The sequence below is a fragment of the Schistocerca serialis genome, chromosome 2 (genome assembly GCF_023864345.2).
Source record: "Schistocerca serialis cubense isolate TAMUIC-IGC-003099 chromosome 2, iqSchSeri2.2, whole genome shotgun sequence".
Lineage (NCBI taxonomy): Eukaryota > Metazoa > Arthropoda > Insecta > Orthoptera > Acrididae > Schistocerca > Schistocerca serialis.
In genome coordinates this window covers 599,097,435-599,385,792 of record NC_064639.1, presented here as the reverse complement: position 1 = coordinate 599,385,792, position 288,358 = coordinate 599,097,435, and the positions used below count along the sequence as shown (strand labels likewise).

The 288,358-nt window shown below is 40.6% G+C and overlaps 1 protein-coding gene across 1 annotated transcript; it reads left to right on the top strand.

The window, feature by feature from the left end:
• The first annotated feature begins 105,652 nt into the window (after window positions 1-105,652).
• On the top strand, window positions 105,653-278,526 carry LOC126457634 (pyrethroid hydrolase Ces2a). Its single transcript, XM_050094105.1, has 11 exons — window positions 105,653-105,930; window positions 128,526-128,663; window positions 144,434-144,581; window positions 152,632-152,817; window positions 192,844-193,034; window positions 205,232-205,436; window positions 216,365-216,457; window positions 216,544-216,641; window positions 241,720-241,894; window positions 261,500-261,653; window positions 277,720-278,526. Exons 1-11 carry the CDS (start codon window positions 105,655-105,657, stop codon window positions 277,991-277,993), a joined length of 1,938 nt encoding a protein of 645 aa, XP_049950062.1. The 5' UTR covers window positions 105,653-105,654; the 3' UTR covers window positions 277,994-278,526.
• The last annotated feature ends 9,832 nt before the right edge of the window (window positions 278,527-288,358 follow it).

Sequence of the window (288,358 nt, the reverse complement as noted above, 5' to 3'; positions counted from 1 at the left end):
TAGGAATGCGAAGGGAGGTGCTCTCTCACGTCCACGTATGATACATGATGCTGACTTTCAAAAATCCGAAGCAGCATGTTTTCAAATTGATGCACAAGAAACTGACATTGTCGAGCAGTTTTCCCTGGATTATCGCCAAGTAGTGCAAGCCACAGTAGTGGGACAAAGAGACCACCCCAAAGTAGGTCACCACAAGGGGTGCCCCCACCCCAAAGTAGGTCACCCTAAGTACTGTTATCCAAGATGGCGGCCATTACACAAGTGTGTGACGTCACGTGACGTCAGCTATTCACGCAATTGACGTCAGATTATGACGTGAGTACCGTTAACCAAGATGGCGTCGTTTGGAGGGAAGATAGATCAATTGCGCTACCTCTGCTAACCTAAGAAAATGGTGTGAAAGAAAGGGCTACCTCCACTAACCTATCTCACCTCTTCCTAGGAACTGGGCATAAGTCTTTATTTAAACAATTAGAGTCAGTTCCATATTCAAGTGTGTTCATCTTCCTCTTCGAAATTCGAATTTTGCTATAAGAGCTTACTCCTGCAGCTGAGCAAGTTAGTATGGTATTGCTGTTCAGTTCGAATCTATTTTTTAAAATTTGTTTAAATCTGCTTAAATTTGTTAAAATTTGTTCAAATTTGAGTCAATTTGTTAAAATTTGATTGAATTTGTTAAAATTTATTATCTACCTAAAGCATTAGTGTCGTGTTACCGCCACAAGACGATGAGATATCGATAGCAGTATTACATGCGGTCATTCAGCTCTGGACATAAGTCTTTATTTAAACAATTAGAGGCAGTACCATCATCAATTGTGTTACCCATCCTATCGGAAAACTTTGCTGAGGGGAGTTGGTATGGTGTCGCCCCCACTACAGGCTGCCCATTTAATTCAAATATATTTTCTATAAATTGGTTTAAATTTGTATAAATTTCTTTAAATTTGCATAAATTTGTTTTAAATTTATTTAAATTCGTTTAAATTTATTGTCTACCTACAACATTAGTGTTGTGTTACCAAAACAAGAGGCAGAGATATCAGTTTCTCAGTCTTTTAATATCTTTATTACATCCACTCATTCAGCACTGGACATAAGTCTTTACTTAAACAATTACAAACAGTACCACCATCAAGTGTGTTCGCCAACCTATTCGAATTTCGAATATTTTTGCTCCAAGAGCTTACATTCAGTTCCAATTTAATTTCTATAAATTTTATTGTCACGACCACAATAGGCTGAGATATCAATAGCTGTAGGACAATCATGGTTTGCACAAGAGGCAAGTGACCTAGTTCGCTGCTACTATATATCTCTTTGTAATATGTCACGTTATCGTCCGCCTGTAGGTGTGTGTTGCACACTGATAATACGAACTACAGCCGACTAGCCTAGTTTCAGACCTGCTGATGTCTGCTGGACACAAACATTCTCACTTTCTCTAAGTACACTCTTGCCAGCCAGCCGGACATGCCCACAATGGACTGAGATATTGATAGCTGTAACATGCACCATACATAAGCCCTTATTTAAGCAATTAGAGCCACTACAACCATCAACTCTGTTCACGAAATTTGTTCTAACAGCTGGTGTGAGTTATTGTCCTGCTTCCATTCAATTCGAATATAATTTCTATAAATTTCTTTAAATTTGTATAAATTTCCTTAAATTTGTATAAATTTCATAGAATTTGTTTAAATTTATTATCCACCTACAGCATTAGTGTTGTGTTACCGCCACAAGACGCTTAGATATTCGTTTCTCAGTGTTTTAATAGCGGCATTACATGCATTGGACATAAGTCTTTGTTTAAACAATTAGACCCACTAGTACCATTAAATGTGTTTGCCATCCTCTCGGAAAATACGCATGAATTTTGCTGAAGGAGGTTAGTATGGTGTCACCCCCACTAGAGGCTCTTCAAAAAAAAAAAAAAAAAAATGGCTCTGAGCACTATGGGACTTAACATCTGAGGTCATCAGTCCCGTAGAACATAGAAGTACTTAAACCTAACTAACCTAAGGACAAGACTCACATCCATGCCCGAAGGCCGCCCGGGGTGGCCGAGCGGTTCTAGGCGCTACAGTCTGGAACCGCACGACCGCTACGGTCGCAGGTTCGAATCCTGCCTCGGGCATGGATGTGTGTGATGTCCTTAGGTTAGTTAGGTTTAAGTAGTTCTAAGTTCTAGGGGACTGATGACCTCAGAAGTTAAGTCCCATAGTGCTCAGAGCCATTTGAACCATTTTGAGCCATGCCCGAAGCAGGATTCGAACCTGCAACCGCAGCAGTCGCGCGGTTCCAGACTGAAGGGCCTAGAACCGCTCGGCCACCGCGGCCGGCAGGCTGTTCATTCATATAGGCAAGAAAAGGTGTTCGCTGCACTTGCAAATACGAAGTGTCAACTACTTTTCAAGGTCATCCAACCACATTTCCTACATATATCGAATTACGGATCTCACTTAGTTTATGACGCTGACACAAAACACTCACCATGCCAGCGATCTGGAGGGGAGGAAAATTGGTATGTCGAAAGGGATCAGCCTGTTCTGGGCTTCTGGAGAGAGGAGGGAGTGTACTTTATTTGTTTATTTTTGAACAAGTTATTCAGTTACGCGTTTCACCTAATTTATTTATTACGCTGATGCAAAACACTCACCCTAACGTGCTTAGGGTCACTATATACAGTTTACAGACCTCGAAACTACACCTAAATAATAACACATTACACTGATGCGCAGAGACCCAAACAACTCGTAAATTACAAGGTCGCGCAGTGGCTAGCACACTGGACTCGCATTCGGGAGGATGACGGTTCAATCCTAAATCCAGCCATCCTGATTTAAGTTTTCAGTGGATGCCCTACGTCGATCCAGGCAAATGCCGGGACGGTTTCTTTGAAAGGGCGCCGCCGACTTCCTTCCCCGTCCTTCGCTAATCCGATGAACCAATGACCTCACTGTCTGGTCTCCTACCTCAAACAACTCCTAAATTACCGAATTAATCCAGTAGACACCAATCACGTCACTGACATAATGCATGCAAACACGCTCATAACGCTTTAAACACCCGACAATAATTCAATGCACAAACACTCAGTCCAAGTAAAAACCCAACTTATCAACGACTCGAAACCTGATTCGACTGGATGTAAAGCCGAGAGCATACCCTAACACATTCAAACCGTCCAGATGTGGGAGATGAATTTCCTTGAGACAGAGAAGTTGCTGTCCATGCACCAGCACGGCTTTAGAAAGCATCGCTCCTGCGAAACGCAACTCACCCTTTTTCACATGATATCTTGTGAACCATGGATGAAGGGTATCAGACGGATGCCACATTCTTTGACTTCCAGAAAGCGTTTGACTCGGTGCCCCACTGCAGACTCCTAACTAAGGTACGAGCATATGGGACTGGTTCTCAAGTACGTGAGTGGCTCGGAGACTTCTTAAGTAATAGAACCCAGTACGTTGTCCTCGATGGTGAGTGTTCATCGGAGGTGAGGGTATCATCTGGAGTGCCCCAGGGAAGTGTGGTAGGTCCGCTGTTGTTTTCTATCTACATAAATGATCTTTTGGATAGGGTGGATAGCAATGTGCGGCTGTTTTCTGATGATGCTGTGGTGTACGGGTAGGTGTCGTCGTTGAGTGACTGTAGGAGGATACAAGATGACTTGGACAGGATTTGTGATTGGTGTAAAGAATGGCAGCTAACTCTAAATATAGATAAATGTATTAATGCAGATGAATAGGAAAAAGAATCCTGTAATGTTTGAATACTCCATTAGTACTGTAGCGCTTGACACAGTTACGTCGATTAAATATTTGGGCGTAACATTGCAGAGTGATATGAAGTGGGACAAGCATGTAATGGCAGTTGTGGGGACGGTGGATAGTCGTCTTCGATTCATTGGTAGAATTTTGGGAAGATGTGGTTCATCTGTAAAGGAGACCGCTTATAAAACACTAATACGACCTATTCTAGAGTACTGCTCGAGCGTTTGGGATCCATATCAGGTCGGATTGAGGGAGGACATAGAAGCAATTCAGAGGCGGGCTGCTAGATTTGTTACTGGTAGGTTTGATCATCACGCGAGTGTTACGGAAATGCTTCAGGAACTAGGGTGATAGTCTCTAGAGGTAAGGAGGCGGTCTTTTCGTGATTCACTGCTGAGGAAATTTAGGGAACCAGCATTTGAGGCTGACTGCAGTACAATTTTGCTGCCGCCAACTTACATTTCGCGGAAAGACCACAAAGATAAGATAAGAGAGATTGGGGCTCGTACAGAGGCATATAGGCAGTCAATTTTCCCTCGTTCTGTTTGGGAGTGGAACAGGGAGAGAAGATGCTAGTTGTGGTACGAAGTACCACCCGCCACGCACCGTATGGTGGATTGCGGAGTATGTATGTAGATGTAGATGTTGATGTAGACTGACTCAAATATCCATCTTATTTACATAATTAATCACAAAGATCGGTCCTAATTAACAACTACATGCCTAGCGTTGCATAAGGACGGCTTTAATTACACAACTACACGCATAGCACTACACAAGAACCGCAATACTACGCAGAAAACTGACAACTCGTCTATCCCGTTTGGGAAAATAATTATACCACTGTAACCAGTGACAGAAGCTCTTAAATTCTACCGTATACCTACAAGCTAGGGGAGAAACGTTCAACTCACTAGATTCTGGTGTTTGAGAGAGTTGAGTTTAAAAAAGTCTGTTAGCTCCAAGCATATACCATCTATACCTGTTTGACGTCAGAGTTCACTATACATGCCTTGTAAAAAATCACCGTAACTGAAGCCAGTGGGAGATCCTCATCTAAAAAGACTGCCTTCTCATCCATATAGAATCACAAACTACATGATCGAGTTACTATGCTAGCAGTCTCACGGCACGCGCCTCGCCGAATTGCCTCGCCACAAAAGCCCCGCTTTCCCTCCAAATGCATCCTGTTTCTCTAACCTAATGGCTACGAAGTACTTTTGTCACTGCCCCACAACACCTTGTTTTTAAGTCACATAGTAAGCTCGAGCAGGGCTGGACGAGAGTTACCGTTCAGCGTCGATTATTATTTATTTAACATCAACTTCGCTCCTATAAACAAAACATTTCCGATCTCAATAAATATCCTATTTTTCACGAAAACATACAATGTCCAGTTTTATGAGCAAAAATCTATTTAGTTTTTCACGTTCGACTTAGAAACTCATCACCTCTCTGAATACATTTACGTCTAAACAGATATTTCCACTCACGAATACAGATTTCCGTGATTTAGCACATTCCACATCACTCCCTATAATTTACAAAGTCAAATAACATCTTTCTCATATCTAGACAACCGGAAAAAGTGTCCTCCACCTGCTAGATGCATACACCACAATCGACCTCCTCTCAACTAAATAAAGAAACACTCGACCAAAAAATTTACATGATAACAGAATAATGAACCAGCCCAATGACACATCCATACTCAATCTTGTCAAATTCCCACTTGATCACGAAAGCTATTCGGTCATCTAGACGACTACATGGTTAAGTCAAATATATTCCCGCATTGCAACAGCCCTCTCCATTTGGATGGCCTCCCACTGCTAGCGGGAAACTCGAATCATTCCCACTACAGGCCCCGTATAGACAAAATCATCCTACCAAATCGAAAAAATATATATTTGATCGCTATACTTACAATTGAATGACATTCGACAGTGAGCGAAGTATCAGAAATACACCCTCCTTAAGGCTCTGGATATAGAAATATATGTACCATTCTTATCACTTGACATACTCTCCCCTTTGCTATCACAGTATTCCTCGTCAAATCCAAGCCTTTCTTACCACTCTACATAGCCATCTCCTTTACACATCTCAGAACACTAGTACATACTTTATAAACCAGATGCTCCCATTTTAGAAAACTATTTCCGCTAAGGAACGTGTTATGAAACTGGTGTTTTCAACTCCCTCAAGAAACTGCAACTAGATATTTATCCAGTATTTGTAAAGCATTCTCTCTCTGTTGCGTGTCAGAGGTTCCGTAGTATATTGACCGGGCATAGGCGTTGCTTGATTGAGAAGGGTCACAAACAGTGGATGATGCCATAAGAAATGTACACTAGTTTTTCAGATCTATAGTGCAATGCTATCCACTAGAAATGCAGTATCCGATTTTGAATCAAGTCCTCGCAATCTGGCTAGTACCTGTGTAGGATCCGATGGAGAAGTCCTTTATTACAGCCACTAATTAATCATATTTCTAGTACACTCATATCTCGAAACGACCCACCTTTCTCAAGGCGATCTGCTACAGTAAAATCTCAACCTCGTTCCAGTTAGTCTCCATGCTACTGGTGCCATTTCTCCAGCTTTACGAATCTGATCATCCCAATTTAAACCATAACTGAGTAGGAGTTGGGGGATGATATATCTACCAGATTCTGCAACCCATGTAGAAACAGGCTAAGCTGTGTTACTGTGACAGGACTTTGTTTTGACCATTCAATGGAAACCGGAAATACTAGGACAACGATTTTCTCTACCGTATTGCAGTGCGCCCCCATACTACATACAAGCACTACAGACCCAAGTCCATTCACATCTATCTTCGTTATTCTGTACCATCCAACAGAGAAATATTACCACCTATAAAAGCTCCACTAGCTTCATCCAATAGACAACTCGATACGATTTTCTCCGCTTCTCTTTCCTACCATATATCGAAAACAAAATACCGCATTCATGCAGGCATTGAGCACATGCGACGATCCTACTAAATATACTCGTTTTGATCAACTGCACACCTCAGTTTAAAGCTTCATCACCTGTGCCGCAGGACAATGATCGTATCCCGAGGACTATACTGTAAGTCCCCAATTTCAGTATCATAGCTAAACCGCCCCTTCTCCACTTTGCAAATCTGGATAGATGACTGTGTAGTATGTCCATTCATTGTTAATCCACAAACACATACATCATCAAAGTATATTAGACAGCGCTCTACATATTTCTAAGACCGTTGGCATATTGCTTAATTTACGATCTATGTCCACGCTAATGGGAGTCACAGAGCATTCGTGCAGTCTAATGTTTCGCATTAGAGACTGAAAGAGACCCCTCACAATGTCATTAACCAACCCGCCCTGCTGCACTGGTACCTATTTAATATGCAACCGACCAGAAGTAGTCAGCTACATTTCACAACTTGCGAATGGATGGAGCTCGCTGAGTCCTCGCCCATCCAAGTGTACAAGATTTCTCGAAATGCTTCCACGTCGAGGAGGTTAGCAGTCCTTATTGATGTGTAGTAACAGATCTGAAAGTGTTGTGATCTAATAGCAGACCATTAAGAAGAAGAACATCTAGAAAAGGGTGATCTTTTTATGCGTGATGGAGCTTCAGACGGATGGAGTTTGAGGCATTTTTACGTAAATAAACCAAGCCATCAATTTTAAACTATTATTCCAGAGTCTAGAATCAGTAGCTGGAAGGTATTGTTAAGAGAGAGAAAATAAACACACATTCTTGAGTTTCTCCCGGTGTATTTGATAATCAAAATATCCACGGGTGTACTGCCGGTCTACAGTGTCCAACGGGCACAATACAGGGTGTTACAAAAAGGTACGGCCAAACTTTCAGGAAACATTCCTCACACACAAAGAAAGAAAATATGTTATGTGGACATGTGTCCGGAAACGCTTACTTTCCATGTTAGAGCTCATTTTATTACTTCTCTTCAAATCACATTAATCATGGAATGGAAACACACAGCAACAGAACGCACCAGCGTGACTTCAAACACTTTGTTACAGGAAATGTTCAAAACGTCCTCCGTTAGCGAGGATACATGCATCCACCCTCCGTCACATGGAATGCCTGATGCGCTGATGCAGCCCTAGAGAGGGGCGTATTGTATCACAGCCGTCCAAAATTCGAGCACGAAGACTCTCTACGTTTGGTACCGGAGTTGCGTAGACAAGAGCTTTCAAATGCCCCCCATAAATGAAAGTCAAGAGGGTTGAGGTCATGAGGGCGTGGAGGCCATGGAATTGGTCCGCCTCTACCAATCCATCGGTCACCGAATCTGTTGTTGAGAAGCGCACGAGCACTTTGACTGAAATGTGCAGGAGCTCCATCGTGCATGAACCACATGTTGTGTCGTACCTGTAGAGGCACATGTTCTAGCAGCACAGGTAGAGTATCCCGTATGAAAGCATGATAACGTGCCCCATTGAGCGTAGGTGGAAGAACATGGGGCCCAATCAAGACATCACCAACAATGCCTGCCCAAACGTTCACAGAAAATCTGTGTTGATGACGTGGTTGCACAACTACGTGCGGATTCTCGTCAGCCCACACATGTTGATTGTGAAAATTTACAATTTGATCACGTTGGAATGTAGGATTGACACATTGTCGGATGAACCATTCGCAGGAGTGTACCCGTGGAGGCTAATCAGCTGCTGATAGTGCCTACACACGCTGTACCTGGTACGGAAACAACTGGTTCTCCCGTAGCACTCTCCATACAGTGACGTGGTCAACGTTACCTTGTACAGCAGCAACTGCTCTGACACTGACATTAGGCTTATCGTCAACTGCACGAAGAATTGCCTCGTCCATTGCAGGTGTCCTCGTCGTTCTAGGTCTTCCCCAGTCGCGAGTCATAGGCTGGAATGTTTCGTGCTCCCTAAGACGCCGATCAATTGCTTCGAACGTCTTCCTGTCGGGACACCAACGTTCTGGAAATCTGTCTCGATACAAACGTACCGCGCCACGGCTGTTGCCCGGTGCTAATCCATACATCAAATGGGCATCTGCGAACTCCGCATTTGTAAACATTGCACTGGCTGCAAAACCACGTTCGTGATGAACACTAACCTGTTGATGCTAAGTACTGATGTGCTTGTTGCTAGTACTGTAGAGCAATGAGTCGCATGTCAACACAAGCACCGAAGTCAACATTACCTTCCTTCAATTGGGCCAACTGGTGGTGAATCGAAGAAGTACAGTACATACTGACGAAACTAAAATGAGCGCTAACATGGAAATTAACCGTTTCCGGACACACGTCCACATAACATCTTTTCTTTATTTGTGTATGAGGAATGTTTCCAGAAAGTTTGGCCGTACCTTTTTGTAACTCCCTGTATTTCGGCGATCATACTTGTCGCCATCGTCAGGTGAACTGACGGACTGAGCTCCTGTGACCGTGCCGGCACGGAGATCCGTACGCAATGGCTTCTCAGAGGGAACTGGGTTCGGTCGCGGCGGCGGCCAATTTAAATACCCTCCGCCAGCGGCGCGCTCCCTCCGCTGTCCGCGCCCCGCGCCACGGTCACGCGGTGGAACAGATTGCGACGGCGTCTGAGATGACGTCTGTGTGATGGCTCTGCCCGCCGTGGTCGTCACAACTATACGTTTGCTCGATTTACTCTTGATTAACCCAATCGCTTGTTCCCAAGCCTTGCTAAGATTATAGCCACAGTCACGGTTTATGAGGTCGTCATTGGTGCGAATTTCGATGGCCTCTCTAACAACGCTGTCCCAGTATCTCGACGTCTGTACCAAAATCCTCGTGAGTTCATACTCCATAGCGTGATTTTCCGACAAACAATGTTCAGCGACCGCCGACTTGCTCGGATACATCAGTCGAGTGCGCCTCTGGTGTTCACGGCATCGACCCTCGACGGTACGCATCGTCTGACCAATATACGACTTGCCACATTGACACGGAATCTGGTACACGCCGGCCTTCCTCAAACCGAGGTCATCTTTGGTGCTCCCCACCAGTGCACGAGATTTATTCGGAGGACAAAACACAGTTCCGACCCGGTGTTCCTTCAAAATGCGGGCGATTTTCCCCGAGAGTGTGCCTGTATATGGAATAAACGCAGTGCCTACCTCCTCCCTCGTGATTTCATCCATCTCCACAGGTTGTGCTGTAGTGATTGGGCGGAGAGCACGTTGAATCTGCCACTCTGAGTACCCATGTTTTCGAAATACAGTTCTCAGATGTTCCAATTCCTGGGGTAGACTCTCTGCGTCAGAGATAGTGCGCGCCCTATGCACTAGAGTTTTAAGTACCCCATTCCTCTGTGAGGGGTGGTGGCAGCTGTCTGCGTGCAAATACAGATCTGTGTGCGTTGTCTTCCGATACACCCCATGACCTAGGGTGCCGTCAGCCCTTCTCTTGACCAAGACGTCAAGGAAAGGTAATTTACCCTCCGTTTCAGTCTCCACAGTGAATTTGGTGTTGGGGTGTATGGAGTTTAGATGTGTAAGGAAGTCAAGGAGTTTATCCGTACCATGTGGCCAGATGACGAACGTGTCGTCCACGTAACGGAAAAAGCAAGTAGGTTTCCATTCGGATGACGACAGGGCTTCCTCCTCGAATTTCTCCATGTACAAATTCGCTACCACCGGTGAGAGTGGACTACCCATGGCGACTTCGTATTTGCAAGTGCAGCGAACACCTTTTCTTGCCTATATGAGTGAACAGCCTCTAGTGGGGGTGACACCATACTAACCTCCCTCAGCAAAATTCATGCACATTTTCCGAGAGGATGGCAAACGCATTTGATGGCGCCAGTGGGTCTAGTTGTTTAAATAAAGACTTATGTCCAATGCATGCAACGCAGCTATTAAAACACAGAAACGGATATCTAAGCGTCTTGTGGCGGTAACACAACACTAATGCTGTAGGTGGATAATAAATTTATACAAATTTAAGGAAATTTATACAAATTTAAAGAAATTTATAGAAATTATATTCGAATTGAATGGAAACAGAACAATAACTCACATCAGTCATTAGAACAAATTTCGTGAACAGAGTTGATGGTTGTAGAGGCTCTAATTGTTTAAATAAGGACTTATGTACATTGCATGTTACAGCTATCGATATCTCAGTCAATTGTGAGCATGTCCGGCTGGCGGGCGAGAGTGTTCTTCGAGTAAGTGAGAATCTTTGTGTCCAGCAAACATCAGCGGGTGTGAAACTAGGCTAGTCAGCTGTAGTTCATATTAACAGCGTGCGACACACACATACAGCCGGATGACAACATGAAATATCGCAAAGAGATATAGTAGCGGTGAACTAGGTCACTAGCTTCTTGTGCAAAGCATGACTGTCCTACAGCTATTGATGTCTTAGCCTATTGTGGTGGTAACAATAAAATTTATAGAAATTATATTGGAACTGAATAGGTTGGCGAACACATTTGATGGTGGTACTGTTTGTAATTGTTTAAATAAAGACTTATGTCCAGAACTGAATAAGTGCATGTAATACAGCTACAGATGTCTTAGCGTCTTGTGGCGGTAACACGACACTAATGATGTAGATAGATAATAAATTTAAACACATTTTAACAATTTTTTTCAAATTTAAACAAATTTTTAAAAATTTATAAAAATTAGATTCAAATCAAACGGCCATACCATATTAACTTGTCAGCTGCAGGAGTAAGCTCTTACAGCAAAATTCGAAATTCGAAGAGGAAAGTGAACAGACTTGATGGTGGTATTGCCTCTAATTGTTTAAATAGAGACTTATGCTCAGTTCCTAGGAGGAGGTGACTTAGTTTAGTGGAAATAGCCCTTTCTTTCCCGCAATTTTCTTAGGTTAGTAGAGGTAGCACAATTGAACCACCTTCTCTCCAAAAGCCGCCATCTTGGATAATGGTACTGGCGTCATCAGCTGACGTCAATCGACTCATCAGCTGACGTCACGTGACGTCACATAATTGCGTCATGGCCGCCATCTTGGATAATGGTACTTGGGTTGACCTACTTTGGTGTGAGGGCGGCCCTTGTGGTGACACACTTTGGGGTAGTGCTCTCCTTGTCCCACTATTAGCCACTTCTTCCGATTTCCATTTGCAAATTTTGCTCCTATACATTCGTACCGAATGGCCATCTTCTACGAATTACATTTATAGCCCCCACTGTGCGTCGATATTTTGCACACTGACATGCTCTTTCGTTTGTTCACGGTGCCATTTTGCTACACAGAACTTCAGGACATTTGCATGTGGTGATACCGAAAGTGCTTCAAAAACATGTACTTCATGCACCAAGGTCATTGTTGTCCGCAGAAAACAACTAGCGTGCAGACATTGAACATGGTTTGGCATGGACGCGCAAATAGAAAGGATGTCTGAACGATGTCAAGCGTGTACAGAACATCAGGCCACCCCTCCACAGCGTTTTTTTGAGTGGCAGAGGCAGAGGCACCTTGGTAGCGTGTGCATGTAGACTTTGCTGGCCCTTACTGGAACACACGCTGGTTAATAGTTGTCCACGCCTATAGCAAATTCCTATTTATTCCCATATCATCGACAACATCTCGCTCCACTTTGCAAGCACTTCACCCATATTTTGCATCGAAGGTCTGCCTGAATTGCTCGTCGTGGACAATGCATCTCAATTAGTCTCAGCAGAATTTGACGATTTCTGTATGGCAAACAGCATATGCCATCTCACCTGAGCACCAGTCTACCCACAATCGAATGGTGAACCTGAACATTTTGTTCACATATTCAAACAGCAAATGGACAAACTTCCTTTGCATCATCCTCGCAAAGAAGCCTTGGTTTGCTTCTTGTCCAGTTATCACTTCCAGTCCCACAAAGGCCCTTCGCCCACAGAGTTGCTACATGGGCGACACCACCTCATGCTCTTACATTTGCTCCATACCCCATTGCGGACAGCACCTACAGAGTCCAGTCAGTCAACATGTCACATTAACCAACCAGTGATTTACAGAATCTATGGCAGAAAGTCCTGAGAGTGCAGCATCACTGGTAATTTAATTGGCTCGCATATGTTTCAGATTCGAGGTCCTGTTGGATAGCAAAAGCGGCACCTAAATCAAATTCGCCCTTGTTGCTTGCTAAGTTCTGCCGCTTCTCGTATGTTCAAATTCCTGGCCTTCCCAGTCGACACAACCCCAATGTCATCCATCACAGTAGGGTCACACAATGCTGTATCCGGACCTAGAGCCGATGGACAACGATTCGACGCCACATCCATCTGCTAGCGGACGTCCGGCAATGCCTGCCATGCCACTACCGCTGGGTCAGCCCTGTGCCAAGGCCTACTGAGAGGCCTCCAGTCAAGATGTTGCCGGTGCATATCCACGCCATCACAAAGATGCCCTGACGATGGGTGCTGGGATGCGCTCTCTGCATCGATTTTCGGCCAGTATTCCCTCGCAGTCTCAAGACGGATGTCGGGGTGTGACCAGCAACTCAGCATCGGCTAAAGCAACGGTCGCCGCTCCGACGCTGGTTCCAACACCCGCAACTCCCCTCACTCTCAGTGTGGTGCTTGGCCATACATTTTAACTCATTTGTGTAATTTTGCTACTAATTTGTTGGAGTGTTGTAGAACCTTCGTTTTCCTATGCTGTTACGTGACCCTGGGCCATAGTGGTGTAATAATGGCAGGGAGAAATTGTCTTAGTGGTGTACTGCCCAGAAGCCATTTCACGATCTCAGAAACTGGGCCTACTGTAACAACAGTGGATTCTGATGTCATCTGGCTACCATCTTGAATTTTTTGAATTTCCCACCATTTTAAACTCAACATAAGTGACCTGGCAAAAATGGAGGCTGCACCTGTATTTCCAGATCCACCATGCTAGATTCTGATATCATTTGGCTGTGGAAACCAACCATGTAGGCTGCATCCTTGTCTCCAGGATCATGATCTATGATTCTGATGTCATAGAGCCTTTGTCACTATCCCCACACTCAGCATTCCATATTTTGAGCTAGCAGAACAATGTCTCATACTGAATTTTTGAATTTCTCAACAATTTATACTTAGGATGAACACCATGCTTCCACAGCTATGTAGGTGAGTGGGGGGAAAACCTGTAACACGACTGGGCTATTTTCAATTGCCACCAGTTTTTGAGTTTGTCGCCATTTTATACATAAGGCAAACTGGGCTACATTAGAGGGGTGAGGGAATCAGGAGGGGGGAAATCTGGCAACAGTGCATGATGTCATAGTTTTAGGGGAGGGGGAATCTGGCAACAAAGCAGATTGCACCTGATGCACAGCTATAGTGTTCAGGATTGGGTTCGGGAAAAGTAGAGTTCTTATTTCCTTTCTTTTCTATCAGCTCGTCACCTAGTTTAATTTGCAGTCACCTTTAATTTTAACATGCCACAGATAGCTAGGATGTTAATATCAATAACAATAAAATGGAAAAATGTTTCAGTATTTTGATAATTGTTTAAATTAGTGATAAATAGAATGAATTTTTCACTATACAACAAAGTTTGTGCTAATAGTTTCTTAGTGCTCAGTAGATTTCTTCCCTTCTACATTTACGAAAGTCAGGCTTATTGTTTTCTTACAGAAGTTATTTCTTACTGTCTAACTTTACTAAAGTTCCTGTAGTTTCCTGGTTCCACCGATGGATTCAAGAGCTGGATGATATTCGTTATTGGCAACAGGTATGGATGCTTTTCACATGGTTGGAATATTTTCATCAGCTGGCCAGGCTGCAAGCCCTCAGGCAGGCAACTGACAAGTATCCTGGGTTAAACATAGCTTGTAATTTTATCAAATTCAACATTTTCGATATTCTTGGTTTTCATACTTGTTTATTCTCAGAAATTAAAATGTTCTTGGGGGTGGGGGGGGGGGGCATTACCCCTATGACACTTCAAACTTCCCCTTTTGAACAATTACAAATGACTGTGCTTAACCTGACACACAATATTTTTTAGCGCAACGCAATCTGACTTTCAAAAAATCCCTACGAAAGAATGGCCCTGACTAACATTAACCTATACGTTACACAAATCACTTACCTCACAAAAATCTTCGCTGCTCAAGCTACTGCAATACAGCGAGCGCCACTACTGCCAGCTAAATAAAAGATTCAAACTACTGAAGGCACTAACTACTGATAGGGATAGTTAGCAAATGAAAGATATTAATAGAGAACAAACAATGTATTTACCTTGATATCATCATATATAAATATAGCAGTTCATGACAAATTTCAAAACTCCGCCATCTCTCTCCCCACATCCACCACTGCTGGCGTCTCACCTCCAACTGCGCAACGCTACGCGCTGTTCACATCCAGCTGCCGCTGCCCAACACTACAATGGCAGACAACAATGCAAACTAGCCACAGACTGCACACAGCACAGCCAGTGATTTTCATATTGAGCGCTACGTAACATTGCCAATAAGAAAACATAAACAGCCTACTTACATAGAGAAAACATAAACAGCCTACTTACATAGCCCCCATGCTCCCCACAAAAAAATTTTACAAATTTTTTTTTGGGCAGTGGCCAATAATGATTTGATAAAATTTTTCATAATTACAATAACAAAGAAATCAAATGCACACACTTATTGATACAATGTTGGTCAAAAGCTAAAATTTTCTCACAGTCCATAAAGACAGTCCTCATCATTCGTTACAGTAAAATTGCAGTGTTTTTCTCAAAGTCTGAGCAGTAAAGGAAAACGCACACAGAAGTAGTGGATTTCCATGCAATCTTGAAGAAGTAGTGTTGTCCTTCCAACGGAACGACAGTGCTGACTCTTGACATGCATACAGGTAATGGGCCACAACAGAGCAAACCCACAGCAGAGTCAGTCAAAATTTTGAAGAATATTGGTATGTAGGTCATCACAGAGCAGACCCACTGTAGTCCTGGTAGAGATTACAGTATTGGTGGGCCACCAGAGGTGCAGACCCACTGCAGTCCTTGTAGAAATAATGGTATTGATGGATCATCAAGGATGTAGACCCACTGTAGTCCTTGTAGAAATAATGGTATTGGTGGGCCATCAAAGATGCAGACCCACTGTAGTCCTTATAGAGATGGCCAGCAGCCATGTGTTGTGACTGTGCAGGTGCACAATCACCATCGAAGAGTCTTGCGGATAATATAGCAAGTCCATAAACCACCACTTGTGCACTCACAAAGTTTTTGAAATTGTCCTTAGAACCAGCAATGCTGTTATCCAGTCCCTTGCTGAGTTATTAACACACGTGCAAACACTAACAGTCCCAACTTCTCACATATTGTCCATATACTATGACCAACAGAAACGTGTGCAGTGAAATGTAACTAACAAGTTAATAATATCATGAACTGGTGACAATTACAATTTTATAACATAAGAATACAATAACAAAGGTACAAAATACATCATTAAAAACATAACAATACAGATAACATTTGTAGTACCGGCTTTACAACAGAATAGAAATAAACATATACATCAGTGGAATTATGACATGAGTACATACATAAAAGATCACAATAAGTTTTGAAACATCAACTTCACACATGAGCATTAAACAGAACAGAATTAATAATGTCTAACATCTTTACAAAGTAAATAACATAGTATCAGAAAAATTCTACAATGTAACTCATATCCGCTAAACACATAAAGACAGGAAAAACACAAATATACAAGAGTACACAAACACATAGCAGAATAACACAAGAGGAAAGGGCAGGGTTTGTTTTCAGTGTAACATTTGGTACTGCAGTCCAACCTAAAACTTCATTCCATAGATCTTTCGTCTTATTTCAAAATTTGTTTCCACTAAAAAAATCCTATCAAAGCATGCTTTCTGTATTTATATGTTCACATATTTCTTACCTCATTATTTATTTCCAAGAAAATCCTACGTAAACCTGTTGTCCCTAAACCCTACTTTTTTGCTCATATCCTCTTTCAAAATACTTTTTTTGGCCAAACCATTTTCTTATAGCTTCTCAATGCATTTCTTCCAATTTATCACATCTCGTTCTCTCATATAGCCTACCCCATCTTAAGCTAACTTAAATCTACTGAGCTCAGATGCTAAACTAAGGGACGAGGCAATGCAGCAGCACAAAACAATTAACACAAGCAGAAATGACAAAAAATACAGATTGGCAAAGCTAGCAGCAGCAAATGTAATAACTTATATCAAAACATGACATAGCTCAAGCAGAAAAAAATATTACACTAAAAATGGCCATGTCTAATACCAATGTCACATCTTAACACTAGAGTGATGCATCACAATTTATTCTACAAAAGAAATTACCAAGTACTTGAAAAGAAAATTATGAATGCAGTTCCTGTGAAGGTAAATGTCGCTTTGTGCTCCCTCATTTTTTTGAAAAAAATTATTATATACTCGATCTGTAGACAGAAAATATTTATATTAGTACATCTATAAAATTTTATTTTAACCAATGCTGCAGTGCAGCTAGAAACTAGATATCAAATGAAATAAGCAACTATGTACAAAGCAAAGCGTAAGAACATCGTTCAATAGTCATGTGGCATTTCATAAGTAGTAAAAAAATCTCTCATCTAGAAAGACAGTAGTCATAGTCAGGTGTGTAGACAAACTATTTCTTGTCATTTCATTAGGCATTTCAGTAAATATCAGAAAGTACGATATGTTTCCAAGTAATTAGCGTGTCGGATTTACGATGCTTTCTCTAAAGGAATGACAATGGCCAGGATAATGGCCTCCCTTTTTTTTTTTCCTTCCTGTGCTCTGAAAGGCACGCGCCAATGGCCCTCTCTCCAGGCGTCCGACACAGCTGGGTGCCCACGACGCATTACGTGCAGGTGGTCACTTAACTTTCTTACGGAAATATTTACGACAGCAGTTTCCGCTACAGTGACAGTCTCACATAAAAATATTTCACAGGTCAAGAATTAGCGTTGCAAATCTGTAGAAAGAAAATCCTATAAATATAAGTGTCCAAATAAAATATTCGTCAGCATTGTGATACAGTCACACATTTACGCACATTTCATAACTCTTAAAGTACGATTCTTGGTTTCCAACATACTTCTTATTCCTCATATACGGTAGCAACATCTTATTGATCATAAACATATCTCAACAGCATAGTACACATCGTCGTCGTAATAATAACATCATAACACCTCAGTCAAATCTCAAAATCGTCGTAGCTTCCTCCAATAATTTCAAAACCTAAAAAAAATTCTCTGCTCATTTCAATAGTGTCATCTACCTCAAACGTACTTTAAAATCATGCTCCCTTACCAAATACATCATTCAAAGCTCTCATAGTATCACAATGATTCCGAAAAAATATGAACAGAGTACAAAGTACAGACAAAATACAGTTTCATAAGTGTGAAGTTACCCAACTATGTATTGCGTAAACATGTGTCACTGATGTAGTAAAAAAATGTTTATCTCTCAGTTAAATGATCAGATAGCTGTGTAATTTGTGTGTTAGAGAAATATGGTACCGATGTGTAAAGTTGTATAAGCAAATACCATATTAGCTAGAAATCACTTACCTCACAAAAATCTTCGCTGCTCAAGCTACTGCAATACAGCGAGCGCCACTACTGCCAGCTAAATAAAAGATTCAAACTACTGAAGGCACTAACTACTGATAGGGATAGTTAGCAAATGAAAGATATTAATAGAGAACAAACAATGTATTTACCTTGATATCATCATATATAAATATAGCAGTTCATGACAAATTTCAAAACTCCGCCATCTCTCTCCCCACATCCACCACTGCTGGCGTCTCACCTCCAACTGCGCAACGCTACGCGCTGTTCACATCCAGCTGCCGCTGCCCAACACTACAATGGCAGACAACAATGCAAACTAGCCACAGACTGCACACAGCACAGCCAGTGATTTTCATATTGAGCGCTACGTAACGTTGCCAATAAGAAAACATAAACAGCCTACTTACATAGAGAAAACATAAACAGCCTACTTACACACTTTCTGCCCCTCCACCACCATCCTCCTTGGATCCATCTCTGTAGTATGCAAACCGACCCTTGAGTAGGTGGTTTGTCATGTTATAAAGGAATACTAGGTAGCTTATCAGTGCAAGGTAAGAGTCCAATGTGAATATTGGTAAGCTGTGACTGCTTCCACAAACTACAAGCAGAATGGGTTGACACAGTCAGAGATGAATAAGTCAATGGACTAATGTAATTCATGACGACTTTTGGCAAAGAAATCAAGAACACGTTGAAATAGGACTTTGTGAAGTCAAGGAAGATCTGACAGTGCAGATCAAAGTTATGAAGGCATAGGGACTGAACAAGAAACAGTTTAGTGGAGAGCTCACTAATAAGTAGCACCAGCTGGAGTGTGAAAGTGCTCATGTCTCTTCAGTAGATAGAGACCTCGCTGAACTGAAGTGAGGCTCACCACAGGAAATTCTGAAGCACCTCTCATGCAGCTTCTATCATATGGCCATGCAAGCTGTGGTCATTCCAGGGGCAAAGATCGGTTGAAAGGGATCCACGAATTAAGAGGGCACAATTAAGAATTTAAATACTGTAGTTCTGCTCACACGGTAGTGACTTCTGAATGTAGTTATTTCCTTATCGGTAGGGGATGATTAAGGAGAGAAGATGTGGCATGGTTTCACTTGTGATTGGCCAAGGAAGGCTACTGTGGTGGATTTGAAGGTATGTTCTTAGCGGTATATTGGGATTTTGTGCTGCAATATTATTTAAGGGTAATAGCCAGGCTGCACAACATCACCCCACTTTATTTTAAAGATGCCTGTTTTTCATCAGTCTCATTTCCTCAGAGTACATTTTGCCTTTTTGTGCATCTGATGCTTATATCTGCTATAATACATGAGATCTTGCTGCAACCAGTATCGATATATCGATACGAACTCTTCAGCAACCTCTTTGCTTGAGCATTGTGTCTCTGGCGAGTTAGCTGCTCTTAACCAATTGCATTTGATTACGGATGTGGAACATGTGATCCTTTTCATTTGAATGTAGTCCGCCATTTCTCTGGGACACTTCTTGTTCGAACTTGGAATGATAAAGTCGAAGAGGCATTCGGTGTTCTGAGATTGAGAAGGAAGCTGCTTTTGTCTAGGTGAAGTCCACACTATTGAGCAGGAACTGCAGTGTATAAGGAACTGAATAAGACCAAATCAATTTATTTATTGTGATAAAGACTAGTTTTTTTGTGGTGAGGTTAGTTTGGGAATGTTTGCTTGTATTAGCTCACGTGTAGGTATCTGATAGTGTGTTTACACACAGTGTAACAGGTGTTCAAACGTTGCTGTCATGAACTGACTGGAAGCTACTTATTGAATTAAATATTGCTTTATTTTACTAAGTGCTTTTATGAATTCGGTTATGTTAATCTCTTCTGAAATGTAAGATTAATTTTTCAAGGAATCATAATCACATATTACAAGAGATATTTCTTTGGTTTGTAACATTGAATCTTAGAGTTGTAGGTCTTTACAGGGCTGTACAGTTCTTCTCCTGTCTTTAAATTAAAAATATATTTTTGTTAAATTTACTTCTTATGAATTCATTTTCCAGAACTAAATCACTCTTTGTACTTAGTCTACTTGAAAGTGCAACACTGGTGGGCCATCATCAAAAGTGTGAAACTGATGGGCCCCCATGTTGTTGTCATATAAAAGGTAACTACATCATTTACAGTCACTCCGATGGGTATCCACTCGACTATAGCTCCGACACTGAGAATTATAAATCATAATAAGTAGGAGTTCCCTGCATTGTAATGAGGTTTCAGGTGCTGATACAAGGTAGACCAAGATGTGGTGGACTGATGACTGCTGCTTTGAGGCATCGGGTTGTGTCGTCTCACTTACCTAGTACAACGTTGACATAATAGTTTTCCAAGTAGATTCAGAAGAAGGCCACTGTAACTGTGATGTAGTAGGATATATGTAATCGACTACAAGGAAGGAGAGCGGATCTGACTCTGAAAAAAAACCAGCTGTGCTGAAGGAGTGGTCAGAAGTGCCAGCATGTTTAGATATTGGTTCAGAGGTAACTGCGGCATTCACCCCACTATTTTCATAAATTAACGGCTTGAAATAGCAGGTTGATGAGGAGGAGAAGATTAGTGTTTAACGTCCTATCTACAGCGAGGTCATTAGAGATGGAGCAAAAGCGCGGATTAGGGAAGGATGGAGAAGGAAACAGGTCATCCCCTTTCAAAGAAACCATTGTAGCATTTGCCTGAAGTGATTTAGGGAAATCACTAAAAACCTAAATCTGGATGGCCAGATGTAGGTTTGAAAAATGGTTCAAATGGCTCTGAGAACTATGCGACTTAACTCCTGAGGTCATCAGTCGCCTAGAACTTAGAACTAATTAAACCTAACTAACCTAAGGACATCACACACATCCATGCCCGAGGCAGGATTCGAACCTGCGACCGTAGCGGTCGCTCGGCTCCAGACTGTAGCGCCTAGAACCGCACGGCCACTCCGGCCGGCGTAGGTTTGAAACGCCGTCCTTGTGAATGTGAGCCCAGTGTGCTAACCACTGCGCCACCTCGATTGGTAAATGTTTCTTGTGATACCAGTGACAGGGGTCATATTAGTACCAGCATTTATTTATAGAAGCTGAATGCAGACAGGCAAATACGTCTAACAGTGGAACTCAATGTTGGACGAAGTAGCTTCCACAGGAAAGTAATCTCCAACTGTTTGTTCTCAATCGACTTCAAAATGTTGGGGCGCCGCCATTGTGAGAAGATTAGCAGAAAACAGTACAGTCGAACGAAGATTTATGTGATGTACTCCATCCCCCTGTCGCATCTTGGGTATAAAATCGAGACCTCAGTTTCATAACTAAGTTAACGACAGGTGTTTGTAAGGCACTGCAATCCTCGTGTATACATCCGCTTGACAGATGTCCTGTTTACAGAGTTAGTGGCGGCATGAGGTGTAATTTCACATGCCAAACGCCTCTGCTACGCATTTATCTGTTTCCCTGTAACAGGTAGTCTCCGTTACTAACCATCATTTTATAAAGGACTGATGCAAGCATAGTATAATTTCTGAACTGTGATCGGATGTAAACAGTGGACGCTATACATCTCTGGGAAGATACATTGTGCATATATCACACAGAATTGATATTTCAAGGAAGTAGTTTTTTTCATTTAACAGTTTGTTACCATAGTTTATCGTAGAGAAACCTGCAAGAAGGATTTATGTCATGCGCTGGAAATATATATTTCACAATGGAATATGAACAGCGTTGCATTCTACATGACTAATATAGGTCGGATACTGAAGCGATCTAACATTACAGCCTGTTTTAAGTGGAGAACCATGTACCCTTAGGAGTGCACATGTTTATGTTCTCTCTTACCAATACCCTCCTGGTACTGATCCCAGACACTAGAACAATACTATAAAATGGATAGTGTAGTTGATTTACATAAAATGCCTCAAACTTCATCCGTCTGGAGCTCCATCATGCATAAAAACTGCCCGTTTCTTGTTCTTAACTGTCTGCTATTACGTCACTACACTTTCCAATCTACTACTATACACCGATAACAGGTGGTAACCACCTCGACATCTGGAGAAATCTTGTGCACTTGGATGGGCACGGACTTGGCAACCACCATTCATTCACGAGATGTGGAAAGTAGCGGTTTACGTCTGGTCAACCGCAGATTAAATCAGTAACGGTGCTGCATGGTGGATTGGTCGAAGACAGTGCGAGGGGATCTTTCAGTTTCTAATTTTATCCCAAGACTGTGAGAATGCCCTAACTCCCATCCGCATAGAGACAGATAGTAAATTAAGCACTATGCTCGAGGTGCTAGCAATACATAGATCGCTGTCTGGTAATGTCTGATCGTGCATATGTTCGAGATATAACAACAAATGGACGTACTATACATTCATCTACATACATTCGCAATGATACTCGCAAAGTAGAGACCTCAATCAGTACACCATCTGCTGTTTGTGATCATTCTCAATCAACCATCGCCTATAACCCAGTGGATATATCGCAGAACCTTTGATGTGACATCGAGACAGAATGTGTCACAAATGCTGGAGGAATGCCTAGCGGCGGCATGAGGGAGCTGCAAATACTGGCTTCATATCTCATTCCTTAGCCAAATCACTTTCTAAATACGATTAATTTATTACGAGCTTACACCGTCGTTTAGTGATGATACTGAAACTGGGAAGTATGTTGTCACATCATTGGTCGGTGTTGAAATAACTGTAAAATTGCTAAAATTGTTCACATTATCAACTGTGACGCTTATTGTTGCAGAACATCGACGGTGTCTTTTCCATCCCATCCGTCCACTGGTAGGCTTTGGTTACCACATAATGATAGACTGACATCATTTGTTAGAGATGGAGAAAGAGTTTTGGTGGAGGGGCAAACCCTTCTGGGGATGGCTAGCACCGAAACAATGATCGTGTACATGACTGCAATATGAGGAATCAATCGAAATGGAACACAGTCTTCAGCTATCCCGTCATTGTGACAGATGAGTTTAAATGCAGAGGTTGTCAGCCATCTTCAGACAGTGGTTTGGAAACGCTTCACAATGCGCCAAACTCTTCCAGTTTCCTTATGTTGTAACTGTATTTTATTTAAAACAATCCAGTGTATGTGGTGTGTTGTGGTAGCAGCAGCAACAACACGATTTAAACCATGCGATATCTAGTTTTCTGTGAGAGGCAATGGGTCAGAACGTGTTAATGTCAGTTTAGAACCTGACACAGACCTCGAAGTTGTGGCGGAAAAAACAAAATGTATGTCAGTCTACAAAGCGTGTTACAGCAGAAAAAAAACAATGTTTCAAACAATGACACATGGTCACAGGCAGCATCTCTTGCGACTTATAGTATAGTTTGTGGGATACGGTCGTCCACCTACAGTACAGGCGATTCAACTTTACACTGGTCTGTGCAATGGATCAATACCTGTATATTTAATAGGTTCGTCACATGTGCTTGATGCCGGCATACAGACAGTATTTGTTTTCGACACATGGGAGGAGAGAGATGCGGTAAAAATCGAGTTCTCTATAAAATGAAGTTAGTGGAGCTTTTATAGTTAGTAATTTTTCTCTGCTGGATGGTACAGAATAAAGATAATAGCATGTTGGGGTGATAAACGTGAATGAGCCCTGAGGGATGCGGATCTGCTTCAGACTGCAGTACCTGTATGTAGTTTGGGGATCCACCACAATGCAGTAGCAAAATCCTCATCCTTCTCCCAGTTCACATTCTGTCTTTTATACTACCTTGTGTTGCAGGAGGAAGCTTCATTTGGTGCTGACCTTACTCATCATACACTGTTGGCAGAGCCACAACAACATGTTCCCAATTCCATCGAATGGTCAAAACACGGTCCTGTCGCACTAACTCAGGTCACTCCATTTCTACATGGGTTGCATAAGGTGGTATATAGAGCTCTCTCTGACTTCTGCCAAGTTCTGGCTTAAATTGAAACGATCACATGCGCAAAGCGTCAGGGATGGTAACAGTTGCAAGAGGCATAGGGACTATCTAAAATCTTACTGTAGCAGATAGGTTCGAAGAGGGTGGCTCGTTTCGAGATATGAGAGTGCCAGAAATATGATTCACTAGTGGCTATAATCATTAAGACTTCTCCATAGAGTCCAACGCAGATATGTAGTTGAATGAAAAGACTGGATTCTGACTCGGAGACTGCATTTATACCGGAAAGCGTAGCACTAGCGATCTGAAAAGCATGTATACATTTCTTACGACCTCAATCAGCACGCCATCTGCATTTTGTGATTATTCTCAGTCAACCATCGCCTATAACCCAGATGATATATCGCATAAGCTCTGACGTGGCATTGAGACAGAATGCGTCACAAATACTAGAGGAATATCTAGTGGCTGCATGAGGGAGCTGCAAATACTGGCTTCATACCGCGTTCCTTAGCCAAATCACTTTCTAAATTCGGTGATTTTATTACAAGTTATATTGTTGGCGACGTGTAAGCGCACTTTAGGTCCGTTAATATAAGCTCTGGCTATCACTGTCTGTATTCACTGTCGCGGTGTTTGTCTGGAAAAAACACTTTATTCGGAGGCAATGCCATACTTTGATTTGCAAAGCCAGTACAGCTTTTAACTTGGGTACTTGTGAGCACCTGTAGAACCAAGACTGGTTGTGGCAGTAACATGGTCGCTGCGGTCGTGTTTTTCTTTTTTTTTTTTTAACATCTGGCAGTTTGTAAGGTGATTACGTTTCTCTTTCTAAGCCACAGTGGTACGACTCGCAAGAAAAACTTACGAGACATGTCCACCCATCGCTGATTTTCGCTCAGTATCGTTTCGTATCGCCAGCAAACAGTTATTGGCGAAGTTTTACACTTAGTAGTAGGAGATGTGTAATAGGTTTGCCTTAAGCATCAGGCTTATAAAGTAGATGTGCAAAGGAAATGACTATGTCCAGTCGTAAGGAAGGTATGGATTTGACATGGAATACTGTGATAGCAAAGGGAAAAGTATGTCAAGTCATAAGAATGGTACAGATATTTCTATTTCTAGAGCCACAGCCGTCAGCAGGGTGTGTTTCCGATACTTCACGCATCGTCGAATGTTGTCCAATTGAGACAACGCTCGTAATATTTAATTGTAAGTATAGCGATCTAGTATGTATGCGGCCAGTTTCCTAGGGCGATTCTGTCTAGGGGAGCGTGGCGCGCGGCGGCTGTGGCCTGTCCCACAAACAGCAAGAGCCATCCAAATGGAAAGGGCTGTTGGGATGCAGAAATGTGGCTGACTTAACCGTGTCGTCCTCTAGACGGCTGAATAGCGAAATAATAGTCAGTATGTGTTGGGCAGCCTTCGTGATCGCATGGGAATTTGAGAAGATTCGATATGGACATGTGTTTGCACTAGACCATCATTCCCTCCCATGTAAATTATCTGGTTGACTACTTCTGCACATTTCCCGTCTTTATTTGGTTGAGAGAACATCGACTGTGTTGTGTGCTTTTAGCAAGTGAAAGACGAGTGGAAGACACGTTTGCTGGTTCTCTAGGCATGAGAAACACTGTAAGTAGGCTGTTTATGTTTTCTCTATGTAAGTAGGCTGTTTATGTTTTCTTATTGGCAACGTTACGTAGCGCTCAATATGAAAATCACTGGCTGTGCTGTGTGCAGTCTGTGGCTGCTTTGCATTGTTGTAATACTCGCCATTGTAGTGTTAGGCAGCTGGCTGTGAACAGCGCATAGCGTTGCGCAGTTGGAGGTGAGCCGCCAGCAGTGGTGGATGTGGGGAGAGAGATGGCGGAGTTTTGAAATTTGTCATGAACAGCTATATTTATATGTATATGATGATATCAAGGTAAATACATTGTTTGTTCTCTATTAATATCTTTCATTTGCTAACTATCCCTATCAGTAGTTAGTGCCTTCCATAGTTTGAATCTTTTATTTAGCTGGCAGTAGTGGCGCTCGCTGTATTGCAGTAGCTTGAGCAGCGAAGATTTTTGTGAGGTAAGTGATTTGTGAAAGGTATAGTTTAATGTTAGTCAGGGCCATTCTTTTGTAGGGATTCTTGAAAGTCAGATTGCGTTGCGCTAAAAAATATTGTGTGTCAGGTTAAGGACAGTCATGTATAAATTGTTCTAAGGGGAAGTTTCATATGGCGACCCTTAGCCGAGGATACCTCACTGGAATCTTCTGTTTTTTTTCCTGTAGTTTGTGTAATTAGTGTAGCTATTGTTTATTGATAGCGCGTAATCATAGAGAGAATTTCCTTTGTAGTTGTAGTTTTTCATTGTTGTACAGTAAAACAGTTGTGGCATACATGTAGATTTGCACCAAGTATTTCGCAGCTGCGCTGGCAATTAATTAGACATTATTTCCGTTGCTATGTTATTTTATTTTTGCTCTTCAAATTGTGTATTTCTGTGTTATCGTGTGAAATATTGTGACAATTATGGCGTGTGAAAAACGTAATAATAGGCTCCAAAGTAAACTGAGAAATGACAGTGAAGACGAAAGCAGTGTGTTAGCGCCGCAGAGTAATGAATTAACTAATGTTCAAAGTAGTAATTTGGTAATTGCGCATAGGGAAATGGAGCGGGCGGCAAACAATGGTGTAGACAGTGAAACAGGTAGTGAACAGGGAAGCGTTATCGATCGATTGGTCGGAAACAGCTCGCCTCAGGAATCGGGAATGACAGAACACAATATTGCAAATACTGCAGACTCAGGTTTTGGGTTCTCACCGTTTTCTCAAATGAGTCAAGACACATTTTCCGCTTGTCAAAATGTGAATGTTGCCGGTGCAACTTCACTGCCGAAAAGCACTGAGGAACATGTTTCAGACACCAGTGCATTGTTATTACAATTAATGCAACAAATGGGACAAAAGCTTGAAAAGTTAGACACAATGGAACAACACCAGAGACAAACACAGCAACAGTTAGACACAGTGGAACAAAATCTTAAAAAGTTAGACACAATGGAACAAAATCAGAGACAAACACAGCAACAGCTTCAAAAGTTAGACTCATTGGAACAAACTCTTGAACAAACGCGTGAAGATTTAACTACTGAGTTACATAACATTGAATCGAAATGTCAAAAAGTCTGTAATGACGTAAAAACTCAAATTTGTGAGCATTTTCAACCTATTTTTTCGCGGCATGAAAAGGCATTACAGAATCACGAAGCAGCCATAAAAGAACTGCAAATTATTGTTCATGAAAATCATGAGACCTTGCAAGCTAAATTTGACTCAGTTGCATCTACCGATTCGGTTACGCAACTTGCAAAAACTCAGGAAAACTTAAAGAACACAGTAGATTCGATTTCAACACAAATGGACACTCTGAAACTTGGTTCAGAAAAACACATTGAGGAAATGTGTTCACTATCGGAGAAAGTAGCCGAACTTTCGGATCAGTTCACTAACTTATCTACGAAGGTAGATGATAATCTGAACGACACAAAACCGGTAGTCTTTAATGACACAGAAGAGTGCGAACAAATTAGGAAATTCAAACAAAATCAGAATCAAATTAATACGCAACACCAAAGAGAAATCCGGGAAGTACAAGATCAGCTGACACAGGTAATACAAGAATTACGTATTTCAGAGGACACTGGCGCTCCAACACGGGAAGAGGGACTTAGAAACACGGAAAAGCCACAAAATAATAACACAGGACACTTCGGAAGTTATGAAAGAAATTGGCAAGGTGCACCGAATTTTGAAATGGAACCGCCGAAACGACGTAACAATGACCGATATGCGATTCGCCGACATGATGACTTTGACTATAAGCTGTTCATTACTACACGTAAATTCAAAACATTTAAGAATTCTGGCAACGACATTCATCCACAAGCATGGCTCCATCAATTCTCTCATTGTTTTCCTCCCAACTGGTCATTAGAGCACAGATTAGAATTTATGTGTGGCTACTTAGAGAATGAACCAGCTGTAAGAATGCGGTCGGTCATTCACGATTGCCACAGTGAAGGAGAGTTTTACCATGCCTTCCTCTCAGCATATTGGTCTCAGGCCACACAAGACCGAGTAAAACAAAGCATCATAATGATGAAACGTTTCGAACAATCTGAATTTTCCAGTCTTATGAAATATTTTGAAGACATGTTGCACAAGAATCAGTACCTGTCAAACCCATACAGCCCCTCAGAACTTATCCGCATTTGCTTAATCAAATTGCCTGAACATTTACGACACATTATTTTGGCAGGACGTTGCAAAGACGACATTGAAGCTTTTCAGGGACTGTTACAAGAATTGGAAATTGACACTGACAATCGCGGAATGCGGAAACAGGAACACAACAATTACAGGTCACATCCGTCACAATTCCTCGATAATAACTGGACGTGGCAAGGCTATTCTCACAACACAAATCGTGACCAAAACAGACACCACCCGTATGACAACCGTTGGCAGAGTAGTAATAAATACAGGGAAAGATCACCTCTCCGCGGTAATGACTATCACAGAGACAATCAGAGAAACAGACAATATGGGAACCAAAATAATTATTATTACGGGAGACAGAATAACTTTAGACGCAACGGTCCAGCGCGCAGTTACGATTCAGGGAGAAATTCTCCACCACTTAACCGACAAGAAAGAAACTACAGGAACTACCGACATGACGACAGACGATATGATCGTAACGACAGACCTGAATTGCATCAGAACTGGCAGGATTCAAACAGAGCAGGGCCCTCTCGTCACGGTGAATTTGTAGAAGTTCGGTCTCCTAATCCCAATAACGGCGCGCGCCAACAAAGAAACAGACAATGACTCGCACCGCAGGCAGCCACCTGCGCCGGCTGGCTCAGAGAAAAATAACATAGAAGCTAACCTTGAGAAAAATTCCAGTATTCTTTACCGACGTATACTGTATGATAATTGCGTTGAAGTTGAAACTCTGTGCACTAGGAAGAGTAAAGGTTTACACCACATTTCACATGCAAAACCGTTTATTGAAAGATAATCTGCTTTTTAACTTTGTCTTTGCCATATAACTTTTCACTTTACATTACTAGGATGCTGTGTCAGACTTAAGAAACTGTTAACATACAGCAACGTTTGAAGTTAAATATCCAGTCTAGAACCTAGGGAACATATTTAAACAGAAATGACGAATGCATTGTTATAGTGAACAGACGACACAGTGTTGTATTTGTACATTCTTGCTTGTTAGTTGCACGATTACGTAACGACTATCAGGCTTACATACTTAGAACCTATACTGGTACTGCTTATGAGATTTTAATGCAACATTTTGGTTTACTTGAAAATACATTCTGGGTTTAAAGTACTTTCTGTGAGAGAACAGACGACACAGTGGTTAGTTTATGTGACAACTACACGGTTTTATCACGACGCTACTAATGAGTGACAATTTACAATGTTGCTTTTGCGGTGTATCTGTTTTATATCTGCACAGTTTTCTGTTTTATTCTGGAAAGAAAAACATGTTTTAGTAGTAACTTTTGTGGTATAGCAACAATGAGACAGCCTTTTTCGTGGCATAACAATACGTTACTGTACAGTACTTTCTTCATCACAACAATAAGCGTAATAACTACGATATCTATACGCAAAGCATTTCACTTTTGTGTATTATGAGGTAAGTACATTGACTTCTGCAGAACTTAGCTTTCGGAGGACGATAACTACGACACTTCCACACAGATTATGTTGCAACAAGACGCACATTTAGCGCTATAGTACACGTATTTGAGTGATTAATTTTGTACTTAAAACATTTATTTTTAAAGATTTTTGAATTACAAAGAAAGTTTTCCGTGATACATTTCATTCCATTGTTGTAATCTGTAACACCTGAGGGTATAGTTACATTAATCCTCAGGGGGGTATACGCCTACTTTGTGTACCATGTGTTTGGCAACCACAAGGAACCCTAGCTAATATGGTATTTGCTTATACAACTTTACACATCGGTACCATATTTCTCTAACACACAAATTACACAGCTATCTGATCATGTAACTGAGAGATAAACTTTTTTTATTACATCAGTGACAGATGTTTACGCAATTACACAGTTGGATAACTTCACACTTATGAAATTGTATTTTGTCTGTACTTTGTGAAATGCTCATATTTTTTCGGAACCATTGTGATACTATGAGAGCTTTGAATGATGTATTTGGTATGGATTCATGATTTTTAAACTACGTTTGAGGCAGATGACACTTTTGACATGAGCAGAGAATTTTTTTAATTATTGGAGGAAGCTACGACGATTTTGAGATTTGACTGAGGTGTTATGATATTATTTTTACGACGACGATGTGTATTATGCTGCTGAGGTATGTTTACGATTAATAGGCTGAGGCTATATGAGTTATTTGATTATGCTTCATATTTATAATGACGAAATATTGACGAGTGTCGATGGATACGTATATGTGTAATAAGGTAAGGAGTAATGAATAGTGGGTAGGGACTCTTGACTTGTGAAAAAGGATGTTGGAAACCAAGAATCGTACTTTAAGAGTTATGAAATGTGTGTAAATGCGTGAATGTATCACAATGCCGGCGAAAATTTTTTGGACAACGTTATATTCATAGGATTTTCTTTCTACAGATTTGCAACGCTAATTCTTGACCTGTGAAATATTTTTATGTGAGACTGTCACTGTAGCTGAAACTGGTGTCGTAAATATTTCCGTAAGAAAGTTAAGTGACCACCTGCACGTAATGCGTCGTGGGCACGCAGCTGTGTCAAACACCTGGAGAACAAGCCATTAGGGTGTGCCTTTCCGGAAGCACAGGTAGAAAAAAAAAGAAAAAAGGCAGGCCTTTATCCTCGCCATTGGCATTCCTTTAGAGAAAATATTGCAAATGCGACACCCTCATTACTTCCATTAACCTTGCTATTGACATTCCTTTGTAGAAAGCATCGCAAATATTACACGCTCATTACCTGAAAACATATGATTACTCGTACTTTGTGCTAATTACTGCAATGCTTATGAATTGATGGGAAATATTCGTACATCTGCACACCTGATTATGACAAGTGTCTTTCTATGAGAGTTGAGAGCTACTGACTTACGAAATGCCACATGACTATTGAATGATATTTTTATGCTTTGCTTTTCGTAGTTGCTTATTTCACTTGATATCTGGTTTCCAGCTGTGTTGCAGCATTGCTTTTATAAAATAAAACGCATTTGCTAATGTGAACACTTTCTGTCAACAGATCTATTAAATAATTATTTTATGATCCACATTCTTTAAAAAAGGAGCACTTGGAAAGGAAAGAACAATAAGAAGGAACTAGTAACAGTAAAACATAATTTTCTTTTCAAGTACATGGTAATGTTTCTTTTTACAATCAGTTGTTGTGGTGCACCACTTTAATTACATAGATATTAAGATGTGAATATACATTTCCCTTATCTGCATTGTTGTTTTTACTGTAATATTTTTTCTGCTTGAGCTATGTCATATTTAGGTATAAGTTACTGCTGTTTGCCAGGCATAGTGCTACTGAATTTTAAATTGTGTTACTCTGTTAAGGTAATTTTACTACTGACTTATTTTTCTTGCTACTGTACATTGGCTCATATTAGTTGTAATGTTGCATTGCTTGGTAATTTATATTTACTGTAGCTTGCTTTGTAATTTTCCATTTTTTTGCATTGCTGTTTGTGTTAATTTGTTATGTGCTGCTGCATTGCCTCGTCCCTTAGTTTAGTATCTGAGCTCAGTAGATTTAAGTTAGCTTAAGAGGAGACTATATAAAAAACTAACTATTATAAACTTATAAGAAATGCATTGAGAAGCTATCAGAAAATGGTCTGGCAAAATAAAAAGGATACTGTACAGTGGAGAAAAACTATTATTGACAGAGGATGTGAACAGAATACAGAAAGCAGAGAGAAAAACTATTTTTGACAGAGGATGTGAACGAAATACAGAAGGCAGGCTTAGATAGGACTTTTGGGAATAATGATGAATGAAGGGAGATCTCCAAGAAGCAAAGAAAGTTTTGTTTGCAAAATACTGCAATGAAACAAACCCTGTCCTTTCCTTTTGTGTTATCCCACTATGTGTTTGGGTACCCTTGTGTATATATGTTCTTCCTGTCTTTATATGTTTACCTCATCAGACTTTTGTTGTAGAATTTTTCTCATACTCAGCTACATGAACTATGATGAGGAATACTGTTATCCTCAAATATAATTTGCGTTAATAATATGTTATTTACTTTGTAAAGATGTTAGACATTATTCATTCTGTTTAAATGCTTATGTGTGAAGTTGATGTTTCGCAAGTTATTCTGATCTTCTATGTATGTACTCATGTCATAATTCCTGTAACACTGATGTATATGTTTATTTCTATTCTTTTGTAAAGCCTGTACTACAAATGTTATCTATATTCTTATGTTTTTAATGTTGTATTTTGTACCTTTATTGTATTCTTATGTTATAAAATTGTAATTGACACCAGTTCATCAAATTAAGTAACTTGTCAGTTCCATTTCACTGCACACGTTTCTGTTGGTCATAGTATATGGACAATATGTGAGAAGTAGGGACTGTTAGTCTTTGCACATGTGTTGATAATTCAGCAAGGGACTGGATAACGGCATTGCTGGTTCTAAGGACTATTCCAAAAACTTTGTGAGTGCACAAGTGGTGGTTATGGACTTGCTCTATTATCCAGAAGACTCTTTGATGGTGATTGTGCACCTGCACAGTCACAACAGATGGCTGCTGGCCATCTCTACAAGGACTACAGTGGGTCTGCACCTCTGGTGGCCCACCAATACCATACTCTCTACCAGGACTACAGTGGGCCTGTCCACAATTTCTACAAGGACTGCAGTGGGTCTGCACCTCTGGTGGCCCACCAATAATCTCTACCAGGACTACAGTGGGTCTGCTCTGTGATGACCTACCTACCAATACTCTTCAAAATTTCGACTGACTCTGCTGTGGGTTTGCTCTGTTGTGGCCCATTACCTGTCTGCATGTCGAGAGTCAGCATTGTCTTTCCATTGGAAGGACAACACTACTTCTTCAAGACTGCATGGAAATCCACTACTTCCGTGTGCATTTTCTTTTACTGCTCAGACTTTGAGAAAAACACTGCTATTCTCCTGTTATGTACGATTAGGACTGTCTTTATGGACTGTGAGACAATTTTAGCTTTTGACCAACATTGTATCAATAAGTGTGTGCATTTGATTTCTTTGTTATTGTAATTATGAAAAAAATTTTTCAAATCTGTATTGGCCACTGCCCAATCCAATTAGTAAAATTTTTTGTGGGGAGCATGGGGGCTATGTAAGTAGGCTGTTTATGTTTTCTCTATGTAAGTAGGCTGTTTATGTTTTCTTATTGGCAACGTTACGTAGCGCTCAATATGAAAATCACTGGCTGTGCTGTGTGCAGTCTGTGGCTGCTTTGCATTGTTGTAATACTCGCCATTGTAGTGTTAGGCAGCTGGCTGTGAACAGTGCATAGCGTTGCGCAGTTGGAGGTGAGCCGCCAGCAGTGGTGGATGTGGGGAGAGAGATGGCGGAGTTTTGAAATTTGTCATGAACTGCTATATTTATATATGATGATATCAAGGTAAATACATTGTTTGTTCTCTATTAATATCTTTCATTTGCTAACTATCCCTATCAGTAGTTAGTGCCTTCCATAGTTTGAATCTTTTATTTAGCTGGCAGTAGTGGCGCTCGCTGTATTGCAGTAGCTTGAGCAGCGAAGATTTTTGTGAGGTAAGTGATTTGTGAAAGGTATTGTTTAATGTTAGTCAGGGCCATTCTTTTGTAGGGATTCTTGAAAGTCAGATTGCGTTGCGCTAAAAAATATTGTGTGTCAGGTTAAGGACAGTCATGTATAAATTGTTCTAAGGGGAAGTTTCAACACGTTAGTTGACTTTGTAAATCATGAGGATGATTTGGAATCTGTTATATCACCGTCATCGGTATTCGTGAGTGGAAATATCACTTTCCACAATTTTTTTTCGAGTTTTTACGTACAGGTCTTCACAGATGGGAGAAGTTTCTAGGTACTCAGTGATTTACAGCACGCTCCACCTCACTAGAGTGTTGGGTCTCTAGAGAAAAAATTTCCAGTCTATATTCGGAATTATACTGTGCAAGCGATCGGTAGCATACTGCTATGTGCTTTATATCGAGAAGTATCACGTAAATAGTATAATATTCTGGCAAACCATGTGCAATAACATGTTGTTGTTGTTGTTGTGGTCTTCAGTCTAGAGACTGGTTTGATGCAGCTCTCCATGCTACTGTATCCTGTGCAAGCTTCTTCATCTCCCAGTACCTACTGCAACCTACATCCTTCTGAATCTGTTTAGTGTATTTATCTCCTGGTCTCCCTCTACGATTTTTACCCTCCACGCTGCCCTCCAATACTAAATTGGTGATCCCTTGATGCTTCAGAATATGCCCTACCAACCGATCCCTTCTTCTAGTCAAGTTATGCCACAAACTTCTCTTCTCCCCAATCCTATTCAACACCTCCTCATTAGTTATGTGATCTACCCATCTAATCTTCAGCATTCTTCTGTAGCACCACATTTCGAAAGCTTCTATTCTCTTCTTGTCCAAACTATTTATCGACCATGTTTCATTTCCATACATGGCTACACTCCATACAAATACCTTCAGAACCGACTTCCTGACACTTAAATCTATACTCTATGTTAACAAATTTCTCTTCTTCAGAAACCCTTTCCTTACCATTGCCAGTCTACATTTTATATCCTCTCTGCTTCGACCATCATTAGTTATTTTGCTCCCCAAATAGCAATACTAATTTACTACTCTAAGTGTCTCATTTCCTAATCTAATTCCCTCAGCATCACCCGAGATAATTCTACTACATTCCATTATCCTCGTTTTGCTTTTGTTGATGTTCATCTTATATCCTCCTTTCAAGACACTGTCCATTCCATTCAACTGCTATTCCAGGTCCTTTGCTGTCTCTGACAGAATTACAATGTCATCAGCGAACCTCAAAGTTTTTGTTTCTTCTCCATGGATTTTAATTCCTAATCCGAATTTTTCTTTACTGCTTGCTCAATATACAGATTGGATAACATCGGAGATAGGCTACAACCCTGTCTCATTCCCTTCCCAACCACTGCTTCCCTTTCATGTCCCTCGACTCTTATAACTGCTGTCTGGTTTCTGTACAAACTGTAAATATCTTTTCGCTCCCTGTATTTTATCCCTGCCACCATCAGAATTACGTATGTTCTTGTAATCCCAGTGTCTGGAGATGGGTGTAGCAAGCAAGCAGGTAGGGGGCAGAAACAGTAACTCCTTTGTGCCGATGGGAACCGACCCCGACTTTGTGCAACAGTTCAAAGAGTGACTTCGGTCCGCTGAGGGCAATCTGGTCACGCATTATGGGCGGATGACTTGTGACCGTCAGCTGGAGTGGATGACCACTCAATCTTGCGGGAAATATCTAGTGCTGTGAGGAGTATATATGGTGCATGTGCTTATGTTGTCTGTTTTTGTGGTATATGTACGAGTGTCTGGCGGTCGATAGCTATATGCATGATGAAAAAGGGGCGATTTTGTAAGGTGCAGTAATTTTCCTACATCGACACGGTACGTACTGATATAGTGCTGGGTTGGAGATCAGATTCAAGCTGTAATATTCCACCTTCCGCCGTCTGTGGCAGAGCAGTGTCATTGAGGAAGTGTCTTTCCGTACTTGACGACCTGTAGGTCACATTTGCAGGGTTTAATTGTCAGTGCAATATGGCGATCTGTACAAAACAGTTTTGCTGCTGAAAGTCTCGTCTGCACAGAAAAAATGGCGGACAGTGCTCCGCTACCAGCAGCAGCAACAGTTTGGCGGGTAAATTCTGTAAGAGCCAATCAGAATGCTCCATTCATTCACAAGACATCCTTTGTGCTGGGACATATGAGCCTCTACATAGCGGTGAGAACGTTTATCGTTTCGGAGATGTTTGTTGAAAGCAGGACATTACTATTCCCAGGAAGGGTAGCACAGGATGTCTCGTTAGTGCTATCAGGAAGAATGCATTCAGTGTTATTCTGAGCTCTTTTCTTAAACAGCTCTGGTTAGGGCAAGAATTTCCATGCAGACAAACTGAGACATCACGAAATATCTTACAAAAACGACCATTAATTATTTCTGCCACACTTCACGATTTCCGTGAGGGACTGATATGTGATGGACAGGCTCTGCCATTAAGATCATCAGGAAGGATGCATTTGGTGTTATTCTGGACTATTTTCGTCAACAGTTTCTGAAAGCATTGCACAAGATTTCTATAGTGGGTCCAGAGGGTAACTTGGCTTTTATTTACATAGACCAGTGATGTCAGTATAACACTGACAACCTTCTATCTGTGCCTATGATGGTGAGTCACTCAGCAATTAGGTCTTTGCTGGACCACAGGTAGAGATTTATCACGCCTGCAACGGCAAACACGTGCGCGCGTATGGGACCAGCGTGAGTGCACTGCAATGGCACGCATGTCTTGGAGCTCTGTAGGGAACAATTCGCTGATGTGTTGCGGTCGAATTTCTTAAGGATAGTTCAAAAGCGTTTCTTATGTGCACTGAATGTTTGTGCAGTGCGTTATTTTCGGCTGTTTAAGAGTAGTGAGCTTATCAGCAGAGTATTAAATATGCATTTTTTCTTGACAATTTCACAAGTAGTGGACATATCTGTTGCATTATCTTGTGAGCAGGTCTGCAGGCTGTGTAATGCATTATTTCGACAGTTTACAATTAGTGAGCGTGTTTGCAGAGCCTTTTATGGTTCAAATGGCTCTGAGCACTATGCGACTTAACTTCTGAGGTCATCAGTCGCCTAGGACTCAGAACTAATTAAACCTAACTAACCTAAGGACATCACACACATCCATGCCCGAGGCAGGATTCGAACCTGCGACCGTAGCGGTCACGCGGTTCCAGACTGAAGCGCCTTTAACCGCACGGCCACACCGGCCGGCGCAGAGCCTTTTACATGTATTATTTTGACAATTTACGAGTTGTTTGCAGGTCTGTACATCAGTATACTGTATTCTTTCGGTAATTTATGAGTAGTTTGCAGGTCTGTAGGCTGTGTATTGTGACCCCAAGCATGTCAGAGCAAGTTTTTGTATCAGTGTAACAAACGAACTACGTGAAATCCATCGCTAAATAATTTGTTCCAAAATAAATAAGTTACACTCCTTGCTTTCTCCAGAAGCTGGACACAGACTGAGTCCGTTTCCCGCCATTTTTCCCCTAAACCGCCATGAGACAATGTCAAACTTTGGTGGCAGTACTGTGTACTAGGTCACTTGGATTCCGGACCTCATGGTGAACACACTGGAGGGAGGTACTGTCTATGACAACTGAAATTGTTTAAATAAACACTGCCTGCAAAATAAAGACTTATGTCCATCCTATCATGCAGCCCTGCACAGGTTGAGTCCTTTTCTTGTAAATTCCAAGGAAGAGGTGGCGGTCAGATGACTTATGTTACTGGCAGTAGCCCAAGTGATCTATTCTCCAGCCACTTTTTTAGGTTAGTGGAAGTAGCCCAAGTGACCTTTTTCCGCCAAAATTTGAACTTCCCACCATTTTCTTAGGGAAGGGTGGAAGGGGAGGAGGTTAGGTTAGTGGAGGTAGCCCAATTGACCTTTTTGCCGCCATAATCTGTGCTTCTGACCATGACATCGTTGCGACATTGCCATATCTATCGCCGCCATCTTGGATCCGCAATCTTGAATAAATTTGGCAACAATGCAAAGTGAGGTGGTGCTGACCTTGCCCTACTACTTGTGGAAATGGAGCGATTTATGTGGCTTATGGGTCAATGGTAGAAGAACTGTTCATGTGCCATTGTGGTCCAAATAAACAATGCATGGTAAAATGGTACTATCCAAAGTTGGCGCCAAGGCAACTGTGATTCACCATGGGCCCTAGATGACAGTGGTGAACGACAGCTATGGAGATGTGTATAGGCGAACAGACGTGCAACTGTTGAGCAGCTGGCTTCCCAGGCGAACCAAGGGTCTACAAACAGTGTTCCCTCAAAGACTGTTCAGGGAACATTGATGAGTATAGGCCTCTGCAGCAGTCACCTGGTTCATGCTGACTGCTGTTCATCGACGATGAAGGCTGGAATTAGCACGCCAGTACGGCAACTGGACGTTCAATGAATGGCGACAGGCGATCTTTTCAGGTGAATCACGTTTTATGCTTCATTGGACAGATGGCCATTGGTGTGGACAGTGTGAACCTTCTCAAAGCAAACACACTGCATCCAGAAGGGAGCGTTATGGTCCGGTGAATGTTTTTGTAGCATTCCCTGGGTGATCTCATCATTCTGAAGGTACAATGGATCAACATCAGTATTTACGTATCCTTAGGGTCCATGTCCACCCTTACATCCAATTTGTTTTCCTCAGCACGATGGCATCTACTAGCAGGAAAATACACCATGTTACACAGCTAACAGTTTATGTGCGTGGTTTGAAGAGCACCAGGATGGATTTACCGTACTCCCTTGGCCACGAAACTCCTGGATTTAAACCCAATCGAAAAATCTGTGGTACCAGCTCGTGCTGTTCATGTAATGCATCCTCAGCCGAGAAACCTGACCACAGCAGTAGAGTTTAGAGGGCTCCACATCCCTGTCAGTGCCTTCCAGAACTTAATTGACTCTCTTCCTTCAAGACTCAAAGCAGTCCATGCTGTAAAAGGTGGTTATTCCGGATTTTGACTGGTGATCACAGTATTGTGACTGGACGGTGTATACACAAAACTTCTGAGTATTAGTGAAAACTGTATCAAAACCCTTAGAGTAGTTCTTGAGGTCAGCATACACATACAGTGAGAAAAGTGCAGCAGGGGCCTTTAGTTTGAATACATAGATATAGACAGATAGGTGTGTATAGTTTCTGGCTAAGCTTCTCTGCTCTCTGGAATTGCAGCAGCTATTTAATATTTTCCCCATCAGATACTACCTCCTTTGCAGGTGACCAGCTTATAGCTTCTATTGCTGCCACAACTTATCACTCCGGGTGTCAATTAAATGTGGAACAGATATCACTACCAGTCTGTCTGCTAGTGAAAATCGTATTAAAACCTGTATGGTAGTTCCTGAGATTAGCAGGATACTTTAATTTATATATGTATAATTAGTGACACTTCTGTCAGATGGGGACGTTAAGAGGGGCTGACCCATTGGAGCTTTTTGAAAGGAGCAGGCTATGTGCTGGCACCATGTTTTGTCCTCTCGCTTTTCTGATTATTATACAACAGAAACATTATACTACACTACACACACACTCACACAAACACACACACACACATATGTATATATATGCAGATACAATATGTAAATGTATTATTACAAATTTTGTAATGAAACATGTTGCAAATAAATAAACAGAAAATTATGTGTAGTTATCATTACAATTTTTTAACGTTCAACAAAACCTGGGGGGGGGGGGGGAATTTAGGTAACGTGATTTATTTCACATATTTTTCATTTCCTTTGACCTTTTTTACAGACAATCCTGTAATAGTAACAAACACACATTACATTGTTTATGTTGCATAATACATTTTCAACAGTGAATCTTTCCCATCCATTGAACATTTAGCAGAGAAAATATTCTCTCTACAGCTACATTATGTGCAGGTATGGCGAACTAGTACTGTACCACTTTCAACAACTCTTTTTAATCAACGCTATTACTCACCAACGCTGTTCTCTCTACCAATGTTGCAGAGAGTTTATCATGTAGTATGTTCTTAAAGCTCTTGTATCATCAAATAGTACAGAGTTATCAATAACATCATCAACACTACTTACAAATAGCACAGTTTTTTCTACTGCTTGCCACTCTGGGTCTTTTTTCCAGAATTTACTACAGAAATACAGATATACCACTATATTGGGTCATCCACTTATTAATGTAATTGTAAATATCATTGTGAAGAATGTACATATCACTTTAAAAGGCGTTCATTAAATTTTTGTCATCAGAGCTATCAATAATTTCCTTTCCTTTTAAGGGAACAAAATGGTTTTCTGCCCTTTCATGCGAACTAGAGGCAGTGCTATGCAAAATAGAATAGGCTTCTGCAACAGTTTTTTCTCACCTTCAATGTGTAGAATTTGCTTTTGCGAAAAACTCATTATATCGTGTACAAACCATAAGTAGACTTCCGCCAATGGATTAAGTCGAATTGTTACAAGACAGTTTTGTTTATGCAAGAAATAACTTCTTATATCATCAGATATCTGCAGCATCCTTTCAATTGCAGGTACAAGTAACAATCGCCTTTTTTTTTTACGGTGAGGCAAAACTGCCGAGTATTCTGTTCCTAAAACCTCACAAATTTCTATTAACTAACAGTAAAGAGACAAGGTGTCATAAACTTTAAGCAGACTTCAGAAACGGCTCGCTCGAAGCATACGAATTATAGCAGAATATATTTACAAAACAACTGCTAAAAGTGTGACAAATTTCATGGATGACTGTTGCCAGAGCCATAATTCAAAATAGACTGAAGTGATAAATAAATAATACATTTTAGTGTATACTTTAAACGGATAGTTTGACAAAAAATTCCAAAACTGAGTTGGGGGGGGGGCGGAGGGGGGCGGGGAAGCGTCTCAAAACTGGGGCTTCCCCAGTAAAGACCAGTAATATGGTAATTATGATGTGCTTTTACTCTATCACTTTTTAATGTGTTTTGGCTTTGCGTTATTTTAATTATTGTGTACAGAAAAGAAAAGTTACGAGGAAATCTTGAGCATTCATTAATTGAAAGAACCCTTTTGGAAGACTGCTTTTCATTACTATGTGGAGTTATGTCATTTACTGTACCTAGCTGTGCATCGTGATCGGAAAGACCAGACTTAACAGGACAAATGTTTATTTTATTCAATTTATCTTGGTCTATGAAAACGTTATTTATCAGTGTGCTGCTTTCCTGTACTACCCGAGGAGAAAATTCGATAACTGATGTTGAATTGAAAGGACCAAGTAATACTTCAAGATCATTCTTCTTATCAGACTCTTTCAGAAAATCTACATGGAAATTCCCACAAATAATAATTTGCTTCCCTCTATCTGACAGAAAGCAGTACAAGGAATACAAGTTTTTTGGAAGTAGTTGAAAATTTCCCAATGCTGACCTATACACAGTTGCAATTACAAACTTCCATTACTTAGCTTAAGCTCACAAGCACATACTTATACGTGTCGCTCTACACAAAATGTTTTAGTTTCTAAGTTTTTCATACTGTGATAACTTTTAACATAAATGACAACTCCTCCCTTTCTCTGTATTGTCTCTACTTACATGTGCTGAAAGCTTACATCCACTTACATAATAATTGGAATAAATACATTACTATAATTCATGTGAAAAATGTTTATTAGTATTTTATATTACTGATGAAAATGTATTTTCTGTTTCTGATCAAAGAGTAGTAATATCTATAGAATGATAATTCAGAGCACAGAACAGAATTGTTGTCACTGAAGTTCGTGACTTTGGAGTAGGCCTTCTTACTTCTGAGAAGTAACTGTCACTCCTTTACTTATTTCGATTTTCTTCCAAAGCAACAATATTTACTCACGTTTGCTGTTGCTAGTATATATATGAGTAAAAGCTATACAAATAAGTTTATTATTAAAGTGTCATGTGGTGCTGAAACTATAATCAGCGTATTACCAAAAGTCAAGCGATATTTACCTCCAGATGTTGGCGACATGTGGAGTACGCTATGCTAATCTCATAGATATTTCTGCACACTGTTTCATACGGAGCGTGTGGCCTACAGGACAAAAGTGCCTGCAGTTATTAGCACCGTTAAGTTGAACCGGCCATCGCTGGGAAGTCAACGTCCGTAAGAAGACAATCACTTTTGTCATTGTAGTATCCTTCACTATTAAAGCGTAAATTACTGTAAGTTTTTTCTTTCTATCAAGCGAGTGCGCGCATTGGCCGGCCATCCAGATTTAGGTTTTCCGTGACTTCTCTAAACCGAGCTTGTGCTTCGTCTCTAATGACATCGTTGTCGACAGGACATTAAGCGTTAATCTTTATTCCTTTAACTTTTTTCTTGATCACTTCTGTGTTATATGAGTTTTATCCTTGTCAATGGAGATATTAAATCGTTGGTGCGAATCTATCTCTCAGTGCTTGTTTTGAAACGAGATCTTTATAATTCTCTCTTGTCTGGACGCGATAGTGAGTAGTATCTAATTTCGACTACTTTCGTTATTGCTCGTATTAATCTACACTATTTGTTGGACTGGTGGCTTGCGGCCTGTGTATTATAACCACTGTATGACGTAATTAATTACTAATAAATAAGGTAAATCTGAAAATCATTAGTTGTCTGTAACTCATTATACACAGAGTGATTATTATTAATGTTTAAAAACACTCGAAGCGGCGTAAATGCCGCTGCGACAAGTAATTTAATATAATGTACATGGGGTAGCAAATATCGGGAAATTTTGAACATGTGACATCACCAGATGACGTACATCCCTGCACGTGCAGCGGTTGTGCTGGCGACCCTACACTCGCCGGTAGGGGCAAATGCTACACATCGGTGCAAATTTCGAAACCTTTCGCAAATGTAATCTGTTGTAATCGGAGAAGTAACAAAATTACTGCACTCCCTGTAACCAATCAAGAGTCGTTCTTATCTTGTGTTTCTTTTCTTTTTTGCTTACAGACATTATTTAGTAAATAAAACGTAGGTCAGTTACTGGTAACGACGAAATTCGGAAACTTATACTCATTTATTTGGGACGCAGTACGATGGGTATTTGTTGTATTTTACTTTGAAATAAAATAATAAATCTTACTTCAGTGGTAACACACTACTGTCTAACGCAACGAAAAAAAAAAATACTGCCTGCCAGACACAAAACTCGAGCCCCGAGCCTCACGCGGCAAAGGCACGCACTTAGGCCGGGAGCTAGACAGACGCGAACACTCGCTCGGGTCAACCGCTGCAACTGCGGTGACGTTCAACTGGCGACGTCACGTATTCAACATCTGTCATCTACTTTTGGGTACTTCCCGATATTTGCGGCCGCAGTGTCTTATATCAAATTACTGATCTCAGCGTCATATACCTCAGCTGTAAGAAAAGGGCAGGGAAACAGTTGGTTGTTTTGAGAAACTGTGCAGCAAAATTTCAGGAAAAATCTCGGTAAATAAGATTTTTCGTGTACAGGCATTGTGATTTCTTTATTCATATGAGTTAATGTTTTCAAAGAATTCTTGAGTAACGACATATTTTTTAGATTTGTTATTTCAATCCAAAATATTATTCCTAAAAATACTTCAATGTGTACTTTTTGTTGCGGCGGAATCTTCTCACGAAATTTCAGTCACCAAACTTCCCCTCTGAACGTAAAAATATTTTGTTGACGACGACCTACACAGGGAGAAACAATCATTACAATCAAATAGGGGAAATCAGACCTCGTACAGAAAGATATATGTGTTTGACATCGGAATAATAGAGAATTATTGTGAAGGTGCTTCAATGAACACACTGCGGGCCACTTAAGTGTGATTTGCAGGGTGTCCATGGAGATGTAGATTGTTTACTTGCAGACTGAGTGCACTTACCTTGGGTCAGCAGTGATTTACTACTGTTTATTTGCTGGGCGATTTAACAAAACCCCTAAGAAATACATATTCGAAAGGTCCGAATTGTTTCGCTTTTTTATACATAACCTTGGATTATCAATTCTTCCAACGATGAAGTGTACCAACCTCAAAAATTAATCTATGGTTCTGAAGAATATAATTTAATTTTATTGTCGCCATACTGCAGCACTTAAACATTATTAACAATGCAGTCACATTGTCACCTAAATTCACGAAACTATGGCAAGCGACACAGTTAACATTGTTTACTTGCTTAAATGACTATTCACATTTACCTAATCAGAACAACTTTCGTTGCGCAGTTGTGTTCAAGAACATATTCGGAATTTTTATCTGAGCTGCAGTTATCCATATCATTTACGGATTTGTACAAATCATCCCTGAATAGGGTTCTCCTGGCACGAACACCGTACTCGTTACTACTGCGGGTAATTGTCTGTTTGGCATAAGGTGTCCATTTCATTTTAATTGAAAAAGAGGACATTTAAATTAAATTACAGAATAACGTGGGACAGTAAAGAAAAAAAGGGACATAAATATTGTATTGACTAAATTGAATACACATAGAAGTTTACGTTTACATGTGCACTCAGATGATCCCAAATCACTTTTTACAATTATTCTGTCACACTATCACCCTACTTTTCACTTTTATGTACTTTATCAAGAAGTTCATTTTCGTTTGAAATTGTATCATAAAAGTCAGTAGACGATACACCATTAAAGTGTGTTTTGACAATGAGCAATGCCCTCACTGTTTCAACTTTCATTCTGTTTTTTTTTTTTTTTTTCATCTGACCACAAAGAGTTCACTAACGAAAACACACGTTCCACAGCAGCATTTGACCCAGGAATTGCCAGACAAAACTCCACCAAATGAATCATGTTTTTCATGTTAATGTTTGTACTTTTGAAATAAGCAAATATTTTACACCACGATGCACTAACACTTTCTTTGTCTCCTTCTTCACTGTTTATGAAGTTCTGTGCACATGAAAATTCATCGAACAGTTCGTCTTCATCAACAGGACAATTTGGTACAATACTTTTAACTAAAACACAACAGTCCTGAATATCCTTTCACTGTAGCTGCTCCTTTTCAGTATTAACCCAGTCAAATGCTTTAAAAGGTGTGAGAAATTGTAAACACCATTCTTTAATATACACAATGCAAGAGTCATAGAAGATGTCAGCACCAATATGAAATTGTTCTACAGTAATTTCACCCGCTTCTTCCAGCTTTCTTAGAGTCTCATGTACAAAGGATGTGAGAAATTTTTCAGATTTTCTATATTGTAATTTGCCCAATAATTATTTATTTCTTGATAAACTTTCACTATTGTGATTTCTTGTTTCTCAATACATTTAATTGTTGTTGAGAAAGGTTTTAGCTGGCTAATAAGAAAATGTAGAAAAACAATAGACACAGGGTTATCAAAGAACTGTTTAAGTATAACAGGACACTTATCAAGGGAAATGAAATATGATTTCAAAGCAGGAAATATCTCTACACTTCTTTCCAGTGCTGGTAGCAGAGATAGCCACCTTGTCTTGCTGTGGCCAAGTGCAGTTTTGCATTCCGTTTCAGTAAACTTACAGAATGACTTCAGAGATTCGACCCTTACTGTATATATGTGGAAATGCTGGAAGATTTTGTTTACAATTAATTGGCAGTCGATGGGTAGGCAATCTGAGCCAGTTTGTAAGGAATTGTGCACCACATGTGCTGGACAGCCAACACCTACTATATTATTCACTGTATTCTGTTGCAGTTTATAGAACAAATTGTTTTCTCCTTTCCTCTGCTTACCATCAAAATTGGTGTTAGTGTTGTCTGCAGAAACTGCAATCACCTTTCCCTCAAGATCGTATTTCTTTAAAACCCCCAGCACATAATTCTGAAGTAAATCTGAAGTTTCTTCAGCTACATTAACCAATTCGAGCACTTTCATCGTGATGCCATTTTCGGGGTGAAAATACCTGATAAGGAGAGGAACGTACTTCAAATCCAGATGTTTCGATGTATCAATCATTACAGAAATGAATCGAGTACTTCTCAGTTCATTTAAAACCTGCTGAGCTGCATACGGTGCAATAACATTTGAAATGATTGCATTACATTTTGTGTGTCCACATGTGAATTTAGGATTGAAAAGTTTTTTAACAACTGCTGTAGTACTGGCCATTGGCTTAAAGCTATGGTTATGCATTGCACTGTGGTATGCAGACGTAGCTTCTTGTGCTGCCAACTGCCTATCCATTTCTATTACTGATTTTAAGTTTACATAGTAGTCACTCACGCATTTATTTGCTCTTTTCGTTTGATCATTCATGCGATGTTTCTTCGTCTTAATGTGATTCACAATGTCAGACATTCCACCATGACCAATAGCAAATTTTGATCTGCACAACGTACATTCTACAGTTTCTCCACTACCAGTGATAAAAGGAAACTCGCTTTTTATATTGCTGTTAAAATTACATTTTCGTTTGGCATAATGAAACAGTGATTGCACAGTGCAAAACATTAACAGTGTGGTGACGAAAGCGAGAGCAAGTATCAGTGGTGTAGAGCATCTCTGGATCGAAAGGACGGATTCAGTGGATCGATTTAGAAGAGAAGAATCTTCGTTGTTATTCGTAACCTATAGTGCGTTTAAAATTACTTGCGATTTTTGACAGTTTGGTACATGTTTGGGGTATGGTGAAAGTCATCACACGCTTCCTAGCGTAAATAATTGCACAGTTAATAGCAAGTCAAACAACCAGTAGCGTAAAATACTCTAGCCAAGCAGAAACATAAAAAAGGGACATTTGAGCGTCTCCAAAAAAACTTTCGGGACAGCGGGACATTTTGATAAAAAATGGGACTGTCCCGGGAAAAACGGGACGAATGGACACTCTAGTTTGGTACTTACCATTGTTTACATCCAAATATCCTGACTAATCTATCATTAGTGAGAATCTGAAATTTCTAGATTTGTCGTGAAGGTATCGACTAATATGAATAAAGCACACTGCGTATCATAATATGTTTTACATGCGATAAATCTGTTCTCATCGATTGCCACTTACCACTGTTTACAGTGGAAGTCTTCATGTGACTCATTGTCACTAACCAGTTCTCTACTGAAGTGTTTTATGTTATAGGTAATGTAACGCGTTGCGTCTGTTATCACTGATGACTATGCTGCTGTGAGAGAGCCGTTGTATAATTATATTCGCATGCCAACGCAGACAAGTACAAAAGATCGGACCTGCGATGCAATCTAGGCAGTGAATCGAATTCGGACTTACAAAATAAGATAAAAAATCACTTAAACTTAAAAAATGCTCTTAAGGACGCCACATGACGAAGGCCTGCAGAGATTACTATTAAGAAAAATCTTTGGATAAACTATGTGTAACAAACTAACAACGAAGAGCTGATTGTATTGCGTGCTAGCTGACAAACCTGACATTGCCCGAATACCGGTATTAATTCTGCCAATTTTCTATTAGAAACGAAAACAAAAAAATTAAGTGTGTAGCTATGTAGTGAAGTATCGAAAAAATTTCATTTCCTTGTATTCGTGAAGATTCTTTTCAAATGATTAAACAGTCATAAAAATAAATATGCACACTGTACAAACGTATACGTACAGAATCCAAATGAAGAAGCTTGATCCTGGACAGTCGATTTTGTAAACGTCTCTATGGACGCCTCTTCATAGGTCTACAGACGACTATCGTTTTTTGTCTACACCATTTCCACTTCGTAGTTGAAAGCTTTCGAAAACGCTGCCAGATGTCAGTGATAGTCCTTAAGTCGACTCGACTGTAAGAGAGCCTTAGTAGTTAAGAATGAATATATTAAAACTTCATTCAAGGTGCGGCATTTTTTACATATCTTAGTGGTTATGACGTCATATTTTTTGAACTATGTATCCTACAATGATATATGTGTGTAGCTACATTCAGCGGCATATGAGGATGCTGTCAGGGAAATAAGAATGTAGTTAGTAGCAATGAAGTTGTAAATTTAAACTCACGTTTCTCAGTGTTTATGACGTCATAAATTCTGAGCTATGTGTGGTACCATGGTATCCTTTTGTAGATGCATTTAGCAGCATATTTGGACACTGGCTGCGAAACTGATTGCGAATACAGTCAGTAGCACAGAAGCAATACATTTAAACATCGTGCATTATACTGCAGTTTTTCACGGATGTCGTTGTTTATGACATAATACTTACTGAACTGTGATCGGTAGGTGGTTCTTACCAAACAGCGATTGTTGCCTTTCAGTAAGGAATACGTGTACCAAGTTTGAGTGAAATCGGTCCAGTGGTTTAGGACGAAATGTCGAAACACACGCACTCACATACGTTCATTTTTATAAAATGTATGGATTTAATCGGTATCCACCAAAGGCAGAAAATTATCTGACACTATTGCTAACATTTTAAGCAAGCATGTGAATGCTCGTGTTTATTTGCAATTTATTACCATCCAAAGGGTGGACACAAAAGTTTTCTGGGTGTGGTACCGTCTCATAATGTATAAAACTACTGCTGCTGGAGAAAAACCAACGTTCCGGCCACGTTTGCAGCAGCGTTCTTCTAGGTCTACGGTACCACACCCAGAAAACTTTTATGTCGACTGACTCTGGCCACGGAAGCCTACGCAATCATATCCAAAGTATGGTTTCTGCTGAAAATGAAAAATTGCTTTAAATTATTGGTGTTAACTATTTATTTTTTGAATGTGCAGGTCAAAAGGAAATGACATTCTTTTCTATTTTAAAGTTGTAATATAGTAAAAGAATTAATGACATCAAAGAGTAAGCTAACATTAGCTCAGAATAAAACAGGATCATTTTCTTGTGCTACCCAATATAAATAAGCGGAATATTATCGCTCTTATACTACATGAAGACGGAACTGAAATAATTTCACAAGGAAGTATGTCAGCCAAACAAAACTAATCTGTGTCCGATCATGATAGTTAAAAATCGAAACGTCGTATCCATGACAGCTAAAAAAGAGATTTGCACTATGTGATCAAAACTATCCGGACACCTGGCTGAGAAGGACTTACAAGTTTGTTGCGCCCACCATCGGCAATGCTGGAATTCAATAGGGTGTTGGCCCACCTTCAGCCTTTATGACAGCTTCCACTCTCGCAGGCATACGTTCAATCAGGTGCTGGAAGGTTTTTTGGGGAATGGCAGCCCGTTCTTCACGGAGTGCTGCACTGAGGAGAGATATCGATGTCGGTCGGTGAGGCCTGGCACGAAGTCAGCATTCCAAAACATCCCAAAGGTGTACTATAGGATTCAGGTCAGGACTCTGTGCAGGACAGTCCATTACAGGGATGTTATTGTTGTGTAAAAACTCCACCACAGGCCGCGCATTATGAACAGGTCCTCGATCGTGTCGAAAGATGCAATCGCCATCCACGAATTGCTCTTCAACAATGGGAAGCAAGAAGGTGCTTAAAACATCAGTGTAGGCCTGTGCTGTGGTAGTGCCATGCAAAACAAGGGGTGTAAACTCCCTCCACGAAAAACACGACCACACCATAACACCACCGCCTCCGAATGTTACTGTTGGCTCTACACACGCTGGCAGATGACGTTCACCGGGAATTCGCCCTACCCACTTACTGCCATCGGGTCACCACATTGTGTGCCGTGATTCATCACTCCACACAACGTTTTTACACTGTTCAATCGTCCAGTGTTCGCATTCCTTACACCAAGCGAGGCGTCGTTTGACATTTAGTGGCGTGATGTGTGGGTACTCGTGGTCTAGGAGTAGCGTCTTTGATTCATAATCAAAACGTCTTCGGTCCCGGGTTCGATCCCCGACACTGCCTAAATTTTGATAAATAATCAGCATTGGCGACCGAAGACCTCCGGCATAAGAAGTCAGCCTCATTCTGCCAACGGCCTTGTCAAAGAGGGCGGAGGAGCGGATAGAGGTTCGGGGCACTCTCTTGTCCTAGGGGTGGGAAATTGCCGCTAAAGGCGGAAGAATCAGCAATAATCAACGACATGAGGATGCAGAAGGCAATGGAAACCACTGCATTAAAGACATGTAACGTGTATCCACAGGACATGTGGCCTGTAATTGAAGAAGTGTCATGATGATCTCTCCATTGGCAAAAGATTCCGGAATAGTTCCCCATTCGGATCTCCGGGAGGGGACTGCCAAGGGGGAGGTTACCATGAGAAAAAGATTGAATAATCAACGAAAGGATAACGTTCTACGAGTCGGGGCGTGGAATGTCAGAAGCTTGAACGTGGTAGGGAAACTAGAAAATCTGAAAAGGGAAATGCAAAGGCACAATCTAGATATAGTAGGGGTCAGTGAAGTGAAGTGGAAGGAAGACAAGGATTTCTGGTCAGATGAGTATCGGGTAATACCAACAGCAGCAGAAAATGGTATCACAGGTGTAGGCTTCGTTATGAATAGGAAGGTAGGGCAGAGGGTGTGTTACTGTGAACAGTTCAGTGACTGGGTTGTTCTAATCAGAATCGACAGCAGACCAACACCGACAACGATAGTTCAGGTATACATGCCGACGTCGCAAGCTGAAGATGAACAGATACAGAAAGTGTATGAGGATATTGAAAGGGTAATGCAGTATGTAAAGGGGGACGAAAAATCTAATAGTCATGGGCGACTGGAATGCAGTTGTAGGGGTAGGAGTAGAAGAAAAGGTTACAGGAGAATATGGGCTTTGGACAAGGAATGAAAGAGGAGAAAGACTAATTGAGTTCTGTAACAAGTTTCAGCTAGTAATAGCGAATACCCTGTTCAAGAATCACAAGAGGAGGAGGTATACTTGGAAAAGGCCGGGAGATACGGGAAGATTTCAATTAGATTACATCATGGTCAGACAGAGATTCCGAAATCAGATACTGGATTGTAAGGCGTACCCAGGAGCAGATATAGACTCAGATCACAATATAGTAGTGATGAAGAGTAGGCTGAAGTTCAAGACATTAGTCAGGAAGAATCAATACGCAAAGAAGTGGGATACGGAAATACTAAGGAATGACGAGATACGTTTGAAGTTCTCTAACGCTATAGATACAGCAATAAGGAATAGCGCAGTAGGCAACACAGTTGAAGAGGAATGGACATCTCTAAAAAGGGCCATCACAGAAGTTGGGAAGGAAAACATAGGTACAAAGAAGGTAGCTGCGAAGAAACCGTGGGTAACAGAAGAAATACTTCAGTTGATTGATGAAAGGAGGAAGTACAAACATGTTCTGGGAAAATCAGGAATACAGAAATACAAGTCGCTGAGGAATGAAATAAATAGGAAGTGCAGGGAAGCTGAGACGAAATGGCTGCAGGAAAAATGTGAAGACATCGAAAAAGACATGATTGTCGGAAGGACAGACTCAGCATACAGGAAAGTCAAAACAACCTTTGGTGACATTAAAAGCAACGGTGGTAACATTAAGAGTGCAACGGGAATTCCACTGTTAAATGCAGAGGAGAGAGCAGATAGGTGGAAAGAATACATTGAAAGCCTCTATGAGGGTGAAGATTTGTCTGATGTGATAGAAGAAGAAACAGGAGTCGATTTAGAAGAGATAGGGGATCCAGTATTAGAATTGGAATTTAAAAGAGCTTTGGAGGACTTACGGTCAAATAAGGCAGAAGGGATAGATAACATTCCATCAGAATTTCTAAAATCATTGGGGGAAGTGGCAACAAAACGACTATTCACATTGGTGTGTAGAACATATGAGTCTGGCGATATACCATCTGACTTTCGGAAAAGCATCATCCACACAATTTCGAAGACGGCAAGAGCTGACAAGTGCGAGAATTATCGCACAATCAGCTTAACAGCTCATGCATCGAAGCTGCTTACAAGAATAATCTACAGAAGAATGGAAAAGAAAATTGAGAATGCGCTAGGTGACGATCAGTTTGGCTTTAGGAAAAGTAAAGGGACGAGAGAGGCAATTCTGACGTTACGGCTAATAATGGAAGCAAGGCTAAAAAAAATTGACACTTTCATAGGATTTGTCGACCTGGAAAAAGCGTTCGACAATATAAAATGATGCAAGCTGTTCGAGATTCTGAAAAAAGTAGGGGTAAGCTATAGGGAGAGACGGGTCATATACAATATGTACAACAACCAAGAGGGGATAATAAGAGTGGACAATCAAGAACGAAGTGCTCGTATTAAGAAGGGTGTAAGACAAGGCTGTAGCCTCTCGCCCCTACTCTTCAATCTGTACATCGAGGAAGCAATGATGGAAATAAAAGAAAGGTTCAGGAGTGGAATTAAAATACAAGGTGAAAGGATATCAATGATACGATTCGCTGATGACATTGCTATCCTGAGTGGAAGTGAAGAAGAATTAAATGATCTGCTGAACGGAATGAACAGTCTAATGAGTACACAGTATGGTTTGAGAGTAAATCGGAGAAAGACGAAGGTAATGAGAAGTAGTAGAAATGAGAACAGCGAAAAACTTAACATCAGGATTGATGGTCACGAAGTCAATGAAGTTAAGGAATTCTGCTACCTAGGCAGTAAAATAACCAATGATGGTCGGAGCAAGGAGGACATCAAAAGCAGACTCGCTATGGCAAAAAAGGCATTTCTGGCCAAGAGAAGTCTACTAATATCAAATACCGGCCTCAATTTGAGGAAGAAATTTCTGAGGATGTACGTCTGGAGTACAGCATTGTATGGTAGTGAAACATGGACTGTGGGAAAACCGGAACAGAAGAGAATCGAAGCATTTGAGATGTGGTGCTATAGACGAATGTTGAAAATTAGGTGGACTGATAAGGTAAGGAATGAGGAGGTTCTACGCAGAATCGGAGAGGAAAAGAATATGTGGAAAACGCTGATAAGGAGAAGGGACAGGATGATAGGACATCTGCTAAGACATGAGGGAATGACTTCCATGGTACTAGAGGGAGCTGTAGAGGGCAAAAACTGTAGAGGAAGACAGAGATTGGAATACGTCAAGCAAATAATTGAGGTCGTAGGTTGCAAGTGCTACTCTGAGATGAAGAGGTTAGCACAGGAAAGGAATTCGTGGCGGGCCGCATCAAACCAGTCAGTAGACTTATGACAAAAAAAAAAAAGTGTGGCTTATAAGCAGCCGCTCGACCATGAAATCCAAATTTTCTCACCTCCCGCCTAACTGTCATAGTACTTGCAGTGGATCCTGATGCACTTTGGAATTCCTGTGTGATAGTCTGGACAGATGTCTGCCTAATACACATCTCAACCCTCTTCAACTAACCGGCCGTTGTGACCGGGCGGTTCTAGGCGCTTCAGTCCGGAACCGCGCTGCTGCTACGGTCGCAGGTTCGAATCCTGCCTCGGGCATGGATGTGTGTGATGTCCTTAGGTTAGTTAGGTTTAAGTAGTACTAAGTTTAGAGACTGATGACCTCAGATGTTAAGTCCCATAGTGCTCAGAGCTATTTGAACCATTTGAGCCTCTTCAACTGTTGGCGGTTTCTGTCAGTCAACAGGCGAGGTCAGCCTGTACGTTTTTGTGCTGTACGTGTCCCTTCACGTTTCCACTTCACTATCCCATCGGGAACGGTGGACCTAGGGATGTTTAGGTGTGTGAAAATCTTGCGTACAGACGTATGACACAAGCGACACCCAATCACCTGAGCACGTTCGAAGTCCGCGAGTTCCGCAGAGCGCCTCACTCTGCTATCTCACGATGTCTAATGACTACTGAGGTCGCTGATATGGAGTACCTGGTAGTAGGTGGCAGCACAGTGCACCTAATATGAAAAACGTAGGTTTTTGGGGGTGTCCGGATACTTTTGATCACATAGTGTGTATAAAGAAATTAGCCAACTGTATCACCAGGAATACTACAAGTGAACTGTATCACCAGGAATACTACATGTGAATGCTTCGTAGGCGTTAACGACAGAGAACTATCCTACGTGGAGACTGAAGAATAATGCAGTCGTCGTGGCCTAATGCAGGGCCAGTCTGCCATCCTGGGTGCACCGATAGCTGCTTGAGTTTAGCTATCCCGAATAGTATACTCCATTTTGACATCCACTGCGGGCGGGCAGTGCATGCTACTGTAAATTTTGAGACACGTGTGGCTAAGTTGGTGTGAAAGACGCTCGGAGCAGTGAGCAGATTAGATAATTAGGCCAGGCGGATATTCGCCATCCGGTGTCTCTGCGTGGGCGCGTCGGATAACGCTGCGCACCAGATAGCACAGTAGCGTCTGCTGAATTGTTGTATGTGAATTTCATGTGTCGCTACAGTGAAATAGCTTTTGGCGAAAGGAAACTTGACAGTGAGGACGAAAGTCTCCTGGTCTCGATAGGTAGTAGCATTCTGAATACATTCGCACAAGGAAATCGGTATTCTCACTTAGGTCCATTTAGTTGATAACATACCGATAGTGGAACTCGCTGTTTTATTCGATTTGGTGCATATTAGGCAAGCAACAGCAACCACTATTAAAGACCATACATCGTATATATCGTGTCGGTATAAGATAGATGTGTCAGTGGTAATGATAAACATCTCAATTCGCTATCATATGGAGAAACTTCGCACTGATCTCATCAGTCTACTGAATTTTCAGCGACCTCTGTAACACCACATCCCAAAATTTCGATTATCTTCTTTTATGGTTGGCCACATTTATGATTCACTTCTGTACTGTGCTGTTCACTATAGAGGATGTGCGAGATGTCCCCATACCCCTATAGCTCCTGTTTAGTATCAAATGTAATTATGCAGATTAGTAGCTATGTTACTCTTTATCAATTGTTGGCATTTTGTTTACATGTTTTCGCAGTCGCAGTCGAGTTTTACTTTGTAGCTATGGCAAATAAGAATGTTGCTAGTCACACTATTGAGGAGCACTTAGTGACAAGTGTAAGGATGCACGAACGACAACGACAACACACAGGGCAGACAATGAGACAGACTATGGGAGCATTCCGGGAAAGATTTAATACGGCTCCATCGCGGAGGGCAACACTTTTGGTTTGGGAGGGACGTGCTTTTGCTTTTGGCAGACTTAAAGACAGACGGACTTCGGAACTCGGTAAACGGAAGACAACAGTGCGAGATTATTTGAAAAAATACTTTAAGGTCAGACCTTTCCGACCAACATTCGTAAACGAGTTGTCGGATACAGACCGGAATTAGTGCGTTTTGGCATCCATGCTTTGTTAATTTCTAAACGCAGTGAATCGTGCCCAATTTATGATTTCAGGTGAATGTGCCAATTATTGTGGCCCCGTGCTGAAAATATTGTCGTTTCAGCCAAAGAGATTCATCATTATACAGTCGATTTAGAAAGGAGCCCGCTTCACGTAATGCTATGGACAGCGATGACATCACAACATCCGTTTATACCGTACTTTTTTGAAGGGACTGTGAATGGTGCAAATTATTTACACATGTTGCAAATACGGTTAATATCTCAGCTAGAGGAAAGGAACCTCACAGAACGCATGTAGATGCAGCAAGATGGAGCGCCTCCTCAGTACGCTCTTGTAGTGCGCCAGTTCCTAAATGAACACTTTCCATGACGATGGATACGTCGTGGTTCTTCAGCAACACCAGCTCCCTTGAAATTTACATCTACATCTACATGATTACTCTGCAATTCACATTTAAGTGCTTGGCAGAGGGTTCATCGAACCACAATCATAGTATCTCTCTACCATTCCACTCCCGAGAAGCGCGCGGGAAAAACGAACACCTAAACCTTTCTGTTCGAGCTCTGATTTCTCTTATTTTATTTTGATGATCATTTCTACCTATGTAGGTTGGGCTCAACAAAATATTTTCGCATTCGGAAGAGAAAGTTGGTGACTGAAATTTCGTAAATAGATCTCGCCGCGACGAAAAACGTCTTTGCTTTAATGACTTCCATCCCAACTCGCGTATCATATCTGCCACACTTTCTCCTCTATTACGTGATAATACAAAACGAGCTGCCCTTTTTCGCACCCTTTCGATGTCCTCCGTCAATCCCACCTGCTAAGGATCCCACACCGCGCAGCAATATTCTAACAGAGGACGAACGAGTGTAGTGTAAGCTGTCTCTTTAGTGGACTTGTTGCATGTTCTAAGTGTCCTGCCAATGAAACGCAACCTTTGGCTCGCCTTCCCCACAATATTAGCTATGTGGTCTTTCCAACTGAAGTTGTTCGTAATTTTAACACCCAGGTACTTAGCTGAATTGACAGCCCTGAGAATTGAAATGGTCACCAAGAAGTCCTGACTTCACCATACCTTACAACTCCTTACGGGGAGCCATTAAGGAGCGTGTATGTGCTGTAGTTGTGTTACAGACAGAAATGTGCAATGCTATTGAGGATGCATTTTGCACTATAACACCGGACATGCTCAAAAATGTGTCAAGAAGAACACAGAGCCGTATGGAAATATGTTTATAAAAAAAAAAAAAAAAAAAAAAAAAAGGTTCAAATGGCTCTGAGCACTATGGGACTCAACTTGTGAGGTCATCAGTCCCCTAGAACTTAGAACTACTTAAACTTAACTAACCTACGGACATCACACACATCCATGCCCGAGGCAGGATTCGAACCTGCGACCGTTTCCAGACTGCAGCGCCTAGAACCGCACGGCCACTCCGGCCGGCTATATTGGACACTCAATATGTAAATAAGTACATATGCTAAAAACAAAGCAAATCAATTAGCATTCGATACTATGGGGTACGGGGACATTATGTCCACCTCTTAAGCACGTTGGGTGGGAGGGCCGAAGGGGGGGGGGGGGGTGGACGGTATTGTTCGCCGTGTCCATGGCATTCGATAAGCCACCCCCCCTCCACACCTCCCGTCCTAAATAGAGAGTACTTCAGTAAAGGCCGTTTTAATCTGAGTTTCCCGAGTTAGGGACGAGCAAGCGCCGCCAGTCCACTGTAATTATAAGCCCTGCCCATGCCTAAGCGATCACCATACGGCGCGGCGGTGGAACGTTGTATGTCTCGAGGATTGGGGATCTTGGCTGAGCTGTCCGAATTGTGAGGATGGTAAAGGGGAGGATGGTAAAAGAGCTCAGTCCCAAGTGTGCTGCGCGCCCATGAGACGCATGGCTGTCGACTCTAAACAGTCGTTAGCGGGCAGCCTCTGAAGAAACTGCCGCACCTCAGTTGCATATGGCTGACTCAGGCAAACGAGGTTTTGTCTGGGTGGACTCTTCTTTCCCTAGCTGTTCGTGGGACGGAGATGGAACCCTCGAACTTAAACTTATAACTCCAAGCGGAATGGGTGTACCGCAGGTGGATATGAGTATCCAATCTAACGAGAGGGCTCATGTAGCCAGTTCCTCTCTCTCGGGAATTATTCAGAGTGCTTGTAGAAGCAGAACATAAGCTGCGAGTCAGAATGCGTCTTCAATAGTTAAGAGGAAAGAGGATAGCTTTGAGGAAGTTTCATCTTTCTACATTCAAAAAGGTATAGAGGATATTGCTGGCACTTTACAATTTGTGAGGCGATTGGGGAATGGAACACTGTTTGTTGAAACTACTAGTTTCCAACAAACACGAACCACCAGAAAGTTAAATGCCTCGGGGAATATGCCATCGAAACGGATTTACACAATACCCTGAACTACAGCAAAAGAGTTGTGTTATGTAGAGATCTTGTACATATTCTGAAAGAAGAACTGAAAGATGACTGGGCTCAAGAATGTATTGTTGACGCGCAGCATATGATCAAAAGGATGGATGGCGATCTGGTAAAATCCGACTCCTTTATTCTTACCTTCAATACCAGTAACCTTCCAGAGGATATAAAGGCAGGTTTACCTCGCTTAAAGGTGCGGACCTGGGAGAAGCCACATGTGGCAAATGTGGTAAGGCCACCATCGAAGGTGTCGTCTGCTCATCTCCTTCGAAGTATGTTAGTTGCTCTGTCTGCAATACAGTCTGCAGCAGCTACCTTGAAGAAGATACAGAAAAGAAAGACTACATGGTGAGGCCTAAAAGATCTATAAGGCTTTGCACCCCCCCCCCCCGCCCCCCCCCCCCGCCCCCCACGCCCCCTCCACATTTACTACATATTTCGCTTCTGCTGTTAAAAAGCCTATTCCGAGTGCCAAAGTCCCTACACAAATTTAGATTGCTAGTGGCAGTACTACTGCCTGCGTTTATCAATACAGCTGCAAATCTGTAGAAACCATTGCTCCCTCGAGAACGTCAGAAAATGTCACGATTGACGATTCAGATGTCCGCTACATAGAGGAAGCGACTACACAGGCGGTTGGGGTTGTGCGGAGGGTACTGGGTGGCTTGTTAGGTTAGAGAGTCTCGGGAAACTACAAAAGGTCGTCAATCTAAAAGGGCGCAAGGCAGACACAGGAAGGTAGACATAGCAGCACTCGGTATTGTATTTGTAAATTGTCATAGCTGTGATGGGAAAGAACCAGAGCTCCAACCGCTAATAGAAAGCACTGAAGCTTAAATTGTTACAGATACGGAAAGCTGGCTAAAGCCGGAAATAACTTCAACCAAAATTTTACAAAGAACCTAATCGTGTTCAGAAAGGGTAGATTAAATACAGTTGGTGATGGAGTGTTTATTGCTGTCAGAAGTAATTTACATTGTAACGATATTGAAGTATTTAGTTCCTGTGAGTTAGTAAGGATAGAGGTTATACTTGACAACCGGAATAAATTAATAACTGGTTTCTTCTGCAGAATCCCCCCCCCCCCCCCCTTACTCAGAAGATACAGTTACTGAACAGTTCAAAGAAAACTTATGCCTCATTGCAAATAGGTACACCACTCACACAATTATAGTTGATGGTGACTTTCAATCTATCCTTGATATGTAGGCAGAAATACATGTCTAAAGCCGGCTGTAGGCATAAAACGTCGTCCGAAATTATTTGAATGCTTTCTCAGAAAATTATTTTGAATGATTACTTCAGGAACACATTCTAATTGTCAATGGTCGCGAGAACATACTTCACCTCTTAGCAACAACAATCCTGAGCAAATAGGGAGCATCACGACGGGCACGGGAATTAGTGACCACAACGTTGTTGTAACGACACTGAATACCGTAATATCCAAACCCACCAAAAATAAACGCAAAACACAACTACTTAAACAAGCAGATAAAAATTGGCTTCACCCCTTTCTAAATGACAGTCTCCACTCCATATGATTTGACTATGTTAGCGTAGACCAGATGCGGTTTGAATTCAAAGAAATAGTATCGATGGCAATTGAGAGATATATACCAAATAAATTAATAGGAAATGGTACTGGTCCCCAATAAAAACAGAATTTAAAAGAACGGAAAATTCTCAAGATTGGCGAAGTTTTACACAGCTCGAAATTTAGCGCGAACTACACTGCGAGTAGTTTTCACAACGAAACTCTGCCTCGAAATCTGGCAGAAAACCCAAAAGAAGTTTGGTCATATGTAAAGCACACAAGCGGAAAGATGCCATCAATACCTTCGCTGCAATATAATGACGGTGATGTCAATGTCACTGATGATAGTGTCACGAAAGCACAGTTACTAAACAAGGTTTTCCGAAAGTGCTTCACCAAAGATGACGAAGTAGATATTCCAGAATTCGAATCTATAACTACCGTCAGCATGAGTAATTTACAAGTAGATGTCGTTGGAGCAGCAAAGCAGCTTAAATCACTTAATAAAGGGAAAGCATTTAGTTCAGGTTGTAGACCAGTCAGGTTCCTTTCAGAGTACGCTGGTACAATAGCTTCATGCGTATCAAATACAACAGCTCGCTCGTCGAAAAATCTATACAGAAGACCGGAAAGGTGCACAAGTCACACCAATACCAAAGGAAGGAAATAGGAGTAATCAGCTGGATTACAGATCCGTATAACTGACGTCGATTTGAGGGGCGATTTTGAAACGTATACTATGTCCGAACATTATGAATTACCTAGAAGAAACGATTTATTGACAAATAGTCAGCACAGATTCAAAAAATATCGTTCTCGTGAAACACAACTAGCTCTTTATTCTCACGAAATAATGAATGCTATCGACAGGGGATATCAAATTGATTCCATATTTTTAGATTTCCAGAAGGCTTTTGATACCATTTCTGACTTCTTATCAAACTGGATTCGTGATTTCCTGTCAGAAAAGTCACATTTGGTAGTAACCGACTGGAAGCTATCGAGTGAAACACAAGTAATATTTGGCGTTCCCAAGGAACTGTTATACGCCCTCTGCCGTCCCTGATTTACATAAACGGTTTAGGAGGAAATATGATTTGCACACTTCGATTGCTTGCAGAGGGTGCTGTCATTTACCGTCTTGTTAAGTCATCAGATGGTCAAAATCAATTGCAAAATGATTTAAATCAGATATCTGTATAGTTTGAAAAGTGGCAATTGACTCTAAATAATGAACAGTGTGAAGTCATCCACGGGACTAAAAGAAATCTGCTAAAATTCAGTTACATAATAAACCACACAAATATAAAGGCTGTAAATTCCACTAAATGCTTAGTTAGATTAACTTAAATTCGCAGGAGCTTCCTTTCTATGTTTGATACTATTAAACTTTTGGTCAGAAATGCACCCATTTCTGATGTTAGTCTGCTTCTTATGCCCTCACTGCTGCGTCCATTACGTATTATTTTGATTCCAAGATAATAATTCCCTCGCCTCGTCTACTACGATGTACTTGGATTAAATGTTATAATATGATATTTGATAATTCTCAATACTGTCGCCTTTCATGTGTTTAATCAGTATTCTGTGTTCATTAGACTTTTCATTCCATTCAGAAAATCGTACAGTTCTCACTCTCAGTCACAGAGGACAGCGAAATCTTCTGTTTGTGACTTTTGAACAGTGTAATTGCTGTTACCAGCTGATACTTACTCCAGTAGTCAATGTATCTTTCTCGTCTCTCTTTCCTATTTCCTACCTGACTATTCTCCTGTAACTCTGCCTTCAAATTCTTCTCCTACTGCAGCGCTCAAGTACCACTCATTTATTAGATTTGCATGTCTTCTGTATTGAGTTACCCGTTCAGTCCTCTCATGGATTGAGAATGTATGTCATTTTACTTGACTGATTACAGAATCAAGTCAAATTCGCAAAGAACTTGGTAGTATGAGCTTTCTTATAAGTATTACGTTGCACCCCCCTCTGGCCTGGATGCATGCACAGTTTCAGTTGAGAAGGGTGTCATAAGGCCGTTGTATTCTCTCTTGAGGGACGCTGATCTACAAATGTTGCAATTAGTCGCCGATATCCTGAATACTGGCACTGGGACGGAGTTGACGTCCTGGCTACTTCCACACATGTTGTGCTGGGGATGGCTAGGTTATTCTTGCTAGCCATGGGAGTACATTAGCCAACGGCCTTGCCGCAGTGGTAACACCGTTTCCCGTCAGATCACCGAAGTTAAGCGCTTTCGGGCTGGGCTCGCACTTGCATGGGCGACCATCCGGTCTGCCGAGCGCTGTTGGCAAACGGGATACACTCAGCCCTTGTGAGGCAAACGGAGGAGCTACTTGATTGAAAAGCAGCGGCTCCGGTCTCGGAAACTGACATAAGGCCAGGAGAGCGGTGTGCTGACCACATGCCCCTCCGTATTCCCATCCAGCGACGCCTATGAGCTGAGGATGACACTGCGGCCTGTCAGTACCGTTGCGCATTCATGGCCTGTTCGGGAGGAGTTTTTTGGGAGTACATTATCGTGCTGGTAGTGTATAGAGACACATGCCAAGGGTGGATAAGCATAGTTCTGTAGAAAAATGGCACCACAATACTGTCGCATGAGAGGTAACTCATGACGACGCAGAATGTTCGTGACGAGGCGTTCAGCTGTCAAGTGTCCCCTCAGTCACTACCAGCCATGACGTGACGACATACGCAATGGCTCCACACCATGACACCAGCAGTGAAAGTGGTGTGCCTCTCCAAAACGGTGGAAGAATGGGACCTTTTCTCAGGCCCTGGTATACTTGCCAGTAATGGTCAACTTGGGTAACGGTGAACCACTGTTCATCTTTGAAGCCAATATGATGCCATTCATCAGCAGTATATGCTTCCTGGTCAACGCACCACTCCAAACGCAGCCGTTTGCGTTGTGGTGTTACCAGAAGCCTACCCTTTGGATGGTGGTTCCCTAGTCTGGCTGCTACTAGTTTCCGACCACTGGTGCAGGATCATACACAGTGTTGTAGGGAAACCATTACTTGCTTTTGGATGGCAGTCGCACATGTGACGGGGTTAAGATGAACTTAGTGCACAGTATGGTGATCCTCCCTTGAGGTGTCAGACGTGGTGGGATGATGAGTATGTCACCCTCACTTTCCCATGCAGTCCAGCATTGGGCCACTGTTACATTCAAATGCCTCAAAAATCTGGACACTGCAAGGTTCGTGCAGCTGGCCAAGTTGAGACTGGCAGTGAGGCCCCTTTCAAACTCTGTCAACTGCTGATAAAGCAGGCTCATACGAATACGTGATATCTCTGTGTCCTTCACGGCGCTCATTCCATATCTGACGCTGTTCACGTCAGTTACTGTACCCTACCAGGCGTGTAACAACACTAACACGACCAACACTAATGCAACCGGGTTGCCGTTCTACCTGTCACAGAGAATTGCAGTTCTTATTGTTTAAATACCTGCCGATGGTGTGTACGCCTACGAAGCTACATCGGAATTTGGCCGTATGTTCTAGGTGCTAAATTTTTTTGTCAGGCAGTGTATCTTACAAAGTGTATCCATATTATAGCTCAAGAGTACAATGAAGTTTCTGAGCGAGAAACTAGGGACTGTTAAAACGGAAATGCTGGATTATCTAGAGTTCCTGCCACATATTTACATATACAGACTGAAGCGATGAATAAAAAATTTGTACCGAGGCTGGGATTCAAAGTAGGTTTTTCTCCTCGCTAGGCAGATGCACTACCCACTACGTCATCCTGGCACAGCTGATTTGCACAACTGCACGGATTAACCTACGACGTCTCCCTTTTCAACACAAATTCCCATTCAAGCCTCAGCCCACTTGGAATTCCCCATAAACTCAAACAGCACTGCAGAAGCTCTCCAACTTTACTGGAACAGCACCTCAGCATCGAACGAAAAGAGGGACCCGGCCTGAAATCCAGGCATAGGTGCTTTAATCGAATGAAAGTATATGCTCCAGAGACCTTTTCAAGTCTCAAACGTCTATAATATATGTATGTAGACTGAAGCGACGAATGAAAATCTGTACCAAGGCCGGAATTCGAATCCACATCTCCTGCTCACCAGGAATATGCACTAACTACTACGCCACTGGCGTAGTGATTGGTGCATCTGCCTAGTGAGCGGGAGAACTGGATTAGAATCCCGGCATTGGTACAAATTTTCGTTCACCGCTACAGCCGGCCGTTGTGGTCGAGCGGTTCTAGGCGCTTCAATGTGGAACCACGCGGCTGCTACGGGCGCAGGTTCGAATCCTGCCTCGGGCATGGATATGTGTGATGTCCTTGGGTTAGTTAGGTTTAAGTACTTCTAAGTCTAGGGGATTGATGACCTCAGATGTTAAGTCCCTTAGTGCTCAGAGTCATTTGAACCATTTTTTCATCGCTACACTCTGCATTTATACGTCATAGATATCTGAGACTTGAAAAGGTCTCTGGAATCATATAGTTTCATTTGATCCTGCTACGTGGTTCGTGTGCTTGGCGTAGCCACGGAACAGATAGCTTTTAAAATTCACTCATATGCCCATACATGTTCCATTTACAAGCTTCCATTACAACAGAATCAAACTGTCTACGTAAGTTCAACATTTTTTCTTTTTTGTTGGTTCATTCCCGCGCCCATTAGCGATATATTGGTGCTCTTCAACCAAAAGCATTTAAAATGTAGGAGCATAGTTTTTTACTTGAAAATATAGAAAGTGTATATGTTTTTGTAATTGTTAAAACTTGCGGCTGTACATTGAAGCTTTTAAATAAACGATTGTTGTCTTTTGAAATATAAAAAATTAACGGTAATCTCTATAAAACGAGAATACTTCACATCATTGTTCTAATCTTAGCAATAAATTAGAACGTTTGTTGTGATAGAATGTTTTGGAAAAAATGTGGGATGGAAAAGATGGGGAGCAGGACCGAAACCAAACTTTTGGAAAGGCAGGGTGTAAAGTGAGGGAAAGAAGTGACCTGACACGCAGACGAAAGGGAGTTGCCCGTTAAAGATGGGAGGATGGGTAGGAAAAGGTGCGTAAGGTTTCGCTGGTGTGTGCGCGGTTGGAAGGGTGAATTCATAAACACTTAAGTGATAAAAGTCATGGGATACTTCCTAACATCGTCTCTGACCCCCTGCAGCCCGGCGCAGTGCAGCAACTCGATATCGCATGGACCATCCAACAAGTCGTTGGAAGCCCCCTGCAGTTATATTAAGCCCTGCTACCTCTATAGCTGTTCGTAACTACGAAAGTGTTGCCAATGCAGGATTTTGTGCACGAACTGACCTCTCGATTATGTCCGATAAATATTCGATGGGATTCATGTTTGGCGATTTAGGTGGCCAAATCAGTCACTCGAATTGTCCAGAATGATCTAACATGGGACACTATTATCCATAAGAATTCCATTGTTGTCTGGGAATATGAAGTTCATGAATGGCTACAAGTGGTCTCCAAGTAGTCGAACGTAACCATTTCTAGCCAGTGGTGCGTTCAGTTTGACCAAAGACCCAGTCCATTCCATCTAAACACAGCCCACACCGCCAGCCGGAGTGGCTGAGCGGTTCTAGGCGCTACAGTCTGGAACCGCGAGACCGCTACGGTCGCAGGTTCGAACCCTGCCTCGGTCATGGATGTGTGTGATGTCCTTAGGTTAGTTAGGTTTAAGTAGTTCTAAGTTCTAGGGGACTGATGACCTCAGCAGTTAAGTCCCATAGTGTTCAGAGCCATTTGAACCTTTTGAACAGCCCACACCACTTTGGAGCCACCACCAACTTGCACATATCATTGTTGAGAACTTGGGTCTATGGCTTCCTGGGGTTTGTGCCACACTCGAATCATACCATCAGTTCTTACTAACTGAAGTCTGAACTCATCTGGTCAGGCCACAGTTTTCCAGTCGTCTAGGGTCAAACCGATTTGGTTACGAGCACAGGATAGGCGCTGCAGGCTCTTAGCAAAGGCACATGTGTCGGTCGTCTGTTGTCATAGCTCATTAGTGCCTCGTAGTCCGTAGCTCGTGGTCTAGTGGCTAGCGTTGCTGCGTCTAGATCACGGGGTCCCGGGTTCGATTCCTGGCCGTGTTGCGGATTTTCTCTGCCCGAGGTCTGGGTGTTTGTGTTTCCTCATCATTTCATCATCATGCGTGAATGTGGTTAGATTGGATTGTGTAAAGATTGGGACTTTGTACGGGCCCCGATGACTACGCAGTTGAGTGCCCCACAAACCAAACATTATCATCATCACCCATTAGCGCTTGGCCCACTGTCCTAACTGATACGATTTTCGTGGGTCCCACATTGATTTCTGCGATTTTGTCACCCAGTGTTGCTTGTCTGTTAGCAGGGACAACCCTTCAGAAACGCCGCTGCTCCCGGTCTTTAAGTGAAGGCCGTCGCCTGCTACGTTGTCCGTGGCCTGAAATGTGGTATTCTTGGCTCACCCTTGACACTTTAGATCTCGAAATATTGAATTCCCAAACGATTTCCGTAATGGAATTTCCCATGCGGCCAGGTCCAACTACCATTCCGCGTTCAGAGTCAGTTAATTCCCGTCACGCGGCCTTATCACGTCGGCAACCTTTTCCCATGAATCACCTCAGTACAAATGACAGCTCCGCAAATGCACTGCACTTTTATATCATGTACGAGATTCTACCGTCATTTGTAAATGTGCATATCGCTATCCTATGTCTTTTGTCCCTCAGTGTAAGACCGGCAGAAAACGGTTAAATTTAATCAAGGATGAAATGTTAGGGTGATTTTAAAAAGGGGGGGCGACATCCGTTGGTTTTCAGTCCACCGTTTTTTGCTGAAGTCCAAACAACTACATACTCGAATACACACCAGAGCACTCAGTTCGCGCAGCCTGAGATCATCTTTGCTAAATGTTAGGGAAGGTGGGGGAGTGGTAGGATGGGAGGGAGAAGTATTAGCTGGGACAACCCAGTAATCTCGTCTCCTACAGTCCTACTCGATTTTATTCCTGTGAGGCATCTTGAAACAATTAATTTATTTAGAAAGATCCGCTTAATTCATATTAATATTTATTCAAAACGTGACCAGTTTCGGGATTTTAGAATCTCGTCTTCAGGTGTATGAAATTATTATATTTGGCAGTGGTTGGCGTTCCTACCGTGCGGCTGCCCGGCGACGGACAGGTTCCACCAACATGCAGTGACTGGAGCTCTTGCACTGACTAGCCCGACCGCAAGTTATGTGTTAAAAAATATAGTAATTTGGTACACCTGAAGATGAGATTTTTAAATCGAGACCGGTCGTGGTTTGAATAAATATTAGTATAACTGATGGGGCACTCTCTGGATTAATTATCATGCCTCTCAGTTGCGGATGTGTCTACGTACCAAATCTTGAATCTAATTCACTACCCCCCAGGCGAATCAGAATTCCGAGCTTACCAGCTGTGTGCTAACTAAACAGAAGAAGAAAATTTAAATATTCGATCTAATTTGGTTTTATTTGCAATATAGAAATAGAGGTTCTCCAGTATGTATTTCGAATCACTCTGTGTTTACCGTTTCATTCTACAGAGGGTGAACATAAATAGAAACGACTGATTGCAGGGACGGATTCCTGAAGAGAAATAGAGGGAAACAGGTCCTGCGAAACGAATGAAAGTACCTCTGACCATGTGCTGTGGTGTTCCCTGTGTTTTGTAGGCTATGTGATTGTCGCAGAATATTATAAACAGCAGAATGGTCCGGCATTCATGTCGAGAACAAGCCGAGATTGTGTTTGTGTACGGCCAAGCTGATGAAAACGGTTGAGAGGTAGCACGGGTATAGCAAAACAAATACCCTCACAGACACCAACCACATCACACAATATTTGAAGCTTTTTTGGGCATTTCTGAGATCACGGGTCCTTTCGATCAGACGAACGTGCACGGAGACGGTGGACTGTGCGTAACCCAGATTTGGAGGAGTAGGCTCTACAAGTGGTGGTGGTGGTTAGTGTTTAACGTCCCGTCGACAACGAGGTCATTAGAGACGGAGCGCAAGCTCGGGTTAGGGAAGGATTGGGAAGGAAATCGGCCGTGCCCTTTCAGAGGAACCATCCCGGCATTTGCCTGAAACGATTTAGGGAAATCACGGAAAACCTAAATCAGGATGGCCGGAGACGGGATTGAACCGTCGTCCTCCCGAATGCGAGTCCAGTGTGCTAACCACTGCGCCACCTCGCTCGGTCTACAAGATACTGAGACGAATCCTAGTACAAGCTTCAGGCTAGTGGCCCACCAACGTGGTATAAGTCGAAGTGCTCTTATGTGTATCCTGCATGACAATCGCTGCTATCCCTATCACCTGAAACTAGAGCAAGGATTATCAGCACTGGATTTCCCTCTACGGGATGGATGTTGTTGATGGTCTTTGCGCCAGACCATCATAAATATGGGATTTCTATTGCCAGTCCTCGTTACTTAATAACAGGATCATCAGTCTACATTATCGTCATCTGTGAGCTACAGACGTGGCATGTGGTCACAGCAACTTTCATTCCTCAGCGTCAGCTACTGTAGCAATGATGCATTTCCGCACATACGTTCATAGGACCTTTTCTCCTCCATTTCCAGTCAGGAACCTGTCCCTGCAATTTGTCTTTTTTGTTAAAGTTCACCCTGTATAAAATATAAATATGGTACAGTACTGTTAACTGAAATAAATCAGAGTGATTCTTCGCCCTAGAAGAAAGACTATCTATGTTAGTATCCTGTGGATAATTTCAAGAAGAAAAAAGTCAAGAATATTCATTTGTCACTGACCACTCTGCAATGAAATAGACCTCTTCATTGGCATACAAAAATACAAAAACATGGTTCAAATGGCTCTGAGCACTATGGGACTTAACTCTGAGGTCATCAGTCCCCTAGGACTTAGAACTACTTAAACCTAACTAACCTAAGGACATCACACACACCCATGCCGGAGGCAGGATTTGAACCTGCGACCGTAGCGGTCGCGCGGTTCCAGACTGTAGCGCCTAGAACCGCTCTTTTTTATTTTAATTTCTTTGTCATTTTTTTATATATATTTTTTGTTTTGTTTTCTATTTTTTTTTTTTTTGGGGTGGTAGTGGACCGGTGGGGGCTCGGGGGGCAAAGTGGGCAGGGGTCGAAACCCGAGGCCTGGCCACAGTGTCCTCACCACCACCGAGCCTGTGGTGGTTAGGGAAGTGGGAGACACAGGAATCAACAGTAGTGGAAGGCATTGTTGTCATTTATTTATTTGCATGTGTTTTTGTAATATTCACTATTATCATGAAATTATGTGAATACATCGGCGACAGAGAAAAAGAAATATAAATTCTGGGCAAAGAAAAAGAAAATAAAAAGGAAAAGCAAAAAGAAATAAAATCCGCGCAATCTGCGACGCGCTCTCCCATCCGCGGAGGTCAGAAGTGGAATCGATCGTAGGCAGTTTAAACTCACACACCGCCGGGGGAGGAGGGGTAGGTGCCCTTTGAGCCAGGCACCCCCCAACTCAGTGGAGGTCTAACAAAGACCGCTCGAAGATAGTTACCAAATAATGTTCGGTAACGTGGTGTGTTTTCGAGAGCTGCATGGGCTGTTCGTAAATAGGTCCAGAAGTCGAGGCGGGATTTAGGTCCCTCATCAAAGAGATAAGCGACCGCCCACCCTTTGACCCACGTAATAGTGTGACATTTGGCGGCGGGAAAATGTCTGTCCTCCGCGTATAGAAACATTCGAGGTTCGATTGTGTCTGGTGGCACCCGGAGAAATATGAGACAAATGAGGCACGATATGGCTGGCAGACACCGGTGGTGAGGTGGAATCAGGTAGGAGGACCTCAAGCAAGCTGCGTGTTAGAGATGTACCCTGGCCCATCCACTGTTTTCTCATGGTACTCATGTACAAGGCTGCAGCTCGCATACGGACATTGACGAGCACGACGCCTCCATCCCGTGAGGGCAGGGTAAGTGTCTCATAACGGACTTTAAACATGGAACCAGCCATGAGATAATAGCCAAAAGCCGCCTGAAGGTTGCGCCCAGTTGCAGTTGGCAGAGGGAGAAGTTGCGCGATGTGGACCAATTTTGATGCCACATAAAGATTAAGAAACTCAACCCGTTGAAGTGTGTCCTGGCGGCTCAAGAGGTTCTGGTCGACGTCGTTGCGGATGACGTGTAACAGGCGACAAAAATTCGTTGCCGCTGTGCGTGTGACCGTGGGGGTAAAGGTAATGCCCAGGTACCGGAAAGTCCGCACAAGCGGCAGGGGTGCCACTTCACCCTCCTGGAGGCCTCATCCAATGTGCATTGCAGAAGATTTGGCGACATTCATGGCACTGCCAGCGGCAGCCCCATAACGGGTAATCAATTCGAGGACTTCTCGAATCTCAGAGCCGGAGCGAATGAGGAGGAGGAGGTCATCAGCATATGCCCGACAGCGAAAAGTGTGTTGGCGTAGGGTGAGGCCAGAGAGCTTGGTCGTCAAGCCCCCAATAAGGGGCTCAAGGGCAATGGCATACAGGAGGGTAGAGAGGGGGCACCCTTGCCGTATCGAACGGCAGATAGGTACCGGCCCTGCTAAACGTCCATTGACTTAGACACGTGAACTGGCACTGTCGTGAAGACGCCGGATGACGTCGAGAGAAGGAGGGGGGATGCCCACTCGGGCTGCCACCGAAAACAGGAAACGATGACGCACTTTATCGAAGGCGCTGTCGAAGTCTATAGCGACGACCGCTGCACGGAGTCTGCACGCCGGCGCCATCGCAGTTAAGTCGCGGCATTCCCCTGTGGCAGTCTGTATGTTAACCTGTCCTCCAGGCGTCGTTTGCTCTGGTGAGAGGATATGAGGGAGTATTGTTCGGAGTCGCATTGTCAATAAGCGCGCGAAAATCTTGTAATCGGCATTGAGTAGGGTGAGCGGTCTGTAACTCGTGACCATCGAACTGCGGGCTGGTTTGTGGACTGGTATGATGATGCCCTCAGCGAAGGCGGGTGGGATTGCTTCGTCAGATGTCATCAGTTCTTGATACATAGTCGTCCATCGTGGTGCCATGAGGTCCCGAAAGGTACGGTAAAACTCAATCGGTAAGCCGTCAATGCCGGGCGATCTGTTGACAGCACCCTTGGCGATTGCATTGTTGACTTCGTCTCGCGTGACCGCCATTGTCAAAGCATCCGCCTCCGCGTGGGGGAGGATGCGTGTAATGTAAAGCAAAATGGAATCGTCTGCTGCAGTTTCAGCATCTTCTTCACTATAAGTACGACGGTAGTGCTCGACGAATGCGTGGACGATGTCATTCTGAGTGGTCACCTGCGTGCCATGAGGCGTGGTCAGAGTGCTGATGATCTGCCGACGACGCCGTCGTTCGTCGGACAATTTATGATGCATGGATGCAATTTCTAAATCCGCGTGATCGTGACGTCGCGTCCGTATCATGACCCCTTGCAGTTTCCGGCGTGCCAGCGCAATTATCTTCGCCTTAGTTCTTTGCCGTTCCAACTGGTTGTCTGGGGTTGGTGGTTGAGCGTTCAGATCTCGGGGAATCACATAATAGAAGTCAACAGTGTTGCGATGCCAGTCGGCCATGTCCTTCGCGTATCTCATCAGCGTCCTCCGGATCGCCGGCTTGGCGCAGTCCAACCACCATGTCAATGTCGAGTGGTAGCGGGGAAGGCGTCGTTCGCAGGCTGTCCACGTTTCAGTGACTTGTTGGCGACATACCAGGTCATGCAGGTGTGAAGTATTGAGTTTCCATGGCGCACGGCTGCGCCATACTGATTGCGACGGAAGAAGGACCGTACAGATGTAAGCGCAATGGTCGGGAAAGGCCAGCGGCCAGCGTTCGGCGCCCCGTATCGCAGATCTAAGAGTTTTTGAGACGTATATCCTGTCTAGTCGGCTTGCGGAATGACTGGTATGAAAGGTATGGCCAGAACGGTCGCCGTGTTGAACTTCCCAGGTATCGTGAAGCAGGTCTCGCACCACTATACGTAGTTCCTGGCATGTAGTATAGTGGGGAATATGATCTTTGGGATGCAGAACGCAGTTGAAATCACCTCCTAGTAGGCAGTGGTCATAACGCCCTAAAAACAGGGGAGCGATTTCCTCGGAACAAAACTGGGCTCTTTCATGTCGTCGGTCGGTGCCTGAGGGAGCGTAGACATTAATGATGCGTGTCCCCATGGCAGTGAGTGCCATGCCCCGAGCTGATGGAAGGAAGGCGACATCGGTCACAGAAACCCCGTGGTGGACGAAGGTGGCCACTCCGCGGCCCATAGAATCACTCGCGGAGGCGTGGGCGGTATAGCCATTGATATCCGGGAGACTAGCCAAGTGAACTTCCTGCAGAAGGGCGAAATCAATATCCGAAGCCCAGAACATGTCCTGCATAAGGCGGATTTTCACCCTGGAACGGATGTTGTTGGTGTTGATGGTTGCTATTTGGTAGGCCTGGTGTCGGACTGCTGGAGGCTGGTCCACTCCGCTGTCCGCGCAAGGGCGTGGGCGTTGCAGCGGAACGTTATCCCGCTGGTCCGCAGGGGATTCTGGGGAGAGTATGATTAGTGGTGCGGCCCGGACGGCGCAGGGTCACGTAGCGGGTCCTGCTCCTCGACCTCCTCCTCGTGTCAAGCCGTGGAAGCGAGCACTGGTGTATCTTCCATTTTGTCTGCAGAAGATGTTGTAATGGTGCGTGGTGTAGTGTCGTCTGTGATATGTTCATGATTTAGTTCAGCATCAGCACGGGGCGCAGGCACACCGGTAGATGTCTCCGCGCTCATAAAGTCTTCGTCAGCAGTAGCGGGTTCTGAGGCCTCGTGTTGGTCGACGGTTGCGTCCTCCTCGACTTGTAACGTCTCCTCTTGGCCGGAAACTGTGCGACGTCTTCGCTTGCGACGTTTCGGAGAACGTTGTTTTCTTGTGCGACACTCCGTGTCCGACGACGGAAGGGAGTCGTGTCGCTCTGGCAGAAAGGCCGCTGTAGGAACGATGAGCGAGTCGATCTCCATCGTGTTGCCGAGGTCAGGGTCAGCGTCTGGTTGCGTCGGCATCGTAGGAGCGGCGTCGATGGCCGGCTGAGGCGGCGGGCCGTCCGAGGCGCTCTCCGTCGGTGTCTGGTCGGGCTCGTTGGTGGCGTCGTTGGTGGTGACCGGGCGACGTTGCAAAGCGGTAGGAGAAGCTAGAGCAGCGGCGTAGGTCACCGGTAGCACTGTAGGTTGTGACGTGGATGGTTCTTCGGCAGCTGGAAGTTGCGTAATACGCCGTTGTAGGCATTCGGATCTAAGGTGGCCTTCTTTGCCGCACCCGGAACAGGTCCGAGGCTGACCGTCGTATATAATTATTGCCCGGAATCCGCCGATCTGTAAGTAGGACGGGACGTGGCTTCGGAGATCAATGGTGACCTGTCGGACCCCGTTTAGGACAGGATACGTCCGAAACTGTGTCCACTTCTCCGCAGTGTGGCCATGGACTGTGCCGTATGGGCATAGTGCCGCGACGACTTCTTCGGCAGGAAGTTCGAATGGCAATTCGAAAATGCGTATCGTTCGCATACCTAAGCCTGCTTGGTCGACGGTTACCTCCCCCACATTGCCATCAGCATGACAGAAGCGGAGTCCCTGTTTGGTCTCACGTAGGATGCGTTCGCAAGCCTCGTCGTTAATGATTTTAACATAGACCGTGCTGCTCACGATTGACAAATGTATGCCGATAATATCGGTCGCCGGGATCTTCACTTCCTCTCGCAGAAAACGCTCCACCTCGAGTGCTTTGGGTCGGGCATAATCGTTGCAGAAAGCAAATCGGAGTGTAGATTTACGGTAATGGTTCGCCATGGATCGTACACGGTAAGCCGGTACTTAAGTAACGGGCGTCAGAATGTAAACAAGGCGAGCTCGCGCTCCGCACGCAGTCAACACGGACGCGTCCGCTCTGTTGCCCTGCCGAAGGCAGACTGCGAACCGCTCGGCCACCCTGGCCGGAACAAAAATACAGTACGTATTAAGTACAGTACATAGTGATACTGTGGTTACAATAATTTCGTTCAACATGCGTGTCAAAAGACTGTTTAACGTTGTGTAATTGATTGTATCATTTTCAGTTGTAAAACTTCGCTATAAGTCACTCAAATAGTTCCCAAGTGACATCCGTGCACAAACGCTAAGTGGATACACGGCTCCAGACAGCAGCCAATATCGGCCCCTAAAGACTGCTTCAAGATCGTCTATAATCAATGCCATGAAGAGCTAAGCTGGACTTTCTATAAACGATGGTTCACGAGATTCAAGACTAGATGAGTGAAAGCGAATATTAAGCCTTGCCGTGCATCAGCTTCGCACTAAAACTGAGTAGTATAATATTTCTTTTAATAAATTATTGTATAAATTGTTACTAATCTGTATTGCCATATGTTTTTGTTTAGATGCTGCCTAACAATATTTGACCCAGTGACGAGGTCGTATAGCTGCTATGTACAACCGAACTACCTCATAACAGCAACTATTTTTCCTGCCAGCTATTTATGTTTGCCACTATTTGTATTTGATAAATAAAACACGAAAACCTGTCAACGAGGGAAAAAGAATCACATAAAAACCTCTTACTCTTTGGCAAAACCTATATTATATGCGAAACAGTTCGGGTTTGAAGTAACAGGCATACAACACCTGAACAAGCAGCTATTCTCAGGTGCCGAATACGATGAAGAGACAGCAACTATTTTCAGTGGTAAGGGATTCTCTTCCTGCCAGCTATTTATGTTTGCCACTATTTGTATTTGATAAATAAAACACGAAAACCTGTCAACGAGGGAAAAAGAATCACATAAAAACCTCTTACTCTTTGGCAAAACCTATATTATATGCGAAACAGTTCGGGTTTGAAGTAACAGGCATACAACACCTGAACAAGCAGCTATTCTCAGGTGCCGAATACGACGAAGAGACAAATAAGAAACGATATTCCTTTTTCGACGAAGCTGGAATAGGGGAACAGATAGCAGGAAATTGTAGCTTTTCAGAAAACAGAAAAATGTGATGTGGACGAACCACAAGTTATTCCAGAGTTTAATCCAAATTAGTCATAAACATCTTCGGCTGGTCTAGGTACTCCTCTGTCATCAGCTACACTTGAGGATCATCATCGTTCCACATCTTCTAAGACAGGCCTCTCTGGCATCAGTCCCAGTCCAGAAATCAAAAATAGGACCTCTACGAGGAAGAAAGGCCTGCAGTTGTGTGGTCATCACATCTACGCTGTATAAAGCTCAACTGGTGAAAGCTAAAAAAGGCAAGGAAGTTGAACAGCAAGCACACGGAACCAGCAGTGGTCGGTGATGTGGACTAGCAGTTGTGACTTCAAGAAAGGGGAAGGAACTCGTAAAAAAGAGTCTAAGTTTTCCGAAAAATGCCATAGATTCAAGCACTGAAGATGAAAACACTGTGTCCTCTGGAATATCTCAACTGGAGCTTCTCCTGGGAGTTTCCTCATCGAAAGAACATGCAGCTTGATATATGTTTCGCTGAAGGACATTTTAAGATGATTCTAAAGAAAACTTTTGGTCATGTGCGTTATGTGCTGCTAGCTGTGGACCCATGTGGAATGTGCTGGGGCTGAAAAGGACGTACATATTAGCGATTTTTGTCTGTACAGGATTTAGTTCTAATATTCTAGTATAAGGGGGAGTCAGATGAAAACGAGACTGGTGGAGCATAGGAAGAATGGTTGTAGGTAAACCTCCGTAGGAGTTCTAATTTCTCTTCCCTGGAACTCCCTCTCTCGGAATTTCAATAATAAATCGCTCCGTGATGCTCGACAGCTCTTTTGTACCGTCTGCCACTAGAGGTCGTTAAGCGTCAACTTCACGCTATCACGCAGACTAAACATTCCCGTCACGAAAGAGTTGCTCTTCGCTGGATTTTCCTTAAGTATTCTAGTAATCCAAGGTGGAAAGTCTCTCACACTGAAGACAGTACTCAGAAATGGTGGCAAAAGTGTTTCGCAGGTTATTTCTTTCATGGATGAATGACTTTCCTTAATACTACGCCAACGAACCTCAGCCTGGCATTTGCTTTTCCTACCATTTGTTTTATGTGGTCATCCTACAAGGGGAAGTCATATGAAAACAACCCAGACGGAAAAAAAGACAGTAAACTGTTTAATATTTCAAAAGTAACCGCCGTAACAGTTAATACATTTGTCCCAGTGTGTAACACTGTCAGTTCCTTCATGGCCGGGCGGTGTGGCTGAGCTGTTCTAGGCGCTTCAGTCTGGAACCGCGCGACCGCTACGGTCGCAGGTTCGAATCCTGCATCGGGCATGGATGTGTGTGACGCCCTTAGGTTAGTTAGGTTTACGTAGTTCTAAGTTCTAGGGGACTGATGACCTCAGATGTTAAGTCCCATAGTGCCCAGAGCCATTTCAACCATTTCAAGTTCCTTCATGGAAAATATTTGGGGTTGCCCACGGAACCGTGATTGTAGCCAGGCGTGCACCACTTCGTCCGAAATAAGCCGAAGGCCACGAATGTCTTTCTTCAAGACTCCAAAAATTTGGAAACAGCACGAGGAGACATAGGGACTGTGAAAGACGTGTAAGGGCTTCCCAGCAAAACTTGTGCATTGTAGTCTAAGCAACCTTTGCAACATGTGAACAGTTTGTGTAGAGTATGCAGAAGAAATTTTGCTGAGAAGCCTTTATACAACCTCCGTACAGATCCAATCTCTCCCCAGGCAATTCCGATATTTTTGGAGCCCTAAAGAAAGACATTCATGGCTCGAAAAATATGGAAATTGCAAGGGCAGAAAAAGGGACTGTGTGGAGGATGTGTAAGGACTTCCCAGCGAAACTTCTGCAGCGTACTGGAAGCAACCCTGGCAACACGTGGGCTGTCATTTTGTTGGCAGTTTCGCTCTGCAGCCCTTACACATCCCCCATTCAGCCCCGATCTCTCCCCATGCGGTTTCCGTGTTTTTGGAGCTCTGAGGAAAGACATTCGTGGCCTTCGATTTGTTACGCAGGAAGAGGTTCACACCTGGATGCAATTGTGTTTCCGTGGGCAACCGCAAAAGGTTTTCGATGAAGGCATTGGTCGTCTTGTTTCATTGTTGAGTAAATGTATTAGTGGTAACAGTTATGGCTACTATTTTTGAAATAATAAGCAGTTTACTTATTTTTTCCACCTGTCTCGTTTTCATTTGGCAGCCACTTATACTTTACGTTGCTCCTTATGTTTAGTCATTACGAACGGTAATTATTTGTTCCATTGAACTGTCGCCAATGGTTTGATCACAGAGTAGTGGGTCCCTCCACCTATGTAAGCACAATCGTTACAGTTATTTACGATAAGGGTCAAGCCTCAGCCCCTGCACCAATCACCGATCTTCTGTAGGTCTTCCTGCATTTCGCTGCAGTCCTATGGCGTTTCAATCTTTCTGCAAACGACAGCACCATCACGAGCAGCCTCATGGAGCGACCTATCGAATACATCATTTACTCAGGGTGTTAGGTGTATAAGTGGACATATTTTTGCTAGTGACTGATGAGCCAACACGGTGTTACTAGAGGAGGCCGAAATGCACGCGTTTTAGCTCACGCAGGCTGGCGTGAGGAGGGAAGGACTATACTGACGTGAGGTCTGGAACACGACAAGGAATTAGAATTCAGAAAGCGGACGTAATTAGTTTGATACTTAACTTTAATCCATTAATGATGAACGTCGCTCTTGACGGTACATGATTCACAATATTGTCTGTTCAGAATTCATTCTAATTACTGAATATGGCGCCTTGCTAGGTCGTAGCAAATGACATAACTGAAGGCTATGCTAAACTGTAGTCTCTGCAAATGAGAGCGTAAGTAGTCAGTGATCCATCGCTAGAAAAGTCAGCTGTACAACTGGGGCGAGTGCTAGTGAGTCTCTCTAGACTAGACCTGCCATGTGGCGGCGCTCGGTCTACAATCACTGATAGTGGCGACACGCGGGTCCGACGTATGCTAACGGACCCCGGCCGATTTAAAGGCTACCACCTAGCAAGTGTGGTGTCTGGCGGTGACACCGCACAGTCCACACACGATATTTATTCGTCAGGTTTCTTTTGGCTTCCATAAGCAACGACGTTCTTTTATAGTTCCAGAAACTGCATAATTATACCTGCTGACTACCTTTCGACACATTTTCAGTAAGACAATGAAACGCCCTGAAATCGAACGAATCACAGGACAAAATTATTCCACGAAAATTGGGATGGTGAGGGGGCGGCGAAGGGGAACGCGGATGGCTAGTTTCGTCACTAAGTACAGCCGACTTCAACTTTTAGAGGCATGTCATGAAGTGACACCGTTGCAGTGATGTTACTGAAACTGGGTATCCACACATGCAACTGCAGTACCGCAACAATGTCTACACCTCCGTCTACATAGCTAAAAATGCAGAGTGGTCGGAAGCAGTCTGAAAAGCTTGTGTGGATGTTGCAGGGGAGACTGTGCTGAGAAATAATTGTCAAGACAAAAATTCTATAAACCGCGCTGTTTTTGAGTTATTTAGCATTGAAATGAGCCAATCAAATCGTGCAAATTCAAGCAGACTGCCAGAGGCGTTGCCGCCAAATGTTTTCTTCACTTGGTTTCCTCAAACTGAACAAAAGTGCCTTTGGTTCGCCTAGCTTAGATTCATCACGTCCTAAAAAAATGGCACATTTAAACTGGTCATGAACATTTCAACAAGTGGTAACTCACGGACCCTTATACACTCCTGGAAATTGAAATAAGAACACCGTGAATTCATTGTCCCAGGAAGGGGAAACTTTATTGACACATTCCTGGGGTCAGATACATCACATGATCACACTGACAGAACCACAGGCACATAGACACAGGCAACAGAGCATGCACAATGTCGGCACTAGTACAGTGTATATCCACCTTTCGCAGCAATGCAGGCTACTATTCTCCCATGGAGACGATCGTAGAGATGCTGGATGTAGTCCTGTGGAACGGCTTGCCATGCCATTTCCACCTGGCGCCTCAGTTGGACCAGCCTTCGTGCTGGACGTGCAGACCGCGTGAGACGACGCTTCATCCAGTCCCAAACATGCTCAATGGGGGACAGATCCGGAGATCTTGCTGGCCAGGGTAGTTGACTTACACCTTCTAGAGCACGTTGGGTGGCACGGGATACATGCGGACGTGCATTGTCCTGTTGGAACAGCAGGTTCCCTTGCCGGTCTAGGAATGGTAGAACGATGGGTTCGATGACGGTTTGGATGTACCGTGCACTATTCAGTGTCCCCTCGACGATCACCAGTGGTCGTATGCAGTCCTGATTGTGGCGCTCACCTGCACGGCGCCAAACACGCATACGACCGTCATTGGCACCAAGGCAGAAGCGACTCTCATCGCTGAAGACGACACGTCTCCATTCGTCCCTCCATTCACGCCTGTCGCGACACCACTGGAGGCGGGCTGCACGATGTTGGAGCGTGAGCGGAAGACGGCCCAGCTTCATGGAGACGGTTGCGAATGGTCCTCGCCGATACCCCAGGAGCAACAGTGTCCCTAATTTGCTGGGAAGTGGCGGTGCGGTCCCCTACGGCACTGCGTAGGATCCTACGGTCTTGGCGTGCATCCGTGCGTCGCTGCGGTCCGGTCCCAGGTCGACGGGCACGTGCACCTTCCGCCGACCACTGGCGACATCATCGATGTACTGTGGAGACCTCACGCCCCACGTGTTGAGCAATTCGGCGGTACGTCCACCCGGCCTCCCGCATGCCCACTATACGCCCTCGCTTAAAGTCCGTCAACTGCACATACGGTTCACGTCCACGCTGTCGCGGCATGCTACCAGTGTTAAAGACTGCGATGGAGCTCCGTATGCCACGGCAAACTGGCTGACACTGACGGCGGCGGTGCACAAATGCTGCGCAGCTAGCGCCATTCGACGGCCAACACCGCGGTTCCTGGTGTGTCCGCTGTGCCGTGCGTGTGATCATTGCTTGTACAGCCCTCTCGCAGTGTCCGGAGCAAGTATGGTGGGTCTGACACACCGGTGTCAATGTGTTCTTTTTTCCATTTCCAGGAGTGTATGTCTGTGCATTATCGCATTTTAGTGCGAGCAAGTGCTTGAATTTGCGCGCGCAACGACCTTATTGGCTAACTTGAATGTTACATGTCTCGGAAATGGTGCAACATATCGAACCCCCCTCTTGCAACACTCTCACAGGCTTCGCAGACTGTTTCTGATCACATTGCATATACTACGCTTACCGCCTTGTGGTGCGTGGTGAAGGGTATTTTGTGTATCGCTGTCAATTCTCCCTTTCTTTTTGAAGTCCCGAGTGGCGTGCGGGTAGAAGAATTGTTGGTAAAAATCCATGTGAGCTCGATTTACTATTTTACCTTCATATCTTTTCGCGTGATATACGTAGGAGAAAGCAATACTTCGGTTGTTTCTTCTAGGAAAATACGCCCATGGAATTTTCGCGACAAATCACTGCATGATACACAATGCCTTTCTTGTAATGTCTGCCACCGGAACTGGATGAGCATCTCCAAGACGCTTTCTTCTTTGGTTCTTCTCTATTAATTATTTCTGGTACAGGTCCCAGACTGACCACCAATATTCAAGTATCTGTCGACTGGTTGCTTTTCGTAAAGTATCTCCTACGTAGGTGCTTACGCTTCCGGGGGATTTGAAAGGTCGCCAGGTTTTTTTAAATCTTGAGCTGTATAACTCGTCGTTGGTGAAGTTTCAAATCAGCGCACACACCGCTGCAGAGTGAAAATCTCATTCTGGAAACATCCCCCAGGCTGTGGCTAAGCCATGTCTCCGCAGTATCCTTTCTTTCAGGAGTGCTAGTTCTGCAAGGTTCGCAGGAGAGCTTCTATAAAGTTTGGAAGGTAGGAGACGAGATACTGGCAGAAGTAAAGCTGTGAGTACCGGGCGTGAGTCGTGCTTCGGTCGCTCAGATGGTAGAGCACTTGCCCGCGAAAGGCAAAGGTCCCGAGTTCGAGTCTCAGTCGGGCACACAGTTTTAATCTGCCAGGAAGGAAGTTTCAAGCAGATGTGGTGTTTGTGTACAGCCAGGGAGGTGGAAACGTTCGAAAGGCAGCACGGCTATACCAAAACATGCACCCTCACAGACACCAACCACATCAGACAACATTTCAAGCCCTTTTTGGGCGTGCTGTGGTCAAGGATCCTTTCAGACAGACAATCGTACACAGAGGCGGCGAACTGTGCGTACATTAGATTCGGAGGGCTGGGTTCTATATGATACTGAGACGAACCCTACTGCAAGCTCCAGGCAAGTGGCCCGCCAACATGATGTAAGCCGAAGCACGATTATGTATATCCTGCATGACAACCACTACTGTCCCTATCACCTGCAATTCCATGGAGGCCACTCTGAACATATGTTGTGACGTGGATGCGATGCAACTCTTTACTGTGTTCCGGGAATTCTTGTCGTTGCACGCACATTGGCCATTTCCGGACGCATTTTCACAGGACCTTTTTCCCCTCATTTGCAGTCATCCATTACAAAGTTCTAGGACTTGTAGAGGGGAATGGGTATATAATATTTTGAATAGAAACTCATGACCGGAAGTCCGGAAACGTCGTCCAAGGATACTACAAAGCGTCGAAATCGTAGCCCCTGCGCCTGTAAATGTATGTATATAAAAGGTGATCCCCTGATGATGTTATAAACTTTCTAGGATGTATCAATATGAGATAAGGTTCCCTGGTTCGAAAACGTGTGAGCGAAGAGTTACAAGCTAAAATCGTTCGGGTGGTAGCTACTGTTGTTGCTAAGAATGAAGGGTATGAAACTTTCAGAGCTGGTAGTATGGACCAAACAAGAAAGAAACGTCTTGTAAACATGTTCTCTAAAAGGCATACCTGAGGAGCTATGATCACTTGTTCATCTTCGCTACTGTGAAACACATCTCCTCTATTGAACAAATGCTCGTCGCTCGTAAGGTATGCATTTTAGAGACCATGTTTACTAGACATTGTTTCTTCTTTTGGTCCATACTACCACCTCTGAAAGTTGCATACTCTACATTCTTAGTAATAACAGTAGCGGTATGTGTCTTCCCCTATTAGAGGTACCAGAAAGGTTTTCGCTTTTAACTTTCCATTCGTGCGTTGCCAAACCAGGGACCCTTACCTTAAACTTATACATATATCCACCGACATCATCCTAGAAAGTTTATAAATCAGCGGGGGATCACCCTGTATTTATACTGTACAGGGTGTACATAAAGCCTGGGAACATTTTCAGTTACTTATTGCACAAGAATCAAACATTGTAGAGATATCATACGTACGTCATTTTGAGGAGAAGCCCTGAAAGTTTTTCTTCATGTATACCGGAACAGTATAGTTTGGTAACTTGTCGATGGTCAGCGCTAGTCGCAAACATGGTGACTTCGGGTGCGGAGCGAGCTTTCTGTGTGTTGGAGTTTGACAAAAACAAATGTGCTACAGCTGTTTAACGGATGTTTAGAACCAAGTACGGCAAGAAGCCACCAAAAACGAAAGCTATTTACCACTGGCACAACAAATTCGTGACGACGGGTTGCTTGTGCCCGACCAAGAGAAGCGGACGTCCCAGTGTGAGGGAACTGAATGTGGAGCGCGTACGAGAGACATTCATAAGGAGTCCAAAGAAATCGGAGCGTCGTGCATCCCGTGAACTCGAAATAGCTTCAATGACAGTGTGGAAAGTCCTGCTACAGAATCTGTCTATGAACCCATTCAAAGCTCATGCAGATGCTCAATGACGACGACAAAGAAGCATTTTGAGTTTTGTTTACAGTTGCAGCAGTTGAATGAGGATGGGGATGGCGTTGTTGATCACTTAATTTTTAGTGACGAAGACACTTTTCATACTAACGGGAAAGTGAACAGGCATAATTGTCGAATCTGGGGTACAAAGCATCCACACAAATGCATTGAATTTGAGCATGATACCCCAACGGTAAATGTTTTCTGTGAACTGTACAGGCCATTCTTCGCCGAGAGCACTGTCACTGGACATTCCTACTTGGACATGTTGCATCAATGGCTGATGCCTCAAATGCAATTGGACTCTCCATTCATCTTTCAGCAGGATGGCGCTCCACCCCATTTTCATCATGAAGTTCGTGGGCACCTGAACACGGAGCTGCCGCATCGATGGATGGGCCGTGCTACAGATGGGAACAGCTGTTTCATGAAGTGGCCTCCCCGATCACCAGATCTCATTCCATGTGACTTTTTTCTGTAGGGACACATTACAGATCTGGTGTGGGTACCACCTCTACTACGTGATGTAATAGAGCTCTGGGAGAGAATACGGGAAGAGAGTGCTCCAGTCGACGATGCCATGCTGGGACGGATATGGCATGAATTCGATTGCCATAGTGATGTCTGCCGGGTCACTCATGGTTCGCATATCGAATGTTTGTAAAAAAAACTTTCAGAGTTTCTCTTGAAAATGCAATATGTATGACATCTGTACGATGTTTAGTTCTTGTGCAATAAATAATTGAAAGTGTTCCCGGACTTTATGTGCACTCTGTATATACACTCCTGGAAATTGAAATAAGAACACCGTGAATTCATTGTCCCAGGAAGGGGAAACTTTATTGACACATTCCTGGGGTCAGATACATCACATGATCACACTGACAGAACCACAGGCACATAGACACAGGCAACAGAGCATGCACAATGTCGGCACTAGTACAGTGTATATCCACCTTTCGCAGCAATGCAGGCTGCTATTCTCCCATGGAGACGATCGTAGAGATGCTGGATGTAGTCCTGTGGAACGGCTTGCCATGCCATTTCCACCTGGCGCCTCAGTTGGACCAGCGTTCGTGCTGGACGTGCAGACCGCGTGAGACGACGCTTCATCCAGTCCCAAACATGCTCAATGGGGGACAGATCCGGAGATCTTGCTGGCCAGGGTAGTTGACTTACACCTTCTAGAGCACGTTGGATGGCACGGGATACATGCGGACGTGCATTGTCCTGTTGGAACAGCAAGTTCCCTTGCCGGTCTAGGAATGGTAGAACGATGGGTTCGATGACGGTTTGGATGTACCATGCACTATTCAGTGTCCCCTCGACGATCACCAGTGGTGTACGGCCAGTGTAGGAGATCGCTCCCCACACCATGATGCCGGGTGTTGGCCCTGTGTGCCTCGGTCGTATGCAGTCCTGATTGTGGCGCTCACCTGCACGGCGCCAAACACGCATACGACCATCATTGGCACCAAGGCAGAAGCGACTCTCATCGCTGAAGACGACACGTCTCCATTCGTCCCTCCATTCACGCCTGTCGCGACACCACTGGAGACGGGCTGCACGATGTTGGGGCGTGAGCGGAAGACGGCCTAACGGTGTGCGGGACCGTAGCCCAGCTTCATGGAGACGGTTGCGAATGGTCCTCGCCGATACCCCAGGAGCAACAGTGTCCCTAATTCGCTGGGAAGTGGCGGTGCGGTCCCCTACGGCACTGCGTAGGATCCTACGGTCTTGGCGTGCATCCGTGCGTCGCTGCGGTCCGGTCCCAGGTCGACGGGCACGTGCACCTTCCGCCGACCACTGGCGACAACATCGATGTACTGTGGAGACCTCACGCCCCACGTGTTGAGCAATTCGGCGGTACGTCCACCCGGCCTCCCGCATGCCCACTATATGCCCTCGCTCAAAGTCCGTCAACTGCACATACGGTTCACGTCCACGCTGTCGCGGCATGCTACCAGTGTTAAAGACTGCGATGGAGCTCCGTATGCCACGGCAAACTGGCTGACACTGACGGCGGCGGTGCACAAATGCTGCGCAGCTAGCGCCATTCGACGGCCAACACCGCGGTTCCTGGTGTGTCCGCTGTGCCGTGCGTGTGATCATTGCTTGTACAGCCCTCTCGCAGTGTCCGGAGCAAGTATGGTGGGTCTGACACACCGGTGTCAATGTGTTCTTTTTTCCATTTCCAGGAGTGTATATTTATAGGCGCAGGGGCTATGAATTCGACGCTCTGTAGCGTTGCTGCATGGCGTTTCAGGACTTCCGGTCATGGGTTTCTATTCAAAATGTTGTGTAGTTATTCCCCTCCACTAGTCTAAAAGTTTGTAACAGGAATTTGCGAACCCGCTGTGTACCAGTTTCATGTAGTCTCTTTATGAAGATGATTACTTTTTTGTTTCCATGAGTAAAAAGAAGTCCCTGTCAATATGTTACTTCACTTGTCTCTAACTGCTTGTAATTTTGGGACGAAATGTCTAAGTGTTTTTAAAAAATAAGGACTATTTTAGAATACAGATGTTTTGTATCTCTTTATTTCTCTACCACACATGCTAACTAAATGTTTATTGCTTTTTTTTAGCATATCTAGTGGATCAGACGGTAAGTTTTTGTGAGAAGAACTATGTAGCCGGCTTGGTCGCGATTTGCACAGTAGCCATTTTGGCCATCTCATTGAGATAATTAAAATTTATATTTATTGCATAGTTCTATTTCATTTAAATAAGTCCTGTCTATAAGAGTGAATAGACTCTGACGCGCCTATAATTTTGAAAATTTATAATCACAAAAATTTTCAGCCAAGCCAGTTAATTCTAAAATAAGTATATCGTGTTCTCATTTTTGATGACGTCAAAAGAGAGAGAGAGAGAGAGAGAGAGAGAGAGAGATTCAAGAGTAGTTATTGTGGAAAGCTCAATTCTCACTGTCGTAGCGGCCTTTTTTATGTGATCTGAAAAGACGATCGCTATTGAGTCAGTCCGACATTGGACACTGTTAAGCTGGAAGATTTTTCGTACTTCCTTCTTTACTCAAATCCCATATAAACGACGTTATAGATTCTTCCAGTTAATGTCAGATTGGTATCTGCCTTTCCTGCGATTTGTGTTATGTGGTCGTTCCACTTTAAATCGCACTGTATGCAAATTCCCAGATATTCAATGGATACGACGGCTTCAGTGACTGTTTGGTAAACGTGTTATCATACCATAACTGGTTATTCTGCACATTTATGCGTAACATTTTACACTTGTTTACATTGAGGATAGGTGCCTGTTATTGCACCAAGAGTCGATCTCTTCATGCTTTTCTCTACAATTTTCTAGCATAGTGACTGCTTTGAGTACAATAGTACCATATGCCAACACCCTCATGAAGCTTCTACTGTTATCCACTAGGTTATTTACATACAGGGTGCCCACATTAAACCTCCCTGAACTCCAAATGCAATTAAAAAGACACACAAATATTTCCGTTCTAAGGCTTCATGTAAAGCAACTCAAAAAGTTTTATGCATTTTTTCTCTAAATTATTTCTTTGGTCCTGTTTCGGGCGCTATATGTAAGGTTGGCGCGTAATTTCGCAGCGTTTACGTTTTGCATGTTGGTGTTCCTGTTGCTATGGTTTCATTTATCAACTGTCATTTTTTATTTGTAATTTGCCGTTGCTATTTGAGCTTACATATTGTCATTTTGTCATTTGGAGATAGTGAATGAAGCTGTGAACGCTAGAAAATGGAGTACCAAATGGAGAAGTCGAAACATTTCCTACACATTCTTCTGTTTGAGTTCAGTAGAGGAGTGAGAGCAGCAAAAGCAGCCAGAATCGTTTGTGGCCACTATGAGTATAATGACACTGAACAGAGGACAGCAAGAAAATGGTTTTCTCTTTTTGAGGAGGATCATTTTGATATTAATGACTCTTCACGTTCAGAAAGCCCTTCGGGGCTTGATGGAGATCATTTTAACGCATTAATCGACAATGATCCACGTCAGTGTAATCGAGAACTGGCAAACTTATGAACTGCGGTCATTCCACCATCGTGCGACATTTGCATGCAATGGGGAAGGTTCTGCAATCAGGTGTATGCGTACTGCATGCTCTAAGCCAAATTCACAACAATCAGCAGGTGACCATATGTGCACCTCTGCTTCTCTTCATCAATTGGCTCTTGAAAAACATTGACCATTCCTATCTTGTATCACTAACGGTGACGAGAAATAGTGTCTTCATGCTGTTACAAGGAAGAGAAAGGAATGGCTAAGTCCAAAAAAAGCAGCAACTGTCTGTACAAAGACCCTGGTGGAACAGCGATGGTGTGGTGTTATTTCGCGATAGCGCCCGCCCGCATTCTGCTAGACTGACAAAAAACGTTGTGCAGGTGTTGGGTTGTGAAACATTCCGCACTCACCTTATTTATTCACATGATATTGCACCCTCAGATTTTCACCTTTTCCTTTCTCTCTCTAACATGCTTCGAGGAACTTCCTTTCCAGTGCTCTCCAAACATTGTTCACCGAGTTCTTCGCCTCAAAACCTCGTGATTTCTACAGTCGCGAAAACGAAAAGTTACCCAAGCGTTGGCACACCATTGTCAACAGCGAAGGAGAATATGTTGTTGATGACTAAAGCCTCTGTTCTGTGTATCTGTAGTAAACTTATGCAAAAACGCTATGAACTTATGCACCAACCTAATAGTTACCAGAAACGACTGTGTCGCAAGAGAGAGTCGTGTGCTGTGCTGAAACGAACTCCATACACGAATGCTGTGCCGATTTTCCTAGATGGTTGGGGTTTTGCTGGATCCGATCCATTATCTCAATAGCAAATTCGTAGAGAAACTGCAAGTCGTTTCGCTTCAGTGCTTTCACAACTCGAACTTCGTAAGCATGCGTGCCAAGTCGCTTACTTAGCACCTTGTGAACTGTTCAGCGAGATGTGTTCATCTCTCGCGCTTCTCGGCAAACTGACTTTGATTAGTTCCTTTGGAAGGTCTCTCCGATCTGCTCTGTTATTTCATAGGTGTGCGTTTTCTGCCAGAAGCTGACTGTCTTTTTTACACTTACAGTAGGTAGGAATGGCTAGAGGACAAATGTAAGGATGTAGAGGCTTATCTCAAGAGGGGTAAGATAGATACTGCCTACAGGAAAATTAAAGAGACCTTTGGAGTAAAGAGAACCACTTGCATGAATATCAAGAGCTCAGATGGAAACCCAGTTCTAAGCAAAGAAGGGAAAGCAGAAAGGTGGACGGAGTATATAGAGGGTCTATACAGGGGCGATGTTCTTGAGGACAATATTATGGAAATGGAAGAGGAGGTAGATGAAGATGAAGTGGGAGATATGATACTGCGTGAAGAGTTTGAAAGAGCACTGAAAGACCTAAGTCGAAACAAGGCCCCGGGAGTAGACAACATTCCATTAAAACTACTGACAGTCTTGGAAGAGCCAGTCCTGACAAAACTCTACCATCCGGTGAGCAAGATGTATGAGACAAGCGAAATTCCCTCAGTCTTCAAGAAGAATATAATAATCCCAACCCCAAAGGAAGCAGGTGTTGACGGATGAGAAAATTACCGAACTATCAGTTTTATAAGCCACAGCTGCAAAATACTAACATGAATTCTTTAAGACGAATGGAAAAACTGATAGAAGCCGACCTCGGGAAAGATCAGTTTGGATTCCGTAGAAATGTTGGAACACGTGAGGCAATACTGACCTTACGACTTATCTTAGAAGAGAGATTAAGGAAAGGCAAACCTACGTTTCTAGCATTTGTAGACTTAGAGAAAGCTTTTGACAATGTTGACTGGAATACTCTCTTTCAAATTCTGAAGGTGGCAGGGGTAAAATACAGGGAGCGAAAGGCTACTTAGAATTTGTACAGCAACCAGATGGCAGTTATAAGAGTCGAGGGACATGAAAGGGAAGCAGTGGTTGGGAAGGGGGTGAGACGGGGTTGTAGCCTCTCCCCGATGCTATTCAAAAATGGTTCAAATGGCCCTGAGCACTATGTGACTTAACTTCTGAGGTCATCAGTCCCCTAGAACTTAGAACTACTTAAACCTAACTAACCTAAGGACATCACACACATCCATGCCCGGGGCAGGATTCGAACCTGCGACCGTAGCGGTCATGTGGTTCCAGACTGTAGCGCCTAGAACCGCTCGGCCACCCCGGCCGGCCCCGATGCTATTCAATCTGTACATTGAGCAAGCAGTAAAGGAAACAAAAGAAAAGTTCGGAGTAGGTATTAAAATCCATGGAGAAGAAATAAAAACTTTGAGCTTCGCCGATGACATTGTAATTCTGTCAGAGACAGCAAAGGACTTGAAAGAGCAGTTGAACGGAATGGACAGTGTCTTGAAAGGAGGGTATAAGATGAACATCAACAAAAGCAAAACGAGGATAATGGAATGTAGTCGAATTAAGTCTGGTGATGCTGTGGGAATTACGTTAGGAAATGAGACACTTAAAGTAGTAAAGGAGTTTTGCTATTTGGGGAGCAAAATAACTGATGATGGTCGAAGTAGAGAGGATATAAAATGTAGACTGGCAATGGCAACGAAAGCGTTTCTGAAGAGGAGAAGTTTGTTAACATCGAGTATTGATTTAAGCGTCAGGAAGTCGTTTCTGAAAGTATTTGTATGGAGTGTAGGCATGTATGGAAGTGAAACATGGACGATAAATAGTTTAGACAAGAAGAGAATAGAAACTTTCGAAATGTGGTGCCGCAGAAGAATGCTGAAAATTAGATGGGTAGATCACATAACTAATGAGGAGGTATTGAATAGAACTGGGGAGAAGAGGAGTTTGTGGCACAACTTGACTAGAAGATGGGATCGGTTGGTAGGACATGTTCTGAGGCATCAAGGGATCGCCAATTTAGTACTGGAGTGCAGAATGGAGGGTAAAAGTCGTACAGGGAGACCAAGAGATGAATATACGAAGCAGATTCAGAAGGATGTAGGCTGCAGTAGGTACTGGGAGATGAAGAGGCTTGCACAGGATAGAGTAGCGTGGAGAGCTGCATCAAACCAGTCTAAGGACTGAGGACCACAACAACAACAGTAGCTAGGAACTTGCCAAACAATCCTTAATCGTCTTAACGTCTGGCGGCTCCCTTTGAAATTCACGTAAGCAATTTCTTTAGACGGCAATGGGTGATTTCGCTTCCGCATACATTACCATCCATTGAGCTCTCTTTTGAGGTGCAGTCATTTCTGGTACTCTTTTAGCATCTGAAACAAAATAAGATGAATCGTTTGGAAAAAAAACCTATAAAAAAATTTTGCTCTGCTTTATATAACGCAGCAAATTGCGAGTATCTGTGTCTCACGTTTTTTCAGCTGGATTTGAAATCAGGGAGATTTCATGTAGATACCCTATGTATACAGTGTGCTCTAAAATTCCCCTTTCAAACTCCTTCTATGAGTTGTAGAGGTGATTGAGTAGACCGTATTTAGGACTGGAACCCAAGTCCGGAAACGTGTTTCCGTGCTGCAGACGTTTGATAACGTGTTTGCTCGATAGGTACGTAACAAGGTAGTCATGGTTCATGGTTGGGGGGGGGGGGGGGGGGGGAGGGGTGTTGCTTACGTCGGATCGGGTAATGTCATTTGAGGTCTGTTCTACCTCTCTGCTCCGGTTCGTGACTCATTCGCGTGTCTGTGAATATTAGAGCAACGTGGCTGAGTACGCGTTTGCAGAATACACAGACATGTTCCTTCTGTATGAGGAAGCTCACGGTAACGGAAGAGCTGCTCGTCGCATTTATCAAGATCGTTATACACAACGTCTGATTCCATCGCATATCGTTTTCGGCACAGTTACGCAACGGCTTCGAGAAAGGGGTACCTTCAGCGTCTGTAGGCGTCTGTGGTGCTCGAAGGCAATGCCGCACTCCCGGATTGGAAGGGCCGTACTGCATCTCGTTGAAGAGAACCCGTCACGAGCTTTTTTTTGTTTCTTTGGTTATTAATTAGTGGAACTGTAAAACAAGTAACGTTCAGGATCACGCCTAATATATTACTTGTGAAAGTCGTCGTGTTACCAACATGTTTTAAAATGGTTGTAGCAAGGAAACGGTACGTGGGTTACAGTTCAGAATATTAACTACCCGCTTCGAATACTAATGGTCCTATAACACCCCGTTGGAGTTCACTCGAAGTTATTTTTATGTCACAAGATTTCGCTCCATTAATAGTGATGTAATGTGTTGTTTGCTAAGAACTCATCAACCCACTCACTAAGCTGCTCTGACATTTCGTACGCCCATATTTTATTCACTGGGTGGCTGTGCGGAATTGTATCGAGTGTCCTACGGAAGTCGAGCGATACATCAACCTGGACTACTACGGTATCTGCTGCCTTCTGGGTCCCGAGGACAAAGAGAGAGAGCTGTGTTTCACTTGATCGTTATTTGCGGAGTCCATATTGTTTCCTAAAAAGAAAATTTTCAGCCTGTAGGAAAGCCTCAAGACGCGAGCATAAGAAGTGTTCTAAAATTCTACAGTATACTGACGACTATGATAGAGGCCTATACTTGTGTGAGCCTGTTGAACGACGCTTTCTCCCTGCAGCGACTTGCGGTAGACGCTTCGTTTCACGTATCGCTCACCTGAGACTCAGCTTGTCCTTTTCTATCATGATATCCTGCGAACTATGGATGAAGAGCAACAGGTAAATTCTATACTACAAGATTTCCTCGAAGTGTTTGTCACAGTGCTCTACTATAGACTGTTTACGAACTCCTGCCATGCGGAATAGATTGTCAGATATGTTGGGTTGGGTTGTTTCGGGGAGAAGACCAGACAGCGAGGTCATCGCTCTCATCGGATTAGGGAAGAACGGGGAAGGAAGTCGGCCGTGCCCTTTCAAAGGAACCATCCCGGCATTAACCTTGAGCGATTTAGGGAAACCACGGAAAACCTAAATCAGGATGGCCGGATGCGGGATTGAACCGGCCAGATATGTGAGTGGCTCGAAAACTTTTTAAGTAATAAAACTCAGTAGGTTGTTCTGGTTGGTGAGTATTCATCGGAGACGAGGGTATCGTCGGGATTTTCTGAGGGAAGTGTGATAGGACTGCTCCTGTTCTTAATATATGCAAATGATCTATAGATAGGGTGAAGAAACTGCAACTGCGACTGTTAGCTGATGACGCTGTAGTGTCACAGGAAAGTCTCGTCGTTGAATGAGTGTAGTAGGATATAGAATGACTTAGACAGAATTTATGTTCGGTGTGACTTCCCATTTAAGTTAATGCAGATAAGAAAGCAAAAACAATCCTGTAATATTCGAATACAGTATTAGTGGTGTGCTACTTGACACAGTCACGATCGATTAAATCGATTAAATATCTGGGCTAAAATTGCAAAGTGATAGGAATCGGAACTAGCACGGAATGTCGGTAACAGGGAAGGCGAATGTTCGACTTCGGTTAACTGGGAAAAATCTAGGAAAGCGTATTTCATCAACTGCTCTTTTTCCGGGGGTGCGCTGTGAATGCGTACCCGTAAACGTTTCTGTCCGCAATCTTCTTTACGAAGCTGTAGAACTTAAAAGTTTGTCAACGACTTCTTCACTGACGTAAATTGCGCTTATTTCATTTTTTGTGTTAATAATCGCAGTATGGACGATGGCAGTGCTGTCTGTGGCGGGAAAAGCGATGCATTTATTCGTTTCGAATGTTTCGAAGCAGCAGGCAACCGCTTTCGACAGCTGAATCGCTGGCAGCAAGTTAGTGCGTCTGCTTTCTTATTCTGTGAGCCGACTCACGGGAGTGATTTAGTGTTCCCTTCTCTTTGTCCACCCTTTCGTTGCATGTTAGCTTGGAGGTTAAGGTGAGATGAGCAGCAAAATAACGAACTATTTTACTTGTTCGCGCGCATCTAAAAAACTAAAAATTGCCAATAATTCTCGAGCGATGAAAACTCAAGAATTTCGACATTGTCCGTGGATGATAAAAGTAAAAATGTAAACCTGAACACCGAATTCATGTGTGAAAATAAAATGAACGCGCGTGTGTACGGCAAGTCAAATGATTCTCCAGAACGTTGGGCTTTCGATCATGGAATAGCATTTAATGACGAGAATGACAGGTTAAGAGTTTCAAACAAACAAAAAAAAAACACCTAGTTGCAAAATTTGCAAAGAAGTAGGAAATATGCGAGCAGAAATAAATAAACAAAGCAAGAAAATTGCACAGCTTTGGGCTATCCGATTTGTGTCATCTTTAGGCGATTCAAGAAAAGAAGAAAGAGTTTCTTTGTGGAAAAAAAATTTAAACATAAAAAAGTGCTGCCCAAATACCAATTTGTGCTAAAGAGAAGACTGCAAAATGCTTACAATAGTGCGTTTCAAAATGGACAGGAGGCGACAGCAAATATACAGGATGCCCAAAAATAGTGTATACACTCTTTGAATCAGAATATCTCTTTAATTAAAGTACACAGAAATACAGTTTTTATGGGTAATAATTTAAAAGCGGTGAAAAACATTACAATGCATTCTTTTGTTTCGGGGTTGTCAGCAAACATGGCGTTATCGTTTGAACAACAGAAATGGGTGCTAAAGTGTTACTGGAAAACAGAGAATGTGAGTGCGGTACGCCGACGTTGGAGAGTTGAATTTGGAACACCACCACCGACAAGAGTAACAATTACAAGGATCAGGTATAAGTTTGAAGTCGAAGGAACGGTGCACGATATGAAGAAGGGACACAGCGGACGAAAGAGAATGGTTCAAATGGCTCTGAGCACTATGGGACTCAACTGCTGAGGTCATTAGTCCCCTAGAACTTAGAACTAGTTAAACCTAACTAACCTAAGGACATCACAAACATCCATGCCCGAGGCAGGATTCGAACCTGCGACCGTAGCGGTCTTGCGGTTCCAGACTACAGCGCCTTTAACGAAAGAGAAGTTCAACAGACAATGAAAGTGTTGATGCAGTAATTCAGACAAACACTTGATCCCCAAAGAAATCTGTGAGGTAATTCTTTCCTGAGACTGGGATGAAGCAATGCTCTCCTGAGACTGGGGCCTGCTGAATCAGTGTTCATAGAATTTTGCTGTCTCAGAACTTTAAGCCTTAAATTCCAAGACTTCTCCATGCTCTTAACGAAGATGATCCTGATAGGCGAAGCGAATTTTGTGAGTGGTTTATTAACAGATGTGGAGAAGAGCAACGTTTCCAAGATCGAATTCTTTGGTCAGGTGAAGCGACGTTTAAACTTGATGGAACAATTAACCACCATAATTGCATGTGCTGGGCCAGGGACAATCCATACGTAACCGAGCAAAGGCATGTTAACCTACCAGGAGTAACAGTGTGTGTAAGTAGGCTGTTTAGGCTTTTATTTTGGTAATACCACATAGTGCTGTGTATGGAAATCGCTGACTGCGCTGTGTGCAGTCTGTGGCTGGTTGGACTCATTGCTGGAATATTCACTAGTGTAATGTTGGGCAGTTGGATGTGAACAGCGCGTAGCGTTGGGCAGTTCGAGGTGAGCCGCCAGCAGTGGTGGATGTGGGGACAGAGATGCCAGAGTTTTGAGAGCGGACGATATGGACGTGTGTCCGTCAGAAAAAGGAAATTTATAAGACTGGATGTCATGAATATATATATATATATATATATATATATATATATATATATATATATATATATATATATATATATATAATGACTTTTGAACATTATTAACCTAAATACATTATTTGTTCTCTATCAAAATCTTTCATTTGCTAACTATGCCTATCAGTAGTTAATGCCTTCCGTAGTTAGAATCTTTTATTTAGCTGGTAGCATTGGCGCTCGCTATATTGCAGTATTTCGAGTAACGAAGATTTTTGTGAGGTAAGTGATTAATGAAAGGTATAGGTTATTGTTAGTCAGGGCCATTCTTTTGTAGGGATTATTCAGTCAGATGGCGTTGTGATAAAAATCTTTTGTGTCAGTTTAGTGATGATCAAAATAAGTAAAGAGAGAACTGTCTGAGTACGTTCAGTTTTGCTCAGCTGTTTGAAAATCAAATAACGTAGTAGTTTACCAGCACAGTCATTCATAATTTTTCAAAGGGGACGTTTCATCTGGTATGGTCTGTCTTCTAGAGGGTTAATCGGCCCCACTTCTTTGACAACGCTATCACGGGCGACTCGCACTTGGAAATGTTGGAAATGATAACTCCTGGTCTTAGCATTGTGTTTGGAAATGAAGATTATTACTTTCAACAGGGTGGGGCGCCATCTCACTTTCACCTGAATGTGAGCCCATTTCTCAATCGTACATTCCCTGCCAGATGGATAGGACGAAGAGGGTGTGTGGAGTATCCCGCCCAATCTCCATATTTAACTCCTCTAGACTTTTTTCTGTGGGGTGTTCTCAAGAACACAGTTGACGCTGCGAGACCACACACACTGGATGACCATTGAGATCAAATTGAGGAAGCCTGTGATGCTATTCAGTTGAAAACAATAAAGTTGGCATGTCGCTCAGTCGTAAGTCGTTGTCGACGGTGTATTTTGATGGACGGACACCAGTTTGAACATTTACCACCTTCAGTCGGACAATGAGGCACCTAACACCATTAAAATTGTATTTTTAACCCCCTTTCATTAAACAGATGTTCAGTTTCAAAGAGTGTATACATTATTTTGGGACACCCTGTATTTCGCTTTGCTTTAAAAGCCGCGAAAAAGAGTCAACCTTTCAATGATTTTGCGACAGAAATTGACCTGCAAAAACTTAATAAGAGTTAATATGGCTGCATTTTAAGGATGTACTGATATTATTAGTCGCATCGCACAACAAAAGAAAAACACACTGATGAAAACATTTATTGAGACAAGATCAAAATTGTCATTAATTACTGATGAGAGCACAACAGCTAGCCAATTATCATTGTTAATGATTTACTTACCATCCAAACTCCCTGACATGAGAGAACCCACAAATACATTAATTGTTATAGCAGAGCCGCATAATGTCACTGCTGAAAGTATTTGTAACACACTTTCCACTTATTTGAAATCTATGGGAATTTTTATTGATTTCCTGATGGAAAACCTCATTTGAATCGCAACAGATGAAGCAGCAGTGATGATGAGAAGAAAAAGGAATTGTTACATTAATGAAACAGCATTTTATGCAGATTTTGTTTTGGCGTTGTACTCACTATAGACGTGAATTGTCAGTGGGTGATGTAATAAAGAGAGACTTCCCACCCCAAAACTTCAGGTCTTTCTTAGACAAGCTATATTCAGCGTACCACCAGCCATCGAATAACGCCCGACAGCTAAACTAGCATGCGGAGCTACTTGAAATTGAAATTCTGAAAAAGACAGAATGTTGGGCAGCAGATGAGTACCATCGAACTTCAAGGCCTTGGTGGTTGACTTCACAGATGCAAAAGATAATCTAATCATGGAGTCAACTAACAGAGATATGTACGAAGGTCTATTGAAGTTCATCAGTAAAGCTGATTTCAATCTCGATTTAGCTCTAACGTATGATACCCTTGAAGAATTGTCAGAACTGTGTTTTGAACTACTGTCACGAAACATGACAGCGTATTCTGCCTAACGGAAGATCAGAGATCAGCTACTGGTGTTCGAAGAAAAGAAACTGAGCAATGGTCCCAGCTGCTGTGAGTTGGTTCGTTGATTTGGGTGAAGGGACCAAACAGCGAGGTCATCAGTCCCATCGGATTAGGGAAGGATGGGAAGGAAGTCGGCCGTGTCCTTTCAAAGGAACCATTCCGGTATTTGCCTGAAGTGATGTAGGGAAATCACGGGAAACCTAAATCAGGATGGCCGTAAGCTGGTTTGAAACGTCGCCCTCCCGAATGCGATTCCAGTGAGCTCACCACAGCGCCACCTCGCTCGGTAAACTACTGTGAAGCTCTCCAAGACAGTAGAAGAGCTGAATGAGAGGGAAGTTAGATGGCGTGAAGTTAGAAGGCGTGAAGACTATAACAGCCATGAACGGATGTATTTGGAAACGGTTATAATGCTAGGTACTATTATTTACAATGCACTTTTATAGCTGAATCATTAATCATCTACTCTGAAGACTTCATAGCTGTCGCTGCGTTGTATCTAGTTTGTGAGTACCTTCAAACTATTTATTAGAAAATATTCGTTTTTCCCCCGCTCCATTTGCGAGGGGAACAGGAAACGGAATGAGCACTAGTGATACAGGTGAGTGGAGAATGTCTGACCTGCCGCGGTACACTTTAAAGACTTCCCCTGTAGCCAAAGAGGTAAAAGAAGTGTATTGTATTTTCTTATTCTACGGGTTGGGTTGGGTTGTTTGGGGAAAGAGACCAGACAGCGAGGTCATCGGTCTCATCGGATTAGGGAAGGATGGGGAAGGAAGTCGGCCGTGCCCTTTGAAAGGAACCATCCCAGCATTTGCCTGGAGCGATTTAGGGAAATCACGGAAAACCTAAATCAGGATGGCCGGACGCGGGATTGAACCGTCGCCCTCCCGAATGCGAGTCCAGTGTCTAACCACTGCACCACTTCGCTCGGTCTTATTCTGCGGTATTTACGTTATATGTGCTGCATTCTTTTTCTGGAGTTACAGAAATTACTCTATAAAATTAAGGTACATGGTGATGTACCAAGTAACAAATATTCTGTTGAAATTTAAAAGTGTTGCAGTCCTAAAAAATCTCGTCAATATGTAATAGTCTGTTACATCGTTACTTCATTACACACCAATAATCAGTAAGCGAAATCAAATTATGCAAAAGTATTTTCAGAAATATTTTTCAGGGCAGGTAGGATTGTTAATATATTAAAGAAATTCAGTTCATTTGAGAGTATCATATGTTCAAAAATTTATAACATTTTATTATGGACGAAATACATACGACACTGGTGCAACGTCCTAAAATATTTAATATTTCACAAACAAGTTTTCGGCTTGTACGCCATCATCATGAAGAAACATAAATACAGTATGTGTGGCTATGAAATTTTGTGGGATCGAAGATTTTAAACTACTCAATTACACAGTATCTCAGTTTATTTCTAAAGATGACAAGTTTAATGTTTGGTTTCGAACTAAAAAGGATAGGAATTTACTTATATGGATATGGCGTCTGTTCTTTCGGACATGTCCTAATGAGTAGATACCACTGATGAGCTGCAGACGTGTAGAACGAAATTAGAATTATATATTAATACATTCAACTGCTGACGGGCGTTGATTTATATCAACGGGGACAGGATAGGAATTATTTCAGTGTACTAGTTTAAAATCTTTGATCCTACAAAATTTCACAGCCACACATACTGTATTTATCTTTGTATATGATGACAGTGCAATAGCCAGAAATCGGTTTGTAAAATGATAAATGTTGTAGAATATTACAGCAGTGTCGCGTGTGTTTGATTCGTAACGTATTATACAAGAACCAATAAAACAGTCCGTCAGTGCGATGGTGCTCATACAATAGTTTTTAGGTGGGGAGCCAAACCTGGGGGAGGGGGTACGAAGTATCTGATCCTGCGAAAAACTTGCGTAACATCGTTTTTTAAATAATTTTCTTGAAAGAGAAACGCCTGGCTGGTCAACATTTCTTCCTTTCCGCTGAGAGCTAAGGAAGGGGTGGGAGGGTGGGGGGAAGCGTCCACTGGCCCTTATCCCCGGGTACAGGAGCTTTTGAGTCAATGCGACATAGCGTTTTAATCACCAAGAAATTCTGTACCTGAAGAATTAACAATATTTTCCAAATAGCTTTAAAACGTAGTCCATTCTTATTAATGTGACCACCGCCTACACTCGAACGTCGAAGTGCAGTAACCACTCACAGCCAGATTGCCTGGGCTAGCAGTGCCTAGTACGGGCGAATAGACCCGCATCTGTTGAGCAACTGGCCGCCCAGGTGAATCAAGGGACTATCAACAGTGTCTCCTCAACGACCATTCAGCAAACATTGCTACGTGTGGGCTTCCGCAGCAGGCGCATGGTTCATTCTCCTACGTTCTTTGGCAGTGAAGACTGGAATTTGCACGTCAGTACCACAACTGACAGTCCACTGAGAGGCGACAGATGCCCTTTTCGGATGAATCACGTTTTATGCTCCAACAGATAGGTGGCCTTTGGCGTGTATGGCATGAACGTCTGGAGACAAACACCCTGCGTGCGTTATGGCCAGGAAATGCTTTCGTGGTATTCCCTGGGTGAGCTCGTCATTATCGAAGGCACAAGTATGCATCTATCCTTGGGGACCAAGCCCAGCCCTACACGTAGTTTGTTTCTCCTCCTTACGATGGCGTCTACTAGCAGGATAACGCAACATGTCACACAGCTGGCAGTGGGTGCGTGTGGTTGGAAGAGCACCACGCTGAGTTTACTGTACTCCCTAGGCCACCAAACTCTCCGGATTTAAACACAATCGAAAATCTTAGGAATAACTTAGACCGGTCTGTTTGCGACATGGATCCTTAACCGAGAAAGCTGGTGCAGCTGGCCACGGCGCTGGAGTCGGCATGGCTGCACAACCCTGTCGGTAGCTTCCAGCATCTCTCGTCCTGCGCGTCTGGCAGCGGTCCGCGCCGCGAAAGGTAGTTATTCAGACCTTTGTGTTCATTACACAGCACTTAAGGAGCTCTGGGCCGGTTGGAAAATCTCTATCTCACATAATGTAATATTTATTCATATACATAGGAAAAATCGAACACCTATATCTTCCGTACGATCTCTGAATTCGCGTATTTTATTATGATGATCGTTTCTCCCTGTGTAGGTCGGCGTCAACAAAGTATTTTTGCTTTCGGAGGAGAAAGTTGGTGACTGAAATTTTGCGATAAGATTCCGCCGCAACAAAAAACGCCTTTGTATTAATGGTGTCCATCCCAAATCCTGTATCATGTCTGTGACACTCTCTCCCCTATTTCGCGATAATACAAAATGTGCTGCTCTTCTTTGAACTATCTCGATGTACTCCGCTAATCCTATCTGGTAAGGATCCCAGGCCGCGCAGCAGTACCCCAAAAGAGGACGGACATGCGTAGTGTAGGCAGTCTGTTTAGTAGATCTGTTACATTTTCTAAGTGTTTGCCAATAAAACACAGTCTTTGGTTTACCTTACCCCACAATGTTTTCTGTGCGTGATTTCCAATTTAAATTGTTCCTAGGTATTTAGTTGAATTTATGGCCTTTAAATTGGGCTGATTTGTCGTGTAACTAAAGGTTAACGGATTCCTTTTAGCACTCACGTGGATGGCCTCACACTTTTTATTATTTAGGGTCAATTGCCAATTTTAGCATCGTTCAGATATATTTTATAAATCGTTTTGGAACTTGTTTTGATCTTCTGATGAGTTTACTAGTCGATAAACGACAGCGTCATATGCAAACAACCTAAGACGGCTGTTCACATTGTCTCCCACATCGTTTATACAGGGTGTTACAAAAAGGTACGGCCAAACTTTCAGGAAACATTCCTCACACACAAATAAAGAAAAGATGTTATGTGGACATGTGTCCGGAAACGCTTAATTTCCATGTTAGAGCTCATTTTAGTTTCTTCCACCTACGCTCAATGGAGCACGTTATCATGATTTCATACGGGATACTCTACCTGTGCTGCTAGAACATGTGCCTTTACAAGAACGACACAACATGTGGTTCATGCACGATGGAGCTCCTGCACATTTCAGTCGAAGTGTTCGTACGCTTCTTAACAAGAGATTCGGTGACCGATGGATTGGTAGAGGCGGACCAATTCCATGGCCTTCACGCTCTCCTGACATCAACCCTCTTGACTTTCATTTATGGGGGCGTTTGAAAGCTCTTGTCTACGCAACCCCGGTACCAAATGTAGAGACTCTTCTTGCTCGTATTGTGGACGGCTGTGATAAAATACGCCATTCTCCAGGGCTGCATCAGCGCATCAGGGATTCCATGCGACGGAGGGTGGATGCATGTATCCTCGCTAACGGAGGACGTTTTGAACATTTCCTGTAACAAAGTGTTTGAAGTCACGCTGGTGCGTTCTGTTGCTGTGTGTTTCCATTCCATGATTAATGTGATTTGAAGAGAAGTAATAAAATGAGCTCTAACATGGAAAGTAAGCGTTTCCGGACACATGTCCACATAACATATTTTCTTTCTTTGTGTGTGAGGAATGTTTCCTGAAAGTTTGGCCGTACCTTTTTGTAACACCCTGTATAGATAAGGAACAGAAAAGGGCCTATAACACTATCTTGGGGAACGGCAGAAATCACTTCTGTTTTACTCGATGACTTTCCGTCAGTTACTACGAACTGTGACCTCTCTGGCAGGAAATCACGAATTCAGTCGCATAACTGAGACGATATTCCATAAGCACGCAATTTCTCTACAAGCCCCTTGTGTGGTGTCGTGTCAAAAGCCTTCCAGAAATCCAGAATTACGGAATCAATTTGAAATCCCCTGCCAATAGCACATAACACTTCGTGCGTGTAAAAACCCCAGTTGTGTTTCACAAGAAAGATGTTTTCTAAATCGTATTGACTGTGTGTCAATAGACCATTCTCTTCGAGGTAATTCATAATGATCGAACACTATGTATGTTCTAAAATCCTGCTGCATATCGACGTAATAATGATATGGGCCTGTAATTTAGTGGATTAGTTCTGCTACCTTCCTGAATACTGGTATGAGCTGTGCAACTTTCCAGTCTTTGGGTACGGATCTTTCGTCGAGCGAACTGTTCAAATGGTTCAAATGTCTCTGAGCACTATGTGACTATTGAGGTCATCAGTCCCGTAGAACTTAGAACTGCTTAAACCTAACTGACCTAAGGACATCACACACATCCATACCCGAGGCAGGATTCGAACCTGCGGCCGTAGCGGTCGCGCGGTTCCAGACTGAAGCGCCTAGAACCGCTCAGCCACACCGGCCGGCCGAGCGAACTGTTGTATATGATTGTTAAGTATGGAGCTACTGGATCAGCATACTCTAAAAGAAACCTAATTGGTATACTGTCTGGACCAGATGACTTGGTTTTTTTTAGGTGATTTAAGCTGATTCACTACTCCAACGATATCTACGTCTAAGCTGCTCATGTTGGCAGCTGTTATAAAGGTACCTTTTCTCAGAAACAACTGGGAATAAAAATTTGAAAAAAAAATGTGACCTGTTAGTTACACATTTCTGGTCACTTGAACAGAGGCATTTATAAAAGAACTGATTAGTTTTAAGATAATCATTATTTTTGTAAAAAGTTAACTAAAAATAAAAAAACCGTCTGCAATTTCCTATGTGCGTAAGGCTCTAACTTCTTTGAGCTTTACAGAATAAGAAAACATCTGTGTTAAAATATACACAATACTCCAATGAGTCTAGCTTGCGGTTTTGAACAAATTCTGGCAAGTGGAAGCTGAGAAAAAGCACACCTCATTCTTAAAAATGCAACTTACGGGAGACAGTCATTAAAGTTGCAGTGCATCTCGGCTCTATTTAATGTGTTGTCTGCATCCTCTTCCATCTCATCTTGCAATATCCATTTTACTGCTTGTCTCCGGTGTCTCGACATTTTTTCAAGACTTCTAACTGCTCGCTCTGATGCCATAAGCCTTTCTTTACCTAAATTTAACAGTTGCCTCACTGTGGAAAACCAACACTTTGTAGTAATATTTTCAGGGCTTCACACCTTGTGACATTTCCTTCATTGGTTGCTGTCACTGCATCAAAGACATAAAAATTCAGTGTACTAATTGCCATATACACTGTCTTCGGAATAATGGTCGAGATTATGCCGTTGATGGACTCGTTAGGATCTGGTGTGCGGCCATGAAGACATTTCTTCAATAGACTTACATCTGACAAATCTCTGAAAGTTTGTTTCAAGAACTTCTCGCCTATTGTATTTGTACCATGAATCACTTTCTGGAGGGCATAGGCCATGAGTGGGTTTATCGTCTGCCCATACAGATTATCTCCTACACCAGTAAAATTATGCCTGATGGCCATGTGAAAGTAATTTCGAATGTTATCTATTACAGATTCTGTGAGTCTGTTCTTACCTAATCCTTTGCCATCTTCCTATTTCTGCCCCTGATGTGCAATTTTCAGTCGTCGCAGCCTCGAACCCATTCACTTTTGTACATGACCTATGCACTATTGCTTAGTGATAGTTACATTCTCTCCATATGGCTTCTCTTCCTCAACTGCTTTGAAAACTTTTGAATCCCTATTTGGTAAACAATTTCCGTCGGAGGCGAAGGATTCCGAAATCAAATTTCCGTCTAAGAACTGTTTCAATGAACGAATAAACTAGAAAGAAGGCAATAGTGTATTGTTGTTGTTGTTGTGGTCTTCAGTCCTGAGACTGGTTTGATGCAGCTCTCCATGCCACTCTATCCTGTGCAAGCTTCTTCATCTCCCAGCACTTACTGCAACCTACATCCTTCTGAATCTGCTTAGTGCAATAGTGTATATGTTATGTAAATAATTGGAAAGGGGAATTGCCGTCTATTATGATCAATGTGATAAATGAAAAACACAAAAATTGAAAATTTCGAGATTTCAAAATGTCCGGAGCCCCTTAAATGTGTAGAACACGAAACAAAGCTGCACGAAACGTTATCTCATGCCTAACAACGGCAAAACCTGTAGAAAATGGCGGAAATTGCTTACAGCAGTCTCTGGTGTGCATTCCTTCATGTGACTGTAAGCTAGTCACTACGCTGAAATACCAACCAAAAAACGTCGTGTGTTGTTAGGTACGCTATCCTCTTGGTACAACACTCTTTCCTAACCTCCGGCCTGCACTATACGGTGGTTTGCGGCGTAAGTACAAGAGACGTTGAATGATTAATGCAACTTTTTTTTTTTTGGAAACCAGGTTGATTTTATTCAGGATGCAATACACCTTATTATTCCACACTCTTCTGACTACAAAACCCTTTTTTCCAACATAATCTCTGGTCAATGCGACGGTCTTGCGCCACCTTATTGGGAGGGCCTGTATGACTGCATGGTACCACTTTACAGGTCGACGCCGGAGCCAATGTCATGCTGCATCAGTAACCTCCCAACCTCCGCGACATCCACGTACTACTTCCCATGGAGTGCATCCTCCATCGTGCCAAATAGATGGAAGTCGGAAGCTGCGAGATCCGGACTGGGAGCGCAGACTTGTGTGAGGCCTCGCCTTGTCATGGAGAAACAGAAGTTCGTTTGCATTTTTGTGACGACGAACACGCTGAAGTCGTTTCTTAAATTTCGTGAGGGTAGCGCACTACACTTCAGAGGAGATGGTGGCGCCATGAGGGAGGACATCAAACAGAATAACCGCTTCACAGTCCTAATGACCGTCGCCATGATTTTACCGGCTGATGGCACGGTTTTGAACTTTTTCTTCGGAGGAGAGGTAGTGTGGCGCCACTCCACTGACTGCCATTTTGTTTCTGTTCGAAGAGAAGAATCCGCTTTTCATCGGCTGCGACGATATTCGACAAAAAAAGTCACAATCGGCTCCGTAAAGTGCAAGCAATTCAGCACAGTTGTTTCTCTTTATGATCTTCTACGAGAAGGTGAGGAACCCAGCAGGTACACACCTTTGCGAACCCTAACTGGTGGAAGAGTGTGTCAGCACTAACAACAGAGACGTCCAGTTGAGAAACGAAGTACTTGATTGTGATGCGTCGCTCAACTCGAATGACAGTGTCCTCACGTTCCTACATCACAGGAGTCACTGTTGCATGTGGCACGGGGGATCGAACAGGTTTGGACGACCTTGTTGCGATGACGACAGACGCCTCGGCCGCCAACTCACCGTGCGTTTGTTCAGTGCCAGGTCTCCGTAAACATTTTGCAAGCACCTATGAATATTTGTGACCCTCCGGTTTCCCACCAAAAGAAACTTAGAGGAAGCACTCTACTTGGAACGCAACATTTCGAAGGCTATGTACCGCGTCGCAACTTCGTGAAACTACAGTGGCTAAAGGGGGAATATTCCACTATGGCCCACAACAAATTCCGCTTTGTTTTAAACGAAGCAAGCCGAGAAAAAGATATGTTGCATTAATTATTGAAACGTCTAGGTACTTAGTAGATCCAACCGCATTTCCACTACTGGCCAATAAAATTGCTACACCACGAAGATGACGTCCTACAGACGAGAAATTTAACCGACAGGAAGAGGTTGGTGTGATATGCAAATGATTAGCTTTTCAGAGCATTCACACAAGGTTGACGCCGGTGGCGACACCTACAACGTGCTGACATGAGGAGAGTTTCCAACCGATTTCTCATACACAAACAGCAGTTGACCGGCGTTGCCTGGTGAAATGCTGTTCTGATGCCTCGTGTAAGGAGGAGAAATACGTACCATCACGTTTCCGTCTTTGATAAAGGTCGGATTGTAGCCTATCGCGATTGCGGTTTATCGTTTCGCGACATTGCTGCTCGCGTTGTTCGAGATCCAATGACTGTTAGCAGAATATGGAATCGGTGGGTTCAGGAGGGTAATACGGAACGCCGTGCTGGATCCCAACGGCCTCGTATCACTAGCAGTCGAGATGACAGGCATCTTATCCGCATGGCTGTAACGGATCGCGAAGCCACGTCTCGATCCCTGAGTCAACAGATGGGGACGTTTGCAAGACAACAACCATCTGCACGAAAAGTTCGACGACGTTTGGAGCAGCATGGACTATCAGCTCTGAGACCACGGCTGCGGTTACCCTGGACGCTGCATCACAGACAGGAGCGCCTACGATGGTGTACTCAACGACGAACCTGGTGCACGAATGGCAAAACGTCATTTTTTCGGATGGATGCAGGTTCTGTTTACAGCATCATGAGGGTCGCATCCGTGTTTGGCGACATTGCGGTGAACGCACATTGGAAGCGTGTATTCGTCATCGCCATACTGGCGTATCACCCGGCGTGATGGTATGGGGTGCCATTGGTTACACGTCTCGGTCACCTCTTGTTCGCACTGACGGCACTTTGAACAGTGGAGTTCCATTTCAGATGTGTTACGACCCTTTATTCGATCCCTGCGAAACCCTACATATCAGCAGGATAATGAACGACCGCATGTTGCAGGTCCTGTACTGGCCTTTCCGGATACAGAAAATGTTCTACTGCTGCCCTGGCCAGCACATTCTCCAGATCTCTCACCAGTTGAAAACGTCTGGTCAATGGTGGCTGAGCAACTGACTCGTCACAATACGCCAGTCACTACTCTTGATGAACTGTGGTATCATGTTGAAGCTGCATGGGCAGCTGTACCTGTACGCGCCATCGAAGCTCTGTTTGATTCAATGCCCAGGCGTATCAAGGCCGTTATTACGGCCAGAGGTGGTGGTTCTGGGTATTGATTTCTCAGGATCTATGCACCCAAACTGCGTGAAAATGTAATCACGTTTCAGTTCTAGTATAATATATTTGTCCAATGAATACCTGTTTATCATCTGCATTTCTTCTTGGTGTAGCAATTTTGATGGCCAGTAGTGTCCTATTGAGTTTGGCGTCGCTGTAGATGCGCGTGTGGACGCGGCTTAACATTTGCAGCGAGAAGATGAGAGTGCGCAGCTCGTGCTTCCTGCAGATAAGAAGGCTGGCCGAGGCAGCCTTCGGCCGGGCGCGCCTCGCCAGAAGACGCGCGCCATGTGGAGGAGGAGCAGCGCAGCCCCGGTGCTGGTGCTGGCGGCGTGGGCGGTGCTGCGTGCCGCGGCTGCTCAGCCGGGGGCGGGGGAGCAGCTGGTGCGGCGCAAGAGGATCGTCGGCGGAGACCCCGCCCCGCAGCCGCCCGCCGACGACCCGGCGGTCGTCATCTACCGCGGCGACGAGCAGGCCACGCTGCGGGGGGTGCGCGAGGGCCCCTACTACGCCTTCAGGGGCATCCGCTTCGCCGAGCCCCCCGTCGGCAGGTTCAGGCTTCAGGTGAGCAGCGACCTTTTGATCTGCTTCGCTGCCTCGCTGGCTTTGTGGTTAACAGACGAGCCTCGCTGTTTTCGAAGAGAAGTTTCACTTAGTCTACAATTTTTTGGAAATTTGTGGGGAGCCCTGTTTGTTATAGAAGAGCATCCTTGCCTGTTTTATAACGCTATACGATATTACAGTACCCGTGCTGTTCTAACGTACTTTTCAATGTCTTTCAAGCATGCGTGAATGTCGGAAGGAATAGGCCCTGCAGCGATCGACAGCCATATGAAATACGAGAATCGTATTCGCTTTTGCCAGTATTGCTAAACTTTGTCTGCATGCGTGCATGCCTGAAGGACTTTTCAAATTAAATCAGAATAATACAGACATTCCAGTATAGTATTTCATATCTAATATCTGCGCTTCGACTTTAATCGTACGTTTTTTCTTGCATGGAACTCACAGTATTTGTGCGAGTGTAGGAGGTAGACGAGAGGGGTGACCTATGGAAGTTTGGGTCTGTCTGGGGAGCGTGCTCGGGTGGTCGAGATGGTCAAGACGGCCGCTCGCGTCAAGCAGAAGTTCCGGTTTCGAGTCCCGGACCGTGCACAAATTTTCATTGTCATCAATGCACAGTGCAGCCAAAGTTCAGCAGTATTCGCAGGTGCGAATATGATTCTCGTATGTTGTACAAGGGGAAGTAAATTGAACGCCGAACACCTACCACAACAGGACCATGGAGTGGTTCCATCCAAAAGTAACTGGAACGTGCTTAATACATTGACCTCACTGGGAAACGAGGCGATCAGTTGCTGTTTCATACAATGCAGTCGCCCGCTGCCGCATCCACTCCTGCACTTTCTCGTCCAACTCAAACCTAAGTTCACGCATGTCTTTCTCCAGGTCACCACAGATGTGAAAATCAAACGGTGAAAGATCGGGGCTATGCCTAGAATGTTGCATTGTTTCCCAACCAAAGCGTAGCCTTCTTCCTATTGGCAGTGTGGGGGCGGGCGTTATCGTGCTGTAGGATGATTCCGTCCGACAGCATTCCGACAGCCTGAGTTAATGCAAAGCCAACAGTGGAAACATTCCACTCCTACCTCGCGAAAGAAATCCAAAGTTGTTCACACAAATTTCGTTAAGGTCTTGGTGACCTCCTCCGCTGGCCGCAGGGTCACTCCGCTATCGCGGAACCAGAATCAGTGTGCAGCACTGTGAAGACAATCTGCAGAAATTGCGACCCCTCATGAAGTCTAAACGCCGAGGAATGCTCTTGGACGGAATCATTCTGTGCACGATAACACCCGCCCCACTGTGGCAATCGGACAAGGGCTACACTTCAGTAAGATGGCTGTGAAACACTACAACGTCCTCCGTTCAGGCCGGATCTTTCACCGTGTGTTTTCCACATCTTTGGCGACCTGGAACATGCGTAGTCGTCGATTTGAGTAGGACGAGGAAGTGCAAGAGTGGGTGCGATTAGGGATCCGTCAGCGGCCGACCTCGTTCTACGAAACAGGAATTGACCGTCTCGTCTCCTAGTGGGATAAATGTCTTAATGTGTGTGGTGATTGCTTTTCAATGAAGCCATTCCGTGGCCCCACAGTGACGGGTTTTTACTTGACTGCCTCTCATAGAGGACAAGATGATTAGTGTTACGAGGGCAAATTTCGTTAGCTTCATAAAATGAGTATGTTCGTTTCAGAGGTTGAGTCTTGTTTGTTTTTGAAGACGAGACTTGTTTGTTTCACAAAAGCGACTTGGTTACGCGGTGGTTTAGGGGAAGTCAAGACAAACTCGTGGTCTATCGAGAGAGGAAACAACCTCAAATTGGTCTACAAAAGCCACTGAAACTACAGCGCAAACGCTGCTCGCGAGATACAAGTATTTAATATTTTCTCCCTTTCCTATTCTACTGGCTGTCGTTAACGTTTGTAAGTTAACCTTCCCTGTGAGGATAATCAAAGGAAGAGACTTTTGAACAAGCTATGCAAAAACTCATTACTTTTTCAATTCGATCTGAACTTATCCCTCACAAGCATTGTTATCTTGTAGTAAGGACAGATTGCAGCCGAAATCTCGTGCGGTGCACTTGCGCTATAGCTTCAGCGGCTTTTGTATGTCAATTTAAGATTGGTTCCTGGCGTGGTAGATCACAACTGTCCTGTGTCAAATTGTTAATCATCACTTCCCCTACACCACAGTAGTATACGTTGTAAGTGAACAGTGATCGTTTACACCCCGTTATATGCTTCAGGAGAAGAGTTCTGTTTCTTTCAGAAGCGGTAACGTGGTTGTGTTCTAAAAACAAGTCTCGTTTATTTGAGTTTTTCGATGAGGAGTCGTGGTCGTTATGTTACGTTGAAGAGATATATTACCCGCTACGTTTTAATAAAACATTTATATAGAAAGACAATGAAAATGGTGCAGTATCAGACTACAGATATAAAGGTCTCAGGTTCGATCCCAAATCATTCATTCGATATTTATCTGTCATATATAACTTATATAAAAAATAAAAGCAAAAAAAAAAAAACGAAAATGGTACAGTGCAGACTGTGGATCGGAAGGTTTCGAATTCGATCACTGGTTAGTCTTATGGATTTATCTGTCATTTATTAAGTCTTTCACCTCTGGAAATGTTTGCTAGCGTGTTGGACCGTGCTTTAGAGTCCATGTTAAACTGTACGTCCCCCCATAGCTGTCTGGAAAGATTATGTCAGTTCAAAGGTCGGAGGAAGGCAATGACATACCACTTTCAATAACTGGTGTTCAAACCATTAGGGCTCGTGACAGCTTTACCTTTTACCAGACTAACGTCAACATACCAAAATATGTTTGAGACGTACGACGATGGTTCAGGAAGATAAGCCTGCCTCTGCTACTTATTATCTCTACATAACTTTATTGTTAAAATTTAAACAATATTCTACATAAAACACGTCGGTGCAGTCAGGTCACCTGCAGGGAGTATGCCGACAATGTAGGTGTTACGAGAACAAGACAAAAAGACTCTACATAACAGTCTTCTAATTTAGCACAAAATTTCCAGCGACATCGTTTTTAAACACGGCCACTCTTCTATTTAAGCAACTGGTGCATCGTTGCTCAAGCTTTCCAGTACGCACAAAACCTTTCCGATGAGCGGCAAGCCACGTATGCGCTATCTCCTTCGTGTCACCAGAAGTGAATCGACGGCCTCTTAAACCATTTTAAGTCGACCAAATAGATCGAAATCCGACGGGTCGAGGTCAGAACTGTGTCCAGCGTGCTCGAACAACTCCAAATACATATTCTGAAATGTCTAGACAGTGTGGGCTGCAACATGTGGACGTGCTTTATCTTGCAAAAAAAGTAACGGAGTTTGACAAAAGACTTCATAGTTTGTCTCAAATTGCTGGCTTCAGCAAAGCATATAACTGTAACATCGACTGTTTGCTGTTGACTTGTTTTCCGGGAATGATCCAAAATTGGCCCTTGTGTGAACTTAACTACTGTGGGGACCCCCTATCCTGCAGAGAGCTGACTCTTGAATTTCTTTTTCGCTGGAGATCATGGGGGTTTCTATTCCATGCTACTGTATTTGATCTTCGGTTCAAAGTGATTAACCCATGTTTCACCTGCAGTGATGATTCATTTTAGGATCATTTCACCTACATTAACATTATGGTCCACGAGCTGCAGACAGATTGCCATACGACTGCACTTGTTGGGTTCTTGGAGTTGCTTTGGGATATATTTTGCACAGATTACGAAATTTGAGCCTTTTGTGGAAGATGTCAAATGCGAAACTATGACTAATGCGCATGTGGTTTGCCATTTCCTTAACAGTCACTCGTCAGTTATTCAAAATCTACATCACCACTCTGCAATTCACATCCAAGTGCTTGGCAGAGGGCTCACAGAACCACTTTCATACTACTGGTCAACTGATCCACTTTTGAGTAGCTAGTCGGAAAAATGAACGCCTAAATCTTTCTGTAATAGCTCCAAATTCTCTTATTTTATTAAGATGGTCGTTCCTACCTACCTGGTGGGGTTCAACAAAATATTTTAGCTTTCTGACCAGAAAGTGGTGACTGAAATTTCCTGAAAATATCTCGCCGCAACAAAAAACGTCTTTGTTGTAATGATTGCCACTCCAACTCGCCTATTACTCCACCTCCTGTTTCAGCATAATACATAGCAAGCTACTCTTCTTTGAATTTTGTTGATGTTCTCCCTCAATCCTGTCTCATAAGGATCCCAGAAGAGAACGAACAAGTTTAGTGTAGGTGATCTCTTTAGAAGATTTGTTGCATCTTCTAAGTGATCTGTCAATAAAACGCATTATTTGATTCGCCCTCCTCACGACGCTTCCAATGTGAACGTTCCGATTTAATTGCTATTAATTGTAATCCCTAGATGTTTAGATTGAATCTAAAAATTTAAATTTGAATTATTTATCAAGTAACCAATATTTAACGGATTCTTTTTAGTATATTCGTGGAGGACCTCGCATTTACTATTGTTCACTTTTGGCACCATACAGACATCATACCTAAATCATTTCGTAATTCATACTGGTGTTCTGAAAACTTTGCTAGGTGGAAAGTACATCATGTGCAAACAATCTAAGATGGCTGTTCAAATTGTCTCCCAAATCGTTTGTATACACTACTGGCCATTAAAATTGCTACACCAAGAAGAAATGCAGATGATAAACAGGTATTCATTGGACAAATATATTATAGTAGAACTGACATGTAATTACATTTTCACGCAATTTGGGTGCATAGATCCTGTGAAATCAGTACCCAGAACAACCACCTCTGGCCGTAATAACGGCCTTGATACGCCTGGGCATTGAGTCAAACAGACTTTGGATGGTGTGTACAGGTACAGCTGCCCATGCAGCTTCAACACGATACTACAGTTCATCAAGAGTAGTAACTGGCGTATTGTGACGAGCCAGTTGCTCCGCCACCATTGACCAGACGTGTCAGTTGGTGAGAGATCTGGAGAATGTGCTGGCCAGGGCAGCAGTAGAATACTTTCTGTATCCAGAAAGACCCGAACAGGACCTGCAACATGCGATCGTGCATTATCCTGCTGAAATGTAGGGTTCCGCAAGGATCGAATGAAGGGTAGTGCCACTGGTCGTAACACATCTGAAATGTAACGTCCACTTTTCAAAGTGCCGTCAATGCGAACAAGAGGTGACCGAGACGTGTAACCAATGGCACCCCATACCATCACGCCGGGTGATACGTCAGTATGGCGATGACGAATACACGCTTCCAGTGTGCGTTCACCGCGATACCGCCAAACACGGATGAGACCATCATGATGCTGTAAACAGGACCTGGATCATACGAAAAAATGACGTTTTGGGATTCGTGCACGCAGGTTCGTCGTTGAGTACACCATCGCAGGCGCTCCTGTCTGTGATGCAGCGTCCAGGGTAACAGCAGTCATAGTCTCCGAGCTGATAGTCCATGCAGCTGCAAACGTCGTCGAACTGTTCGTGCAGATGGTTGTTGTCTTGCAAACGTCCCCATCTGTTGACTCAGGGATCGAGACGTGTCTTCGCGATCCGTTACAGCCATGCGGATAAGATACCAGTCATCTCGACTGCTGGTGATACGAGGCCGTTGGGATCCAGCACGGCGTTCCGTATTACCCTCCTGAACCCACCGATTCCATATTCTGGTAACAGTCATTGGATCTCGAACAACGCGAGCAGCAATGTCGCGATACGATAAACCGCAATCGCGATAGGCTACAATCCGACCTTTATCAAAGTCGGAAACGTGATGGTACGCATTTCTCCTCCTTACACGAGGCATCAGAACAACGTTTCACCAGGCAACGCCGGTCAACTGCTGTTTGTGTATGAGAAATCGGTTGGAAACTCTCCTCATGTCAGCACGTTGTAGGTGTCGCCACCGGCGCCAACCTAGTGTGAATACTCTGAAAAGCTAATCATTTGCATATCACAGCAACTTCTTCCTGTCGGTTAAATTTCGCGTCTGTAGCACGTCAGCTTGGTGGTGTAGCAATTTTAATGGCCAGTAGTGTACGAGGGACTTTCAATAAGTAATGCAACGTATTTCTTTTTCTCGGCCGATTTCGGTTGAAAAAAATGTGGGATTTGTTGTGGGATATTGTGGAATATTCCCGCTTCTGCCCCTATAGTTGCATGAAGTTCCATAGGTGGCGGCGCTGTACTTAGACCTCAAAACGGCGTGTGTAGCGGAGCTTCGTTCGAAGCAGAGAGCTTTCATTGAGTTTCCTTTCGTGGAAAACCAGAGCATCGCCATTAATGAACAGCATTGCAGGAGGTGTTTTCTAACAAGATAACGGTCGCCCACTTACCGCCGTTGTAACCCATCATGCTGTACGGAGTGACGACATGGTGCCTTGGCCTGCTCGATCACCAGATCAGTCTCCAACCGAGCACGTATGAGAGATCATCGGACGACAACGCCAGCGTCATCCGTAAACAGCATTAACCGTCCCTGTAGTGACCAACCAACTTCAGCAGGCATGGAACTCCAACCCACAAACCGACATCCTCCACTTGTACAAATAATGCATGCACGTTTGCATGCTTGCATACAACATTCTGTCGGTTACACCGATTTTTGACGTACCAACATTTAACATTTGCAGTGGCTTATCTCGCTCTTGCATTAACTTGCGGTTTTGCAATGTTAATCACTTAAATATGTTACCTAGGCAAATGTATTCCCGAAATTTCATTACTCTACATTAAAATATTTTGGTGTTGCCATTTTTTTTGCACAACCTGGGGCAGGAGACTAGCCTTTGTTAGTGACTTAAATTACTTGACTACACCGAGGATATGGACTTCTAAGTTGCTCGAGTTGGCAGCTGTTCTCGATTTGAATTTTGGAAAATTTTCTGCATCTTTTCTTGGTGAAGGAATTTAGAAAACCCGTTTTGTGTAACTAGCTTTAGCAGCGTTGTCATCGGTAACATTACCATCGCTAACGCGGAGAAGGTGCTTGAACGTATCTTGCCATTGGTGTACTTTAAATACGACCAGAATCTCTTTACATATCTTCCACATTTGGAGACAGAGTTTCATTGTGGAAACTTTTAAAACCATCTTGCATTGAAGCCCGCACTAAGTTTCGAACTTCTGTAAAACATTCCTAATATTGGAGATTTTGTGTTCTTTTAATCTGGCATGCTGTTTTCGTTGCTTCTGTGACAGTGTCCTGACCTATTTTTATACCATGGGGGATCTGCTAGGTACGTCTTTTGTTAATTTGCTTGGTATGATTCTTTCCGTTGCCGTCAATATAATTTCTTTGAATGTAAGCTACATCTGATCTACGGTTACAAAAGTTTGGCGGGAATGGAGACTGTTTCTTAGGTAGCCATTAAGCGAATCTTTACTTTTTTTTTTAAACAGATAGATTCTGCATTTCTTGTTGATGGATTTGGGTGTTACGGTATTCAGTCTTGTTGGGTGTTACGGTATTCAGTCTTGGTACCAAGATTTAGTGGTCACTAATCCTTCTATCTGTTATGAAGCTTTCCATTTGCTCAGGATTGTTTGTTGCCAAAACGTTAAATATGTTATCGCAACCATTTACACTTCATATGAACTCCTGAATTAACTACTCAAAATAATACGTTTAGTACAATTTCGGGCAATGTTTTATGCCTACCAGCAATGTTAAGAATATCGTATTTTCATCAACATTTCGAAAGTAGATTGGAGCTCCTCCAACTACAACTGTAAGATTCGGGTACCTATTCGAAATTAGACTTAAATATTCCTGGCACCCTTCAGCAACTATATTGTCTTAGTCTGGGGGTTGTTAAAAGGAACCAATTATTAACTAATTCCAGTCGTCGAGTATAACCTGTACCCACACTTGGCCTGCCGTCACTGATATTGCCGACTCCGAACGAAGACTTCGCAAACCCCAGGCATTTGGGTCAAAGTGAATAATTTTTTTCGGACACATACAGCCTGTCGACAAGAAGTTGGCCAGTTGTCACCGATAAGCAGCCATGATATAAATCACATTTGACTGTAACAGGGATAAATGAAAGGACGGTATAGTGACATTCATGTTCAAATGTCGATTTTATTTGTAGTAATGAATATAAAATTGTTTTCAATATGAAAATAATGTGTATAGGAGAGCGTCTAAATGTGGTTGCCGCTGCTTTTTTATATATTAACGAACCGAGCTACCCACGTATTAGTCCTTATATAGTGTATTTTAACTAGCATGTATTACAATCTATTTATCTCCAATCAGTCGAATTTCTCCAGATATGAAAAAGGTTTGGGTTTAACCTGGCCAGTTGTAACACCTCACATCCTCTCTCCTCCTCCCCATAGGATGCCCCAAGACACCCTCAAAACTAGGACAAATCCGGGGAGAACCGAACATATGGCATACTATCTACTTCAGTTTAACTAGAACATAAACTGCTTCTAATAGCAACAAACACGCCACTACCAACAATTTGATCTCTCCTTTCTGAACATCGTTAGGTCCTTGGTAAAAACTTTGACTGGTCTTATCACTAGTTTTAGTCAGCTTTCAGTGCCTGTAACGATTTCTGCTTCAGTGCTCTCTATGAACACTTGGAGTTCCAGTTCTTTCTAAACACAGCAACGACAGTTTACAACTATAATACCAGTGTTTCCTAATTCTAGTCTAGTCCTCTGTTTGAGATGCACCCTTTGAGACTGAACTGTAGTTCTTACACTTCTGCATCACTATGGATGCGACTGGACATCCTGCTCTTTTCTCCTAGTTCATGCTTGTTTGGCTGATTTTGAATTATTCAATCCATTGGCAAACACTGCTTAAACATTACCCCCTCCCATATATGTGGTAAAAGACTCCTGTGGGCTTCATCCCTGGTACACCTTCAGACTATAGTATCCACCTGGGACTAAACTGCTCCGCATACCAGGCCTGTATTGTAGGATGATGCCTCTGCTGGTGGACGTGCATATGCAACTCAAGTCAACATACCATAACTCACTGAGCTGTTTTTAAGCCCAGCCTCATACAGCTCAGGCTGTTTGCGTTGTAGCTCCATACAGTGGCCACAGGAGGCGCCAACCTCACAATAGAGAGCACTGTAGTCTTGACATCATTATACAGGGTGATTCAAAAAGAGTACCACAACTTTAGGAATTTAAAACTCTGCAACGACAAAAGGCAGAGCTAAGTATCTGTCGGCGAATTAAGGGAGCTATAAAGTTTCATTTAGTTGTACATTTGTTCGCTTGAGGCGCTGTTGACTAGGCGTCAGCGTCAGTTGATGCTAAGATGGCGACCGCTCAACAGAAAGCTTTTTGTGTTATTGAGTACGGCAGAAGTGAATCGACGGCAGTTGTTCAGCGTGCATTTCGAATGAAGTATGGTGTTAAACCTCCTGATAGATGGTGTATTAAACGTTGGTATAAACAGTTTACAGAGAATGGGTGTTTGTGCAAAGGGAAAAGTTCTGGACGGCCGAGAACGAGTGATGAAAATGTAGCACGCATCCAGCAAGCATTTGTTTGCAGCCCAGGAAAATCAACTCACAGAGCTAGCAGAGAGCTGCAAATTCCACAATCAAATGTATGGAGAGTCCTACGAAAAAGGTTAGTTATGAAACCTGAACGTCAACTACCCGAGGCGATGGATCGGCCGCCAGGCAGCCCGTGACAGAGCACTTCATCACTGGCCTCCAAGAAGCCCTGATCTTACCCCCTGCGATTTTTTCTTATGGGGGTATGTTAAGGATATGGTGTTTCGGCCACCTCTCCCAGCCACCATTGATGATTTGAAACCAGAAATAACAGCAGCTATCCAAACTGTTACACCTGATATGCTACAGAGAGTGTGGAACGAGTTGGAGTATCGGGTTGATATTGCTCGAGTGTCTGGAGGGGGCCATATTGAACATCTCTGAACTTCTTTTTGAGTGAAAAAAAACCATTTTAAATACTCTTTGTAATGATGTATAACATAAGGTTATATTATGTTTCTTTCATTAAATACACATTTTTAAAGTTGTGGTATTCTTTTTGAATCACCCTGTATTATGCAACATCACACGCCCATTCAGCGTCACACTGGTATCACTCCACTGGAGAGTATTTAGGCTGCCACCAGACCACACTGGAACTAGTACACGCTCCAAGCGTTACATTCACTAATAGCCCACTGATTGGATTCATCACCCTCGTCATGAGCACCTGTCGCACTCCCAGGTGCCACTCCTCACCAAACATCATCCCATCGGCGGCTGCTGTCATTGAGCCATCGCCTCCGACATCTGCCAGTGCCTACGTCCTGGAAATATCTTCGTCCCATCGGCAGCTATTGACGTCGAGCCACTGCCTCCAACATCCACCGACACCTCAGAAGCCTAAGCAGCGTTGTCTCACAGGCAGCTGTCATCACTGAGTCATTCACCTCCAACACCAGCCAATGTCTGATGTCCCAGAAGTACCGTCACCCTCAAGGACATACTCCTGGTTTGGGTCCTACTGTCGACCACCCTCTGCATTCTTCTACTCTGTCGCCCACTATGACTCATGTAGGCCACAATCCCCTAAACGTCTAGAAGTAACATTTCTGTCTGTACTTTAGTAGTGTGGTCATTCGTATACAAACACTGTATTTGAATTCTGTTCTTACTTCGTGTCACTTGTACATTTCATTGGTAGCCCGCAGCACCTCTTGGCCATGGAGGGGCATTAAAAAAAAAAAAAAAAAAGAGAGGTTACAGAACGTTTTTCCCGATTGGTGCAAGTGGAGAGTGGCACAGCCATATTGGCTTCGCAAGAACACGTAACCAACTTATGTAACAATCCTGAAATCTACCAAAGTCAAGGGAGTTGTGCCATCTGTTGGCTGTGAGTACACTAAACTGTACTGCCAATCTAAAGCCAGTTATGATAAAAGTAAAGACACTTATTCAATTACCCTTGTATAATCACGGAGGTAGATCAAATAAAAAAAGAAAGAGATTGCTGAACAAAACAATAACAGTCTTTCCGGATGTCAACATGGCTTCAGATCACAGCACTCAACTGAAACAGTAGCTTTCAACTTGACAAAAATCTCTGGGTTATTCTTAGCCCTAACAAACACATTCGATGTAATTTATCATTCTGTGCTCCTGACAAATCTTGAGGAATATGGTGTAAGAGGCCTGCCAAATGATTCTATTAAATCATGTTTGGTATATTGCGCTGAGGTAACAGAAATAAAGTATGTGGAAGAGAATGAACTCCAGGTTCCCCTTTGGGAACCATGTGTACTAAGACATGATGATTCAGGGGGCTCAATTTTAGGATCATTTCTTTTCTTTCATATATATAAACGACTATCCATTAAACATTAGTGATTCAGAGTCATTGCTATAGTGCCACACAAAACAACAAGATGTGCAAGCCTCCTCACGAAAAACACAACCACATCATAACACCACCACCTCTGAATTTTACTGTTGGCACTACACACATTGGCAGATGATGTTCAACAGGCATTCGCCATATGCCCACCCTGCCATCGGATCACCACACTGTGTACCATGATTCGTCACTCCACACTACATTTTTCCACTGTTCAATTGTCCAACATTTACACTCCTTACACCAAACGAGGTGTTGTTTGGCATTTACTGGCTTGATGTGTGACTTATGAGCAGCCACTCGACAATGAAATCCAAGTTTTCTCACCTCCCACCTAACTGTCATAGTACTTGCAGTGGATCCTGATGCAGTTTGTGATTCCTGTGTGTTGGTCTGGATAGATGTCTGTCTATTACACATTACAACCCTCTTCAACTGTTGGCGGTCTCTATCAGTCAACAGATGAGGTCGGCCTGTACGCTTTTGTGCTGGGAGTGTCCCTTCAAGTTTCCACTTCACTATCGCATTGGAAACAGTGGATCTAGGGATGTTTAAGAATGTGGAAATCTTGTGTACAGACATATGACACAAGTGGCACCCAATCACCTGACCACGTTCAAAGTCCGTGAATTCTGTGGGGCACCCCATTCTGCTCTCTCACGATGTGTGATGACTACTGAGGTCGCTGATATGGAGTACCGGGCAGTAGGTGGCAGCGCAATGCACCTAATATGAAAAATGTATGTTGTTGGGGGTGTACGGATACTTTTGATCACATATTGTAGTTATGCACTGTTCATGAATACAGTGCTGGACCAAACAATAACATACATGTTAGTCATTGCAGCACATTACACTAAAATAGTGTGTATCATGTAGGAACCAAGATATATAAAATCTCCCTCAGAACTACATACCTTTAAAAAATCTGTGAGATTGCACCTGCTGCAAAACTGTTTTGCTTCAGTCTCTTGATACCCATGCATGGAAACATGTAAATCAAACTTTTAACTGTAGAAATAAATTGCAACTATATAATATACCTTCAGCTTTCTAACTGTTTATTGTTTAGATCCAATTTGTTATAAAAATGTAAATGATCTACCAGTCATTTGCAAGTTGTAAAACGAATCAATAAAATAATATTCTGTACAATATACTGTATACAACATATTTATTGGAAAATACAGGTATAATGACAGGTATAAATAAAATAAGTCGAATGTTCAAGAATATACCTCAGTAAATATCCTTTAATTACTATAGTGCACAACTGGAGAAACCAGATAGGGAAGGAAAGGACAGTACTGCACCAAAACACGTACAGTAATCTGCCACTGATCCTGCACACAGGTCTCTTGTGCTCACATTTACAGGGAACGCTGCTCAGTGACCGCAACATTCCCTTTTGTTTAACATTGGAGTGTGAGCACTGTCCTGTGGCCATCTTCCTTGTGCCTGTGGAAACATACACTCACATTCCCACTCTGACAGTCCAGTCCTCTTTCACCTCCCACACTGAGGATTCCTAAAACTGTGCTGAATATGACCAGGCCAACCACACTAATAACATGTGACTTCAGTATTTAAAAACAACCGTCCTTTCCCCAGGCGTGGTTACCACACCTTTTCCGCCAAAGCTGTTGCAATTGCCACCTATGACATTACGGGAAATTTCAGCTGGCAAATAAAACAGGAATACATCTAATGCCATCTGCTCTGCCTCTTGGAGAACGTCTTCATTGGTGTCATCATTATCTGTCATTTCGCAACTATTGATGTTATCCACAAAAGTAAAAATATCCTCTCCTGATTTACCCAAAAAAGGATTCACTGTGCTAGCATCTAGGACTGATAGAGACACACTAGGAGGGGCCTGTTCCCTTCTCTTCTTGTGTAACCTCCGTGGTTGCTATATAGCTCTACATTATCCGCTAGCATTTGAGTGATCTGATCAAGTAAGTACTAAATCGGTCTAGAGCTGATAGCTTCTCACCCAATGTCATAATGTTGGCTGTCTATCATGACCAAAATCCCAAAAGAAATAAATGTGAAATATCACACACTTCAGAGAGGAAAGATACAACAGAGAGAAGGTAGGCAATGAAAACCTCATAACTCCATCTGTCTGTGAAAACTCTTAATTCTAATAGGTTCCCTAATGGGTAGGTGAGAAAGTTCCAGTCACATTCAGCTTAGAGACAGTTGTTTCATTTATTTATTTATAACAGTTTACTATGGAAAACTCATGCCTATACCCACCAGGTCAGGGGTGGACTATGAACCCCTGGTGCTTACTGTATGGTGCATAGTCATGAAGATGTCTGTGGTCGCTACAACCAGTACACCCGATAGTGAGGTGATGTTGCGTGGCAAACATTCTAGACTGCATCAAGTGCTGGCACAGCAATCTGGCTGCTGCACTGGTACCAAGGCAATAGGAGACCTACACAGCCATAGTGAATCACAAGACATATATATCTAGGTTGCAAACCCTGGCCTCTAAGCCTGGTTGGCAGTATCTGGTGTTGGCTGTGCCCAGTGGATCAGCGACTTGGAGGGTCTCAGTTCGACCCTCAGCCCTTCAGTGCTGCTGCTTGACCCCCAAGTAAGTAGTTCCATAGGATGGCGAACATAGATATCTGCTCCAGATGGTGGTTGGTGAATGGTGAAGGGCTATGGGTGGTATCCTACTGTACAACTGTCGCCGATTCAGTGTCATGTCCTGGCTGGATTACCTCTATTTATATCCGTGAGGGTGGGCTTATTGATAAGCAAACACCCCAGATGTCAAAGACTCTGCTTGCTGCAATGCCACTTAAGTGTCCTGGGCTTAAGCAGTACTGTTGGTGGTTGACCAAGTGGTTGTGTCAGTGAAACTTCCTGGCAGATTAAAACTGTGTGCCAGACCGAGACTCAAACTCGGGAACTTTGCCTTTCGCGGGCAAGTGCTCTACCAACTGAGCTACCCAAGCACGACTCACGCCCCATCCTGACAGCTTTACTTCTGCCAATATCTCGTCTCTACCTTCCAAACTTTACAGTGTAATGATACAAGTGTGGTGCCAAAATGCTGTACTGACTTGTTATGGCAAGCAGTAGGATTATGGCCAGAGGTGCTTGAAAAGCTCTGTGTTGCTACACTAATAGATAGATAATTGGATCAATTACATGTATATTCCTGTAGGCACCAGGAAGACAAGGCTAGACAATGGGGGAGTCCACGGTCTGGAGACAGTGTATTTGACTACGAGTTAGAACGTCTTGGGCCCGGGTTAGAAAACAGCCACTGCTTAAATTTTGAATAAAAAGTCATCAGCAATGGTGATCGAAGACTTCCAGCGTGAGAAGTCACCCTTGTTCTTCCAACAGTCTTCTCAAATAGGGCAGAGGAGCAGACAGAGGTTCAGGGACTCTCTTGCCCTTAGGGTGGGAAACTGCCCTTAAAAAGTGGAAGAATCAGCAATGATCAAAGGCATGAGGGTGCAAAAGCCTCTGCATTAAAGACACACAATGTGTATCCACAGTACATGTGACCTGTAATTGAAAAAGTGTCATGATCATCTCCTCAATGGCAAAGGATTCCAGATTAGTCTCCCACCCAGATCTCCATGGGGAAGGTTACCATGAGAAAAAGGTAGAATACCACCAATGAGATAACGTGCTACAAGTTGGAGCATGGAATGTAAAAGGTTTGAACATAGTAGGAAAGTTAGAAAATCTGAAAAGAGAAATGCAAAGGCTCAGTCGTATAACAGGGGTAGGATTCATTTTGAATATGAAAGTAGGGCAGAGAGTGAGCCACATACTGTGAACAGTTCAGAGATAGGGCCATTCTCATAAGAGTCAACAACAAACCATTGTCAATAATGATAGCTTAGGTATACATGCCAATGTTGCAAGCACCAGATGAAGAGATAGAGTTATTATATGAGGATACTGAATGGGTAATACAGTACGTAACGAGAGATGAAAATCTAGTAGTCATGGAGCATTGGAATGTGGTTATAGGGGAAGGAACAGAAGAAAGGGTTATGGGAGAGTATGGCCTTGGCAGCAGAGATGAGAGAAGAGAAAGACTAATTGCATTCTGCAATAAATTTCAGATGGTAATAGCGAATACTCTGTTCAAGAATCACAAGACGAGGAGGTATAGTGTGAAAAGATCCAGAAACATGAGACGTTCCAACTGGATTACATCATGGTCAGACAGAAATTCCAAAATCAGATATTGGATTGTAAGGTGTATCCAGGAGCAGATATAGATTTATATCACAATTTAGTAATGATGACTGACTACCAATGATGACTGAAGTTTAAGAGTATCGTTCAAAAGAATGAATGAGGAACGAAGTGGAATATTAAAGCACTGAGGAACAATGAGACATGTTTGAATTCACTAAATATGTTGATACTGCGATAAGGAAAACCAGAGTAAGTTGTTCAAGAGGAGACGTGTGAACATCTTTAAAAAGGGCAATCACAGAGAGACATAGGTAAATGCGGAGAAACCTTGGGCAACGGATGAAGTATTTCAACTGATCGATGGAGAAAGAGGTACAAGAATGTTGAGGGAAAGAACGTAATACAGCAATGCAGCCAAGATGAAATAGCTGCCGGAGAGATGTGAATAAATCCAAAATGAAATGATCATCAGAAGGACTGACTCAGCTTATAGAAAAGTAGAAACAACTTTTGGCAAAATTAAAAGTAGGGGTGGTCATATTAAGAGTGCAATGGTAATTTCACTGTTAAACACAGAAGAGAGACTGGATAGGTGGAAAGAGTACACTGAAGGACTATATGCATAGGAGGACTTGTTGATGGTGTTGTAGAAGAAGGAATTGGAGGCGATATGGATGGCATAGGGGATTGGAACCAGTGTCAGAATTTAAAAGAACTTTGCAAGATTTGAAATCAAATAAGGCAGAAGGTACATCCACACAATTCTGAAGATAGCAAGGACAAGTAAGCTCAAAAACTATCACCGAATCAGCTTAACAGCTCATGCATTCAAACTGCTGACAAGAATAATAAACAGATGAATGGAAAAGAAAATTAAGGATCTGTTAGATGACGATCAGTTTGGTTTCAGAAAAGGTAAAGACACCAGAGAGGCAGGTCTCGTACTGCACTTAATATTAGAACCAAGACTGAAGAAAAATCAAGACATGTTCATAGGTTTCGTTGACCTATAATGCTCAACAATGTAAAATGGTGGAACAATTAAAATCACTCAAAAGAGGGAAGGCCGCTGGACCTGATGGGATACCAGTTTGATTTTACACAGAGTACGCAAAGGAACTTGCCCCCCCCCCCCCTCCCCCCCCTTCTTGCAGCAGCGTACTGTAGGTCTCTAGAAGAGCATAGCGTTTCAAAGGATTGGAAAAGGGCACAGGTCATCCCCATCTTCAAGAAGGGATGTCGAACAGATGTGCAGAACTATAGACCTATATCTCTAATGTCGATCAGTTGTAGAGTTTTGGAGCACGTATTGTGTTTGGGTATAATGACTTTTCTGGAGACTAGAAATCTACTCTGTAGGAATCAGCATGGGTTCCAAAAAAGACGATTGTGTGAAACCCAGCTCGTGCTATTCGTCCATGAGACTCAGAGGGCCATAGACACAGGTCCCCAGGTAGATGCCGTGTTTCTTGACTTCCACAAGACATTTGATACAGTTCTCCACAGTCATTTAATGAACACAGTAAGAGCATATGGACTATCAGACCAATTGTGTGATTAGATTGAAGAGTTCCTAGATAACAGAATGCAGCATGTCATTCTCAGTGGAGAGAAGTCTTCTGAAGTAAGAGTGGTTTCAGGTGTGCCACAGGGGAGTGTCGTAGGACCGTTGCTGTTCACAATATACATAAATGACCTTGTGGATAACATCGGAAATTCACTGAGGCTTTTTGTGGATGATGCTGTAGTATATCGAGAGGTTATAACAATGGAAAATTGTACTGAAATGCAGGAGGATCTGCAACAAATTGATGCACGGTGCAGGGAATGGCAATTATATCTCAATGTAGACAAGTGTAATATACTGCGAATACAAAGAAAGAACCATTATCATTTAGCTACAATATAGCAAGTCAGCAACTGGAAGCAGTTAATTCCATAAATTATCTGGGAGCAGGTATTAGGAGTGATTTAAAATGGAATGACCATATAAAATTGATCGTCGGTAAAGCAGATGTCAAACTGAGATTCATTGGAAGAATCCTAAGGAAATGTAGTCCGAAAACAAAGGAAGTAGGTTATAGTACACTTGTTCGCACACTGCTTGAATACTGCTCACTGATGTGGGATCCGTACCAGATAGGGCTGATAGAAGAGATAGCGAATATCCAATGGAGAGCAGGATCATTTAGTAATCGCGAAAGCGTTATGGAGATGATAGATAAACTTCAGTGGAAGACTCTGTAAGAGAGATGCTCAGTAGCTCGATACAGGCTTTTGTTGAAGTTTCGAGAACATACCTTCACCGAGGAGTCAAGCAGTATATTGCTCCCTCCTACATATATCTCATGAAGAGACCACGAGAATAAAATCAGAGAGATTAGAGCCCACACAGAGGCATACCGACAATCTTTCTTTCCATGAACAATATGAGACTGGAATAGAAGGGAGAACCGATAGAGGTACTCAAAGTACCCTCTGCCACACACCATCAGGTGGCTTGCGGAGTATGGATGTAGATGTAGATGTAGATGTAGATGGTCGAAATTATGAGAGAAATAGGATTGAGCTATAGGAAAAGATGGGTAATATACAATGAGTACAAGAACACAGGAGGAACAATAAGATTGAATCAAACAAAGGAAACTACAGGTAGGAATATCAGCAATGTAGGAAAAGACAGATTGCTACTTACCATAAAGAAGACATGTCAAGTAGGAGACAGGCACAGTTAAAAGACACTTACATACAGTTTTCCGCCACAGCCTTCATCAGGAAAAGAGAGACACATTCACACACACACACACACACACACACACACACACACACACACACACACACACACACACAAAATCAAGGACAACTCACGCACACACAACTGCCAACTCCAGCATCTCAGGCCACAATGCAACATCTCATGGGATGTAAACAGTAATCTAGAGGGGGCGGGGAAGGAGAAGGGATGGTGCGTGGGTTAGGAGAGAGATGAACACTGTCTGGTGGACTGTTCATGAAGTAGAATTTCAATAGGCAGCTTCAAGAGGTTGTGGGGCAGGGAGGCAGAGAAAAAAGAGAGTGGTGGGGAAAGAAGGGTGGATGCATTGGCAGAGGGCTGCAAATAAACAGGGTGGGAGATGAGAAAGGGGGCAAAATGGGTGGAAACTATTGAGTGGAGGGTGTGGGGATGGTATGTTACCATAGGTTGAGGCCAGGATAATTACAGGAGCAGAGAAAATGTGTTGTAACCATAACTCCAACCTGCACAGTTCAGAAAAGCTGGTGGTGGAGGCTCAGGTAGCGAAGCAGCCATTGAAATCAAATGTATTGTGTTCAGCTGTATGTTGCATCACAGGATGGTCTACTTTTCTCTTGGTCACAGTTTGGCAGTTGCCGTTCGTCCTGGTGGACAGCTGGTTGGCTGTCATACCAATGTAAAAGTTGTTTAATGATTGCACCAGAGCTGATAAATGACAGGGCTGCTTTCACAGGTGGCCCAGCCCATGATGGAGTAGGTTAAACTGTGACAGTACTGGAATAGAAAGTGCTGGGTGGTTGGAATATGATCCTTGTGGCAAGGGGTTGGGGTTTGGAGTGGCATAGCAGTGGGCTGGGATGTTGTGGAGGTTGGGTGGGCAATGGAGCACCACTTTAGGAGAGGAAATATCTTGCGTAGAATGTCCTTCATTTCAGGGCATGATGATAGCTAATCAAAGCCCTGTTGGAGGATGCAGTTCAGTTGTTCCAGTGAAAGTCTGCAGGGAGACTGCCTAATGGGCTCTCGAACTGATAATTCAATTTAGTACTCTGTTTTATTAGTCATACCTAAGCTGTTGGTTAACAGCGAGGGAAATCATAAAGTAGTTGCAACATCTGTTATGCCTCTTCATTAGATAACTGACTCCACTCAAACTCACTAGATTCAGAAACCATAGGACAAACACCTAGATGATGGGTATGTTTGCAGAAATTTTTTTTAAAGAGGTTCAAAAGCTGAAATAAAAGATGCCCTGAGTATAATACAACATTAACCCAATTTTTCCCATAAAATCACACCCTAACGCTTCACTACAATGACCCTAACAGGCCAGGAAAATTGCCCATTACAGCAGTACACATTTAGTGTGCTTACTGAATCCAACTGCTGACTTTTAACTGCCCTACAGCTTCCTATGGTTGTTTGTACCTTAGGTAGTTTAGAAATATGCTGATACATGGAATACCACCACTAGTCCAACAAGGACAAAGTACTACCAGAGTTGAGGAAGGTGCACACTGGCTCATGGTTGCGGCAAGTGCTAGCCAAAGGTAAAGAATGACCTTCAACAACCGACACCTCGTTAAAAGTTCATGGACAGGTATGAGAAACTGAGAGCCTACCTGTATCCTGGTGTCAGATGTATGATGGCTTCTCTTGGGGAAGACAACAATTCCGAACAAAATGCCTGGGTTCACTGCAATGAAAGCAAAGCCCTTGCACCCTCTTGTGTTTACCCAAGGTGTTAAGTTTAGCATGAGCTACACATGCTACCTGCTCATCAGAGCTGTGCCTTGTACCCACTTGAGAAACACCAATGTACAATAACACTGGCTAGCTGTGTCTCTGCAGTGGTGCATGCTTCACTTTCATAGTTAGTCTGAAGTTCCCCATTGTGATGAAAATGAAAAACATGCTGATTAATTAAATCACTCTGAACTCTTTTGGAAAGACATTCTCTTAAAATGTGGCTATGCAACTCTCATATGCTGCCATGTTTAGCTAAGACAGTGCTAATCAAGTTGCTTAATGAAGGGGATATAACCTGTAAAGCTATCTCCCAAGAAATATTAAAAGCACTGATCTGCCTTTCCAGATTGGCTGGAAACAACAAAAACTTTACTAAACAAGGAACAGCGTCAGTTGCTAAATAATCTGTTCCTTGTATCATGCTGCAAAGAGGATTCAGAAGCTTGGCAAAATGACCAGAATCATGACCTATTTGGGTGCCCGATAGACCTTGGTCCCTGGTTTTCCATCGGAAGGCCATTATCCCAATGTGTAACCACTAACCCTGCCCTTTAAAGAAGGATCAGTTGTTACCAAACTTAAATCTTCAGTGCAATTAGTTAAGTGAGTAATCTGCACCTGAAGCCTATAAATTTGTGACTGAAAAGGGGAATGCTTTCTAAAAAAACCTATATTCTTGCCTAGATCACTGAGCAAGGCCAAATATTATTCCAGTGTGGCACTTACCTGACCAATATGCGCCATAATAATTTGCACTAGAAGCCCAAGGACACCACGAAGCCATGAACATAAGTCTGGTACATTACCATCTTCAGACTGGACATGAATATTGAGCGTCTATCTGAGCTGTTCCTAGTGCAATATATCCAACCTGGTCACTTGGTGCAATTCCATGTCAGTCAGAGAAAACCTGCAAACATCACCAGTTGTTAGTCTCTGAAGCAAGGGCAAAATTAATAAAAAAAAAATGGTTCAAATGGCTCTGAGCACTATGGGACTTAACTGCTGTGGTCATTAGTCCCCTAGAACTTAGAACTACTTAAACCTAACTAACCTAAGGACATCACACACATCCATGCCCGAGGCAGGATTCGAACCTGCGACCGTAGCAGTCCCGCGGTTCCGGACTGCGCGCCTAGAACCACTAGACCATCGCGGCCGGCAATTAATAAAAACATAAACAAATAAATACAGAAACAAACAGTGCTCAGTTGACTGGAAATCCCAGAAAGTAAACAACAAAACTTCGTTCTTGCTACCAAATGGTGCATTGTAACACTGTGTGTGCTTGACTTGCATTAGGAATGGCAGGACCATGGGGGTGAGGTAGCGAGCATTGTTTGTTTAGAACATTTTTAAATTTGTTGGTCCACATAATTATTGTTATTGTGAATGCCATCTGAGCACCAGATAATTATTATGAATTAAAGTGATTTTAACAAGGGAATCACTATTTTGTTAGAAAGAATATAAAGCAGAAACATTTAAACTTACAATGTAGGCAACAGATTCAGACGCTCTTTCAAGATTCATTTAAGTCCTACCCAAATGTCCCAACAAACAGTTTTAAGATTCTGTGGATAAGAAAAATAAACACACACATAAACAATAGTAAAGTTTTGATGAGTGAACACAGTAAAACAGAACTGCTTGGCAATAGAACTTGAAAGCAAAAACAAGTTACACATAAATGGGAGGCTGAGCATTGCAACATAGATTGACATGAACATGCCCGAGGCTCGCTAAATAAACAACATGGTTACGTGTTGAAATAAGAAAGAAATTGGTGCACCACAACAGGGCAAACGGGGAAGATGCCAAAAAATATTCCAAAAACTCTGCTACTCATTCCACTGTCCAAATATAATGAAGATCATCACTGCATGAGGATAATTATGGTGCCCACCCAGTCTTAATAGGTCCAGGAGCAGCATCCCTTTGTATAAACCAGCACCAACAGCAAGCTCTAAAAACCATAAGTTGCCACGGGCTGCATGTCCTCTGGTTGTGGCATGCCCCTGGTGCAGGAACATCCTCCTTTGCATGTTTATGCTTGTTCTCCTTCCTCAAACAGCATGATCAAAAATAGAGTCCATTCATACTGAGTGCCTCTTAGCCTAAACAGACTGCCAACAACCTCTTTCACTGGAAACCATCAGAAATCTCTCCCTGCCTGGTACCCTAGCCTGCTCTGTCCAATCAAACCAAAGAGAGTGTCACATTGCAGCACCACAGACCTACAAACCAGGTGCTAAGTATCGGCCTTGCAGCATGGCTCACTTATGTACATTGTTCTAAATGTTAACCAGGCATAGGCCTCTGAATAAAATATTACTTATACATAAATTCATAGATATTTTAAGATACAGCATGACTGTCTCTGTTGTGTTATTATTTCTGCTGAGAAATATGAATGCTGAATAGTCTCTTAGTGCTGTTGTTTATAACTGTCTAATTTTTGAAAGTGAAAGAAATAAGTTAAACTTTTCTCCCTGGTAAATAACTTTTCAATACATGTTCTTTTTGCAGAGACCTCGAAGAGCTTTTCTTTCTGGTACATACAGTGCCACAAAGCCACCTCCTCCGTGCCCTCAACCAGATCCTAGAGGAACAGGTGGCATTGTTGGAAGTGAAGATTGTCTATTCCTGAATGTCTTCACACCAAAAGTATGTACCATATCTTGTTAAATTTAAAATAGTATTTGTGCTCAAACAGAATTGTGTCTACTGTAAAAAATTAAGTTATTAAGCCATTGTACTGGAGAATTGGGAAGAATAAGTTCCTAGAAAAGCATATACAAAAAGAAGAGTCTGTAACTCTTCAGAGTGACCCCATGTGATTTAATGTATTCGCCCTAGAGCTATTATTGCTCACAAGAAAATGAGCATTGAGAGAATACTGCTGCTAAAGTGAGAACAATCAGCAGATAATTGTATACTTTTCACATTCGTTCAGACAGGAGTTTCAAAGGGACATATATAGATGTGAGTAAGTACTGTGCTTTGCATAGGATCATGTTGATAAAGCATTCTGAAGTGATGTGTAGTGACCAAATAAAAAAAAAAAGGTCTTGAATTTTTTGGCATTGTCAAGTCATGTTGTTTCTAGACAGTGCATTGTGCTTATTTTCCATGTCATAAGATCAAAGAAGGTTTCATTATCACTAATTATGGGATTAAATAGGTCTAGGAGTGCTCCACAGCATGCTGAAGCTCCTATGCAACCCCAGTTTCAAGTTCTTCTTAAATGACTTGAATCGCCAGTATGTGCATTGTTGTAAAAGAACATCTTCAGTACACATCTGCTACAACATTCCCTAGTTTTGATGAATTTTTGCCTGTGGAAGCAGTTTGAAACTCAGATACTGGTGTAATTGTATAAACTGTTTGTACATGACTTGCCTGGACAACCAGGACTATATCTGTGCTGACCTTTATTTCCCTGTTTGCTTGAAAAATGAAGATGAATTCATGAAACTCTTCTCTTTTAGCTCCTGGTAGAATGGGTGTATTAATTATTAATACACAGCCAACAATCATATCTCAAATAATGAGTTATACCAAAAGATCTACTACAAATCAGTGAATAATTACTGGAAAAAGGGCATAAACTACTTTTAGACTGTATTTCCACCGTGAAAATACAAGAATGCAGTTTTAAAAAAGTATCATTCTTACACTTACAGATGGGCCTGACAGTGATTACTGGTTCCTTAAAACATGTGAGGTGATAATGAAACTGTGTTCTGTTTACAGAAACTTTGACATACCAAGAACCCACCTGAATTAAAACAGGCAAACCTTTAGGAGAACATACTAGTGGAACAAGCTGCATGAGTTTCTGAACATTAATAAGGAGTTGTCTCTTTTGGAGACATTGTGGATATATTGTCTAATGAACTGAAATAGTTCAGGGTATGGAAAGAGCTGTTGATTTAAAAAAATATAATGAAATGAGTTACTGATGAATTAGCGAAAACAGCTTCATTTATTCATACAGTCAGTGGAATAGTTCTGCCAAAGCACATAGCGACTGCAGAAACAAGTTCAAGAGAAAACTGATTCTGTAACCAATACAAAGGTTGGATACATGTTGGCCAGTCGACAGATGTTTTGATTAAAACATCATTTGAACTGAAAGGTAATCTGCAGTCCATTGTGGTCATTATGGAATATTACTGAATAAAAGGACAGATTACAAAAAAGAAAAAAATATCAATTTATTTCAGACTCTTGGATGGTGAAGCCAAAGGGTTGTAGGGTGCAGGTACATAATGAAACTGATAGCTACCACTGTTACCAGCTTTTCAAACAACAGTGAACAGATATTATTACCCACACTTGCACAAAGTCTCATGGGAAATACAGAATGAGTTTGTAGGTAACATACAAGACACTTTGTAAAATCTTCTGAAAAATTTGGAATCAGATAATCTGAATGGATGGAGAATGGGTGAGATGGCTAATGAAGGATTGCTGAAAAATGTCTTATGGTAGCTGGAGAAGGGTACTATAGAAAAAATCTTCATTATGAAAAAGGACATCATGATTGTAGAACAGGTTAGCCAGGATCGTGAGGTGAGAATGATCAACTACATCATTAATTGTGTAGATGGATAGCAAACTGGAATGTTCCAGTATGACAGACTATGGGAATTGGAATTTAAATGATGTTGGAATTGAGGCAGGAACAAATAAGTGCTGTTATGGAGAACACAGCAGATTGAGGAGGAACTAGGAAGTTAGAAGAAGTTCTAGATGCAGCCTATTCTAGAACAGAAGCAATGAAGATGAATCAAAAAGAACTAATCCAACAAGGAGACACTAAGAACAGGACAGTTAGAAATGGGACAGAATCACAAATAATGAAAATCACATCAATAGTACAAGAGTCAGACGAAAAAGTAAATACATTAAAAGCTAAGATCTGTGTGTGAGTCCAAAAGCAAGGTTTTTGCAATTTCCATGAAGTTGTATAACAAGCTATTTGAAGTGAATGGTCAGGCTCCCAGGTTCTACATGAGTGGGGTTTTAGTTTGTTTTTTATTTGTTTTATGCATGTTTCATGGATCCATAAAGTGATGAGTTTGCCCTGAATGTGGAAAGTGTCAAGATTATATTACATATATTTACATGTATGTTCAATTACACTTTACCATTCAACAGATTTACAATGGATACTATAATATTACAAATAAAACAATAAATGACTTCAGTGGTGACACACACACAACAGTTTGCCTGTCACAGTTGTTATTGTACTACTGGGTAATCAGTTCAGCAACATAAAAACAATAAAAATACACATTCACACAATACAATGAGTGAATCAAAGTAGCCCAATGTACATGAAACACTTGCAGCAACATTTGTCAATCATGAAACTATTTAGCTACGTTTTCCTAGGCAATCTCACATTTAGAAATTCCTCAACTAAGCACAATGAGTAATTCTAGAGAAATTCAGGAACTGTTGTAGGTTAGTTTGGAAAATGGATTCACTATTCCTTGGATTTTCAAACTCAGTGGAAACAAAGTAAAAAATATTTGCACCAGCATACATGGCACTTCTGTGCATCATTGACAGATTTTTTGATTGGTGGTGTATAGCATTCTTATGTCTAGTGTCATGCAAGTGGATTGTTGAGTGGTTGTTTACAATGAAGCATATAAGAGAGAAAATGTAGTGTGAAGCAGTGGTAAGAGGCAAGAGCTATGGGAATATGAACTAAGCTGGTGTGATGTCAAGTTGGTTGGACATTAAGGTAGAAGAATAATAATATGAAGCCAAGCCAGGTTTGAGTGTTGCTTCTGTACTAGGATTAGACTGCTTAAGAGAAAATAAAGGAGCTATATATTGTGGAAATAGGACTGTAAGAATTAAAAGAGATAACTCGACTGCAGGAGGAAACTTTTAAGCAAAGAAGTACAGAGAAAAACAGTCACATAATCACAGTGGATAACCTGACTGGAGCTAATGAGAGGAATTGGGACAGCTAGAATGGAAGCAGAAGTGCGGATCTCAGATGAAAGTGACAGATGAAATAACAAGAGAACTCAGAGCAAAAGGTGACAAGAAAATTATGAGAAGTCTTTCGATTAAGTCTGAAGATGAAAGATATATCTAAGGAAATTTAGGTGAAAACAAACAAGATGGAGAAAGGATTTTGGGGGGTTTGCAGAGTGATCAGTTAGTCAGTAGTGTAACCCACTCATTCTAATAAACAAAATAAATGGGGGACTGTAATTATGCTGGAAATGAAAAAGGCAAATTAAATTACTAAAGTCAAAAGAGACAGACTGCTAAGCTAGCCATTCATTGATAGTCATAGATTTTTCCTGTTATACCAGTGAAAGGAATTCATGAAGGAAATTTCAATAACAGCAGAGAGCTGTTCTGAACAAATTATTTGGAACCAAATATAAAACTCTGGAACGTTAAGTTAGTAGACTATTTCAAGCAGTTGTGCATCATAATATTTGAGAGGCATTATGTTATAAAATTTCACAACAGTATCGTGGGATTACACATATGGCAGAAAACCATACAAATTCTCAGTAAATTAGTCAGGGAAACTCTTCTGCGCTCACACAGTCCAGAAGAAGAAATCAAGCACCTGATGTTCCTTCTGTACACAGGGCTGCCCACAGCAAGTATTGCCAGGATAATGGAGAAGCATAACATAAAAACAATTTTTCACCCAACTGTTAAACTCAGGAACATATTTGGGTCAGTCAAAGACCAACTATGGCTGTGGGCACATGGTATCTGCAGCATCTATTGCAAGACTGGCATGTAGTGCATCAGCCAGACAAAGTGATGCATCTCATAGCACTGTTCAGAACATTTGAGGAGCATTCACCTCGGCAAAATTGACAAGTCTGCAGTGACAGAGCCCGATGAAGGAAGTATGTATGTTTTTGAACAGACAATGATGCTGTACTGTGCCAGTGGGTTCAGGGATTTGTTCATCAAACAGGCAGTGTAAATAAAAGTACTTGACAATCTTGTCAACTGGCACAGTGGTTTCCAACTCAGCTCCACATTGGTGTTAACAAAACTGTCATACGTCAGAATCACTGTGATGTGAAAGTGACAGAAAAAGCAGGTGAAATAGACATGTAGCATGAGAACCCAATGCTAGGATGCTGGGACCGCCCCCCCCCTCCCCCCTTTCCCACACTGCTAGCGCCACCCCCCCCTGCCCCCACCCTCCACCCCTGCCCCACCACCACCACCAGCACCACTGGGCACAACATCCAACATCTCTTCCAATGACATACAACTGATCCACCCATTGGGTTCTTGGCAGAGCAGTTGCAATACAGGAGCTATAAAGGAACAAACTGGACATGACACCAGGACTTTGCCTGAAGATGACAAGTGTGTAATTCATTAAAATGTTGTGACAACATGACGTCATAACTTGGCCATAGCCCAGAAAGATTTTGTCAATGCACATAATTACTTCAGTTACCAAATATTATCAGATTCAGTTGCGTGTTGAAGAACAATACAGCTGATGTATCAAGCTTGTGAATCATGCAAACCAATGTGCCTAATCCACCCTTGTTTCCTGTTCTTAAACAGAATTGTCAGTGATGTGTTGTATGCCATGTTAAGCAACTGGGAACAGGCATCCTCAAGGCAGACAGTTCCTTTATGCCTAATCACGATCTCAGCCAGTTTAGTGGTAATTGTACCTATATAAAATGCTGTACAGTGGACCTGAATTTAGTTGATAAAGATAATGGTTTGGGACTGGCATTAGGTTTAACTAGAATGTTACATAGATTAGGAGGGCAAAGGAACCATTATCCCTGTCTCAAGGTAACTACCAGTGCAATTGTCCTCACTGTAAAACCTGTTTCATATACCCACCCACTACCACCTACTCCAGCCCCACTGCTGGTAAATGCTACAACATAAAAGGCAGAGCAAGTTATGAAACAACACATGCTATTTATCAGCTAACGTGACAACTGAACAGCTGTGAGTTACACAAATGGCCACCACCAAACTGACTGAGTTCATGAATGGGATAAGAGATGTCTGTTTTGGGGGGCACCTGACACTCAGTTGCTTAATAGGCTCTACAACCTGAACAACATGTGGACTCTTTGGATTCTGCCACTGATACTATTACCCCTAAACTTTGCAAATAGGAACTTGCCTGCCAACACATCCATGCATCCCCACAACCTCATGGACTAAATTTCCATTAACATATCTCTCACGTTTTTTTCTGTTTTTTGCTTTTTTTCTGGAAAACCAACAATATTGTCCCCTTCAAAGTAGTTCCTCTCAACAGCAATACACCAGTGGAATCATTGTTACCAGTCTTCGTAGCAGTGCTAAAAGACTTCAACTGGTAGGGTGTTTTTACATGTCAGTCATATTCTTTTCAATGTTCTCTAGAGTCCAAAAATGATGGTCTTATAAGACATTCTTCAATTTCAATAAAAGAAAAAAGTCACAAGAATTCAGATCAGGTGAATAGGGGGAGTTGGGGAGGGGGGGGGGGGGAGGCCATGGAACAACAGGAATGCCTTTTGAGGTAAAAAATTCTGTGATGGAATTGGCTGTGTGACCTGGGGTGATTTCGTGATGCAACATCCAGTTGTCTGCACTGTCTGGTCACACCCAATTCACCCTTTTCCTGTGCCTTTCAAGGACTTCTTTATAAAATAAGTGATTGACATTTTGTCCTGGAGGATCAGTATCACAAGAGCAGGCACACGTTCAATGTTTTTGTCAGCTTTTGAAGTTGAATTTCTCCCTGGGGAAGGTTCATCTGCATTGTGTTCTCAGCCTTCCAAAAATGATCCGTGCCAGTGAAGAAATTGTGCTCTTGATAAGGAATGTTCCCCATAGGCAAGTTTCAACTTTTCAGATATTACACTCAAGGATTCCCCAGGTGTAACACAAAACTTGATGATGTGACATTGCTCTAAGTTCTGCTTTCTATTTTCGTAACACACAACAAAAACACAACTTCACTGATGGCACTCTCAAAAATCATATGGTGGCTGTACAGAGCTGAAACTTGGACTGAGCATCTGGAAAGGATGAATAATGGTCTACACAAGTGGAACTACACACTGTTGCCAGATCACTCACAGTAGTGTAAGTCTCATTACTTTTCTCCCTCTGTTTGTGTGACAGTTGGTCACACTGATATGAAGAGTGCTTCATGCATTGTGTGTAAACATGTGCATGCTGCACTGAGGCGCTTAGTCTTGGCTTGGCAGCCGTTGAGAATGGAGCTCCCATTGGATGATACCGCCAAGTGAGAATTTCATGCAGTTATTCAGTTTTTGAATGCAAAGGGCACTGCACTGACTGAAATCCATCGCCAATTGATGGAAGTGTACAGTGAGTCATGCATGGATGTCAAAAATGTTTGTAAGTGGTGTAGAGAGTTTGCAGCTGGTCAGTCCGAAATTCATGACAAACAAAGGAGCAGGAGACCATCAATTTCTGAGGAGACAGTGTTTAAGGTTGAGCAAAGCATGCGTGAAGATCTGATGATCATCCTGGATGATCTCCACACGTTGGTTCCTGAGGTTTCCCAAAGCACCACTCATAGAATTTTAATGGAAACATTGAACTAACGGAAGATGTGGTCAAGATGAGTGCCACGCATGCTGACTGAGGACCACATGCGGCAAGTTGATGCTTCCCGTGCATTTCTTCACTGTCTTGCACTCGAACAGGACAACTTTCTGGACTCAATTGTCATGGGTGACAAAACCAGGGCATATTACTTTACACCTGAGACCAAGCAACAATCATGCCAGTGGCGGCATCCTTCTTCGCCAAAGCCACAGTAATTCAAACAAACACAGTCCGCTGGTAAAGTCATGACAACCTTTTTTGGGACTGGAAAGGGGTGTTGTTGGTCAACTTTATGCCCACTGGGACCACCATTAATGCTGACCGGTACTGTGAGACTCTGAAAAAACTCAAACGGGCAATTCAGAACCGGAGAAGAGGAATGTCAAGCAGGGGTGTACACATTGCTCTGCAAACTGTTGCTCTCCTGCAATAGCTTCAGTGGAACATAAACACCCACCCACCCTATAGTCATGACTTGGTGCCCACTGACTATCAGCTGTTCCCTAAGTTAAAAGAACATTTGGCTGGAAAGCGATTCATCTCCGACAACGAGGTGAAAGAAGAGGTTCATAACTTTCTGAACAGCATGACAGTGAGTTGGCATGACATGCCACAGTGTCTACAAAAATGCATCGACAGAAATGTTGATTATGTCAAAAAAAAAGCTAAATGTTCAAGCTGTAAACTGATGTAAACCATTGTAGAAATAAACAGGTCTATGTACTTATAAAAAAAAATAGGAGACCTTTCTCCTGGAATTACCCTCATACTATTCAAGCCCCACTATCATAAAATTCATCAGAGTATTTTTTTAAATGACATTTCCTAATGATCAGCATGACTAATGCCACTCCTGCTTTCTTTTTCTTTCTTTCCTCATGTCTCTTTCTTGTCTATCTCCTGCTCATTACTTCTTTATAGTTATCCCACAACTTACATGCTTTTGTCTTCTTCTTTGTGCATGACTACTTTGCCATTATTCTTTCTTTATATACACCACAAATAAAAAAAGATGTAGAACCATCATAGTTCTTATTTACATATACAATGTGGAATCATCTTAGTTTCTAGAGGGGAAACATTCCACGTGGGAATTCTTTGCATTTACATATGCCTACCTGTGTCTGTATATGTGCAGATGGATATGTGTGTGCGTGGGAGTGTATACCTGTCCTTTTTTCCCCCTAAGGTAAGTCTTTCCGATCCGGGATTGGAATGACTCCTTACCCTCTCCCTTAAAACCCACATCCTTTCGTCTTATCCTCTCCTTCCCTCTTTCCTGATGAAGCAACCCTGGGTTGCGAAAGCTTGAATATTTGTGTGTGTGTTTGTGTGTTTTTTATTGTGTCTATCAACATACCAGCATCTTTGTTTTATATAATAGAGGGAAACATTCCACGTGGGAAAAATATACATAAAAAACAAAGATGCTGTGACTTACCAAACAAGAAAGCGCTGGTAGATAGACACAATAAAAAACACACTAACACACACACAAATTTCAGCTTTCACAACCCAAGGTTGTTTCATCAGGAAAGAGGGAAAGAGGGAAAGAGAAGAGGACGTGGGTTTTAAGGGAGAGGGTAAGGAGTCATTCCAATCCCGGGAGCGGAAAGACTTACCTTAGGGGGAAAAAAGGACAGGTATACACTCGCACACACACACACACACACACACACACACGCATATCCATCCGCACATACACAGACACAAGCAGACATTTGTAAAGGCCTTTACAATCTGCCTGAATTTACGATTACAGTAACTAAAACTCGAAATTACACCTCCTATACGAAACTCACATGCAATGTAAGTAAGAATCTACGAAGTAAACACAGAAAGGAAGCTATATACGTATCTTTCTGCACTGTCAATGTGCACCAACCATAATACACGTCTTCTCTTCAACAAGGCTAAGATAAGAGTTTTTCTCAAGAGTACCTTCTCAACTGTTCTCATTATTATAACAATGGTCACTGACACAATTAGCACAGACTAACATAGAAGCTCCATGGTTCTTCCATACACTTTCACTAAAACTTCCATGGATCGCCCGACAAGTACTTGTCATTGCTGTTCGACCGATGCATCTACCTTCCTCTCGCGACTGCATTTCAAACCTGCACATACAAACATGTGATACACATTAAGTAGGATTCTATCATCCCACACTCACATCTAAAATATTGTGTGTTTGAGATAGTAGAAGGCCGAGTGGTTCTAGAATTTACACCAAAATTCTCGAATTGCTACAAGATGCCAATAATATCAGAATGACAGGAAGTGCAAAGTGGCAAAACAGGACTGGCTGTAGGAGAAATGGAAAGCTGTAAATGCATTGTTGATTATAGAAAAGGTATGTGCTACTTATAGAAAAATTTAAGAAAACTTTGGAGAAAAGAGAAGCAACTGTACGAACATTAAGAGCTGAGATGACAGTCCAGTACTAAAGAAAGGAGACAAGGCTGAGAGATGGTATGAATATATTGCAAGGAAAGGAAAAAAAACATGATGATAATAGTATGAAAAGAGGAGAAGTAGCAGATGATGCAAAACTGCAAGAATAAAATTGATAAAGCACTGAATGACCAAACTAAAGCAACGCACCTAGAATAAACAACATTTATTCAGAGTTATTAATCCTTTCATTCTTAAACCTCATTTTACTTAAACATAAATGACAAATAAGAGGTCTAAAACTGCCTTCTATAAGCTCAAGTTGTCCATACATGTCTTATTCCCTCCATGGCCCTAGTATTTTTCTTCAAGTTCAAAAGCATCTCACTAGATGGGAACACTAGGGAGACATGGGACATAGATGTCTCAGTGCTCAAAACTGTGTATTATTTTAGAGGGACATACGTGTCTCATCAACCACAAAAGGGTGACTTGGGAGAAGCAACCATGACAAAGTTGATCAACCTCGTATACACGTTAATGAGAGAGGTAAAATACTTCCAGACTTCAAGAAGAATTTGACCGTCTCACTACCAAAGCAGTTAGTGCCAAGTGTGGGTATAAAACATTAACACAAACTATCTACAAAGGGATGAAATAGCTAGTAGAAGCCAACATGGGGGATGATTAGGTTTGGGTTTGGAGGAATATAGAAACATGCAAGTGATTCTGTCCCTACAATGTATATTAGAAAGATAGATCCATATTTATAGCATTTTTAGATTTAGAAACAGCTCTTCCCAATATGAACTTGAATACAGTCATTGGAATTCTGAAGTTATCAAGGGTAAAATGTGAGGAGAGAAAGATTATTTAAAGCAGAATGTATTCCTAACAGTGAAAAGACAAAAAATGGAGACAGTAATTGAGAAACAAATGAGACAAATTTGTAGCCTATTAGTATGTATATAGTAAAGGAAACCAACAAGAAATTTGGAAAATGAATCAAAAGTCAAGGAGAAGAAATAAAAGTTTTAAGGTTTCCTGATGACTTTACAGTTTTGAAGTGATGATAAAGGACTTGGAAAATTATTTGAGTGGAATAGATAGCGCCTTTAAAATAGTTTACAATGTGGCCAATAAAAGTAAAACAAAAGTAATAGAGTGTAGTGAAGTAAGTCAGGGAATGCTAAGGGAATTAAATTACTTGATGAGACCATGAAAATAGTAAACAAGCTTCACTGTCTGGGGTGCAAAATAGCTAATGTTAGCAGAAGTAAAGAGGTTGTAGCAGTAGACTAGCAACAGAAAGAAAATACATGTATCTTATATTCTGTGTATATATAAACTGAAGTATGCTGATGCATTCTGTCTGTATGTTTGGATTAATCTCAAGAACTACTTTCAGGATTTTTATTCTGTTTTCATTACTAAATAGACTAATTTCTGAGAAAGGTGTGTGTATATAATTTATAAATATTTTGTGCAAATTGACTAAACTATGTCTCCCACCACTGTGAAAACACTGCCATTGCCACTTAGCTGTGAATGACAGAACTCCTAGGACTCACAGTAATTCTTGTGGTGCTCTTTACCAATGCTACATGGTGAAGGATGCTTTGTACCAATGTCACATAGGAGAAAGTGCTTTTTACCATTGGTACAGGGCAAAGGATGCTTCATAATGATGCATGACAGGGGCTGCCCAATACTAATGTTACATGGGAGAGGGCACTTCATACTGATGTTGTGTGGTGGAGGGTGCTTCTTACCAAAGTTACATGACAGAGATTCCCCCATGCCAATATTGTGTGGTCGAGAGTGCTTTGCACCAGTGTTGCATGGCAGAGGGTGTACTGATGTTGTGAGGCAGAGGGTGCATCTTACCAAAGTGGTGTGACAAAGAGTTCTTTGTGCTGTTATTGTGTGGTGGAGGGTACTACTTACCACTGTTGCATGGCAGAGGGTCCTCCGTACCAATGTTGCTAGGTCACATGTGTTTCATACCAGTATCGTATGGCAGAAGGTGCTTTGCCAATGTAGTGAGCAGAGGATGTTTCTGTGCAATGTAATGTGGCAAAGCGTGGTTTATACCAATGTTGGATGGCAGAGAGTGCTGCATACCAATGTTGCATCCTACCAGTTTTGTGTGACAAAGGGTATTTTCTACTGATGCTATGTTGAGAAATGCAGGAAAAGGTTACACAGAAAATATAGTTCATGCTGGACTGATGCTGGAGTCAACTGGTCAGCAAGTGAGCATAGCCTGTGCTGAATCCATTGCAATTGGGTGGACCACACATTACTGGTACTCAATTCAGTCAGCTAGTATGTGGCTGTACCTCACATTGAATTGGGGCTGCAGCTGGATGTATGAGATGTCACTCCAAATTCCAGTTAAATTCAGAACGAATAATTTGTACCTATGAGAACTTTCCTGGTGTACACTGCTTAAAACATTGAAGTTATATGTTTTTTAAGGGTGAAGAGCCCCTTCACACCTGCACCAATGTGGTGACTATCTCAGAAGATCTACTGTCATCTCTGTATTTGTTAGTTATTAATCGAGGGCTTCATGGGATGGGAGACCACGATGTCATCCATATGTCTGGGTAGGATTAACCACTAATGTAGTTGCTTCAAGGAAATAGATAGTGGATGAAAAGCAAATGAAGGGTAATGGTTTAAGGGCAGAGGGAAAAAAGTGGCAAGGAAAGAAACCTCTGTAATAGTCTGGTTGGGTAATAACAGCAGTAGCAGTTTTCTTGCTATCTGCGACAGATCATGCTAGGGTGAGGCTGTTATTAGTTTCGAGTGCCATGCAATGCATGGTTCCATTGTCATAGTTTAGGCCGTCATAAAGAGCGACAGTCCTATCGAAGAGGGGTACTGCTGGGCCAGGCACCTATGAGTCTCCTGAGCCAGCTGCAGCATTTGTACCTGCAACAAAAGCCAAGATCATTATGAGTGGTCGATTGGTCATAAATCGATCGCACTGTGCAAGGGATTTGGTTGGGTTTGTTTGTGTTTTAGTGCGCTGTATGGCTTCCCTTCATTGCTGGATGGTAAGCTAGTTTACAGCTGGCAATACCAATTAGCTGTGCTGTGGAGCAGGGGCTCACAAATATTTGCTGTGTTTGTCTGTTGGTGCTACCCACAGGTGGTTAATTGTCCCTAATTAGTAGTGTTTCTAGATGGTTATGTTTCTACCCGGGTTGAGGTTGAAAGTATTGTTCAAATGTCTTGTTTTCCTGTATAGTCATGTGGCATACATGGACCCCAAAACCCTCCTATTCAGTGTGCTTTGCCTGTTGAGCATAGTGTAAAGCTGTTTGAGCCTCATGTTAGTTCGGTTGGTCACATGTATATGAAAGTGATGCTGTCTAATATTGTTCACTGAGTTCTTATCAAGACTGTACATAGAAGTCCATCAACAAAAGTATCACTTTGATCACTTTACCAACAAGTCATCTGGCCATTGATACTTAGCACTACTTGTGCAAAGCTGAGGTGGGTTGTTAGGCCAAGATAAATTTAATTAGCACATACTTTCTGAAAGTTTTTTTTTGTAGCTTTATATAGAAGTGAAACATGGACAATAAAAAATACAGACAAGAGAAGAAAAGCTTTTTAAATATGGTGCTATAAAAGAATGGTGGAGATTAAATGGGTAGATTGATTGAGTAACAAAGAGACACTGAATTGAACTGGAGGGGAAAGAACTTCACAGCACAATATGATTAAGGCAAAGTTTAGGTTGATAGGACTAATTCTTAGGCACCATGGAACAGTTAATTTGATGATGGGGGACAGCACGTTGGGGTTAAAGTTTTAAAGGGAGACCCTGCTTGACTGCAGTACTCAGGTTTAAATGGATGTAAGATGCAGTAGTTATGCAGATATGAGAAGACTTGGGCATGGTAGACTAGCATGGAGAGTCACTTCAAACTAGTCTTCAGACTCATGACAGCAACAACATTAATGGAGTGAAGTCACATAAGAAGGCTTATTTAAGATATGTGTGGGAAGACAGATAGTGGTAATGGCTTCCTTTTTTAGTAAACATTCTTCAAATACCAAAAACTCAAGCATGAAAACTATAGTATACATCCTTAAAGGACACAGAAAGTGAAGCAAATGGGAATGAACATGGTGGAGAATTTTAATGTAGTGTCATAGAAGGATTGTAAGAATGTACTGGTTTTAAGAAATGTGAACTGACATAGTATAAATAACATGGGTAAAGAATGAACCCCAATGTAATAATATGAAAAGTACAGACTATATTCTGCAAGATTCCCTCATGTATATTACAAAGATGCTTACAGTTTCTCTCTAATGGCTTCAGTATTTCAGTAGTCTGATTTAAAAAGCAATTGCTGATTGAAATACTACTGATTGTTCATACAGTAGATGTACATATGGTATGAAATTTGTAATGAGGTAATGATGGGTGATGTATGATATGATAGCAGAATAGGATTATATATGGTCATTTATAAGCAGTGTGAAATGCAGCAAGCTGAAATGATTCCACTTGCCCTTATGTCTAAACTAAATAAAGAGCAACTTTATTTCTCCCATTTTCAAGACTAATCCTAACGTAGACAGTGTAGAAAAAGATAGATTGCTACTTACCATAAGGATGACACATTAAGTTGCAGACAGGCACAATTAAAAGACACTTACACTTATGCATAAGCTTTTGGCCCTTTGTCAGAACAAGAGAAAGACACACATACCATTCATTCACACAAGCAAGCACACCACATACACACATGGCTGCCAACTCTGGCAGCTTGGACCAGAATGCAGCTTTCCTTTCACATAGAATGGAAGCAGCAGTCTGGAGGGGGGGGGGGGGGGGGATGGGAGGGGATAGCAGTGTACAGGTGAGGAGACATTGTCTGGCAGAGTGGGCAGGGACTAGACTGCCAACAGGGCAACATCAGGAGGCTGTGGGGAAGGGAGATGGTGAAAACAGAGCTCTCTTAATTATCTCATCCTCAACTTGTTAAAGTACTATCCCCATCCTAACAGTTTCTGCCCCCTTTGTCCTATCACCTACTCCCAATTCTCATCTCCCGCCCTCTTTGTTTGCAGCCATTTGCCAACGCACCTGCCCATCTTTCCTTAACTGAGTCAGGTGGCATAGTGGTTAGCACACTGGACTTGAATTCAGGAGTACAATAGTTCAAATCCGCATCTGGCCATCCTGATTTAGGTTTTCCATGGTTTCCCTAAATCACTTCAGGCAAATGCCAAGATGGTTCTTTAGAAAGGGCATGGCCAATTTCTTTCCCCATCCTTGCCTAATCCAAAGCAACCTATGACCTCGCTGTTTGGTCACCTCCCCCAAATCAACCAACCAACCATCTTTCTATGCTCTTCTGCTTTTTCACTCTGTTTTCCTCACCTCCCTGCCCCACAACCTCCTGAAGCTGTGCCTATTGGCAGTCTAGTCCCTGCACACTCCACCAGACAGCACTCCCCCCCCCCCCCCCTCCACCCTTACACTGCTATCCCTCCTGTTCCCCGCACCCTCCAGAGTGCTGCTTCTATTCCACGTGAAAGTTGCTTTCTGGTGCAAGGTGCTGGAGTTGGCAGTCATGTGTGTGTGAGGTGTGCTTGCTTGTGTGAATGAATAGTGTGTATGTTTCTCTTTCTTATTCTGATGAAGGTTGTGGCCAAAAGCTTATGTGTAAGTGTCTTTTAATTATGCTTGTTTGTCACTTAATGTGTCATCTTTACAGGAAGTAGCATTCTGTCTTTTCCTACATTGTTGAAATTCCAATTTAGAGTTTCCATTGTTTAATCTTAATATAGTTTTTACATGTAATGTTAAAATTCTTTCATGAGAGGTGTTTTCTAATCTTTGTTGTGTAATGCATGACTTGCACTTGATTTTGCCATCTCTCAAAAATCTGTAATTTACAAAATATCACTATCTAGGAATGTTCTCATAAGAAATTTGAGAGTGTTCAAGTTGTAGAAGTACCCCTAATATTTCTGTTTATGAAAAGTGTGTGTACCATCAATGGAAAAATATGTTGGTAAATGAAATACTTCAGAAATAATTTTTTTAATAGTATTGGTGGACTTACTTTGAAAACACAGGAGACATCTGCATTGCTATAAATCTACCCATAATAGAGTAGTGTTAAACCCAATTAAAGTTATCTGACCCACAGTCAATCAAAATAATTCCACTTCTAAAGCTGTAGGAATATTGCCAGTAATTTGTATCTTTTATGTCTTTATTAATCAGTCTCTGCTAAGCATCAGTGAGTGCTGATATAGTCATTAATTGGTCATTTGCAGCTAGTCTCTGTCCAGTTGTCATCATTTGTGTATTTTGCTGAATGAACTATAAATGACACCAATCAAATCATGTATATCAACAATCAACATTTTCTATCCAGCTTCCAGATGGAAGTAGTGGTTTACCAGTGCTGTTTTGGATTCATGGTGGTGGTTACCGTCGTGGCTCAGCATCTCAATATGGAGTGACACCACTATTGAATAAAAATGTAGTAGTTGTTACTATACAATATCGTCTTGGAACATTGGGTGAGTCACATCTTTGAGGTTTTTTCTTGGTATTACTGTGCCAGCTTTCTCTTTGTCTACAGCAAAGGAACAAAGGAGCTCTACATCTTCACTAGTACGTATCCTCCACGTACATATCCCCTTACCTGTACCACACCTTCCCCCCCTCCTCCCCACCATATCGCTGTCCCTCCCCCTCCGCACCCCATGTCTCCTCCTTACCCCCACCATTCATGCTGCATTGCTGCTTTCACCAGGCACAGTTGCTGTCCTCAGTCCAGCCACAGCAGCTGGAGACAGTCAACTTGTGTATGTGTGAGTTATGCTTGTGTGTTTTACTTTTGGAAAACGAATTTTGTGTGAATGCTTAAATGTATAGCAATCTTTCCATTGTGGCTGTCCGCAACTCAATCTATCCTCTGTAGAGTGAGTAGCAGTCTATACTTATCATAATATTATCAAGTGAACATATGTATTGTGTAATGTAACAATAATAAGTGCTTTCAAGCTTGAGAATTGCAAAAATGTTAATTGAGTAAGTATAATATTTAAAGAACTTGACTGATCTCTGCAAATGAAACTGTGTTGAAAAGTATATCAGAACTTTCAAGTATGTCATGCACATCAGACTACAAAAGCTGTTATGCATGTGCTTGCCTCACCATGGATGCTGTTCATGAAGATGTCATCTACAAATCTGAAACAGACAAGGTATTTAAGGTGTTGTAGCATCCACTGAGAACCATTTCTCTCATCACCACTCTTGTCGATCTTTTCCAGCTCTCTTCTTGTTCTGCATATCACTGTCCTCTCCTTCCCCCTATCTCATATCCCAGTTTTTTCCTCTAATGGCCACATCCACGTTCATGTGCACCTATTCGTAAACAGCCAGTGCTGCCTTGAATCTGTGTGTGAATGATAGACAGTATGCACTTATAGCAGAAAAAGAGTGAATGCTTGAAAGTTGCTGTATGTTTCTGATATAATAAGAATACCTATGTGCAATGCATCCTTCTTTTGCAGTGAATGTTTGCCTTTCTTTATTTTTTGTTTGTTATTTCCATCACAGAGTTCCACTGCCATGCTATTGTCACTTTTAAGTTTTTAATTTTGTATTGTTCAGCTAACATCACAGCCCAGCATCATTTCATCTTCTTTCTTTGTTTTTTCTAGTTATTCCAGTATTCATCTTCTCTTTATGCTGCTTTTTCCTTCTTCAAGCTGTACAGCTGATGGTTTTATTCCCAAATACATTTTACCTTCTAAGTTTTGTTTATTTCTAAAGACAATGTTTCTGTTATTTCTGATTCTTGAACAGTGGCGGCATTAGGTGCCGGCAACTGCTGACGGCCTTGTGCTTGTGGGGGCCTTGCAAAAAAGTTGTTGAAGCTGTTAAAATTTTAGCTACTTAGTTGTCCATCTCTATTTCCATATGACTGTAGTAGTATTTATCTAGGGTTGTCTGGCAACATTATGACAGTTAAGCCCCATTACAAGATGCATCTAAGATGTACACCTATGCAGCTGCAGACTGGTTCTGATAGGCCTATTACATTACACAATTCATGCAGGATATACCTGCCATGAATCAGCGCATGTGCACTAGATGGCACAAACACATGGATCTCGAAGGAGACTTTTTTGTTGTAAAGTCGTTCATACAGATTAAAAGAATTTTGTAAAATAAATTATTGAACTATATACTTAGAGAGGAAGCTGATCGCCACATTAAAGAAAGATGCATGTTAAATGGAAAATACACTTACTTTTCTTTATACCACATTCACAACTCACTTGGTATGCACTGTTTTTCCAAATTGACACTTCGATCCAACAATAAGCAAATGCAACAGTGCTCTGTGGAAGAGACAAAACGGACAGGAGCACTGTCTTGGCCAGTAATGCCAGCTTTCTGAAACCAGTCCTATCAAGTGACACTTCACTCTTTTTTCAAGTTATTGAACTAGTACAAGTGAGAAAGTCTTTTATCTCTGAAGGTTTTGTTGTACCAATTTCAGCCATATTTACTAAAAGAACCCCACCGTATGGTAAGTCAGTATACAAATACATTTCTTGGCGTGTTTATTTGGCTGCTATCACACATGACAGAATAAAAGAAAAATATTCTGCCAAGTATGATAATCACACAGTCTGTTCGCTCTGTATTATGACACTGAGTACTTTAAGTACCATACTATACCTATCAACATACTTAGCACAAAATGTTTTTCAGATCAGCGTGTCTGGAGGACCCTCAATAGACAGAGACATAGGGAGAAAATGGGAATCTGGTGCATAAAAAAGAAAAAGCTATGATTCCAGAATGAGATTTTCACTCTGCAGCGGAGTGTGCGCTGATATGAAACTTCCTGGCAGATTAAAACTGTGTGCCCGACCGAGACTCGAACTCGGGACCTTTGCCTTTCACAGGCAAGTGCTCTACCATCTGAGCTACCGAAGCACAACTCATGCCCGGTCCTCACAGCTTTACTTCTGCCAGTATCTCGTCTCCTACCTTCCAAACTTTACAGAAGCTCTCCTGCGAACCTTGCAGAACTAGCACTCCTGAAAGAAAGGATACTGCAGAGACATGGCTTAGCCACAGCCTGGGGGATGTTTCCAGAATGAGATTTTCACTCTGCAGCAGAGTGTGCGCTGATATGAAACTTCCTGACAGATTAAAACTGTGTGCCCGACCGAGACTCGAACTCAGGACCTTTGCCTTTCGCGCGCAAGTGCTCTACCATCCTTTCTTTCAGGAGTGCTAGTTCTGCAAGGTTCGCAGGAGAGCTTCTGTAAAGTTTGGAAGGTAGGAGATGAGATACGGGCAGAAGTAAAGCTGTGAGGACCGGGCGTGAGTCGTGCTTCGGTAGCTCAGATGGTAGAGCACTTGCCTGCAAAAGGCAAAGGTCCCGAGTTCGAGTCTCGGTCGGGCACACAGTTTTAATCTGCCAGGAAGTTTCAAAAAGCTATGAGTTCAAGTATGATGGAATTTCTTAAGAAAACTTCAGGTGTAGCTGCTCCAGGGGCCTCCGATGAAGCTCTTATCCAAGTGTCTTTAGTTTCTGAAAAAGATCCAGCTTCAGGGTCGAATGAAGCTGCTACCTTTTCTGATACAGCATAGGAGTTGGGTGAAACTGCTATGATCTGAGATTGTGTGCCAAATAAACACTTTTAAAGTGACAATCAAGAACAAACTGTTCATATAAGAGATTCATTTATAGAATTAGATCCAGGAAAGTGGCTATTTCCAGTAACAGATTCACAACATCATGATTTAATTCAAAACAGTCCCCAACAAAACCTAGAGAATCCTGATGAAAGATACCCCAAAGATGGAAATAAAAGACATTTTACTTAATTTCATTTTACTAGAAAATTGAGTAGTGGCAAAAAGCAACATCACAGATGTTTAGCTTACTCCACATCTCAAGACAAATTTTATTGCTTTCCATGTCGACTTTGTTCACATTTGCAACCACAGATGGTGAAAGAAGGATGTTGTGACTGGAAAGATCTGAGTAGGATATTGCAAAGGCATGTACAAAGTCAAGGACACATGGAGTGCATGATAAGATGGATGGAATTCTGTAAAGGAATCAAATAAGGAAAAGCATTAGACAAGGAAAATGAGAGACTGATTAGGGAATCAAAAAAGTATTGGTAGAATTTGTTTCAAATATTGGTCAATATTATAAAATACTTAGCTTCATACAGTATGGCATTTAGAGGGTATTGAGAATCCCTTAACCAGAACTATAGTGGAAACAGTGGAAATATTATAACTGTAGTGGAAACAGTGGAAATATTATAGACCTATTTAAGTTGTTATCCAGATATGATCACTAAAAGAGCACTTGCAACATATTAATGAAAAGCAACTTTGTCAGCATTATCTGAGCCACAACATACAAATTTAATTGATTACATTAATGTCCAAATTACTAACAACAAAATTATAAACAGAGTCAAATGAGCAAAATATTATACCTTCTTGCTCGATTGTACCAGGGATTTGAGCTGTATGGAACAAATGTCAATAATATTAAGATTTTTTAATTGCTCAACTGGAGAGATAGAGGAACATTTTGTTTGGTTTATTGCCATTGCAGAAACAACGTGAGAGTATTTAAGAGACGCCATTTTAAAGGAACTAGAAAATAATGGCCTAGACATCCAAAACTGTCGAGACAGGGATATGATAATGGTGCCAGTATGGTTGGCATTACTAAAGGTGTTAGAACAAGAATACTCAATATTAATCCACAAGCTTGTTCACACCATGGTGATGCCATTGTTGGAATTTGCTTTTGCTGGATGTCGCTAACATTTCTACAACAGTTAAAATGGTCTTCGGCTTTGTCAGTAAAGTTTCTGTGCTTTTTACAAAATCAAGTAAGTGTTGGGATCTTACAAAAACTAAATTAAAACCTCTGTCTGTAACACAATGGGAAAGCAGAATCAGAGCTGTAAAAGCAATATTTTTGCTATTTGATGATGTCATCAAAAGTGTGGTTGACCTGAAAAATAGAACTGATGATTCCGAAACTCTTAGCAACTGTGAAGCAGTCTTGAAGGAAATGTTAACCTTGAGTTTATTGTTGCAATACACATGCGGTTGAGATTTTACTGTGTGTCAGCAACATAAGTAAACTTTGGCAATCAGTTCAAGTGAATTTGAAAGTCAATATTGATGGTTTATGATCATTTTATGACTGGATTACAGAATTCCAGAACACAGCATTTGAAACAAGTGTGGCAGAAACTCGATTGTTTGTAGAAAGGTGCAGCTACAAAAATCAGTCTCAGTTTAAAAACAAAAGAATAGCATGGAAAAAATGAATATTCAGTTATGAACAACAAACTGATGAACTTATGCAATCTGCTGAAGTGCAGTACAGAATTAGCTTCTTTAACAAAATGAGAGACACTATAATAGCCAATGCTGAATGTCGATTCAAAGCACTAAATTAATATTTTGAAAAATTTGGAAGAAGTACAACCAAATCTTTACATAACAATCAGAATAATGCTCACAGTTCCTGTCAGTACAGCTTCTGCCAAGACAAGTTTCTCAAAGTTAAAATAGATTTAGACATACTAAAGAGGCATGATGTGCCAAGAAATACTATTTGTGTTGTCAGTACTATCAATTGAAGTGGAAATACTGGCTAGTATTAACTATGAAGTAATCTTTAAAAAAATTTAGTGAGGAAAAAAGCCAGAAGTTTCATTTATTTTAATGGGTTTTTGTTTAATGTAATTTTTGTCATTGCAGTAATCATATTATATTATAACAATAAAATTTGTATAGCTATAATTATTATTAGTGTATAATTCAGCTCATTTAATTGAACATTTTCTTTATGACTGGAAAGTGAAAGGGGCCTCGCAAAGCTGATTCGTCGCCGATGTTCAGTTGTAGCCTAGTGCTGCCAGTGTTCTTGAATATCTTTTATGTTTAAATGTTTTTTGAGCTCTTTGTTGCAGGCTAATGCTGATGTCAAATACCTAAGACAATAGTTCAGTTGACCTGTCCCCACTCATGCTGTAAAATTTGCCAAGTAGGGTCAATACCGGCTTCCAAGATTCCAGGTGTACTGTCACATATAATCATCAAAGGCCCACAGTGTTTCAGCAAATAACCATTCTGTCAACATCAGGTGGTGCTGATGGATTCCAAGAACCTTGGAAGCAGCATATATGCCAGGAAAGCCTCAGATGACGTTTAGGATCAATATCTATTTTGTCATCACTGCTGATGTTTTCTGGATATTCTGATGTATTTCTATTTTACTTCTAATTCTTATCCTTTGTTTGTATGGCACCTGTTATTTTTCTTAAAATTCTTCTTTCTTATGTGTCCATTCTATCTACCATGTAAATCACTGTTAAACAGAAGAGCAAAAGACAAAGCACATTCAGTCATGGTTGAAAGAGAACTCAGAGCTCTTAAAGACAAAACCACAGTAACCAAACAATGCTAACAGCACTTAAACATGTTAAACCAGGTAAAGCTCCTTGATTTGACAATATCAACCTAAAATTCCTAATAAACTGTGGCAAATACACAAAAGTATGCATGGCTTATTTCTTCACAGACATTATGCAGACAGGCAATATACAACAAAAATTTAAACATTCAGCTATAATTGATATGTTAATATCTGGAAAATGAATTGGTGCCATAAGAGCTACTGACCAATAGCCCTACTATCTGTGGCCTTCAACCAACTAGAACAGATTAACTAGAATAGAGTCAGTGCAAGATTACCTGAAGCAATCTCAGTGAACAAGCAGGCTTCCAGTGAAAACAAAGCTGCACAGATCAGGTTCTGCCACTCATCACTTACATCGAGGCAGTATTTCAAAGAAAACTTAAAACTACAGCTGCATTCATTGACTTATCAATGGCCTGTGATACAGTGTGTAGAGAAGGCATGATATACAACCTTCTTCACATAATTCCTTGCAAAGCAGTTGCTCATCTAATCTAATGGGATCCAAGATCAGCTGCCCAAGAAAATTATAAAGAAACAGCCTATCACAGGGATCAGAAGAAATCTTAATGCCGACCTAGATGTAGTGGAAAACTTCTTTTCCAATGCAGGCTCCAACAAAACTACACAAAAAAGTATGTTTCATGTTCCCACATAAATAATAAACTCACTGGATGAAAACTCAACATACAGTTCAAAAACGCTACATCTACTCACAATAAAACACAAAAGTGCTTGGGGTGACCCACAATACAACTGAGCTTTTCAGAGAACATCCAATAGAAACAGCTGAAAAACTGAAAACAATAAACAACATCATTCAAAAGCTCTATGGTACAACCTGGGGAGCATCCATATGATCCCTACACTCTTCTGCTGTGGGTCTTCTGAACTGTTAAATATTGTGCACCAATTTGGCTAAACAGCCTGTAGGCAGAGAAGATACATGTCCATCTACATAGCACCATGAGAATAATTGCTCTTGTTATCAAAACAAAACACCTACAAAATGGCTGCCAATACTAGTCGGCATTCCACACTGTGAACTATGATGCATAAATGCTCTCATCAAGGTGCACAAAAATGCCATGGATAGTAAAAACCTGTCTACATCAAGTTATCGATGATGCAAGCTATAACTGACTCCCGTCTAGATGACCACCAACAATAGCAGGAAGGGTCACTGATTTCAAATTATTAATGCATGGAATTGAGAATGGATTGGACAACAAAATACTACTATGCTGTGTACCAACAGAAAACCAGTTGAATTGCCAAACAAAACATGGCCAATGCTAAACAGATTTAGATCTCAAAATGGGACATGTGCATGTTTTTACACAAATGGGGCATGCAACCATCCCCACTTTGCAATTGCAGAGAACCACAAATTATCAGACACATTACAGAAGAATGCTCCACAAGATCGTATAATGGTAAACCAGAAGACCTCCTGCTGGCAACTCCAAAGTTGATAGATTACGTAAATACTCTACACGTTTATTTATAAGATTTTGTATTGTGTATGTTATGACCTACATTACATGATTTTTTTCTTTGGTTTATTGAAAAGCCATAGGATAAACAAATAAATGCTGTTGAGCATTTATATGCACACTCACATTCTCATCTTACCACTTTTTATAATAATTTAGTTTTGTGAATCTCTTATTGTAGACATACTAAGTTAAGCCATATGCACTTTCAATTTTTCTGATTCATTCATCCACTACATATCTTTCTAATACATATTCTAGTTATTCTAAAAGTACCTATTTGTCTGACCATTTCTATTTAATCTACTTGTACTTCTGTATATTGAGTACACTCAGTTTAAATTTGCCATGAGTTCTTTGAATGAGATTTTTTAAAGTCTTGCTCTGTTTTGGTTAGGTCATTGCATCTGTGATATTCTACAAAAGTAATGCAAAATGATCTGCAAAAGCCAGACAGCTTACCTAGGTTCCATTTGATTTTCATCCTAGAATTATTATTATTATTATTATTAAAGTAATAGTTATATTATTACATTTAGTCACGCCATATTAAATTAATCAAGACCTACTTCACAGGTTTTCTGAGTGGTGCATCTAAAGAACTCCCAGGAAATGTTGGACTTTTTGATATGTCTTTGGCTCTTGATTGGGTTCGTGATTACATCAAATTCTTTGGAGGAAATCCAGATCTTATTAAAGCATGTGGGCAAGGCACTGGAGCTAGCAGTGCAATACTATTGTCACTGTCCAAGATATCACAAGGTAATTGTTCTGATCAGAGTGTTTCACTAGTTACAGTAAATTTTTTATTTAAATTCTCCTTATTTTAGATAAGGTATACATTTTCAGTGGCTACAGCTACACAGAAATCACGGTCTTGACACATCAGCTGATCTTTAGATTTCAGGTAGTGTTTGACTATAGAAATACTATCTCATATTTAGTTTAAAAAGAAAAACAATAAATTTAGAAGATGTAGTGAAAGCACAAAAATTAGTCCACAGAATAATGTGGATGCAAATATGAAATTTAATATACTGCTAAAGAGACACATACAGGAAAAGCTATGGTGTCCTTAGATCCATAGGACTGTAAAGCAGGGAACATTTGGAGTGTATGAAGAGGTAGTTGAGGCACTGATGTGGGAAAACATGTAACTAACAAAAGACAGGTTTTGGGTGTGTCGAAAAAGAAGTCTCAGTTGTATAAACTGGTTGCAAAACATATAAAACTCATATGAAGCAAACTCATGTACTACAAACACACAAAACTTTGCTCAGTAACTTGGACAACTGTCTGCTACAAAATGTATTTGAATAGGTCAGTTTTGGCTTGAATATCACTCACTGCATGTCCATACAAGATGTGCAGATGGTACTGGAAGACAGTTTAGCTTGGTTTTCTCTGATTATTGTAGACATAGTTCCTTTGTTTCCTGAAAAACTGTTGACTGGAAAAGGTACGTTAATTCAGACAGAAAATGCCATTGATTTTCTGACATTTATTTTCAAAACTCATTGTACAATTTATGGCTGTCAGTTCCTTTATGCTTTAACACTTGCAGGTGAACTGAAAGACATTTCATCAGGAGCTTTGCCTCAAAGAGTTGGTTCCCTATACAACAATAAGAAATGTTGCAAGCAATAGTATTTATCGACATCCAGTACACTTAATCTAATGACTAAATCATTTGAGGGCACCATTGTGTGTGTGTGTGTGTGTGTGTGTGTGTGTGTGTGTGTGTGTGTGTGTGTGTGTGCACGCGCATGTGCTTGTAGGTGGAGGGGGGGGGGGGGTGTTGCTGACTGAGAGTGTGGCCTACAAAAAAGTACATTTTTATTTTGTTTGTAACTCACATACTTTCCTATGTCAAAGCCTCAATGATCGGAATGTATATATTACAGCTAATTTATAGGTTTCATGATGACAGATGTATAAAAGACATCACCAGTGAAGATACACCAGCGTTAACTAAAAAAATGAGTTCAACTGATAGAAAAAAGTAAAGATTTTATAACAAATTTAAAGTTGAAAAGCAGTTTTAGATATGAGGAAAGCTGGTTCTACTCAAGCTGTACAGAAGTTAACAAATACAAGAAGGACACTATTGTTGTAGGGCTACTGCTGATTCATTTGTATATCTTTCAAGATTAAATCAAACAATGGAAACTCCAGAATGGAATACCATCAGCGTAAGGAAAATATAGATTGCTAGTTAGAATAATGATGACATGTTAAGTTGCAGACAGGCACAATTAAAAGACACTTGCACATTAAACTTTCACCCACAGCCTTAGTCAGAAAAAAAGAGAAATACACACACATTCATTCACATATATATGAGGTGCATTCAAGTTCTAAGGCCTCCGATTTTTTTCTCCGGACTGGAAAGAGATAGAAACATGCGCATTGTTTTAAAATGAGGCCACGTTCATTGTCAATACGTCCCAGAGATGGCAGTACCATACGGCAGATGGAATTTTACCACCAGCGGCGAGAATGAGAACTGTTTTAAATACTTAAAATGGCGACATTTTCCTTACTTGAACAGCGTGCAATCATTCGTTTTCTGAATTTTCGTGGTGTGAAACCAATTGAAATTCATCGACAGTTGAAGGAGACATGTGGTGATGGAGTTATGGATGTGTTGAAAGTGCGTTTGTGAGTGCGACAGTTTAATAAAAGCAGAACATCGTGTGACAACAAACCGAAACAACCTCGGGCTCGCACAAGCCGGTCTGATGACATGATCGAGAAAGTGGAGAGAATTGCCTTGGGGGATCGCCGAATAACTGTTGAACAGATCACCTCCAAAGTTGGCATTTCTGTGGGTTCTGTGCACACAATCCTGCATGATGACCTGAAATTGCGAAAAGTGTCATCCAGGTGGGTGCCACGAATGCTGACGGACGACCACATGGCTGCCCATGTGGCATGTTGCCAAGCAATGTTGACGCGCAACGACAGCATGAATGGGACTTTCTTTTCGTTGGTTGTGACAATGGATGAGACGTGGATGCCATTTTTCAATCTAGAAACAAAGCGCCAGTCAGCTCAATGGAAGCACACAGATTCACCGCCACCAAAAAAATTTCGGGTAACCGCCAGTGCTGAAAAAATGATGGTGTCCATGTTCTGGGACAGCGAGGGCGTAATCCTTACCCATTGTGTTCCAAAGTGCACTACAGTAACAGGTGCATCCTACAAAAATGTTTTGAAGAACAAATTACTTCCTGCACTGCAACAAAAACGTCCGGGAAGGCTGCGCGTGTGCTGTTTCACCAAGACAACGCACCCGCACATCGAGCTAACGTTACGCAACAGTTTCTTCGTGATAACAACTTTGAAGTGATTCCTCATGCTCCCTACTCACCTGACCTGGCTCCTAGTGACTTTTGGCTTTTTCCAACAATGAAAGACACTCTCCATATGAAAGACACTCTCCGTGGCCGCACATTCACCAGCCGTGCTGCTATTGCCTCAGAGATTTTCCAGTGGTCAAAACAGACTCCTAAAGAAGCCTTCGCCACTGCCATGGAATCATGGCGTCAGCGTTGTGAAAAATGTGTACGTCTGCAGGGCGATTACGTCAAGAAGTAACGCCAGTTTCATCGATTTCGGGTGGGTAGTTAATAAGAAAAAAAATCGGAGGCCTTAGAACTTGAATGCACCTCGTATTTAAATATAATTTACTGAACCAAAATACTTACCTATCCTGTATATTTTTCTCATTACATCCAGTTTCTATAATATCTACACAAGAAATACATCAGCACTTCACACTCACCAAATTGTATAATGTTAGATGAAGTAAGTGTGTAAAATAAAATCTAATAATCAATGTTATGTGGTATTGTAAATGTAACATCAGTTTATTCCACTTATCATCTCCCTGATTTTCTTGAAGCACCTGCAGTCTTTATAAAAATCTAGCACTCATTTCCAAGATTTGTAAGTTTTGAAACATAAACATGAGTAAAACTATTTAAATTTAATACATTGTCACAAAACATGCAAATTGCAGTTACAGAACAAAATGAAAATTAAACAACTGAAGGTGTTTTGAAACTTTTGTTTATTATACATCGTATACATCCAAAAAATTGGAGAGTCCCTCAATGCTCTTCAGCAGTGTGTTCTGCCACTGGATGGTCAGATCAGTTGTTGGCCAAAGTTTGGCAGCAGCCATTCATTCTTGTCATTCCTGCATAAAACGCTATGCATAAATTTCAGCATAGGTGCTTTCACAGGTGGCTCTGCCGCTGATGGGATAGGATAAGGCTGAGACAGAACTGGAGTAGTATGTGCTTGGTGGGTCTGGCTGCTTTCGCAGGTGACTCTGCCTCTGATGGGATAAGATAAGCTTTTTACAGGGCTGGAGTAGTATGTGCTGGGTATGTGAATTGGTTGGTCTTGTAACTGGGTTTTCCACAGACTGTGGCAAGGAGTTGGGAATGTGAGTGGCATAGCAATGGATCAGGATGGTGTGTAGGTTGAGTGGGCAGTGGACTACCTCTTTAGAAGGAGTTGGAAGAATTATGGATAGGATATCTCTCATTTCTGGGCATGATAATAGATAGTCAAAGCCATGGCATAGGACACAGTTCAGTTGCTCCAGTCATGTCATTGTCACCAGGTCCGGTGCCCTTGTATCACATTTCTCCCCATCATGCTTTCTTATCCTGCACAGTGGCTACCTCCCTCTGAGCCACCAGCTACCCCTCCCCAACCCTTTCTCCTGCTTCTTTCTCCACCCACCTATCCTACCCGGCACAACCCTTCACTCCAGTCCACCTGCTGAACTGCTATCCCAGCATTGTGTGCTCAGTCAGCAAAATGTCTCTACACAAGTGTGTGCATGTACCTGTGTGTGTGTGTGTGTGTGTGTGTGTGTGTGTATGCTCTTAAGTTGTTTAAGGATTTGTAAAAAATTTGTACAATCTGGAACGAGATTAGTTTTCTGTATTGAATGTTAGACATAATATTACAAGCCCATCAACACAAATTCATTGTGTTCCATAAATCCCAGTATGAAGGAGAGATTTCAGGAATATGTTATACATTAACAGGCAGAAGCAGCCATAGCAGACCACATGTGTAAAATATAATAACAGCTAACTGCAATGAGTACTAATCTGCTCAGTTCAGTAACTATGAAGTTACTTCAACATTACATTTTTTTTTATTTTGGCAGAAAGCAACTACTTTGAAAATAGCACTTCTCTCCCCATCACATTACTCACTACTACTTCACACCCATCATTTATAAAAGAGCAGTCATACAAAACGAGACAAACAGAAAAAGACTATATAGTGAAAAAGTTAAAACCTGTTTGATATAATTACCTGTGTTAACCGTAGTTCACATAGCTGAGTATATATTCTGATAAGCTAAACAAAAAGTGGCTAATAAGATACTCACTTACTTTATTTTTGAAATATTTGTGGATTTTCAGTTCGCTGCCTAATTACTTCTGACAACCTGATAGTGCCTTTTACATGAAAATATACTGTTCTGAACCCTAGGCATGAGTCTGAAGCATGCTTACAGTGAAGCAAATCAAAGTGAATGCAAGTGAATGAGTGTACACCCCCTCAGAGATGTGGTGAGGATTAGAAAGCATTGTGGTCTTGTAATTAATATACAGTACTCCAGTTTAGAAAAAGAAACCTTATTGGTTTATTTGCTCATGGAGGGGGAGGGGGGAGTTACATGGCAAGGATTGCCTATGAACAAGGGAAGAAAACTTCAGTGGCCCCAGACTGACTGAAGGAGACTGGAAGATTCAAAGGTGAAGGAACTAAGATGTTTAGCATCTGCTGTAGGTGGCAGCTCAGAACAGAAGAGAGAACTATTTTTTGGTTCCAAGAGACCTCAGTCTCACCATTCAGGTAATCTGGCAATGTGATATGATTGGCAAGGCAGCTTTTCTGACAACAATTCAGCCTATTCCAGTGTGAATCAGTCAACTGTTGTCACATTAGCTGAAAGGTGACTGTTGAAATAAGTGGATTATTTGTGAAATTTAAATAATAAAAATTATTTATGTTTGGGGCTGAGGGGCACCTTGTTCATCTCCTTCCCTCTCCCTGAAAGAGTTCATCAAGGGTGAGCTCTGCTCACTCAATGGGGCCAGAAATGGAGGGGTGAACAATGTTTGATTTTCATTTAAGAATGCAATATTTTAAGTTCATTTATCAATTCAAATCTTGGAATGTGAGTATAATTGTTACATCACCATGCAGTGACTACATTTGTTGAGAAAGGACTGTGATGGTGGTGGTATTACAAAGGTAGCGGAAGGTGGGTTCAGAGACAGCTTTGAGTGCAAGCAACTGAAAGACTTGTTCAACAAGGATTAGGATAGAATGTAAAAATAATCAGTACATGTTTTACAGGTCAGTTTTTTTAATTTAACATTTTTATTCATAAAGGAAGTGAATTTTTGATTTCTAGTGTTATTAGAGGAGGCAAGGCATCTGATCTAGTTTCTAACAGAATAGGAGCTGTGTGACATTAGGAGGCCTCCTCATCAGACTGTGGTTGGTCTGAAACTTCGTGGCGGATGAAAACTGTGTGCCAGACTGAGATGCAAACTCAGAACCCGTGCCTTCATGGGCAAGTGCTTTGCTGACTGAGCTATCCAAGCACAACTCATGATCTGTCCTCACAGCTGTACTTCCACCAGCACTTCATCTCCTACCCCCCAGACTTCACAGTTTCTCTCCTGTGAAACTTGCAGAACTAGTTGTCTTGGAAGAAAGGGCTGCTAGTTCTACAAGGCAAAGGTTCCAAGTTTGAGTCTTGACCTGGCATACAGTTTTAGTCTACCAAGAACTTTCATATCAGCACGCACTCTGCTGCAAAATGAAAATTTCATTCTGTGGTCAGTCTGTTTTAGACTGACATGAGCACACACTGCCCATCATCCTTATCATGGAGTAGAATTGTTTTAACTGTAATCAGGGAAGATAGAAGCAGTGTACATCAAATTTATTTCAAGTTCATTATCATCCTATAAGTAACATTGTAACTATGTAATTGACCCAGTAAAAGTTAAACAAATTGAAAATATATTAATGTGTAGACAAGTCAACTACTTGATTAAATTTAAGCTTAAACCAGAATGATGCATGAAATTAAATAGGTTTGACTAATAAAACAATAAAATGACAACTGCAAAACATGACCCTTCTCATTGTATTGATGCATCTTATAAACAACTAATAAATCATTTACAACTAACACCTGAAGAGTGATTTCTTCAATCCAAATTAATTTATTATTTATTATTTTGAGCTTTTCCTCATTACAGAGGCTTATCTCCAACATAATAATTTACTTGGAAATTACAATACAAACAATAAACGTTCTTAAACTATAATCTCAAAATATTTCTCCAGGTGTTTTGATCTTGTGTGTCTTCTTCCTTTGCGCCCATTCTCCTCATTATGTGCTGTACATTTTGGAGCCAGGTTGTCATAGGTCGTCCTCTTCTTCTTCTCCCCTCCGGTTCCCACTCCAGTATCAATTTTGGTATTCTGGTTTTCTCCATTCGTCGTACATGCCCATACCACTGTAATTTCTTCCTATCCATTACGTCATATATTCTTTCTTTTATTTCCATTCTCCTTATTACTTCGGTGTTCCTTATCTTTTCTTTCCTGGAGATTCTTGCCGATCTTCTCTAAAAGTCCATCTCTAGAGCTTGTAATTTTTTAATGTGCTTCATGTTAATTGTCCAGGTCTCCGTTCCATACAGAACCACACTCTCTAATATGGATTTGTATATTAGTTTTTTAGTTCTGCTCATTACATTCCTGCTCCATAGGACTGAGTTAAGCATCCCAATGACCCTCCGTCCGCTACTAATTCTTTTATTGGTTTCTGACTCTGATTTTCCCTCGATTTCTAAAATGGATCCTAAATAACAGAAAGTGTTTATCTTTTTGATTTTCTTTCCTTCAATGTATAGCTCATCTGAATCATTAGTCAAGTATTCTGTTTTTTGGTAATTAATCTTCAAACCCCAAGTTTTGTATGCTACTGCTAGTTGATTGCACATATAGTTAGCATCCTCCCCATCTTGTGCTACGACTACTTGGTCATCAGCAAATAATAAATAATGTAGGTAAACTCCATTTCTTATTTCTAATCCCATACTATTACATTTACGAGACCATGTTCTAAGGCTAATATCTATATAGATTTTAAATAATGATGGTGACATGGGACAGCCTTGTAAAAGGCCTTTGCTTGTTCTAAATTTCTGTGAAAGTTTATTACCAACTTTCACTTGGCAAATGTTATCTTTATACATCTGTTGTATTATTTTAATCAAGGGAGGTTTTATGTTTGCCATATGTAGTGCTCTCCAAAGTAATTTTCTTGGAACAGTATCATATGCTTTTTCTAGATCTATGAAAATTAATCCTATATTTTTTTATTTTTCCCTATGTTTCTCCAAAATCTGTCGTAATGTGAAAATATGGTCTACACATGATCTCCCAGCTGTGAATCCACATTGTTCTTCTTGGATTCTAAAATTTTTTTCCAGTTTGTTTTTAATTACTTTCACAAAAAATCTCATTAATGTGTTTGTAACACTAATTCCTCGATAGTTTGAACAAATTTTGCGATCCCCTTTCTTAAATATTGTATTAATGTAACCTAGCTTAATCTCGTTGGGTATTGAATCTCCATGTATCATTTTGTTGAAGAGCTGTGTTATCAGTTTCACAATTTTGTCACCACCATATTTCAGACACTCCAGATTGATATTGCCTGGTCCCAGTGATTTACCATTCTTTCCTGTTCAAATGTCTGAAGTACTTCACTTCCTAAAATCTGGATCTCATCATCTTCATGTCCTTTATCTTCCCCTGTTCCTTCTTCTAGATATTCTTCTCTGTCCTCATTTAATAATTTTTGGAAATACTCTTCCCATTCCTTTTGTGTTATCAGTTGGAGATTAGTTTTGCTTTTTGTATCCTGTCGAAGCCCTTTCAATACTGACCATGCTTCTTTTGCTCTCCCAAATCCTAATTTGCTATTCACCTTGGCACATGTTCTTTCCCATGCTTCATTTTTTGCCATCCTTATTTTTTTCATCACTTCATTCTTCTTTTCCTTGTATATTGATCTTGTTTCTTCTGATTTATCATTCAACCACTGAAGGAACGCATTTCGTTTTTCTCTAACGAGGACCTCTAGTTCCTCTGACCACCACTCTGCTGCATGGTTGTGGTTGCTATCTTTTTTACCCAACATCTCCGTTGCTATGATTTTCGCATTAGCTTTTATATAGTCATATATTTCCTCTGTACTTCCTTCAAATGATTCAACCAGTTTCCTTTCCATCCTGGCCGCAAAGAGTGTTCTGATACTTTCGTCTTGTAGGCTGTCAATATTAAAAGGCAAATTTTCATCTTTCTCAGTCTGGTTTGTTTTATTTATGTTACTTGTATCACTCCTTGCATTCTTCCATGGCCAGAAAGACTTCATTTTAACTAGATAGTGGTCTGATCCACACTGGGCTCCTCTATAAGATCTGATGTCTACTGCTTTGAAACTACTTGTTTGCCTAGTGATAATATAATCTATTATAGAACGAAGTTCTTTGGTGTTCTGTTGCCAAGTATATTTATGAATGTCCTTATGTTTGAAAAATGTGTTGGTAATTTTTAGATCAAATTGTTCACAAATTACAATCAATCGTTCCCCATTGTCATTATATTCGTCCTCTCCATGTTTTCCTACTATTCTACAAGATTCTCTAATTCCTACCCTTCAATTCAGATCTCCCATGATAATCAGTTCCTTTCTTCTTGGGATTTTTTCAATAGTCTCCCTGAGGGTGTCCCAAAATGTATCTTTCTCCTTATCTTTTGTGCCGTTCGTGGGTGCATATACGCCAATAATCACAACTTCCCTAGCAAATAATGTAATTTCAACAATTATAATACGTTGATTGATGAATGTCCAATTTGTGATTCTTTCTTTCCATGATTTCTTTATCATAATGGAGACTCCTTCTTTGGCTCTTACTGCTTTTGATACCCCACTCCAGATATGTACATAATTATCCAGTTCTTCTTCTCCTTGGCCTTTCTTCTTTGTTTCAGAGAGTACCACAACATCCATGTTGAACATGTCAAGTTCTGCAGGTAGTAAATTTATTTTAGTGGAAATACCTTGCACATTCCAGCATCCAAACATAATTTTCCGTTTCTCATCGCCAGTTCGCCGTCCAAAGTTCCAATTTTTCCGAGGCATATTATTAGGTTTTTTAGCATTTTTATGTGAGTGAGGAGCTGGCCCACTGCACAACCCCCAACCCGGAGGACCAGGTAATTTTTACTCAAGGTTTTCTTCCTTTAGCCTTTGATAAGCTAATATCATACTACAAGGCAGCAGTTGCTAGTTTTGGTCCACCCCGGCTATTTTATTTCCCCGGTACCCACCATATCTGGTGAGCATTCCCCTATCCGCCACCTGGGGAGGCGCCTGATGGGAGACCAGCAAACTCCACACGGGAATCCAAATTAATGTAATTACAAATGTAAGGAAATAAGTCCAGTTAAACTGAATACACAGATTTTAAAAATAGCCCATGACCGTAAAACAATATGAACAAATAATCATGATAATAAAAGATTACTGTTTGAAAGTAAGTAATTCATAAGATAAATACAAAATAACAGTTTTAATTAAAGAAAAGTGTCCTAAGTGAAATTACAAAATTACAGTTCATGGCAGTAGAAAAAAATCGTCATTAATTTTTGCACTTGAACTTGGCCAAAGCACATGGTCAGGTGGAGTGGCTGCATGTGTTACACTACAGAAATAAGTCTGCTATTATGCAGCATTTCTCACTATGTGTAGGGAGTGGAATACCAATTGGTACACAAGGTGAAACCCCAGATTGTGTGTAACTAGCTATTTCTAATGTTGTGTAACAAAGGTTCCATTAATTCAACTATCAGTCTGGGATAAGTTGAATTTGTTATGTATTAGACAAAATGTCTTCAGTGTTTTTCAAGAAGAAATGGAATCCCCAAAAGATGCTGAATTGTGTCACAGTGTCTACCTGGAGACAGAGCATGTGGAGTGGTACTGGGTTGTGCGAATCCAGTGGCAGTTGAACAATAGGTGGTTGAGTTCAGTGGAGAGTGGAATCTTATTTCTGCAGATTCCTTCAAAACATCGCAGCAACCTTCTCTATGATGATGGCTTGTAATCAGCACTTTTGTAACATAAGCTTTCAAATTCTATGAACTTTGAACATAACTTCACCATAGCAGACTGGTAAAACCTGTGTAACGACAGAGTCTCAACACAATGAAATAATCAAACGTACGACAAAACCATTCAGTAACAGAAGCAGATAATAAAATATAGAGGAATAAGTAAAAGAATGAAGAAACATTGAAAAGAGCATATTGGTTAATTTTATTTTATTTTATTTATTTATTTATTCGTCCGTAAACAAATTTCTTTGTATGGATGTCATCATTATACATACATATGTACATTATTTTGTCATATAAGGTAATGAAATACAAGCTATATATAATAAATTCATAATATATATATGTATATTGCACACACAATTTATCATTGAATTACATAATGCAGAAGAACCTGCTTCAATCAAAAGAAATATATCACAAGACTCCTTTAATACTTGGATGGGTAAATTACAATCTAGAATGTCCACTTTATAATTGATTAACCTGATTATTTATTTATGCCAATTTTACGCTGCATGAATTCTCTAATCGAATAAAAACTATTTTTTAATAAATATTCTTTACGGAATGCTTTAAATTTACAGAGTTCCTTTATGCTTTTGATTTCTTTTGGTAACTTATTGTATATCTTGACACCTGGGTAAAACATAGTGATTTGGGTTTTAGTTTTATTCGTTCTGTCTAGGTACAAGCAATTACTGTTTCTGGTTTGGTGATAATGTATGCAGCTGTTTGCTAAGTATTGCTCAATATTTTTGTGAATAAAAACTGTAGTTTGCAAGATATATTCACTTGGCATTGTCAGAATAAATATCTCACTGCAGTGTGCTCTTTTATGACTCTTGCTCATTATTCTGATAGCTCGTTTTTGCAATTTGAACACATATTTCACATTTTGGGCATTTGCACCCCAGAATGTTATGCCATAACTTATTATAGAATGTATGTGTGCAAAGTATGTCATTCTCTGGCATGAACTATTGCACACAGTGACTAATATTCGTAAGGCATGGCATACTGTGCTAATTTTTTTCCCCAAGCATCCTAATATGTTCTTCCCATTTTAATTGTTGATCAACATACATACCCAAAAATTTTGTGCTGGCTACACACTCTATAGTTTCATTTTGAACTTTAAGTTTTGTTATATTCAGTTTTTTTCTTTATATAGAAGTTTATGTTATTAGTCTTCTTCACATTAAGTCTTACTTTGTTGTTATTTGACCAGTTATGAACTTCAATAAGTGCCTTTTCAGCTTTTACATTTAACATTTCTGGTGTCCTGTCTGTAATTATTATATTGCTGTCATCAGCAAACAACACTGTTTCTCTTGCATTACCCACTGTGGGAAGTCATTAATATAAATAAGAAATAGTATTGGGCCTAACACACTCCCTTGAGGTACTCCAATGTCCAAATATTCTTCATCTGAAAGATGTTTCACTAAATAATTTGAGCTACTTGAAATTTGAGATATCTCCACCCTCTGCACTCTGTCTGCAAGGTAAGATCTAAACCATTACAACCCCCCTGATTCCTAGTGCTTCAAGTTTACTTAGTAGTATTTCATGGTCAACTGTATCAAATGCTTTGCTGAGATCTAGGAAAATGCCTGTTACTTGTTCTCCTTTATCTAGGGCTTCTAGAACTACCCTTGTAAATTTTTCTATAGCTGCTTCTGTTCCCTTTCCAGTCCTGAAACCAAAGTGTTCTTTGCATAGAGTTGGTATTTATTTAAGTAGTCCATAAGTCTGTTTTTCATAATGGTTTCCATTATTTTTGAAAAAGAAAATTTTGGGATACAAAACATAAAAATGTAAAAGTAGTGACACATTGGTAGTGCAGGGGCCTGCTAGTCATGTGGAACTGAAGTACAACCACATTAGAACACTCAGTGGCATGCAGCGGACAAAAGGTGTCAGCTGTGTGTTTGGCATTGTTTTTTGAACATAATCATAAGGACTGTAATTTTCACAATTCTGTCATGATCACATAGATTTCTTTACATTTTATGACCAGTTTCGGCTTATTGCCATCTTCAGATCATTAAAATATTCTGATACAAATCATCATCAAGTTAAACATGTTTAACTCGCGATGATTTGTATCGGAATATTTTAATGATCTGAAGATGGCAATAAGCCGAAACCGCTCATAAAGTGTAAAGAAATCTATGTGATCAAGACAGACCTCTGAAAAATAGAAGTGCTCAAAATAAAATTATCGCAGACTCATATACAGACTTTGTGTCTTAAATTGGTTGATCATAAGGGACAGGCAACAAACCAGTGGGGATGAAGCTCTGTACAGGCAGTAGTGATATCAAACTAACATGTTTAAAAACCTATAAGACACAGAGGCAACCTTCTAAGAATGGCACAAATTCAACACTTAAGCAAAATATCTAGCTATCAGGGCTTGACTTGAGGTGAAAACATGACAGAATAATCAGCATAGCTAAACAGTAGACTGACATAGATAATACCAACTTTATCTCCAACCTAAGACTTATGATAAATTTGATGATGGTTATGTATTTAAAGGGACTAAAATGCTGGGTTCAGTCCCTCTATTTCATGAAAGAAACATGTAAAAAGATAGAAAGCAAAAAAAATGGGGTTTTGGCTGCTCCAACTATACAAGCAAGTCAAAGACTAAAAAAGGGCATTACAGTGGTTGTAACACGACAGTTAAAAGAAAGTGGAGATAACCCAGGAAACGGCTCACACTAGAGGATCTAAAGGCACAACAAGGTGAGGGGGAAGAAAGTAACTTGCTGTTACATGGGGGTTACCTGCCACAGGGAGAGGCTCTCCCCAACCCACCCTCCCACATACACACACTGCAAGGAGAGTGGAGGAGTATTATAGTTTAGTGTGAAATCTGCTCTCACTCAGGAAATGCAACACTTTGGTAGTGGCTGTCTCATCATCCCAAAGCTTCTGAGGTAGTGAGGTAGGTAAGCTGAGAGTGTGCCGCAGATTGGCCAGCTGGGCACACTCAGCAAGAACATGCCTCTACAGCTGCACTGAGGAGGATCCTCCCGATGCAGAAGTAATTCATGTGTGAATTTTGTGTGGCCATTACACAATTGGCACAACACAATGTCATCTTTCTGAGAGGCCTGGAAAGATGTATGACACACCTTAGTTGACCCTTTGCTCACTCCCAGCTTGTTTTGGGTCATAGTAGCCTGCCATTCCAGTTCCATGAACCCCAAGATATTGCATCAAAGTTGCAATTGTAAGTCAGTGCTTGGTATTCTGATGTCAAGTTGACCTACTATACTTGCATCTTTAGCTAGATGGTCATCGAGTTCATTGCCTGGAATGTCGATTTGGCTCTGTGTCCAGATGAAGATCACCGTAATTCCAGAGCTGGTCCTGGATGTTGCCAACAAAAGATTTTTGGAATAGCATAGGGATATGCCTTTTAAGCAACTCACAGAGTTGCTACAGATCAGAATGTCTGTCATGGACAGTGATATGATGTAAACCAAAGCCTGAGAAATGACAACCAACTCTGGAGTGTATACACTGCAGGCACCCGCCAGAGAGTGCTCCTCATGTCTGCTTGTGCATGCAAAAGTGTAACCAATCCTGTCATTAACTTTCATTCTGTCCATGTAGATGCATACTGAATACAATGTTCATGGAGGATTGAATTAAACAGGTGTTGGAGAAGAGTAGGATCAGCATCCTTCTTGGGGCCACTAAAGAGGTCCATGTGTATTGCAGGACAGGGTACAGACCATGTGGTTTGTTGAAAGGGAGCTCTAGGAATAGAGACTAAAGGAGACTGTTGGAGGTCCTTCAGTAGAGTATCAAATCAGATCCCAGCTGGTCTACCCAGTTTTGGATGATGCACAAACAGCCTGAATTGTTGGTTGAGGAGCAGAGTTGACATAGGTGAGTAGGCATCTGACAGATTGTGGCTGCATAATTTACCAGAAGCTGCTGTGAGCTAACCTACAGCTGTGAGACAATGACTTCTGCCAGGAGTCTGTCAACAGGGTTTGTATGAAAGGCCCCCATTGCCAATCGCTTGCCATTGTAATGAACAGGGTCCAGCAAACTCAGTACAGATAGTGCTGCTGCCCATAGGCAACACATCAGTAGTCCAGACGGGATAAAATTGGTGCTTTGTAAAAGCTCAGAACTATGCAGTCCACACCCCATGATGAGTTACAAAGAAAACTCTTTCTGCAAATTGCCTTGAGCCAGCGGATATGCAGCAGCCAAGTTAGCTTGTTGTCAATTAAAATACCTGAGAACTGTAAAGCTTCAACAACTTCAAGTAACTGGTCACAAAGATAAACTTCTGGGTGTGGGTGCACAGCCGATGGTTGGAAAAAATGCACAACTCGTGACTTTGCAGGAGAAAAGTGATGGCTGTGATTCAGGGTCCAGTCATGGACTCTCCAGATAGCCCCCTGAAGTTGGTGCTCAGTGATGCACAGTGATGCAGAGGCATAATACAGGTAAAGACATTCACATAATGTGATGGAGAGACTGTGGGGCCATGGCGTTTATGATATCAGTGATGAAGATAGTGAACAATGTTATGCATAGAACTGATCTGTGAGGGACTCCAGTTTGCAGTACATCTTGGTTGCTGAGAGTTGAACCTATCTGGACCCAAAAAAGTTGGAGAGATAGGAAATTCTGGGTAAAAATGGGTCAATTGACCTGGAAACCCCACTCAAGCAGTATAGATAGGATTTGATATCGCCAAGTGATATCATATGCCTTCTGTAGGTCAAAGAGCACAGCAATCAGATGTTGGCAATGCTTGAAAGCATTGTGCATTGCTGATTCCAGGTGAACCAGATGGTCTGTGGTGAACTGGAAAGTCTGAAAGTCACTTTGAAATTGTGATATATGCCTTCTGGCTTCAAGGCACCAACAAAGACAGTGGTTGAGCATTCATTCAAACAGCTTACACAGACCATTCATCAGAGAGATTGGCCAGTAGTTAGTTAAAATATGTGGGTTGTTTTTCAATTTCAGGACAGGAATAATAATACCTCCTTGCTACTCAGAGGGAAATTCTCCTTCTTGTGAAATGTGATTAAAAGGCATAAGGATATGTTTCACACTGTTGGCATGAAGATTTTTGAACATTTGGTTGTGGATATTGTTGGGTCCAGGGACCATATCTTGACACCCTGTTGAAGTGCTGCAAAGCTCCCATTCACTAAAAGGGACATTGTATGATAGCTATGCACATGGAAGTGTAGCGGGCAGCTCTCAGTTAGATGTTTATGGGCCAGGAAATGAGGATTGTAATTACTGCAAGTGGACACTGCAGCAAAGTGTACTGCAAAACATTCAGGAAGTACCATGGGTTGAATGCAGATGTTACCATTGACCAGAATGCTAGGAACTGCTGTAGGTGTGAATGGGTGCAATGCTGCAGAGTGTAGTCCATACCTGATGTGGTGGTGTGCGCTATTGCATAGATGATAGATATTGCTCCCAAAACTCCTGCTTCCTTTTCTTGATTAAAAAACATGCTTTTGGTTGGAATCTCTTGAATGCTTTTAAATTATCCATAGAGGTATGGTGCTTGTGCCATTGAAGCACCCTGCAGCTTTCCCTGATAGATGTGGCTGTATCTCCAGACACCATGGCACTGGCTGCCATCGAGATTAGCTGAAGGAGTAGGGTATTGTCGCTGCTGCAGCATGAATATTAGTACCAATAGTATCCTGTACCACTTTGTCGATATTCATCTCATGACTAGCTGTAAAAGCAGCTGTAGAGGAGAAAGCCTGCCAGTCAGCTTTCCAAAGCGACCAATGTGGAGCATATTCCAGATGTCTGTGAGTGGAAAGGCAGAGAATGATAGGAAAATGGTCACTGTCACAAGGATTGCCATGGATGTTCCTGTGAATCAGGGATAAGATATTCAGGCTGCAGACTGTGAGATCAGTAGTTGATGAGTACATTCGATCGTCCACACTGAAATGGGTTGCAACTCCAGTGTTGAGCAGGCAGATGTCCAATTCTGAAAGGAGGTCTTCTAGTACTCGGCCTATGCAAGACTTAGTGTTGTTGCCTCACAGAGAATTATGGGCATTAAAGTCCCCTAATAAGAGGTAGCTGTTCCATTAATTCTAACAGCTCATGATGATGGAAGGTCCATCTGGGGGTGAATAAGCATTACACATTGTCATCTGAACTGACAGGTAGACACTAACAGCCATGGCCTCTAGTGCGGTGGTAAGAGGCACCTGCTCACGGGAAGTATCAGAGTGTATGAGGGTGCAGACCCCATTGGATGCTCTCTTGACATTAATGTGATTGGTACAATAGAGTTCATAGTTTTTCAGAGCAGGGAGGCATGTTGCTGTATACAATGTTTCCTGAAGTGCTAGGCCAATTGTGTTGTAAGCAACCATTGAATGATGGAGTTTAGTCAGATGGCAATAGCAGCCATTACAGTTCCATTTAAGGAGTGTTGGTGTCAGTTCTGAGAAAGTGGCGAATGGAAAGGATGGGTGTGATTATTTCACTACCAGGGAGCAGAACACCACAGCCTCAGAAAGTAGTTTATCTTTCTACTTATCCTTATTATTCTTGTGATCGTTTGATTTCTGTGAAAATTTCCCCATTTTATCTTCTGGGAGTGAAGAGGACCATATTTTTCTTCAGCCAGCAGCCTGTGACCTTGCCTTGCCTTGATGGAGGGACCTTAACAGGTGTCTACATCCCTGATGACACCAGAAGATGACTAGGCATCTCTGGCCTCACCAATGGTGTGGGAACCACTGGTGCTATATATGTAGCTGGTAAGGGAGCTGACATCCCTCCCTCAACTGTAGGGCAGGCCCTGAAATATGAGCAGGGCCATGGGGTGTTGTGTGAGACCTTTTCATCATATGAGGTATGGACTGTGACACAACAGTCTCAAAGTTTGGGACTATAGCAGTTGGATGAAGTCTTTCAGACTTTTTCTTTGTATCTTGATAAGACAGGCAGTCAAGAATTTTGTATTCTTGAATCATCTTCTTCCTCTTAAACACTGAGCATTAAGGTGAATGAGGAGGTTCGGTCATGTTGAGAGAGTTTGTTACAAGGGCTGCCCTCATGGGATGCCCAGCCACATGCTCTACAGACAGCCTCATCAGAACAGTGGGAGGACATGTGTCTGAACCTTAGGCACCTAAAACATCTCATCAGAGGAGGAAAATAAAGCCTGACATCACAGCTATAAACCATGACTTTGGACTTCTCAGATGAAATGTTGCCCTCAGAGGCTAGGATAAAAGCTTCAGTGCCCACTCTATTATCCATGGGTCCTCTCTGTATGCAGTGAACAAAATGGACTCCACATGCCATGCCAGATTAGTATACAGCTCTTCATGAGTTTGTAGCATTATGTCCCGATGGAAGATAGCAGTTTGAATTCTATCGAGCTTCTTATGAGGAGAAATGGTGACTGGTACATCTCCTATCTTGATACAGGCCTGAAGTGCCCTTGATTGGTTGATGTGTGATGTTTTGATCAGCAAAGATCCATTTCTCATCTTCTCTAATGCAGCAACCTCCACTAACCGATCTTCAGTATTTTCAATGAAAAACAGTGGCTTCGTTGTAACAAAAAATTTGCCATCAGTTCAGGAACAAACCAAGAACTCAGTAAACTGCTCACTTCCACTTCTCCTTACCTGTCTCATGTCTTGAGGCATGGGCAACACTGTCAAAATGGTGTAAATTTCCCCTGGTTTGGATGACTTGTGTTCAGAAATTAACTATTCCTTGAAAATGCAAAGGAAATCACTGTCTAATACAGCATCAAAATTGTCGCCATCCTTCTAAACCACTTCACATATGAACTGGTGCCTCCTTCCCTCTATTTCCAGTTCCACATATTGTGAACCTGTTGGACAAATTACTTTTGTTCCCAGTCCATTCAGTATGCAAGGTGGCAGTTTTGACTCTCAACCGTGAAAAGATTTGATTAACTAAACATTTACTTGTGCACTTGTGCTTGCATCAATGAAAAGATAGATTTCTACCATTGATTTTACCTTCCAAAGTTATGTTTGCCACCTTGGCGAGTTCTACCTCTCTTACTGGTTTTGCTTCATGGACAGGCAGTGAAGGACAGTGGCAGGACTGCTCCCGAAGTGTTTCCCATACTTGCATTCCTTTTTGCACTTCTACAACCTACACTATGTGATCAAAAATATCAGGACACCCCCAAAAACATATGTTTTCCATATTAGGTGCATTGTTCTGCCTACCTTTTAAAGGAATGTAGTTCAGAGGGAGATTTTATATGTCTTGGTAACCTGCCGTACAGTTTTTTCCTGCATGATACACACCATTTTAGCATAATGTGTTGCAATGACTAACGTGTGTTATTGTTTATGCACTGTATTCACGAACAGTGCATAAGTACAATATGTGATCAAAAGTATCCAGACACCTCCAAAAACGTACATCTTTCATATTAGGTGCATTGTGCTGCCATCTACTGCCAAGTACTCCATATTAGCAACCTCAGTAGTCATTAGACATCATGAGAGAGCAAAATGGGGTGCTCCGCGGACCTGACGGGCTTCGAACGTGGTCATGTGATCGAGTGTCACTTGTGTCATACGTCTGTACATGAGATTTCCACACTCCTAAACATCCCTAAGTCCACTGTTTCCGATGCAACAGTGAAGTGGAAACAGGAAATATAGACCTTGTTTGCTGACTGACAGAGACCACTGACAGTTGAAGAGGTTCATAATGTGTAATAGGCAGAATCTATCCAGACCATCACACAGGAATTCCAAACTGCATCAGGATCCACTGCAAGTACTATGACAGTTAGATGGGAGGTGAGAAAACTTGGATTTCATGGTTGAGATGCTGCTCATAAGCCACACATCATGCTGGTAAATGCCAAACAATGCCTCACTTGGTGTAAGGAGTGTAAACATTGGATGACTGAACAGTGGAAAAATGTGTGGAGTGACAAATCGTGGTGCAAATGTGGTAATCTGATGGCTGGGTGTGGGTATGGCGAATACCCGGTGAATGTCATCTGCCAGCATGTGTAGTGCCAACAGTAAAATTCGGAAGCAGTGGTGTTATGGTGTGCTCATGTTTTTCATGGAGTGGGCTTTTTTTCCATGTTGTTTTGCATGGCACTATCACAGCACAGGCCTACACTGATGTTTTAAGCACTTTCTTGCTTTCCACTCTTGAAGAGCAAGTCAGGCATGGCAATTGCATCTTTCAACAGGATTGAGCACCTGCTCAGAATGCACGGCCTGTGGCGGAGTGGTTAACGACAGTAATATCCCTGTCATGGACTGGCCTACATGAAGTCCTGACCTGATTCCTGTAGAACACCTTTGGGATGTTTTGGAAGGCTGACTTCATGCCAGGACTCACCGACCAACATCAATACCTTTCCTCAGTGCAGCACTCTGTGAAGAATGAGCTGCTGTTCCCCAAGAAACCTTCCAGCACCTGTGCACATATGCCTGTGAGAGTGGAAGCTGTCATCAAGGCTAAGGGTGGGCCATCACTATATTGAATTACAGCATTACCAATGGAGGGCACCACAAACTTGTAAGTAATTTTTGGCCAGGTGTCTGAATACTTTTTACCACATAGTGTATTTGGTTAGCCGAGTGATGCTGTAAAGATCAACAGTTTGCTTCATGCATCCGATCTTTCTACAGCAGGTGCATGCTGGTCCCAAACACTCGTGAGCCTTATGATCTGGGCATTTGCAATGAGTGCAGTGCACTTCAGCAGTGAATGTGTGTCTAGCAAGTTTACTGTAGTGAAAAATAGGATCAATGAAACTCCTGAATAGCAAAGTGAGTCATATGGCCTCCCTTAGTATGATCAGTGAAGTACACTTTACCTCAGCACCTAGCTGTGGTTCAATCCCATGAAAAATACATGTACACAGTGAGTTTCTGCTTCACTGAGTACTTTCTTCTAGTATGTTTGTATGACATGACCAGTTGTTATTTTGGCATAGATTGCTCCTTATAAAAGCTAATGCTGTGATTACCTCCATGTCTCCACTAGCCCTTTTGAAAGGATGTCAGATGCCTCAGTATTTCTGAGTATTTCCATGGAATTTACATAAGCTTGTGCCTCTCCTTGCAACTTAAGGTTGGTGACTCCTACCAACATTTCATTACTCCACATGGACAGTTTTCCTACATCTTTTACATTTTGTATGAAAGTGTGGACTTTTCACATTGTTTACATCTGAAGGTGTGAACCAGCAAATCCATTGCAACATCAATTACAGGCCAGGATGGAACCAGCCATGGGAACCTCAGAAATGGGGAAGTGAGGCTAATACTGTGGACAGTATCCCACTTTGCAGCATCATATTTACCTAATGCTTCTTTAAGGTGCTTTTGCGGTTCTTCATTCTCCATCCAGAGTTGCTCAAGGCTCATTTGCATTTCAGGATCTATCTCCAGCTGTATCTGTCACCTGGTCATAGGCACTGGTTTAAGGTAAACATATCAAATCAAATGAAAAGCCTTCAGCGGCAGATCCTGACTTAACATTTGTTGATCAGCAAATGGAGTTGCAGCATCAGGCAGTGACATAACAGCAGTGCCCAGCATTAGGGTAGTGCTGGGTATTGTATCCATGATGTAGCCTTGTAAGAAAATGGCAGAGACAATTGGCGAGATCAGTTGGCCTTGCACGGTGGCAGTGGCAATGGCAGCAGCAGCAGCTCCAGGTAGAGTGGGGCAAGCAGCCCAGACTGAATGTGCTAAGCACTCATCCATTGCATCACAACTCACAGCCAGAAGGCCCCACTCATGGCTTAGTAATTTGAATGCGGCACCTCAAAGCCGAAAACAGTGTGTCTCATGCATCCTGATTCTGATGGCAGTTTGTACACCCCCTCAGAGGTGTTATCTGGATTGGAAGGAAGTGTAGGCTTTTCATTAATATACCATACTCAGGCTTAGAAAAAGAAACTGAACTGTTTATTTGTTCAGGGGGTTACACAATGAGGAATGCCAGGGGGACAAGAGAAGATAATTTCAGCAACCCCAAACACATCTCACAGGAGAATGAAAGATTCAAAGGGGAAGGAACTAAGAAATTTAGTGTCTGCTCTAGGCAAGGGTTGGGGCAGAAGAGAGAGATATTTTTTGGTTGCAGCTCAGAGAGGCCTCAGTCTCATGAGTCAGGTGATCTGGTGATATTATTTGATTGGCAAAGCAGCTTTGCTGACTACATTTCAGCTTATTTCAACATGAACCAGAAAATTTTTGTTGCATCAGCTGAAAGATGAACAAAACTGGTGAACTCTTTGTAAAATTTAAATAATAACAATAACTTGCATTTGGGCCCTGGAGGCACTTTGTACATGGGAAGTTGCAGAGAGTTTGTCAATGTTCACTATATTTCACTTGTACCTGTGAACAAGTGTTCACATTGGAAGGAAACAGAAAAGAACATGAGTGTATGAGCATAATATGTCAACTTTATGAATGCTACATTATTGCTTTTGGGACTGTAATTGGCATATAGTTTTCACTGGCTGTAAGCAGAATACAAAATTGTTATGTCAAGAACAGGTTATTTTACATGACAAACATGCTGTTTTTGCTGAAGCAAGCAAAATGGCATTGGAAAAGAAAAATTAAAGTATCTAAATTTTTATACAAGCATAAAACTTGAGTATTTAGTGCATTTGTCACTGAATGACATTAACAGTATTCCAAAACCTTATAGGTACCATATGTCAGCTGACACCTTTTGATGGTTTCTTATTGCTACTAAGGGGGAATTTAAAAGCAGGACACTAATTACTGACAAGCAACATAATGTGAAGGAAAGCTAGCATTTATACCATCACTTAGCAACTGGAGATGGTTATGTAACTACAGATAAGCCTTGATATCTCCAGTGACTTATGCAAAACTTGCAAGAATTTCACTGTGGTATGTTTAAGGAAGGTAATATAATTCTTCAAGTAAGTGGGCTATGCCCCTAGTTGCTGTAAAGAAGCCATCCAGTCAGATTTGGCCCTGTGGCAACTTCAGGTCACTATAAGACACTTCCCCCTCCCCCCTCTCCCTCGTCTGTAGGAGTTGGTCATGAAATTGGCTGGAGGGGAGATCACTTCTTTTTGAAAATTGACTTGGATGGAACTTACCTTCAGATACTGTTGAAAGAGACATCAAAACAGTTGTTTGTGGTTAATAAGCCTTTTGGCCATTATCAGTACCAATGGCTGATACTTGGTGAGGATGGGTCCACACTACCTGTAATAATTTAATATTCTTTATTATGACAGCTGTAACCTGAAAATAACAAGGGTGAAATTATCTACACGTATAATGGTTGCATGTAGTAATTATAAATGCATAGAATACTTTTTATCACTAATTTGATAGTTTTTTTACTATAAAGTACAATTTGACATTTATTTGACACTTCATTTACCCCGATGCTATATGTTTCCAAATTGAGTTAGCTAAGCAACAAAATATTCACTGATTGGATTTTGCTGTAAATTATATTTTGGACTGGGTATCTGTTGTTCCATTGTGTCAATAAAGTTTTCCGGATAATTTTTATGTTTAACGTCTGTGTGTTCATTTAGCATTTCATCTGGATAGTCTTTAGTATGTGTGTGTCTACATATATACCCAGTTCTTCAAGTACGTTCATAGTGAGCCCTTTCAGTATTCTGTGTAGTATTTGTAATGCAGTTTCAATTTTCTCATCTGTGTAATTGTGGTTTTTTAGAAATAAAAAGAAGCTAGATTGATTACTAAAAATCATATTCCATACGTTTATAGTTACTACATGTCATGTCATCTCTATGAATTAGACAATGCAATATGGATGTAAAATCAAACTAGACATAAGTGCCAGTGAACTATTCCAATGTATAGTTATTCACATGGACAATCAGCATATGTGTAGATAACATCACCAGTGTATTTGCTGGTTACTTGAGAATGGAAATAAAGATGAAATACCTATTGTAATAAAGAATATTAAAATTATTGCAGTTAGTCTGGACCTGTCTTTTCAAAAATGTCATATTATGATGTCTACTATGCTGCGGGCCCAGTCGAACAAAAAATAACACTAATATTTAGGGCACTAGTGCACATACCATATTTCAACTTTTTTAGGGTGGATTATAATGGTTGTCCCTCATTTCATTGACTATCTTGACGATATCAGCATGACAGATGCTACCACAGAGGATCACATATGACCTCAGATGTAATTTCACAAAGTCTCACTTTTTCCAGCCTTCCATTGTTTATTTGGGACTTGAAATTTTCTGGCAGGGTGTGCATCCCAGGGAATAACATGTTGCCCCATCCATAAAATCTGCAAGAACTTCATGGATTCCTTGGCAAAGTGGCATACTATCATAAGTTTATTTTTAGAGCAGCTACTATTGCTAACCCCTTTGATCTGTTGCTTCAAAAACATGCTCCTTTTGTTTGATCTGCAGTTTGTGAGCATGCTTTTGTGCAGCTTAAGGACAGTCTTCATTTCACACCATGTCTTGCAACATATCAACCTAGCAAGCATATAATCCTCCCCTGGACACAGCCCAGTATGAGATGGGGATGGTCCTGACCCAACGCCATTCACATGGCTCTAAATAGCCTATTGACTTTGTTTCAAAAACATACAAACATTCAGTTGAACTCAACAACATAATTCTTGAGATGGGGGATGACATTTGGGGTGTGGGGGTGGGATGGGTAGTGGTGGGGGTGGGCAGGAGGAAGAAAGTTCTTGCTATTGTCTATGACTTTAAAAATTTCATGTGTTCTTGTATGGTGCAAAATATCATTTAATTACTGACTATACATCCTTAGTCCCCCCCATGAACCATGGACCTTGCCGTTGGTGAGGAGACTTGGGTGCCTCAACGATACAGATAGCTGTACCGTAGGTGCAACCACAATGGAGGGGTACCTGTTGAGAGGCCAGACAAACATGTGGTTCCTGAAGAGGGGCAGCAGCCTTTTCAGTAGTTGCAGGGGCAACAGTCTGGATGATTGATTGATCTGGCCTTGTAACACTAACCAAAACGGCCTTTCTGTGCTGGTACTGCGAACAGCTGAAAGCAAGGGGAAACTACAGCCGGAATTTTACCCAAGGGCATGCAGCTTTACTGTATGGTTAAATGATGATGGCGTCCTCTTGGGTAAAATATTCCGGAGGTAAAATAGTCCCCCATTTGGGTCTCCGGGTGGGGACTACTCAAGAGGACGTCGTTGTCAAATCCATTAATCGGGCAGGTAGGTTAGAAAATTTAAAAACGGAAATGGACAGGTTCAGGTTAGACATAGAGGGAATTAGTGAAGTTCGGTGGCAGGAGGAACAAGACATCTGGTCAGGTGAATACAGGGTTATAAATACAAAATCAAATAGGGGTAATGCAGGAGTAGGTTTAATGGTGAATATAAAAATAGTAGCTACTACAAACAGCATAGTGAACACATTATTGTGGCCAAGATAGACATGAAGCCCACGCCTACTACAGTAGTACAAGTTTATATGCCAACTAGCTCTGCAGATGATGAAATGTATGATGAGATAAAAGAAATTATTCAGGTAGTGAAGGGAGATGAAAATTTAATAGTCATGGGTGACTGGAATTCGACAGTAGGAAAAGGAAGAGAAGGAAACCTAGTAGGTGAATATGGATTGGGCCTAAGAAATGAAAGAGGAAGCCACCTGGTAGAATTTTGCACAGAGCATAACTTAATCATAGCTAACACTTTGTTCAAGAATCATAAAAGAAGGTTGTATACATGGAAGAATCCTGGAGATACTAGAAGGTATCAGATAGATTATATAATGGTAAGACAGAGATTTAGTAACCAGGTTTTAAATTGTAAGACATTTCCAGGGGCAGATGTGGACTGACCACAATCTATTGGTTATGAACTGCAGATTGAAACTGAAGAAACTGCAAACAGGTGGGAATTTAAGGAGATGGGACCTGGATAAACAGAAAGAACCCGAGATTGTACAGAGTTTCAGGGAGAGAATAAGAGAACAATTGACAGGAATGGGGGAAAGAAATACAGTACAAGAAGAATGGGTAGCTCTGAGGGATGAAGTAGTGAAGACGGCATAGGGTCAAGTAGGTAAAAAGACAAGGGCTAGTAGAAATCCTTGGGTAACAGAAGAAATATTGAATTTAATTGATGAAAGGAGAAAATATAAAAATGCAGTAAATGAAGCAGGCAAAAAGGAATACAAACGACTCAAAAATGAGATCGACAGGAAGTGCAAAATGGCTAAGCAAGGATGGCTAGAGGACAAATGTAAGGATGTAGAGGCTTATCTCATGAGGAGTAAGATTAAAGAGACCTTTGGACCTTTGGAGAAAAGAGAACCATTTGCATGAATATCAAGAGCTCAGATGGAAACCCAGTTCTAAGCAAAGAAGGGAAAGCAGAAAGGCGGAAGGAGTATACAGAGGGTCTATACAGGGGCAATGTTCTTGACGACAATATTATGGAAATGGAAGAGAAGGTAGATGAAGATGAAATGGGAGATATCATACTGCGTGAAGAGTTTGACAGAGCACTGAAAGACCTAAGTTGGAATAAGGCCTCAGAAGTAGACAACATTCCATTAGAACTAGTGACAGCCTTGGGAGAGCCAATCCTGACAAAACTCTACCATCTGGTGAGCAAGATGGATGAGACAGGAGAAATTCCCTCAGACTGCAAGAAGAATGTAATAATTCCAATCGCAAAGAAAGCAGGTGTTGACAGATGTGAAAATTTCCAAACTATCAATTTAATAAGTCACAGCCGCAAAATACTAACATGGATTCTTTACAGATGAATGGAAAAACTGGTAGAAGCCGACCTCTGGGAAGATCAGTTTGGATTCCGTAGAAATGTTGGGACATGTGAGGCAATACTGACCCTATGACTTAATTTAGAAAATAGATTAAAGAAATGCAAACCTACATTTCTAGCATTTGTAGAATTAGAGAAAGCTTTTGACAATGTTGACTGGAATACTCTCTTTCAAATTCTGAAGGTGGCAGGGGTAAAATACAGGGAGCGAAAGGCTATTTATAATTTGTACAGAAAGCAGATGGCAGTTATAAGAGTCGAGGGACATGAAAGGGAAGCAGTGGTTGGGAAGGGAGTGAGACAGGGTTGCAGCGTCTCCCCGATGCTATTCAATCTGTATATTGTAAAGGAAAGAAAAGAAAAGTTCAGAGTAGGCATTAAAATCCGTGGAGAAGAAATAAAAACTTTGAGGTTCGCCGATGACATTGTAATTCTGTCACAGACAGCAAAGGACTTGCAAGAGCAGTTGATTGGAATGGACACTATCTTGAAAGGAGGGTATAAGGTGAACATCAACAAAACCAAAATGAGGATAATGGAATGTAGTCAAATTAAGTCGGGTGATGCTGAGGGAATTGGATTGGGAAATGAGACACTTAAAGTAGTAAATTAGTTTTGCTATTTGGGGAGCAAAATAACTAATGATGGTCAAAGTAGAGAGGATGTAAAATGTAGACTGTCAATGGCAAGGAAAGCGTTTATGAATAAGAGAAACTTGTTAACATTGAGTATTGATTTAAGTGTCAGGAAGCCATTTCTGAAAGTATTTGTATGGAGTGTAGCCATGTATGGAAGTGAAATGTGGACGATAAATAGTTTAGACAAGAAGAGAACAGAAGCTTTCGAAATGAGGTGCTACAGAAGAATGTTGAAGATTAGATGGGTAGATCACATAACTAATGAGGATGTATTGAACAGAGTTGGGGAGAAGAGGAGTTTGTGGCACAACTTGACTAGAAGAAGGGATCAGTTGGTAGGACATGTTCTGAGGCATCAAGGGATCACCAATTTAGTACTGGGTGAAAATCGTAGAGGGAGACCAAGAGATGAATACACTAAGCAGATTCAGAAGGATGTAGGCTGCAGTAGTTACTGGGAGATGAAGAAGCTTGCACAGGATAGAGTAGTATGGAGAGCTGCATCAAACCAGTCTCAGGACTGAAGACCACAACAACAACAACATCCTTAGTTTCCCTGTTTAGCCCATCAGCATCCTTACCACACAAGGTCACTCATTATTTTCAGCCCTGGACTCTGTTCGGCCCAGTACAATTATGAGATTCATTTTTTGTCCCATGTTGCAACACGCCAATGCAGATGCTGTGTCCTAGCTCCTCACGGGCCCAAATCCCTCATTCAACCAAGAGAAACTGCTTTGTTTTCAACTGGATGTGGAGACAAGGCACATGGTGAATGGCTTCCCTATCACCAGTTCCTGTGTTGCCTTTTCTATGGTGGTGAATCTGGTGCTCCAGAAGGTCATATGCATGATAGAAAATTGATGGCCCAATTATCTAACACAATGGGCATCAGACCCCGTTTGGAAATTTTATGCATTATACCATTGCCTCTCCCTCTCAGATGGTTTTACTCCTTGTGTCGTGGTTCCAGTGGCCCAGCAGCAGGAGGTCCTTTGCTTCTTACATCAAGGTCACTAGGGAATATCTTGTACAAATCTGTTGATGTGCTGCCATATGTCTTGATCAGGCATTGATCAGGAGGTGGAACACCTGGTCAAGGACTGCCACAAGTGTTCAGGTCAGTAGGCAGAGTCACATGCAATTTTTTCACAATGGCCAGCCCCTGTACACACTTGGGAAAGAGTCCAAATTGATTTTGCTTGTCCTTTTTTAGACAAATTCTTGTTATTGGCAATTTGTATTTTTTCTCATTTTTCTTACATCGTTCATTGACTGTCTGTGACAGCAGATGCAACTGGCAAGGCCTGTAGAAGATGTTCTCCATAGAAGGCTTGCCTTGCACCCTAGTTTCACACAATGGTCCTCAGTTTGTAGCACAGTCTTTCGAAGATTTTTTTTATAATCAATGACGTTCACTACATCAGATGCCTCCTTTCCATCTGCAGTCCAACCATAAGGCAGAACGCCTTTTCTGAACTGAGAGGCTCTCACATTTTTTTTAAGCTCTTACAGAATCATGCCATTTGGGGCCAAGGTTCCTGCTGAGCTCCTGCTGTCAGTCACAGACGTTGCTCAACCTCTTGCTGCTGGGCAAGTGATCTCCAGTGGTGCCAGTTTTGTTGATGTTTGTGCTCAGAATAGCCACTGGTCCCTCTGGGCCAGGGCATTTGGACAGCACCCTCACTGGATTCCAGCCATCATCCACAGCCAGCACAGTTGCTATGTCTTCACGGTTTACACTGAAGTATGACTAATGGCATGCAACCAGAACCAGGTGCCTTCCTGGAAGGGCCTAGGCCCCCTCCTCAGGTTGTGGGCACAACACCTTGTTCTTTGTTGGCCCTGGCCACACCAAAGGTCAGGCTGGTCAGATTGTGCCCACCTATCCTGCTAGGTAGGGCTTCATCAGTACCAATGACAGGTTTGCTTCTTGTGGTAGGTGCTGACACCTCCACCTGCACTGAGCAGGGATGGAAGCCAAGTCTTTATCACTAGAACCTCTTCTCTTCAGTCCTTTGTCATTGCTGCCCAAGCTGATGCCTATTGTCGTAGACCCCAGTGTAGTGATGACTTGTGCCCCCTGTTGCTGGTCTCAGCCACTGGTCACCCCAGGGTCTACGAACAGTGGTGTTGCCTTTATTCCATCACTTTCACCCATACGTGCCAGTCCAGGCAGATCAGAAACTTATTGCACCATTGGCTGCTGCCACTGGCACTGCCACAGGTGCCATGGATGTTTCTTCACTCAAGCAGCATGGACTAGTATGCCACTGGTCACTACACCTGCTGCCCACAGTGGACATAAGTTGGACCACTACAAGAAGTGTAGAGAATGCCAAAATTCAAATGGCATGCTCACAACACTCAAGATGGCCACCAGGGGGCAGGCCAGCCATCGACCATCATCACCTTGTCTACCATGCTCATGCAGAAGTGCACCTGTGGCACATGATGGGGACAGCATCTTTATAAGAACATGCATGGGCTTCTGGGTTCTCAGTTGTTAAAGTCTTTAGACATGTAACTAACTTCACTGTATCATAGTTATCACTTTGTGAATCTACCTAGAGTGCATTCTTGTTTTTGTCACTCTGTGACCCAATAAATCATATTTCTTTTATAGCCACGTGTTTCCTTGTGCTCCTAGTTAGAAAAGTTACTGTGGAGAACAAGCCAGAATTGGTCATCAGTAACTCTTGATGCCCTCTATTACTACTATCCAAAATAAAATCAACAGTGCAGTCACCACATGCAATAATTTCCAAGTTACTTCTATGAATTCTTATTGGTGCCCTTCCTGATTGCCTGCCGAGGTTTCAAACATTCTCACATAACAAAAGAATCCAGGCTCAAAATTCTTTTGTTAAAATTGATATTAATCCCCTTTATGGCAGTGGTTGTCATACAGATTTTTTAGATTCAAATCACTGACCACCAAATTCAATGAATTTTTCCTAACACCAAATCAAAACAAGGAACTAAAATTGGGCCATCAAAAGTAGATTAATTATATATACTTACATAGGTATTTCTTACTCTGTTAGCAGACACTAGTTTGGCCAAACCAACTGTTAAAGAAATCACAAAAATCATTAGATCTTATTGCTATCATAGCATTGACACAAAAGAAGCAAAGTACTGAAACCTGGACTGATTTGATAAAGCCATTTTTTTTTAATCATCAGCCTTCTGACTTGTTTGATGCGGCCCACTACGAATTCCTCTCCTGTGCAAATATCTTCATGTAAGTGTAGCACTTGCAACATATGTCCTCAATTATTTGCAGGATGTATTCCAATCTCTGTCTTCTTCTACAGTTTTTACACTCTACAGAAGTTATTCCCTGATATCTTAACAGACATCATATCTTTCTGTCCCTTCTTTTTGTCAGTGTTTTCCACATATTCCTTTCCTTTCCAATTCTGTGCAGAACCTCCTCATTCCTTACCTTATCAGTCCACCTAATTTTCAGCATTTGTCTGCAGCACCACATCTCAAATGCTTTGATTCTCTTCTGTTCCAGTTTTCCCACAGTGCATGTTTCATTGTTATACATTTCTGTGGTCTGAACATCCATTCTCAGAAATTTCTTCCTCAAATTAAGGTCTATGTTTGATACAGTAGACTCCTCTTGGCCAGGAATACCCTTTTTGCCAGTGCTAGTCTTCTTTTGATGTCCTCCTTGCTCCATCCGTCATTGGTCATTTTGTTGCCTACATAGAAGAATTTTTAACTTCATCTACTTTGTGACCAGCAATCCTGATGTTAAGTTTACTGTTCTCATTTCTGCTACTTCTAATTACTTTAGTCTTTCTTTGATTTACTCTTGATCCATATTCTGTACTCATTAGATTGTTCACTCCATTCAGCAGATCATGTAATTGTGTTACAATTTCACTGAGGATAGCAATGTCATCAGTGAATTGTGTAATTGATATCCATTCGCCTTGAATTTTGATTCCACTCCTGAATCTTTTTTGCATCATTGCTTCTTCAGTTTATAGATGGAACAGTATGGGCAAAAGACTACATCCCTCTCTTACACCCTTTTTTAATCTCAGCCCTTCATTCTTGGTCACCCACCCTCAATGTTCCATCCTGATTCTTGTACACATTATATATTACCCATCTTTCCCCTCTGTTTACCCTAGTTTTCTCAGAATTTCAAACATTTTGTACCATATGAAAATGCTTTTTCCAGGTCGATAAATCCTATGAATATGTATTGATTTTTCTTCAGCCTTACTTCTGTTATCAACAACAGGGTAAGAACTATCTCTGTGGTGCCTTTATCTTTCCTAAGGTCAGCCTATTATGTTCATGCTTCTGACATTCCTCACCCCAACTCATAGAACATCATTTGTTTGTTGGTTATTCAGTCTTATTCTCATGGTCAGCTTCCCCTTGACAGCCCCTTCTGGAAATCCGAATGGGGAACTATTCCAAAATTTTTTGCTAATGGAGAGATCATGATGATGCTTTTTCAATTATGGGCCACATGTCCTGTGGATACACATTATGTAACTTTAAGGCATTGGTTTCCATTGCCTTCTGCATCCTCATGCTATTGATCACTGCTGATTCTTCCATCTTTTAGGGGCAGTTTCCCATCCCAAGGCCAAGAGAGTGCCCTGAACCTCTGTTCACTCCTCCACCATCTTTGACAGGGCCATTTGCAAAATGAGGATGACTTCTTGTGCTGGAAGTCTTCGACTGCCATTGCTGATTATTTTTATTCAAGAACTAGGCAGTGGGAGATTTGAACCCGGGACCAAGGACATTTTGATTAGTAGTCAAAGACACTACCCCTAGACCATGGGTGCTGAATGACAGTGTCATGTATATATCACTTCTGAAAAGTTAGATTATAATAAAACATTGAATCCCTTTTCTTACAATAACTTTTTAAAGACTGTGCAGGTTGACTTCAGTGAGGGAATATTTACAAAGAAAGCAAATTATTATCTCATAAACATAGTACTGGAAGAAGCAAACAAGAAAAATTACTGTATTGGCATTTTCTGGAATCTTCCAAAGACCTTCAGTTGTGTGGATTATAAAATTTTACTACATAAACTAAAACATTATGGGATTAAAGGCATCCCCATTCTATGTATGGAATCATACCTCAGCAACAGAAAAGAGAGGGTCACATTAACAAATGATACCTCAGGAAGAAAGGTAAATTTGGACTGCAAAAAATTTTAATATTTTGTCCTGCAAGGTTCTCTACTTGGCCCACTCTTGTACTTAGCCTACAGAAATAGTGTACGAAAGATATTTCAGGACTTTTCAAATACAGTTTTGTTTGCTGATTGCACAAGTATTTTTTATAAAGGGCTCAAACACATCTAAATGAGGCAGAACCAGGAGTATAGTGGAACAAGCTGACAACTGATTTTCAGCAGACAGCATAGCTCTTAATACACTCCTGGAAATGGAAAAAAGAACACATTGACACCGGTGTGTCAGACCCACCATACTTGCTCCGGACACTGCGAGAGGGCTGTACAAGCAATGATCACACGCACGGCACAGCGGACACACCAGGAACCGCGGTGTTGGCCGTCGAATGGCGCTAGCTGCGCAGCATTTGTGCACCGCCGCCGTCAGTGTCAGCCAGTTTGGCGTGGCGTACGGATCTCCATCACAGTCTTTAACACTGGTAGCATGCCGCGACAGCGTGGACGTGAACCGTATGTGCAGTTGATGGACTTTGAGCGAGGGCGTATAGTGGGCATGCGGGAGGCCGGGTGGACGTACCGCCGAATTGCTCAACACGTGGGGCCTGAGGTCTCCACAGTACATCGATGTTGTCGCCAGTGGTTGGCGGAAGGTGCACGTGCCCGTCGACCTGGGACCGGACCGCAGCGACGCACGGATGCACGCCAAGACCGTAGGATCCAACGCAGTGCCGTAGGGGACCGCACCGCCACTTCCCAGCAAATTAGGGACACTGTTGCTCCTGGGGTATCGGCGAGGACCATTCGCAACCGTCTCCATGAAGCTGGGCTACGGTCCCGCACACCGTTAGGCCGCCTTCCGCTCACGCCCCAACATCGTGCAGCCCGCCTCGAGTGGTGTCGCGACAGGCGTGAATGGAGGGACGAATGGAGACGTGTCGTCTTCAGCGATGAGAGTCGCTTCTGCCTTGGTGCCAATGATGGTCGTATGCATGTTTGGCGCCGTGCAGGTGAGCGCCACAATCAGGACTGCATACGACCGAGGCACACAGGGCCAACACCCGGCATCATGGTGTGGGGAGCGATCTCCTACACTGGCCGTACACCACTGGTGATCGTCGAGGGGACACTGAATAGTGCACGGTACATCCAAACCGTCATCGAACCCATTGTTCTACCATTCCTAGACCGGCAAGGGAACTTGCTGTTCCAACAGGACAATGCACGTCCGCATGTATCCCGTGCCACCCAATGTGCTCTAGAAGGTGTAAGTCAACTACCCTGGCCAGCAAGATCTCCGGATCTGTCCCCCATTGAGCATGTTTGGGACTGGATGAAGCGTCGTCTCACGCGGTCTGCACGTCCAGCACGAACGCTGGTCCAACTGAGGCGCCAGGTGGAAATGGCATGGCAAGCCGTTCCACAGGACTACATCCAGCATCTCTACGATCGTCTCCATGGGAGAATAGCAGCCTGCATTGCTGCGAAAGGTGGATATACACTGTACTAGTGCCAACATTGTGCATGCTCTGTTGCCTGTGTCTATGTGCCTGTGGTTCTGTCAGTGTGATCATGTGATGTATCTGACCCCAGGAATGTGTCAATAAAGTTTCCCCTTCCTGGGACAATGAATTCACGGTGTTCTTATTTCAATTTCCAGGAGTGTATTTGAAAAATTCATATTCATGCAATTCCAGATCCATAAAAATATCTTACAAGTACCAGAAGGATAAATCATTGGGCACATACTAAATGGAATTCTGTGTGTAAACTCTTAGGCATCAGCACATGGAGAAGTTACCCCGAAGGCTCAGTTCTGTCTGCACCATACATAGAAATATATCTCATTGTATTGACCAGCAGACAGGATTGCTGGTGTATTTCACATACTTTGACTTGCTCCTGTGGTACCACCCACTGGGGCAATACAGCTATCATAAAAGTATTTATTTTAAGGAGGTCTTCTGTAAGAATATTACATAAAGTTTATAAACATTTTGCAGAAGTCTCTTCAGGCACACTGTGTCAATATATTTTCTCCCTTATGATATTTATAGTTAATAATTTAAGTTAACGGTATTTGTGATTAATAATCTAAGTGAAATAGAGAACTATCTGCAAAATTCATAAACGTAATACTAGAAATAAAAAAAAAAATAATTATAGACCCTCTCTGGGCTTCCAAAAGAAGTGCTATATTCTGACACAACAGTCTTTCATGGGTTGCCATTAGATACCTGGCTGGAAATTGAGAATCCCTAGACATTCAGATTAACATAGATTGTGTATTATTAGCCACTCTTTTCTACCATTTATAGGAATGAGTGAACTTGGGAATGTAAATTCTGAATACACGGGTTTCAATATGTCCAGCATATAGAAAGTTGATAGTGGTATTTGAAATGAGTAGAGTTACAGAAATGATTAATGTGAAGTAGTAGATAAAACAGTAGATTAGTAGTCTGCTATTTGGAAGAGCATTTGTTTTTTTAATAGTTACTGCATTTCCACTAATATAGTTTTCTTCCAGTTAATATGTAGTTTGGCTCATAACATATCCCTCAAGACTTTTCCTCATTATGGCATTTACAGAACAAAATATGTGAAACAATGCTGACAGTTGTATATTGATGTCATTTGTATTTCTTAAAATTATTGTTGATTTATATTCTTTCATGTTCATCAGACCACTTTGTCCTTTGTTACACAACTAAAATTCATAATGCTTTTTAGAATGACTGATTTCTGGTCTGTTGTTGTATTTACAGAAAAGACATAAAGTAACAGCATTCAGCCTGTCTTATTGCAAAAATTATCAACAATAAGTGACTATTTGTAGTGTTTTAATGGTCTCTGTTTTGTTTCAGTTGGTTTTCATGGAGTTCAAAGGAAACATTTATAGGTGATACTTTTTTAATTGCTTCAAAGTGGGTCTGAGTGGAAATTTCAGCTTGAAAGAAAAATTTTCTTCCTTTGGGCGTGGTTTTCACTAGTTTTCAGACTTGGATATGAAACAAATTGTTTTGAATATTCAGTATACTTTTGAGATTCTATCAGTAACTCTTCTGTAGGAAGAATATGTTGTTGCTGTTGTGATCTTCAGTCCAAAGACTGGTTTGATGCAACTCTACATGCTACTCTGTCCTGTGCAAGCTTCTTCATCTCCCAGTACTTACTGCAACCTACATCCTTCTCAATCTTCTTAGTGTATTCATCTCTTGGTCTTCCTCTACGATTTTTACCCTCCACACTGCCCTCCAATACTAAATTGGTGATCCCTAGATGCCTCAGAACATGTTCTACCAACCAATCCCTTCTTCCAGTCTAGGCGTGCCACAAATTTCTCTTCTTCCTGATTCTATTCAATACCTCCTCATTAGTTATGTGATCTACCCATCTAATCTTCAGCATTCTTCTGAAGCACCACATTTTGAAAGCCTCTGTTCTCTTCTTGTCTAAACTATTTATCGTCCACATTTCACTTCCATACATGGCTACACTCCATACAAATACTTTCAGAAAAGACTTCCTGACACTTAAATCTATACTCAATGTTAACAAATTTCTCTGCTTCACAAACGCTTTCCTTGCCATTGCCAGTCTACATATTATATCCTCTCTACTTCGACCATCATCAGTTATTTTACTCCCCAAATAGCAAAACTCATTTACTATTTTAGGCGTCTCATTTCCTAATCTAATTCCTGCATCATCACCTGATTTAAATCGACTACATTCGATCATCCTCATTTTGCTTTTGTTGATGTTCATCTTATATCCCCCTTTCAAGACACTGTCCATTCTGTTCAGCTGCTTTTCCAGGTCCTTTGCTGTCTGTGACAGAATTACAATGACATTGGCAAACCTCAAAGTTTTTATTTCTTCTCCATTGATTTTAATTCTACTCCAAATTTTTCTTTTGTTTCCTTTACTGCTTGCTCAATATACAGATTTAATAACATCAGGGATAGGCTACAACCTTGTCTCACTCCCTTCGCAACCACTGCTTCCCTTTCATGCCCCTCGACTCTTATAACTGCTATCTGGTTACTGTAGAAATTGAGAATAGCCTTTTGCTCCCTGTATTTTACCCCTGCCACCTTCAGAATTTGAAAGAGAGTATTCCAGTCAACATTGTCAAAAGCTTTCTCTAAGTCTACAAATGGTAGAAATGTAGGTTTGCCTTTCTTTAATCTATTTTCTAAGATAAGTTGTAGGGTCAGTATTGCCTCACGTGTTCCAACATTTTTACAGAATCCAAACTGATCTCTCCTAAGGTCAGCTTCTACCAGTTTTTCCATTCGTCTGTAAAGAACTCGTGCTAGTATTTTGCAGCTGTGGCTTATTAAACTGATAGTTTGGTAATTTTCACATCTGTCAACACTTGCTTTCTTTGTGATTGGAATTATTATATTCTTCTTGAAGACTGAGGGCATTTTGCCTGTCTCATATATCTTTCTCACTAGACGGCAGAGTTTTGTCAGGGCTGGCTCTACCAAGGCTATCAGTAGTTCTAATTGAATGTTGTCTACTCCCTGGGCCTTGTTTTGGCTTAGGTCTTTCTGTGCTCTGTCAAATTCTTCATGCAGTATCATATCTCCCATTTCATCTTCATCTACATCCTCTTCCATTTCCATAATACTGTCCTCAAGTACATCACCCTTGTACAAACCCTCTATATACTCCTTCCACCTTTCTGCTTTCTCTTCTTTGCTTAGAACTGGGTTTCCATCTGAGCTCTTGTTATTCATACATGTAGTTCTCTTTTCTCCAAACGTCTCTTTAATTTTCCTGTAGGCAGTATCTATCTTACCTATAGTGAGATATGCCTTTACATCGTTACATTTGTCCTCTAGCCATCCCTGCTTAGCCGTTTTACACTTCCTGTCGATCTCATTTTTGAGACGTTTGTATTCCTTTTTGCCTGCTTCATTTACTGCATTTTTGTATATTCTCCTTTCATCAATTAATTTCAATATATCTTATGTTACCCAAGGATTTCTATTAGACCTCGTCTTTTTACCTCCCTGATCCTCTGCTACCTTCACTGTTTTGTCTCTCAAAGCTACTCATTCTTCTTCTACTCTATTTCTTTCCCCCATTCTTGTCAATTGTTCCCTAATGCTCTCCCTGAAACTCTCTACAAACTCTGGTTCTGTCAGTTTAACCAGATCCCATCTCCTTAAATTCCCATCTTTTTGCAGTTCCTTCTTCAGTTTTAATCTACAGTTCATAACCAATAGATTGTGGTCAGAGTCCACATTGTCCCTGGAAATGTCTTACAATTTAAAACCTGCTTCCTAAATCTCTGTCTTACCATTATATAATCTATCTGAAACCATTGAGTATCTCCAGGCCTCTTCCATGTATACAACCTTCTTTTATGGTTCTTGAACCTAGTGTTAGCTATGATTAAGTTATGCTCTGTGCAAAATTCTACCAGGTGGCTTCCTCTTTCATTTCTTGCCCCCATTCCATATTCACCTACTATGTTTCCTTCTCTTCCTTTTCATACTATTAAATTCCAGTCACCCATGACTATTAAATTTTCATCTTCCTTCCCTATCTGAATAATTTCTTTTATCTCATCATACACTTCATCAATCTCTTCGTCATCTGCAGAGCTTCTTGGCATATAAACTTGTACTACTGTGGAAGGCGTGGAATTCATATCTATCTTGGCCACAATAATGCATTCACTATGCTGTTTGTAGTAGATTACCTGCACTCCTATTTTTTATTCATTATTATACCTACTCCTGCATTAACCCTATTTGATTTTGTATTTATAACCCTGTATTCACCTGAGAAGAAGTCTTGTTCCTCCTCCCACCGAACTTCACTAATTCCCACTATATCTAACTTGAACCTATCCATTCCCCTTTTTAAATTTTCTAACCTACCTGTCCGATTAAGGGATCTGACAGTCCACAATCCGATCCGTAGAACGCCAGTTTTCTTTCTCCTGATAACGACGTCCTCTTGAGTAGTCCCCGGCCAGAGATCTAAATGGGGGACTATTTTACCTCTGGAATATTTTACCCAAGAGGACGACATCATCATTTAACCATACAGTAAAGCTGTATGCCCTTGGGAAAAATTCCAGCTGTAGTTTCCCCTTGTTTTCAGCCGTTCGCAGTACCAGCACAGAAAGGCCGTTTTGGTTAGTGTTACAAGGCCAGATCAGTCAATCATCCAGACTGTTGCCCCTGCAACTACTGAAAAGGCTACTGCCCCTCTTCAGGAACCACACGTTTGTCTGGCCTCTCAACAGATACCCCTCCGTTGTGGTTGCACCTACGGTACGGCTATTTGTATCGATGAGGCACGTAAGCCTCCCCACCAACGGCAAGGTCCTTGGTTCATGGGGGGGGGGGGGGGGGGGGGGAGGAAGAAGATAGTCAGCCTAAAATAGAAACCTTGGTGTTTGGAGTTAGTCATCACACAATTAACAGCACAAATTCCAGCATATGCAAATGCTATTCAGCCTTTTACATTGGCTTGACTGCCACTCAGTTATCAGTCAGGATGAATGGACATGGCAGAGGGTGTATACAGGCAGCATACAATATCCTGTTGCAGAGCATGCTGTACAACATGACAGTCATGACCTCAGTGACTGTTTCGCCACACACACCATTTGGTTTCTTCCCGCAGATGCCAGTTTCTCATAACTCCGCAAGTGGAAACTAGCACTACAACATGTTCTTGGTTCTCGCCACCCAACTGGCATTAATTTATGTTAATTCCTTCTGTCTCAGCATTTCTTCACAGTAACTGCTCCCTTCTTCACTGCATTTTAGTTTATGACATCTTTCATTTTCTGACCTCTCTATTTTTCACTGTTCCCACTCCCACCTCTGTTACATAAAATGCACATAGCTTTTCACTCTCATTAACATGTGCACAATGTTTTAGTAGTAATTTCTGTCTTGAACATTACCCTGTTTTCCACCTTTAATTCTCAGGTTTTCAGATCTTACTTGGTGCAGTCCTCAACAATCAGTCTTTCCTTCTCATCCCGTCTAGTAAGTCTCCCTTGACTCAGGGTTCTGGGTGATGTTTCTGAACTGTATCCCTTTCCCTAAACCTCTCCAGTCCTTTTCCTTCTCCCCTCTTCCTTCCGCTTCAACTCTTCTGCCAGAAGAATGAGCCGAAAGTTTGTAAAAGTTTAACTCTTTTGTGTGTGCATGTTCCCCTGCAGCTCCTTGGTGAGTAGATTCTGTCTCTATCCATTTATATTATGTTATGACCTAATACTCAGTGTCTTAAAGGCTGAAAAAATATTGTGGCAAAAACTTGAGGCATAGAGGAAGTGGCAGCCATGCATATGAATCTGTACTTATCCTATTTGTTACTGAAATTGAAGAAAGATTGGATATCAGCCACATTTGGATATGGAGAAGGCATGACTAACCACAGATTAGCATGTTGAAGTAGTTTTCCTAATTTTTGTAGGGAATCAAAATAAGTAACCAAAAATAGTCCACAGTGGAGACTTTTTCCATTGTGATGATCCATCTGAGAGGTTAGAGTAAAAGAGACTTCAGTATTCACCCTGGAACCTTATCAATTCCCTTGAGGTTATTTTATTTTCCCAAAAGTAAAAGAAAGTGGCTATGGTATTCTTGTGAGTTAGGACAAATTATTTTGTCTCCATACTAAATAGTTATGTATATGATTAGAAGAGACATGAAAGTAACTTTCCAGTAAAGTAGAAATTTGCATTACTTTCCCAGAACATTCAGAATGACTCTCATGAAAGTTCTGAAATTAGTACTGAGAATAAGAAACTATGAGAAAATAAATTCTTGTATTTCCTCTTACTTACAAATCTTTTGATTTTGTTTGCAGGATTTCTAGGTGGTATCATAGCTCTAAGTGGGACAGCATTGTCAGCTTTTGCAGTTGATAATGATCCTCTGGGAACAGCTAGAGATTTAGCTACAAAAAATGGCTGCCCGGTATCCCCCATGCTTGCAATGGTACGATGTTTACAAGAACTTCCTGTGGAATCACTTATAAAGGCTGATTCAAACCTTCAGGTACTGCTGTGAAACTTGTATATCTACACTTATAGATAGATCTAAGCTTTCTAAATCATGTAAATTTCACATTTTCTACGTTTCCAAATTGTGAGAAACACGAAAAGAGGATTCTTAAACACTCCTCTACATGCTGACAGTAATCTAATTTGTCATAACAGACGTTGTTTGTTATTGTTCAGATGGGCAAAAATGCTGGCTGATTTTATAAATGTGCAGCTTCACAGTGTACTTTAATTCATAATGCAAGAAAAACTAATCTTCTTTGTAAAGGATGATTCTTAGTCAACAACACTAGAGCAGGTCCAGGCTTGGCTTGCATGCCAAGGTGGCTAGCCTATTAGCAGCCACTATAAGTGAAGCACAGTGCATAGTTTGGTGACTCTGGGCAGTGGAAGTTGTTGCAATTGTTTGCTCGGTTGTATTATAGTGTCACGGATACTCATTGTATGTAGCAGGTTAGTGATGGTTGTCCCATGGTAGCGAAGCAGCATGTACTTTGTGTGTAGTGTCTTCAAAATTTAGTTGTCAGAATCTTTTAGTTGTTCAATTATAGCTTGGTAAGCAAATCATAGTGGTGGATCACCCTAACACTCCAGCCTACTGCAGTATCACTGTCAAAAAGAAGCAATTTAGAAAACTTTTATCTTCCACTTAACAAATGTCTTTAACTGAATAATTGACAAAAATGTCACATTCAAAATAGAAAAGAGTGGAAAGTGCTGTAGATTTGTCAAGAACTGATATCAGTATAAAGAATGTCATTGTCATTTTCATTCTTGGTTGGGTTAAAAATAGCATGTAAAATGATTTCAGTAATTTTTTTATAATACCATCATTGCCACTATGTTAAATATTAATGGAAGAGCAACAGCAAATCTTGAAACTTAAGGCTGGATTCTCAGGTGTGCAGAAAGGTTTGTCACAATTGTGAACTGCAGTGTATAGCAGTAAGTCAACTAGGTCAGATGATTGGCTTGCATTCAAGTCATCCAAATCAGAAAGAGTATTTAGGGGGTACTATAAATCAAATAGTTTCAGTCAGTCTAGAAATATCCAACAGTTTCATTTTGTTGTAGATTGTGGACAAAAGCATGCACAAAACACAATAAATTCAGAAGTAGCCTGAGAGTAGGAGGGAAAAGTTTAAGAAAACCAAAAAGGTCTAATTGGTAGATAGTATTTACAGATAGTGATATTCAAGCTGGCAGGTGAGAAAAAATAATCAAGAGACTAGCATCAAAAAGGAAGTATGAGTGAGCCCACCAACTTCTTGGTTGAAGGAAAATGGAAGTAGTCATGGAAATGGGACAGTACATTGAGGACTATCAGATAACTAGTATATTTTAAGCCAAGTGTAGGACTTGATAATGTCATGTGCTATTAAGACTCTTTGGGAAAAGTGTTAATAAAATTACCATATCATTATATTATAATGACTATTGGGGATGCAGGCAGTTATTTGTAATGCCACTCCATGTATCTTCTCAAAGGAATTACCATTACACCAAAGAGATTGACATGAATGTGAACTGAAAGGTATTTGTTAGCAATGACACAAACTTTTCTCTGATGAGGACTTGTCTTGTGCATCTCCTAGTGGAACTCCAGTAAAGAGAAAAACCATTGCATAGTAGCCCATGAAGCCTTGATGGCATAATTTGTGGTTTTGAAGCTGCTGGATCAAATACACCAAATCTTCATACTGTACTGACATTTTCCTGTGATGGACTGAGTATGGTTATTAGATGTCTTGATAACTCATGTGTTAATGCTCGAATGTTGCTGATGATGGAATGGGTTAGTGTACCCTCTTTGAGATCTTTTAGTAATCCTATGAAATCTGTGATCAAGAGAGTTTAACAAAGGAGTTAGAGCAAAATAAACAGTAAAGGCTTTCATAAATAATTACAAATGATCCCTCTAACAAACAAATTCGGGGTGATGTCTTTCACTGAAACTGAAACTGAGCCAGTGGGACTCACTTCCCATGTTTTGGGGAAACCTGCTTTGCACCTTGTCAAGGAGAGGTAGACACTAAAGGGTAGAGGTCTATTAACTATCAGCAGCTCAAACATATGGTGAATAATGCTACCCTTTGGGGAAATGGCAGCAAGGGCTGGGAAGAGGATTGAGAATAAAGGCCTTCTCACAGATTTTCAAAGAAGTTCACAATCTGCGGCATTGTTCCCAGAACATGTCATGGCCCACTGGTTCTTAGTCGAGCGGAAGGCTTGAACCAGAGACTTTGAAGCTTCTGTGACGAGCCAGGCTGTGACTTCCTAGACTTGTGCCATAGGGTTGAGAGTTGTAGGGCCCCCCTAAATAAGTCAGATGTGCACTTCACATCAGAGGCAGCTACCCAAATAGCAGACCGTGTGTGAGCTGCACACAAGGGTGTTTTAGATGCAGTGACTCTCCATCCAATCAAGATAATGTTAGCTGTCGAAAACCAGATGTATCATTGTAAGATCGAAAAAAATGCCTCTGGCAGATGAGAGTATCAAAATCCTCATGGTTAACTGTCAAAGCATTCAGAAAAAAGTACCAGAGTTTGAAATGTGCCTAAAAACACTGAACCTCACATAAAATTAGGCATAAAAAGCTGGTTAAAATCTGAAGTTAACAGTAGTGAGATGTTTGGAGAAAATTTCGGTGTATACTGAAAGGATAGCAAAACAGGAAATGGAGCTGATGTATTTGTTGCAATAGACAAGAAACTTAAATCTTGAGACAGAAGTTGAAGCTGTAGGTGAGATTGTTTGGGCAAGACTCAGTATCAAGAGTGAGCAAAAAAATAGTTGGGCCCTTTTATTTATCACAAGATTCTCCTCCTGATGTAACTGAAAACTTTAGAGTAAACATCAGATTGCTTGTACATAAGTTCCCTAATGATACTGTAATCATTAGAGGAGACTGTAATCATCCAACAATCAGTTGGCATAATTATATTTTTATTAGTGGTGAGTGTGATGAGACATATTGTGAAGCATTAATAAATACCTTCTCTGAAAACTACCTAATTAATTTCCTGCACAATAGTCCTTCCAGTTGGAAATTTAATAGGATGCTTTCTTCCTCAAATATGACACTACTTCAGCTGGCACCTACTCACCACATGACTACCAGTCACACTTTCATAGATACATTCACAACGAAATCTCCAAATAGAATAATCTGCACCTCTCAAATACCTGCACTTGGCATGTCTGCCCATGACATTATTTTCATGACGTATTCACTAGAATGTCCTAGAAAGAAACAAAAACTGTCTAGGTACCAAGACTTCAGATGCATAAATTTGCCTGAGGCACAAGAAATAGTCTGGGGAATGACCTCAATTCCCCCATGGACATAAATGAAAAACTTCAGGATTTCACTAACAAATTGCTCAATTATATGACAAATATGCTCCAATAAAGACCAGAAAAGTAAAAAGGAAACCTGCAACTTGGCTGACTGATGAACTAAAACAGCTCATGAATCTCAGGGATGCTGCACATCGAGCATACAAGATACACCCTAACCTTAAAATCATACTGTATACAAGCAGAAATGCAACGTAGTCAGTCAAACAGTGAGAAACCTAAGCTCACGCATGCCCCTATATTAACTGACAATAGATGTAGACCAGCTGTCCTGTGGAAAAATCTCCTTAGTATCGGATTAGGCAAAATAAAAGTTGCAGAAAATCCCATGGACCCAGCTGAAGAACTAAACTGATTCTCCACATTATCTACAACTACAATTGAACCGGAAAAAGAAAAAAGAAAACAGAGAGAATCATTGATTACTTCATGGGGATGAACAACTGTAGCAAAGAAAAATTCCATCTACAACACGTCACTTGCAATACAATCAAGCAAGTCATCATGTGGATTAGATCAGCATCTACTGAGCATGATGGGATAACTATCCAGATGATAAAACTTATTATTGATCCACTGCTGACCTCTATAACAGACATTTTCAATGATTCCTTAAACATAAGTGTTTTCCCGAGGCCTGGAAACTGGGATTAAGCTACTGCCTAAAAAGGAAATTGACTACCACCCCATCTGCATTCTTCCTGCACTATCAAAAGCCTTAGAATATGTAATCCATGACCAGTTCATCAACTACCTAACTGATAACAACCTACCAGATAAACATCGAAGCACAACATCCCCATTGATAAAGGTGACAGATGACCTGAAACGTACCATGGATAGACAAGAAGCGACTATCATTTGCTTCTTAGATTTCTGCAAAGCATTTGATAAGCAAAGCATTTGATACTGTCAACTTCAACATCTTACTTGCCAAACTTGGTGGTCTAGATTTCTCACCAAGTGCAGTGCAATGGTTTTGCTCATACTTGACGTCTCATCAGCAACGCATCCTGTCCGGGAATATAAAATCATAATGGTGGCAGATAGTTTCAGGTGTTCCCCAGGGCTCAATATTAGGTCCTATACTCTTCTCTCTGTACTACTGCAAATATCACATGTATGCTGATGGCATTCAGTTGTATCTAAGTGCAAAACCAATCAGTCTTAAGGAAGCTATTGAAAATTTCAATACTGACCTCGATGTACTATCAAAATGGGCACAGAACATAGGACTAAAACTCAACCCATCTAAAACCCAAGTGGTACTAATGAGCTTGGTCACTCTAAGCTCATTAGTCCAAAACATCGGGAATCCGTATCATCTCTAATCCTCAATGGAATAAATATCAAATTCTCTCCTCAGCAAAGAGTTTGGGAGTAATAATAGATGAAAATCTAAATTGGACAGAGCATGTAACTGCATCGTACAAAAAAGCATCAGCATCCCTTCATGTCCTACAAAAATATAAAAAACTTTTCCCTTTCGATCTGAAAAAGAAATTAGTACAAACGCTTATACTCCCAATCATCGACTACAGCGATATTGTCCTACAAGCTCTCTCTCAGGAAAATTCGCAACGTCTGGAACTGGTCATGAATGCTTACATCTGATATATCTGTGACATTTGTCTTTTTGACCACATTGGACCAGTTTATGCACAACTGTCCTGGCTGCATGCAGACAAATGCAGAGATTTCCATAACTCTGTCTCATTTACTGTCTTATAAAAGTATACTGTCCCTCATATCTCTCCTCATCCTTAATGCTCATGTCTGAACAATATGACAGAAACACGTGTTCCCATCATAACAAAATCCTCTCTGATCCACTTCATAGTCACCTTCTCAAAGCCCTTTACAGTAGCAGGAACTTGACTATGGAATAACCTGCCTTGTTATATTAGAGAACTTAAAAAGATGTCTGGCTTCAAAAAACAGTTAATGACATACCTACTTAAGTAACAGTAATGCCTTCCTCTGTACAATAGTGCAGTGATCTACAATGAAATAAAAGTCTAAAAAAAGTTGTGTAAATATTCAGTCAGAACTTGATAAGATTTCAAAGTGATACAATGGTTGGCAGCTTGATTTAAATGTTCAGAGATGTTAAACTGTGCACTTAAAAAAAAAAAAAAAAAAAAAAAAAAAAAAAAAAGGCATAGTGATCAGGTGGTAGCATCTTTGTTTAGTAATCAAAATGCCCATGGACCCAGGTTTGACTCAGCATTGGTGACCGAAGACATTCAGCATTAGAAGTCACCCTCATTCTGCCAACAGCCTTCTCAAAGAGGGTGCAGGAGTAAGCAGAGGTTCAGAGCACTCTCTTGCCCCTAAAGGCAGAAGAATCAGCAATGATCAATGGCATGAGAATGCAGAAGGCAATGGAAAAAAAACTGCATTAAAGGCACATAATGTGTATCCACAGGACATGTGGCCACTAATTGAAAAAGTGTCATGGTGATCTCTCCATTGGCAAAAGATTCCAGAATAGTTCCCTATTCAGATCTCCAGCAGGGGACTGTCAAGGGGGAGGTACCCATGAGAAAAAGAATGACTAACCAATGAAAGGATAACATTCTACAAGTCAGAGCATGGAATGTCAGAAGCAGCAACATGGTGGGAAGCTAGAAAATCTAAAAAGGGAAATGCAAAGGCTCAATCTAGATATGATGGAGGTGAGCGAAATGAAATGGAAAGAAGACAAGGATTTATAGTCAGATGAGTACAGGGTAATATCAACAGCAGCAGAAAATAGTGTAACGTAAGTAGAATTCATTATGAATAGGATGGTAGGGCTGAGAGTGTGTTACTGTGAATAGTTCAGTGATAGGGTTGTTCTCATCAGAACTGGCAGCACACCAACAACAATAACAACAACAACAACAATAGTTCGGTTATATATGCCAACATCGCTAGCAGGAGATGAAGAGACAGAGAAGGTATATGAGGATAATGAATGGGTAATTCAGTATGTATAGGGAGATAAAAACCTAATAGTCATGAGGGATTAGATAGTGTTGTAGGGGAAGGAGTAGAAGAAAGGGTTACTGGCGAGTATGGGCTTGGTACCAGGAATGAGAGAGGAGAAAGATTAATTGAGCTCTGTAACAAATTTCAGCTAGTAATAGTGAATACTCTTAGCAAGAATCACAAGAGGAGGAGGTATACTTGGATAAGGCCAGGAGATACAGGAAGATTTCAGTTCACTGCATCGTTGTCAAACAGAGATTCTGAAAACAGAAAGTGGATTCTAAGGCATACCCAGGAGTAGATATGGACTCAGATCGCAATGTAGTTATGATGAAGAGTAGGCTGAAGTTTAAGGCACTAGTCAAAAAGAATCGTAGCATAAAGAAGTAGGATGCAGATGTACTAAGGAATGAAGAGATATGCTTGAAGTTCTCTGAGGCTATAGATACTGCAATAAGGAATAGCTCAGTAGACAGTACAGTTGAAGAGGAATGGACATCTCTAAAAAGGGCAAACATAGAAGCTGGAAAGAAAATATACTTTCAAGGAAATTAACAGGTAGCAAACCATGGATAAGAGAAGAAATACTTCAGCTGATCAACAAAAGAAGGAACTACAAAACTGTTCAGAGAGATTCAAGAACACAGAGACACAAATCACTTAGGAGTGAAATGGATAGGAAGTGCAGAGAAGCTGAAGTTAAATGGCTGCATGAAAAATGGGAAGAAATTGAAAAAGAAACGATTATTAGAAGGACTGCCTCAGCATATAGGAAATTCAAAACAACTTTCAGTGAAATTAAAAGCAAGGTAATAACTTTAAGAATGCAATGATAACTCTGCTGCTATATGCAGAGGAGAGAGTGGGTAGGTAGAAAGAATACGTTGAATGCCTCTATGAGGAGGAAGACTTGGCTGATAACATGAGAAAAGAAGAAACGGAAGTCAATAGAGAATCCAGTATTAGTCAGGATTTAAAAGAGCTTAAGTGGGTGTAAGATCCATTGGAATTTCTAAAATCATTGGGGGAATTGGCAATAAAACAACTATCAATGATGGTGTGTAGAATGTATGAGAGTGCCAATACATCATGAGACTTTCAGAAAAACATCATCCACACAGTTCTGAAGATAGAAAGATCCAAGAAGTGTGAGAGTTATTGCACAATCAGCTTAACAGCTCATGCATCCGAGTTGCAGATAAGAATAATATACATAAGAATGGGAAAGAAAATTGAGGATGTGTTAGAAGATGATCAGTTTGGCTTAAGGAAAGGGAAAGACACCAGAGAGGCAGTTCTGATGTTGTGGTTGATAATGAAAGCAAGGCTAAAGGAAAGTCAAGACACAGTCAATATGATTTGTCAACTTGTAAAAAATATTCAACAATGTCAAATGGAGCAAGATGTTCAAAATTCTGAGGAAAATAGGGGTAAGGTATAGGGAAACATGGGTAACACACAACACATACAACAGCCAGGAGGCTACAATACGAGTGGAAGATCAAGAAAGAACTGCTCAGATTAAAAAGGGTGTCAGACAGGGACATAGTCTTTTGCCTATACTGCTCAACATATAAATTGAAGAAGCAATGATGGAAATAAAGGAAAGGTTCAGGAGTGGAATCAAAATTCAAGGTGAATTGATATCGATGATACAGTTTGCTGATAACATTGCTATCCTCAGTGAAAGTGTAGCACAATTACATGATCTGCTGAATGGAGTGAACAGTCTAATGACTGCAGAATATGGATTGAGAGTAAATCAAAGAAAGATGAAAGTAGAAGAAATGAGAATAGAAAGATACTTAACATCAGGACTGATGGTCATGAAGTAGATGAAGTTAAGGAATTCTGCTACCTAGGCAGCAAAACAACCACTAATGGACAGAGCAAGGAGAGCATCAAAAGCAGACTAGCACTGGCTAAAAGGGTACTCCTGGCCAAGAGAAGTCTACTAGTGTTAAACATAGGCCTTAATTTGAGGCAGAAATTTCTGAAAATGGGCGTTTGGAGCACAGCATTATATTGTAATGAAACATAGACTGTGGGAAAACAGTAGCAGAAGAAAACTGAAGCATTCGAGATGTGATGCTACAGACAAATGTTGAAAATTAGATGAATAGATAAGATATGGAATGGGAAGGTTTTGCGCAGAATTGGAGAGGAAATGAATATGTGTAAAACTCTGACAAGAAGAAGGGACAAGATGATAGGACATCTGTTAAGACATCAGCGGCTAACTTCTGTGGCACTAGAGGGAACTGTAGAGCATAAAAACAGTAGAGGATGACAGAGATTGGAATACATCCAGCAAATAATTGAGGAGGTAGGTTGCAAGTGTGACTCTGAGATGAAGGGGTTGGTATGGGAGAGGAATTCAAGGCGGGCCACACCAATCCAATCAGAAGACTGATGACTCAAAATTAATAGAAAAATTAATAAAACAAAATAAAAAGACTATGAGTATGAAAAACAGCAGAACCTGAATACCTACCGCCAACTGTAGAAGAGATGAGGAAGCAGATAAAATGGCTTAAAAAGGACAGAAGCCCAGGAGAAGATGGCATACATGGTGAAATAATTCAGGAAGGGGGTGAATACCTTATCGCAAGGAACACAAATTAATAGAGACCATTTGGGACACTGAAAACATTCCAGAAGACTGGAGGAATGCACTTATCTGTCCCATCCACAAGAACTATGTCTGAATGGCATGTGAAAACTACCATGGCATTGCTCTGCTCAATATTTGTTATAAGATCTTCTCAAACTGTCTTCTAGATCGAATCCAACCACTGGCAGACAACATTACAAGAGAATATCAAGGAAGATTTCATCACAGGAGATCTACTATCAAACAAATCTGTGTCCTATGCCAGATTTCAGAAAAAAGGTGAGAGTTTGCCCAAGAACAACACATGCTGTTTGTTGACTTCAGAAAATCATATGATTGCATTTATCAGGAAAGTATGCTGAGGTATGTGGAAGAGTTCAGTTTTGCCAAGAAACTAGTAAGCCTCACGAAGGCCTGCCTGATGTATACTACAGCAAAGGTAAAAATTGGAAATAAGGTGACTGAAGCATCAAAATAAAAACTGGGCTACGGCAGGGTGATGGACTATCACCTGTTCTTTTCAATCTCGCATCAGAGAAGGTAATGGGAGAGATGTCATGTAATGAACTTGGAGGAGTCCAGACAGCAATTAACTTTAAAGATCCACAACTATTTTTCCTGTCACCTATTTCATGCATGAATGAACGACTCACAGATGCTGAAATCAAAAGAGAACTGCTATGAGTAATAGAAGAGTGCAGTGATTTGAGTGATGTAGGGGACTTCTCAGATGAGGGAGACCTTGATATTACTACAAATACAGACTTGTATGTTCCTGAAGCCGAAAATTACAGTTCATAAGACATGGTAAATCTTCGATTATTAATTTCATTTATAACAACAGTTTCCTTCTGAGATACCTACTCAAAAAGTACTGAAGATTGGAAAACATACTGCATTTCAATTAGTTGCCTGAAAACTGTTTTTTACTTATAATTTCTTCTTTCAGACTGAAATGGAAGGTAGTAATCTAAAGCCAAGCAAAGAGAAAAGGGGCTGCTGGAAAATCAAAAGGGACAAATGTTTTGGAAAAAAGGACCTATTATTGATCAAACCGCCAATAATACTGAGAAGGAGTGGTCAGTGGATGACAGGGAACTATGGACACCAACTACTAAGATATTTTGAACAGTATTTTGGAAATTACATGGCATCTCATTGCTGAGCAGACAAACACAAAGGCACTTCAGGATAACCAGGTTCTGTTAAATGCAACAGCTACAGAAATTAAGAAACTCATGGGTGCACACATAATAACAGGTTGTATGAAACTACCAAGACTGAGAATGTATTATCCCAGTAGACTGAGGGTCCCTGCAGTAACTACAATTCCAAGGAATCATGTGTTCAAAGTGAGGAACTACTTGCACTTTGTAAATAATCTGAGTGTTCCAGATGAACTCAAGAGAAATAAACTATGGAAACTGCAACCAGTCCTTGACAGTATTAGGAGAAAATGTCTGTCACTGCCAGTTTCTAGCCACCTTTCGAGAGATGGACAAATGATTCCTTTTCATGGCAAAACATCTCTTAGGCAGTATGTCAAGAACAAGCCGAATCCAGTTGGTCTGAAGAATTTTGTGCAGACAACTTCTGGTGGGCTGGTACTTGACTTTTTCATTTACCAAGGAGCAAGCATTTAGCCTTCTGGACTGGGGGTTCTGTGCTGAAGAACCTGGTGGAGAGTAGGGTTCCCAGTCAGCATGTTGTGTATTTTGACCGATATTTCATATAAATTACACTATTACAATGACTAATGGAAAGAAAAATATATGCAGTAGGAACGATTTTAGTCAGCTGATTCCATCTGCTCTCAATCAAAACTCACTGCAGACAAGGAATTGATGAAGAGAGGGAGAGGTTCCTTCACTGAGTCCGTCAGAGAAGATGGAAAAATTTCTGTTTTGAAATGGATTGACAATCATTCTGTAACAGTAGCATCTACATTCCCTGGCGATTCTCCTACTAATGTAGTGAAAAGATGGGACAGAAAAGCGAAAGGGTTCATTGAAGTACCTCAGACCAAATGTATCAGTGACTATAACAAATCAATGGGAGGTGTGGATTTTGGTGACAGAATGATTTCCTACTATCAAATCTCCACACACACGAAGAAGTGGCCTGTAAGAATCTACTTCCATTTCATTGACATGGTAATTGTGAACTCGTGGGCTCAGTACAAAAAGGATCAGCAGGCACTGGGTGTTGGAAAGAAATCAATCATGGATTTACTAGATTTCAAGATTTAAATTGGTGAATCACTGAGTTCGGCTGCAACTGCCGTGAGGCAGGACATTTACTCTTCAGACCCTGAATCTGAATTTTATGATATGGCTCCCACAAAATGTGCAAAAATAGATCAAATTCCAAACAAAGATGTTGGGAATAGTGAGAGCAAACATTTACCTCTTTGCCCAATTAAAGACAAAAATAAATGAATGAGATACCAAAACAAGGTCTGCAAAGCTAAAACCAATTTCATATGCTCAGAATGCAATATTTGTGCATAACTAGTGACAGAAAATGTTTCTTTGACTACCACACTTTCAGAAATATCTGTGACAAAACTGTTTTTCTTGTGTCATAATTTTGTAACACTCTGTAAGTAATGTTTCTTAATGATAAATAAATAATATAAAACTTATACTTGTCTTTTTCCTTGGATGACCATGTATCATCAAAATTTCCCATTGTCCATCCAGCTGGACATAGGAAAATCTCTTCCCAGATGAACAGTAACAAAAAATTACCATTACAATGCTCATTCATGATACCCATATGCAATGCTCTTATAATAAAGTATTTGAAAAAATAGAAAAATTTTCTTTGGGACTGAAGAGGTTAACAATACTAGTATACCACATAAAAACAGACTGAAATCAATGACCAGAAAATTCAGTGAATTATCATCAGCTGTTGGAGACGAGGCCAAAATTGACCAGCAGATGCCATCATTCCCCTAGAGAGAGAGAGAGAGAGAGAGAGAGAGAGAGAGAGAGAGAGAGAGAGAGAGGAGGGGGGGCTGTGTGTGTGTGTGTGTGTGTGTGTGTGTGTGTGTGTGTGTGGTGTGTGTGATAGAGGAATAATTCATGAAGCTTCCAGCAATATTCATTATACGAATGCTTGATGAAAGTGTGAATATTCTTCACTAAAAATTTATTCTCCTGTAAACAGCAAAGTGTTTTCAGATACTGCAATAAAATACACAGCATTTATAACTTGTTGATGTTCACTTTTCCTAGGATGCTAGACTTTTAGCAAAGGGACTTATTGCTGGTTTAAAAGGATTACTTGGGCCTGCTCCTGTTGTTGATGGTGCACATGACAACAGGTTTATTCCCAGTTTCCTTCAGGATGAACCACTTAATATTCTCAAGTCTGGAAATTTTCCAAAAATACCACTGCTGACTGGAATCACAAAAGATGAAACATCAACTGCTATACTAGGTATGCAACATTTGCCATTTTTATAGCTTTACATTGAATAAGGAATATGTATTCTGAAACTGATCTTAAAATACAGCTAGTATTGCAAACACTCTTCAGGCATCAGTTTGCCTAATGGGACAGCATTTGATGCTCAACCTCTATGTTGTTAGTAATCTTACTGAGATACCTCATATACATGTACTTGCAGTATCTAAGTTGACATTATAAAAGGTAAAATATCTAAATAAAATCTGATCCTCTCTGAGATATTCTCACTTACATACTTCCATACATCCACATAGCCTGGAGGCACACAGCACATAAAACTGGTACAAAGTTTATGTTGTAAAATCTTTTGTTAAAATACAAGTATTGGTAATGTAACAGTATAGCAGCAAAACTAATCAAAGAGTGAACAATGCTTGGTTGATCCCTGGAAAAATTAGTATCAACCAGCCAACCTGAGAATATATAAAACTTACCTCACAACTTTATATAGTAAGTGGTACATTGCACAGAATTGTGAAACTCATACCACATTTGTCTCAGCAATAGATAAAGTTGCTATATAGTAATTATATTGTACAAAACACATTCTGTTAAGATGTGACATACTGAAATATTTGTATCATAAGAAGAGCACAGTGATGGTTTCTCTTGGTGTGGGAACAATACGAACAGCATAGCATAGTGCCCTACATTGAAATGTATTAAAATTACTGTCTCTCAACTCAGTGATCATACAGAGGAACACTGAAGTCAGGCTGTCTGCTTCACTGACCACAGTTTTTTGTTAATCATTCTGAACCATTCTTCTTCACACTGATTCATGAACCTGTGCCACAATATGTCTCCAAATTTCCCATGAATGTATTCTTAACTGTTTTGTTCTGAGACTTACTTCAGTATCTCAAATTATTACATGGCATGGTAATTAGTAAAGTGACACCTCTTTTGCTTGTTTCAGTACACAGAGGAAGAAGTACTACATTGTGTGGTTGTGTTGATCTGCTGGTAACATGTACAGGATATACATTTTTTTGTGAATGGGTTCAAATTCACTGTAGATTTCTTTAAAAAGCCTATTTTTTAATAAATTCTTTATTTCACTATTTACCAATTAGCTAATTAAAAGTTACATCACAATAAAACTGTTATGCTTGTAACATGTTATTTTCCACATCAGTGTGGGGAAAAATTAATAAATTTAGGAGCTAAGCTCATTGACATACATTGACTGACTGGTTTTTATTTGGTTCAATTTGACTACTTTCTCTACAGGGTGTGTAGTTGTAATATAAGGCAGGTCGGTTTAACCTAATGTCTTAAAATATCAAGCCTACATATTACAATAAAAAAACAACATACCCCAAGTTATTAATATACACCATACTGTAATATTTTCAGTTGATTACAGTACGTATACAGGATGGTCCAGTGATTGTGGCTGGGCAAAATATCTCACGAAATTAGGATCAGACAAAAAAATAAGAAGAACAAATCCGTTCAAGCATGACGGAGGAAAACAGATGGTGATATGGATGGCCCACTAGATGATGCTGCCATAGGTCAAATTGATAGAAACTGCATTTTTTAAATTTTTATTACATGTTCGTATAGTACATAAATGAATGTACAATTTGGAACATTTGTTTCACTTTGTAAGAATATTATGAGAAAGGAAGTTGCCATTCACCATATAGTGGAGATGCTAAGTTGCAGATTGGCTCAACAAAAAGACTTCCACAATTAAAGCTTTCGACCATTGGCCTTCATCAACAATAGACACACATGTACACGCACTCACGCAGATGCAACTCACACACATGACTGCAGTCTCAGGCAACTGGAACCACACAGTGAGTATGTGTGTGCATGTGTGTGTATTATAGACAAAGGCCAACGGCTGAAAGCTTTAATTGTGAAATGATGTTCCACTTGTCGCAGCCATCATGGATTTTCTATTGCCCTATAGTGCATATTATGCCAGTTTATGTTATCTCTGTTTTGAATGACTCTGCACCACTAAACAGAACTCTTAAAAAATCTGTTATCATCTCATAATTTATGTTGTGTCCAGTGCCAAAAATTTACACATTGTTCAAAATCATCTTTTTGTTGCGCATATCTGTGTCTCAGCATCTCCACTATATGGTGAGTAGCAACTTTCCTTCTCATAATATTGTTACATTCCATCCTGGAATTTCCATTGTCTGTTTCGCTTTGTGATGGATGGTGCTGTAATATTCCAACACTAATAATATGTCTCACCCATTTAGATGAACGGTTGGTAACAATGTGGTTTTTTAAGATTCAAACACAAAAAGTAGTTACGTTTGGACTTTATTTCCTGTTGTTCCAATGTGATACATGTAATTTTGTAATATTATCATTAATTATGGGAATGTATGCTGTTACTGTGTGAGCAGTCATAATAACCTCATGTCATAAATGCTCAGAATGATGTCCTTCAAGTTCAGTGCATTTGGCAACACGCATAACAAAATTCCTCTCAACAGCAAGTAAATCACCTTCAGTAATTGTCACACATGCATTGACAATGCACTGACGCATGTTTTCAGGCATTGTCAGTAGATCACGATAACAAATATCTTTCAATTTTTCCCAAAGAAAGAAGTCCAGAGATGTAAGGTCTGGTGAATGTGCAGGCCATGGTATGGTGCTTCTACAACCAATCCACCTGTCATTAAATATTCTGTTTAATACCGCTTCAACTACACGTGTGCTATGTGCTGGACATCTGTCATGTTGAAAGTGCGTCGCCATTCTGTATTGAAGTGAAACATCTTGTAGCGAGATTTGATAAAACATTAATTAAGAAATCGGCATACATTGCTCCATTTAGATTGCCATTGATAAAATAAGGGCCAATTAGATGTCCTCCTACAAGTCCACACCATACATTAACCCACCAGGGTCACCGATGTTCCCACTTGTCACAGCCATCATGGATTTTCTGTTGCCCAATAGTGCATATTATGCCAGTTTACATTACCTCTGTTAGTGAATGACGCTTCATCACTAAACAGAACTCTTGAAAAAAATCTGTTATCATCTTGTAATTTATTTTGTGCCCAGTGGCGAAAATTTACACAAAATTCAAAATCGATGCCATGCAATTCCTGGTGCATAGAAATAAGGTAAGGGTGAAATGTATGATGATGTTGAATTCTCAAAGCTGACATTTTTTAAATTCCTGATTCCCGCTCAATTTGTCTGCTTCTGGTGTGCGGATTAGCCTCAACTGCAGCTGAAACACTTATTTGGATGCCTCCATTTGTTGCAGCTCTTGGTTGCATCTTCTTCTTTGGCTGAATGCTTCTGGTTCCTTTAAATACATTGACAATCTGACGAAAGGTCCGGACACTTAATTGCTGTCTGTCAGGATAACGATCAACATACACAGCAGAAGCTTGTTGGGCATTTTGATCACAATAGTCATAAATAAACGCCATATCTACCTTTTCTGTGACTGTTAAACATCCATTTTAACAAGTTTATGTCTTCCATGTCATTATTATGACTGGACAAGCATATTATCACACCTAATTTAAGTAATGAATTGCACACAGTTCTATTGGGTGCATTGCTACATTTGTGAGAATATTACAGTGCCATCCAACAAAATGCGAAACAAATGTTCCAAATCAAACATTCCTATTTATTTATGTACTATATGAATATGCAATAAAAATGGTGATACCTATTTAAAAAAATGCAATTTCTATCAATTTGACCTATAGTAGCCCCATCTAGCGGGCCACCATTAGCGCCATCTGTTTTCCCCTGTCATGCTCAAACAGATTTGTTGTTCTTATTTTTTTGTTTGATGCTAATTTTGTGAAATATTTGTCCTGGTCACTACAAATGGACCAGGTAATAATAGCATTCCTCATTCTTTACCTATATACTCTTCTATTCTGCAAAATTCTTTTTCCATTATGTTATCCTTCAGAAGTTTCTAGAAGTCACATCACTCATACTGTCCTACAAACTCATAGGAAGATTGAATATCGAGGACCTTTTTCAGCAGCTGTCAGTCTGTATGGTATACTTCTCAGCTGACCTTCATTTCTTGTTATATGAATGAACATCTGCATTTTTTATAGTAATGTATTGCCTTTTATGAATAAAATTATTGTTCTGTAAATGTACATGGATGGAAAAGAGAATACTTTTAGATTATCAAAGGCAATTCTACATGGCCTTTTTCTCCAATGCAACAACTCATTTTATCATTGCTGGAGTTTCCGTGAACAGTAATTCCATATTAGAAGTGTGGTGCATATAGAGAATGTGCACTGTATACAGAAGTTTTTTCTTAAGCCGGCCGGGGTGGCCAAGCAGTTCTAGGCGCTAGCCTGGAAACGCGCGACCGCTACGGTCGCAGGTTTGAATCCTGCCTTGGGCATGGATGTGTGTGATATTCTTAGGTTAGTTAGTTTTAGGTAGTTCTAAGTTCTAGGGGACTGATGACCTCAGAAGTTAAGTCCCATAGTGCTCAGAGCCATTTTTTGTTGTTATTATCATGTGCTAGCTATTTTGTAATAAATATTACAGTGCTTAATTTACAACAGATATTATCTATACATTGTATCCATTGGAGCTTATTGTCAACCATAATTCACAAACTTTTTATTGAGGTAACTTCTTCCAGTCTTGTTTGATTCATGAAGACATCTATGTGATCCTCCTTTTCCCTATTCGTGAATGCCATGAACATTGTCTTTTTTTAGATTTACAATTAAGTCATTCTGTATAAGCCATTGTACTGCGTTATTTGTTGACACAAATGCATTTCTTTGCAGTATTTCCAGAATTTCTTCTAAATTCAATAATATCATGTCATCAGCATACATTATTTTTTATCCTTCTCACTGACTTCTATATTTTTTACAAATAGGTTGAACCGAAGTGGACCAAGTATGGAGGTACACCATACTTAATATCCCTGATTTCAGATATGCATCTAGATTCTTTGTGATGTACTGCTTTCTGTTAATGACATATGATTGTATCCCTTTCAGTGCATGTCCACGTATGCCATAGCTTTCAAGTTTTTCAATTAGTGCTATATGGATGATTGTATCAGAAGCTTTAGACAATACATAAACATAACAGATGCAGAATTTAGTTTGTGTAATGCATCTATAACAGTTTCTGTTAGGTCTGAGACACAAGTTTCTGTAGATTTCCATTTTTGGAAACCATGTTTTGCTGGAATCGGAATCCTATGTTTCTCTAGGAATGTGATCATCCTACTATACAGGAGCAGCTCTAGCATTTTTGAGAAATTTGAGATTAAAGACACTGGTCTGGAGTTATTTGGGTCATCTTTGACATCTTTCTTGTATTTTATTTTTAATTTTTTAATTTTTGTGGACATACTCCTCCTCTGAATGAACAGTTTCCTATATTCAAAACAGGTTCATTTATTTCTACATTGACTTGCATTATTAGACAATTTGATATTTCATCACCTCCTGCAGACTTATTGGATTTTAATTTCCAAATTATTTTTATGAGTTCTATTTTTGTTACTGGTTCCAGAAATGTTCAGTGGAATGGTTACCCTAGTATTGTAGAATGCTTTGACGACTGATGATTTCTTCCCCCCTTTTAATTTTGTACAACTTCTGTAAAATTGCTGTTCCATGTATTAGCAATTTTTGTTCCATCTGTAGCTATATTGTTTTTGATTCTCATTGATTTAATAAAATTTCCGTTATTTACACTCTTTTGACTATATTTTTCAATGTTAGTATATCCCATGCTGTTTCATTTTTATGATTTGAATTTGCTATGGCTCTGTTTATTGAACTGGCTTTTGCTTCTTTTATTGATTTCCTCTACTCCTTCTTATACTGTTTATACATTGCCTTGTTTTCTGTTTGTACAAGCTCCTTCACTCTTGTCGTGAGTTCAATGATTGATTTGTTGATCTGGTAATCCACTGCGTAGTGTGACCTTTTTTTTTCAAGGTCATTTTGGGAAGACTGAAAGAAAATGATGCATTACTGTGATAAGAAAAGTATCATACTTCTCATTTGTGCTTTATGCTGACATTGTTCCAGTCCATGTTTTGCAGATTTATAATCTTAACTTTTATCATCTTGCTTTATTTTGATTTTTAAGCTCCTAATTTCATAAATACAGAACATTAATTCATGAGATTGCTGTTTACAGATCTTTTGCTTCACATTCACTATTTTCAATAGTAGTGACAATGTTATCAATGATGGTCTGACTCTGATAAGTCACTCTTGTGGATACTTTTATTACCATTTTCATATTATGCTGTAATAATGTTTCTTTTAGTTCTTGTTTTGGTTTTGATTCTTTACCAATATATATGTATTAGTCTCCACGTATTACATGGTCCTTCATTTTAAACTTCAGCAATAATTTTGCTAGTTTTTTTGTGAACTGTTGCAATATTACCGCCAGGGGACCTGTATACACAGAATTAATTAATCAGATCATGGACTTTTATTATTATATTGTAAAGTTCTGCATCATTTAGCCCATGCTCACTAATACATCTTGTGGTGCTTCGGTCAGGACCAGTTCTGCTTCTAGTTTTTGGGTGCCTAGGTGCTGAATGTTTTGGTGCAAGTTTTTAATGTTACATTATTTTCCTTTTGATGACTCCTGAATTGTTAAAATCTGTTGTAATTGGAGACTGACATGTGACCACATTGCATTCATTTTTATTTATCTTGTCCCATTTTTCTTTCATTGACTGTGGAATAAAAAATCTTTTGCTAAGTAGTGGGTAATTGCTCATACTATGAGAAGGCCACATTGTTTTCCTCTGGATTTGATTTTATGGTAGTGATAATCCCATGTGTGTTTCTACTTCAGAAGTTACACTAACATATTTTAATGTGTTATTTATGTGTAGCCCACCCATACTTACCTGCACTGTTGTCCTTGGTAGCAGTGCCTTGGTGAATCTGGCTGAAAAGTAGGTGGTGGGGATGATGAGGTACTAATCATGTAGCCCACACCAGAAATTTGTAGTTCAAACACTTTAGCTGCAATTTAATGCTGAATGAACTACTGTTTATGGCCAGTTTGTGTCTCATTTATTTTAATTACAATACAGGTAAAACAGACAGCCACATACTATGCGCGATTCCTCTCCTATAACATTGTCTGAGTGCAGTAACATAACACTGAAGAAACTAGTCACTAAAGTTAAGTGTGGCAAATATATAATTAACATGGGCACTGTATGAAATTCTTAAAACACTTTGCTTTGAATCTAACAGTTACATCAGCATGAATACTTGATCTGCATAGCAACTAACTACTGGAAATAACATAGTTATTAGCCTAATTCCTGTTGTCACAGTTTGCACTAGCTTTTATTGAAGTTTAACACTGTCAATGAAAATAATTACAAGTTCACAGCCAATCATTAAAAAACAGGCACTGAATTATTGCTTAAACTCCCTGATATGAACTCTGGATAAAACATACTATATTCTTAAATTTTTAATTGATACTGAACCACCTGCAGTAAATTTCCCCATATTGGTGGACTTAGATCTTACACATTTCATAACTCTATGCAGACTGACTTAAATAGCTTCCAACATAACTCTTATGTAAGTTTACAATAATTAAGCTGAAGTTGTCTGATGTTATCAGATTTTCACAATTTACAATTAAATACAGAGTCCGCCAGAAAAAATGTATATACTCTTTGTCAGGCTCTATCAAGATTTCAATATTGTTGTTCAGTATGAGTTATGAGTGTGTCGTAGTATGGTCTTTGGCTCAACAGATGTTAGTAAAAATTTATTGTGAAGTGGTTTTTCAAGTTTGATAATGCCATTGAAGTGCAACGTCAGTGGAGACAGGAGTTTGAAACAGAACCGCCAACCTGCCTAACAATTAAACACATCACTGACAAGTTTGAATTGCATGGAATGATTTCTGATATTCACTGAGGAAGATCAGAAAGACAGTGTACAGCTACATGTCCTGCTTTGTCAGATCTCATGTTGGAAATGTTTATTAATTCTCCACAGAAGTCTGCTACGCAATGTGCACATGAAGTGGGTGTTAGCAGTACAAGTGTATGAAGAAGTCTGAAAGTTACAAAGTAGAAAGTTTACATTCCATGATTATGAATGGTATCAGCAAATGGTATCCGATGATGAACAATTTGTGATGAAGGTAGTATGGAGTGACGAGGCTCAATTTAAACTTAATGGAACTGTGAATCGGCATAACAGTGTGTACTGGGCACTGGAAAAACCACATGTTTGTGTGGTTAACGTGGTCAGTTTACCAGGGGTTCATGTGTGATGTGGACTATCGTCTAGGGGCTTAGTAGGACCATTTTCTTTGATGCTACTATCACTGGAGAAGTGTACCTAGAAATGTTATGCACATCAATTTTGCCAGGTATCTGTGTACTTTATGGAGCTGATGAAGAGGTCTCCTACTAAGAGGATGGGATGCCACCACATTGCCACCTAACCATACAAGCTTTCCTGAATGACAATTTTCTGGGGCATTGGATTGGACGAAGAGAGCCCATTGAGTTCCCTCCATGATCGCCAGATCTAACACCTATGGACTTTTACTAGTGGGCAACTGTAAAAGATAACATCTATCGATGTGAGCCATGCATGCTGGAGGAACTTCGCCACGAGATTACAGTAACATGCACAGCAATCTCCACTGTAACATTGACTGACGTAGTTGCAGCGACTACTCGTCATTCTGTTATGTATACTATAGCCAATGGTGAACATTTAAAGTAACCATGTGCTAAACTGAAGGTTTTACAACATGCGTATTCAATTATTAAATGTAAAATAAACATAGTTTTTGTTACTTAAAGTGTGTATACATGTTTCTGACAGATTCTGTATTTACCTTTATGAGTAATTGAATAATGGATAGAGATTCATTCTAACACGAACTTTCAGAGACAGTAATTATTTCAGTTGCATTATACTGGTTAGTTTGCCTAAAGATGGTATTCTATTTCAGTAACAATGTTTTAACTAATGATGTTACTTACTCAAGAATTAAATGAGTGCAGGAGTTCCTAACATATTTGTGCCATTGGTTGTAAGAATACTTTATTTATTTCTATAGCTTTTTCATCTACTCTACAGAAACACACACATTAATACACAGAAGCAAGCACACCTCATGCATACATGACCACCAACTCCAGCATCTTGGGCCTTAAATTACTAATCTTATTAATTAGCACAGTTTTTAAGCAAACTAAATAGCTCATCCTACTCCTGATACCAAAGTAATGTAATAGACAATAAAGTTAAAGCAATAATAATAATATTAATTTTGGGGCTGAAGAGAAAACATAAAAGCTGGAAGGAATCCTACTGTTTTGTTAAGCATGATGGCACAGTGACAACACACACATAAGGTTCAAACTTCTTTTCATTTTATATGTGGACTTCAGATCAGTGGTAGTTGTACACATACTTACTTTGGTCATGTGAAATTAGCTGAAATTAGCTAATAATTAAATAATAAAATGAAGTGTTTATTTCAAAATAAAAGAAAATGACTTTTTAAGTAATATGTTGGGTAAACCTGAAAGTAAGATATGGACAATATATGGAATGTATAATAGGAATATAGATAAGACTCTCCAGGAGATTGAGTGTTTATAGTAAATGCAGAAACATTAGGTCTGTTGAGGTCCAAAGTGAATCTGACTATGGACTCATAGGGATACAAGTAGCCAGGTCAGTGTATTTAGGTTTATAATTGGATATGGCTATCAACCAGGCACATTGAACTTAGAGTTACTTGAAGATAACTTAAACCCAGCAGCATGGAAGTGCTCTTAGCATATGGTAGTGATAGGGTGTGATTTTAATTTGCCCAATATTTGACAGAAAAAAATTACATGTAGATTGCTGATGATAAGGTCAAGTAGTCTTGTGAAATAATATTGAACATGCTACAAGACAACTGCTTTGTGCAACTTGTTCAACAGCTCAAACAGAAAAGAAATTTTTGAAATCCTCTGTATACAAATGAGCCCAATGTTTTTGGAAATATCACCAAAGTGACAGGTATTAGCAACCGTGATGCTATTAATGTTGAATGTTTTTGGGTATTTGTGTTGTGTCATCATTGCAGAATCATCCAATATTTTGACCTTCTTGTTGACACTTTCTGTTAGGAAATGGCTGCACACTGTTTACTCTATGTCAGACCAAGTATTTTCTTTTACCAAGGGTATGGTGCCTTTTACTTTGGATTGTGACAAGCTATGAAGAAAAGAGATGGCCTTCTGTCAAAATCCAGATGATATACACAAGTGCACATTCAACACTGAAACATCACAGCACAGTTCTAAGTCAGTATATGAACTTTTGGTCCATTAGGTTTATAGACCAGATGCAGTAATCAGAAATGACTTTAGTTCATCATTTACATGTTGGGCATGAGCAAGAACTTCAAAACACAATTACGTTGCTGTATTCCCAATTTGAGGCACATTATATCCACTTGTGCTATGTTGGACATCCATTGTAATTTGTGAGATGAAGTTGAGTTGTCACAAGTGGTGTGCTGATCTTTTCTCTGGCTTCTGGTATAAGGTGAATATTAGAAGCTTGCAGTCATTAATAAGTATGAATTATCGACCTCCGACCAAATTTGAAATTACTTGATGGAAGCATAGACTGAACAAAGTTTTTGGTGATATGTTGCACTGTTCCTTTGAAAGACTGACAGTTTCTCAGTGGAGAGTGTAAGGGGTGGTCATGATGATCATTTGCCATAAGAGCTAAAGGTGTTTGTGGTAAGGAATGATCATCTGTTTTAATGTGTACCCTGACTCTGAAGAGCCTTTCAGAAATGCACTGAAGTGATTATCTTAAAAATAGGTAATCAGCTAATGATTTTGCATTTTCTAGGTGATTACCAGAATGATATTTTGGGAAAGTTATCAACAATTCCTAATTACGCAAACCAGATAGTTGATGGCCTTGGAGCCTCCATAACATCAGGTGGGTTGTGTTGATTATGCAAAAGAACATTTTTCTGAATGGAACATAACTCTCATTTCTATCATTAATTCAATTATTGTTTGCAGTTACCAATGCTACAAAGCAGCTGACATCAATTTCCTCAATTTATTTCAATTCTGGTGTTCTTACAAATCCGGAAAAAATTATTAACAAATTAATAGAGGTAAGATGTAAATATATACAGATATTTAAAGATTAACAACTATGATAAATAAAACAAACATCAACAACAACAAAAATCATATTGTCAAGAACATTTATAATAATATGTCTGAATGCAACCTTCTGTAACAATATATACATATACAGACCACTATAGTACCCAATGAATTGTCTTTATTACCTCAAGTTGTTGATAATGAAAGCATATATATGGATGCAAGCCCAGGCTCTAGGAGTTGTCATATTTAAAATACTTAATAATTCAAGCATGTTATATCCATAATGACATTGTCTAATACTTAAAATTATGTTATTCAGATTTTAAGTTAGATTAAAAATGTGCTTTGCTACCTATTAGGTATTGGACAAATGATCAAAGATTTTTGTTGCTGTATACTGAACTCCTTTCTGAGCTACTGACAGCTTTACTAATAGGTAATAAAGGTCATTTTCCCCATCTAGTGTTGCAGATATTGACGTCACTGCTCCTCTCAAATTGTGATGGATTATTTATAATGAATTTTGTTAGGGAATACATGTATTGCGATGGCACAGTTGAAATGCCTAGCTCCTTGAAGAGGTATCTACATGACATACCTGGGTAACACTATATATTATTTAACACTATATATTATTCTTACTGCTCGTTTTTATGCAATCAATACTTTCTTTTTAAGTGGTGAGTTATCCCAGAAAATTATTTTATGAAGTTACTGAGTGAAAATATGCTAAATATGTCAGGAGGTTAAATCTTTTTTTTTTTTGGCAAAATTAGCAATTACATGAAGAGAGAAAGCAGCTGAACTTAATTGTTTGATAATCTCAGTAATATAGTTCTTCCAGTTCAAGTTTTCATCAGTATTTTCACCCAAAAATTTTGAGTATTCTACCCTATTTACTGATTCCTGCTCATCTGCTACATCAGTTGTTGGCATGACTCTATTTGTTGTACAGAACTGAAAAGAGTGTTTGAGAGCAACTTATTAAGTCTTTGGAAAACATCATTTACAATTTCTTCTGCTTCTTTCCTTCTAATGGGATTTATTATAAAGTCGGTATCATCTGCAGAAAATATCAATTCTGAATATTGAATGTCAGGTGGGAGTTCATTTACATATGTAAGAAATAGGAGTGGACACAAAATTGAACCCTGTGGGCTCCCTTTGGGATTTCTCCCCTGTCATTACAATTGAAGAGCTAGAGTCTTTTCTATTATAATAATAATAATAATAATAATAATAATAATAATAATAATAATAATTTTAGCATCAGGTCATACAAATTGTATCATCATTTTTTTTGGCTCATTACCAACTCATCAGATTATCTGATAAAAATAAAAGAACAAGGGGGATAGTAAAATAATTGGAAACTAATTTATAAAACAAACTAATTTCTATACATGATGATTATACACACATGATATGTTGCATTGTAACTTGTCAACTGAACTGGTCCAGTGAGGCTCTCTCAGCATAAATACGTGTGAGTGCTGACTGTTGGAACTGAATGGTACAGTTAACTACATAATAGTATTAAGTTAGCAGTTCTTAAATTGCAACTGTAAGAGTTATCAACTTTCAAGTACTTGCATTTAGTGAATATATTTAATCATATATTTGCTATTTAAGAATTACCAACTTTATATTATTGTAAGTTAACTTTAACTTTCAGTCCCAACTATCAGAGCTCAAGTAAATGCAGCATTTTTCACTTAGGTTGTATTTACCTAAATTTCTTCTTAAATACAGTCTAGGTGAAAAATACCACACACATTTAATAAGTTTAAAAAGTTAAGGCTGTAGTACGCATTAGATAAGAAGAATCTGAGCTTCTCAAATAGTAGAGGTGTTGAGTTGTTAACAAGCCCATAAGCAAGATTGAAAGCTTTGCTAGCATTCATATGAGTCCTTTTTTGAGCTGGAAATCACACGTCTCATTTGCTCTTAATAATGCCATTTCCATGCCTTTTTCTTACAACTTTTGCAAATACCTTTGCTTAAGAAAGGTAATGCAGAAGACATAGAAAATTACCAGCCCATTTCCCTGCTGTCAGCATTCTCAAAAATAATAGAAGTAATTATGAAAGATGGATTAATGCATTACCTGAATAAATACAATCTTTTAAGCAAATTACAGTTTGGTTTCAGAAGTGGCAAAAATACGGAGTCAGCCATAGTAGAATTCACAAAAGTTGTACTTGATGCTGTTGATAAAGATGAGTGCGTCACAGGCATATTTTTTGATCTTTCTAAGGCATTTGATACAGTCAACCACAAGATTCTATCAAATAAATTAGAAGCATTAGGAATAAGAGGGGTAGTTAATGACTGGTTTGGATCACACCTAGCAGATAGGGTACAAAGAGCAGAGTTAACACATACTTTAAACAGATCTAAACATTTAGTAAAACACTTATCAGAACCAAAATACATTAATATAGGAGTTCCACAACGTAGCATATTAGGACCAATACTATTACTGGTATACATCAATGACTTTCCCACTAGTGTTACTCACGGTGAAAATATTCTCTTTGCTGATGACAGCAATACTATAGTCACTGAGAAAACAAGAGAACTCCTTGCCGAGAAAGAAAATAAAACTCTCAAGGAAGTTTATGATTGGTCAATAAGCGATAAAGTGACATTGAATATAAAGAAAACTAATGACAGGAATTTCAGTTTGAACAGGAAAAATGACAATGATAAATTAAATGTAGATGGCACCTCTATAGACTGTGTAACAAATGCAAAATTTCTAGGAATAAATATTGATTCTCAGTTGAAGTGGTTTGAACACACAAAAATACTTGCAAACAGAATGTCACCAGCATGTTATACCCTTAGAATCCTATCATCAGTGTGTAACATGCAGTGTCTTTTAGTTACATATTATTCATACGTACACTCAGTTCTTAGCTATGGCATTCTTTTTTGGGGAACAAACACACAAAATATGAGCACAATTTTTAAACTCCAGAAAAGAGCCGTAAGAATAATAACCAAAAATATTAGTTGAGCTCATTGTAAAGATCTGTTCAAAACACTGGGGATTTTAAGTGCTCCATGTGAATACATTTACCAGTCAGTTACACACATCAAAAATAACATTGGTAATTACTACACAAACAGCTCTGTCCATGACCATGCAAAAAGAGATAGACTCAACTTATATTCGCAAAAAAAAAAAAAAAAGCATTTTCTACCAAGGAATAAAACAATAAAACTGTACAACAAATTACCAATAGAGATTAAAGAAATTTCAAAAATTCACTTATTTAAAAAGGCAGCTAAAAAGTACCCGTTAAGCAATACATTTCATACATTGAAGGATTACTTAGATAAAACAGAATAGAGGTCTGATAAAAAAGTTTTGTACTAGTAAATAATAATAATAATGATGATGATTATAAAACATCCAACATTCCACATAACACCTTCACTTTGCTTTTTTTCCTCATTTTTTTCCTTTCTAGAAATACTTATCCCCAAGCAATACATAGCACAGTACTAACACCTCTTCTTCTTTCTGAGCTCAACTTCTCACTTATTATGGAGGGATGCCGACTCAGTTTTTCAGGATAGCAAATGGGAAGTAGTGGGGGAACTGTTATGAAACAATGTGTGTATAGTGTGTGTGCAGTGATTGATAGTGAGATATGAGTGAATGGTGTGGCATTACATTATTTAATAAGTTATTTTTTAAAAATCTATTGTATACCAGGAGTAAGTCTAATAATTATGTCTAACTAGAAGTCTGTAAATATATGTGTATACGAATTAGCTTATTTTAATTGGTCGAAACTTGTAAATACTTTGACATGTCCTATATCCTTGCAAAGAGATGTCTACAGATAAATAAAGCTGCTACTACTACTACTAATACTAAGTAGGCTGTAATTCAAATACAATAGCTAAAACACACAACTAAAAAGTTGAAGCTTTACCTAGTGATTTTTCTGTCTCAAAGCTGGGTTGTATTTAATACAAAAATTAGACTTCAGGTTAGTATCCCTCCAGAACAGTATGCTTCACAGCCATATTAGTGATAGCCAAGATTGGAGGAATGGCTGCATCAGTCATAAATTTTTAATCTGTTTACTGCACATTGATTTCAGTCATGGTGACTCATCGAACGTATACTTACTTGTGGTACCACTTGATGTTACCGATAACAAACATCCATTGTTTCTTATGTGTAGCATCAAGGGGTACCATGTGTGATTATCTGTATGGTGAGTCTGTACTGAAGATAGCTTCACAGTAGCAGAAATTGATCTGCAATAAACAGATTAAAAATTTACGACTGATGCTGCCCTTCCTCCGATTTTGGATCACAAAAATGAGAGTTGTGTAGCATTTGCATCCCTGAGCCCAAATGTTCTTATATATCATAGGTGTGGCTAATGAATTCTTTTACCTTTTCCTCACCACAATTTGTCTCTCATTATTAACCAAAAATACCACTGAGGTCTATATTTACAGTTATGTAAGTGAAAGAAAACCTGTGTCCCTTATTGTGTACATCAGTAGAAATGAATGATTTTGTTTATCTCAGCTGCATTGTTCCAGAAGATTACACCATATCACAATATTAAGAGAAAGCATTGGCACCTACATGTACACCTACATACATACTCTCCTTTCCTTCTCATCCTGTCCGGTAAGTCTTCCCTGACCTGGGTTGGGGTGACTTTTCTAAACTATACCCCTTTCCCTAAACCTCTCCAGTTCTTTTCCTTCACTCCTCTTCGTTCCCCATACACTCTTACATCAGAAGAAGGAGCCACTGGCTCCAAAAACTTGTGAAAGTGTGTGTGTTCCCCTGCCTCCGCTTGGTAGGTAGTTGTTTGTCTTTTTTCTTTCTTTCTTTTTTTTTAAAAAAAAATCTGTCCATTTACATTACACATACATACTCTGCAAGCCATTGCATGGTGCATAGCTGATGGTACCTTGTATCATTACTATTAATTTTCTATCCTGTTCCACTCGCAAACTGAGCTTCTGTACATGACTAATCTCTCTTTTCTTATCTTCGTAGTCTTTACACAAAATGTACATTGGCATCAGTAGGAATACTCTGCAGTCGTCTTCAAATGCTGGATCACTAAATTGTCTAAATAGTTGTCTTCCCTTGTGGCATTACCAGTTGAGTTCATGAAGCATCTGTATAATACTCACTTGTTGATTGAACTTAGTGGTAACAAATCTAGCATCCTGCCTCTGAATCGTTTTGATGTCTTCTTTTAATCCAACTTGATGGGGATACCAAACTCTTGAGCAGTACTCGGTATTGTTCAATATGTTGTCTCCTTTATAGATGAGTGACATTTTCCTTAAATTCTCCAAATAAACCAAAGTCAACCATTCACCTTCCCTACTACTGTCCTTAGGTGCTCGTTCTATTTCATATCACTTTGCAACATTACATCTACATATTTAATTTATGTGACTGTGTCAAGCAACAAACTTCTAAGCTTTGTTTGAACATTTTCCCTACTCATTTTCATTAACCTACATTTCTTTGCATTTAGAGCAAGCTGTATTCAGTACATCAACTAGAAATTTTATCTTGTCATCTTCTATCCTCGATGTTAACAACATGGAAAAGATAGTGTCATAATTACCATAAAGAAGGCATGTTAAGTTGCAGACAGGCTCAATTAAAAGACACTTACATAAAGCTTTCAGCCACAGCCTTCATCAGCAAAAGAAAAACACACACCATTCAAACACACAAGCAAGCCCACCTCATGCACACATGACCGCCAACTCCAGCACCTCGAACCTTCTGCAAGACGTTCACCTATGGAGGCCAATACAAGGAGACACACTTCTAAAAGCAAAGTAGACAGAACTGAAGTTTTTATTTTTTTTTAAATTTTTTTTTATTTATTTTTTTTATTATTATTTATACATGTGATTGTGCCATCTCAGTTTATTATCTAACTGGATGCTCAGGAACTTTGCACTTTAAACCTCATCCCTGGCCATTATTTGCAATAATGTAAGTCGTTTTTATTTCTTTGAAAGTGCATGAGTTAATAAGATTAAGGATTAAACTGTTGGTTTTTGGGGTCCTTTATCAATATACCTGTGTCATCAGTAAACAAACAACATAGTTTTTGAAGAGCCCTCCAGTGTTCCTGATAATCACTGATACAGAATGACAACAGGAGTGCGCCACGTACTAAACCTGGCAGGACTCCAATTTTAATATTTCACAAATCTGAATTTGATAATGCAACTGTCATTTTTCTGTTGTCAAGATATGACTCCATCCAAGCAAGGAGTATATCTTTAATACTACAAAATTCTAATTTCCTTATTAAAATTTTATGACCTACATGATCAAAGGGCACAGAATATGCAAACAGAGTAATTTTTCTTGTTTAATTTTACCAGAACTGAGTTGGTGAGATAATGTATTACTTTCTCAGTCTTCATGGGAGCTAAACCGTGTTGTCGAAAGGTTGTTCTGAAAGATGGTTTAGTATTCTGTTGTAATCTATTATCTCAATAATTTTTGAGAAGCTGGGAAGGAGAGAGACAAGCAAGTGACCGCCAATTATTGATCTACCGCCACTTTTATAAATAGGTGCTATTCTGTCACAAAATACACCTTAACTCATCAACTGATTACAAAATTAACTCAAGCAGGCAGTTATTAGTGGTGTTTCAGCAGTTCTTTTGTACACAGCTCCCAGCATGGTTGTAATACTTTGATTGAAATAACATCATTTCCATAAAAATTACTACTTTTAGTGATATAATGATTTTTTTAAATCTCTCTAACAGATGATTTACCTTGACTAGTCATTGATTTGAATTTAGTATCATCTGTTTCACTATTACTTATTTTTATTTTTATTTATTTATTTATTGTTCCGTGGGACCAAATTAAGGAGAAGTCTCCATGGTCATGGAACGAGTCAATACATGAAATTATAACACGATATTAGAAACAGATAAAATGAAATATAAAAAAACATATTCAGGTGACAAGTCGTAAGTTTAAATGAAGAAAATCAACAATGTAACACTGGAATTTGCTTAATTTTTTAGCTCTTCCAGGAGCTCCTCGACAGAATAGAAGGAGTGAGCCATGAGGAAACTCTTCAGTTTAGACTTAAGAGAGTTTTGGCTACTGCTAAGATTTTTGAGTTCTTGTGGTAGCTTATTGAAAATGGATGCAGCAGAATACTGCACTCCTTTCTGCACAAGAGTCAAGGAAGTGCATTCTAGATGCAGATTTGATTTCTGCCTAGTATTAACTGTGTGAAAGCTGCTAACTCTTGGGAATAGGCTAATATTGCTAACAACAAATGACATTAAAGAAAATATATACTGTGAGGGCAATGTCAGAATTCCCAGATTTTTGAATAGGGGTCGACAAGAGGTTCTCGAACTTACACCACACATAGCTCGAACAGTCCGTTTTTGAGCCAAAAATACCCTTTTTGAATCAGAAGAATTACCACAAAAAATAATACCATACAACATAAGCGTATGAAAATATGCGAAGTAGACTACTTTTCGTGTTGAAGTGTCACTTATTTCAGATACTGTTCTAATGGTAAATAAAGCAGCATTTAGATTCTGAACAAGATCCTGGACAAGGGCTTTCCACTACAGCTTACCATCTATCCGAACGCCTAGGAACTTGAACTGTTCTGTCTCGCTTATAATATGCCTATTCTGTCTGATCAAAATATCGGTTCTTGTTGAATTGTGAGTTAGAAACTGTAAAAACTGAGTCTTACTGTAATTTAGCATCAAATTATTTTCCACAAGCCACGAACTTATTTCATGAACTACATTATTTGTTACTGTTTCAATATTACACACAAGATCCTTCACTATCAAGTTGGTGTCATCAGCAAACAGAAATATTTTTGAATCACCTGTAATACTAGAAGGCATATCATTTATATAAATCAGAAACAGCAGTGGCCCCAGCACCAACTCTTGGGGAACGCCCCACTTAACAGTGCCCCATTGGGACTGAACATCACTACCACTCTCAATATTACGGAGAATTACCCTCTGCTTTCTGTTCTTAAAGTAAGAGGCGAACCAATTGTAAGCTACTCCCCTTACTCCATAATGGTCCAACTTCTGCAGTAATATTTTGTGGTCAACACAGTCAAAAGCCTTCGTTAAATCAAAGAAAACACCTAGCGTTCACAACCTTTTATTTAATCCGTCCAAAACCTCACAGAGAAAAGAGAATATAGCATTTTCAGTTGTTAAACCACTTCTAAAACCAAACTGAACATTTGACAGCAAATTATGTGAATTTAAATGCTCCAGTAACCTTGTATATACAACCTTCTCGATAACTTTAGCAAACACCGATGGCATAGAAATAGGTCTAAAATTGTCAACATTATCAATGTCTCCCTTTTTATAAAGTGGCTTCACTACCGAGTACTTTAATCGGTCAGGAAACCGACCACTCCTAAAGGAAAAGTTACAGATATGGCTGAGAACTGGGCTAACATACATAGAACAATACTTCAGTATTCTGCTAGATACCCCATCATATCCATGAGAGTTCTTGGTCTTTAGTGATTTAATTATTAACTCAATCCCCCTCTTGTCAGTATCATGGAGGAGCATTTCAGGTAACAGTCTCGGAACACTTTTTTCTAAGAGCGCTATATGATTCCCTGTTGGGACTAGGTTTCTGTTTAGTTCACCTGCTATATTCAGAAAGTGATTATTAAATACTGTACATATATGCGACTTATCAGTAACACGGACATTCCCACTACGCACTGATTCTATATCCTCGACCTGTCTCTGCAGACCAGCAACTTCCTTTACGACTGACCATATGGTTTTAATTTTATCCTGAGACTTAGCTATTCTATCTGCATACCACATACTTTTTGCCTTCCTAATAACATTTTTAAGCACCTTACAATACTGTTTGTAATGGGCTGCTGCATTTAGATTTTGACTGTTTCTAACGTTTTGATATAATTGCCACTTTGTTCTACAAGATATTCTTATCCCTCTAGTCAGCCACCCAGACTTCCTGTTTGTGCTAGTACCCTGTTTTAAACGTTCTAATGGAAAGCAACTTTCAAAGAGCATGAGAAAAGTCTTGAGAAAAGCGTTATATTTATCGTCTACTGTATCAGCGCTATAAACATCTTGCCACTCTTGTTCCTTTATAAGGTTTACAAAGGTCTCTACAGCAACTGGATCAGCTTTCCTGAACAGCTGATGACTATATTTAACACGTGTTGCAGCACAAAAATCTTTTAAAGTTAAAATTTGTGCATCATGATCTGAAAGGCTATTCACCTTTTTGCTAACAGAATGCCCTTCTAGTAATGAGGAATGAACAAAAATGTTGTCTATGGTTGTTCTACTGTTCCCTTGCACTCTCGTTGGAAAGAATACGGTTTGCATAAGATTATATGAATTAAAGAGGTCTACCAGCATCCTCTTCCTTGCACAATCACTTATACAATTAATATAATTAACTTTTTGTATTTCCTATAAAGTGAACCAAGAACCTCCTCTAGCTTTAGCAAAAATGTTGTGAAATCGGAGTCTGGGGATCTATAAATAACAACAGTTAGAAGTTTAGCTCCGTTAAATTCAACCACACCTGCACAACATTCAAACACCTTTTCAGTGCAGTACTTTGAAACATCAATTGACTCAAATGGGATGCCATTTTCACATACATGGCTACTCCCCCACACCACAAAGAGCTCCTCGAAAAGCTGCCAGCCAACCTGTATCCTGGTAAAGGAAGCCTCTGAATTATCTCCTTATTTAAGAAGTGTTCAGATATACCAATAATTTCAGAGTCAACACCTATAAGCAGTTCACTAACTTTATCTCTAATACCTTGTATATTTTGATGAAATATACTAATTCCCTCATTACTCGGATACCTAAGCTTTGTCAAAAGTGATTCTCTTGTTATAGAGACTTCCCTTAAGCAGGAATACCTATCAGCTGACTTCAATCTAAAAAAGGTGCAGCTCTAACACCCACTACTGCAGGAATTTTCCCATGAGTCATCCCACCACCCCCACCTATGCTGTCACCTATAAGCTTTGCCAACCTCCCCTTCCCATACCTGTTGAGGTGCAGGCCATGTCTAGTGAAACCCGTCCTGCTGATAAGACTCCACCGACACCACTGAAATGTGACCCATGCTTCCTGTCATCAGCGCACCCCCAAGTCTCATGTTATTACGCCTGACGGCTGTATTAAGATGAGGCTGATCGTGACGCTGAAACAGTTCCACGGAATGCACATTCGTGTTGCCAGTCTGAGTGGCTATCTTTTCCAGTTCACCATCTATGTTATACTCCCCATCCCTATCAATACTATTACCAGCCCCACCCACAATCACTACCTGATCCTCTTTAGTAAAATCCCTACATAACCCCCCTATGTTAACAGTCACCTGAGCCAACCATGCATTAGTCTTCACAATTCTGGTGACCTGGTACTCAGTCCCCAGCAATTCCTGCAACTGCTGGCCTACACCTCTGCCATGAGAACTACCTAACAGCAGAACCTTCTTCTTCCTCTTCGACTTTGCAACTGTTCTAGGCACAGTAACTACTGAGGTCTGCTGCATACTTCCTACATCTACAGCTACTAGAGATTCCTCTCCACTAGTCTCTGACAGTTGGTCATATCTATTGTAAACACCAATAGTAAAACTATCTGAAAATCTTCTTCTCCTAGCAGATCTCTTGCCAACAGCCAGCTCCCATTCCCCAACCCCCTTCTCCCTCCTCATCCTATCTAGCTCCTCCTGTGTGTTTTTCAACTGCACCTGAAGGGCACCGATCTTACGCTCCTGCTCCTCTATCAACTTACTCTTGCTACATAACCTGCAGTTCCAGGAGAGGATCTCACCAGAATGCCCACTGGCTTCCCCACTGCATTCCCCACAGTGAAAATACTTCGAACAAGTCTCACACCGCAATCCACTACTCATGAACCTACGGCAAAGCCCACACTTCTCACTCATGGTAAAATTTTACTTTTTCTAAGTTCCGCTACTACAATAAGAAGATGTTAAAAACCTGACTACAATAATCACAAACTTACTCTACAAGGGAAGTAACTACTATTATTAACAATATTAATAAACAACAAATGTGAATATAGCAAAAGACTAATACAGAAAGAGAATCAAATGTCTAATGACACAGTAACGAAGCTGAAAACAGTTCCCAAAAGGTTCTTCCGAAATTATTTCACCAGAAAACACCAAGAACACCGGTTGAAGACTACTAAAGTTCCTAAATAAACCACTATACACAAACAATTAATTAGTACTTAGCTTTCGATGCCCTGCTGCAGCTGCAACTGCTCAGCGCGGAATGTAAACACAGGCAAGAGGTTAAGTTGCTCGATATGAAACACTCACAAATATCAGGTCACAACACAAGAAAGGCAGAGGTGAATGAAGAAACCACTAATACGTAACTTATATAGTAAATATTACCACAAAAACCATTAAAATATGTATCTGAAACCTAAAAATATATGAAAACTTAGAGAGCGATCTCACACGCAGTCACTTGCTTATGACGTCACACCAAAGATATCACCAGGGAGTTGAATATCACTTTCCTGTGCAATTTTTCAATTTTAATGCATAATAATGCTCCATATTATCTCTTTTTACTTAGAGTTTTGAATTTTTTGTGCATGGAGTCCAGTGAAAGCACTGGAAATCACAGGGATTGGATAGACAGCACTCTGGTTACACTGACTGTTCTGGAAATTAGTCATGCTTGTAACCTCTTACTGGAAACATTTAGATATAGACCATGCCATGTGTGGCATGACCATACATTAGTCATGACCATGTGTGGTCACCCCACTCTGTTGAGTGACTCTTGAAGCTCTGCATTTGGATATTCAACAGAATACTTCATCCAGGGTTTGTCATCTCACTCAACGAGTAATACATTCTTCACATTTGTCTGAGGACTATGTATTAAGTTTGGAAAAAAAAAAAAAAAAAAAAAAAAAAAAAATGATACCCTCACTATAAGCAGTTGAGAACAAGGAAGATGTTAGGAGATGAGATACTGGTGGAAGTAAAGCTGTGAGGATGGGGCACGAGTCGCACTTGGGTAGCTCAGTTGGCAGAGCACTTGCCCGCGAAAGGCAAAGGTCCTGAGTTCGAGTCTCGGTCCGGCACACAGTTTTAATGTACCAGTAAGTTTCGCATCAGCACACACTCCACTACAGAGTGAAAATTTCATTCTGGAAACATCCCCCAGGCTGTGGCTAAGCCATGTCTCTGCAATATCCTTTCTTTCAGGAGTTCTAGTTCTGCAAGGTTCACAGAAGAACTTCTGTGAAGTTTGGAAAGTAGGAGACGAGGTACTGGCAGAAGTAAAGCTGTGAGGACGGGGCATGGGTCATGCTTGGGTAGCTCAGTTGGTAGAGCACTTGCCTGCAAAAGGCAAAGGCCCCTAGTTTGAGTCTCGGTCCAGCACACAGTTTTAATCTGCCAGGAAGTTTCATATCAGCGCACACTCCGCTACAGAGTGAAAATCTCATTAAGGAAGATGTTTCCTAACAATGTAAGAATGTGCAGATAGAAGCGGTTGACTTTGGATTAAAACCTTTCAATAAATTCAGTTGGGAGCTGTGTACAAAAGAACAGCTGAAACACCAAATGAAATCATCATTTGCTGTGTAAATATTGTCAGACATAGGTGATGTACACTATGCTCACTTTCTATCTCTTAATTTCAAATGGTATTGTGGCTAATGGAGAAAACAAAATTTACATTTCCACATATAGTTGATATCAGGTTACAGTTGTCCAAACGTGAATACGTGCACAATGTAAAACGTGGAATAACTACAAAAATATAAATCAAAGAGCAACTATATCACTACAGCTTAAAACTGTCTCTGTATGAAACATTTATGGGCCACTGTAAATTTGTGAGCACAAAACATGAGAACAGGTCACTATATGACTCCTTCCTTTAGTGCTAATGACACTGCAGATTGAATTTCACATGCTGTCCAACCCTCATGACTACTACTTTGTTGAAACTGTAGGGTGCATCACATGAGTCAATGGTTCTAACAGGGAGCAGGGTAGGAATCCTCAATGTCAGTCTTGGTGTCACAGTACCTGGCTCTGTGGTGCTCATGGGGCATGGGGTAACCTCTTGTTGCTGACTCTTCTGTCTTCTCTGGTTTGTGTTCCATTGTCATTGTAATGTCTGTTGCATCCAGAAATGCTGGCTTGATCTGATTCAGTGCAACTGTGGTGGGTGTACCATTGATCATTATGCAGAAAGTATTGCTGGCCGTACTGACTATTGGATACGCTCCACGGTACGGGGGCTGGAATGGCTTACGCACTGCATCATTGTGTAACACACATGCATGCACTTGTCTAGCTCTGCAAAAATAAATGAGTGTCTTTCCAATTGGTTTCTACGAGTTGCTGGTCTCAACTGGTGTATATGTTGTCTTAATTAAGTGGCAAAGTCTGAGGTGGTGATTGTGTCATCTGCCATGCTGAGCAAAAACTCTCCAGGTAGGCACAACATTTGTCCATAGACCAGTTCCACTGCTGTACTCTTCAGATCAGTTTTAAATGAAGTTCATAGACCTAAAAGCACAACAGGGAGTGTGTCTGTCCATCTTGGTGTTGCATGACATCTCAGTGCTGCTTTCAACTGCTGATGAACATCCTCAACTATACCATTTGATGGGTGGTATGTCGGTGTGTATATGTACCTAATAATATGGCCAATGCTTTGAGGATGTAGGCTTCAAATTGCCATCCCTGGTCAGTGCTAATTTTAAGCAGGACTCCATACCAGGCAATCCAGCCATGAAAAAATATTTATGCTACAGTGTCTGGCATGATGTCCTCCATTGGAAATGCCTCAGGCCATGTGGCAAACCTTTCTACCACTGTGAAGACATGTTGTTGTCAGTCAGGGCCACCAAATATGTGGGTACTGGAGAAAAATAGATATATGTTCTCATAGATACTTGATAACAGCTGAGAGTTGTACAGACATGAATGCATGCTCAATGTAGAACATTGAATGACAAACAGAAATGTAAATCAAAGAGCAACTATACCACTACAGCTTAAAACTTCCACTGCATGGAATGTTTATGCAACATTTTATATTTGTGAGGACAAAATGTCACAACAGGTCATTACAGTATCATATTCATCTAGGTAGAATAAAGCTTACCTGGTTTAATAGTGTGTAATACATATTATTTTTAACATAAATTCAAAACCTTTTTGCAGAAATGTGTCCAGAACACTGAGTGCACTAAGTGCTGATTCTCAATATTTTTACACCTTGAGAAAATTCATCATAAGTTCTCTGTTTCAAACCAACAGCTCAAGTTCACAGAATCAATAACAAGAGCAAGAGCAATGTTCATAATGACTTTAAGTCAAGCACTTTGATCCACAAAAGGTGTTCATTTTCTAGAAACACATGTTTTCAATAGTTTTCCAGCAGCCACAGAATTTTAGTTATTTATGATGTACAGTTTAAAAGAAGCCTAGAGGATTTACTTTTTAACCAACTCCTTCTACTCCAATGTAGGATAATCATTTTTAACATCATGCCCAGTTGTGGAGTGTGATTAAACTTATTTAGCTCATGTGCTTACTTTCTTCTGCTCCCAAAAGCTATTAATCTTCTCACTGTAGTTTTTCTTATGTTCTTCTGTACATGTTCTCTTATATGTGAAACTTGGTTTAGCTTTTAACTGATGCTTGTCCATTAAAGTTTTGAATGCAATTCTGTCCTGTGCAATTTTGTTTATAATGCCTATTTCCTGTAGGTCTTTTTCAATTTCAAGTATCCAGTTGTTTTTAATTTTCATCGAGAGGTCAAGGTAGGGAATCCATTTGGTTGGCCTCTGTAATTTTTTCTGAGAATATGCCCATAACATGTCAGTCTTCTTTTCCTAACAGTGCCTGAGATGTTCTCCAAATTTTGATATAGCTCATTAGACTTCAATCTCATCCTGATTTCCTCAACAAAACCAGACCAAAAATTTTCTTCACCGTTTTTGTTTCTTCTTTTTCTGTGTCTATGTTGATGATCTACCTCCAATGATTACAGTCTCTGGTGCCTATAATAATTCAGGGTGGACTGCTATGATGCAATGTTTTCATTTTGCATTAGAAGGTATTCATTTCTTATTGACCTACTCCATGTAGTTCTATAAGCTTTGAGTCTACAAGCTTTTTGTAATTTAATGATTATTTCTTTGTTTGCTTCATGATTTAATCCAGAGGGTTTGATGATTTCTGTTATGTATTTAAATTTGGACACTTGAGATATTTCACCAAATTATGTGAACATGAATTGTTCTGGGTACCAAGGAGAACCTGCCATGTATTGTTTCTTTCACAAGTTTTCAGTTCACTTTCAGCTGTTAGTTCATAGAGTTTCCACAAGGAAATTAACTGCCCCTTCTCTGTCATTTTAAAAGATGATAGAATGTCTGTATAAGCTGAATATTGTAAATGAATTTTAGTTTCACACATTCTGCCGATGGTTATTCCTTCTACTTCTGTTTCCCATGTCCTACTAACTTTATGATACAAGAGTGAGTGATAAGTGGGACAGTCCATCTCCCTGTCGGACCCTTGTTTTTTTACCGTCTTGGAATTTAACTTTTGAACTGCTGACTGTTAATGTTTGTTTAATCAACTGTCTAGTCTTTCTATCCACTTTAAACTCCTGTAATATATTAAGCAGTGTTCATCTGTCTATTGAATCAGATGCTATTTTGAAGTCTACAAAGATGAACACAGTTCATCTGCCTTTGTGGATTTATAAGACTGTCTTGAGATTGAGAATTTGTTCCACACAGGATTTACCTTTCCTAAAACTTTGATATTTGTCAATTAAATAATTTGCTTATTTTTCAAGCTTTTTAAGTATGATTTTTGAAAGAATTTTGTAAGTAACTGGCAGCGATGAAATCCCTCTTAGTTATTTATATCATTTTTATCCCCTTTCTTGTGTAATGGGTGGATTATGGCAGTGTGCCCTTAGGGATCTTTAGGGATTGTTTCCTCCGTCCAAATACCTGTAAGAGCTTCATGAATTTTCTGGGTGATGTTTTCTGTATGTGTTTGCCAAATTTATGCTTCCATCCCATCCTTCCCTGGAGCATTATTCCTTTTAAGTTCACATATTGCTTTTTCAACTTCTGTCATTGACACTTCTGATTCTGTGTTTGGCTCAGTTTTTTCAGATATGAATTTGACTGTGGGAGATTCACAATTTAAAAGTTATTTACAGTAGTTTGCGTGGAGTTTACAATTCTCTATATTATTGATTTCCTAAGTCCCATCTGGTCACTAAAACAAGAGACTGGGTGCCTGATATATTGACTTTTTTTCTAAAAGTGCTGTAGAAACCTTTTGTGTTTTTTTCTGAAACTCTTGTTCTGTTCCTGCTAGTCTGGTTTTATCACAAGACATTTTACAGATTGTGTGATATTGAAATCTATTTCTCGACTGTGGTGAATTCGTGCCACTTTTGGGTTGTTTTATGGGAATTCCAGTCTTTTCAGATTTTAATTCTTTGCTCTATGACCTTGTCACAAATATTGTTCCACTACCCATGTTTACATTTCTTTGGGGGTGGGGGAAGAGAAAATACTTTGGGAAGAGTATCTTTAAGTTGTGACCAGCTGGAAGATTCTTGGCTGAGGATATTTGCATGGAAGATGTTAGAATTTTGTTTAAAAAATTCAGGATCATTTCATGGATTTCTTCTTAGTCTCATTCTGGTTCTGTTTGGCTGGAATTTAACTTTATTTTTAATGACAGATGGTGAGTAGAATCAATTACTCCTTCTGTTTACTTTTACATTCAAAATTTCTTTTTAATTTCTCTTTGAGATGGTTGTATGATCTTTTTGAAATTTTCCAGGATTATGATTTGGAGATTTCTAAGTTTATTTCCTGTTAGGATGCCAGAAAACGTGTTAACATCAGTTTCAGATCAAATGCTTCACAAAGTTGATTATCCTGCCTCCATTTTCAACTAGTCCTTTGGCGAGCAGGTTTCAAACCTGCAGTTGTTCTGTATTTCTTTTCCTGGCTAATTTGCGTGTTGATGTTTCCCATTAAAATTTTAATATAATGATGGAGAATAATGGCTGTAATTTTTTCCAGTAATTCCCAGAATTCCTCCACTTATGTGGCTCTGTTTATTGTAGTTGTTTGTTGGTGCATGGATGTTGATTAAGCTTTGTTCACTGGTTTGACTGATAGGAATGGAATTCTTTCAGAAGGTGAAGTTAAGTTCAATATTGAATTTATATTATTGGTTTTGATTAGAAATCAGATTAAAAATTGCAGTGGTCCATTGAGTTCCAAGATTCCTGACTTGCCCCTGTAAACTCTCTAATTTGTGGAAGCAAAGTGGCACTTGTCTTTACATCTCATTTCTTGTAGTGATGGAATTTGGATGCTAGATTTATCTGTCAGTTTCTTTGATTTTCTGGTTTAATTGCAATAATGTGATCTGAATATGTAAGAAGTTAAGTCCCAGCCTCTTCAGATTAATGTCTACTATGTTGAACAGCTCTTCTCATGCTAGCCTTCAATAGTGGATCAGAAAAGGGCTAACTACCACCAAGATCTATTAATAGTAAATGACTAAGATGAGGGACAGTACTCATTTTGTGCTAGGCTCTTTCCCTGGAGAAAGAGAAGAATACCATGCAACATTCAAACATAAGTCCGTGTGCTAATTTAATTTCAACAGATTCCCTTTCAATATTACCACAACAGTCAGAAGAGAAGGCCAAAATCTTTGTGTTCTTGCTTTCTACATGATGGTCAGTATCAAGCCAGAGTTCTGCACTCACATATTTGCCCAGCTGTTGTAATTGTCTCTGGAACTCTTATGTTCCCACAATGGTCTTCAACAGTCCTCATGATCTGACTAATTGTACTGTATTTTTTTATTGGTCCTATTGTGTACAAAAGCAGCTTATGCATAAACATTCAAAAAGTCAATTTATATGTACGGTATACAAGTGAAACATGAAAGTGATATATACTAAGCTGCAGTTGTAGAGGATCCTATAGACACCTGTGCTGAAGGCTTAACTCATCTTGCACAGAGCCTAAAGGAGCCATTACCTTGGAGGGAGATTGAACACACACTAAACACCACATTTTTCAAAATACTGTATAATCAGTTTTGTTAGAAATCTGTGATGTGTGTTGCACTTCCAACACACTGTTCAGAGGACAAGGAGAGTGAGAAATGGCTCCTAAGGTAACAGATTTTCTGCCCTATGCAAGAAGCATTAAAAAAAAGTGTCATATCTTGCAAAAACAGAGTGTTTGGTGTGTGTGTTCTGGCTTCCCCACAACATGAGGGCTTTTTTACATTCTGTGAAAGATGATCTGGATCTTTACAAGGCCAATCTCTCAAAACTATTGTTTGCCACCGACAGTCAGAACGTGGGAACTTCTGAAGACAGTTGTGTGGAGTATAAGCCTTGCATACCCTTAGAACAGCCAAGCAAACAGGCAGTTGCAGAACAGTGTCTACACTATCTTTACACTAGGTGTCAATGGAACATATGAACACAAAGATTTTGGCCCCCACTTCTAAGGTATGGTATATGTACCACAAAGATTCAGGACGTAAATAAATAAATAAATAAATAAATAAAAACTTGTAGAACATGGTGAGAATCTATAGAAACTAAATTAGAAATTGGACTTATAAACTGGAGTGGAATGTTTTGTTTGAATTCTGCATGGGACCCTCTTGCTTCTTTAGTGAAATAGTATGGACACCAAGTAAATACCCCTCCTTTGTCTATTATTGATACATCTTGGCAGTAGTTATCTCTAGTAGACAGTGGTGCTGGTGTTGATTATGTGTAGCATGCCTTTCTGCTCGGCCTCTTATATGTTCTTTGTTATACAGGTCCCTTCACCGTAGGTTGATATTGCAGGGTGGACTGTTTGTCATGCCTTGAAAATGACCTGGTGGCAGTCTGTAGAAATGTTTATTTATGCTTGATGAGTTCACGCAGCTGTTGTCTCACAAGTTATTCATATATGGTGTGCACCAGGAAAAGCTTATTGTTCACATAACATCTGGGGTACTGTGTTGTTCTTGGCATACATAAATAATTGTCCAGTGCCTTTAAAAGCTGGTTCAGACACTGTAGTGCTTGCTGATGACACAAACACACTAATTAAGAGCCCAAACTGAGCAAACAGCTTGAGTCATAATCTGCCAAAACCTTACAGTATGAAGCTGTTGCTGTTGCTGTTGCTATCAACAGGAACAAATGTTAACAGTAATGCACTAAATGAAACACTATGTGTAAAATTCTGTGGGGTCCAGCTGGATAACAAGTTAAAATAGCATCAACACATAGATGAACTAATTAAGAAGCTCAGAACAGTGTATTTTGCTCTTAGACATAACTCTCAATGCGTTGACCTAAAGACTGGTGTTGGCTTATTTAACATTTTTCACTCTAAGATGACCTATGAAATTATCTTCTGGAACAGTGCACCTAAACTAAATAGAGCATTTATTCAGCAGATGTGAACTGTAAGAATATTTTGTAAAGTAGTTAATCACACATTATGCAGAGGTCTCTTTAAAAACCTTTGAATTCTTACACTCACTTTGAAGTATATTAACTTCTTAATGTTCCTTCTTTTCTTTTTGTGTAATAACAAAAATTAGTTTTAGCTAAATCTTGATTTGACAATCACAATACAAACACAAAAACATTTTTGTTTGCCTCCTTGGTTATGATTCAGAGTGGAGCTATGTACTGTTGTGCTAAGTTGTTCAGTAAGGGCCGGCCGCAGTGGTCTAGCGGTTCTAGGTGCTCAGTCCGGAACCGCGCGACTGCTACGGTCGCAGGTTCAAATCCTGCCTTGGGCATGGCTGTGTGTGATGTCCTTCGGTTAGTTAGGTTTACGTAGTTCTAAGTTCTAGGGGACTGATGACCACAGATGTTAAGTCCCATAGTGCTCAGAGCCATTTTTGTTCAGTAAGGTCCCATCTAACATAATATAGCAGAAAATTGAAAACCATAACCAGATTCAAGTAAAACTCAAAACATGTCCCATTATCCACTCTTTTCTCATTTTCATGTGATTATTTAGATTCAAGGACTGGAAATTCCTATTAGTTACGAGACAGTTAGCAGTGTTCATTGTAAAGTTGCATGGCAAGTAGTTGTGTACTGTAAACAACCCACTGCTTTTACAGGTGTGGGTATCCATTTACTTTGAAAAATACCTGTGGTAATATGTAAATATTAAGCTACCAATTTGTAAGCAACAGCAGCTGTTTAATATAATTAAGGAAGCAGCAGCTTTTTGCAAAGAAGTGTCTTTAAGTCTATTTACTGGATTAGATGATATAATCAGAAATGGTTTTTAGTAGTATACTGATAGAAATTCACTGTGAATGAAATTTACAGATTAAGAATCTACGATTGTGTTGCCTTTAGTTAATGCATGGTATAATTTGTTCCACATCTCTGGAGACTGTATTTCTGAATGAGATGTATGCAACATTATGAATGAAAGAATACAACTTGTGAACTGTTTTTGTTTTTGACAATTCTTGGCTACAATAGCCTTTGAATTACCTCATGTACTTTAGTACATACACATTTAAATGTTTTGGTAAGTTTTTTAATAATATGCAAATGAAAAAAAACATAAATTTTTTACACATCAGTAGTATATCAGTTAATTTATAAATATCTATTATGTATTTTTGTTTCTCTAAGGTGTTCCACATCCTCAAGAATCTGCTCACTATGGGTCTATGGAAGAAACAGTGTATCTAATGTAATTTAATCCTGTTCATTGTTCACAAAGGAGCTCAGCACTCTGATAAAAAATTAAACTATTTTAAAGCACTGCCATAACAGTCCTTTGTGTAACTTAATTGAACTTCTAAAAAGTTGAAGCACATGTGCCTGTTTCACTCTTGTGAAAGAACCCAACATAATAAGACCACATAGCTAAACAAGAAAAGTTTCTTTCACTTTTTACATGCAGAAGCTTAGTATTTTACATAGCTGCTCACCCTAGCATATAAACTGTCTTAAGATATTTTGATAATATAATCTAAATGGACAGATAAAAAAAAAAAAAACAAACAAAAAACAAAAAAAAAACAAAAAAAAAAACAAAAAACACACACACACACACACACACACACACACACAAGGCGAACTTTCACAAGCTTTCACAGCCAGTGGTTCCTCCTCCTGGCAGAAGAGTTGAAGGGGAAGGAAGAGAGGTGAGGGTGAAGGACTAGAGAGGTTTAGGGAAAGGGATACAGTTTAGAAAAGTCACCCAGAACCCTGGATCAGGGGAGACTTGCCGGACGGGATGAAAAGGAAAGACTGATTGATTGAACAATTGGTCTTTCCTTCTCATCCCATCTGGTAAGTCTCCCCTGACTCTGCTAAGTGACTTTTCTAAACTGTATCCCTTTCCCTAAACCTCAACAGTCATTTCCCTTCAGCCCTCTTCCTTCCCCTTCAACTCTTCCACCAGAAGAAGTAGCCACTGGCTCTGAAACCTTTTGAAAGTTCAATCCTTCTGTGTGTGTGTGTGTGTGTGTGTGTGTGTGCGTTTTCCCCTGCTGCCACTTGGTGAGTAGATTTCTTTTTTATCTGTTCATTTACATTGTATTATCAATAACTGATTATTTTCATTGTTAAGATATTTTGAGTTTGAGAACCAGGGCTATATTTCCAGGGGGGGGGGGGGTCTTAATGTTTTAGAATAAGGCATTCTTATTAGACATAAGCAGATATTCTGAGGTCATCAGAATGTGATAGTAATGTTAGTAGTTCCTTGATGTGGCTTGTCAATGTATCAGAAAGTCTTTCTTTTTGTATAATCAGACTTGTTCTTCACTCATGAAGGTTTTCCTCTGACTTGGGCTTCATGGTGTGTGGTGAACATTTATTTGCATCTAAGTATGCATATGTGCACTGTATGCACATATCCGTTACTGATAGAATGGGATTGTCAGGATCAGTAAATAATGCTCTTGAATATCTGAAACTAGCCTTTACAAATAGTTTCAGGTACATGAATATGTCACTCACTTCACCAAAAGAAATAACTTCCATAATAAAATCTTTAAAAATAAAGCATTCTAGTGGTTACGATGAAATATCAACAAAGTTAATTAAGGCATGTTCTAGTGAGTTTAGTACAATTCTAAGTTACTTGTGTAACCAGTCAATTATAACTGGGACATTTTCTGACTGGCTAAAATATGCAGATGTTAAGCCTCTATTCAGGAAAGGGGATAAAGAGATACCATAAAACTACAGACCAATTTCACTTTTGCCAGCATTCTTAAAAATTTTAGAAAAAATAATGTACAGGCAGCTTCTCAACCACTTGACCACAAATAACGTATTATCAAGAACACAGTTTGGATTTCTGAAGGGTTCTGATATCAGGGCTATTTACACCTACAGTGAAAATGTACTTAATTCATTAAATAACAAATTACAAGCAGCAGGCATTTTCTGTGATTTGTCAAAGGCATTTGACTGTGTGAAACACAACATCCTTTTAAATAAATTAGAATTCTATGGTATCACAGACAGTGCTGCAAAATGGTTCAAGTCATACCTCGCTAACAAGAAACAAAGGGTGTCAGTACAAGGGACTAGTAAATTAAGTCATCAGTCATCATCAGAATGGGAAGAAATTACATGTGGTGTCCCACAAGGATCCATCTTAGAGCCATTGCTTTTTCTTGTGTACATTAATGATCTCTCATCAGTTACACTGCCAGAAGCAGAGTTTGTTTTGTTTGCAGATGACACAAGTATTGTAATAAATAGTATGTTGGGTGTAGTTCTAGAAAGATCTGCTAATGATATTTTCATAGATATTAATAAATGGTTTAAAGCCAACTCACTGGCATTAAGGTTTGAAAAGACTCACTATATGCAATTCAGAACCTGTAAGAGGTTTCCACCCAGCATATGCATGAGGTATGAAGAACAGCAGATAGAAGAGGTTGACAGTCTTAAATTCCAGGGATTACAACTTGATAATAAATTCAGTTGGGAGAACCACAGAACTGCAGAAACGCCTTAACAAATCTGTATTTGCAATTCGAGTGTTAGCTGACATAGGTGACATAAAAATGAAAAAGCTTGCATACGTTGCCTACTTTCATTCCATAATGTTATATGGTATAATATTTTGGGGTAACTCTTCAAGTGAAACAAAAGTTTTCAGAGTCCAAAAGCGGGTAATACGTATTATTTGTGGAGTAAATTCACAGACGTCCTGTAGAAACCTCTTCAAAGAACTGGGTATGCTAACTACTGCTGCTCAGTATATTTATTCCTTAATGAAATTTGTCCTAAATAATATATCTCTTTTTCCAACAAACAGCTCAGTTCATACATACAATACCAGGAACAAAAATGATCTGCACAAGGACTTAAAAGCACTTACTTTAGTTCAAAAAGGGGTCCACTACTCAGGAACACTCATCTTCAATAATCTGCCAGCAAACATAAAAAATTTAGTTACAAATAAAGGTCAGTTTAAAAGGAGCCTGAAAGACTTACTAGTGGCCAACTCCTTCTACTCCATTGACGAATTTTTTTAATAGAAACAAATGATGTATTGTATATATTGATCCTATTAGTATTGTTATTTCAGCTTAAATAAATAAATAAGTATTGACACATTCCACATCCATGAGGACCTCCTCAGCACGGATCTATGGAATGAAAAACTAATCTAATCTAATCTCCATTGCTGAAATTTTTCATATCATCACCACATGAAAATAACGGATTGAAGGTGTATTCTTTGAAAAATTTGTCAAAATAATCACTGAAGTCTAAACTATTAAAAACGTATTCATAGAGTGTAGTATTTCAAATTCATACTACTTATTAATTTCTGTGTGAAGAGTGTTTAAATAAGTTTGCATCTTATACCACAGTTGACAATTTTGACATGTCAAGCAGATGCAGGAATTATGCAAGGGAATAATAATAAATCTTGACAGTTAATAATCTGTTGTAATAATAAAATCTATTGACTGGTTAGCTAGACAGTCAATTGCTCCACTGACACAATCTATAGGAGCACAAAAAAAGGTAGAATGAATGAAAAAACTGTACATGAAAACTCTTGAGATGATGGTCATTAAAATTTCAAAGATGTTAATAAACTGCTTTAAGATTGAAAGTCACTGACTGGTTTGCTAAACAGTCCATTACCATAGAAAGAGTGAAACAAGAAGACAAAAATAATGGAAGTTGAATTAACCAGTAACTGAAATCCATTGGATACTGAAAGAAATGTAAATTGAGGAAGGAAACAGATCGAATGGTGCTAACGAGTACAGTGACAAGGCAATAAACTAAAGGTGGTGGCTCAGTAAGGGGTATTCACAGAAGAGAACAGATGTTCATAAACGATATTAAAAGAGGTAAAAAGGTAACTGAAGATGAAAAAGGAGATAAAAGGTAAAAAGCAATGTTAAAAGATAATTATGATATATTAGACACTGAAACAAACTATAAAGACAAAGAACTGGGAAGGATGAGTATAATATCATTACAGGTATAAATTGTAGGACAATTCCATTTTTTCAAAATGTTGATATTCTGATGTTACAATGTGACAGAGAATCTGAAGGCAGTAAGCAAGTTTCTTGTTATCATAATGTATTGGTAATCACTATACAAGAATCCATTGCAATGAATGAATACAATAGGTCAAATTGAGTGTCAAAGTATGACCTCTGCCCTCTGCAGGCAGTTTTCTACTGGCTGAAAGATCAAAGAATGCTGGTAACAGAATTATCCTTTGAATATAAAAAACATAGTGTTTTATGTATTTTGTATTTACATCACTTGTTACACAGTTTTCACATTCTGTGATATGTCAATTTGAAGGTTACTTCCTTTTATTTAAAATATAACACACTGGATTAATGCACAGAATTTCTTATGTTATGTATATTACATTATGTTGTAGGCAACTGGGGATGCACTATTTAGTCTCCCAGCTTTTGAGACTTCACAATTGTGGTCAGATAAATTTCCTACTTACCTGTACAGTTTTGAACACAAAGGGAAGCAGAAAGGTGGACCTGAGTTCCTCACTGGTCTTCCATTAGTCCAACAGACACTGACACCAGCTCCCAATGAAGGTATGTACAGTTATTTTACTTGCTAGAATTTAAAGCTCTTTACGTTGTACAAATTGGAGAAGGAGCCATAAGTTAAGATAGCGATGCAAACAATGGCAAACTCTTTTTCAGTAAAATAATACTTGAATGCCTTGCTGTGCTGGTACTGAAAACAGCTGAAAGCAAGGGGAATCTACAGCCGTAATTTTTCCCGAGGGCATGCAGCTTTACTGTATGGTTAAATGATGATGGCATCCTCTTGGGTAAAATATTCTGGAGGTAAAATAGTCCCCCATTCTGCTCTCCGGACAGGTACTACTCCGGAGGACATCGTTATCAGGTGAAAGAAAACTGGTGTTTTATGGATGGAGGGTGAAATGTCAAATCTCTTAATCAGGCGGGTAGGTTGTTGTTGTTGTGGTCTTCAGTCCTGAGACTGGTTTGATGCAGCTCTCCATGCTACTCTATCCGGTGCAAGCTTTTTCATCTCCCAGTACCTACTGCAACCTACATCCTTCTGGTAGGGTAGGTTAGAAAATTTAAAAATGGAAATGGATAGGTTAAAGTTAGATATAGTGGGATTAGGGAAGTGTGATGGCAGGAGGAACAAGACTTCTGGTCAGGTGAATACAGGGTTATAAATACAAAATCAAATAGGGGTAATGCAGGAGTTGGTTTAATAACAAATAAAAAAATAGGAACATGGCTAAGCTACTGTGAACAGCATAGTGAATACATTATTGTAGCCAAAATAGACTTGAAACCCATGCCTACCACAGTAGTACAAGTTCATTTGCCAACTAGCTCTGCAGGTGATGAAGAGATTGAAGAAATGTATGATGTCATAAAATAAATTATTCAGATAGTTAAGAGAGACAAAAATTTAATAGTCATGTGGGACTGTAATTCAATAGTAGGAAAAGGAAGAGAAGGAAAAGTAGTAGGTGAATGTGGATCGGGGGTAAGGAATGAAAGAGAAAGCCATCTGGTAGAATTTTGCACAGAGCATAACCTAATCATAGCCAACACTTGGTTTAAGAATTATGAAAGAAGGTTGTATATGTGGAATAGTCGTGGAGACACTGGAAGGTTTCAGATAGATTATATAATGGTAATACAGAGATTTAGGAACCAGGTTTTAAATTGTAAGACATTTCCAGGAGCAGTTGCGGACTCTGACCACAATCTACTGGTTATGAACTGTAGATTAAAACTGAAGAAACTGCAAAATGGTAGTAATTTAAGGAGATGGAACCTGGATAAACTGAAAGAACCAGAGGTTGCAGAGAGTTTCAGAGAGAGCATTAGGGAATGATTGACAAGAACAGGGGAAAGAAATACAGCAGAAGAAGAACAGGTAGCTTTAAGAGATGAAATAGTGAAGGCAGTAGAGGATAAAGTACATAAAAAGGCAAGGGCTAGTAGAAATTTTTGGGTAACAAAAGAGATATTGAATTTAACTGATGAAAGGAGAAAACATAAATAAAAATGCAGTAAATGAAGCAGGCAAAAAGGACTACAAATGTCTAAAAAATGAGATGAACAGGAAATGCAAAATGGCTAACCAGGGATGACTAGAGGACAAATGCAAGGATGTAGATGCATATATCACTAGGGGTAAGATAGATATTGCCTACAGGAAAATTAAAGAGACCTTTGGAGAAAAGAGAACCACCTGTATTAATATCAAGAGCTCGGATGGAAAACAAGTCCTAAGCAAAGAAGGGAAAGCAGAAAGGTGGAAGGAGTATACAGAGGATCTATACAAGGCAATGTATTTGAGGGTGATATTATGGAAATGGAAGAGGATATAGATGAAGATGAAATGGGAGGTATGATACTGCATGAAGAATTTGACGGAGCAATTAAAGAGCTAAGTCAAAACAAGGGCCCGGGAGTAGACAACATTCCATTAGAACTACTGATAGCCTCAGGAGAGCCAGCCCTGACAAAACTCTACCCTCTGGTGAGCAAGATGTATGAGACAGGCGAAATACCCTCAGATTTCAAGAGGAATATAATAATTCCAATCGCAAAGAAAGCAGATGTTGACAGGTGTGATAATTACCAAACTATCAGTTTAATAACTCACGGCTGCAAAATACTAACACGAATCCTTTACAGACAAATGGAAAAACTGGTGGAAGCTGACCTTGGGGAAGATCAGCTTGGATTCCTTAGAAATGTTGGAACATGCGAGGCAGTACTCACCCTACGACTTACCTTAGAAGATAGATTAAGGAAAGGCAAACCTATTTTTCTAGCATTTGCAGACTTAGATAAAGCTTTTGACAATGTTGACTGGAATACTCTCTTTCAAATTCTGAAGTGTCAGGGTAAAATACAGGGAGCAAAACACTGTTTACAATTTGTACTGAAACCAGATGGCAGTTATTAGAGTCGAGGGGCTTGAAAGGGAGTGAGACTGGATTGTAGCCTATCCCCAATGTTATTCAATCTGTATACTGAGCAAGCAGTAAAGGAATCAAAAGAAAAATTTGGAGTAGGAATTAAAATCCATGGAGAAGAAACAAAAACTTTGAGGTTTGCTGATAACACTGTAATTTTGTTAGACAGCAAAGGACTTGGAACAGCTGCTGAACAGAATGGACACCGTGTCTTGAAAGGAGGATATAAGATGAACATCAAAAAGAGTAAAACAAGGATAATGGAATGTAGTTGAATTAAATTAGGTGATGCTGGGAGAATTAGATTAGGAAATGAGACACTTAAAGTAGTAGATAAGTTTTGCTATTTGGGGAGCGAAAAAAACTGATGATGGTCCAAGTAGAGAGGATATAAAATGTAGACTGTCTATGGCACGGAAAGTGTTTCTGAAGAAGAGAAATTTGTTAACATCAAGTACAGATTTAAGTGTCAGGAAGTTCTTTCTAAAAGTATTTGTATGCAGTGTAACCATATATGGAAATTAAACATGGACGATAAATATTTCAGACAAGAAGAGAACAGAAGCTTTTGAAATGTGGTGCTATGGAAGAATGCTGAAGATTTGATGGATTGTTCACAAAACTAATGTGGTACTGAATAGAAATGGGGAGAGAAGAAATTTGTGACACAACGTGACTAGAAGAAGGGATCGGTTGATAGGACACATTCTGAGGCATCAAGGGATCACCAATTTAGTACTGGAGAGAAGCTTGGAGGATAAAAATCGTAGAGGGAGATCAAGAGATGAATGCAATAAGCAGATTCAGAAGGATGTAGGTTGCAGTAGTTACATGGAGATGAACAAGCTTGCACTGGATAGAGTAGCATGGAGAGCTGGACTGAAGACCACAACAACAACAACAACAACAATACTTGAATGAAAAGATCAGATTTTATTAACTCTAATGATAGTACTGGCTTAAAAACTTTTAAATGTTTAAGTGTGTTGACTGCTCAGCTTTTGTAATGTTTACTCACTCAGTAAGCAAGACAGAACATATATGAATTGAAAATGGCACTGAGGCAAAAGATCATTCTGTGCACTGCCTTATCTTAATTTTTTTTTAGAAATATTTTCTTTAGGCCTAATAACATTATTTTTATTGCTATCATCAGTGTATTCAGATCTCCATATTTCCTTGTAGAAACATTGGTACATTTATGAATTACATTTACTTCTAGTACAATATCTTTATTTCTTTTAGTTCATATGTACCAAATTCAGAGTCATTGGACATATATGACTGCTCTGTTAGTATAAATTCATTACTACTTGATGTAACCCCAGTTGTTTTCGGTCACTTTCAAGAATGATAATGAAATTTTGATTTTACCATTTTGACCTGTGCATATGTCACAGTACAACTATTAAATGTGTTTAGTGACTCATTTTTCCATGCTTTGTTGGACGTAGTGCAATCTCTTGTGATTGTCCATATGCTGCATTCTTCTTCTATATGCACCCCACTTAAGTTGATCCATTATGTATAACTATTAAAATATGTTGTGCCCTCAACATATCCCAGAAAATTTTAATTTTGAGAATAATTGAATCATCAACAAATCTGAGGAATTAGGTAAAAGTTTCTCCAACTTAAACTTTGTATCAAATTAATCAGCAACATTTTTGTATACACTCTTGTATTTCCTCAACTCTTTCTGTGACAATTTGCGTACCATTCACAAATAATTTTGTGATATCTGTATTATGCAATAAAAATGCATCTCTGCACTTATGACCTATTGAATTGGGGACACCTCCATAATACACTCCTGGAAATGGAAAAAAGAACACATTGACACCGGTGTGTCAGACCCATCACACTTGCTCCGGACACTGCGAGAGGGCTGTACAAGCAATGATCACACGCACGGCACAGCGGACACACCAGGAACCGCGGTGTTGGCCGTCGAATGGCGCTAGCTGCGCAGCATTTGTGCACCGCCGCCGTCAGTGTCAGCCAGTTTGCCGTGGCATACGGAGCTCCATCGCAGTCTTTAACACTGGTAGCATGCCGCGACAGCGTGGACGTGAACCGTATGTGCAGTTGACGGACTTTGAGCGAGGGCGTATAGTGGGCATGCGGGAGGCCGGGTGGACGTACCGCCAAATTGCTCAACACGTGGGGCGTGAGGTCTCCACAGTACATCAATGTTGTCGCCAGTGGTCGGCGGAAGGTGCACGTGCCCGTCGACCTGGGACCGGACCGCAGCGACGCACGGATGCACGCCAAGACCGTAGGATCCTACGCAGTGCCGTAGGGGACCGCACCGCCACTTCCCAGCAAATTAGGGACACTGTTGCTCCTGGGGTATCGGCGAGGACCATTCGCAACCGTCTCCATGAAGCTGGGCTACGGTCCCGCACACCGATAGGCCGTCTTCCGCTCACGCCCCAACATCGTGCAGCCCGCCTCCAGTGGTGTCGCGACAGGAGTGAATGGAGGGACGAATGGAGACGTGTCGTCTTCAGCGATGAGAGTCGCTTCTGCCTTGGTGCCAATGATGGTCGTATGCGTGTTTGGCGCCGTGCAGGTGAGCGCCACAATCAGGACTGCATATGACCGAGGCACACAGGGCCAACACCCGGCATCATGGTGTGGGGAGCGATCTCCTACACTGGCCATACACCACTGGTGATCATCGAGGGGACACTGAATAGTGCACGGTACATCCAAACCATCATCGAACCCATCGTTCTACCATTCCTAGACCGGCAAGGGAACTTGCTGTTCCAACAGGACAATGCACGTCTGCATGTATCCCGTGCCACCCAACGTGCTCTAGAAGGTGTAAGTCAACTACCCTGGCCAACAAGATCTCCGGATCTGTCCCCCATTGAGCATGTTTGGGACTGGATGAAGCGTCGTCTCACGCGGTCTGCACGTCCAGCACGAACGCTGGTCCAACTGAGGCGCCAGCTGGAAATGCCATGGCAAGCTGTTCCACAGGACTACATCCAGCATCTCTACGATCGTCTCCATGGGAGAATAGCAGCCTGCATTGCTGCAAAAGGTGGATATACACTGTACTAGTGCCGACATTGTGCATGCTCTGTTGCCTGTGTCTATGTGCCTGTGGTTCTGTCAGTGTGATCATGTGATGTATCTGACCCCAGGAATGTGTCAATAAAGTTTCCCCTTCCTGGGACAATGAATTCACGGTGTTCTTATTTCAATTTCCAGGAGTGTAGTATGTGGCCTTATTTGAGTGGAGACTCATTGTAGCATATATTCTGACACCAATGGCACTGGAATCCATGAATAGTCAACTGGCATCCATTGATCATAGAAACAGGTTGGAGCAGGTTCAAAGATGCACACATCTCAACAAATGGTGTCCCATATGTGTTCAGTAGGGTTGATTAAGAGCAACACAGGCAATTTCTGTCTCTGGAATGTTCCTCAAATCATTCTGACACAATACAGAAGGAATGGAGTGATCCATCACCTTACAAAAGGTACAGGCTGCCTGTAGGGTGCTGCACATGAACAAATAGATGCATGTGATTGGACAGAAGCTCCCTATATAGTCTGCCGTTGAAAACTGATGGCAGACGTAACAAGGATCTCACTATATCCCATATAAACCTGTCCAACATCAAAATATATCCAGCAATTCTCTGAATGATGTTCTGTTGGGAATCAGAATGCATGGTTATTAACAACAAGTATAATCAGTTTTTGACAGTATAATGTAATTGGATAGATAAAAAGATCTACTCACTAAGTGGCAGCAGGCGAACACACACACATAAAAGAAGATTCCATTTTTGCAAGCTTTAGGAGTCAGTGGCTGCTTCCTCGAGCAGAAGGGTTGAAGGGAGAGGAAGTGGGGTAAAGGAAAAGGACTGCAGGGGTTTATGAAAAGGGATAGATTTTGGAAAAGTTGCCCAGAACTGCAGGCCCGGGAGACTTACCGCATTGGATGAGAAGGAAAGACTTGATTGCTGGAGACTGCACCAGATGAGATTTGAAAATCTGAAAGCTTAAATGTGGAAGTCAGGGTAATATGCAAGACAGAGATTAATGCTGAAACACCATGCACAAGTTAATAAGACTGGAAAGCTAAGTGCATTGTCCATAACAGAGGTGGGAGGGAGACGGCAAAGAACAGATAGGTCAGAAAATGAAAGAGGTAGAAAACTAAAACAGAGTGAGGGAAGGAATAGTTACTGTGAAAAAATGATGAGATGAAAGAAATTAACGTAAATTAAGGCCAGGTGGATAACAAGAACTGAGGACATGTTGTAGTGCTAGTTTCCACCTGTGGAGTTCTGAGAAAGTGGTGTCTGGGTGAAGAATCAAGGTGGCACATGTGGTGAAATAGGTATTGAGATCACAGCTTTCATATTGTAGAACATGCTCTGCAACTGGATATTGTGTGTTGCTGGTGTATATCCTCTGTCTATGCCCATTCATCCTAACTGATAACTTAGTTGTAGTCATGCTGATGTAAAAGGCTGAACAGTGTTTACATAACAGCCTCTGACACATGATATGCTATGTCTGTAATTTACAAGACATATCCAGTCTCTCTCTCTCTCTCTCTCTCTCTCTCTCTCTATCTCTCTCTCTCTCTCTCTCTCTCTCACACACACACACACACACACACACACACACACGCGCGCCCACACACACACACACACACACACACACACACACACACACACACACACACACACGTACAAGATATCACTTCAAATGACTATTAAATATGGAACAGATAACATTCATGACTACTACAAAGTTTCCTGGTACGCACTGTTTGAATCATTTCAGTCGTATGCAAGTGATGATATTCAGTTCTCTGAATTTTATGCATATCTCTACTCAGTGACCCATAAACAAACTTGCTTCTATGTCAGACCAGTCATCCAGTTTTAGATACTTAGTGCCAAACATGCAAAGCCGAAGGAGTCCCCAGTTAGCAGTAACTAATATCAGTAGACATACTGAAAGCAAACAAATGAGGACTTTGACACACATTGGTTAGAAACTGTAAACTTTGGAGTACCACAACAGCACCATTTAAAAAATTAAAGCAATGCCAGGAGGTAGTTATGATGTTATGTTTGATACTGGAAGCAAAACTAAAGAAAAACTGAGACACTTTAAAAGGGTTTGTTGACCTAGAAAAAGCATGTAACAAGTTAAAGTGGTGCAAGATATTTGAAATCTGTACAAAAAAAGGAACATACTATACGGAAAGATGAGTAATGTACACCAAGAGGAAACAATAAAGCTGCAAATGCTCAGATTATAAAAGGGCATAAGGCAAGGATGCTTTATTTCTCCTCCAGTATTCAACTGGTATATATAAGAAGCATTGACAGAAATAAAGGAAAGTCCCAGAAGTGGGATAAAGCTCAGAGTGAACAGATATCAGTGATGACCTTATCCTATGTGAAAATGGGAAGAAGTACTGGACCTACTTAATGGAATAAACAGTCTACTGAACATAGGATATAGGTTGTGAATAAGCCAAATAAAGACAAAAGTATTGAGGAGCAGCAGAAATGAGGTTAATGATAAACATCAATATTTGGGACCATATGGTAGATGAAATTAATGAATTTTGGTACATTGGAAGCAAAATAATGCATTGCAGATGAAGCAAGGTGATTAAAAGAAGACTAACACAGTAGAGAGAACACTCCTCACCAAAAGAAATCAATTAGTATCAAATGTAGGCCATAACATGAGAAAGAAATTTATTAGTATGTACATCTAGAGCTCAGCATTATATGTAAATGGACCAAAAGGTTTGAGTGTGGTGGTACAGAAAGATTGTGAATATTCTGTCGACTGATAAGATAAGAAATGAGGAGGTTCTCTGCAGAATCAGTGAGGAAAGAAGAGACAGGACAGCAGAACATGTGTGAAGACATCAGGGCTTCCATTGCAGTTGAGGGAGCCATAAAAGGAAACAATTGAAGGGTAGACAAAGATTGGAATATTGTATAAAAGGAAAATTCTACCAATAAATCTAATAAATATGAGACAGTATTGCTCTTCAGTACTTATCTTCAGGAGGTGGTATGATTACTACTGTCAATAGGCATAAAAGTGAAAGTGATTACATTATCCTTGCTCAGAGAAGGAAGGAAGTAAAATTGGGTTTAACATTCCACCAACATCGAGGTCATTAGAGACGGAGAACAAGCTTGGATTGTGACAGGGATGGGGAAGGAAAATGGCCATATCCTTACAAAGGAATCACCGCGGCATTTGCCTGAAGCAATTTAGGGAAATCACAGAAAACCGAAATCTGGGTGGCTGGACAGGGGTTTCAACTGTTGTCCTCCTGAATGGGAGTCCAGTGTGATAACCACTGCACCACCTCATCTGGTCCCTCCTCAGAGGGAAGAGACGGATGTATTGGGGAAAGTTAACAAGGAAAGGCTGTTGTGAGGATGATGGTAGCTACAGTTTATGACAGTAACTGAATATGAATCCCTTGTTTGGTAGAATATTTCCAGAAGATAGTTTTGCCAGATAACTATAGACAGTTACAACAGTTAATGGAAAAACAAAATATTGCAGCTAGGACAGCACAAAGGGTAAAAAGTAAAAATCAAATGTCCATTCAGTCTTTTTTAACAAAATTTCCAAAAACTATTAAATAAAAAAAATAAGAGTTTGTCATGATGCTACAGGAACTAGAAACCTCAAAAGTTATTTCAACATAATTATATGTTGCACAGTAAAGAACTTCAATTATATGTCACATAAATTGAACAGATACACCTAGATATACAGTTGCAGTAATACGTTACCGTACATGTAATACAAGGAAATGTTGAGTAGCTGTGTACACACAACTGGAATAAAGTCCCAGATTCTAGATCTAAATAAGAACTGCACTGAATGATTCTTTGAGTGCTATGCCTCAGTAATAGACTTGGAGACACACAAGAGGCAATTCTAACTATGTACGGACTCCTAACACAGATGATGAGTAAATAAATAAATAAATCACAACACCAAAAAATAATTAATCTAAAGTAATGAAATTTCAGGACTACATTTGACTAGGTAACATATTTAAGTGATTAACATTGCAAGATGACAGGTTAATGTAAGTGTGAGATAGGCCATTGCAAATGTGAAATGATGGTACCATTGTTACCATTAGAACTGTTAACCTGTTGGAAAAAATCGCCTGGAATTGTGTCGATGAATGGCAGCTCAACAGGTCAAATTGCCAGATTGACATACAGATTTGCAGTAAAAAAGCATGGGATAGTCATGAGAGTGCTCCTGCTGTCATATGAAATTGCATCCCAGACTATAACTCCAGGTGTAGGTCCAGTGTGTTTAGCATGCAGACAGTAGTTGCAGGCCCTAAACTGGCCTCCTCCTAACCAACACATGGCCTCACTGGCACCAAGGCAGAATCAGCTTTCATCAGAAAACACAACAGATGTCCACCCTGCCTGTCAATGAACTCCCACTTGATACCACTGAAGTTGTGAATTATAAATGCTCAGTGGTGGTGGTTTTGGGTCAGTGGAATGTTAGCTATCAGCCATCTGGCTTGGAGCTGTCCTTCAAGTAACCAATTTGTAACAGTTTGTTGTGTCACTGTGGTGCCAACTGCTGCTCATATTGCTGCTACAGATGCAGTATGATAAGCCAGGGCCATACACCAAATGCGATGATCTTCTCACTCAGTTGTGCGACGTGGCCATCCAGAGCCCAATCTTCTTGTGACCGTACATTCTTGTGATCACCACGGCCAACAATCATGTACTATGGCTAAATTTGTGCCAAGTCTTTCTGCAATATCACAGAAGGAACATCCAGCTTCTCATAGCCCTATTACGTGACCTGATTCAAACTCAGTGTGGTGTTGATAATGGCTTCTTTGTCATCTTAAAGTCATTCTTCAAAAACATCAACTCACGATGCCCAGTGCCATAGGTAACTAATGCTCATTACTGTTACAGCATGTGTTTAAAGCAAACCTATTTGCATCCTTTAAGTGGCACTACTAGTGCCACTCTTATACTACTGGCACGAAATTGGAATAGACACGATCTATCAGGTGTAGAAACATGCCTACCAACTTTTGTTTACCGTATTTACTCGAATCTAAGCCGCACTTTTTTTCCGGTTTTTGTAATCCAAAAAACCGCCTGCAGCTTAGAATCGAGTGCAAAGTAAGCGGAAGTTCTGAAAAATGTTGGTAGGTGCCGCCACAACTAACTTCTGCCATCGAATATATGTAGCGCTACAACAGGCATGTCTTGCAGGCACAAAGATAAATACTGGCGCCAAAACCTCTTCGTCAGTAAATAAATTAAAAAAAAAAGTGGAAAACGAGCTTTTTTCTCCGCCCCGAGTTTCGACCACTGCACTTTCATACATCATCCAACGAAGTAAATAGAAATTTCGTATTGTTCATCTTCTAGCAGCATTTCAATGTACTACGAAAATCCAACTGGCAAGACTGGAGTGTTTGTCAATATGGGAAACTTTACATCCTGAATTTTTTCCTACCTATGAGAAGAGATGGTTGCTACTAGGAACTTTTATGAATTGTGAATCACATGCAGTATTCTCTTCACCATAAGGATAATACGAATATAAACATTTTGCCATGTATTCTTTCATGTTTGCTGCTGTCTCATTTAAATCCTGTCTGCCTAATAAACTACGAAACTAGAGCGAGAGCACAGCAAACGCGGAAGAATACACAAATCATGTCATGTTTATATTCGTATTATTCTTATGCCTAATAGTGATACAGTCAGAAATGAAGCACGGCAATTGACTAGATTTTTAAATCTAAGATGACTAATTTCTGTGCAGAATATAATGTACTAAAGAGGCGTCTGCAAAGATTTTCAAACGGAGAAAAATGTTCGTTAAACTCTCGTTCAGAACATCTTCCATCATATGCAGTCTAGTATTTGGTTCTTGTTGATCATTATCAAAGAAAGCAGCAGTGCAAGTAACCGCGCACAAGAGCAAGCCATTATCAGAATGCGACAAACAATGCATGACACAGTACAGTAATGCATTTTCAGCTTAGAGTTACGTAAACACATAACGGCACTTATCAGATCAAAGAAAAATAAGCAATCAATTCAAACCAGACGAAGCACGTGAAAAAGGAAGGGTACCCGTATAAATACGGACGGAGCGCCTGACACATAGCAATGGCTTCCTGGTGAAGCTTAACTGCTAAGCTTACGACTCGGACCAAACTACTGTAGCTGTATCGGCATTCGTTCGACCTCAATTGTGTCTCGTATCATAATGGACCAACTTAGTTTCGATTTGGAGGTGCGGCCTAAAACTTCGGGACTAGTGCAGCAGGGGATACAACCCGTCGGCTTTGGACAATGACGTCACAAGTGGCCAATCGAGAAGCGATTCTTCTTAAGTGTTGTAGCTCCCTTCAGTGGCTGATAAGTGTTTTTTGACTTTTTAAAAAAAAAATCTCACGAGATACAATAAACAGATCCACTTTATTAAGCAATCAGTAAAAAAACTAAACTGAAACATAACAGCAAAAGCGAAAATGGTAAACTGCTCTCTGGCGGCTTGTGACGTCCTTGTCCAAAGCCGACGGGTTGTATCCCCTGCTGCACTAGACCCAAAACTTCTATCTCCCCTTGAATTTCGAGTCTCAAATTTCAGGTGCGGCTTAGAATCGGGAAAATTTTTTTCCTTGATTTCGAGTCTCATTTTTCAGGTGCGGCTTAGATTCGAGTGCGGCTTAGATTCGAGTAAATACGGTATGTCACCCAGTTCCTTCTTGGTGTTGTGATTTTTTTTACTGTCAATGTAGATGGTGTTAATAAGACATTGTAAAAAAAACTGAGAGATGGTGATTTCACTATTAATTACAATTTTTATTGTTCTGATGGAGAGCACTTAGAGTTACTGATGTCCAGCTTGGAGTTTTCCCCTGAAGTAACATATCCAATGAAAGTAGGATGCCTTATGCAAACTGTGACTGATAATTTATTTTTAAATGCAACTGTTTCCCTCAAAGTATATGAGAACCCCATAATAATTAGTTTATCTTATCATGGCAGTCAAATAGCAACAATAAAATGTCCAACTTCATCGGTTTTGCCTAGAAAAAGAAACATACACCGTCATAGAATTATAAATGCTCAGTAAGTCACATTATTCAGAGAGTGCTCACAGAATGAAAAATGGGATGAAGTTTACCAAGAACACATAATCAATGACAAATTTAATTATTTCCTTAAAAGGTTCTGACAGTACTATGAATCCAGTTTTCATTCACAATGGTTCAGGGAAAATTACAGTGAAAGCCATCTAAAATCAACTAAGGCTGTGCTAGAAAGGGAGAGCTTTATTTATTGGATGAGTTATAACCAATACTTAAACGTGCACCAGAAGCAATATTAAAATTTTCTTCATTCCGTAATAGAAAATAAACAAAAAGTATGAACTATGAAGAAAAAATTAATTTCCAAGAATGATGCAGAGACAATCTGGAGTATTACTGGGCTTGAAACTAATACCCATGATAGAGCAAATGATGTTCAGTATCCTGATGACAATAGTTATAAAACAGATGATGTTAGATTCAAACTATTAACTGCTAAACTTACTAAATTCTTTCAAATTTTAATAGGTTCTTCCATCACTACTTTGTAGAAAACTTAATATATATTGATGAGAAACACAAACTGTAATAGTTGTACAGTATTAATTTATTTAAAGAATGTGTTTTCAGCTTTCAAGGCGATAATCAGACTATAATTGTCTGATAAAGTTCTTGTAAATCAATAACTGCTTCTAGAAAGAAAGAAATAAGCATTAACACTCAGTACAGGACAACTACAGATTCATTGTAACAGTAGCTGAAAACACAGGGAGAAAAACTGGACCACTGAAAGAAGATCTATTACATTTACTTCAACATGCCATACATACTCCATCAGCAGACCTCACTTTTGCCAACTCAAGTGCTAGGGAAAATACGAAAAACATTGAGCACTGAAAGAGAGTTGTTTTGGTTATGATAGTAGTTAATCCAAACTACTGAAAACTTTTTCTAGTTTGATAGCACCTCTCTCGAGTTGCTTTTGCAATCACACGATGGGTCAAGATGTATTTCTTGAAGTACATAACTATGGAATTGTAACACTTACTTATAAAAATAGACATAGGTAAGTGACCTCTAATAATAGAAATATCTCCCTGTTTGAACTGTTCTCATAAATGTTTTGAGAGGGTGCCTTATGATAGAAAACTGTATCATTTCATTGACAACACCTTTCTATGCCTGCGCTCAGCTTGGGTTCCATAAAGGATTCTCTACAAAGAAAGTATTGTATGAGCTCACAAACTCAGTTATGGTAGAAATAAACAAGAAGAATTATCCTGGTGTCATTTTCTGAAGTTGCAAAAGCCTTTGATCAAGTAGTTCATAAAATTTTAATAGTGAAATTAAAATATTACAGTACTACAGATATCCTCCCTTACTTTCATCGAATCATACCTTGACTACAGAAAAATGAAGGTCACATTAACAGATCAAATTAAATTCAGAGTGCGAAAATATTAAATATGGGTTCCTGCAAGGTTCAGTGCTTTGCCCACTCCTGTTGTCAACCAAAATAAGTGATTACCAGGAACACTGGAGGGCTCTTCAAAACTTTCATTGTTTACTGATAATACAAGTATATTCACAAAGAGGACAAACACATCTGTACTAGACATAACCCAGAAAACTGTGGAGCAGGACCTCTCCTGACCCCGCTCATTTCTACAGAGTGTCAAGTTACATATTTAGCTTCTCCTGCATTTTACTAGTTGCATATTTCTTAAATTCCATGTGTGCTTTTCTTTTTAATATGTTTAATCTCGCATTTTCAACTGTTAAGTGTAAATTCAGGAAGTTTGTAGTACAGTCTTCATTTCTTCTGAACAGTCAGCTGCACAGCTCATTAAGGCACCAGTTGCAAGTATAGGTTTCTGTCTGTTCTTGTAGTTTGCTTCTTCAGCTAGAAGGGAGGAGCTAGCCACAATTCACGAACAGTTGAAGAAGCTTTTGGCTACAGTCAGCCACCTTCAGGCTGCTGCCTCAGGGTGTAGTGGTGACAGAGAACTGCTGCATCACATGGGACACCACAGGTGTTGCTTGCTTTGCCAATGGGCTCTGCTGTCAAGGCAATTCCTAGTGTACCCGTCATGATGCATCTGCACTCCCAGCAGAGTGAGCGGTGGGTGGTAATGTGTTCACGTCACATGAAGCAGAGAGCGATGTGGAGGCTGGCCATCTGGCCTCGTCTTTTTGCCCTTTGAGTCAACAGGTGGCTATTCCTTCAGCAGAGTCCAAACAGGCTCACATGGGCATACTTTTGTTAGGTATCAGGAGCTCCAACATAAGGCGCATTATGAAGCCCCGCAGGAAGACAACATTCAAGGCTGGAAAGAAATCCAATGTGCACTTAGTATTTCTGCTGAGGGGCCTCATCCAAGATGTAGAGGTGGTCTGGCCTGCAGCTATTGAGCATGCTGGGTGCAGTCATCTGCAAGTTGTGGCTCACATCATCATCAATGAGATCTGTTGCATTGGCTCTGAGGCTGTCCTCGGTTCATACGAGTGGCAAGCAGAGATGGAGAAGACTGCTGGCCTCACACACAGTGTCCAAGCAGAGCTCACAACCTGCAACATTGTTCCCAGGGTTCATCGGGCTCCTTTGGTTTAGAGCTGAGTGGAGGATCTCAGCCGAAGGCTTTGTCAACTCTTTGACAGTCTTGGCTGCAGATTTTTGGACCTGCATTATTGAGTGGGGATTTGTAGGACTCCCCTTGATAGATCAGGTCTGTTCTACACAAACGAGCAGGTACTCAGGTAGCAGAGTACTAATGGAGTGCACATGGGTGTTTTCCTAGGGTAGGTGGTAGTTTGAGATGTTGTGATGAACACTCACCAGTCAGTACACTCAGATAATTATTGGGACTGAGATCTCACTGAAACCCAAGGTACAGTGCTCTGAGATATTTAGCGAGTCATGGAACATATCTTGGAAAGACATATTAGATGCCATAGGGAGTGTTCATTGCAGTTGACAGACATATTGTTTCTATTGAGGTCAAAGTCAAGCATGACAGTCAAGTTATCTGGTTGTGAGTAACAGATCCAGGTGAAACCAAGTTAATTGTTGGATGTTTTTACCACCTACTCAATTCTGTTGTGATAGTTCTAGAATAATGCAAAGAAACTCCATGGTCAGTAGTGCGTAAATATCCAGATCATGCAGTACTAGTTGGAAGTGACTTTAACCTACCAAGTATAGTTTGGGATGTCTGCGGATTCATTGCATGGGGTACAGACAGACAGTCTTGCAAAGTACTTTTGAACACATTTGCTGATAACTGTCTTGAGCAGCTAATTTGGCAGCCCATGTACAATGGAAATATCTTAGACCTTTTAGCTACAAACAGACCAGACCTTATCAATAGTGTCAGTATAGAGATGAGGATAGTGATCATGATGTCATTATCGCAACTATGGTTATGAAAGTTACAAAGGCTATGAGAGTGTTTCTGCTAGAAAGAGCAGATAAGAAGTTGTTAGCATCTCACTCAGACAGTGAATTGACATCACATAGTTCCAGTAAAATGGAGGTAGGGGAATTATGGGCAAAGTTTCGACAGAAACTGGAGAACTGTGAGTCTTTTAAGTGGATTAAGAATGGAAATGTCCCATCATGGTTTAAAAACAAAGTTCAGAAAATGCTGAGAAAGCAAAGGGTGTTGCCCTTCTGGTCCAAAAGACAACACGCAAATGGCAACAAGCAAAGGTTAGTAGGGATTTGTGTGTCTGTGAAAAGATCATATAACTACCACTATTATGCCTTAGCAAAAGATCTGGTTGAGAATCCAAGAAAATTCTAGTCCTATAAAAAGTCAATAAGTGGGTCTAAGGCTTCTATTCAGTCGCTCATTGACTAGTCTGGTGTGGGAGTTGAAGATAGGGAAACGAAAGCAAAAGAGTTGAAGTTTGCATTTAAGAAATCATTCATGTAGAAAAATTGTGCAAACATACCATCATTTGTACGTCAAACACACTCCCATATGGACGACATAGTAATAAGCATCCCTGGCAAAGCAAAACAACTGTCAGAGTTGAAAACAAATAAGTTGCCAGGTCCTGATGGAATCCCAATTTGGTTTTACAAAGAGTGCTCCATGGCACTGGTCCCTTACTTAATTTGCATTTATTGTGAATTCCCAAGTGACTGAAAAAATGTGCAGGTGACTTGTGTACAAGAAGGGTAAAAAAATGGACCCACAAAACTATAGACCAATATCCCTATCACCGGTTTGCTGTAGAACTCTTGAACATATGCTCAGTTTGACTGTAATAAATTTTCTTGGGACTGAGAAGCTTATGTCCACAAATCAGCATGGATTGAGAAAGATCACTCATGTGAAACTCCCTTTTCTCACGTGATATACTTGAACTATGGACAGAAGGTAACATACAAATTTCATGTTTCTAGATTTCCAGAGAGCATTTGACATGGTGCCCCACCACAGACTGTTAACAAAGGTATGAGCATGTAGAATAGGTTCCCAGATGAGTGAGTGGCTCAAAGACATCTTAAGTAATAACACCCATTACATTGTTGTTGGAAGCAAGTGTTCATCAGAAACAAGGGTATCATCAGGAGAACCCCAGGGAAGCATGATAGGACTGCTGTTATTTTCTATATACATAAATGATCTGGCAAACAGGGTGGGCAGCAATCTGTGGTTATTTGCTGATGATGCTGTGGTGTATGGTAAGGTATCAAAGTTGAGTTACTGTATGAGGATACAAGATGACTTAAGACCAAATTTCTAGTTAGTGTGAAGAATGGCAGTTAACTCTAAATGTAAAAAAAAAAGTGAGTTAACAAGGGTGAATAGGAAAAACAAACCCATAATGTTCGGATACTGCATTAGTAGTGGTCTGCTTGACACTGTCATATCATTTAAATATCTGGAAGTAACATTACCAAGTGATATGAAATGGAGCTTGCATGTGAGGATTGTGATGCAGAAGGTGAATGGTAAACTTCAGTTTATTGGAAGAATTTAGGAAAACTGTTCATCTGTAAAGGAGACTGCATATAGGACACTAGTGCACCTATTCTTGAGTACTGGCCGAGTGTTTGTGATCCATACAAGGTCGGATTAAAGGAAGACATTGGAGCAATTCAGAGGTGGGCTGCTAGATTTGTTACCGGTAGGTTCTTACAACACGCAAGGGTTACCGAGATGTTTCAGGAACTCCAGTGAGAATCCCTGGAGGGAAGGCAATACTCTCTTTGAGGAACACCACTGAGAAAAGTTAGAGAACAGACATTTGAAGCTGACTGCAAAACGACTCTACTGCTGCCAACATACATTTTGTGTAAGGACCACAAATACAATATTTGAGAAATTAGGGCTCATATGGAGGCATATAGTCAGTTATATTCCCTCACTCTATTTGCCAATGGAACAGCAAAGGAAATTATTAGTAGTGGTACAGGGTACCTTCCTCCAAGGTGGCTTGCGGACTATGTATGTAGTTGTGTAGATATAGATATAGATGTACATGTACATGTATATGTTCACAACTAAAAGCTTAACTCTTAACCTTACAAATACCCACATTATGCAATTTCAAACAAATGAAATTAATGAACACACACTAATTGAAACTTTGTGTGTGATATTCTAAGTATATGAAACTGAGGTAGCACCAGCATATGGAGAAAATAATAAAAAAGCTCAGTCTTGCCTGCTTAGTATTTAGAAATGTCTTTCACTGAATTAATCTGAAGACTTGTTGCTGGCATACTTTCACTCAATACTAAGCAGTGGGATAATTTTTTGGCATTACTTGTAGATAAATTCCGTACAAACTCTACTGAAAGCTGTAATACTCTTTGCCAGTCTACTTACATAAATGAAATGCTTCACAGATAGAAGTAGTGTTTTAAAATGAAGACACTTTCTTAACAATTCCTTCTATACCACAAAGAAACTTTTGAATAGGAACAACTACAGACCTGTAAATGGTCATGCAGTCCTCCCCATACATTTCATTCCCTCTTCTTAGGGAGAAGGCAGACTGTTTGAGAGCTTGTCTTAATTGCCTTTTGGAGCTACAGGTTATAGGTAATAGTTATTCTGTTTACATCTTTAACTTTTATGAAAAACTGTACGGGTATGGGGAGGGGGATGGTTATATCTCCCAACTGGGGATTTATTTTGAGGGATTACTGGGGATATCTCTGGTATTCACCTAAGAGAAACTTTCTAAAATGGTGGCCAAAGCTACTGGTGTTTCACTTTGTTTTGCCATGCACATTATAGCAGGCATCTTCTCAAGGAACCTGCTTTGAGTTGTTTGTGAAGTCTCGACACCACCAAATTGACCAGTGTCTCCTCCTTTTACTGCCACAGCAGCTCCATATTATCAGATGCTGGGACAATGTACTTGTTGAGAAAATGGGCGATTGACTTATAACCATACAAATAATTTGCCTTTATCTCTACCATAAAGTTACTGTTAAGATACTTGACAGTGATCTCAAAGAATGTGTTACACTGTAGCTCAGTGTGGAACTTCATCCAGTCTCATTCCTAATTTTGGATGTAGAAATGAGAAACTGATGCTTCCAGGTCATGCTTGTTCTGTGTAATGGCCTTAGGATCCATTGTCAGCTGCAGCTCATCTTCCACGTGGATCTAAGAGGCTATGTCAGTCTCATCACAGAAGTTCTCCTTTTCAGAAATACCCAGTTTGTCTTTTGAGTTTTGTTGGATGTAAGTCAGTCAGTCGGTAATTGTAGCATCACTTAGTCACACAGTTGACAAAGTGAATCTAGGGACACCAAGGGTCTCTAGCCATCATTCCTTGTCTATCACATCATACCCTGTACATGATGCACGCATAAACAAGTAAGTTTGTTGCTATTAGGTCACCAAACACAGCAACTTTGCCGAGGTGCATGAGTGGCAGTTTCATCTGCTCTGATCTTTCCAGCAGCACTGAACAGAGTTCAGGTAAGTAATTGACGATAGGTCTCATGTAGACAGTAATGTAGATTCAGTATACTCTAAATCAAGGGATAAAATTTCCTTTTCATGTAACCAAATTTTTGAATGATGTATGCGTTGATAAAGTAAATCTTCACAGGTATTGGACATGGAGATGATTTGCCCTTTTTGTTTGATGCATTGCCACTTGATGGGAATAAAATACCTGGAACTAGTTTTAAACTTACGGATCCTGATGACCTTGCAGTGCAAGACCTGATGACATCATACATAGCAGAGTTTGCAAAAACTGGGTAAGTCATTATCATTAAAAATTTGAATTGCATAGAATTGCTTCAGTGCTGTTTACAGGTACTACTTCTATATGAGGATGACATTCGAGATGGGACGGGCTGTGTTGTAAACTGTGGCTACTTCAAAAATAAGGTAAACTGATACAAAACATCTAGCAAACTCAATAAGAATGGGTTAAAACCTTGCATCTAAATTAAAAGGACACTGATTACTGTATTCATTACAATAAATATATATTACATTTCATTTAATGAATATAGTAGAGGGAAACATTCCACGTGGGAAAAATATATCTGAAAACAAAGATGATGTAATTTACCAACGAAAGCATTGGTATGTTGATAGACACACAAACACACACACAAAATTCAAGCTTTCGCAACCCACGATTGGTTCATCAGGAAAGAGAAAGACGAAATGATGTGGGTTTTAAGGGAGAGGGTAAGGAGTCATTCCGATCCTGGGAGCGGAAAGACTTACCTTAGGGGGAAAAAAGGACAGGTATACACTCGCACACACACATATCACACTTACATATCATGTGTGTGTGTGTGTGTGTGTGTGTGTGTGTGTGTGTGTGTGTGTGTGTGCGCGCGGAAGTGTATACCTGTCCTTTTTTCCCCCTAAGGTAAGTCTTTCCACTCCCGGGATTGGAATGACTCCTTACCCTGTCCCTTAAAACCCACATTCTTTCGTCTTTCCCTCTCCTTCCCTCTTTCCTGATGAAGCAACCATGGGTTGTGAAAGCTTGAATTTTGTGTGTGTGTTTGTGTTTGTTTGTGTGTCTATCAACATACCAACACCTTCGTTTGGTAAGTTACATCATCTTGCATTTCATTGAAGAGTGATACATACACAAGAAAATAATCAGTCTAATTAATATAGTAAGTATTGTAAAACATAGGATGAATTATGCACACAAGGAAGGAGTGATGTTTATCTGTCAGAAATGCTAGAATTAAAAGCTAATGTCAAATGCCAGTGATGCAGATCACACAAGTGTTTGACCTTTTGTGTGTTTGTTCTTCAGTAATTTATCACGTACATATGTAAGAGTTTTAATTTCACTCACATCATCAGTAGTCAAATGATTAATTTTCTGCCATTTCTCTGATGATACTGAAGTGATAAAAACTGTCAGAAACCACATGGTTTGACAGACTACAATCTGCAATGAACAGTAATTGTTGTGACAGGTAATGACATATCAGTTTATGGGCAATTACGACATCAAACAATCACTATTAGTCAGCAACAGCAATATATTATAACACAAAAGGCAGAAGAAGCAACAGTGTATGTGACAGAATATTATGAGAGGAAAAGAATACATTTTATTTTCAATTAGGAAAAGAAATTACATTGCATTGTAAAAAAGAATAGTCACACAATGAAACTAGTTTTTATGTGCAGCTTCATGATCTATGGAACATGTTTAACTAAGTAACTAACAGGAGCAACTGCAAGAGCAGGAAAAGACTATAAAGAGATTAACTTTGTCTTAGCCATAAAGGTAATGCTAAGTGGCATAGAAAAAAAACTCTTGGTTGTACTATGATTTGGCATATTGTAATTTTAGAATCAAATATTGTGGAACACTGTATAATTGTTTCAGAGAGCAGAATGCATTATGTATATATTTCCATCTATTTTGACATTGTCTACACATGTAAAATTATAAGGGGCATTCAATAAGTAACACAACACATTTTTTTCTCGCCCAATTTCACTTGAAAAAATGCAGAATTTGTTGCAGGACATCATGGAATATTCCTGCTTCAGTCCCTAAGGTCTCATGAAGTTCCAATTGATGGCAGCACTACACATAGCCTTCAATACTGTAATGGAGCTGCATTCCAAGCAGAGAGGTGTCATCAAGTTTCCTTTGGCAGAAAACCAGAGCATCAAAAATATTTCTAGGCACTTGCAGAATGTCTACAGAGACCTGGCAGTGAACAAAAGCTTGGTGAACCATTGGGTGAGGTATCTATCATTGCAACAAGGTTGTGCAAACCTGAATCTCAGCCTACTGCCCACAGCTGTGACTCCTGCAGTATTGGAACATGCAGGCACTCTCATTTGAGGTGCTTAACAGATTGCTGTCAAACATCTTGCTGCTCAACTAGATCTTTCTGTTGGTAGTGCTGACACACTTGTCCACCAGTTGAGATACTCAAAGGTGTGTGCCCACTGGATTCTTCACTGCCTAATACAAGACCATAAAGCATAAAGAGCAATGAAGGACCATCTGAGCAGAACTGCTTGTGCCTTACAAGAGCGATCATGACAAATTTTCATCAGACATCATCACAGCCGCTGAAACATGGGTTCATAGCATCGAACCAGAAACAAAATGGGAATCTGTGGAGCGACACGATACCATCTCTCCTTGAAGAAAATGTTCAAAGCTGCACCCTCAGCAAGTAAAGTCATGGCGATGATCTTCTGGGACTCTGAAGTTGTTATTCTGTTTAATGCCTACCTTCATGCCATAATGATCAACTTTGAAGTGTATTGTGCTACCCTCAGGAAACTGAAGAAATTACTTCAGCATGTTCACTGCCACAAAAATGCAAATGAATTTCTCCTTCTCCATAACAATGCAAGGCCTCATGCAAGTCTGCGCACCTGAGATAAACTCAAAACTTCAATGGACAGTTCTTCCTCATCCACCCTACTGTCTAGATCTTGCTCCTTTTGATTTTCATCTGTTTGGCCCAGTGAAGGATGTGCTTACAGGAAGCAGTACGTGGATGATGGGGAAGTTATTGATGCAGCAAGTTGTTGGCTCTGACGTCGACCAGTAAAGTGGTACTATGCAGGCATACAGGCCCTCCTGGTAAGGTACCCTAAGGCCATCACTTTGAACAGAGGATATGTTGAAAAATAGGGTTCTGTAGCCCAAAAAGTGTGGAATAATATGACATGTTGGAATCCTGAGTAAAACCAATCAGCTTTCAGAAAAAAAGTGTTGCATTACTTATTGAATGCTCCTTTTACATGTTATGAGTTGGAGGAAACTGTCATAAATGGATAACATCTTTTAGCATTTTGACAAAAGCCACACATGACAAACTGGATTGTGGTGAATTCTCTTTAGCTGTTGCTTTAGATCTGTAGGACAACTAGGCTGCCCTGGCAATGTACTAACAGCCATTATTTTATAATAATCCCAAAAATTTGACTTTCACACAAGAGTGGTACTACAAAAAATGAACAAAAGTTCTCTGTAGCCAAATTTTAAAAGATATTCTCTAGAATTTTAGCCAGATGGAAAGAAACACAGTTTAGGTATATGGAGTGTCTAGGTGTTCTTGTGGTAATAAACGTGCAGTATGCTCTAGTACAAGGTTGATTTTAATATGCATACAAGTATGCATTTGCAGTAAAGCAATAGAGGGCCTGATAAAGATTTTAAAGAATTCTACCATCACAGTTATGTAGTAATGATACAAGTGTAATGTCTATAGCTGAGTTTAAAAACATTATAACAATTGCGAAAAGCTTGTCTGGTGCAGCAGTGCAAGGCAAATTTATAATTCCAATACAACTCACTCTTGTTTCTCTCAGCCAACTGAAAAATTTTGAGGGGATTTGTGTCCTTTCAAGAGTTTGAACTGCAATATCTAAAAACTGACCTGACGGGTGTAGATTCTCACAATGGTAGACTAGGTTCTGGATAGCCATGTAACATAAACATATGCCAAGATCACTGTATTACAAGGATGTCATTCGCAGATCAGACAACATCCATTGCACAGATCGAATTCACTGGAGGAAACTTGTTGCCCAATATGCTACCTATCATTGGAGGAATTAAATCTAAGACTTCATCCCCAAAAGCTGAATATGTTGACAGCTTAGATACTCTACAATGTTCTGTCACTCTTGCTAAGCAAAAATACAGGGCTATTTGTAAGTACCTCCAGGCTTTTAGGAGACAACTGTGTGAAAACTAGAAGACATGTAGAAAAGAGACATATATCATTGGAGAGATCATCTCTCCACATTTTTAACTTGCATTACAGGTGCTATTATATGGGTGCCTTTTTTGACATGATTAACCTGAATAGTGCATGCAATTCACTGAAGTTGCTGATGCTACTGCTACCTGGGAATGTACAACAGCAGAAGCCGCTTCAGAAATCTGCTCATTAGGTTGCATGATGTGACAGATGATTTGTCTATATGTTCTAACACATCTGTACCCAAGTGGTACAATCTGAAACTAAACCATGGCATGTATTACAAATCAAAACTAGGATATACATTCTATGCAGTGACACATGTAGTTTTTCAGTACATCTTTAAGTTTCACAAAGTCATCTTTTGAAACCCCAGAGATATTTATGAATAACCATGTATTTACCTATGTTTATTTGCATTTCTTATTACACTTTAGTTATTGTTGCTATAACTGCCTTTTAGTTGATTCCCTCACTACATTAATTAATTTGAAAAGTTCAGGTCAGTTAGAAGATTCAAGATATTGTCCCCAAAAATGGGTTCTCCAATTGTTGAAAGTATTTTTCAGAAAAATATGTAACAGTAAATTAATAAAAATGAAGTACAATTTAGTATTTTTTGAATAAGAAGTAACACACAATACAGGTCTCACTGGTGAATGACACTAACTCACAAGAATCAAACAATGGAAAATCCAGGATGGAATGTAACAATACCAGAGAAGGAAACTTGCTACTCACCATATGGCAGAGATGCTGAGTCGCGATAGGCACAACAAAAAGATTCACAACCAATTAAAGCTTTCTGCCATTAAGGCTATTGTCAGCAGTAGACACACATACACATACGCGCGCGCGCGCACACACACACACACACACACACACACACACACACACACACAAAAACAGTAAACATGATATCCATCATGTCAATGACTGCTTCACAGCCTGTGCCATATGGATCCTTCCCACCAACACCAGCTTTTCTGAATTGCACAGGTGGGAACTTTCCCTGCAATACATCCTACGTTCCCATAACCCTCCTGGCCTCAACCTTCGTTAGTCACTGTCCTGACCCATCCAGCCTCCTCCCTGATCCCATTCCATCTCCTTTCCACTACTTACCCCCTCCCCCCTCTGTACCTTCTCTCCTGCCCTCCGTCTAAACTGCAACACTTCACTGTCTGCCACTCCCACCATACTTTCCCTCCCCCTCCCCGCCACAGCCTCCTCCTTACCCCCATCCAGTCGCCACTCCCATCATGCACTGGTGCTGCTTGTTAGCAGTGTGGTTTCAGCTCTCTGAGACTGCAGATGTGTGTGTGTGTGTGTGTGTGTGTGTGTGTGTGTGTGTGTGTGTGTGTGTGTGTCTACTGCTGACAAAGGCCTTAATGACTGAAAGCTTTAATTGTGTGGATCTTTTTGTTGTGCCTATCACGACTCAGCATCTCTGCTATATTACGAGTAGCAACTTTCCTTCTCTGGTATTGTTACTAACTCACAAGAAATTGACAATATGTTGGAAGAAGTTTTGAAACCCAAAGACAAGAAGAATAGATATTTAAATCACAACTCTAATTTGATACCCACCTCAAACAGAACAGTAGAGACTTGCAGTATGTGTTATGGACAAGACAGGTTGTTGTTGTGGTCTTCAGTCCAGGGACTGGTTTGATGCAGCTCTCCATGCTACTCTCTCCTGTGCAAGCTTCTTCATCATCTCCCAGTACCTACTGCAACCTACATCCTTCTGAATCTGCTTAGTGTATTCATCTCTTGGTTTCCCTCTATGATTTTTACCCTCCACGGTGCCCTCCAATACTAAATTGGTGATCCCTTGATGCCTCAGAACATCTCCTACCAACTGATCCCTTCTTCTAGTCAAGTTGTGCCACAAATTTCTCTTCTCTCCAATTCTATTCAATACCTCCTCATTAGTTACGTGATCTACCCATCTAATCTTCAGCATTCTTCTGTAGCACCACATTTTGAAAGCTTCTATTCTCTTCTTGTCCAAACTATTTATCGTCCATGTTTCACTTCCATACATGGCTACACTCTATACAAGACAGGCATAATTTGGAAAATATTGGATCAAGCTGATTGAATGAAGAATGGTTACTGAGATAAAGAATACGAAGAAGAAGAAGAAGAAGAAGGAACTGGAGTGAAAACAAGTGCAAGAGATAAGAGAAGTGTAAATAGTAAATAACAGTGAGAGTAGTTACAGGTATTAATTGTATGTTACTGTTTGAGAGTAATGAAACAGTAAAATTAAAGTCGTATGGTATGATCGACTGGGAGACCCTGCAAGGCAGGTTCTGCCACCTAAATTGGAAAGGTGTTTTCTACCCTTTGTACCTGTAGGCACCTCTGCTTTATGAAGTGTGAGCTTCGCGCATTGTCAAAGTGTTACTCTTAAGTGTACGTGACTGCAATGGATGTGCATATGCAGTGTGGCCTCGTCTGTGTGTTGGATGACAGTGAGAGAAGGGAGAGGGCGAAACGCAGTGCTGCCAAGTAGCCTACTCCTCTCAAATATCACCAAGGGGAGCTGTCAAGCTGAAGTACCCCATCCAACGGACGGATCACCACCAACTGTTGCATGCCCTCTCTTTATGAGACACTGCAGAGAGGTTCGGAATTTAATCCAGGACACTGCCACCACTCTTCCTGTCCCCTCTGCCATAAACCAAAGGGAACATTATCAACAGCCCACAGCGTACTCAGACGGTCACCCATCCAAGTGCTGGCCATGCTCAATAATGCTTCATTTCGGAGTGCTGACGGGAACTAGGGTATCCACTGCAGCATGACCATTGGCAATACAACAGTGCACGTAGGTGTTAGTTTCATATCTAGAAATGCACAAGTCACTTAGGTGAACTTAGGAGTGCTAACAAACTAAGTGGCCAGCATCTCTTAGGTTTTCCATTGTCTGCAGTATAATTAACAATTAATATTAATATTGATATGTGTAATATTGAATTTTATAAACATTTATTGATTAATAAACTAAGTAAACATTGAAGTAAAGAGTAGGACTAAAAATTTAAGCAGTTATGTAAGCTGGAGAAATGATATGTCGTCGCAAGTTCTGCTACACAATCCACAGACTGTGGCACCAAGGACTGTTGAAACATCAAATAGGTTTTTCATGACCGAAGATTATAACAACAACAGAAATTCCTGATGGAGCAGTATTTAAAATAAGGGAAAGGTAACCTCTACATCTACATGGGAAATGGGACTGAAGCTACTGTAGCAATATGCTTAAGAAATATTTAAATTTTTCATGTACTAAATGAAATTACAAATCACTTACCACTGTTTTTATCTTCATTTCTCTCCAAACACCATTACTGAATCACCTACATCTGCATCTACATCTACATCCATACACTGCAAACCACCATGACGTGCATGGCAGAAGGTACATCCCACTGTACTAGTTATTAGGGTTTCCTCCCATTCCATTCACGTATAGGGCATAGGAAGAATGATTGAATGCCTCTGTGTGTGCAGTAATTACTCTAATCTTATTCTCACAATCTCTATGTGAGTGATATGCAGGATATTATAGTATGTTCCTAGAGTTGTCATTTACAACCAGTTCCAGGATAGTTTACATCTGTCTTAAAGAGTCTTCCAGTTCAGTTCCTTCAGTATCTCTCTAACACTCTCCCATGGATGGAACACACCTGTGACCATTCATGCTAGCCTTCTCTGTATACGTTCAATATCCTTCATTACTCCTATGCAATATGGATACTACACACTTGAGCAATATTCTAGAATCAGTCGTATTAGTGATTTGTAAACAATCTCCTTTGTGGACTGATTGCACTTCCTCAATATTCTACCAGTGAACCAAAGTCCTGTTTTACCCATGACTGAGCCTATGTGATCATTTCATATCCATACAAAGTGTTACACCCAGGTATTTGTATGATTTGGCCATTCCAAGCAGTGACTCATTGATATTGTCATCATGGAATGCTACATTTTTTCATTTTGTGAAGTGCACAGTTTTGCTTATCTGAACATTTAAAGCAAGCTGCCAATTTTTGCACTGCTCTGACATTTTTCTGAGATCTGACTGAATGTTTATGCAGCTACTTTCAGATAATGCTTCATTAAAAATAACTGCGTCATCTACTATTGTCTGCAAGGTCATTAATATACAATGTGAACAGCAAGGGTCCCAACACACTTCCCTGGGGCACACCTAAAGCTACTTCTACGTCTGACAGTGACTCTTCATCCAAAACAACATGTTGCATCCTCCCTGCCACGAAGTCCTCAATCCAGTTGCAAATTTCACTTGATACCTCATACAGTCATACTTTTGACAATAAGCATAGGTATGGTACAGAGTCAAATGCTTTTCAGAAATCAAGAAATACTGCAGCTACCTAACTGCCTTGATCCAAAGCTTTCAGTGTGCCATGTGAGAAAGGTACGAGTTGGGTTTCACATGACTGTAGTTTTCTGAATCCATGCTGGTTGGCATTGAGGAGGTCATTATGTTCAAGATACCTCATTTTGTTTGAGCTTGGGATATGTTCTAAGATTCTACATAAAATCAAGGTCAAGGATATTGGATGATGGTTTTGTGTATCACTTCTACTATCCTTCTTGTAGACATGTGTGATCTGTGCCTTTTTCCAAGAACTGGGTATGGTTTTTTGTTCAAGGGATCTATGATAGATTATAGGCAGCAGGGGTGCTAACTCAGCCACAAATTCAGTATAGAATCTGACAGGTATTCCATTGGACCCTGGAGCTTTGTTCTGTTTTAAAGAGTTCAGCTGTTTCTCAAAACAACTTACACTAATACTTACTTCATTCATCTTTTCAGTGGAATGAGGACTAAATTGGGGCAATTCGCCTGGGTTTTCCTTCGAAAGGAACATTTGAAAATGGAGTTAAGCATTTCAGCTTTTGCTTTGATACTCTCAATTTCAGTTCCTATCTCATTTGCTAGGGGCTGAACACTAATTATGTGCCAGTAACAGCCTTTACAACCAGCTGCTCACCTATAATGACTTTACTCAAGAAGCACTGAAACATCTAACAGAAAACAGCATTCACACTAGCAATTGAGCACTAGGTGCATGCGCATGTGCCGCCCCCCCCCCCCCCCCACACACACACACACACGATTACAATAAGCACTTGACTACTTGATTCATTGTAACAACAACACTTTTAGAGTTGGTGGGCATCTATATCCTTGTAAAGGAAGTAAGATTTTTGTGTTACATGTTTAGCTTTTCAGCAAGACTTAAGACAATTATATTGAAAGGATTTGTGTAAATAGATCACTGTGTTACTGGCAAGAGATTTCAAATAGTATAAATTGTGCATTTTAGTTACATTTAGTGGGGCTTAAAAAATAAATACAAAAGGGAAAGAGCACACTGAAACTCACTGCAAACATTTTGTCCAGGTAGAGATAATCGAAAAATGTCTCTGTAAAATAGTACTCTTTTAGTGGCTGAGTGAGAAAATGATGCAGTATTGTAATGAGAACTTTGGGAAATTTTGAAAAAATTCTGGTGGAGGAATATAAGGTTAAGGGGTTTCTGATCATTTGGCTTTTGTGGTGAGGTTTGTGTTGTTTTGGCAGGGGCTTACCTCTCGTAGATTCTGTACAATGTGGGTCATGATTGACTCAGTCAGTATTGAAAATACTGCAATTAGGCTGGTCTACAGTAACTGTCCTCACAAACGTATAATTTTTTGAATGAATGGGTGGAGTACTTTGTTGGTGCCACTTCATTGTAACTGTTTTAGAATGACAATGGGTGGGTATCTTACAAGGAACTCCACTTGGGTGCCCAAGGCCTCGCTTGTGTATATCCAGCACAGACTGTATCAGAAAACACAGTAAAAGTTTAATTGTGGCTTCTGTGCTGAGGAAAAATAATTTTGTTGCATAAAAAAGTAACACAAGTGAAATATTACAAATTTAAAGAGACAGGAAATAAAAAGGAACGTATCATAAATGAACATTGCTGACATTTTTCCAGCTTCTCATCTGTTTGTATTGTCACATTGGACAAGGCTGTGTATGTATAGTGAGATATTCAGAAAATGCTTATCATGTGCAACAGTTGGTACTTCTTGGCTGCTTTCAGAATCATCATTGTAATAGCTGAAAATGATAGCCTTGATTCCTTCATTTGACAACTGCAATATTGGGTCTGTAGTTTTGCAGCATACTCACACTGTGGCCCCAATCAAAATTTCTCCTCAGTCTTATGCAGTGTATGATGCCCATTTCATAGACAAAGAAAAGGGTTCATTGTCAGTCCAAGAAATTTTTTGAAAGTTGTCTAAATGTCCAAAGTGCAGTGGATGGCTATACTTCAACAATGATGATCTAACAAGGGAACCTCCCCATCGCACCCCCCTCAGATTTAGTTATAAGTTGGCACAGTGGATAGGCCTTGAAAAACTGAACACAGATCAATCGAGAAAACAGGAAGAAGTTGTATGGAACTATGAAAAAACTAAGCAAAATATACAAACTGAGTAGTCCATGTGCAAGATAGGCATCATCTAGGAGAATTCGAGTTCAGGAGCGCCGTGGTCCCGTGGTTAGCGTGAGCAACTGCGGAGCGAGAGGTTCTTGGTTCAAATTTCCCTAGAGTGAAAAGTTTACTTTCTTTATTTTTGCAAAGTTATGATCTGTCCGTTCGTTCATTGACGTCTCTGTTCAGTGTAATAAGTTTAGTGTCTGTGTTTTGCGGCCGGACCGCAAAACCGTGTGATTAGTAGCCGAAAGGACGTGCCTGTCCAATGGAAACCGAAAACATTTGATTGCAAGGTCATAGGCCAACCGATTCCTCCACAGGAAAACACGTCTGATATACTCTATACGACACTGGTGACGGCATGTGCGTCACATGACAGGAATATGTTTTCGACTCACCTAACTTGTACACTTGGTGAATGGGTAAAAAGATTCTTCTACCTTGCCCAATTTAGGTTTTCTTGTTGATGTGATAATCACTCCAAAAAAAAGTGTGAAAACATAAGAGTTTGTCACATAAACTGCAACAAATGAATGCAACAGTTTCACAGTCGCACAGTTTTGTCTGTGCTCTGTCAAAACATGTTTTTAACATTTTCAAATTTTTCCATGTGTAGACCATCTAATCCTGCATATGTCCAAGCAAATCTGAACATGTCCTGGAATTTTGGAGAGCGAAGTTGATTATATGTGAGTGCCTGAACTTTGATAATTGTCTGAAAAAAAAAATTACAATTTTCTCCCGAGGGAAGACTTGAACTAAGGACCTATCGTTCCGCAGCTGCTCACGCTAACCACGGGACCACGGCGCTCATGAGTTTACACTCACCTGTATGTTGCCTATCTTACACATGGACTACTCAGTTTGTATATTTTGCTTATTTTTTCATAGTTCCACACAACTTCTTCCTGTTTTCTCGATTGATCTGTGTTCAGTTTTTCCACTATCCACTGTACCAACTTATAACTAATTCTGAGGGGGGTGTGATGGGGAGGTTCCCTTGTAAGAAAACAGGTGTGACAGAGAATTTAGCATCAATTACTCATGAATATCCCAATCATTGGTCACACACTACGCAACATGAGTCCCATGACAAGAATCAGACCATAGTAACAGTTGATAAAAAGTTGCTTTCTTGATTTATCCCAGACACTGAGCATATATCTATGCATTGGCATCTCAGGGAGAGACTAAATTGAAGTACTCTGAGGTACACAGAAATTTATAAATGCTGAGATGGAAAGGAAACTCTGTTCATCCACTTTCTACCCAAAGTCAAAATTCTGAATGCTGAATATTGCTGTGAAACACTATGGAAACTGTAATTAGCTATTAAGAATGAGGTAAGTAGGATTTTTCATGCAAGGTTTGCTCTGAACAGTAACTATGGTTACTCCATGTACAATAATTTTTAGCAAGTGGATTGTAATTTACAATGCATTCTGAGGTCTTATTCACATTTCACTTTATCTCCATATTTTCTTATACAGGACCCAAGTAAATTACTACCTGGTCAACACGTTCAGAGTTAATGACGAGGTTCAAACATGTCTGTCAGTTTGGGTGGTGATTAGCTGGAGATGTAGTTCAGCAGTTAACACAAATATTTCGAGGCAACTGTGTTTCCACCCTGTTTGCAATGAAATGAAACAATGAGGACAACACAAACACCCAGTCCCCAGGCTCTAGAGAAATTTACTTCCTCAAGAATGTACTTACGGTTTATTATTTCCAAAGCAACCAACAGTGCTCCAGCTGTCACTCCCAGGGTTGACAACAAATATTGTCCTTATGCTGCTACCAGTTGTCCTATAGTTCCCCAGTTTTAGTTTCCAGAACAAAATGGCTAGAGACATGTATCCTTTTGGACAACACATTAATTAAAGATTAAAAGGAAAAATCCTTATTAGCTTCCTACTTGCCCTGGTCACACTTTTATTTTCATTTCTATGATATTTACCAAGGCTACACTCATGTGTGATTTATCCAGTGGGATTGGAAATGGAAAAAATACAGCATAAACAGAACTGGTGTGTTTAAATGAGAGTGGCCACAGAGTGCTGGAATTCCCACCATTGTTGCACAGAGGGGCCTGTCTTCAAGGTCACATACAGAGGAATGAGCCACAGCCTATTTCTCTGCAGGAATTCTAGCTGCCTCAGTGGCTAAACGATTAGATATTCATGTGGCAATCTGTTTGTCATATGCTCCCAACCAGAATGTTTCAGTATTGATGTGCAACATGGATTACAGGGACAGCTAATGGCTAATTTTGGAGGTACAGAAAAAAATCCATGAATTTACAATATGAAGTACCCAGACCATAAAAACGAAAGCATTAAGATGGAGTCATGGTAATCATAGTGCTTATTGGAGGGGAGAGTGAGAGAAAAGAGAACTGGAAGAAAAACTTAAGTTCTGTTTTTTACTTCACATATACACTCCTGGAAATTGAAATAAGAACACCGTGAATTCATTGTCCCAGGAAGGGGAAACTTTATTGACACATTCCTGGGGTCAGATACATCACATGATCACACTGACAGAACCACAGGCACATAGACACAGGCAACAGAGCATGCACAATGTCGGCACTAGTACAGTGTATATCCACCTTTCGCAGCAATGCAGGCTGCTATTCTCCCATGGAGACGATCGTAGAGATGCTGGATGTAGTCCTGTGGAACGGCTTGCCATGGCATTTCCACCTGGCGCCTCAGTTGGACCAGCGTTCGTGCTGGACGTGCAGACCGCGTGAGACGACGCTTCATCCAGTCCCAAACATGCTCAATGGGGGACAGATCCGGAGATCTTGCTGGCCAGGGTAGTTGACTTACACCTTCTAGAGCACGTTGGGTGGCACGGGATACATGCGGACGTGCATTGTCCTGTTGGAACAGCAAGTTCCCTTGCCGGTCTAGGAATGGTAGAACGATGGGTTCGATGACGGTTTGGATGTACCGTGCACTATTCAGTGTCCCCTCGACGATCACCAGTGGTGTACGGCCAGTGTAGGAGATCGCTCCCCACACCATGATGCCGGGTGTTGGCCCTGTGTGCCTCGGTTGTATGCAGTCCTGATTGTGGCGCTCACCTGCACGGCGCCAAACACGCATACGACCATCATTGGCACCAAGGCAGAAGCGACTCTCATCGCTGAAGACGACACGTCTCCATTCGTCCCTCCATTCACGCCTGTCGCGACACCACTGGAGGCGGGCTGCACGATGTTGGGGCGTGAGCGGAAGACGGCCTAACGGTGTGCGGGACCGTAGCCCAGCTTCATGGAGACGGTTGCGAATGGTCCTCGCCGATACCCCAGGAGCAACAGTGTCCCTAATTTGCTGGGAAGTGGCGGTGCAGTCCCCTACGGCACTGCGTAGGATCCTACGGTCTTGGCGTGCATCCGTGCGTCGCTGCGGTCCGGTCCCAGGTCGACGGGCACGTGCACCTTCCGCCAACCACTGGCGACAACATCGATGTACTGTGGAGACCTCACGCCCCACGTGCTGAGCAATTCGGCGGTACGTCCACCCGACCTCCCGCATGCCCACTATACGCCCTCGCTCAAAGTCTGTCAACTGCACATACGGTTCACGTCCACGCTATCGCGGCATGCTATCAGTGTTAAAGACTGCGATGGAGCTCCGTATGCCACGGCAAACTGGCTGACACTGACGGCGGCGGTGCACAAATGCTGCGCAGCTAGCGCCATTCGACGGCCAACACCGCGGTTCCTGGTGTGTCCGCTGTGCCGTGCGTGTGATCATTGCTTGTACAGCCCTCTCGCAGTGTCTGGAGCAAGTATGGTGGGTCTGACACACCGGTGTCAATGTGTTCTTTTTTCCATTTCCAGGAGTGTATTTACAATCAAGTTGTTGTTCTTATTCAAGTTAGGACAACCAATTAAGATTTATTCCTTACAGAAATTTTGACAAGGCTCCAATTCATGACTAGAACAGAAAAAGTCTGCAAAGTAGGATTGCAGTATTTTCAACAGGTCTCCCGTATTTTACAGATTTTTTCATATTGTATCCATTTTGCATGTTTATATATTTGATAAAATTTTCCTCATGTTTCATAAAGATTCATTATTTATTCATGGTAACATTTCCGTATCATTCAAAGATTATCATTCCCAAGTCAACAATCGATATATCCAGTTTATGATCCTAGGATTCTCTCTTTTTCATGTGGGCAAGCTTGATGGGACTATTTTGGCCATTATTTCCAAAATATCCCATATTTTTAGTTTTAAAACCTGGCAACCCTACTGCAAAGTTATCTCTAACAAATTTGGTGTCTTTGTTGCCTCTAGTTCCACATACTTGTCACAGATATGTCAGTGTGTTCTCAAAGTTGTGATTGTCAACGCTCCTCACACAGCTCTAAGTACACAAAAGTTGTAACTATAATGCCAGCAAATTCAACATTCACATCCATTGATAGGTACAAAATCTGCCATTCACATGCTAAAATGGCAAATGTGCATTCAACAAAACACTTATCTATTGGAGTTGAGAAGCATATTTCTGAGGTGTCAAGGTTTTTCTGGAATAGGTCTTAAGAGGTTTGCACATATGGCAAATGCATCACCCACAATTGCAAATGGAAGAGGAGTATAAGCAGGACAGTTAGCGAGGGTATTTGGTTGTAGCAAATTTTATGTCTATACACACGTCAGTGTGTCTGAAACGGTAATTGCTATCTGTCAGAGTTACCAGAACAACCAAAAAGTACAATGCCTGGTAACTGTACTAGTTTTAGAAATGTCAGTTTTCACTAAAGATAACAGTTTTCTGAATGAATTACCCCATATTGAATAACAGTCAGAAAATATATCATGTTATTTCTTCAGGTCCTCATGTACAAGAACAAAGTTTCCTATCGACTTCTCACCTACTTGTTAGTACAGGGTGGATTCATTACCTCTGCTGTATTTGAATTCAACCATCACAAGAATAAAACTATCCAAGGAAATACTGTCCATTGCTGTTCTTGAGAAGTTGGTTTTGTGGAATATGTACATAGCCATCTGACTGCCAAGGCCTGGCACTTTTTCCTGTCTGTGTGGCTGACACACTAGCTAACATTACTGTCACAACTTTTCCAGCTCAAATCTTGCTGGAAAAATCACACATATGGCGGCAGCCTAAAGGACTATTATCCTGAGTTTGTGAATAACCCAATTTTTTCTCACATCAAAGTACTGCTCCACTACTAATATGTCATTTTGTATTGCTTTAGACTAATCACGTTCATGAAGTACTTGAAACTTAAATATATACAATACCTAAAAGCTCTGTGGCTCACATACATCTGTTGCTACAATATGTTTGTTTGTTTGTGTGTGTGTGTGTGTGTGTGTGTGTGTGTGTGTGTGTGTGTGTGTGTGAGAGAGAGAGAGAGAGAGAGAGAGAGAGAGAGAGAGAGAGAGAGTAGGTAGGAGGAGTATTGGTTGACACTAAGAATAAAATTGTCTAAGAGATCTCAAAGAATACACTGCTTCTATATATTATTGACATATTGAACATTGTTGTATCTTTTTTCCCTTACAGAGTCCCTGTCAATGGTACTTCAGATGGTAAAGGCACCTGGTTGCCGTTTAGTAGATCAAACAACAACTATCTGCAAATAGCAAGAAACCCCATGCCAGCTAAGGATTTCCGTTTCTGTCAGCTGGCTGCCTGGGCTGGAATAGCGGAACGTCTGCAAACAACATCATGCCAGGCTTTCAACGTCGCTAAGGATCTTGCTGGCTCTATTACAGATGTCAAAATAGTACCTGTTGCTGTTCCACTTAACACACACATTTTACCTTTTGGAGGATAGTTGGAATCTCTCAAATGACTCATTCTCTCATGGACGAAATAAGAAGCAGTGCTTTATGAAATAACTTCACTTAAGCAAACTTTAAAGATCTGCTGTTTGTGATACCTTTGATATTAGTGCTAGATAAATTTACCGTTATCTGTAAACTTCATGTTGCAGTTGATTTAATAATGAAACTTCATTTCTTGTTAAAGTTTTAATTTTATTTTCTGTACTGAAGAAAAATATATTTTCTTCTGTTAAGTAACTTTTTGATAACTCCTCTCTGCACACTGATAATGCCGGTATGCTGTTGTCAAAAGTGTTCACAATAATAATAGCATAAAATTATTTCTCTGCCATTACTGATTAATATTTACAGTAAAGAAGGAAGGTATTAAATACGTTATGTCTCCAAAGTTCTCTAGTATTTTTTCATGGTGTAGATTAACAAATATTTTAGATTACAGCAGTTTAACTCCATACATTTCAAAACAAATGTTAAAAAGTATAATTGTGCATCTTTAATATTAAATGCAACAAATTTGCTGCTTCTTGATACTTTTATTCAGCAGAAAAATCATCCACTATTGGTGTTATAAATTACAGTTTTGGATGACGTGTCCTTTTTTTCTTTGCATTAGTTTGTGAGACATTAAGGATTATAGATGAGTTTTTTCTCAAATTCATCATTCGAAAAATGCAGGGTTATCTTATATTTGTGCATTCAGTGTTTTTGCAATGGGCTGTCTTGCATTTTACAGATGAAGCTTTGGCAATTGAGCCCACATGTAGATTTAATTTGAAGAATTCACCAGAGTTGGGGGGGGGGGGGGGGGGGGGGCAGTGCTACCAGCCTGGCTGAGAAGTATGGTGAAAATGTGGACTGCCGGAGATGGTAAAAGTCACGTGAGACCTGCAGGCAGATGTCATGTTTGAAAGCAAAAGACAAAGAAACAGTGTCACATTCTCACATCAATACAGATGTGAAATCGTGTATGTATTCTGAAAAAAAGCTGCATTCTTGAGTCCCACCACAACTACAACTGAGGAAACTGCAACATGTTCAGAAGATACAGCCAAATATTTGTGACCCCCATGATTAAAAATTGTGATACCACAGACGACTATCTGAGATAGTAAACAAAAAAGGAAGTGAAGATAAAAATTAATGTAAACCATTTATTTTTATTTATTTGATTTCTCCTTGTATTATCAAAATCTAGACAGTCAATAAATGGCATAGAATGGAATTGTCACTCACTAATATGAAACTTCCTGGCAGACTAAAACTGTGTGTCAGTGCAAGACTTGAGGTAAGGGACTTGGAGCAGGGGTTGTGTAAGGATGGATGAGTATATTGTGTAGCTTTGATGGACGGCAGAATACCTCAGTGGGAGGGGTGGTGAGGATAGTGGGCAGGACATTTCTCATTTCAGGGTACGGCGAGAGGTAATCGTAACCCTGGCGGAGAATGTAATTCAGTTGCTCCAGTCCTGTGTTATTTTGCCTCATAAATTAAAAGAAATGTGTTTCATTTCCTTGTCATTTCTTATCAATGCAACTGTTTTAGGAAATAAATTTGCCATGAAAGGCATTAATTATCCATTGTAAAGCGATATATCTCCATAGAACTATTAGCAGCTGATGAACAGACTCACTGATGATGGTTTCTCATCCTGAGCTGCCTTGTTTCAACTCCTCCTCCCCTCCCCTTGCCTTCCTTTTCCATTACTCATGAGCCGACAGGCTGCTCATTGCTGAGATGTGAACGTGAGCTGCCTCCCAGGAACAGAATGATGAACAGGTCAGAACTAGATCACTGGTGGTGTGTTACAAACCAGCTGTACACTTGAATCGGTTATCCCACATTTAGCTGAGGGGTTAGTGATAGGAGATGCTATATATTGATGAGGGTTTTTGATGGGCTTTACACTGTAACCAATGTCTGTCACAACACCAAGATAATCGTGCTGACCCAACACTACTAAAAGTATTATCTGACAGCTGTTTACGTAAACTAATAACACAAAAAGCATCAATTGGTTTATGTGGCAAAGTTATTGAGGAGATTGTACCAAAGGATTATATAGTCTTAGCAAATAACACTACAAATGTATCCCAAACTAAGCAGGTATGTATTGTCTTGTGTTTATACAATGAAAGCTGTGCTCAACCCATTCACAGATTTTGTGGGTCACAAAACAGAAAGATGTCCCAATAATTGCCAAAGCAGCTCAACAATATTTTGGTTATCTGTAACTTTCTACCAGACACTTGTATAATCTTCTGTGATAATTGCTATTCTACAATGGCAGATAAAGAAAGCTGTGCAAGTGACTTTACAAACAGAGGTACACTTGAGCACTATTTATCCTTGCTCAAGCTATTTCTTCTGACCAACTCGCATCAAAAATTAGAATCTACCTGCCATGGAATATGATACTATAAACTTTTTCATGGAATATTTGTTCATTAGAATTCTGCTTCCAATGTTTTCTGAATACTAAAACCAGATGGTATGAAATACACTACATGTTGTCCAAGCACTGAGGGGAGACGCTGTACCGTGAAAAAACATAATATCACTAGTATTCGGCCAAAGGCAAATTTGTTCATCACTATCTAAATAGGAATATCAAAAAACCAGTGCCAGAATGAGATTTTCACTCTGCAGTGTAGTGTGTGCTGATATGAAACTTCCTGGCAGATTGAAGCTGTATGCAGGACCGAGACTCGAACTCGGGACCTTTGCCTTTCGCAGGCAAGTGGTCTACCATATGAGCTACCCAAGCACAACTCACACCCCTTCCCCACAGCTTTACTTCTGCCAGTATCTTCCAAACTTCACAGAAGCTCTCCTGCAAACCTTGCAGAACTAGCAAAGGTCCCAAGTTCAAGCCTCAGTCCAGCACACAGCTTTAATCTACAAGGAAGTTTCAATGAACCAGTGCTTAGCACCCGGAAACAAAATGGCACTGATTTAGTCACAGAGATGGCAGATTAGTGAAACAATTAATGTACTTACAAAAGAAGAGAAGACTAAGATTAATAATTTGTTTCAAAAAGCAAAAGATATTGTGATAAAGGTAAAACTGTCCTCAACCTAAAGGTTGGTTTTACTAGGCATGGTGCTATTGGAGATTTTATCCCCTCGCCTCATCCAACTTTTGAACTCGATCACCCTGTCACTTACACGGGACATACAGTAATGTGAACTCCAAATCACAATGCAGCTTGACTCTTTCACATTAACAAATCACAAAAAATCCACAGAACAATTGGGGATTGAACTCAAGACATCTGAATTTGTAGTCTTAACATTTACCCACTGAGACCATATATGAACACTGCTCCATTGCTTGTACACAAGAAAGACATGGCAGCATGCTGTTATTAAACTACAACAATAGTCACTGGGAGTTTTGACTAATTATAACACATTCTTACTTACTTACAACTTCATCACTAAAAGTATATTATTGGCAAATAAACAATACCGTGCAGCTGCCAAATTGTCAGTTTCATGAAAAGGGTAGATTGCTACTCACCATATAGAGGAGGTGCTGAGATGCAGACAGGAACAATGAAAAGACTATTAAACATTTAAGTTTTTGGTCAAAAGGCCTTCTTCAGAAATAGAAAGCACACACACATTCACACAAGCACAACTTACACACAAATGTCTGCTGTCTCTGGCTCTATTTACAAAGAAGGCCTTTTGGCCAAAAGTTTAAATGTTTAAGAGTATTTTCATTGTCCTGATTGCATCTCAGCACATCCTCCATGAGGTGAGTGGCAATATATCCTTATCATAATATTCTTGTTATTTCATCCTGGACTTAACATTGTCTGAAATTGTCAAGTTTGATTTTTCAGTCAGTTAATATCCTTGACACCCAGTAAATATGCTCTTACCACCAGAATGCCAGATTTTTAATTATGTTCAAAGAAAATGAACTACAGCATCACTTATGTGACACAGAAAAAAAAAATTGATCGTAACACCACGTAATTGCAAAAGAATGAAACACCGTGTAACTAGTGTTTTGAATATGTTAAATGATACCACATATATACGGAAGGGAGGAGTTTATGGGCACTCAACAGCATGGTTATCAGTGACCCCATATATGTAAAAGTGCATGCAGCCATGGCACATTATTACTGTTTATTATACATCTCTTATAGATTGAAAACGATTCCTTGGTTGCAGCTTCAGTTCATGAAAATGGACAGCATTTTATACGGCAATCTTTTTACTGATTTCTTGGCTGAAATTAGAGTATGAAAGTGGAGATTTCTTCCTAACAGGGAGTGACAGCAATAAGAAAATTGTATTATTATTCACCTTACATTGACAGCAATCCACAAAAACTATGAAACTTAGTAGTGCCACAGCTGCTTTATTGTGATAAATAAGAATGCCACACTTCATTCAGTCATTTCTACCAAAGATTTTTACAATTATTGTAGGTTCCCATGCAAATGCAAAATAAACAGGTGAGAACAGTATTAACAGTGAAGTTAGATGAAAAGAAGAAAACCAGTTTTGTATATGGGCTTCTCAGTCACTCTTCCCGGACCATCTAAAGATGCAGGTAATTTTTCTTGTGGTTATTATTATTATTATTGATATCATTGTTATCGTAAAGATATGAATTCGAGCTTCTCCTTTTTTTTTATCCTCCTAAGTTGATTAAAAATATTTTTTATTTAGAAACTTCGCTGGCTGTATCCAAGAATGCTCAAAATCATACTGCAGTCACAGTTGCCATAGTAGACAGCAGTATTACTTCATACTCATTGCTACACGATGATGCTGACTGCTTACCAAAAAATACAGATAAGTTATCAGAAATTGGGGGAAGCAAAGATTCTGAAAGTAAAGGTCAAGTATTTTATGGCGACTTAAGCAGTGACAGGAAAAGGAAGTCTAAAGCATGCCCCAATGATATTGGGTGAAAAACATCAATAAAATTATGAGAATGTGTGGATAAGAATGTATTGGATATAAAAAATCAAAGTGCAAAACTACTCATAATACTCCACAAGACGTGTGAAAATAAAGTCCAATGTGTAATTTGAAGATGCGTCAGAAAACCATTCAACAAAAATGTCACCAGCTTTTTGCTGGTGATAGGCAAGAAGCATTTAACATATTCTGGAAAATGATGGCATGGTATCACAGAAAGGTTTTCATAATCAGTCTCATGGACATAATTACAACCAAATGTCTAGGAAAGTTCACTGGTGAATCCATGAGAAAAGGCAACTTGATTTATCATTTGAGAACTGAGGTGGGAAAACAAAATATGCAAAAATATGTTTTCAGTACTCTTGGCATTAAGGAATAGGCTGGATAGGGTGAGCCCCAATTCAGAATAGTCATTCTCAAATAAAGCAAATGAAAAAGAAAAGATGAGAAAAACCCTCATAAAAGAATTCCTTGGATGTCCTGAAATTGCCATGACATTACTGCAGGAAACCTGCCTGCAAGCTGTACTTTGAGCCTATTCTACAATGCAAACAGCCATGGAAAATGTAATATGGAAAAGGTTCCGCCATACGTTGATTTTTGAGAGGGTAACCTTAGCATACTTTCCACCAAGAATGACCAGAGCAACTTATGTTGTAGTTACAGGTTCGGAAACTTGAGTGAAGGCACGTGGAAGCAGCACATAGAATGGAAAGAGCAGGCATGGTTGCAAAAATATCTAGATGAGAAAGATTCCCAGAGGAAGATCTGTTCAGTCTACTCCACGGACTTACAGACTGCGAAAAGAGCTAGGTTTTTACAGGCAAGTTCAGTTTATTATAAAACAAAATTGACTATAAATACCTTTACAACATGTAATTTAGAAAGTCATAGAGCAGTGTGTTAATGGTTTGATGAAACGCAATGTGAACTGGTTGCATCAAGTTTTGCCTCATACATCATGGACAACCTGTCCAAAATGATTAAGGAAAATCTTTTGTATATCAGAAGAGAAATATAATATTATCAAATGCTCTTTTAAGATTAGCAATTGATACAAGAGCACTGAATATGCAAAAATTTTTGGAGGAAGGTCACACTCAGATGGAGTGTGACTCAGTTCACAGTTCCATAGAGTGCAAGCTTAAAGGAAGTTATGTTACATTTACTAGCCAATAAGCCTTGATATCTAAAGAGGAAAGAAAAAAGCCATTACATTACAAAGTCCATCAATTAGATTATGCCTTTTTCACCATCTATGTAGAGAAAAGTTTGTGGCTGTACAAATCGATTACGCCTGCAAGAGATGTAAAAAAATGAATCTACAGTTATGGACCTGACAACAATACATTAGTATCATCCAAATGATATTATTTACTACACATGCACTTTCAATAAAGAGTTGCAAGAAAAATTGAGGTTTCTGAGAAACATTTTTCAGTTTTTTTTTTCCTGAAACTATACAAAGAAAGACTGAGATATCAACAAAGCTAAATGGGATCACTTAAACAACTTTTTGTTCCCCTAAGGATTATCGTTGCTATTAGGTCAACATCCTCAGCGAATGATCATCATCTTGAAGATTATTGTTTCAGGAGTGACAGTCCAGTACAGATCTTTGTTGCTGCTTGAATGGTGGTTGCCACTTTTTTCTTACAGGAATGTGCAGACCATATCAAAACTGTATGAATGGTTTGTGTGTATTTGAAGCTGTTTACATGAATAATAAAAAAAAAAAAATAATAATAATTAATATTTCAAAAATAGTGTAGTTACTAGCTTTTTCAGCACTTGTTGTTGTTGTTCTTGTGGTGGTCTTCATTCCAGACACTAATTTGATGCGGCTTTCCATGCTACTCTATCCTGTGCAAGCTTCTTCATCTCCCCATACCTACTACAACCTACATCCTTCTGAATCTGTTTAGTGCATTAATCTCTTGGTCTCCCTCTACGATTTTTACCCTCCATGCTGCCCTCCAATACTAAATTGGTGAACCCTTGATAACTCAGAATATGTCCTACCAACCGATCCTTTCTTCTAGTCAAGTTGTGCCACAAATTTCTCTTCTCCCCAATCCTATTCAATACCCCCGCATTAGTTATGTGATCTACCCACCTTATCTTCAGCATTCTTCTGTAGCACCACATTTCGAAAGCTTCTATTCTCTTCTTGTCTAAACTATTTATCGTCCACATTTCACTTCCATACATGGCTACACTCCATACAAATACTTTCAGAAACGACTTCCTGACACTTAAATCTATACTCGATGTTAACAAATTTCTCTTCTTCAGGAATGCTTTCCTTGCCAGTCTACATTTTATATCCTCCCTACTTCGACCATCATCAGTTATTTTGCTCCCCATTAAATTATCCTCGTTTTGCTTTTGTTGACGTTCATCTTATATCCTCCCTTCAAGACACTGTCCATTTCATTCAGCTGCTCTTCCAGGTCCTTTGCTGTGACAGAATTACAATGTCATCAGCGATCCTCAAAGTTTTTATTTCTTCTCCATGAATTTTAATTCCTACTCTGAATTTTTCTTTTGTTTCCTTTACTGCTTGCTCAATATACAGATTGAATAACATCAGGGATAGGCTACAACCCTGTCTCACTCCCTTCCCAATCACTGCTTCCCTTTCATGCCCCTCAACTCATATAACTGCCATCTGGTTTCTGTACAAATTGTAAATAGCTTTTCACTCCCTGTATTTTACCCCTGCCACCTTCAGAATTTGAAAGAGAATATTCCAGTCAACTTTGTCAAAAGCTTTCTCTAAGTCTACAAATGCTAGAAACGTAGGTTTGCCTTTCCTTAATCTATTTTCTAAGATAAGTCGTAGGGTCAGTATTGCCTCATGTGTTCCAACATTTCTACGGAATCCAAACTGATCTTCCCCGAGGTCGGCTTCTACCAGTTTTTCCATTCATCTGTAAAGAATTCGTGTTAGTATCTTGCAGCCATGGCTTATTAACTGATAGTTCGGTAATTTTCACATCTGTCAACACCTGCTTTCTTTGGGATTGGAATTATTACATTCTTCTTGAAGTCTGAGGGTATTTCTCCTGTCTCATACATCTTGCTCACCAGATGGTAGAGTTTTGTCAGGGCTGGCTCTCCCAAGGCTGTCAGTAGTTCGAATGGAATGTTGTCTACTCCCGGGGCCCTGTTTCGACTTAGGTCTTTCAGTGCTCTGTCAAACTCTTCACACAGTATCATATCTCCCATTTCATCTACATCTACACCCTCTTCCGTTTCCATAATATTGTCCTCAAGAGCATTACCCTTGTATAGACCCTCTATATACTCCTTCCACCTTACTGCTTTCCCTCTTTTGCTTAGAACTGGGTTTCCATCTGAGCTCTTGATATTCATGCAAGTGGTTCTTTTTTCTCCAAAGTTCTCTTTAATTTTCCTGTAGGCAGTATCTACCTTACGCCTAGTGATATATGCGTCTACATCCTTACATTTGTCCTCCAGCCATCCCTGCTTAGGCATTTTGCGCTTCCTGTCGATCTCATTTTTGAGACGTTTGTATTCCTTTTTGCCTGCTTCATTTACTGCATTTTTGTATTTTCTCCTTTCATCAATTAATTTCAATGTCTCTTATGTTACCCAAGGATTTCTATTAGCCCTCGTCTTTTTACCTCCCTGATCCTCTGCTACCTTCACTGTTTTGTCTCTCAAAGCTACTCATTCTTCTTCTACTGTAATTCTTTCCCCCATTCTTGTCAATTGTTCCCTAATGCTCTCCCTGAAACTCTCTACAACTTCTGGTTCTGTCAGTTTAACCAGGTCCCATCTCCTTAAATTCCCACTTTCTTGCAATTTCTTCAGTTTTAATCTACAGTCCATAATCAATAGATTGTGGTCAGAGTCCACATCTGCCCCTGGAAATGTCTTACCATTACATAATCTATCTTAAACCTATCAGTATCTCCAGGCTTCTCCCATGCAAACAACTTTCTTTTATAATTCTAGAACCAAGTGTCAGCTATGATTAAGTTATGCTCTGTGCAAAATTCTACCAGGCGGCTTCCTCTTTCATTCCTTACCCCCATTTCATATTCACCTACTACATTTCCTTCTCTTCCTTTTCCTACTATCAAATTCCAGTCACCCATGACTATTAAATTTTTGTCTCCCTTCACTATCTGAATAATTTTTTTTCATCTCATCATACATTTCATCAATTTCTTCATCATCTGCGGAGCTGGTTTCAGTACTTATAACAACATAAAAGCAGTTAATCATACAGGAGAGACTGACAAACAGATACTATGTAAGTATTGTATCCTATCATAAATACTAACACAATTCTGCGTATCTGCCATAATTAAGCTTTCTAAGGAGTATTTCTTGTTTTTTTTTTTTTTTTTTTTTTTTGTTTCACTGTTTGACAATCTGAAATGTCATTATAGTGCTACAATGTAAATTTAGCATCCCAATGAAATGTATCAGGTATTCTAGAAAGTTTCTTACATCTCCTACAAAATTCTTGTTTTGCTGCTTATTCGGTCCGCCAACGATATCTCAACGACCTCAAAACTTCAGCCTTTATATGGTGAAGAAAGTCATCAGATATCTCTTTTTGCCCACCGTGGTTCAGCAACTTGATGTGGCATGGACTCAATGAGTCATTAGAAGTCTCCTGCAAAAATATCGAGCTACGCTGCCTCAACAGCCACTCATAATTGAGAAAGTATTGCCAGTGCAGGATTTTGTGCATGAACTGACGTCTCCATTATGTCCCATAAATATTTTATGGGATTCATGTCTGGCAATTTTGGTGGCCAAATCATTCTTTCAAATTATCCAGAATGCTTCAAATCAATCACAAACAATTGTGGCCCAGTGACATGGTGCACTGTCATCTATCTGAAAATGGTCTCCACGTAGCTGAAGATAATGATTTCCAGTCAATAACTGGTTCAGTTGGACCAAAGGACCCAGTCCGTTCCATGTAAACACAGCCCACACAATTATGGAGCCACAAACAGTTTGCACAGTGTCTTGTTGACAACTTGGGTCCATGACCTTGTTGGGTCTACGACACATTTGAACCCTACCATCAGGTCTTACCAACTGAAATCGGGACTCATCTGACCAGGCCACAGTTCTCCAGTCATGTAGAGTCCAACTGATATGGTCACAAGCCTAGGAGAGAGGCTGCAGTTGATGATGTGCTGTTGACAAAGGCACTCACATCGATTGTCTGCTACCATTGCCCATTAACTTCAAATTTTGTCACATTGTCCTAATGGATACATTCTTCATATGTTCCACATTGATTTTTGCAGTTATTTCAGACATTGTTAATTGTCTACACAAACACAGCTGCTCTCGGTCATTAACTCTCAGTCATTAAGTGAAAGCCATTGGTCACTGTGTTCTCCATGGTAAGA

What these genes read in the sequence shown, in the direction of transcription:
- LOC126457634 (XM_050094105.1), top strand. Translation starts at nt 105,655, where the DNA reads ATGTGGAGGAGGAGCAGCGCAGCCCCGGTGCTGGTGCTGGCGGCGTGG. An exon ending in AACATCAACTGCTATACTAG is followed by an intron (nt 205,437 to 216,364) that starts GTATGCAACATT and finishes TGCATTTTCTAG; the next exon opens with GTGATTACCAGAATGATATT. An exon ending in TTATTAACAAATTAATAGAG is followed by an intron (nt 216,642 to 241,719) that starts GTAAGATGTAAA and finishes ATTATGTTGTAG; the next exon opens with GCAACTGGGGATGCACTATT.